This window comes from Diuraphis noxia, unplaced genomic scaffold, assembly GCF_037042655.1.
Source record: "Diuraphis noxia isolate RWA-SAM2 unplaced genomic scaffold, SU_Dnox_SAM2 contig0002, whole genome shotgun sequence".
Taxonomy (NCBI): Eukaryota; Metazoa; Arthropoda; class Insecta; order Hemiptera; family Aphididae; genus Diuraphis; species Diuraphis noxia.
In genome coordinates, this window is record NW_028301712.1 from 12,135,006 (window position 1) to 12,372,055 (window position 237,050).

Genomic DNA, 237,050 nt, shown 5'->3' on the forward strand with positions numbered 1-237,050 from the left:
GAAAAAAATTTTAAAGCATATGTTTCATTATTTATGCGTCACTTGTGTGAACCTGGTGCTGATAATTCTGAAAATTTTGCTGATGGCGTACCACGTGAAGGTCTAAGTCGACAACATGTACTCACAAGAATTGGTGTTATGTCACTAATTCGTAAAAAAGTAAGCAATTTATAGAGTGTATATTATTAAATATTATTTCAATTTCATTAATTTGTTTTTTTGAAAAAAAATTGAAGGTTCAAGAATTTGAAGAAATTAATGGTTTCTACAGTATGCCAGAGCTTATTCGTAAACCTATTCAAACTATCAAAGCAGCTGATGCATCTACTAGTTCAACACCTGTTCCACGTTCTGAAGCTTCAACACCTACAACTACTGTATCAGAAAAAGCTGAAGTTGAAACGGAAAATAAACCTAAAGTAAGTTAAATACTTCACTAATTAATATATACAGTGTGAAACATAAAGAAATAACAGAATTTAGTGTTTTTATATGTTTCATTTGTCATATCTTTCTGTTACACACTGTATATAATAATTAGTGAAGTATTTACACTACATACATATATTTTTATTGAGTTAAAACTTCAGCATATAAAGTCACTAGCCTGAAAGCTATTAGTTAATTTTTATTGTTGAGGGAGAGTACGATTGGTTTGAACACGAGTATATGAGGCAAGGATTTGTCATTGAATTTGAATCTGAGATCAAGTATCACCTGTCCAAAAGCTAGTAAGACCGGGTGATGCTTGATCTCAAATTAGTTAGCGCCTGCATTCAACTACTGTGCCACATCAGACCTTAATGTTTAATTTTTATCTAACTATTAAATTGTTAATTGTTATTTATTTATATTCTAAAGGATCCTGAGGAGAAACCAAAAGAAACACCAGCAACAACTGATGATAAGCCAATAGAAATTAAATCTGAAGAAAGTACTAACACAACTCCTGTTAAAATTGAAAATGAATTATCTGCTAAAACTGATAATCCAGAAGAAACATCTGTAAGTAAAAGTTTTTAACGATTAATACATTTTTGTTATGAAGATATGTTAATTTAAATAAGTTACAATAACATAGTCAGAAATGATGTAGAACTTTTATGCAATGAATTATTTTGATGATTTTGCTGTTAGATAGTATCTGATCTGATTATTATAATTAATATTGTTTTTAGTATTCTTATCTACCATAATATTTAACTCAAATGTGATGAAATCATTTTTAGCAATGAATTTCATTGATTTTTTGCTGCTAGATAGTATCTGATTTGATTATTATTGTTGTATGCACGATCAATCAATAATTGACCATTCAATGATGTTTAAAGTTGAGTAGTTTGTTTAGTAGATAATATAACTATTTTGTGCAACATTTTATCAAAAATTAATATATTTATTTAAAACAAGTTCCAAAATTATGTCCGAAGACATAACTTTTTTAAGTCTTCAATGATAATTAATAGACTGGTGTGAAACTGAAGACTAAGTGACAGAGATACATCATAAATAGGCCTTTTATATAGTATTCTCTTCCTGGACTAAGTATCTAGGTATTTTTTGGTTCACCAGACTAGTGCAAATGAGTCAGCAAATGGGGAACTAACCCCAATGATTCTTGTTTTTAAGATAATCTTTAAAGTTGATTCTTTGTCCTAATATTTTTTTCATAAAATAGATGTTAAGCATGTACATGTACCATGTGTGTTATTATATATGTCTAGTACTATTCTGCTTTAGAATATAGCCCTGTATTATATTGTGTACATCTTTTTTTCAGGTTGTTAAAGAAGAAAATGAAGGAGCAGTGAATCTTCAAAAAGAAAAACCAATTGAAGAAAAAATACCAGAAAAAGAAACCACTCAAGAAAATGACAATGAAGTTGTCAAGGTTGAACAGTCTGACACTTCATCAACAGAACAAAAAGAATGTAATTCTGTAGCAACATCTGAAATTGAAAAGAAAGAAGAAGAAGAAGAAAAAGAAAAGGAATCTGAACCTTCTATTGCTGATAAAAAAGAAGTATGTGCCAGTTTTTTGTTTATTTATTTTTTTATAATTTCATAATTTACAATTTTCAACTTTATAGGAAGAAATAAAAGCTGCTGAAGCCTCAGCAAAGGCACTGCAAGCAGATGATGAAACTAAGAAAAAATTATTAGAAGAAGCTGAAAGAGCTAAAGTGGCTGCTGGCATTGGCACTGAAAATGATAAAGAGGATAAAATTACTAGGAAGTTTATGTTTAACATTGCTGATGGTGGTTTTACTGAACTCCATACTTTGTGGGTAAACGAAGAAAAAGCAGCTGTTCCTGGACGAGAATATGAAATCTGGCACAGAAGGTATGAGCTTAGCCAAAGAATAATATTCATTTAAAATGTTTGTTAATATGTATACGTCATTTTATGTTTATTGTATTGTTTTATTTTTTTTAAGACATGATTATTGGTTATTGGCGGGTATTGTAACACATGGTTATGGGCGTTGGCAAGATATTCAAAATGATATCCGATTTGCTATCATCAATGAGCCTTTTAAAATGGATGTAGGTAAAGGGAACTTCTTGGAAATTAAAAACAAATTCTTGGCAAGAAGATTTAAATTATTGGAACAAGCGCTTGTTATTGAGGAACAACTAAGGCGAGCTGCCTATTTGAACCTTACACAAGATCCAAATCATCCAGCAATGTCATTGAATGCTCGGTTTGCTGAGGTTGAGTGTTTGGCTGAATCACATCAACACTTATCTAAAGAAAGTTTAGCTGGCAACAAACCGGCCAATGCTGTTCTTCACAAAGTATAGATAAAATGTTATAATTGTAGGTTCAAAACTAAAATGTTTGACATTGTTTTTTTAGGTATTAAATCAATTGGAAGAACTTTTATCAGATATGAAATCTGATGTAAGTAGATTACCTGCAACTCTGGCTCGTATACCACCTGTTGCCCAGCGACTTCAAATGTCTGAAAGATCTATATTATCTCGTTTAGCTGCTACCACATCTTCGGCTACATCTACTTCCCAACAACAATCTGGAGGTAAATAATATTTTTATATTTAAAGCTATTTTTTATTTTGCATCACAATAAATAAAAAAATTTTTTTTTAATTTAGTTGGGGCCATAAGCAATCAATACCCTAATGGTTTTCAAAATGGACAATTAAATGGTGCGTTCGGCAACACTAACTTCACCAATTTCAGACCCCAGTATTCAGTACCTGGGCAGCAAACATCTTCATCTAGCACTGCTTAAGTGCCATTTTGTATTTTATATTCATCAAAAACCTTTTTAATTCTTTATTTCTAGATCTCTATCTAAAACAGAAAACATTTTATTTTAATTCATTATTATACTTTATTTGAGTTATAATATTGAGTTGGTAACCGATTATTTTTCATTTTCTTATTTATTACACTACACAAAGGTTTGAGTTTCTATTGAATACCAATGTAAAAATTAATTCAAAATGTACTTTTTATCCTGAAAATTAGTGACCAATTATTTTTGCACTGCGCCTGCAGTGTCTTAAATGTCTCATAAACATTGTACATACATTTTATTATCAACAAAACGGAAAATTACATTAGCTTTAATGTATTTACTTAATAACTTTTTTATGATATTTATTTTATTATTATTATATTTTTTTTCTAAGGGTTTTAGATTGTAATATAAGGACATTTTTCATTACGTATTTGATGATAAGTAAAACAATAAAACAACTGATATGTCAGATGTATATTTATTTTATTATTTATTTTATTGAATAATTGAGAACTTTACTTGAAGGCAGTCATTTAATCAGAGCAAAATGGCAGAGATTTAATAACAAATAATTCTAGCATTTAAATTTCAAATGGGTAATTGTATAAAGTCCAACTTGACACCCATCACCCTCTTTATCATTAATGTACGTCAATTGGTTGTGATATACATAATATAATATGTTACATCATTTCATTGTGCATTTTATGATGATAATTTTATGTGGTTTACCCAATGTAACCTTCAGGAACTCAAATATTTTTTTCTTATAAGGGGATCATCATTGGCGGACAGTCAAAACATACTAATCATTTGTCCATCATAACGTTCAACCTTGTTATATGATAATACTTTTTAAAACTGATTTAAATTCTTTGTTATGTCCAATGTCTGAGTTTGAATATTTTAAAATTAGTAAATACTACTGTTGATTATTCAGGATTTGATTCAGAAGTACTTAAATGTGGACTGACCGATCTCAAGTAGACATAAAAAATTCAAATAAGTTTTCTGAAAAATCATTGCATTAACCTAACCTAACTATGTAGATTGATAGATACTAGGTAGTTAAAAGTAATAAATAACCTAGTATAAGTAGTAGTATACCTACTAACCTGGTTAAAAATAATTACTAACTTGCCCAGCTTTGGACTATTATCACGTGGGTTTGTATGTTGATAAAGAACGAAAAATAAAATGAATGAGGTGTAGGCATGCACAGACTTCTACAGTTTCTTTTGTTTTTTTCTTTTCTTCTATTGTTCTATGATAGTATAGAACAGTGGCGCCCAGACAGGTTAGCAAGGAATGCAACTGCATAATAATATGTTCTTGAGGGGGGTGGGTGTGTACTACTGCAGGTTTCACAGGGAAATTAAAACATTTATAACATAAACTATAGTCGATACTAATTGATTTCTTTGAATTACAGCGAATAATAAATGAAAATATTTGTTATAAATAAAACAAATGGGTGGGTGGCTAACTTTTAACTGTATGTGCTCTTAAAATATCTCTGTAGTCTGTACGCCACTGGTATAGAAATCTGCAGACATGTAGTGAGTAATGACCATGAACATAGAGCAGGGGTCGGGAACCTGCGGCTCCGGAGCCGCATGTGGCTCTTTAACTAGCAACCTGCGGCTCTTTGGATAATTATCAATATATCGATATCCGTAAAATATAAATTATATTATACTAAATAATATTATATTTGTATAAACAATAATAATAATAATATAGATATAAATAATGATGAATTAATGAAATAAAGTTTTCAATATTTTCTAAATTTAAGACGTATTATTATGTTTTTATTGCCTACTAAAAAAAGGTTGTTCAAACCTGCAGTGTGGCTCCTGGATATCATAGTTTTGTATTTTTTTGAAAAAATAGCTCTTTCCTACGAAAAGGTTCCCGACCCCTGACATAGAGTAAGAGTAATGATGATATGATAATGACTATGACGTTACAGTATGTCCAGCTCAAATACTCGATTTGAAAACTTGAGTTCTCCAATTTGCCACAGTCTATCCCCTACCGTAGAACTGGTAGAACGATGGTAATTATTTTGTGTTATAATAAATAGATATGTTGAGACTGCCACATTGGTCATATTTGCTTTTTCGAGAAATGGGATCTTATGTCAATTTTATTACTTGTCACTTAGCACAACATCTAAAAATTAATTATGGTTATCTACGACAGAAAACGAAAAGAAATATGTATTCTATTTTCAATTGTTGAAATATGTTACGAACATATTATTGTTAGATTTTACTTTATTTAATATACATAATGTACGTATACTTAAATATATATACATAAAGATTTATCTAGTTATTTTAAAATTTAAAGTATTGCAAATTACAATTTTTGTATTGGTAAAAAATGGAACAGATTACACGAGTAGAATATCCTTTTATCTAATTTTATATGGTACAATAAACTACATGAATCTTAAAAATCGGTGCAATAATGACCAACATTAATTTTTAAATATGATGCAAATTACATTTATAAATATATTTTGTTAGATTACTTTTATCGCAAATTACATACTCCTTTTTTTCGGACCAAAACTTAAATGACCGTTTTTTTTTTTTTTTAATTCAAAATTATCGTCGACGATAACCGTTTTCTGGAGTAAAACATAATTTTGATATTGTATTTAAACTACATATAATTCTCGTTAAAACGAGAATGTAAAATGTACAATATAGGTACGTTTTATTTTTGACCGACCCGGTCCAAAGCCAAGTACGACGATCCGACTACATCCATCCCGGAATATTCGTCTAATGTCTTATATGACCTGGCTTGATGGTCCAAGCCCGTGTAGATCTCCATAATAGATAAAGGTTGAAAAAAATTCATTCAATACCATTTAAATTTAAAGTTTAATATTATGGTAATGTGTGATATACTTTTCATATATGGATTACGGGATATAATCCCACAATTGTTTTTTTTTTTTTTTTTAATGTAAAAGCTAAATATTCTAGTGATTAAGGGCCAGTTGTACCGTCTACGGTTAAACTTCGATTACGCTTAATCAGCTGATAACAGATATTTAACCGTGCAAATTCGGCCGATTAAACTCCGGTTAACTTTAATCAGAGACGGTACAGAGCTGGCCCTAAAAATATAATAAACAATTTCCCTAAACTTTAAACGCGTAAAAACGTGTTATTTTAACCTTTGAACATTACAAAATTGCGATACCATATTATTATCATGATGATACTAAAATAGATCGCTGCAAGACAGTCGTCGTTTGCAATTGCGTATAATACAATATGGTTGTGAACCGCCTATGCCTAATAATGCACGTTATAATAGCCATCAAATTATTATTTACTCGTCCGCAAAAACCCGTCCAGATAAGAGCGACTAGTGAAGCCTTTATGGCTCTGCGATCACCAGATCGCCCGCGACCTGCAGTCAGTATACTCATTTGTAGTCACCAAGTTACTACTCGGTGCTCACGATAGTTATCGGACGACTGCTACCGCCGACTGCACGAATAATTGTGATGTCCCGATGAACGCATATATAGATACTATTAAATAACGGTAAGTATCAAATGAATTAAAAGATATTATACGTTTTTATTAGGTACATTTAATTCTACGTACGTTTATAAACGCCATCGTTATTAAGTACTTATAGGGCTCGGAACTTGATGCGCCTAACAGTGGCCCCGAATTCGAATTTTCTTATGTGAACCGAAATCATGCTCAATTATGTATAGAACATCTGATTTAACTTTGGTATCCCATCGACCGCTGGGTACTTCTTAAAACTCATCTACACCAACCCACCCATTTAAGAAATAAAACGCGTGAAACACGAATTCAGCGCCACTGGCGATTAAAAAAGTATAAATATTATGTACATACTTATATATATATATATATATATAGGGTTCGGGACTTATAGCACTTAAAAGCACTAAAATATGCACTTAAAAACCCTAAAATATGCACAAAAAATTAAAAAATATGCATTTAATATATTTATTATTTTATTAATACCTAATTATCGATTACAATTATTAGTATCACATAAAAAATTTAAAAAATCAACTGATAGTTTCTTGAATTTTATTCGTAAACTATATAATGATAGGAAAAATTAAAAATTAAATTCAATAAATAAATAATTTTATATTTATGCCTTACCTTCATTGTTACATTGAATAATTAAATGTTTCCGAATTTTGAATTGCGATACAAACAATACGGGCCATCATATTTTCTAATCACGAAAAAATTATAAAGAGTTGTATATAGTATATAAGTTCATAGATTGCATTACTATTTGTTTTTTTAGATCGATTGAAATTTTGGATAATTTTCCAAAACATGCAAAATAAGCACAATAACGTAAAAATAAGCACTTTCCTGCAAAATGTATGAAATATGCAAAAATATGCACATTCAAATTTTAGATTTGGTATCACGACATTGAGAAATGAATTTATTTCGTACTCTGCTACATTTTATAATAAATAAAAAAAGTATGCAAATGCTATAAGTCCCGAACCGAAATTTGTTTTACATACAATTTTTAAAAATACAAATATTTTTATAATTTTAACTTAATATTTATTTATAAAAACGAGAAATTGTATGTAAATTATTGATTTTAAAAACACGTTACATTAATACCAAGTAAAAACTCAATATAAATATAATATACACATTATAATGTATTTTTTTAATTAAATTTTCATTTTGTATTCTAAAATCTTATCATTAGTCATCAAGACGTATATTCTAAAAATTATAAAATAAACTTTTAAGAAATATATGCTTTCAAAACTACAAAATCATTAAAAGGACGCTACACCCTCGAGAGCGTAATTAAAGGGGGAATAAACCCCCAAAACTTTTATTTTACTGCTAACATTTTATATTTAGTGGGGTAGGTTACTGTGTGGGACTTACAGATTTTGCTAAAAACATACAATCCCCCCCCCAAACAAAATTCCTTTATTACGCCACTGTACACCCTACGGCCTACAACCTATTCCGAAATTCCGAATGTGTTATCTCCACCTAACAAAATATATACAACATACCAAAAAGTGTTTCGCGCGGGATAGAACCCCACTCACTACTTTGTATGTAGTATTGTAATTGTAGTGATATAGTTAGGATTCCAAATCAATATACAATAGGTATAGGTACTCAATATAGTTTAAAACATCATTTGTGAAATATCGTTTTTTTTTTTTTTTGATACCACTATTACACGAAAAAAGTTTTTATTGTTTCAAAATCAATCATTTTTGTGTTTTTCAAACTTGAATTATATTATATCATAATAATAATATTTCTATTATAATTTTTATTTTATTTTTTATTGATCTGAAACTCCTCCAGCTAAGGTAATTAGTTTTTTCCAAATTTTTATACTAAGTTCTAATTTGTATTTATGGTAGTGTACTATGGGCCGAAACATTTTTTTACAATGGTTAAAACTTAAAAGTAGTATCTTATACAAGCAAGCTGAGTAATTCTGAATATTAATTTATTTACGTGACAACATGAGAAAAATAATAACTCAGCGGTTACACTTGAACTTAATATTATAAATTATGATTATGGGCTGAATGCTCGATTACAATATTTGTTAAATGGGTTTTATTATTTTAATAAACTAAAAATATTATACCTGGCACCATTTATAAATAATATACACTGAATGTATGTAAGTTATGTTCCCGTGTTACACTATACCTATTACCTATTAGATAACTAATTATAAAACTAATATATCTTCAAATTTCAATAGGTAATTTTATTTGACTCATTTTATCCTATCCTATGCTGTTGGTTCGTTGAAGTATTCAAATAATAAAATTATAGGTGTGTGAAAGCTTACCTTTATATCGCATATAGTTAGCAGCTGTGATACACATGTATCACAATTGCGCAGGGTATTCCCAAGCACTCAAGCTTTAAATACTGTTAGGTACATTAATATTGGTACTTATTTAAGCCACACATAAAAATATTTTATGGCTTACTATTATTTGTTGAATATTTCGTACGATTATTTTATCATTTATCGTAAAGATTATAACTCGTATAAATATAATACTATATTAGCCTAACCTAAGATACACTATAGTTTATACTCTATACTATAAATACAAATTACGATAAACGAAAGATAATAAACCACAATAATACCTATTCATTTGATAATATTTATTATATATTATTCTAAAATCGTCATGCACAGCGCTTCACCTCAATATTTTACCTAACCTTGGTAAAATATTATTAGAGTGACGCGCTGTAGTAAACATGGGTATTATGTTACCGGAAAAGATGACATTTAGTCAGTGTTATCAATGACTAGTCAATATCGAAAATGCCTGTTTTAGTAAGGAATTAACGTCAATAACTAGTCATTGATGACAATTCCTAATAAAGGAAGGCATTGATGATAATATTAAAAATTAAGTTGAAAAAAAAATATATTATTAGCTATTTAGAATAAATCATAATCTTAATCTTTATAATAATACATAATTAATTAATCTTAATATTTATTCTTACATGGTAAACTGCTATGACACTTAGAATAACATAATCTAGTAGATGCACGACAAGCACATCTATATTGGTCTTACACTGTGTTTTACAGTGGAATCTCGTAAAACCTTGGGATCCAGAAATGCTGTTAAAGATAGCTGCTTCACAGATAGTAATTTCCCCTCCCTCTTTCGATTTACTTACAACCGTTTCAAGATCTAGAATTTGTATAAATTATCTTTCACATCAGTTATAACTACCGTGACCATAATTTTTTTCCTTCAAAGCGGGACACCTGTACATTTTAATAAGAAAACCATATAATTTTGAGTAAAATAACAATTTTTTTTATTGAATAAAAAACATTAATTGTTTATATGAAAAATGCGAATATTATATTAATCATAATAGTCTCCCAACAATTATGAATTTTAGTGTTTCACAGTTTATATAAAATATGTAGGTATACGTCATATACCGTTAACTGTATAGATACAGACTCAGGGGCGTCATTTGGGGGGTGGCAGGGTGTGCGATTGCACCCCTTACTTTTAAAATGTTACAATATTGGCCTGCGCCTTGCTGAAGACTAAAATAATGCACGAGGCACGAATGCACAATTATTTATATGATTAAAATCAAATTGTAATAACCGGTCTATAATGTATGGAAATAATTGAATGCAGGTTAATATACATATACTTATGTATATCTATTTTTATATGGCCTGGTGAAATTTCAAAATGGCCTGCTTGAAACATCGCACACCCGAAAAAAATCTGAAATGACGCCCCTAGATAAAGTATAAATGTATGATTGTGATATACTGATTTGTGATCAATAATGAATACCTACCACATGTCGACTTTTCTTAAAACGGGACATTTTTAGGTTCTTTGGGGACGGTGGGACACTTATCTCGAAAGCGGGACGTATGATCACGTTAGTTATAACCAGGGCTCGTAAGTTCATGCACTAAAAAATGCATAAATAAGCATGCATTCATGCCTTAAAAATTAGCAAAATATGCATTAAAATATGCACTAAAAAGTTTGAAAATATGCATTTATAAGCCCTAAAATTTTTAAATTATGCACTAAAAATATGCATTATGTAAAAAAACCATGGGCAAATTTTAAAATAATAAGAATATATCCATTAATTTAAAAGTGTTTTATTAATTTTAATTTTTATACATTTATTAACCAAAATTAGTAAAATAAAAAAAAAATGAATACTTGTGAAGTTCATAATATGGCTTTGTTATCTAATTTTTGAACACCATTATTCTGCACCTACAATGAAAATATTTGGAATTTAATATTAGGTATTTCATTTTGAGATATATTAGTATAATATTTACAAAAATTATACTTACTTAAGAAATTACACTGTATTATTAGCGTTTTTTTGATGTTTTCCAACTTAAAAGATCGGCGATTGTCTACCAATAAGTTTTTGAGCATAGAAAAAGATCTTTCTATGTCTGCTGAAGTAAGGGGTGCATATTTGAAGTACAATAAATCGTTTGCCGTCATATCATCAGGTAGATCTAAATTTGCAATATTGTCTTCTTCGCCACTCAAAACTTTGGAAATTTTACGAATTATGTTGTACCCGATATTTTTGTCCAAAACATATTTTAGTTTTTTTTTAATTTCAATTCTGTGATGTCCTAATTTTGTAAATGTGTCTTGGATTTCTTCGACTATTTTAAGTCCTTCACTTAATAGAATGCTTTGTTCTTGTAGACGCGTGATCGCTATTGGTAGGCAATCAAAGTTTGATTTGATATAAATCAAGTTAGCCTGTAGTTGTTGGAGTTTGAAAACATTTTTCGATTTTTTTATAGCCACAGCATCGCTTTCGTCAAATGATTCAAAAATACGTTTTATAGTTTCAAAATGTGTGCAGTAGTACGAAGCAGCAGTTAACCATGTACCCCAGCGAGTGATAACAGGTGATGGGGGTAATGGTAAGTCAGGTGCTTCATTTCTAAAGTATTGTATTCTATATGGACATTTTCGAAATACTTGCTTAACGTTGGCCACTAAATCGTCTACATTTCCAAACTGTGATTGAATTTCTTCGGCCACACGATGTAGACCATGTGCCATACAAGTGAGATGAATCATTTTCGTGTAAAAAGATTGTAAAGTACGAGCGGCCTTTGTCATATATGGTGCGGCGTCAGTCACAAATAACAGGACATTATCGTACTGTATTCCGTCGGGCCATAGTAACAACAGTGATTTATCTAATGCTTTACATATAGTACTATGATTTGCTTTTTCCAGTTGATCAATATTTAATAAAAATATTTCACCAGGAGAATCATGCAAGAGTGTTCCAATTATTGTGCTCACTATATACCTGCCCTCAACATCTGTGGTCTCATCCATCGATATCCATATTTTTTTACCGTTAACTTTTTCTTTAATTATTTAAGTTATAACTTATAACTGTCAATACATTTCGTGGAGAGCCACGAGCAGCTCGGTCAACATCAGGAATAGAGATACGCACCAATACTTCATACTTCAAGTTCCGGGTGTTTTGAATTAGATTTTATTACCATTTTTCTCGTTTGTTTCTCTAAACATTTAACAGATACCTAATGTTCGTTCGTGGTGAACTTTCTGCTGTCGATGATTAACTATAAAACTATTAATACTAAAATAAAATATACACTAGTAGACATTAACTTTATTGTTTCATACTAAGTTCTGAGTTATTGCCTGCAGTTACTGGTCAGTTTTCTTCAACTTGTGTAGTATGACATTTTTTCGGAACTGTATACATTTTAATCTTTTAATCCAGACGGCCAATCACTACTTTTGTTCTCGGCCATCCATGAGCCAACATATTCTCCACATCTCGATTGGCGCGTTCGACAGAGTCCTGGCTCTGACTATGTCGAGTTTTCCCATGAACAATTTTTGGTTTTTACATCACCCCACTAGCATGAAGTTCGTTTAAAGTATTATTGACAAACTATCTTCCATTGTCTGAGTGCAGCAGTATGGCTGGTGCTCCAAATGTTGTATAAATATCTAGTGAATTATGTGCAACTTCTTCCGAACGTTTTGTTTTCAATGATTTAAGTACAACGAACTTCTTCGTTAGGTGGTCTTGGTAATTCATTATTAATCGGAAATCATTTACGCTCTGTGCATATCTATTAAATCCAGCTATGCACGTGAGTTGTATGCCGAATGTAAAATCGGTTTTGATACAAGCCCTATTTTTGGATTTGAAGATTTTTATGGCAATAGCAATTAATAGCAATGTCAATTTTACATAGACGTAAATACACCATTATTGTTTCCTTTGTCACATTCGCGTATTTTAATCTAAGTTCAGCCATCATACGGTCTCGGCCTCCGTGACCGATTGCTGTATTATGTGTAGAATGAATGATATCAAACAACTCTTCATTTTTTACATAATAACGCACACCTTCTGTGTCACATTCGTCATAGTTTATTTAATAAGACGATCTTTACCTTCGATAACAAGAATATCGTACTTATGAACATTCCTATAATCTTTCGAACACTTTTTTACTCCAGCAGCTGTGGATAGCGTAATTTTAGATTATTGTACTTCTTCGATTCGTTTACAATATTCATCGTCATTTAAAACAAAATTGTTGTCGTTTCGTTTAGATTCAATTCAAAATATAATTACGTTGTCAAATTTTATGCGCATTTCATTTAAATCCATAACAGATTATTAAGCACACTATTATTACTCGTTGCTATTCACTATAATCACTATTTCAATGCACAAACAGTACTGTGCACTGCAGTCACTTGCGGGATGTGTTCATAACGATACCAGCTTATAGTACGATAGTTTTTCATTTTGTCAGTTTTATTATAACTTATAAGCAATAAAAAGTAAAAACGATAACATAAACCGGGTTTACCATAATATATACTTATAGTATGGATAGCTGTTCCATAATCAGATCGATCGCCGATAAAGCGGTCTTGATATTTGTTTCTATGCAGATTTATAACATTGCCTAATATAATACAGAAATGTTGATAAAACAGCGAAATATCCAACATTGCCTAAAATTTCCAGTCATTGTCAACAATGATTAGGATATACCGACAATTCCTGAATTGTCAGCTTTTCCGGTAACAATTTAATAAATTAAATTAATTATATAATATATAAATTAATTAAACAAATACCTAATTACTAATAATTATACTAAATTGATGTTGATTATACACATTGGAAAATAAATTAAGTTAATTCTAAATACCAATAGATAACTTTTCTTAGCTATCGTAGAATGGTGTATTGTGTCAAGACTCGGGGCCGAATTGGATAGTCTCGGCCCTTCGATAAATATTTTTCTGTTGGCCCGTATTTGCTATACCTAGCAGCCCATATTGGACAAATTTTAATGCTAATAAATAATAATGACCTTATCACATTTGTTGACTGTATACTATTATATAGCTGTCATTAAAATCTTAACGTGGCATGCGGCCAATTTTTCATACCAGTCCAATTGTTAGCGGCTCTTCGAGATTTTCTGTAGTGCTTGACTGGCTTTACTGGTCTTGTATTGTGTTATAAATTATAATAATACTGTTTGTCAATCTCTATTGACTCTATGGAGGAACATACATGAATGTGTATTCTAATAAAAATTATCTGGTGTTTTATTTCAAATATTGGTCTAAAATGTCCATAGATCTTAGATATGTACTTGTTGCTGTAATACGTATAAATATGTATAGGTATAGATGTATAGAATATTTTCTTAGTAAAAATGCCGATAATGGTCAAGTTTATAAAATGATCCTAAATATTTATTTAAAAAAAATTTAACTATTATTATAAGTAAACAATACAATTTTAATGACGATATATAGTTTGATCGAATTGAATAAATAAAAAATATTATTGCATATTTTTAAGTAATTTTGAGTGATTATTTTAAAGTATTCTCACAGTCTCACCAATACATATTTTGTTTAAATTATACTTTGAAATATTTTATATTTAATAAATCTAATAAAAGTGTTTGATTATAATGTATTTGATGTTAGTAGGAACTAAGAATACTATTCATAAATAATAATATGTTTTATGTAAAACACAAGTATGCAAGGATGTAGTTTTAATATAGGTGTAGACGTGTAGTTTACTTAAGAAAAATTCCCATACCTACGTCAAACTCTATGTGTTGAGGTATTGGACCAGTTACCAATGGTGTATAAACCTTTTATGAACTATATTCTTTCGTATTTAAAACGGAATACCTTATACCTACCTAATGAAGTAATATTATAGTAATATTTAGGGATATAATCTTGTCTATAATATATAATATTAAATATTAAACTTACAATATTTGTTTGTATTTGCTACTTCAATCAAATTAATATATATATATATGTTGATCTTTTATGTAAAATTGTTATAAATACAATCTTATAATATGAAAACAATAGTAACAAGTTGTACTCTTGCGTATGTAGGTATACATATTCAATTTGAGTATAATTTTAAAAAATATTATCTTTCTGAACCATTTCTTTCATATTTTAAAATATCTAATTATCATATACCTAGTAAATAAAAAAATAAAATCCCATACATATATAATAAAAAATGGCATCAGTTTTGTTTTGTTGAATTTTCTCGATACGATTTATATTTATTCGTGATTTTGTAAAAATTACAAACCTGATTATTTATTAGATATGTTTTGTGTGTCAAATGTATGAAATCATGAATTATTTATTGCACTTAAATTAATATTTATAATGCTTTATTATTTTTTTTATCAGTGATAATTACTTATTATACTTAACCACATGATTATAATATTAAATGTTTGACAAAGAATTTAAAAAATAAAATATCCATAATTATTCAGAGTACCTACCTAAATATTTATTTATTTGCTTTACAGATTATATCAATAAAGAGCACAGCACAGGCTGAACAAGTTTGTTCAGTGCACACAGCGTTTAGAAGCATACCTACCTGTTTGAATGGTGAACACCTGACAGTGTATAATATACGCGCGTATATAACATATTTTTTTTATACACCGGTCACACCCTCCCACTAATATATGATATACACACGTACACACGATATAATGTGATATATTCAAAACACAAATTTTGAGTTTTTACCCAAGATCGCAGGTATAGCTCTGTACCGCTATACTTGTCACTGCACAAAATACAATTGAATTGTTCATGATAAATTATGGTAGTAAGGCGTAGGTCCATGTTTTGGTATATCCATAAAATATGTTATATGTAAGTAGGTACATGGTACACAAAATAAAAGGTATCTCTTCACATTCTTTAAAATATTTTCTATAATATATATTATTATGAGCATTATAATATTAACTTTTCTACATACATGATGAAAATGTAAAATATATATTTTATTACGATACATTTTAATATAATATTATGCAAAGAACAAAAATACATTTATTAATGAGTGTTGATAAAAACGATCTCGGGAGTGTTGATTTTTAGTGTTACCTAAGTCTAGATCTATAAGTAATTCATTTTGAAGTTTAAACACACTTTTGATAGTTTTCTGTTCATTATCATTTGATAAAACGAATAAGTAGGAATAAGAAATTAACTTGTACCTATATTTTTTATATTTGGAATCTTACCCAAATCATTGCCAAGTACAAACAACCATTTAAACTTTAAAGTGCTTATGGTTTATGGAATACTATGAATTATGATTTACGCATCAATGAGCCGTAGGTGGTAAGGTGGAAAAAAAGCCAGAAATATAAACATAAATGTGAACACTTATATACCGTTTTACACTTTTACCATTTTATCCTTATAGTTTTTTAAGTTTTTACTTTTTTGAATGACAACATAGCTTAGAGTTTTAATTTCATTATGTGTATATTAATTAATATCATATTACACTATACCCAACAAAATATTTATACTATATAATATTATTGTTATATTTTTAGTCGACTGACCTGCTATTATTGACTATTATTATTATTATATTATGTATCTACTATTTTTGTATTTGAATATCCGTAATCCGTATATAAAATTTCCTATATTTGTTATACTTTTTTCCGTTGGCTTTTTTTCCTCGGTGTGTCTATTATTTTCCGTTAGGTTTTTTTCTGGACTTTTTTTCCTTGGGCTTTTTTTCCGCGATTCGACGTAGGTACAGTAGGTACAATAGGTATTAAGTAAACACTTAACGGTATAATTAAAATGTAAATAAATATTAAGTGATATTGTGCTTAAAATTCACAAAACAGAATTTTAAAGCGAGTATTATAAATGATACTCTTTCAACGACCGTTAGCTAAACTAGTTAACTACATATAGATTCTAAGTAAAATAATATGAAGGTCATGAGTTAAATGTACCTATATATTAACACTTATATCGCATGGTCACGCATGTCACTGAAACACCTAGGATCATTTTTTTATGGACCGCGGATAGCAATAAAATGGACAATTAATTATGAAAAAATGTATACAATTTTCTTTTAATGTCAGTGAGAGGTTACTTTTCTGTCTTATCTTCTGATAAATAGTAATTAAATAAGTATTGTATAGTATTGTTATTATAGGTAATGAATACAATTAAAAATGTGGATAAAATGTTTTTTTTTCGATAAATTTGTATATTATAATATAGTATAATATAGAATAATTTTGAGTTTGAGTTTGATATGATTAACTTACATAAAATGTACCTATAAATCTTCGACCTTCATACGATTACTATACTACTAGTACTACCTACCCTATGTAGTATGTTGTCAACAACATTAAATTAAAATTTTACCATGATAAACATTTAGATTTGTAATTATTTCTTAAAAAATTATATATTTCGATAAATTTTGAATTATTATACGATATCAAATTCCAATGAACTATTAAAAATATTAAACAAGCTAAATGTCAGAAAACTGATCTATAATGTTGTACAATTTTTTTAATTAGTATTTTTCATGATGTTAGTCCGGCGAAAATATGCTCGAAAACAATAGGCACTTGTTTTTAGATTGCCTACACATAAATAGCTTCAATGAGATATGAATAAGTTATAAATTAAAACATAATATTAAATAATATATTATATTAGTGTATTATACAGATGTGATGTGTATATTAGGTATAATATGGAATATAATACAAAATTATTAAGAAATAAGTATTGTATTGAACATGATGCTAGGTATTGAAAACACGTTATCGTGTTTGTAAAACCACATGATTTCGTTTTCGACATATTTCAGAGGAATTGAGTGAAATCGCCCTGTAAACGATCATTGGGCAAGCAGGTAGCTGGCGTAGCATCAACATCATCCCTTCTCGCTCGACTGACCTTCTACGCACAATACAAAGGCTAAAACTCGCGCGCCTACGCTCTTACTGCGTTTGGGGTCAGTATAAGATCGTGTTTTGAACCGTAGAAACCGATTAATGCAGACGTTGCGAGAGACGAGTTGTTGAATATTTTGAATTCGCCATCATGCAGGAAATCTTTGAGGTAATCTTAATAATTATTTATAATACTATACCGCGTTTTTAATTTGTCGTTGTATTAAAAAAACATTTGTACATCGTATTGTAAAAGTAACAAATAATATATATTACAGCTGAGGTGACCATCGACTGTTAGTATAACTCTTAGTAACAGTGTATTTTAAAATTGTGACTAGAGTTTATACTACCGATTGATGGTAACTGCATCATTCGCAACTGTTATATTATTTAATTGTACGTTTTAAAATACGATTTTATTCAGCAGCTAACCATAAGATTGTATTTTTTTTTTACATAACATGAATGCTATAATACATTATATGCTATTTAAATTATTATTATGTACCTACAATTTTTTATAATATACTAATGCACTATAATTAGTTATATAATATTATTATCTTGACAATTATGTTATACAATTAAAATACCTATAAATGCGTAGGTATACAATATGGATTATTTAATATTTAGTTTTGTATTTATTTTAATATTGTGTAATATAATATAGGAATGCATAGCTGCAATAATGAGCAATCATTCGGGTAGTATAAACATTTTTGGCTAGTAACTTACAAATCATATTCTGCTAAAGATGTTTACTACTCTATGATGCATCATATAAGCAACGGATTGGAAAACCTATTTTTATTTTTTTTAAATATGTATTGTATAATTCGAGGTAACGGAATGCAGGTTTTCTATGGGATTAATTATCATATATATTTAAATATTTCAAGATAATTTCTTATCCACTATCCGGTACCTTGGATATTTTGTGAAAACTTGACAACACGTACTTGGGCACATGGTTTAGTATTCTTTGGGATTTAATAGAGCCGGTTAAAATTGTTTGGTAAACCAGCTTTCTTAAATTTCAAAATACTAGACTTTGATAAATCTACAACCCTAGCAATCTTTATTGTTTGTGAAAGATTCCTATTGGTAACACATACGTCTTTAGCCTTTTTGTGGAAATCTAAAGATGTTATTGTTACCTACGGAATTTCATAAAAAAACGCCAATTTATTTCCTCTAACAGCATTATAATAATCATAATATAATTTTATCGTATGTATAATTTTATTTTTATTTATCAAAACACAACATTTGCATGTTTGTAAAATGTTATGACATAATATAGTGATTAATAATATTTATTGAATATTAATACTGTTTAATTTAACTATTTTTCTTTCATGTTAGATATCAAGTTTAATAATACAACTTAAATATTTTATAATCTTCGCAATGGTATTTTCTTAGGAATTCTCAAATTATTTTGTCATACATCAAGGTAACTTATTCACTGTGCGAGTATTGTGTTTGAAAATCCCACGGTTGAATTAGGTACCATAATGTATGATGAAAAAAAATCGTCGAACCAATAATAATCTATTATAAATTATAATTTATTATATAATAATTTATCTACTTCTTATGTACTAAGGTGTTATTTAGCATAACTGCTGTATACATAATATTACTTTGCCTTATAAAACGTATTATTGTATTGCAAATAATTCGAAACTAACCTTTTAGAAATTCTTTTTTGCTGATATTATTTGTGTAACGCGATGTTAAAAAAACATGTTTTTTTAGAATTCCAGATATACGAGAGTAGGTTGGTAAGCTCCTTAGAATTTTGTGTGTGCATACATTTATCTTGATATTGGTTTATAAGTACCTATTCATCACCCATTAAAACAATATACAATTTTTACAAATTTTTGTGTTTTATAGTTGTATAATACTGTAAATTGTAATATAAATAATGTTTAATTTTTGGGTAATTCATTATAGCCCATGGGTGGTCAAACAGTCGATCACGATGAGCCTATCAATTGTAAAAATGTTCAAAGTCGATTTCACATTGTTAAGATTTATACATTAAACATTTACCATTTAGTAACCCCCTAATAAATTCCAGTTACTGTTATCGATAGTAGTATGTATTTTTTTAATTTGATTTTTCCTTCAAAAAAACAATTAAACATTCTCGATGGATGTTTATCGAGAAAAGTTTGGCCACCCCTGAACTATACTATCTATATATAATCGTATATTATACGTGTATGGATATGGAACGCTGCAGTTTGGGCCCTGGCGAGTGGCGGATACAGCATAAAAACACATCCGGTATGTTTTCGGACGTATACACCATATTATATCGTATTATATTGTATGTATAATGTGGTAAAATATAATAAAACATCGTTTGATATACTCGCAGGCCGCTGCTCGCAAAAAATAATACGTTTCAAATTTTTCAATATGTACAATGAAAAGTGGATGTACGCCTGTACAGATGAAACTACCTGTATATTATTATTATTATTATTATTATTATTATACTGCAGTACACGGTCAGAATTCCAAGAACTGACCCACCGCTACGCCGCCGTTGTAATATACATTGAAAAGAAACCAACACAATAATACAATATACTACAGTATAAAATATGTATATAGACACACGTGTTGTTACTTGTTGCAGCCCTACATAAATAATAAAACCAAATAAACCAATAACATCGATGATCCACCGAAAAAAATATCAACTGAAATAGATGTTCATTGCACGTCTTACGGAAAAAGGTCTCCTATTTTTTTTTTTTACAAAACACCATTCTATTTTCCAGTTATAATTTATTTTATGTTGCATTGCTGCACAATAATAGTTGACCGTAACAATTTTTTTTAAACCATAAATTCCAGATTTATTTGAAATGTAGGGATTTTAAAACGTTAATAAAAACCCAACGTACGTATTGGTATCCGGACAATTTCCCCCCGACTGTTTTTGGCGTAGTAGGATATTTTCCCCCCAATATATTTTCGATGCGGACATTTCCCCCCCATTTTTTTTTAAGTTTATTATTGAATAATATAATATTATTTATTATTTAATAAGAAATTATTTTTTTTCATAAATATAATCAATTACACTATAATTACCTATTATAGTAGATCAGTAGATGTATATTTTTGATCAATTCAACTACTTGAAAAAAATAATAGTAATATTATATTTAAAAGATTTATAGTATAAATTTATTAAGTTAATTATAGTATAATTGATTATATTTATTAAAAAAATAATATTTTATTAAAAAAAAAATAATTTCTAATTAAATAATAAACTTAAAAAAAATTGCGGGGGAAATGTCCTACTACGCCAAAAAACAGTCGGGGGGAAATTGTCCGCCATTCGTATGTATTACACTTATAACGTATTTCGTATCGTTCGCATGGACGTATGGTAAACGGATGGTTGATCCCACTTGATCCCCGTCAAATATTAAGAGGATGTCGCATCCGCATGTGTTGTCTCTGTCTTACACACTTACCACAAGACAAATGTTCATTCACTAGTTTCATTATATAGTGCTGGTAATGGTAGTTTTGATATTAGAATGAATAAACTATTATCATCAAACTGTTATATATAAGAACATTATCTGTGTTCTCTAGTTAATTTATTACGACATTTAAATGTCTTAGTGAATTATGAGTATTTTCAAATATTAAAACTTAACATAATCATAACTCATCCCCTATAAATTAAAATACCAACGAAAAAGTACAAATAATGTTCTTACTTAAAAGTCAATTCATACTAATATCCAAATATCCATAGACCTGTAAAAGATAATCTTTTATAGGTCTATGCTAATATCAAAACTAACAGCACACAATTAAAACTGGTCACTGGTGAACGAAAATTTCCCATGTCGTTAATTTGTAACTTTGTAAGACAGACAACACATGTGGGTGTGGCGTCCGATGTAATATTTGGTCACCAGAAGTTAGCCTACGATAGAACGTTATATTTTAGTCTACGACCATGTTTTAAGATAAACTTATCTTAGATAATGTCCACGACGTATAATATTTATTATTTACTATAATAGAATTTGGTTCATATGTGGTATTTTAAATCGATACCTATACTAATCAATGGTAATCGGATAATCGGAATAAAAATCCCCCACTCTAGGAAAAAAATCCCCAGATTACATTATTACTCATAAACACATTAAAATGATTTATATAAATATTTTTTAAATGCTAATTAGTTTTAGTATCTATAGACTATAATAATCACATTTTAATATATAATTACAAATATGTATTATAATATAGTTATCATTCAAAAAATTAATATATTATAATTTTTAACAAATTCTGTAACGATACGTCAAATAATACAAATAGTAAAAAAAAATTGTCTGATAAAAATAGTAATCACAGTCAGTTATAAAAATTGTAAATTATTGTTGATGATAACTTTTTCAAAAATAATATATAAGTACAGTTAGTTACTAGATTGTTTTTTAATATTTTGGCTTATAAAATTAAAAAAAATTCGGAATATTTGTATTTCCGCTTACAAACTTTGCACAAAGTTCTTTCAATCTTTTATCCGTCGTCCGTATTTGTGCTTTTTTCCATTATATTTTGTAATTTTAAAGCACCGACAGCATTTTATTAGAATAATGCACCATGTTCATGATTAATACAAACAAATTTGGTTTTTTAAATATTTACACTCGTCTTAAGTACACTTGGAAATTTTAATGAGCTAAATTTAGAACATCACCAACGTATAAAATTGGAGCACTCTTTTTGAAAATGATAAATAAATGCGATGTGCGCAATTTTAAGTTTTCTACCATTAGTTTCAATAATTTTCATACCTAGCGTGTTTCACACTTGTGTGCTACTATCGTGTACTAAACGTATACTGAGAGTTGAGACCTATAAATTATAATATATATTGTAGTCGCCTACAAATTTTTGCTAATTTTCTTGTACAATACAAATTCTTATTTTAAGATAGCTAGTATCCAAATTATGTTCATGAGCCCATTAAGCATTTACAGATAAGATATAGGTATAGGTTGTCAAAGCTACACATCGACCCCCACAATTACATAACAATTATATCTATCTTATACATTATCGTCAAAATGATATTAAGTGTGTAAACGCTATAATTGAGATCACTCAATTTCTTTGCGAAATGCCTTGAAATTTGAATATTGTTTTTAAGTTGGTTGTTATGACATAAAAATACACATTTTTATGGACTTTGATTTTTTTTTTGCCTTAATTAGATATACGGATGCGCAGTACTTTTTTTTTCTTAAATGGCTACCAACTATTTTGACCACTTATTATTTTTGCCCAATTTTTACAGAATATTGTAGTTTAACCAGTTTTATAAGTCCAAATTTGACCAAAAAAAATTTGCAAAATGTGCGTAATTTTCAACTTTTTGATCATAACATTGAAAATAATTATTCTATGATTATTTTAGGCTTGATTTTTCCCCCCTTTTTATTAAGGTCATATTAGTATACATTATACACATCATTAGAATTTTATCTACTGTATTATTTTCATTTTAATCACTTTAATTTGTGGATAAATTATAACTTATTATAGCATCAGAAATACGTAAATAAGTACATTTGTTGTTTAATTCGTTACATGCAATGAATTTATTGGAATTTATAAATAATAAATAACAAATTTAATTCTCATTAAATTTTTCTACTTATAAGTTTATTTAAATATATAAATTTATCAAATTGTTGTCCAAACCAATTTCCTATACTATTTTAAATTGGAACAAAAATTTTAACTAATAGTTACCGTATTTTATCGGGCATTATGAAATTAAACATTAGGTATTTATATAAATAAATAAAAATTAATGTGATCTTTGAGTTTGAAAATTTTTGAATAGCATCAACAATTTTATTGATAGCAGGTTTTATTTACGATGTAGAAATTCTCAATACAGCGTTTAAGTGACCATCGGTTAATCGCGAAGCATATTTGCTTTTCCGATATTTCATTAGTGAAAAAGTTTGTTCACAAATATAAGTGCTCCCAAATATGGTCAACATTTTTTTATCAAAATATTTTATTTTGCTAAATTTTGTTTCACTGAGACTCGAATAAAACTGAATTAAGTTATGACAATCACAAAAAGCGGTTTTATCAGCAAAGATTACGTGTTGTATAATATTTTTAAACTAACTATAAATTATTATCGCGGGCCGCGGGTTGCCGACCCCTGATCTAAATACTAGTTAAGTGCATGGAAAAGATTAAATTTGGATTAAATAGTCATTTTTAAATGCGGATTTGACCGGGAAACAGTGTTTTTTTTTTATCTATTCCGACGATGCCAATCGATTCTCGATGAATTTTCCATAATAATCTATATTGATTTTTCAATTTTTGCAATAGTACGGTTTAGATTTCCACCCTCCAAATTTAGGTAAAAAAAATTAAAGTTCATTAAAATGTGTATTTTTGTGTCATAACAACCAACTTAAAAACAGAATTATTTGTTCTCAGTTGGCGTTTACACGCTGTATAAAACGTAATATTAAATTTCAGGGATTTAATTTGTACAGAATACTTGCATAAAGTGAGTATGCATAAGTATATTTTATATAATAGTATATATAATATCATAACATAAAATATTTTTGTTAATTTGCATATTAAGAAAATTAGTTAACACCGTGACTTGCCCGGAGAAAAAAATATATAATTATAATATATAGGTATACCTATTTGTAATTTGGGGGTTTTTATTCCGGGATTCCAAATCAATTCAATAATATAAGTAGTTCATTATTTCTACAATATCTTATTGTTTAATTTTTTTTAATTCTTTATTTTAATACAAAATATACAATCAAACTAATATAAATGATAAATAACTCACTTCTCTCTAACTTCAAAACCTAAATGATGTGATACTGCATTTAAAAAAAAATATTATTATTAATTATTAATATAAATTATATAATCTTATAGAATTTTTTTACTTCTAACCTTTTGAACTGTTCAATGTTATAATTATTAGAGTATCCAAATTATCAAGTTACTACACAGAAACTAGGTACCATTTAAATTTAAGATTGAACAATTTTTTCTGTTTCAGGTTACCAAAGGTAGGTAATAACAGGCACAAATTAAATATGTTATATGTACATTATTTTAAAATCAGTACCTAATTAAATTTCATTCTTAATCTAATTATTAAAGTACAAATATGACTCAGAATTGAAAACAAATGTTCTCTCTCGTGATATTACGCACATCTCACAATATTTATTTTTTTATGCATATTTATATAATATGCCAATACGCAATAAGGTGCAAACTTTCAAAGACACCATTAAGGTAAATTACGGTATATATGGTCAGAGACTCGGAGACTTGCACTTTACCTAGGCTGTACTTATAGTATTAGTACCTATATTACGAATCATTATCATAGGCGATCCTACGGGTGCAGCCTGTGCTGCACCTGACATTTCAACCGCCCTCCACGTTTGTTTTTTTTATCAGTTGAGATAATAATATTAATTATAATTATTCATAACTGTTTATAAAAATAAATAAGATTTAAAATTCCAAGTAGAAAAATGGAATAAAATGTTTATTTGTGTGTGTGTATTTATATGTGTGGTAATGATATTAGGAATTTAGTATATAAGTATTAAGTATAAGTATAATTTAATGTGCTGCACCTAATGTAAATTCCTGGGACCGCTTATGATCATTATTATGATATCATAAATTTTCAATGACATAAAATAAAATCACAACATCATTTTTCAAGTTTTTGTTTTGTCGTTTATGAGTAAAAAAAAATTTAATACTGTAAGGTTAATAAGTTATCATACCATTACCATACAGTTAAAAATAAATTCAAATATTTACGAAATTCATCAAAATCACGAGAAAACTTGCAAATAATTTTTTAGATAAATTTAATACCTAAGGTTAAAATATTGAATTTAATAGATTTCTCCTGCGTGTTATATCTTGAAATATGGCTATACATAGGTTGTGTGTTTAATATGAATGATAATAATTTATTTTAAAAGTAGGTATAACTTTTTACGGTACAAAGTATTATACACACATAAATTGTAAGTTGCATTGCAATTTTGCAAATCTTCAACATTTGTTCAAACATAATTAATAAAAAATAATTACATCAAATTTCTGTTTACAATTTATTTTTTGCATTTCTGAAATGAACAGCAATTAATAATATTTATGTATCGGTAAATATGTATAATAAAATAACCTATAACGTTGATGTGTTAAATAATTTTTTTGAAATAATTATTTAACATGTAAAAAACCATTAGAGAACTAATTAATTTTAATTTTGAAGTAAATATTTACTTGTTCTTACGTTTTAATAAATACTTTGTAATGTAAAACAATTCAAAATCACGCATCTGTTTATACAACAAATTGTATAATTTTATTTTTTAATTATCTCATACCATGAAATGCTCAAATCACACACTTTAGTCATTGGAACTTGGAGATTATGATTATATAGCATATTATGATATGAATACATTTTTGTTTTAAAATTCCCAAATTATCAAACGATTAAAAAAAAAAAAAAATTAAATACAATGAATACGTTTTTAGTGTTTTCGTCACTTATAGTTATCTTGGGAGGAGCATGTTTTCAGAGCATTAATGCAAATGGTCAGTTTTGTATTGAAACTAAAAATGTAATGTATCATTTCATTAATTTTATTAAGTTATTTTAAAGTGTAGGTATATTAAGTGCTATCAATTCTTCTAAAATAAAGTATGTAATTGCGATTATTCAAAAGATAACATCATATACGATACTTAAATTTATAAAAAAATAATTTAAAATAATTATCTTTCTGTTTTCAAAAATAACTAACAACTAAGCAAATAAATATAATTATTTTATTTTATTGACAGTTCAAATATTTTCTTAATGATTGCAACATAATTTTATCTCTAAATTATTTGTAAATTGTTATACAAATTAGATGTGTGCGCATAATAATTGAGTATTATTCATATTTTAAATTTCAATCAATAATTTAACTTATCTGGAGCTCTATTCTAAGTTATTTATCCAAGAATGATTTCTCAATCAATATTTATGAATTGTAAAAATAATTTATGTATTTTAAAATCTATTGATCTTAACATTTGTTACTATTGTTTTAGTTCACTGGCCAATGGTATGCAGTTATGGCAACTGGATGCTCAGATGGCAAAGACTGTAATATTTTCACATGTACGGTACCTATTTAAAATACTCGTATTGTACAAATGTTAATTTTATATTTTATACACATAATTTTAATACTTGACATCAGTATGATATGAAAATGTAATTTGTTTAATATGACAGCGGGAAACCCTGGGAGCATTCACTAAAATTCAACAGTTATTTTTTCAATAATACATTTATATCTTTGAATAACTGTTGTCTTATTTTCTTATAATGTAAAAATCAAAAAAGTAAAAAAAACCCAAAAATTTTTAAAGTAATAACGTTGGTCTTTTCTCTTATGATTTAAAAATCTATATCGTTGCTTAGACCACCGCTTAAATTTTCCCTGTGGTCGCTATGAATCAGGAACTATTTTTTAGGACTTAAAATCAAAATCAAAATTTTAGATTAATTTCAATTTTGCTTATTAATTTTTCTGATTTCAATTTAAAAATAATATATTGATTTTATTGTTGTGTGATTTTTTTATTGATTCAGAATATCGATTTAATTATATTATGATTTCGATTTTAAATGTAACTTTCTTTGTTTTCGATTTTAGTATTTAAATATCACATTCACACTATTAATATTTTGATATTATTAAACATTTTCAATTTATGAATTATAGTAAAACATTATTCTTTACTACTTTTACATTTCAATCAGCGTTAAATTTAGTTTAGATTTCAGATTTACTATTCGTCGTACATTTAAGTAACAAAGAATACAAAATATTTAAACATGGAATAAATCATGTTCAATAATTGAAAAATATTTGCAATAACTTGCAATAACAACGACAATCGCTCGTCGAACGCCAATTCCAAATTATCCTATAATAAGTGTACTAAGGCTTAATGATTCTATGCAAAGAAAACAAAATAATAGACATTGGTTATTAATTATTTGTAGGTACGTTTATAGGTACATACCATTATGCTTGATATTACCCAATGTATCAATTCTCGTAGTTATGAACAATATAAAATAAAATATAAATAGACCTGATGGGGCTATATGACTGCCTAGCTGTTTTAAAATTTAAAATAAAATTTTTTTTTAAATTTATTTAAAATCGATTAGATTATAAGTAATGATTTCGATTTTTATATAAATTATCGATTATAATTATAAAATACATTTTGAAAATCATTAACAATCATTCACGATTTCGATACTACTTTAGATTTGTTATAAGATTTTTAACAATTTTTTTCGATATTTAAAATCGATTTCAAGCCCTGCTATTTTTGTACGTAGGGTGGCAGATAAATATAGGACTAATTCTTCGCAATTATATCTTTTTAATGTTTATAATATAAAAATCATGTGTTGTTAAGCTGCGTCCACACCTGAGCACGCACAGACCGAGCATGTGTGATTAATCATGCAAATTTGTAAAACACACATCATGAGCACACATCATGCTCGGCCTGTGCGTATTCAGGTGTGGACGCGGCTTTAGGTATGATAAAAGTATAAAACTAAATATTACTTGTGTTTACTGTTTTTATATCATTTTTAACAGCGTTTAAATTTTTAAGCAAGTTATAAATTTTAAGTAAATTTAAAAACCCAATTAAAAATCAAAAGATCGTAACTATTAAATCTCAAGCGTAGGCAGATATTTTTCCTCTACATTTGACAACTGATAATAACATATTATTAAAGCTAACAACACAAAATAAATTCTGCATAACGCATATTTTCTATTTAACGTGGTGTAGAGATCAAAGAAAGAAAACAAGAAGGTGGTGAACTGAAACTCTCTTAACAAAATAAATAAAGTTATTAAGTATTTTATTTATTTACTTGGAATTTTACAATTCGACATAAATTATGACAACAAGGATATCACGCGTAGTCTAATAATAAAATAAGACATTTGCATTAGTAATATGTTATATTTTATAATATGACTATATTTATTGCTGTACTTTTGCCCATGTGGTATTGAAAACTATTAACTAAATAATCAATAGTGCTCAATGGTTAAGAGGAATTTATTTCTCAAAGATTCGAAAATAACTAAATAATAAATAATCATAATAACAATATGCAATAAATTCCTAAAATGGGCCCAAAATTCAAAAATATTTCCAAAAACCATCTGATTAAAAAAAGTCAACGTTTTAGTTTACTGAGAGATGGGTTAAGATTAAACTTTAGCAGTTTAGCACATTCAGGATTATTACTCCATTATCCGACATCATTTAATATCCCTATGCTTATATTTATCATATATAGCAGAAACTTTAACTGTATCAATTTTGTTTCATAAATAGATAACGAAGTCCCATGCAATTGTATATCAGCATACTTTAGTCCTCTTCTGAAGGACAGTAGCTGGTTAGTGTACATGAATGCGATCAACAACCAGTAAGTAGTTTTTCATGAGCTCAAAAGTTAAAATATGATCGATTAATTATTGGACTCATAAATTATGCCTAATTCATATAATTATAATGGAAACTATTTGTTCATGCCATTGTTTTATACTTTCCCTTACTATTTATGTCTTTAGATCTCTTACATTAACAGTAGATATGGGGGGTGCGTCGGTGACGGCAGACGATAAAACCATTCAAGGTTTTATTTTAAGTCGTAAGTAATAATCATATTTTATAATAATAATAATTATACATTGTGTGTATACGTTACATCTACGATGTGCTTGAATACCAGCCATTAAAAAGGGGAGGGAGGTTGAGGGAGGTACCTTTTTTGCGTATCCCATCTTATTTTTTATGTACACGGAAGTTGAGCAGTTAACATATACTAAAGTTTAGTAAATAAAACTTATAATCTTATATTATAGAAATTCAGTTAATTATAGTGGTCAATTGGTCAAATCTGCAAGTTGTCGACTCTTGTATTTCATTCCAAGACCCACTGCTAATCCAGCTACCTATATGGTTTATATACTCTAAAATATAAACTCTATTTACCGAGATAATCATGCCATGCCTTCGTCCATCATTTTCCCAATTTATTCGACTTTCAAGTTTCAAGCACAATGATTTAACAATACAACTTATAAAATCTAACTATCAAAATTCTGTTTTCATGTAAAAAGTACAACTAATAATAGGTAGATAATAACATTTTATTTTTTAGGAGCTACAATGCCATTGAGCGTAGTGTCAGCATCGGAATGCTCAATTACTAAAAAAGTTGTTGGACATAAATGTAAGTATATAAATGATGACCGCGATTAAATATATCATCAAACATACCTAACCATTGACAAAAATAATTAAACGATTGAGAACATCTGGCTAATTCCTTTTTTTTTATTTAGTTAATTTAAGGTTTAGAATGACCATTATCGGCTCTAATGTCGAGCACAGATATATGATCACCACAATGTCCGAAAGTAAGTATTTATATTTAAATTTTAAACAACAAAAATTATTTTAAGAGTCTATTATATTATAATACTCTAGTATTGGCTATAAGGGTATACACGGAGCATAATTCTAAGTTTTTTTAGTATTTTTCAAGTCTAACATATACATTTTTGTGATTCTATGTATTTTTTTTAATTCGATCACTGTAAAATATACATTTAAAATTTAAGACTTAGTATACCTACGTTATTATGATATTTAAATAATATATTATTTCGTTGTATAAGCCATAATAGGTTTATAGATCAGTGGTGTATAATATAAGAACTATTTTAAACATAGGTATAAGTGCCAATTTATACCACTAGTCAAGCTTAACTCGGCATATAGCATAAGTATAGTCTATAACTATACATTTTTTGTGGATTTTGATTTCTTGGGGTTATAATAAATTATGACATAAACAATACAAACAGAGATTCAAATGTAAAATTACATTTGATATATTTTTAAAATATTGACATTTCATACCTATTTAATGTTATATTACAATTAATTTTCAACAAAGCAAGTCTTAGGAATATAATATTTTCTTATACTTTCCTCAAAAACGTTTTTAATTAATCTACATTGTTGAAAACTCCATGTAAACAGTGTAAATGCCAATAACAGAAAATAGAACTTATTTCTAAAAAAAATAACGCACCATTGACATAACACCGCGGACATGCTCTAAAGTGATGATGGTTATCAGCAGGGCTATAGGATTTGTATGCAATAAAAAATTGTAAAATATTCATTTTATTTACCAAAATTCCTATGCAAAAATATGCATTTTAATTTCCATCTTAGATCTTATATTGACCGACATACTTTTATTAATTGTGTTTATCTTTCTCCGCCAAACTATTCAATCTTTAATCGCATACCTATAATTGTACCATATAGGATTGTATTTATAAAAATAAAATTTGTGTTTGACAAAAAAACCAAGTTTTATACTTTAATCAGCAGAGCTAGAATTAAATACGAAATATTAATATTAAATTATAAATATTAATTACGAAATATACTATAAAACATGCATTTTTCGTATTCTTATAATCGAAATATGCAATAATATTCATTTTATTCAATATATGCATTAACATGCATTTTATCCAAAATACGCAAAAACATGCAAAATAAAAACACCACCATTTATCTCATCATAAGGTGGACATTACTGACAAAATCAATAATCAGAAGTCGGAAAAAAAACATGTTGTTGCATACAAATCCTAGCCCTGGATATCAGTTTATCACTTATCAGAAAGTATTAAATTATAGGTTATTCATATTATAGACTATGAAAAAACAAAAATTCTAGGTTGTTAGGTATAACTTAAAATTACATACAAACCTTTCCCCTTTATATACTATATATTATATTAGCTCAGGGGTCGACAACCTGCGGCTCGTGAGTCACTTTCGATTTTAAGTTGCGGCTCTCCAGTTCTACATGCAAAAATTAATATTTTATATATAAAAACAATATTTCATAATATAAAAAAATGTATATTATTTTTTTTGCTTTTGAAAATATGGAATATAATACATAACAATAACTTGATAGTTAAAATATCAACTTATGAGTCAAATTTAACAAAACTTTCAAAAGTCATGCAAAGCCAATGCTCCCATTGATGTAACCCATTAATTAGTACGTAACTGTAAAATTGAATTGTTATGTCTATTAAAATTTAAAAATAAAATTATTTTTAAAAAATTATGAAAATTTTTAGTGGCTCTTTAAAATCAGAAAATGTTTGTATGTTGTAATTATTGGCTCTTCCGTCAAAAAAGGTTGTCGACCACTGTAACTAGCTGAACCCGTGCACTTTGTCCCCGTTAAAAATCCTAACTCTTATATGGCTCAAACTGTGGATTGGATTCCTTTCCTGTGATAAAATGAATAATATTATATGATGATAAACTAAATTGAATATCGTTGTTATATAATATAATAAAATAAAATATACTTAGTATATTTTGACCGTTATCTTTCTATGTTAATACAAATATATTGCTAGCATATAATCACAGGAAAATAATCTAACACACAGTTTGGAGGCATATAAAATGTAAGATTTTTAACGGACCACGAAGTGCATAGGTTCAGCTAGAACAATATTAATAATAATCGTTGTTTTATTTAATATTTAAAAATGTATACTAAATTTGAAACCAATAGCAATCTTACAATAATATTTAATATTTAGTATACTTTTTGGTGGAGATGTGGCAAAACTATTGCATTTTTTAGTACGACATCCTCTTACCCCCGCAACTTAATTGAAAAATTTATGCCATAAACCTGCTCCACAATGTACTCTTTCGTTTAAAAAATTCAAGAAGATCTGATAAGTAGTTCCATAGTAAGTTTACCCCGAACACAGATTTTGAATTCACATTTATATAATTAGAAGATAAGCCACTGTAAGGTCATTAATAATTACAATCGATATATTTATTGTAATATATAAGACAACTATATTATTTTTTAAATTCTAGTTGATAAAAACAATCAAGACAAGGGCAAACCGTTAACAGTTATTTGGTGTCGTGTAAGAACGCCTGGTAAAAATACTATCTGGCGCCAAATAGTATTGCACTTTAAAAATCTTGGATTAGATATCCACAAATTAAAGTTCATTAACCAGATAGGTTGTCGATATCCAACGCAAAAACAATACAACGAAATGTTTTTCTGCTAGTAATCAAAACTATTCGATATTGTAAATTTATTTAAAGTATAGTAAATCACAAAATATAATATATATGTATTATTGTACCTACTATCCAAATAAAATTATTATACATATTTAAATAGTTTTTATTTTTTAATTGTAAAAATATAACAATGTAATGTTTTTAAATACTTAAAATAATATTATAGATACATAATATACTTATATATCAGTGATGGATACGAGGGGGGCGATGGGGTGATCGCCCCCCCCCCCTTGGGCCGTATTTTTTACATTATTTTTATATTATAAAATTGGGGTGAAAACGGTATTTTTATTTTTTTGATACTATTTTAATAATTACTCATAAAGCATTAGTTATGATTATGGTGGGCCTCCGTAAAACTATTTCCCATTTTTTTTTCCTATTCTCCGTTATGATTCTTCATGTCCTGTTTAACGTTCATAATAATGTAGAAACGGCACTTCTCGAACGCGCGCTGCTGGTGTTGTCATAAACTTATCGCCATCGTCATCTTATCACAATTTGAAATGGGTTGTGCCGATTATACCTATAATAATATTTTATTTTTATTAGTTTTCTATGTGATTATGCTAAATACTTATTAATTTATCGACTAACGACAAATACCTACAACACATCATTACCGTTACTCGTTTCTTTTTAGTTTTAAGTTTATTTATACTTACAATTAAAATAAAACGTAAACAAAGGTCGGGTCCAATAGACACATTTATTCAAAAAAAGATAAACAGTGTTTCAAATGTTTCAAATACACCAAGTGAGTACAACAAATCTTAAAAAATATTTATTAACTATGTACCAAGCACTGCGATATAAAAACATATTATTTATTTCTTAGTTGTTCCTGTATGCGAAAATAATTCCATTGTTGACGACAATATTAATTGTTTTACACAAAGTACTAATGATACTTTAGGAAATATTGAAGAAGTTACTATTGAACCAAAAATAACTGGTGATATGCTTGGGTTAACTGTAATTAATATAATGTTTGAACTTGGATTAAATATTAATAATTGTAAAATAGGAATAGCTACTGATGGGTGTACATTTATGGTGTCAAGAACCAAAGGTGCAGTAAAAAAGTTCAAAAAACTGCAAAAAATGCACTGTACAGTCCATGCAATAACCATGCTTTAAACTTGTTATTGTCTAGGTGTTCAACAGCTCTAAGTGTTCGTAATAACTGTGTTGGAACAATGAAAGTAATAATTTCATTTTTTAATGTATCAGCAAAACGTCATTACATACTAAAAAATACACTTATTAAAGACCGCAATCATCTTATTAGTATTTGTGATACTCGTTGGGTTGGAAGACATGATACTATTTTATTATTTCAAAAATGTTTACCTTGTATAATAAAATCATTGACTAGTATTTCAGAATGGGAAGATATGATATCTTCTTAAAAAAGCTAATACATTTTTAAATACAATTAACCGTGAATTTATTATTTCTATTCATTCGTTGTCATCTATATTATCAGTCACATACCATGCAAGTAAAATTCTGCAATTCAGAGATCAAGATATTTCATCTGCTTTTGAAGTTGTGAAAGATATATCAGTTTTAAAAGAAAAACGTTCTAAAGCTACAGATGTCTTTAATAATATATTTATATATATATATATATAAAGATAGTGTATAATGTATAATGAAATTGAAATTAAAGTTCCTAGAATTTTTGGAAAACAAAAAAACCTAATCCAACTAAATTTAAGTACTTTGAAGACTATTACTATTTATATATGATATTAATCATATATTATACCATCAAGCGTCAGTTTGACGAAAAAAAATGGTGAAAGCTGCGCCTGAGCATCTGCGATATCAGTTAAAATCGTAGATTGATGAAGGTTACGAAAATTTACCTTGAATTTAAAAAATTTACCTTATTAATATCTTTAATCGGCACATGTAGGGAGTGCGGAAAATATGATATTCTGCACTAGTACTTTTAAGATATTTCATCAATAATGTTACGAAGGTTGAGTGACTGTTGGGGTGGATTATTAAAAAATGATGGCGTGGACTTGCACGAAAAGTTATTAATATCCGTGAGCTGTATTGATGTTTGGTAGGACTCTGAACAATTGCTGACGTTTATTTTATAAATCTCCGGTAGCTTGCAAATGGACTTTGATACACTTTTGGTTGGATGTATACCTTACTATAGTTGCTCAACTGTTTTGCTATTGGACGGAAATACGTCATATTCAGTCTCGCTATCTGTCGTTGATAAAACAGCGAAACGATTGGTTGAATTGAAAGTTTTTACCTTTTTTCCCCATGTTGAAGAGAACTGGAATGCTTTTCGGATTCATTTAAGGTAAGATCGTGGCAATGGCATAATAGCATTAGCAAGGCTGGGCATTAACGAGTTAAAAAGTTAAAGTTAAGTTACTTTTAACTAAGTTATTTAACGAGTTACTTTTATTTTCAAAAGTAACTTCCAGCTTAACGAGTTTCTTTTTTTTAAAACAACTTCTAACTTAACGAGTTAATTTATTAATTTGTCCTAATATAAATTTCATATATTTAAAATTATATTTTGATTTTTATAACTTATTGATATTATATATATAAAAATAATAATTGTGGGAATAACCAAATACTTTACGATATGAATGTGAGTGTTTTGCATTATTTCTATATTTGAAATTTCAATAGATATTAGAATAACGTGTATAAGTACAACTATCTACCTATATAAAATTTGGGAAACGATTTACGAGTAATAATAATAGTATTAGATAATAATATTTTATTTTATTCTGCTTATTCGCAGAAAATATGTATATATTATTATAAAACAAAAATGTTATAGGACCATAATATGGTAATCATTATTTTGAGAAAAGAAAAACATATTATTTAATTTCCTTGGATACAGAGATAATATACTCTTACTAATTTAATGTTAGATTTTATAATTGATGGAAGTATGTTAGTAGTACTTACTAAATACCTGCTGTTATTAATACAATTACATATGTTTATTGAAAATAGTTAGACTTCCATTATATTGTGTTATTTGTTAAGCTTTGATAAAAATGTATGATAATTTATTGTACATGAAAAAAGAAAATTAACTTATTTTTTACTAAATTAAGTTACTTTTTTTTCAAATTAACTTTTAACTTTTAACGAGTTAAATAAATAAGAAAACTAACTTTTAACTTTAAACTTAACTTACATTTTTCTGTATTAACTTAACTTAGCGAGTTAAAATAATTAGTTAACTTGCCCAGCCTTGAGCATTAGACGATATTCTCTTGAGCGAATGATCATCATCAAACACATATTATTACATATACATAAGAACGTATTACGTATAATTATGTAATATAGCATTATAATTTATAGCACTTAACATAATAGCTATAGGTAAATCAATACATCATTATGCATTTATATTATGATATTTAAATATATTAATCTGGAAACGGCATGATTTCAGTGGTAAGTATATAATATAATATACCTATGGCGTCTATTTAGCTGATTATAAAAGATAAAATAAATAAATACATTTACTTTATACAAGGACATCAAAAACTATAAAAAGCAAAATCTCTGCAATTTTATGTGGTATGATTTTATACTTAATCCTGCAAGACTCGCAGGATATCGCGATTACGATTATTCTAAACCACAGGTATATAAAATTGCAACAAAAAATATTTTATCTCTACCATTATAGATTCCGTGTATATAACGTAAATAATATTATAATATAATGAGTACCATTTAAAGTGGTGGCATGACCCCTGCAGGCGCGGCCTTGACAGATGACAGATATAATAGGTATCTGCATAGATAACCATGATTCTACTAATAATATATTTATTTAATATTTATACTTTTTATCCTTATTTTATATTACTAACATAATATGCAGTTATGCTTGACAAAACATTACCTACATGGTTTGACAATTAAATATTTAAATTGATACTCTACAGCGTATAGTGACGTATCTATATGTATTATATTATGTACATGGGCGATGGGCCGAGTTGCGGATAATTGACATAACACATAGAACTGATATAAAAATTATAGCTGAAAAAAAAATCAGTATAACTTTCGCATATTATAAATAATATGTTGTTTGTGAATTTACCACAATATTACTTAAGTAAATAACTATGCTGACAGCTCTGTGGCTCTTCGTTTATATATTATTATAATACATATTATGACATTATGCACCTATCTGTATTATGATCGGATAGTAAACCTAATGGCTTTACGATTGCACTATATCGTCTATATCGGGTATTTGGACCACGAGACATCCAGAGTCATGGAGCAACATATTATGAATCGCTTGTTTGCTAGTTTGCAAGACTTATACCCACTCGGACCTCCGGGACCTCGGTTTGCCCCTGAATAAAAGCAGCTTCATTTTTGTCAGACGCTAAGATCGAGTTGATGAAAAGTTGATGGAATTTGCAACGGACTTAAAATTTAATGCAACAATTAAGCCATCATTACTATTGTTACTATTATTATTGAAACATTGCATTCATTAGTAATGGCTCATGAGTCATGATTCAATATATATGGTTGAATACTTGTATCACATGTTATTTATTCAGTGATTATATTACACATGTTTTACACACTTCACACATAAATCAAACTACATGTACCTAATTGATAAAAAATAAATGTTTCATATATTATTGATATAATGTACGATATACCTATTGTACCTAGGTAATAAAGATGATAAATAATTGCAAGGTATAAAATTAATATCTAAAATCTATTATATCAAATTAAGTTTAATGAACCTATTCAAATGTCATCAACTATTAACATTATCAATAATATAACAGAAATAATTGTTTTTACCTACATAGAGGAAACCTGGGTAAGATGGTAGGTACACCTAACTCTTTAAATCATATATTTAACATTTACATGTTAATTTGCTATTATTTACTTTAATTGATCGAATATGGGTTTTGATATGATTCTAAAACGAGATATATCAATTAATTTTTCACAAATTTTTTTAATATTAACACTACTTCTATACTATATGCATCGTACAATTTTTAAAATATTTTGAATCATGTTGAATTATTTATACAGGCATATGAACTTTCGTTTATTTACATTTTTTTTTACCGTTTTAATTTATTAACGTTGAAACAAATTTATGCTCTGTCATAAAACTTGAAAATTTAATACAAGGGTCCCCACTTCCCCAGTAAGTTGTTATCAGTGGAAAAAATTTTAAATCCACAATATTTTTTTATGACCACCTGAATTTCGAATTATGGTAAAATATGTAAAAATCACGTTAATCTGAAAATTAATTTGAGTTAGAAATTCATGAAAAATTTTTCTTTTTAAATCTAAGATTTGAAAATTTAATTCAAGATTCCCCATAAGTTTGTCTATTGTGACATTATCTTACAACGTGTCCTATGTTCATATAAGTACCTGTATAACACCACTTTTTTTTTATTGATAAATTACTACCTTGGCCACATTATATATTTACATGAGATTAAAACTTATATCATTTTTTTTTTTTTAAGAAAAAATAAATATATATGTAATAAAAACTTAAATGATTTTGGAATAAGACATCGTTGAATACAATACAATTTTGGTGTGATAATAAATTGTCAAAAAAATTAACTAATTGATTTAAATTAACATTTTTATCATCACAATTATTCTAAAAACTATATTAAATGTATGAATTGATTAATTTCAATTTTTTTATAGCAATAGTTATTGCATTTGTCAGGTATTTCTACTACAGCCTGTATATATGAATTAGTTTTAATTGCTAATGTAAAGTTTTTTTTTTTATTATTATTAAAAGAAAAATATATACAATCTGTATTATACTATACAATAATTATATTGTAGTTAATAATTTACAAAACTGGACGGCTTGATGGAAGGGGCCAAGGGGGTGTTCAAACAACACTAGGTACTTCAATTCTAGACTTTTTTTTAAGCTTAATCTATAGTAAAAAATACAAAAATTAATTTTAATATTTTAGTCATATACATTCTAGATTTATGATAATTAATATATTTATAAAAATAAACATATTTTTTAATTTTATTACAGAGTTCTGTTTCCTTGAGGAATTTAAGCACTTGAGTAGTTCCGAAGGTTAGATGGTGAGTTAGACTGAATTTCTTATGTTGAGTTTAGCATAATTTTTATGTATTATAATATTTCTTGATTTTTTTGCATTATTTGTTACAATTCAAATCTCTGGTTTTTTTTTGTTTATTTATTTTTCTATTTATAAACCGTTTGGGATTAACAATATGATTACATTATTAAAATTTATTGAACAAACATGTTTATTAAAATTCAGAACCAAAGCTATATGGTAATATAACTACAATCCTTCTTGTATTATCCATCGTTAGAACAATGGTTAGAAGTTAGAACCCATTAGCCCCTTTTAAGAAATATATAAACAATTAACTAGTAGCATAATAATTATTGATCTATTCTAGACAGTAAAGTTGTAGCAATGCATTTACCAGCTTGGTGATCCGTGGTATGGTGGTCATTTACCAGTTACCACATTATCAGGAAGTTATCACTTGAAAAGTTGATAACTACTGATAAGTATCAAATTAACGGAGAACTGGATTACAGGAACCGCGGCAGTTATTTTATATTTCTGCTTAGGAACTATCTTCAATTCAATTTTCTTTCTTGATTCTTCACTATTCAGTATTCTGAACTTAACTTTTACAGCATGCAATGAGCATTGATTAACTATTACTAAGTTGTAAAAATGATGAAACACAAAGTAGACACGTATCTAGTATACATTTTAAACCTATTCAATTTAAAATTGGATTATTAACAAATTAATTTCAAGTACTCACATAATACAAAATTCTGTCAGGTGTGGTGAATTGTGAATCGTTCTATTTATAATTCCGTTGCCAGTATGGCGGTTTTTATTGTGTAAATAATTATGATAGTGTTATTTAACTTACACTCACTAAAATGTAAATACATTTTTTTTATCGAATTCATTTATCTAGAAAAGATAGTATTATGAAAATGTGGCATTTTGGTTTCTAATAAACTAAAATGAAGAAAAATTTCTTGAAAAGTAGCGTTGAAAACGCATCACTCAACATACTCTTACAAGTTAGTTAACATTCATGTTCATTAATTTATTACCTACAATATTCACTGTTATATTGGTTATTTTTAAATAATTTAGGTTGCATTTCGTTGCTTGACATTTGTTATAAATGCTTTCGTCTTGCGACACGTCTCTCAAAATGAATTAGGAGTTACAAATGTCCGCTTATTATTACTTGAGTCAACAATATTGTTTTTAAGCAGAGAAGCATTTCGTCGAGCTTGTTTAACGGATACATTGCATCACAATTGGCTCAAAGTCATTAATCTCATTTGGTTCTCGTATGGCGTTACTACCCGGCTTCCCTTAAAAATTTGAATAATATACATGATATATTGTATTCTTTTTAGTGTACCATTATGTGCCGCTATTTGTGGAATATGCGGTTATATTTGGCTTCAATTGTTAAGCCAACCTGATATTACTGTTACCACATATTATGAATTTGGCGTGTGGTCAATTCTTATAAGTTGTATTATTGAACTATGCTGCGAACAGTTATACATTGTAGCGCAAGCATTTTTATTTGTCAAGTTGCAGGTAATTAAAATAATGTTTTTTGTGTATATTATGTAGGTCTGTGTGTAAGTCTACATATTATACAGGATATAAGAAAGACCCCTTTGAGCTTTAATGCAAACAATGGGTTCTTTTCTTTTATTTGAAAATAAAACTGAACAGATTTTAGGTTGTATTAGAAATAATAAACATTGCTGTTCGCACTATTGTTTACACTACAATGATCTTGTATTGGAATGGTCAGAATGCTGTACTAGCATTTTCATATGCACAACTTGCATCGGTCATAGCATATACAATGTCATTTTATATATATTTTTGGTACTATACAAAAAAAAACAAAAAAGATTTTCCATTCAAAACCATGTGGGAATTTTTCCCAAATTTTACTGGAAAAGTAAGTCTGTATACAAATACTAAATGTCTAAATTAACATTTGATAGTAAATTAAAAATTGATTTTAGAATTTGTCTGAATGTGTGGATTTTTCTCTACTAATGTTGTTGTGGAGTTTTTTGAAACAAGGATTTATGAAACAGCTATTGACTGATGGTGAACGTTATGTGATGACATTTTTCAACACATTACAATTTGATCAACAAGGTGTTTACGATGTTGTCAACAATTTGGGATCATTAGCAGCTAGATTTTTATTCAAACCCGTAGAAACAGCGGCATACTTTTACTTTAGTCAACTTGTTCAAAGGGAAGTGCCAATCCAAATTCAAATTAAACAGGTACACAACATGATTAATGACTTTTAGTAGATATGTATATGTCATAAGTCATAACCACAATGTCTTAGGATTCTAATCGCATAAAAGAAGCATCTAGCGTTCTGGAATGTTTATTACGTGTCAATAGTTCTATTGGTTTAATTGCACTATCTTTTGGACAAGCATATGCTAAACTAGCATTATTTCTCTATGGAGGATCAACATTGACTAATGGAATTGGACCAGCATTGTTACAAATGCATTGTTTGGCCATTCTATTTTTAGCCGTTAATGGTATCACTGAATGTTATGCGGCAGCTACCATGAATGTTTCCGAATTAAACAAGTTTGTTTGCAATTTGTTTAATTAATCTTAAATATACATAATTTGTATTTTTGTTTTTAACTTTAGATACAATGTGGAAATGGTCATCTTATCTGTGATATTTCTATTTATTTCTCTGTTATTTTCTACACTTTTTGGCGGAATTGGTTTTATTTTCGCAAATTGTTGTAATTTCACTTTTAGAATCATTCAGTGGTAAAAACATATTTCATAGTTATACCGTGTTTACTATTTAGTATTAATCATTTATAAATTTTCCAGTGGTCGTTACATTTTAACTCAATATAAAGGTACAAATTATAATCCGCTTAATGGATTAAGGCCAAAAAAATCGTTCATATGTTGTTTAATATTGTCAACTGTTGTTACTATGTATTCTGAGGTAAGCATAAATTGAATATAAATTTTAATTTATCATATCAACAAGTATATATTTTTCTTATTTATAAAAGGAAAGAAATATTTTGATTATCTGAAGTAAAAACTGAAGATAGATTTATGAATATCTTTGTATACTTAAATAAATAATAACTAAATTAATTTTTCTATAATGTGAAAATATTTTTTTAATTGTATGAATTAATAAGATTACTTTTTGTTACTTTTTTCAGGTAAAATATTATGAAGAACACAAACTTACACATGTTATAATAGGAGGTGCGTTGTTTCTAATAACAACATTAGTTTGGTTGTATGAAGAAATGTCCACATTTAGATTTTTAACTAAAGTTTATGGCTCAAAGCACAATTAAACCACCTTTCAAAAAATTTTAGTCCAAATTATAATTTTCATTTTTTAATTGACTTTTAAACTAAAGGATAAATTAATATTAAAAAGTACTGTTGTATCTGTTTTAAATTTTGTATACATTTCTATTGCAATTTTTATAGTAAAGTAGAAGATACTTTCAAATTGTTTTTAATTACAATTTTAAAATTTATATTTATTTATATAAAAAATAAATTCAACTATATGATGTTTAATGTTCATATTTTAGATGTCAGTTACAGTTAGTTGAAAATCTATGTTTTTGAGTATATAAAGGACAATTTAGTTATATTTATTTACACGAGATTATTAAAAAGCATTTTATTTTGTTACCAATGACAACTCAATAGGTTTAGTCAAAACTAAATGTAGGTGAGCCAACCTATAGAAACAGACACGAGTTGATAAATAATAACTATGAACACTCATAATAGTCATAATCTTTGAGAATAATGTGCTGATCAATTCAGTAATTTCAAAGTCTAAAGCCCTATACAAATTTATATTAATTTTTATAATTTATATACACTCAGTTACTTCCTATAATCCTTGTAAATTCGTTAATTTTTTGTTGTTATAATAAATTATGAGTTATTTTCAGTCCAGTAAACTATATTTTTTGACAAATATTCTTAATCAGTTGAAGAAATAACTCCAAATTTATAAATGACTTGCTGGCTATACATATTGGATGGTTTCAGAATAATACTGTTAAAGTTTTTCTAGAACATTTCCAAATATTCAAATTATTATTTTTATGCATAAATTAACAATAATCAATAAAATTACATGTATAACAGCATCTGGAAATAGTTGTGGACGTATGCAAATTCCAGAATGTTTGTTATATATAGTATTCAATTTGCCTTTGATGGGCTTGATTTCATGGACATTGTTAACCTGTGTTGAGGACACTTTTATTTCATAATCTAAATTGTGTTCTTCTTCAATTAGTTCTGTGTCACTCAAAAATGTATATTCTTCAGAGATAAGACTCTGTTGTTCATTTTCATATGTATTAAATTTGGCTAGCGGTGTTTCTATATCAGTTACCTTCAGAACCTCTTCTTTGAATAATGATTTACCATAATTTGGAAAATCTTGAGCAGTATTTATATAGATACAAGGCATATCCGTGTAAATATCCAACATGCGACCACTTTGTTTATGCATTAAACTGAATAAAATAATGTTTAGCATTATAATCAAATATATATTGAGTGATACAATTGTATTTATGTTTACCTGGCTGCTAAATTAAATGCTTTGCGATCTTTTCCTTTGAACAATTTAAACGTATGATTGTATCCAAAACCAGGAACTAGAGGGAAAGCTTTTTTTAATAATCTTGGAACACGTAAGTCAAGACATGTGTGATGCACATTTTTAATCAAACCAACAGGTCTTCGCTCTGGTAATTTAATTGCTACATATTCTTCTGCGTTGACCATAATTGAATGATTCATAAGTTCAGACTCTCCAGTGTTCTATAACATGTTCCATATTATTATTTTAATAATATTAAACCACGAATAATGTTTAACTATTTATTGTTTTTACTTGTCCAGCTAAATTGAAGAACATATTTGAGGCTATATTTACTGGAGTTGATTTTGATGTCATACCAACATAGTTTACAACTAATTCATTTTTGCAAGTCAAACGAAATGTTGTCCGAACTTGAAATGTTCCTGGATAGCCTTGTTCACCATCTTTACTTGAATATGTTAATACCAGTTCACTATCTTTTACATAACCATCCCATATGACCTTATCAAATCCTTTTTCACCACCATTGAAGTGATGACCATCACGATTTTTAATAAGTTCATAAATTTCTCCTTTGTCGTCTTCGAGATGTCCGTTACTAATATAATCTGTAACTCTGCCTAATGTACCACCAATGGAGTGTGTATTCTGTAACCTATAATCTATTCAACACATTGACATAATGATGACTAAGTTTCATATGATACACTACTGACCTTCAATTGAGTCAAAGCCCAGTAAAACATCTTCTAGCTCACCCAATGAATTTGGTACCCAGCAGGAAATAACAGTAGCGCCATAATTAATGATTTCAATAGCAACTTTTTGTTCATTCATTAAAGTATATTTAGTCACTCTGACATTTTGTCCATTATCATCCTTCATAGAAAATAAAGTTTAATACTGAAATAGACATTTGAAATAAATGGTTACTTTAATGCATCCATAGTTGTCTACAATGATATGATTAGTATCATTCACTCTTTTTTGTCGTTCTTCTGTTTCATAAACTAAATCATTGAATTTATCAGCAATAATTGGATTTAACAACATAGTTTCAGAAGAAGGTTTTTTAGAACTATTCATTTTTAAACTAAAAATAATTTATTAAGTCTATTATGTGCATAACAACATGAAGCTTAAAAATAAATATTATTAATTATTAAGTTGCTTATCATTTTAATTTTTAAGGCCAATAAAAAAAAAAATTACACCACTAGAAACAACACTAACAACACAAGTTATTTACATTTTTGTAAAGAAAATCAAAAAAATTAAAATTTCATAATTAAACACAAATTTTAGTCGCTGTCACTCGAGTAGCTTAACTTTTGTACATCATCAGACAAACTATCATCTTCTGATTCATAGTTGTACTCTGTATCATCATCTAATTCTTTTTCGTGTTCTTTGACTGATTCTGTACTGACGTGGGCTGATGTTTCCATGAACTCGGCAAATCTAGAATATAGTTGAAAGTATTTTACTTTTATATCAATTGATTTACTGATTAATAATTACTTTTTAGGATTGTGTAATCTGCTCACAACTTTCCATGTATCGCAATTTGGACTATTACAGTATTTTCGAAGTTCTTCGAGTGCTTTAGGTGTTTCAATCAAAGCTTGTTGTATATACTCATCTTCAGATAATAACCGTGGTTTTGGTTTACTTTTAGGTAATAATCTACAAGATAAATGGTAAGTTATTCACAAACTTTTTAAATAAATAGCAAAAATATAGTCGACTCACCCAAAAGGCAGTGCAAACTTTGTGTAATAGAGTATAATACACAAAATATCCACTAAAACCATAGCTTCTAAATGAAAACTACATGATGTGACCAAAGCCAAGCCAATTAACTGAAATAAATAAAAATCATAATAATATATATAGATTTCAATCTGTATAAAATAGTTTAACAGGAAGTCAATGGTAAAAATTTTGGCTGTTAAACTAAAAAAAATAATTTAAAATATCTATAAATAACCTAGTGTAAATTAATATAAATATTTCTAAAATTGCATTATTTAGAATATGATAATTAATTAATAGTGGAGTAACATCACAACATTATTTGAATAATAATAAAATACTAAATACTCTGATAATAATTGTTATTAATATTTTTGATTTCCAATTATATTAAAAATTGATTTTCAGACACTCAAGATAATATCTGTCAAGTTATTATCATAATTTTTTTTTTAATTACTCCATAATAATAGAAATTGTTAATTCACATTAAACACAATTGAATGTAAATTGAAAATAAGGGTTATATGATATTATTAAAAAAGTACAAGAAATTTAAAAACAAATTTAATTTGCTACCAAAACCTACTTTTGAAAATTAAGATTGAAGCACTTTTTCTTCAAGCCTAAGAATAAAAAAATTAAAAAATAGACTACGGATAGGACACACTAGAATCACACACGGTTTCTTCAAGGCCAAAGAGGAACCCCCCATCTGCACAACCTACGGAACAAATCTCACTGTCAAGCACATCATATCGGACTGCATAAAGTATAATCAAGAAAGGATCAAACACGGGATATCACACAACCTCGATGCAGCCCTTGGAGCCAATCACCAACTCAACGCAGATTTAATTAACTTCTTCAAACAAACCAATATTTATAACCAAATCTAAACATGTATGCAAACGTAATGTAAAAAATAAAATAACTAATGGCCTTTGTTGCCAAAGTTGTAAACGATCAATAAAAAAAAAAAAATTAAAAGTCATTGCTATGTTCATAATATTAAATATGAATATTTTTACAGTTATATGAGTTGTTTAGTTAGTCAATCCAATAATTTATAATATTAAGGTACAATTAAAAATATATACAAGAATTACCTGCAATGTCCATCTTATGAGGTCGATGGACCTTGGATTTGTTACTGGCCCATATCTATAGCAAACCACAAAACTGGCTAACATAGAGAAAACAATATATCCCAATATATACTTATAATATAATATTAATATCATATTGAGATTCTCTACCAACATCTGAATAGCATAGAGACTTAACATACAACTTGCTCCTAAATATCCCACCAACAATCTTTTCTATAAAAAAATTAATAAAACTATATTATATGTATATTATAACACAGAAATTATAAAATATATACCTTAGGGATTAAACGACTGATGAGTAATATTATAACCACAAATGATGCAGTTACACCTACTGTAATTCCACATAAGTAGTAAAACAATGAATTATGGCTTAATCGAGCAGAATATCCAAATAGAAAAATACCAACTATAAACATTGCCAGTCTTTTAATATCTAATGCTGTAAAAATATAAAAGTATATCTATGATTAATATTTGCTAACATATTGTAACACTAATGTATAGCTAGTTAATATAATAATATATACAAATATAAGGCTTTTTACCAATAGAGTGAATTATTATTTTGAAATCTGCATTTGTTTTTATACTGAAACAAGATGGTTTAAATGGATCTAATTTAAAATACTTCCTTTTCCAAACATAGGATATTATTTTGTTCAAAGATAATATAGTCTCATCAGATAGCATTTGTTCTTCAACTAAATACTGATCTGCTGCTTGGTATACAATGAAGTCATCAGTTTTTTCAATTATTAAATCTACCTATATAATAAATTATATAATATTCATTCATACATTTTCAAAGAATAATTATATACATTGTACTTACTGTAATTGTTTGAAAAACATTAAGTAAACTTTTATCGTTTCCTGCATAGCAATATATTGGAGGTAATGAGTATTGTCTTTCCAGTAAAGAACAACAATTTTTTGTATCTTCTGCATTGATTGGATATACTATACCTGCAGAATTATTGTTTAAATTGAATCATAATATATCATAATTAGTATACTTATATTTAGTCTTTTATCATCATAATTCATAAGTAAAGTGTTAAATTTCTAAAAATGTCAATTTATTATTAGTTTATTTTTATTTAAATATAGTAAATTCAAGACCAATCACTAATTATAAGGCAAACGAGTTTCAATATAAACTTTTTTCAATCTTGTCAAGAGTTAATGACTTTTATTCAGTTATAGATTTAAAAATATTGTTTCTATTATGACTTTTTGAAATAAAAATATTATCATCATGGGCATAAAACGCATGTTACTCACATAATTTAACATATAAATATTTTGATAGATGTATACATATTCAGTCAAACACCTATGAATTAGTAGCATAAAGGGAGACTGGGGGCTTAATAGCCTCTCTAAATGATTTATCAAATGAAAACGGTATGTTTGCAATTTATGAAATTAATTTTAATTATTTTGTCATAACTCCAAAACTAATAATCTATAGATTTTTCTTTAAACACATTAAAAATACAAACATTGAAGCTGTATAAAAATGAATTGTTGTAATATTTATACATAACACTTTTAACATAGATAGAGACCTATAAAATGTTCAATTGAAATTTTGAAATTCTTGTAAGTACATGTACCTACAGTTCACAATTATAATTTGAACTACACCATGATTTAAAGTACCTAGATAGTAGCTTAAAAAATGTTCAGTTCTAGTTACATAAATATTTTATATAATATGTTGTTAAGTTAAGCTGTTCATGTTAACATAATGAAAATTTAAATAATATATGACAAGACAGATTAGGATGTAGATGTAAGGCCTCCCGAGATTTTTTTAACCAAATACTTAAGCCCTCCCCCCAAATATTTTACAAGATTTCTCGCTATAATTATCTAAGGACTTATTATTTTAATTGTTCAAATAGTTGGATTCAAGGTTTGGATAAAGACATAGTATATTTCCAGGAAATTAAAATCGGTAAATGTTAAAATAATACAAAATTGCTTGAAAAAATATAACAAAATCAAGAGAAGAACATATTATACATAATCTAAATAATGAAGATGATCCTTTTAAGGCATATTATTTTTAGTTCTGTTCATACATTGTTTATAAATGTTTTCTATTTCTAATATACTATGTTTTATTACATTTAATTAGAAATCAATATAATATTTAAAAATAAAGTTTTATTTCAAAAGTTAACCTTGGCTTTGGATATAAAATGTAGATAGCTACATTGTTTTAGCCGTTATCTAGTGATAGTAAAAAAATAGATAAAAAAATTAATAAATTTAAATAATTTGCAATGCAAAGTTATTGTATAATACATCGTTGAAATAATAGGTACCTAAAGTAAATTAATCTAATTATAAATAAATATACTTACTGTTCGATTGTGAGTGAATTAAAGATACGAATGTGAGAAATAAAAATCCAATTTTAAATATCGACATTTTAAAATGTGCAATAGTTACACACATTTTAGATACTAAAAAATTAACAATATTCTTGTCAATCGTCACTTGTCAGATAAAAAAGGAACGTAAGTTAAAAGTTGACAGTCGTCACAAAATATAAATAACCCAACGAAAAAAATAGTAACATGGTAATAATAATATTAGCCTACAATATTATCATGACAAAATGACAATATTAAATTGTTATGATTCTTATTTTTAAATTTGATTATTTTACTTATTACTCTTTTGTTGTTACGTCTTCATTACTTGTTCTTAAATAACGAACTTTAACATTTAAAACCATAACCTAGATTACAGTTTCATGGAATAAACTGTCTTATCAAGATTTGTATACTTGATAAATGATAGATGATTTATGATAGTTGATAAAAATTATTTCTGTGAAATTCAAAATTCAAATTTTAGTGTTCTAGTATTCTATTCTTTAAATGTTGTTATGTTAACTTTGTTAAAATGCCAGTGGATCTACATAGGCTCATCCAAGGATGGTTGGAATTAGAAAGCGATCCTGGTTTGTTTACTTTGCTTTTAGAAGACTTTGGCGTGAAAGGAGTTCAGTTAGAAGAAATTTATGACCTTCAAAAACCATTGGACAGTCCAGTTTATGGTTTTATTTTTTTGTTCCGATGGATTGAAGAGCGTCGTAGCCGCAGAAAAATTGTAGACCAAACAGACATATTTGTCAAAGATGATGATGCTATTAACAGCATATTTTTTGCGCAGCAAATGATACCTAATAGTTGTGCTACTCATGCACTGCTGTCTATTTTGCTAAATTGTTCAGATATACATCTAGGTGAGACATTGGGACATCTTAAGGAACACACTAAAGGTATGAATCCAGAAAATAAAGGATGGGCTATTGGAAACACTCCTGAATTAGCACGAGCACACAATTCGCATGCTATGCCAAAAAGTAGACCACGTATGGATAAAACACCAGGGTTAACAACTGGACGGTTTACCGGAGAGGCGTATCACTTTGTCAGTTATGTGCCCATAAATGGTCATTTATATGAATTGGACGGGCTGAAACCTTATCCAATGGACCATGGACCTTGGGCTGAAGATGAAGATTGGACTGAAAAGTTTAGAAGAGTGATAAGTGATCGACTTGGAGCAGCAGCTGAGTATAGTGATATACGGTTTAATCTGATGGCTGTTGTTCCGGACAAACGTTTAGCTATTACCCACAAATTAAATATGCTCAAAACAAATAGACAAATTGTATTAGAAGCTTTACAACAACTTGTATTAGTAGATGACTTTGAAAAAAAGAAAAAAAACAATGATAATGATAATGATCAATCGCCTAGTAAATGTGTAAAAAAAGACATTTCACCCATTCCTGGCACATCAAAAGACTATAATGAAGAAAAGGTGATATGATTTGTTTCAATCTTAAAAAAAAATTTAAACTTTTTTAGTATTTATTATTTAATTTAAATAGGTATACAGAATAATAATTTATTTGCTAAATTTGTGTCCATTTAATTTTTATACTATAATATAATATGATACATTGTAATTATTATTTTAATTTCAGACTTCAGGTTGACTTTTTTATATTCAAAAATCTAATAGCTATATTAAATCAAACTGAATAATTTATATTTTAAAGCCAGTACTACGTATTGTACATTTTTATAACAATATAATTTTCACATTCATATATTTGTATGATGGATCTATATAACAGAAGTAAAACAAAGTAACACAATACTTACCATATGATTATAAACATGAAAATTATTATGCGGCAAGTCAAAGCCCTCAAAAAAATTATAATTCAGTGTATCTCAATCAAATTTTACCTCAAATGCTGCATTTTCTAAAGATACATAATCTTACTGAAACATAAATTGCATTTAAAATTAATTTAATAAGTTGTCAAATCAGCTTCTATTCTTTATGCAAAATTTATAATAATGTTGAAATTATGTTTTAATGTTATAATTTATATAAATGCTTTTGTTTTTGAGCCTAACATTTGAGTTTAATAATTTTTCAGACGTGTCCAGAATCAGATAATATTGTAGTAATCCGTGTACAATCATCAAGTGGTGGAACAGAAGGGGATGGGAATCCAGAAGACATTAAAAGTGTATGTCTAGAAGCAGGAGCTTTGCCCAAAGGATGGGAAACGCCTTCTAGTCATTCTTCAGATAAAGAAGATAATAATGATCAAAAATTGGAAAATAATATAAAATCCAATCATACATTTTCTCCTAAAGACTTATTGGCTCTAGTAAAAAATTTAGAACTTGAAATAAACATGAGTGAAGGTAATCTAATTAAAAATATTAAAAAATTGACCAAGTTAAATATTTATTTAATATTTCAGGTATCTTACGAGAAGAAAATGAAAAACGAAATAAATATAAAATTGATGATTGTCGACGTACACATAATTATGATCAGTTTATATGTACGTTTTTAACTATGTTGGCTCAAAAAGGTATATTACCTGATTTAGTACAACAACATTTGGGTGCACAAAAGAAAAATACAAATGCACAGCTTTCACTTTCTGTACAATCTCAATCTACAAATCAAGCACAGGTGAAATCAAAATCCAATAAAACAAATTCAAAAAGTAATACAACGTCAACTACAACAAGGCTCAGGACAAAACGCAAGACAACTACTAAAAAACGACGTAAATCATGACAGGTCATTATTATTACTCGAGAATATTTCACTTGAGTGCTTCATGTATTGATGGTGGAAGTAAATCTTTATACCTATTGTAGGTCTTTCGCCATTTATAGTTGTTATAATACATCACTGCTATTAACATTGTTATCAATCTATGGTTTTTAAATATAATAAGCAATTTATAATGTTTAGTGGCTTTGTCATTAAACTAAAACTTACTAACTTATTTAACATTAGAGTTATAAATAATATATATTCAACTTGAAAAAAAGTTAAGATGAGTAGCTTACTTAATACTAATATTTGCTGATCCTTTTGCTTAATTTCTATGAGATTAGTGATGAAACTATGAATGAATTATCAGATTTAGTATAATTCAAACAGTTAGATAAAGATCTCAAAAAATCAAATAATTTAGATGTTTGGTTATTGTTGTTTTAAAATGTGATATTAAAATTCATTAAATACTTTTGGTATTTTAAATTCTTTCTTCCCACAATAACACAAAACACTAGGATTTTAGTTTTACTAATGAATAATCAAATGTTTCATTTCATCAGTATCCCAAATACTATTATGAATTGTTTAAAAGATTTTAATTTAAAAATTAAGTCTGTATCAATATAAAATTATTTTTATTCTCTTTATAATTTATAAATATTTCTTTGTATTTTAAATTCTGAGTGAGAATGAAGAAAATGCTTTTATTTTGGAAAACATTTCATAAAATAGGTTTATTAAAATCTTTATTTATTAAAAAATATTATGATAATTAATATCATTATAACATCAATTAAACTGATAGCATTTAAAATTATAAATAACTGATGGTTTTGGAGAAATTTAAAAAAAAATTTTCATTATTTATTTTCATTAAATTTGTTATGAAGTAATAAAAATAATTTTAAAATGTTATGAATGCTTCAAAATATTTATTTAAACTGTGAAGCATTTTTTATACAGTTAAAATAAACTTAGTTAACCTAAAATTGTCTACACTTTAAACTTTCTCCCAATCTCTGAAATTTCCTATCCTTAGATAACTCAAACTTTTTGTCTGGTCCCTTCAACTTCAAGGTAACCAAGTTAAGCTGTACATATCTCTTTTTACAATAAAAAAATCGTTAAATGTAAAATTACCAGTAGATTGCATACGTAATTTGGTTCATTTAAAAAATATAATTAATTATTTTCAATTCTAAGGAAGTATGAAATTTCAGTTTGATATAAATCTTTACCGAAATTATGTACTATAATTTTAAACAATACATAAATCTACTCTAGTTGTACAAAATCTAAAAGATCTCTTTTCAGAACTGTTTTATTAATGCAATAATAATTGCTTTCAGTGATAATTTATTACATTTGAATATTTAATGTAATGCCTTGCCTACCTTTATTACACAACTCTTCTAAAGTAGTGACCATCTAATCTAAAATGTACGCCAACTTTATTAAATTATAATTATTTATTGATTATTACCTTTTATTTTATTTTTTAATAGTCTTATAATATATACAGGTGTCCTTTGAGAATTTACCAATTCGATATCTCCTTAGATAATAATTATATAATAAACTGTTTTTTTTATTAGACTCACATAGACAAGGGCTTTTATTTTTAATTTAATTCAATTTTTTGATAAATTTTGACCTTTCAACATTTTATTTTCACAAATCTCATGATTTTTAATACATTTTTTAGTTAGTAGATAAAATGGCAAAAACTGGTTTTTATCCTGACGGCGAGTTCTCTTCTTTGGCTAATGGGTATATTCTGTATCCTGTATATATACCGGGTGATTATTTTATCATTGAACACTCATTATTTCAAAAATTATTTATGTTTTTGATAATATTATTTTACATAGTTTCAAGTTGTTAAAAAATCAACGTTTTTATTAAAAAATTATATATTTAAATATTTTTTATCCTTATCATTTTTTAAGTTTTTTACTTTTTTGAATGACAACATAGAGTTTTAATTTCATATTCCAAAGCAGAATAATTTTCTAAGTATTTTGATTCATAAAAATGGAATTTAGGACTAGTAGTTTATGAGTTATAAGTATTTAAAGTTTAGACAAGCGGAGTAGTGGACAAATATTATGCGGGGTAACACCATACCACTCCACTCTGCCAATCTAAACTTTAAATACTTATAAGTTATAACTGATAAACTACTCGTCCTAAATTTTATTTTTATTAATCAAAATACTTAGAAAAATATTCTGCTTTGGAATATGAAATTAAAACTATGTTGTCATTCAAAAAATTAAAAAACATAAAAAATGACAAGGATAAAATATTTAAAAATATAATTTTTTAATAAAAGCGTTGATTTTCAACAACTTGAAACTATGTAAAAAAATATTTTCTAAAACATTTATAATTTTTGAAATAATGAGTGTTCAATGATAAAAGAATCACCCGGTATATATAAATATTATAATTTTATAAAATGTATGTATTGTAATTAATTTTCTTGACAACAATGTAAACTTTTAATTTTATAGTGGTGGGACAAGGACTTGTAGGACTGTACAGTTACTTTATCTGTTTGGCTTTACACTATTCAGCTGCCCATCTTATAAAAGAACTTTAATAAATGCTTATTAATATAAATAGTTTTAGATCTAAAATAAAATAAATAATTATTTATAAATAAATAAAATTAATAAAAAAGCATAAACTAATAAGGCTAAAATATGCATTAATTGTTTTTATGTAGATTGGCAGAAATACAAAATTAAATATTAAAAAAAAAATAATTCAAGTTATTAAATTACAGTAAAATCTCATTAATCCAGACTATTTAATCCAGAAAGTCGTCCGTTTTATAATATTTATTATTAGTATTATCATAAAAATACTTCAAAATTAATTGCAGCAGACTAAAATAAACATTTGAACATCATCTTTTATATTTCTTCATAATTCTGCAATTTACAAACATTTGGTGGGTCTGCATGAAGTATTTATTAAATAAATTAATGTCAAATAAGTCAACAAAAGATTCAGAAGTTTTAAAAATATTTTTTCTTAATTCCATACAGGGCCGTATTTAGGAATTTGACACCAAGAGGCAACAAAAAAATACGCTTCATTAATCATTATACAAAATACAAATTTAAATTATAAAAAAATTAGCCCCCCTCTCCTACTCAGTCGCCCGGGGCAACAGTACCCTGTAGCTCCCCCCTAAATACGGCTCTGATTCCATATAATGCTAAGAAAACTTTTTATTTCATGTTAGTATGTTATCAATGTTTTTTATTCATTTACAAAAATATATGAACATTTAATTTGCATAGAAAATATCTTTACTTACCTTTATAAATATGTCTTGTTAATTTTTTAAAACATTTTAATTTCTTTAAGAAATATTTTATCAATTAATATCATGAGATTATGAGATCATGAAATTATACTCATGATTCATGAACATTGAACTTATAGTCTAATAAAATATTTTTTTTTAGGATACTTCACCTAAACTGTTCGCTTTATGTTTTTACAATTGAAATTATGAATAAAAGCAATATTTAAACTTTTTTAAAACCCAAGGTTCTATTTTTTTATATTCTATGTTCATTTATGTTCTATTATTTTCTGATTTAATGCAGTTAAAGCCTAAAAACTATGGAAATTCCAAACCTAAATAAATACATTTTCATATATTTTTCTTTGTAAAGATAGTTGTTTAAGTTGTAAATGGGATGTCCTTTTTAACGGATCACTTGTATATTATATATAGGGCACGGTTGCCGTTACATTTGCAACATTTCTTCTACTTACAAATTATAATTACTAAACAAGTGTTAAAAACGCGTTACTATATTTTGTTCAGTGAGGGAACGCTTCGACTTTGTGCATCCAACACGTCAACCCACTGTCGAAACTGGCTGAGTGTCGCGTGGGGATGCGTAGAAAAACCAACATTTAGTTGGCACACGGTGCGTCCTCTTGCTGGATAGAGTACCTATAGGTTAGTAGGAATTAAAATTTTAAGATATTAAATACAATTATTTGCAACTTTTTGGATTTTTTCAATTATACAGTAATTTTATTGAACTTAATCATTTGAAAAACAATTTAAATAATTTTTCAATTTTGTTCACGAAATTTTACTTTGGTTAGGTTAGGTTACTTTGGTACTATTTTACCCTAAATCGAAAAATCTTTGAATATGACCGTTTCAAACAAATATACGTTAAGTTCAGTTCAGTTATGATTTAGGATGGAGGTAGTTTAGATTGTTATAGCAACATTATTTTTTTTGTAGAATTTATAAATAATGTAAGAAAAATAAATGTGAAATAATGTTTCTCATAAATTAATAACAAAGAAATATAAATTACAAACATTTTTAACAAAATATTGTTATTATTGCTAAATATTGCAATTTGTAATATTTTAGTGCAATTTTCGGTGTTTTTTAGTGCAATGCTGCAATCAATTTTAATACTTTAACATCCGTGCCCTAATTATAAATATATAAAAGTGTAAATCTTCTCTTTTTGCTAACCTTTTTAATAGTCAACTAGGTAGGTATGATTATATTTCTTAACATTTTAGTAAAATAATTTACAATATTATACAAAAAAACTAAACAGAATTTAAACTTAAATTAGATACTGCTTTTTATTACATAATATCTCATTATTAATGACGTCAGGATTAATACGCGCAGAAAATTCTCAAGTTTCTCTTTAATTATTTTTCTTAACATTGGAAATATATAGCATAAAATAAAAGACAATAACACGGAAATAGCTGACGTGAGTAAAGAAAGCAGCCCTAGGAGGTATTGGAAAGGGAGGCTGACCCCATATGGTCATATAATTGAGAGTTAAGTTGAAGAAAAAGAACAACAATATTGGAGTATCTATGGAGCTTAGAAGTTTACATTTTTTTTCATGTGAATCAATATATCTCTGTAAATATTTGTAATTTTTGGTGTGTTATTTTCATGTTTTTTGATAATTTATTATACAGGTATAGACAGGGTTTGTTCCAGAAATACATTTTTAGTTTGTGAGTGGAAGTATATTGTATATGAGGACAATCATTCATAACTATCATTGTTAATACGTATCTAAAAATCTAAATATTTTAAGATTATTACAAACAAAAATATTTCTAGAAACATGAAAATCAATTACATTATTAAAAACTTTATATTTTCATTTTAGAATTATACAAATCGATGCTATTTTATGAATCAAGGGATTGAGAATAAAAATGTATTAATTATGTAAAAATAGTATAGAAAATATTCACATAAAAAAAATTACAAATATTTCGAGAGATATAGCTGATTCACTTTAAGTGTTTTATGTAAAATGTTGCAATTTAAAAGTATTCATAAACCGCTTAAATATTCAAATATCATATTCAGCCGATACTCGTAATTTGGGGTTCTTGAGGGTGTAGCCCCTATTGGGAATTGTAGTTCACCAGAAATTAAATATATCTAAAGCAGGCTCACATAAAATAGTATCCATGTTAGAGATGTTACGAATTGTTCGATTTTCGAACTGGAAATTCAAATAATCAAACTAGAGAAATAAATACTAAATATCAATACATTTTGAAGTAAAATAATATCTAACTATGACTTTTTTAATGTTCGGTTCGAGTTTGATAAAATATTTGAAGAGTTCGATTTGGGTTTGATTAAAAGTGTGTAGGTTCGGATCAATTTGAGTTCATTAATTTAAAGAAAAGTTCTGTTCTGGTTCGGTTTGACCTTAAGTATTGTGATTTGTAACATCTCTAATTTATGTATTTAAAAATAACTTAAATAGTTTCACCTGTGATGAAAAAGTTGAATTGTTTTTTATTTGCTTATTATGTGAGAATCTGACAAAAAATCAAAAAATCGTGGAGCTCCCCCGAAACCACATAAAATTTATGGTGAAGCTTCAGTTCCTCCTTTCCTCCTAACACATTTGATTACCTACTCTATCCTACTTCTATACAACATCCCCAGGATGAAATCCATCGATGAAATTAAAATGTGAAAAAGCAATTCCCACACAAAATTCGTTATCTAGAAATTATCAATAAATTAAAAATCTCTTTACTTAGTTGAAAAATTATATTTCTTTTTTAAATACTGTCTGCATGCCACTTCACGTCCAACATTTTGTATTGAACTGTACACAATCCAATTGCTTGTCTTAAATAAATAAGTAAACCGAATTTATATAATACATTTATTTATATCTGTATCATATTATATTTTATGTTTGAAAATCGCTTTATATATAATATTATACAATTATTCTACATTTATTATTTTAAGTAGTTATTAATCTAATTGCTTATTAGGTAGTAACTTACATCCCAAAATAAGATTGGTTTAGCCTTTAATACTAAGTTAATCGTTTTTGAATTATCATTTAAATTCAAGATTGGTCACAACAATTTTACTTTAAGCATTAATTTAATTTCGAAAAAGAACTAAACATATGTAACCTTGAAACTGTAGAAATTATAGTATTCTCATAGGGAATGGTAGGTGTTATATATTTAGTATACCTGATTTATATTAAAAACATTTTTTAAATATTATATTGTAGCTATATCATTATATTCCAGAAATGGTCATAATAAGTATTAAGTAGTATTATTGTATTTATTTATTTATTTTTTTATTTATTTATTTTTTTTTTGTGTAATTTAGTATTAATCATGTTAATCGTTAACATTTTTAAAGTTCCTTGATTGATCGTTGTCTTTAAATTTTACTTCGAAGCCCACATCACTGATGGTTACGTGTATTTTCTTTTTCTGGTTTCGGCAAGTTTTTATTTATACTTAATGAACCACGGATTCTTTTCTTTATCGTTACCTGTGATTTTATTTTATTTTGCATAAATCTTTATTAAATTTACACATACACTTTTTATATAAGGACGTATACACACAAACGCGGGCACACACATACTCTAACACACATACACATACTCTCTCTCTGTCACACACACACACACACACACACACACAAACACATACATTACCCCCAAATGAAATAATTTGGGCCGTTAAACAAAAGTAAGAAAAACTAGTCTATAAGAGAGTAATTTACCATCTAGTGTCAAGTCAGTTGTGCGTGTAACAAGATACCTGTTAGTCTGTATCCTTGTGGAAGGTCTTTCGAATACTTATCGTTAATTCTTTATTTCGTGAAAGAATAATTATTTTATTATTTATAGTTTGCAATTTAAGAAATAACGTTTATATTCAAAAGTAATAAGTATGTAATATATTTGTCATATTTATAGAATGCAATTTTAAATAGTATAAGTGTTAAATTGTTTTTTTTTCAATAAATTATTTTTAATAATAAACCAAAAAAATGTTTTTTTAATATGTTTGTTATCGTTATATTTTTAACATTGCTTTAATTAAATCTTGAATTCATCCTGAACGTTTGTGACTAAAATAAATATGAAAAATATTTACCTTATACCAATGAATCTACTAAATTATTTTTAATAGAAAAAAAAGTGTTAAGTTCCGAGGTGTTTGAAGAGATATGATTTTCAGAATTCTGGTTTATGCCTTGAAAAATTATTTTATTCTTAAAAAGACTGTGCTTGAAAAAAACTGAACTCGTAATGTGGAAACGGGTATTCATATTCATCGTGCTGCCAATGTTAATCATACAGACAAACAGTATTCAATGGCTGTAAGTACCAAGTGTCAATATAATTTTTTAAATCATTAACAATTTTTTTGTCTACTTATTTAAGTTATATTAAGTTAGAAATCATTTATATATTACTAACGAATTGCCTATGTTATAAAGTCTATAGCAGGAACCTTTTTTTGATATAGTGCCAAATTTTTGCAATAAAGGGTTTGATAATTTTTCACGTGCCTAAAGTTTGCAAACACTAAAAAAACATAATAAATAGACTATATAGTGATAATATAGTAATATAATCAATTTTATACGTAGGAATATTATAACTTTTAAAATACTTTTTTAATACTTTTATTTCTTTGATTTTTTACAAGCAAAATGTTAAGAATAGCATAATTTTTCTCAATTTTAATTTTTCGCGTGCCTTTGAAATTTGACAAACGTGCCACTTTTGGCTCGCGTACCGTGGGTTTGCCACCCCTAGTCTGTAGGTTATAAAATATATTACAATTTTACAAATTTGAATATAATTAAATACATATTTTTTGATAGTATGACTGTAGTAGGTACCGAACTTCTTAGAAATAGGTATTATTCTTATTAATTTTATGAAATCATTCATCCGAGGAACCTTTATTTACAAAACAAATTGTGAAGATGTAACAAAATCATTATTTTTATAACGTTAATTAGGAGGTACTTAGAAGATAATACATTCATCAATAAGAAAAATAAATTGAATTAAAAATATTTATAAACAATAGTCATACACATACACGTTTGACGTTTTAATAAAAAGCTTGACTATGCTTTTAAAAAAAACGTCTGTTTACAAATATATGATTTAATTATACATATACATATATATATATATATATATATGTATATAGGTTAAATATTACGTACAAAAATATGAAGGTACAAAGTGTCTTAGATAAATTTAAGTTTTAGTCAAGACTTGAATACTTGGTAGTTTTTAAGGACCCATATGATTTAAAATTTTAATAAAATTGTATATTCTACACACGTACGAGTATCTTATAATAAATTAAAAACCTTAATAATCCATAGGTATAAAGTATAAAATAAAAATAATAGAATTATGTTTGAATTTATTCGGCATTTTATATTGTTCATATAATACATATAATATTCAGCAATAGTTTATACCTATTGAAATCAATACATATTAAAATCAAGCTTTTCCATCATTTATCCCGTTCGTATTTTTTATTTTATTTTTTTTAATATTCCTATTAATGTCAATCTATCTCTACGATATGATCTTATTAACCATAAGCTGTACATATCATAAGCTGTTCAACAGCGTGACTACATTTTAAAACTACGCAGTTTACACCTGTCTCCTTTAAAAAAATAATTAATCATAAGTATTAAATGTGTATGATATATAGGTTATAGCTTAATCTGAACATCTGAAATACATCCTTAACCTCGCCAAATAAACAAACGTAATATTATAATGAAAGCCGGTTGCGATTGGATTGGCCTTATTGAATGGGCGTGAATAAATTACTTCATGTAGATATCAAATGTTCGTCAATGAAATAAAGTTAAATAAACAATTGTCTTGGAAAATAACTGATATTTTTTTCTAATTGTTTTTATTTTTTAAATATTCATGTGGTCTTGTTGATATTGTTTTAAATGTCCAAAGTCCAATATATGTATAGGTAAATTTTGTTAAAGGAACATTTAAATTTAAATATAATGTACAAAATTTTATTTAAAACGACGAAAGACTTATTAAGGAGGAGTAATAATGACACCAAAAGTAATAAACAACACCTATTGCATGTATATTAGAATATAATATAAACGGAACCATCGACCTACGTACATACTTTAAAAAAGAAAAAATATATTTTAGAATATTTTTCTTCAAAATCACATTTTTTCATGAATGAACTACGATTAGATTAATTTTCTGTTAACAGCCCATGCGTAGGTATTAATACTCTACTGCTATTAATATTTGTCATCATTAGAAGTTATATTTTTTTATAATATTATATTCACTTTCTGTTTCAATAGATAAAACGCAATGATATTATTATTAATTTAAATTTATTTACTTGTAAAATAATATTATATAGTACCTATACCTATACTATACATTTTTATTTTAAAAATTGATTTATCAGACTAGTGTGTATATTATAAATTTATAATGTAATAATTATATTTGCAGCCAGCAGAAGACGGTTGTACAATTTTTTAGTTCACCATCAACAAAACCTTAATGACCGGCTACTACTTACCTACTTATTATTCATTTTAGCGTGTATACGATGTGTAGGTATAATAATGATTGATTTGGGATGATGGTGACGATGAAAGTATTTTAATATCAATGAATTTACTTATAATTTAATAAGATATTTTTAATACCTACAGTAGTTACAAAAAAAATATTCGAGACAACTTCATCAATATCACCCATTAGTTTTCATTTATAAGTACGTGGGATAATCATTTTGATTTAATATGTTACGTATCCGTTAAAGTATATGAATTCATTATCTATCTATTTAAAAGAACGTCGAACCAGCATATTTATGTAATTATATCGTCTCCGTTTATTATAACTCATAATACTTTACGTCCAGTTCCAATCCAATTCTATTCTGTTATTTTTATATTAGAGTAAAATAATTAATCATCAAATTTGAAATATTAACATTAGCCAGATCTGCATGTAGGCATTTTGATTTTGGAGCTTTAAGTCATGAACGTTTTTAAATTGTACCTTTTGTATTGAAATAACAGAGTAAATGGATTTTTACAGGGGCGTGCTCAAGATTTTTTTTATTGGTGAATTTAATGTTGTAAAATATAGTACTTTTTTATATAGAAAACTATGAAAGTTAATTTGAAGGTGGTTTGAATCCCCTAAGCACGCCCTTGAATCATTATTTTGAATGAAAAAGTTCTTAATTTGCTTACTATGTTGACATGTTGTATAATATTATGAGCATTTGAAAGTACAGACACAATACGTATTCTTATGGTCGTATCCCATATAAACATATTTATCTAATTTATAAATATTTTTTTTTACGTTTTAAATCTGATTAGCTAATAAGTGTTTTTTATATCCCACTTTTTGTAATATTGAACTAATATATTTTTTATATTTTACCATAATTTTTTTCACTTAATTATTTATGTATACTTACTTATATTCATTCCAATAAGTCGACAACTGTTAGGTCCAATAAAAGAAATTATTAGAAAAAAATTAATACTTGTTGATGCGAATTCATAGGCGGAGCTACGGGTGTGTCAAGAATTCGTCTGGGCACACCCTAAATGCAAAAAAAAAACATAAATAAGACGCGTGCTCACACGTAAATTATAATATTTGTAATTATTAATTAGGAAAAATAGTATTATACACTACCAATAGCTGGCTATATAACTTTATTTGAGCGGGGGAGGAAATTAATGGTTTAGTCGAAGTTAAATTCTCCGACTGTGAATATTTATATACAGTTAAGTCATAATATTAAACATATATATATATATATATATATATATATATATATATATATATATATACGTATATATGCCTATATGGGCTCTAGAAAATTCAAATTGGTTGTTATTACAAAATTAGTTTATTTGTAGGTAATATTAAATTAATGTCAATAGTAAAATTATATGTAAATTTAATTATTATATGGATAAATGATAAATTTATATAAAACCACATAATAGATATTATTATTGCTTTCAATACGACGTAGAAGAACAAAATGTTAAGAGAATTTAAAGGACGTGAACGAATTTTCATATCCAAATAATCTATTTTTAGGTTCAAATGTTTGAAACAATAACTACCTACCTACCTAATCTATTATTTAAGAGATTTGAATTATTATTCTCCAAAACAGGATCGAAACACTTTCGATTTATGAAAAAAAAAAAATGAAAATGAAAAAGATGTATACCTAATGCTGATTCGATAATAACATCATGTTCGAATAAGTGAAATGAGAACAATGAAATAAATAATGATATATGTGATATACATAACGAATAGCGATACCATCATATCTTCCTGTCATCTCTAGTCAATTGTTCGGTTAAAAAAAGCCATAGATCATCATATGTGATACGTTGCCGAATACAATGAATACGAAATTCTTACTAATAAATCAAATACATATGCATATTTGAATCAGACATTTTTACAGGTGGGTGATTGGGGGTTCGTCCCTTCCACAAAAAAAAAAAAAAAAATATTTTCAAAAAAAACTTTTTACACAGTCATGGAAGATTAATTGTAACTATTTTTTAGTTGCACTCTTACTTATAATATAAATATCACATAGGTAACTATACCCATTCTCGGATCTTTATTCCACCAACAGAGTTAATTCATTTTAATGATGTCTTTTTTCAATAACAATTTTGAGTTAATTTTCATATTATTCATATAAGTTTCATAACTTAGTTTTATGTTCATAACCAAAACCAATATTACGCTAAATAAATATTCAATAAAATAATCATTGCGTATAGTTGATTTCATATTACTTAATATTTATTTACATTAGAATAACATATAGTATTACTTTATATGTTTAGAGTTGGTTTTATTTTATACATTTTAAGTCCGTGTTTAATGATTAATAAATAATGACGGAATGAGTATAAACATTATATGACTCAATGGCTATATAGTAGGTACGGAATACTATAAATTACTAAAATGCCACTTTATGGATTATAGATAATGTGTGTAATGACATGACGTATATATATGCCATACCTATTTACTATTATACCTTCTAACGCAATATTCGTTTATATGAAGCACTTTTTTCCTTGTTGTACATCAACTAAAATGAAAATTTAATCAAGGTGGAATAAACACTTAAAATATTAAATTCAGTTATAATCTCATAATTATTTTAGACAAAACAACCACGGTTTAAATAATAATATTTTTACTTTTTTTTTCATTCATTGTAGTTGGAATTTTTATAGTACCTATACGGCTATACCTCTATATTTATTATACAAATATAATTTTTATTATTTATATAATATAACATATTATTTAATACAAACACAATAACTATACAAATTGATTTGAGTTATACTTATAGTATTATATTACTTATATTACCTTATAGTTCATACATATAACTTTTCGAAATAACACTTTAAAACTAACAAAGTTATAACTTATAATAATATACACCTAAGCAGAATTATATGTATCTTTGTGGTTCTTCTTTTTTATGAGTTTAATGAATAGAATATTCTTCAAATATTAATAAATTCAGATAATAACATATTTTTAGAGAATTAATATTAATATCATAATTAATTAATAATTTAAAAATATTTCCATTTTATGTTTTTTAAATATTCATCTGATATTTTTAAATCTACTTAATAATAATTTTTAGGTTTGGTTTGATTTATACAAATATAATAATAATTAATACATTAATTGTTTTTTGTATTCAATTGACAAATCACTGCATTTTGCACATCCCAATCTATAAGTTAGATCAAGCATATTAGAAAGTCAGCTTGTTAACCTAATGTCTGCATTAATATAGTTATTTAATTTTGGAAAAGGCTTCGATGTAACGAGAAAATCATATTTTTTCAAGTATTGGAAAATAATATCGTTTTTGCTACAAGCGTAAACGTGAATGTAAATTACTGTACACCTGTAGCGTGCGTATCTAGACGATTAATCACGCACTGGAAATATAAGTGTTACTTTTTACATATATTTTCTTGAATAAATCGTTGGAATGTGTATACAATTCCAGTACTGTTAAATTTACATGTTTACTCTACAAAACTACTCGACAATGTGGTTTATAAGATTCTGTTGACTTGAGAGTCACTGCATGTTCAATTTTGTGTTTTTGGTATACATTTTAATAGTCCTTAAGCAAATATTTTCAATCAACTCACATGAATTCAAAACCAAATGTTGGCATTAAATCATGTCCATAGTTTTATCACGATTTTTTTACTATTAACCATTTCGCAGATATGAGAGTGGCTTAGAAGGGTAATGGATAAGTCCCCCAAATTTAATACTTATGAAGTAGGTACTTTATTTTTAATTTTTTGCATACAATTTAGAAAATAAAGTCGATAATACATTTTTAAAATATGAAAAACGTCTAAACAATTTTGTTTTTGTATTATTGTCTTATTGAAGAATTTCTAGTTGTATATACTATATAGAGTTATTTTTAGCAAGAAACATAGATATATATGATACCATTATACTCTAAGTCACGGACTCATAAATCATAATTGTGAATTGGACGAATTGGTTTGTAGTATTTTCCTTACAAAATTTAGTACTCATTGTATACAAATATAAATACTAAAATAAATTTATTTTTGTTTAGATTTCGAGTATGTTGTGGGATGTGTGGCATAAAAGGTATCATTGTGGATTTTTTTTTGTTGATATGTTATGGGACATTCAGTTTCTCCAAAAATGTATGTTATTTGCAGACCAGTAGGGATACTTATCATAATTATTCTTAAAGTATAGTTGAATTATAAATCTTTAGTATAAAAAACAGACAATTTCTATAAAGGCTTTTTTTATCATTAATTCATTAAGGCAGTAAACTAATCTATTTTAGTTTATAATGATAAAGAAATCATTTAAATTATATATACAATAAGGGTATCATAAATTCCAAAATTACTTTTTATTAGGTGACTCGTAACTATCTTAAGATTATCAATATAATAAATGATCTTCATGAATTTATTTATTTTTTTGTTAAATTCCCTTGCTTGTGCGTAAAAAGATGTGGATGTTTTATAAATAATTAGGAAAGAGGGTCATACAGGAAACTGACTATGAATTTCCTATTTAATTTTCGGAAGATCGTAAAAAGTTTGTTATGTACTTACGTATATAATATACAGGTCCTGTTTAAATTCTGATTTTAGTTTTACCCCAAGGTTTATTGACAATGACTCAATGTCCTTTCTCCTCATTTAAGGAGCTAGTACCTAGATTGTATAAATTTAAAGACAATTATTTAGATCGTTTTCAACCAATAATCAGTTTTTATGAACCGTTAGTATTTTTAAACCTTTATTGATTTTAGATCAGTAACATTTGTATGCATATGAGTGTAATTGACGTTTTTTATCGGATCGAAATATTTTGATGAATAAAATAAAATATAAAACAATATATAGCAATGTATCTTATTTTACCCTTTTATATTGCCATAGTCCTGACCGGTTTTTAAGTCCTTCATCGATAAATATATATATTAAAATATAAAATTGAATATATTATAATTTATAACACTTAATTCGATAGTTTTTAGTATTTTCCTTGTCAATAAAAAATAAAAATTTTATTTAAAAAAAAAAAAAAATTACGAAATATTTTGCTCACACTTAGGTAAAATAAAATATGCCTACATTATCTAACAATAGCAATATTCGTTATATCAATATGCCGTTTTAAATATAATAATATGTACAGCTCAGTGAAAATTTTAAAGTGTACCTAGTACTTAACTATAACTTTATATATTGAATACTTGCAAGTAATTATTTAAACCGTATCAATGTTTATTTGTGCATAAACATAGCACATGTTTGAATTAGAAACACAAAACAATGTGATTTACTAATACACTACAATATTCAGGATAATTCACCAAGCACAAATACTCCCATTTTATCTTTAGATAAGATATTGATTTTTGAAATTTTTGATTCATTTTTATGAATAAAAAACATTTTTTTCTTTGAATTTTAGCACTAGCTACTGAGGATATTATTCTGAATAAGATAAAAATAAATTAAGTATTTAAAATTATACACAAAACAAAGATGACGGCATGCAATATATTGCAAAATGCCAACAAGCAATAAATTTAATATACAAATCGTTAAGAATTACTATACCAACGTCTCAGCCAAAAATTTTATTTTTTTTATCGTCACACTATTATAATAATATATGTATTAAGTGTAACTCGCTCGAGATCTTTTTCTTAGGCACTGTTTAATACGCAGTATTGACTGTCGAGTTTTCCGATAACTCGACTAGTTAACTAAATTATACAATTTTTTATAATGCATGGGGTTGTATAGGTACTTACTTAATACTTTATGTATGTATCATATTACTATATAATTATCAGGTATATATCATTATTCATTATGTAGTCCACGTCCCGTCCGAATCAATTTAGTTAATACTTGTTACTTAATACATTACTGTACTGACTGCTGTATGTGTGATGTGTCTTTTTCACACATAATAATATAAAGATAGGTAGGTGCGTTCACGGTTCACGCGCACTCAGCTGATTCGAAATGTTATGCTGTTTTTTTCTTTCGATATATAACTGAAAACTTTATTTTTTAATCGCGCACTCAGATCAAATATATTTTTAAGTAATATAGTTTATAAATTGAAATTATTTCCAAATATTAATAAATAACACTTATAACAGCATATTATATTACATGCTACTACAAAACCTAACCCAATAAGATCGTATATCATAAATAGGTGCATAACACATGTAAATTATACTGGCATCTAATAAGTATAAGAATTAGTATTTAGTAATGTTTATTAGTTTATTATTTTATATTAATTATCAGTAGATGAACATTAGATTTACAATGTATTAAGCTAGTTCTTAGTTCTTAACCTGTATAGTATATAATATGTGCTTGCATGGCTACATAATAATATTACTCGAACACGACATAGTTAGTATAATAAATTCATACTAAATAGGTACTATAATGCACCTATCATACCTGTATATTATATATTATATAATAGGTATACAGGTATATAAAGTGTTACTTTTAACTTTAAATACACAATAAGTATTAACTTTTTGAAAATACATTTTTACATAATTTTAATAGTTATAACAAAACATCATTCTTGGAAAAAAGTTTATAATTTTTATAATTTGTTGAAGGTTTCTATTTTATAACTTCTTACATTTAATGTTTGGATGAGTGGAGTTAAATAACATATAGGGTGGGTACCCCAAAAAATGTTTTTCCATTACTCTGTGACATTATTCATAGTACCTATCTAAACTTAAAAAATCATAAAAAGTAAAATTTTAAGATAATTTCGTAATAAGAAATACTAAAAATTAATAACTATACCTACATATATGTATTTTTTGTCAAGACTTCAAATAATGTGAAACAAATATTTTCTAAAACATATTAATACTTTCCGAAAAGACGAGTGTTTATACTTTATACTGTAAAAATAATCATTTTGTGCTGATACGTATTTATTTGCCGGGAGACATTATATATTTGTTGGTACCTATACCTAGATTATCAGTAATCTGCAATAGCATAACTTAAATATATATCTATAATATTATATATTTTTTTAAACACCGCGGTAGGTAAAATGTAGATGTTATGATCGTTTTTTTTTTCCTGTCTTATGACTGAATTAACGTAGTAGGTATAATATAATGTATATAATAATATATAGAATACATATTAAGTCAAGTGTTCTCACATAGAGATAATTGTCCACAGAAAATCGTTCGGAGAGATCAATGACAAAAAATATAAGATAAGCATTATAATAAGATGGCTAATAAGATACCTATGTATAATATACCTATTACATATAAGTACATATTATATATATTGCAACCGAACGGCTGTGGTGGTCGTACAAAATACCTAACAAATACAATTTAATTGGAGATGTAATTAGAAAAAAAAAAGGTTTTTTTTAGCATCGTAGAGTTTAGGTACCCCATACAATAATGTGTATAATATATGGTATACCGCCTTAACATAAATTACCTAATTGGACACGCGGGGTGAAAATACACGTTGATGGCTAATAAATATGCGTATGCCGGTTTTCGGGGTTTTTATGTTGTGCATGCGATGGTATAGGTCCTCTCGTTCACGTACAAAAATATATATAGATATCGGTTATTACACATACGTCTTAATATAGGTAGTATATATTATTCAATCGTCTTGCGGACTTGGACCGGTTAGACGGTCGTTAAGTAGATCTCGAGTAGCTCATATTTTATACATAATATGTAGGTTTTTCAGACTACAGTATTTAGTTGTTTAGACCAGCGGTTCTTAAGCTGTAGTCTGCGGCCCCCTGGGGGTCCGTGACTTTCATATTGGCAGTCCGCGACGGCTCTATCTAAAAATAAAATATTAAATTTTTATGAAAAATTACATGTAACAAAAATAATTATATGTCCGTATGTTTTTATGCGCCCTGATTTTTAATATAAAATATTTAACTATGATGACAACATGAGAAAATTGGTAGAGGGACGGGAGAACTAAAAGTTTTCCATCAGGAGTTCGTGTTCACCAGCAGAAGTTTAATGATTACTGATGTAGACATGTGTATTACGAATCTAACACATACATTGATACGTATGACGAGATGATATAAACTGTATAGAAAGCATGTCAAACACGAAGTCTGTGATTTTGTATGACCCGCGAATAACAATATCGACGGACAAATATTAATTGCAAAAAAAAAATTATATAATTTTCCTTTCGTGGCACAACTATGGTAATGTGACTATAAGAGATATAAATATTATATTACTTTTCTGTCTTATATCCTCTAATGAACCGTAATTGAATAAGTATTATAGTATAGTTATGTATTCTAGTGTAAGTATAATGGATAAAATTAAATATTTGTATAAAATGGTTTTATTTCGATGAATTTTGTTTACGGCTTGCATATAATAGTAAACTATATTCAACACATTTTTATTCCCGTTCAAAATTCTAATCATTTATGATTATAGCGCCGATAAATACCTACAGCAGCTACTTCTTGAGTGACGTCACTCTCGGGAGAAGTCAATATATAGGTATGAAATGTGACTTGAACACCGCGAGGTGTCTTACTTTATACAATTACTATTCAAAATCATTTAGTCTTGCTTTATAATATAATATTTCGTTTCCATCTTAGAATAACACGCGTTTATTATATAGTAGGTACCTACTACGTGAAATTCAGATCAATGATATTTTACACGCATAATACTAATAGCATACATGTAATATTTAGTTAAAGGCCGATTAAATGAAAAATAAATCTGTCTAGTACATTATATTATACACGAGTATAAATAAGGTACAAGATCGTATTGGTCTCGTAGGTACTCTATGTAATGTAATGTATAGATACTGAAACTAATGTAGTGATGTGTGCCTATACTTAACTACCAATGCCTACATATTATGAATAATGATTACGAAAGTGCATAATGTATATATAACGGGGACGATATAATATAGGTATACCATGCAAGTTCAGCTGTTACCGTTGGCACAATACACGATAATTCAATAAAACTATTACAATTTTCGAAATTGTTTTTAAACAAATTGTAATACATTTGATCATACATATTATATTATTATAATTTATATTTAGTATACATATTTAAAATCGATCAGCATACGCGGCTTATGTATTGGAAGTTGGTATTATAGTTGGTACATACCTACGTTTTTTTACGTGCTGCAAGATAATCATCAAAACACGCGAACGAAATGTTAATATTTAACAATAAAATAAATATACATATTAGTATATTGCATATTATAAAATAAACACGTGTATAGTTTAAAACATTTAACTCTTCTAAATCGTATAAACCGAACGAGAAAATAAGACGATAAACTAATTTAAATTGTGAAATTGTATTTTTATTTTAAACGCCATACGGCTTTTAAATTTAAATTTTAATGATTTGACAGATTTTGTTCATAATTTTTATTAATTTCTATATAATATTATAATTTGTTCGCAGGTGTCCCAAACATTTCCTTAATATATATAGGAACTTATATAATGTACATAATATTATAGTAGTTGCGTATCCAAGGGGTAATCTAAGGGTCTTTAGTCTCTCCCCCTCCCTAATCATTAACCATGGAAAAATATAAAATTGTGCTATAATAATATATTCAGCATTGGAAACTTGAAACATAAAAACATAATATGATACAATAATATTGAGCATATACGATATACCTAAGTCTTAACCTATTTCAGTCATTGGTTTTAAATAATAAACATCATTTATTACCTAATATCATTATCATATTATTAATGAATATATATAGTAATATAGTTTATCGTTAATCGAAATTTCATTATTATAGATGACATAAACCCCGCAAGATGTGTGTCCATTACTCTACTCAGTTATAAACTTAAAATACTTGCAAATTATTATACCTAATTAACTACTTACTATTTCACATTTCGATTTTTATGTATCAAAAAACTCTGAAAAATATTTAACTTCAAAATATATAATGTATTATATTCCTATAATAAATAAATGAATAATAATGATAAAATATAATATAAACTATAATTTTTTTGAAAAAAGTTTGATTTGTTAAAGACACTTCTCAAGCAATGAACCTCTTTCACCGGTGTCACCACCCTATCCCAATGATGTACCTCCTTGCATATGGTTTGTAGATGTGAGACTATGAAAGAATCGATCAACATAAAATTCATTATTTTGAATTAAAATAGGATATAGGTAGGTATTTATATATTGTAAATACAAATTATAAATTGGCATTATGAGTTATTTTGTGTGTTATAGACGTTATAGTTATAAATGTTATAATAGTTTACTATATTTTCAATAGGTCCCAATATTTGTTCAGGTTTTGTAGTGCAAGTTTCACAAAGATTTCTATACAAACTAGTTAAGTTACCCCGGGCATTAGTTAAAGCCGGGTTCCGCCATCTTCTTGGTTGGCAAGTAGTACTTATGGTATATCATATTTGTATATATATTATGGTAAATATTAAGAGGACGCCACAACCGCATGTGTTATCTCCGTTGTACAAATAATGCGTAGCATGGCAAATTTTACGCTCAGCAGATCACGTTTATCTCCGATAGTTTGAAATTTATAGTGAATTGGTCTATTATAAAAATTAAAGGCAACATTATTATCTAGGGCATCCCATTGGCTTTTTATTATATTTTATTTTTAAAGTGAGTGATGAGTATTTATAGATATACAAACAATTTACAATTTTAAAATATCCATAACTCTCTTTAAAATTAAAATATAGTAAAAAGCCCATGAGATGCCCTAGATAATAATCTTGTCTTTAATTTTTATAATAATCACTCTAAATTTTAAACAAATGGAGAGAGACATAATCTGCTGAGCGTAAAACTTGCTACGCTACGCACTTGCGTACAATTACATAAAATCCACTTTTTTTGGAGACAACACTTGCTGGTGTGGCGTCCTCTTCATTGATGTTGTATTGTATTTTATTATTTCTATAGACTTGCTGTTTGTAACAAAAAAAAATAAAATATTTTATATCGATCACCCAAAACCACCCAACTTTGGGAGGCTATATCTTGTAAACGAATTGACGAAAAATGAAAATTTAAACGTGAAAATTCATTGAAAAAATAGCCTTTTTAGTTTATCAAATTTTAAGTACAGGTTGTCATTTGAAAATCAAAAGTTGATAATGGTTAACCTGATAAATATAAGGGTGAAAATATTTAAAAAATATATAGTTCTAGAACAAGATGGTTCCAAAATTTTGAAAAAAAAAAATTCAATAGTTTTTGAAATAATGAGTGTTGTTTGATAAAAGAATCACCCTGTATATTGTGTTCGGTTATTTCCAGGATAATAGGTATTCATTTTATTCAATAGTAAACAATATTTTTATTGGAATATTATGAATATGAACATTAATAATACATAATATGTAATCTAATATATACAAATAAAAAAAAAATCACTATTATAATAACAACATTTTATATTATAACAGTATATTTTTACTGTATAATTAAAAATTATTAAAAATAAATATAAATAAATATATTTTCAGATTTAATAAAAACGATTTATTCGTCAATGTTTTCAGTTTTGAACGTCAATATTAGTTAGTACGCTTTTATATATTAATTAATGGCTAATATGCATAACCATATCTAAAGTATACCTATTATTATTACTATACATTAATATTTCAAAAAAAAAAAGAAAACTGGTCCTCACTGAGTGTGCAGGAGGCCCATGAAAAATATGCAAAGCAATTGGTAAACTGACCTTAAATACAAATTTTGTTTTATGCGTAACTTCAGGTTCATTCTGTACATTCTGTATGCATAAATATATATCATAAATGCATAATGTTAAAATGTATTAACACATATATATATACCATATAAATATACGTATATACTATGAGTATACAAATAAACATATTATTACGTATAATGTATTACTGTATTAGGTACTATGCAGGATACTACGTACATAGTATATATTTGAAAATTTCCGATAAGTGCCTTAGCTTCCTTAAGTAGTTACGTATTAGCTATAAGTAATTCTCGTGTGGCATGTGACACGGAATTAACTCGTTTTAAACTCGGTAGCGCAACAAATCTAATGAAATGAGCTAAATTGGTGGAAAATGATTATAAAATACTTATATTACCATTTAGTTTCAATCATCTCGTCTCAAGTTAGTTTTGTATGTTGTGATATTATCATATTAATTTTGAAAGCAATAATATTTAATAGAAATTTAAAAAAAAAATTTTACGCTCGTTTACAGAAAATCTGCTTAGCCAATAAAAAAACTATCTCTCTTCTTAAAAACATAGAAACCTTTTAGATGAAATGATTGAAATATTTTTGATTACTTTGCCGCGTGGTGGTAAACTATCCCGTGTCCAGACTTGGTAAAATATTTTTAAAATGTATTTTATAGCCAAGTCTGGCTACCTATCTATTAGTTATTAAATATATTCATATTCAGTGGTTCTTTTGTGTGTGGAGAGTTGTACATTATATATATTTTTATATATAATAGGCATACGGGTGTAATTATTTCAGTTTATTACTTATTATGAGTAAATCCTGAAGTCATAATAATATCTTATTATCATCAATAGCTCGTTGTTACCAAATTAGAAAATAACATTACTGTCCCATCACTAAAAATAGTAGAATACTATAATAATCAAAATGATAAAATATTTTATATAGAAATATACATATTATATACAAGTACATTTAGCAATTTTTATGATCGAAAAATAATGAGAATATTTTTAAAACAATTGGAAATCAAAAAAAATACCCCGAATACTGCATTCAGAATACTCGTAAAAAGTATTCAAAATACCATATTGAATACTTAAAAACAAAGTATTTAAAAAATACTAGGAATACTTAAAAAGTATACTTTGAAATTTGAATACTGTATTCGGAATACTATCCAAGTCTGCCCGTGTCAATATTATGTTTACCTGAAGAATATGACGTGTAAAAACTCTTCTGAATTGTTTTAAATTTTATTTTCATTTCAATTCATATTTCTCTATTACTAATTCATTTGTATTTATATTTGTTAATGTCCTAACAGATTTTGAAGTGTACGTAAAAATTCAAAATTACATTAAACAAAATAAAACAAGTAAAAACTTGCATCCACCCCAAAAATAAAGAAAAGATCATATCACAAAAAATAATAGACTATAAAATGCAACAAATAGATACCTTCAGTTTTTTGAAATCTTAGTATTCGTAATATCATAAAAATTTAGTTAATATTAATTTTTATATAATTAGTATTTTGTAAATGTATATTGGATTTTTTTTTTTATTTGTATTTTACCTATAATTGTAGTCCTCTGCAGTTTAAGGTAAAAGTTTTTTAATTTTTATTATTATATAATTATCTAAATGTAATTAGATACTGGTACTGAATTAAACTTGGGAAAGTTTACGTGATCCCATGAGGTGGTTGGTATTGCGAAGTAGACAAGGGAGATTTTACCATCGGAAGACTTAACAAGTCATCAAAATCGAGAGTTAACAATCACCCACTTTGCCTATTACATCACTAAATTCCTAATGAAAAAAAGCCAATGACACAAAATATACACTGCTGAAAAATTCTTACAACCGACTTCTCTAGTCTATTATGTTCGTTTGATTTTTAGGAGTCCTAAAATAATTTTTTCAAAAAATCACAAACATTTCAGACCAAGAAAATTAGTCTAGAGTCTAAACTATATTGCGGAACTGAAGGCACGCTCAGACCTCATGAATTGTTGGGGTCTTATACGTTTACCTACACTTCCACTTTATTTTATACAATTATTAGAACGAAAATAAGAAATGAAAATACTAAATATTTTAAATTTTCAGCAATGGATGCACTCATTTTCTAATGATAATTTATTATATTGTGTGTTTTTTTTTATGTGTATATGTGTGTGTACTGTTTACACGATTAATTATAATATCTAATTTCTATAGTTTCTATAATTATTATTATATTATATAGAAGAAAAATATTTTGATTTTCAGCTTCAATATCTTTTCTGGTAGAAAAATGAATATAGTTGGTACTTTTGGGAGATCAAAATCAAAATTCCCAAGACAACTCTCGATAATTAGATAAACTAAAAAAATTGGAAAACCTAGAAAAAACTGGAATTTGTACAAATTATTTATGTGTACAAAATGTATTTTCTCATTTCGTTATGATTTAAAAAAAACAATCATAGGCACTTTAAAGTTTAAATTTCCATCGAATATTTAAATAAGCATTTTCTAATTTTCTATACATGGTGTAACTTTTAAAATATTTTTTTAATAAAAATCGATAGAAAAAATTGCTTGATCGAAAAATTTGAAAATGTAATAAGAAGTTTATTACAAGTTTTTATTAAATGCATTTAAAAATATTGAAGATACATAGGCACAACTTTTTTTTTTATGAGCATTTGAAGCTAAAATGTTGACAAAAATCTTCAAAATCACGAACATATTTTGTAGCTACAACTTAAAAAAAATTATAGCTAATAGGCCTGGCAATTTTTTTCTCAAAAGCATTTAATGCCGGAACAGAAAATCTTTTTAAATGTGTTAGTAAATTTCTTTTATTTATAGACATATTTTTAAGTTCAAATTATAGATATATTTAAGCGATGAATAACAATAATTATTTGAATAAGATATTTTTTTGTAAACTGTTCGTGAGTGCTTTTTACTGTTTTTACTTATATTTTATAATATAATATTATATATACACAATATTTTCAAGACATCTAGATTAATTTTAAATTATACAGTCCGCTATATACTCATAGATCAAATGCCTGTATATTTACATGGTTCTGTGGTAGTATTTGGTACTGCACTGGTGTGGATGACTATAGCTATAATGATATCGTGTAAATATAATTATTATTGTGTTTTGTGTGATTATTTTATTATAACGTTTGCGTTCGGTGCAGGGGCATGCAGAAAGCGGCCGGCAAAGTGGACTGGAACGACGTGGGCGTCTGCCGGACGTTGCGTAAAACCTACGGACTGGACTCGCGTCAAGCGCGCATTTGCAAGTCTTGGCGTCCAGTCATGCAGCACGTTTCCCGGGCCGCCGCGTTGGCCGTAGTCGCCTGTCAGTCGGTCTTGCAAAACAGACGGTGGAACTGTTCGTCGGTGCGGTCCGCGCCGGGACTCACGCCGGAGCTGGTCAAAGGTTGAAAAACTAGTTTATTTGTTATTTTTTTTTCGACGGTTTTTTTTCTGTTTTTTTTTTTTTTTTTTTTTTGTAAGCGCTCCCGACGTATTCCCCGAGACACATTATCATAATAGCTTGAAAAACACCGTACAATACGTCTACAGGGTGTAACAGAAATCTGAAACAACTTGCAAATGTATAATTAACTATAACCATATGTACCTACCTGCCTATTAACTTTCGTTCGAATCATTATTAATTAGTCCCAATAGTTATTACGGTTGTTATCTATACAGTATACATACATTGTATAGGTATTCATTATATTTGTTAATTTTTACATCCTGTATGTGTAGGCATTCGCTCCGTGTCCGAATATAATATATAATATTATTATGTATATAAATATTTTAATTATATGCGTAAGACATATTATAGTATAGGCGCGTTCGAACATCACATTTTATTTCTGATTCAAACGCATACATCTTTTTCACGGACAACCATGACAAGTTGTATACAAGTCGACGACAGTTGTCATATCCTATGGGTGCATTCCGCTGCAGGATTAATGGGTTATTTATTATTATATATATATACTCGTTTGAATTGTATGAACTCTTTCTCTTTCTCTCTCTCTCTCTCTAATATATATATAATATATATTATACAACATACATATTATAATACTAATATAGATATTATCTGCAGTGTATTTATTACAAACGGCACACTGCAGGCGGAGGCGTAATTATGGGGGACTTTTTATTAGGACGTTTATTAAGGGGACTCGTTTTAACCCCCTCCCTTATTTAAAACCTCCCCACTAGACTATCAAGACCTTGTGCGTGTTATGCACATAAAATTATACAATCATTATATAATACAACAACAGATGACTCGCAGTACAGGGTATGTTGTAGACTAACTCGGCTTTGCAATATTGGAATATTAATAATATTACCCATCAATCAACACTCTACCACCTCAATTAAATATTCTTAAATACTAAAATACACCTCTGAAGTGACCGGCCCCTTTGACTACATGCCTGCTGCAGTCGTCACATGCGAATGGCTACTATAGTCATACACCTCTTAGAAAAACAATATTATACATTCATAATACATATTAACATTCATAATATTAAGATCGTAATTAAATGATTCTTATATAAAATTGTTTAGTACATATTCTAAAGTATTTTTGAAAATAATTTAATATTTAGGTATATGGACGTATGGTAATCGGAAAAAAATCCCCAAAGCAACTATTTAGTATTTAAATTATAACTATAAAAATAATATTATTATATAGGTATCCCAAAGTTACATGAACACAAAATCGGTTATTCTGACATTTAGACAAACAATGTTCAATAAATATATGTTCAATACCGGATAAAAATTATTTCAGTAAACCCTTTCTACAACGGACCCTCTATATCAAACGAAATTTACCTTAAAACGGAAAATGTCAATAGTCCAGGTGAAAACAGTATATGCAATTTCTACCTCTCTATGACGGAAAACTCTTTATAACGGAAATATGTTTGGTCCCAACTTCCAAGCGAATCCGTTACAGAGAGGTTTTACTGCAGTACCTATATCGATAAGACGGATTATAGAGTATATAGACGATTAACCTCAAAACTTTTTGACAGTTGTGTTTAACAATATAAGAAAAGTAACCGACTGAACCTAATCTGACAATAATATTATACTAAAATTAAATATATATTTTTATTATAAATTAACAAACTCTTATTATATAATGTTTTTATTAGTTTATTTGGGGATTTTTTTCTTGGAGATTTTCTTTTCGTGGATTTTTATCCCGGGATTCATATAGGTATATATCGTACATATACCTAACTATAATGGATACATATTATAGTGTTACAAAATGAGCCATTAACATAAATTATTATAATATAACACAACATATATTAAAGCGTCGAAATCGTATGATTTATTACTTAATGAGTTATACCTTATACGTATATTATTTGACTCCTTATCGTAAAGAATCAGTGACCGATCGCTGTGGGTCGGCTGAAAGGGTGCTGGTCCTGTAGATTCTAATTGAGGAAACAATTAATCCCCCATATAATGTCGGTGTTATCTATTTCAGCGCCTAAATAAATAGGTTAGGTGATGCCGTTGCACTTGGAAAAGTTACACCCTGCACGGCTGCACCCTAACATAATAATATACTTGTAATACACCAGTTTAAAGCAAACGTCTCATATTATCGTATTAATAGTTTATAATACCACTGCTGCAGGCACGAAAGAACAGTCGTTCGCGTACGCGCTCAGCTCGGCCGCGCTGACATACACAATGACCAGGGACTGCGCGTCCGGAATGTTGCCGAGCTGCGGGTGCGGCACTCATCCGGAAGACACGGACGGCACGTTCAAGTGGAGCGGGTGCGACGACAATGTCCGGTGGGGCGCCAAGTTCGCCAGACAGTTCGTGAAGAACGTAAACCCTTTGGCGGCGGTGGCGTCGGGCGAACACAATAGCGACGAGGATGTCGACGACGACCTGTCGGCCAACGCCAATGAAGATGCGGTACGGCGCGAACAGAGAGCCATGTCTATTGTCGACGAACACAATTACAAAATAGGCCGAAAAGTAAGACAGCACTTAATACTTTGTAGTTTGTGTACGCGTACGTTGTACACGAAACCGCATAGGTATATGGTATTGTTGTATAGGTACCTACCTATACCTATATACCTAGTAATATAAACTAAAGTAACTAAAGGATATATACCTTAGTAGTGGCGCCAGGCGTCGCCAGAAAATGTTAACAGCAGGGGATGTTCAAGAAGGTTAGATCCATTTCAAATTACGTAAATTATTCCATCTGTGATTTAGGTGACAAAAGAGGTGCCGCAATACCATACCAATAACCCTATCCACCCTGAATTCACGCCTAGGTATAGGTGACATTTGTTTGTAAACCATCATAAAAAAAAAATTCTGATCTCACCAAACTCACCTCAAAATAAGTATGTCGCCATTTATTTATACCATAATAATACGACGTACATTATTTGTGTGTAAATTATACATAATACATGCGCAATATTTTTGGGTAGATATTATACATAGAAAACATTTTTTTTTTTCTACTGATATTATGGAAAATTCAAATCCCAATGTGACAACTAGGTACATGGCTCCACGGAAGTACAGGACACCCACTCAATAAAAATACTCAGGATCATTTATCACACTTGGTAGTCAATATCGGCACGACTGGACCAATGACCAATGTATTTAACCACACTTCATATATTCCATAATCCATAAATATAATATGTTGGGCGAACACCGTCTAATGTTGCCACTCTCATCACTAGACAGTGGATAGTACCTATAGCTATATTATATATATATATAATTCTTTAGTACGTCTTTAGATACTTAAACTCTTCCTGGAGCAAGTTTAATGAATATTTTTGTGTGTGTTTGAGTGATTCGATACCGGGATTGTTTAAATTCACAAAACTGTACCAGACAGGTTAAACCAGAAAGGGGCTTAAACGGGGATTTTGAAATCTAAGATGGACATTTTTGTTTTGAGTGGTTGCTATTATTACAAGAGAAATAATTTGTGAAAGTTTAAATTTTTTTGCATGTATAAATGATTGCTGTTGATTACTCGGACAAGTGTGCTAAGAGCACGCATCAAATCCTTACCTATAACTTATATATGTTTATGGTTTCGAATACAGAAATTAAATACCTATCTAGAACAAATATTATATAAACTTGACCGATTTTGTGAAAGTTTCAAATTATCAAGTAATTGTAAAGAGTAGTTTTAACCACTACACGTTCGATGGATATACCAAGACAAGTGCTATAAATCCACCAAAAGTGAATTGTCCATCTTGATCGTATCAGTCCACGAAGCATTGTACACAGTACATACACCGATACAAATTTGCCTGTGAAGTGAAGTACACTACTGCAACCAAGATACACTTAGGGACTATAATATCTATATTTTGTATTTTTCACGGGTGAAGTTGGCGAAGGTTATATCAACAATTAAAATTGGATATTTGTTCGTCTTAAGTCAATAGTATTAAAAACAACTGAACCTTTTTCATTGAAAACTTTTCAATAACAGTTACATCAATAGATTATTTAAAACTTAGAGGGTGTTTCTAGCTTTTTTTTTCAACTCCTATATATCTAGCTAAAGGGTAGCTCGCAGTGCTCACACATGATTTTTTTCCAGCCTACAAAAAAAAAAAATGTTTGTTTATCTAAATGGTTGTAATTGGTTACATTATATAATATTGCTATTATAATAAATTATAAGAAATATGGTATATACGTTTCAAAAAAAAAATCTATTAAAATTACAAATCTGTGGCCCACACGACGTCTAGGCAGTATTACCTATATATATATATATATAATATATATATGTATATGTTAATCATGATCAAGTTCAGTTCACTTCTCTGCTCAAATAAAACCTTGAAAAGTCTGTTTCAAGTGACTGAGTACATATATATATTTCATTTTCAACCATCGCTATCATTTATAGTAGGAATGCATCCATAGGGCCCAACTCTCCGCGTTTTGGATTGACAAGAGATCTACCTCAGCAGATATACAGATCGAATAGTTATCCCATACGGCCGTATGCCTATATAGTACGTTGGGCAAATGTATATTAGACGAGTATGGGTATGTAGGCACTTGAAAATCGTTGAATCTAAATAGTATATACCAATAATAGTATCTTAGCACCTGTTTTTATCAATCGATATCTCAATTCTAAAATACATAATTAACATTTAAGATTTTAACCTTTATCATTCTATAGCAGAAGTATTTAAACTGTGCGTCGCGGCTCCCATTAGGGGCGTCGCGTGAGTTGTCGAAGGGAAACGCATCAGAACACCGCCGAGACTAAAATGTATGTAGGTTCATAACTCATATAATATATAATTAATATGAAAGCGATTGTGATGGCAATTATATCAAAACACATAACGAAACTGTTTTAAGTTTATTTCTTGTTCCAGTCATTATTTTATAACACTTTATGTCAGTCATAACTCATAGGTATTGTAGGTACGTATACCCGTGTGATTAAATTTTTCCATAATAATTTGACAGCCATAAAAATGTTGCGAACACACTAAGGAGCCACGGAATGAAAGAATTTGAACACCTCTGATAGTCCGCCTAGTCTGTGCAGTTTATTCGTTTCATTGTACCTATACATATTATGTATTGTTTTGTGTTGAACGAAAATCGACTCCAAAAATAAAATTTTAAACCAAGTACCTACCTAGTTACCTACACTAGTTATAGCAATATTGAATACTAATAAAGTTTAATGAAACCAACAATGTATCTGGCCTCTGGAACGCTTGCATATGTAACAGGTGTAGGTACCTAAGTCTGTTTTATTGGACGTCGATATCGTTGATACACTGACGAGAGCAGAAATAATGGCTTAGAACTTTTACTTATGTCCACGGACCAACCGCAAAAAAAACTACTGTAACTATATCGTACCCCATAGAATATAGATAAATGTTAATCGTGCACAATGGACCGTGCGTGTAGGCCTCGCGACGGACGAGAACCTGCGGAAGAATGCAGGCGCGGCGGCGGCGCGTTTCGCAAGGGGATCGTGTTGCAGCAACTTCTGTTATTTAATTTTTTTTTTTTCAGGTGGTCATGTCAAGTGTGAAAACCCATTGCAAATGTCACGGCATGTCGGGATCGTGTAACTTGAAAACGTGTTGGAGAGGTTTGCCGAACAAATTTATTGGGGTAGGCATTAAGCTGTTGAAACTGTACAATAAAACACCGTTGAAAGTGGAAATGGTTCAAGTCATTCGTTTCGGACTTCCAAAACACTCGGACAGTTCATTAGTTTATATGACCGAATCTTCAGATTATTGTAATTATGACCAGAGATTAGGCAGTTCAGGAACAGTTGGCAGGTGTGAAATGCAAAAGATTTGTAAACATTTATTTATACTTTGAATTGTATTAATATATTTTTTTGTCCACCTTAGGAAGTGTAATTCCACAACAATTGGTACAGAAAATTGTCTTTCCATGTGCTGCGGCCGAGGCTACACTACGCAAATTATTGAACAGACTGAACGCTGTCAATGCAAATACCATTGGTGCTGTTATGTGAATTGTCAAAACTGTACTAGCCTAGTAAAGAGGCAAATATGTAATTAATTGTAATGATTCATATATATATATATATATATATATATATATTTGAAATTTTATATTGTGAAAGAACGTTTTTAGTTATTTTTAAAATCATGTGGTAATTAATAAACAAAATAAATACAAATAGAAAAAGTTTTACACAATTAAAATAAATGTAATATCTTTTTTTTAAATGCATCATTCCTAAACAAATTATATAATCAAAAATGTAATTAACAAATATTGTTAAAATTATTGGACAATAAATTGATGGCTTCAATAGATACAAAATAAATAGACATATTATCATAATAAAACTGGAGATCATTTGATTTGTATGCAACAGTTTTCAAATATAAATCCATTATAATTCTGTGTGTGATTCTGGTCCTGAAACAAGAAAAAAATATGTTTTAAAAACTATTGAATATAATATGCAATCAAAAAAATTTTTTTTTAGAATCATCTTATTGCATAGTTGGCCACCAGCCCAAAAATGCGGCTGGGGTCCCTTCATTTTTTCCAGAATAAAATAATTTTTTTTATTTATTTGTCGTGTCTGGTCTATCTAGGTAAATCTATTCCTGTAAAGTATTTATGAAAATATTAAACCGTGCGTAATTTTTATGCCATTTTTTTCTTTACAGGGTATAGGTCTGTTCTCAGAATTGTTGGGCATTTGTATTGCATTATGGTACCCCTTAAAGAAACTGATCAACGGGCTTTAGATGTGCAGTGGGGCAAATAGGAAAAATGTTTAGGGGGGCTCAAGCCCCAACACATTTTTTTTAAATTATAATTTATAAGTACATACTTTTAAAAATGGTATCTGTATTTATTCAATTCTAAAAGTAGTTTAGTATCATACATAGTAGGTACATTAATATATATATTATATAACATGAAATATTTATTCAAATGAATAGATATATTTAATGTAATTGTATACACCTCTCGGTTTTTTCAAAAATATTTAATATGTTTTCATTATTGATAGGAATGTCTTTTTCTATATTCATAATACTTAAATTGCTGAACCTATCTTGATTCATACAAGTACGCAACCATGTTTTTATACGTCGCATTTGAAAATGTTTTTGGTTTTCCCAATTATTAGCGATGGCCTACGTGACTTATCAGACGTCACCGTCACTATGGTTGTACCGTTCATATTTTTTTTAATAATAACTATATAATATTATTTAGAAATTATTATACAATAGGTACATTAATACTACAGTAGTCTGTAGTACTGACAGTACTGTCTAATAGTAATATTGTTTATACTTTATTGTAATATACTAATATTATTTTATTTTATAAAAGCAATTGTCTTAAAAAATAACTTATTAAGAATAACATACATATATTATACTATTATTTTTTGAGGGGGCTTTGAGTTATTTATTTATTTTATTTTATTTTTGGGGAGGGGGCTTAGCCCCCCCCCCCCTATTTGCGCCCCTGTTGATGTGCCAAGCCAACACTGTCATATTGTCATCCCTGTCCCATGTAAATCTTTTAGTGGAAAATCTTAGCACCATGACCATAAGCATAACTTGGAAGGAGCGAATAGGGGAAACCTTTGACCAAAAATGTGTGAGACATGTATATTCATACCTATTAATATGTTCATTTGCTACACATATACAGCTAAATATAATAGTACATTAATATGGTGAAATTCGCAAAAATTATTCCCCCCCCCCCTCATGGCCAATGACCATGACTATAGCTACTAGACGACTTTATTATTACAAAAGCTGCCTAGTTAACATTTTGATAAGATTGAGAGAATGTCATACCCAAATGTGTTGCATTTGTCCTACCAATGAATAATATACGAGAATAGCGTCCTCATAATATAGTAAAGAAACATTTCAGCCGCAACCAATAGTCAGAAATAAAAGCTGATAATGAAAACTGATTTATTAAGGAAAGCGGTTTGACCAAACAAAATAATATCACATGAGATTACTCTTAGTAGTAAGCATTTTTGTTTATCTTCATACAATTACAAAAGTAAGTTACCTTTTGATTGAGTTTCAATATTGAAAACTTTATCTTCGTGTTCACTTTGCTTAATTTGTAATCTTTTAATTTCATTATCATAATCCTTCCATTCACTAACAATTCTCATTGCTGCTGTCAACTTAGCTTCTTTAGTTAATGGATTATTACACTAACATTTTAATAAAAACCAATGTATTAAAAATAATTTTTACATTTATAAAAGAAAGATTTGCAAAAATATTAATACTTACAAGATCAATAGTTTTGGCTGATTTTTTAGATGCATCATCACACCAGGTTTCACACCAAAGCCATTCTTGTGGCAAACTCTTAATAGAAACTTGGTGAATCATGTTATTAGGCAAATCCTTTGAAAATATAACAATTAAGGTTCCATACTTTATTTTATTATTATTTTTTATCTTACCTGATCTAAATTCGATAAACTGTTTGGATCTTGACTAAGAGCTTGGTATTGACCCCTTAATCTATCACCAGCTGCTACTTTTCTAAAGCGTTTCAAATCTACTACATACAATGCACTGATATGATAACGACGACCTTGTAGATGAGTTTTCCAGTAGCCTTGTTTCCAAAATCTTTAGACAAAAATGCAGTTTTAAATGAAATTTAATATTTTTTTTAGACAAAACTAACCTGAAGCCATCCATTTCCTTACGACTTTCACAAAATGGAGTATATGCATATGGTGCACCACCTAAATCTAAGTCAACTAATTCCTTCATATCAGCTCGGACTACTTGATCAGCATCAACAAATATAATTTTTTTAACATCCAATGGAAAAAGGACATCCAAAAACAATATTTTATAACCCCATATAGTCCTCTGTTTCTCTGTTTGTTGATGGAGCCAACGAGGCCATTTATACTCAACCAGTTCATATTGAAATTTGTATTCTTGAGCCATAATAGGAAGAAAGTTCTAAAATAAAAAAAGAATACATCAATAATAATCATTAATTAAAATAATTATAAATTCACAAAATAAAATAATATACCTTAAAAGTTGGGGAAAGATAATTTTTAAGAAACCAGAATTTTACTGGAGATTTAGTATTTTTTAACACACTCAACATCATTATTCTTAAAAATCGTTCATATAAATGGCCTGAAGCGACAGAAAATATGTTGATAGTTTCATCAGTTGATTTATCAGGTGAACCTGAGCTGAAAGAACTGTGAAATAATGAATAATAGGTAATGTAATAACTAATAATATAACATAATATTTAAAAACATATAATATATTAGGACAAATAGAAATCTAAGGTACCCAACAGTAAATTTAGCTAAAAAAATTAGCATTTTATGAAAAGTATATTTTTGGTTTGTAAATGATTTAGTTTTATATTCGATCATAGTGCAAACTGCATTGCAAACATATTTTTACCAAATTGGTTATTTTTAATAAAATAATTTTGAATCTTCCATAGACTATGTTAAAGTTTCTTAAAAGACTTGGTTTATGCTCAAGTCCGACAGCCCTCTTTATAATATTATAATATAAGATCTAAGACTAAATTAATCTCATAAAACATAATAATACATTCAAATTGTATGAGTTCATTGCATTTGCAACAAGCAAATGAGTAAATTGACACAGTCTTAAAAGAGAAGTTTTGAGAAAGATATTGAGACTTAAATGAAAAACCGTTCGAGATTTGAACCCACGACTCACGCGTCGGACTGGCGGCTGTGTAATGAGCCACTGTGATCTTATCATTTTAACTTAGGTAGCAGTGTGTTCGGTTGAGTGTAGACGAGTTATTGCTATCGTGCTTGTACTTAAGTACTTACTTGATGCATACCGTGTCATACTCTCACCCCAAATCAAACATGCGGGCACCACCGGTTTGATAAGTACTCATTAGAAGATTATTCTAAACTATAAATACCAGCATGAGAATATGATGAGTGTTGACTGTATACAAATCATAATCTACATTCACTCATCACCATGTGTAAAAAAATTTAATGTTCAATTTTATTCACCTGGTAATTGAATTCCAAAGACCTTTGTTTTCAGCATCATCATCACCCAAGACATTTAAATTCTGTTTGCCAGGTTTTTTGGCAACTTTGACTTTTATTATGTGAGAACGAAAAGAACTGATTAGTACTTTGATATCCATACTATTAGGAGAACGGTCGGATCCTTCATGAGAAATAATATCATAAATATCAGCTGAAGGGCCTTGACGAAGTCTTAACATCCAAGCCCCTGGGTTAGCTTTCATTTGGAAATAACCCAAGTTAGCCATAACTATTGTATCTACCACTACTGGATTTGACTTTGTTCCTAATGTCATTTGAAGACCACGAGGTGGATTCATGTTGACTGAATCATAACAATGACCCTCGAGCAGCAAATACTCTAATTCATACCGACTAAATAAATAAAATAATGAAAACATTGAAATAATAGTTTATCATTAAGTGGTTATGATTAGTTTTACATACCTATAAACACCCATTTCAACATCTTCAAGTCGAATGTTATCAAGATCATATGGAGATTCAATAGATTCAACTAACCAATTATCAGGTACATGAAGTATTTGTGTTAATAATGGACTAGTAGGCATATTAGAAAACTTTGCTATTGGATCAGGGGATAAATGACCAGATTTATCAAAAATGACTTCAGGCTCAAGCACAAAACGATAAAAACTGAAATATTATAAAATGCATCAAAACAAGTGCATTAAAGACTATATTATATTTCTTACCTTTTAACAGGCATATCACTGTTTTTATCAACACAATTCAAATACACATTTATATTAGCATTGAGTACTGTTGATAATACAGAAATAATAGATCCAACCTTTTGAGCACCTCTAGACACAGGGTCAACAATAACATTGATTTCGAAAACTGGTTCATCTTCATTGTTGGCACTTAATTTAATAACACTTCATAAAAAAAAAGTATTAAACAAATTGTCATTTTTTATAAATACTTAGTATGGATTTCAGTGTTATACTGTATTACAATAAGCTATAAGATGCTACAAATATTATAATATTTTACCTGTGTTTAGTAGAAACGTCAGGAATAGAATGTCGATTTTTAGTTTGAGAGCGGCTATTGATTAAGGCACTTGCTTTCATTATCATATCACTTGTAATATTTGTTAGATCTATAAATAATATAACCTAGTTAAATTAAATTTAAAAGAAACATTTAATGTGGTAAGTCAAATATCAAGTTTTAATTCAAAAAATAACTTTATTATTTTTAAGCTTATTAATGGCAAGAACAACTAGAAAGTTTATATTTCAAGTAGATGATTCATAAGTTCTTAAGTTTTAACATACCTGAGTCTTCAAGTATATTAAGAATTTTGTTTACACTGCCTTTTAGCGTATGTTGTTCTAATAAAGCAAAATCATCAGTTAAAAAATCTTCATCTTCATCAAATGGACCCAAAATACGTCCATTAGTGATTACACCACATTGTCCACTTTCAAAATTCAAAGCTTCAAAAGCAAAGTTTCTATATAATTGTATATCTATTTTTGACACATCAAAATGTATCTCTTCCTATCAAAAATTAATTTAATATTAATATTTTAGATTACTATCATAAAATGTTTTGTATCTTACTGGTAGTGAATTTATGACTTCAATATGATTTTTATTAACATTAATTGCTTGTGATAAATGCTTAACTAATATATTTAATTTATCTTCCTGTTTAAAAGCTTCAAAAACTATTTTATTTATTTTGATTATATGTTCATCGTTACTTAATGGATTGGGAATCACACCAATACGTGATTCAGAATCAGATTTCTGTAAAATATAATAATAATAATAATAATAAAAGTTTATTTCAACAGCATAAAAAACATGGTTAGATAGACAATATTATAACAAAAGTTGCCACTTATCCTATAAGCAAATAAGCTTGAAAGCGGATGAGTCGAGTTCTATTTAGGTACAACAAAAAGTGCAGTTAATAAGTTACAAATTAATTATTTCAATTAAACTAAGAGAAAAAAAAAATATATACATATATATAATAATAATGAAAATATTAATTCTATGAAAGAACACTAATAACATGAAATTTATATTGATTAAAATTAATAAAAGAAAAAATATTTATATTATATTACTCGTAATAATAAAACACCTTTAATAATAGTGCTTTGATTACCAAAATTAATAAAATTAATAAAATGGCAAACAACTGGTTTTTATCTGGGCAGTGGGTCCTCCTCTACGACTAATGAGTATATTTCAAGGTATACCCTGTATATTATAGGGTAAAATATGAGAAACAGACAATATAGAAAAAAAATTTTAACATTTAATATAATATAACTTACAATTGTTATTGCTATTGTAGAATAATAATGAATAATGGAATAACCTTCATAATTGGCCATACTATAAACTTTTAAAACTATATCATTATACAATAAAACTAAAAATATTTTTAAGATAAAAATTATTAAAAAATATATTGATATTATTCTTTTCTATTTACATAATAATACAGTTTCCTTTCTTTATTTTTGATTATTGAAGTATAAAACATACAATGCTTATATAGTTTAAATTAGGTTTTAAATAAATAATAATAAATAGGAATTGATAGAATGTTATCTTTGTAATTGGGCTTTACAATAGTCTGACATATCCAGTTTTCTAGTTTAGGAAGCTTAAAATGCGTGATTGTTAGAGTATTAATTTGAATTTTTGCACTGAATACAGGAATTTTATTATCTAGGATATTAAATAAACAAGCTAATATCATTCTCAATAATAAAAATATGTCAAATGATTTGTAGTGTTTTTAGATTATTAAGATGTCAGGAATAAAATAGATATACAACATTCACTTTACAAACTGAACACAAAATTATAAAAAAAAAATGACAATAGCGAACAATTAGAAAACCATGCTACATTTTATCGTATGTTTTGCAGTTGGACCCCCATATTGTGAAATACAAGCAAATTGGGATAAAGTTTAAGAAAGAACTTATAAAAACTCACGGCAATATACTACCTAATACGTTCATTATGTAAATTGTAGAACATAATGTTACCTAACCTAACCAAAATTGCCCAAGTTCCACTACAGAGATAACACAACACTATATTAAAAATATTGATAGAAAAATAGATATCATATTAAGATGATTGTTTTTTTCTTACTATTAGTTTCAAAGGTCATTATTATAAGTAGAATATTATGTTTAAATATTATAAGTTATGCTATACATAATCCACATTACTTATTACTTAAGTAATATTATATAAGTTATTAAATACTATTTTTTGATTTGAAGATTAAATATTGTGAATTATTTGCTTACCAAGTGTTCAAATGTGTTTTTGATCAATTTAAAAGTAGACAGTTTAGAAAAATCTCCCACAATCCAGTGTGTAATTGAATTAATACTAGATTTCTTAGCAAAAGTAATATAATTCATTGACTTCAAAACAAATTCATGTTTATCAGATAATTGCAAATTTTTACTTGAATCTGTATTGAGTACACGTGAATTCAGTCTATAACAGTTAACAATTATTTTATAGATAAATATATATAATTTCATAAAATGTATTGTTAATAATAATAATTTTTTAGTTAATAACCTTGGCATTACATTTGGTTGTGTCATCAACCAATCTACAACATTGTCTGTATCAGTCAATTCTCTTTTGTACACAGCTTTTTGTAAAGTCTGCGTTTGAGTTACTAATTCTACTAAAACAGCTTCTTCAAAGTCTTCTTCTACCAGAGATTTTTCTTGTAATGGAACCCCATTAAGTAATACTTGAGGTAATTTTCTAAACCCAGTCTTAGCGACATACTCTTTTGCTAATACTCGGGCAGTATCATAATCACTGTCTTCTCCAAATATTTCATCAATAATTGCTTTGGGATACTGCTTCTTAAATTTATTTAAGACATCATCAACAATAATATCTCTGTCTTCACTAATAGAGGTATAAATATTTATTATGAAATTAAATGCAGATAATGGTTTAGATGTTTGTTCAACAATATAATTGTAAGCATTTAATATGGCTACACTAGCATCGTTCAGTCCTATAGCTGGCTTTGGCGAGACATTAAATACAATCCCAACTCGTAAAGGACTTTGATGGTTTAAAAATGAATCAGTTAGTTTTAATAAAGGCCAAGAACTTTTAGAAGCTGGATCACAAACAATTACTAGATTATACAGGTTACGGCGAATACTTCGTAACATGCCAGGAAATGTTGGTCGAAGCAAATCATCAACTGATGAAGGCCACCTCTTATATATTGCATCAGTCTCTAAGTCATTTATCCATTGAATGGCAGAATCCCTAATATCTACAGCATATGACTTTCCCTTAACATTTCCAAAATCCAATGCCAACATGGAAGAAACAGCTTTTTTATCTGTAATGCCTAAAAAAAAAATGTCAATATTTTTTCTTTAATACTAAAAATATCAATTACCTATAGAATATAATCCTTCCATTATACTCAATTCTTGAGTAACTGAATCTAATATAGTTGACATATCTGTGATATCTATATCAAAATACATTCCATTTAATAATAAGACTGTATCAGTAGGTTGTAAATTCAGTCCCATTGAAAAACTATCTTGGTTTTTTGATACTTCATCTCTTAGTTCTTTGCTAACTTTAACATTAGCCAATGATCTAGCCTAAAATAAATTAACATGAAAATTATACTTTAAACAATAGAATACATTTTAGTTAAACATTACTTGAGTTGGGAAATTCTGAGCAATGTGAATAAAAGTCTGAATAGCATCTTGTGGTGGGCCACTCATAATTCTCTGTGCTGCTTGTAGGCTCAATTCTTGAAATTGCCAAGCCTTAAGAGGAGCTAGTTCACCACTAACCTCGGATAAATGAGTTCTGAATTTTAATAAATCTTGTTTTTTATCAGGATATAACTCACTAAATTAAATTAAAAGTTTATCAGTATGAATAGTAAATACTAATCAAGTAAATAACATTTACACAAGACGTTTAAAATCAAATCCTTCAATTTCTGAAATATCTTCTTCATCTTCATTTCTATTGATATCATTTTTATCTTTAACTACACTATCGTCTTCTGCTTTATATTCAGTTGATTTCATATGAAGTTCAACACCATAACCAGATAGGCGGACCTTCTGTTCACTCTTTTCCTATACAGAAATTATTAGTAATATAAATTACAATCTAGCATGTTATTGTAATTAGAGCAGAACTTCAATTATTCGGATTAATTAATGTGGTGGTTCAGATAAACAAATTCCAGATGATTGGTATATGTCACATCAAAAGTTATATAATTGTATGAATATATTGCATGTATTTATTAGTTATATGAATGTAATATAATTTTAAATTTGATACAATAAACATATACCGTATTATTCCAACACCATACTTTACGGCCAATGCTCAACCTGTTTCACTTTTTTTCAATTGCGCAATGATATCTTCTTTTCCTTTCATGGTAAGCACTACATGTTTTCTATTAGATGAACATTGTAACACAAAAATTCAAAAGTAAAAAGAATTGACTAACTAAACGGTACAACGATTAGATAACAACTGACTGACTAAAAATAGTATATACATATTCTTTATTTAATCTAAAGAATATTATGAGAAATAACAAAATTATGATTTACAATTACAATTTACGAATCATTAAAAAATCAAATTTTTTTCATCTGGTTAATTGGAATTCGGATAATTGGAGTTTTACTGTACAACATATATTACACAAATTACTTTTACAAAATGACGTAAAACATAGTCTATAGTGCCTTCTTGAGCATATTGTTTTAAAACTGTATGATAAGATGCAAATTCTGCTGTTCCTAATTCACCATACAATATCGCTATATTACTTCTGTTTTTAGAAGATGGATGGTGATGGTCTATGTGATATGTTTCACACAAATGTTTTGAACCTTCAGCCTATAAAAAATATTGTGTTCAAGTATTTAGAATGAATAATTTTACATAAAACTTTAAATAAAATCTAACATTTATTCGTTGTAAGACTTTTTTTAACCCTTCAATTGAACACACAAGTTCACCATCAATTTCTACAGAAGTGGAACATTGCACTCCTCTATCAGCTGCCATTTGAGCATACATTTCAATACGTGGTGAATATGTATGCATTGACAACGAAAATTTTAACAATCTCAACTTAGAATTGGATAATAATAATCCAGCCTTTGATAATGCAGTTTGGTATTTGATTTGATCATTATCTATAAAATAATTATTAGAGATTTAATAAAAAATACAAATTAAATTAATAATATATGTGCTTTTCCTATACCAAGTTCACTTAGGGCTGGATTTAGCTGTGATATACTATCCACAAATGACCATAAAGAATATGGATTTTCTTCAGCCATATATTCTGCCATTTCTAAAACAAGTGGTACCATACTCCATTTTGTATCAATCATAGTCGTAACATACTTTCCCTTTTTAGAATTTTTATTTACTGATTGATTAGTGAATATAAAAAAAACGAAAAACAAACAAACTATAAAAAATAAGTTTGATGGATCTGAAACATAACATTAATTCAAAGTAAAAATAATAAATGTAATAATTTAGTAAAATAAATTATTAATATTTAATTTAAAACTTACACTATTTCAAATTACTATAAAGAGGTAGGTATATTAATAAATGATATCAGAAATAAATTTTTTTTAAAGAGTAGAATAAAGCATATTGTTAAGGTATAACTCTAAAACAAATTACTGTAAACGCATGACATTTTCACTGAATGTATATATTAGCATTTCCTATACATGAAAAAAATTTCAATATATTTTAATCTTTTTAAGTTATTTAACCACATTTGAAATTTGGAATTTTTTTTGGTTCACAGAATAAATGCGTTCCCACACACTTATACCACACGTACCATGAATTATTCTAATAGGTTTATGCACTTACAGGAAAAAACAGATGTGTGTATACGCGGCATACGCCCTACTACACCAAGGATTAAAACTAGCTCTATGGTAATTTTCTGAAAAAAGTTGAGAATTTTTTTTTTAACTTTGTGAATACAAATTAGTTTCAACAATTGTTTAATAAAATATTAGAAGTTACTTATGAGAAAAAAAAATAGTAACAATATACCTACAATTAAATTAAAAAAACCTGTAAGGTTGAGGTTATTTAATTTTTTTGCCTTTTTTCACAGGAGTTTATCCATAAAGTTAACAGAGCAATTATTCTTGATAGGAATTTTATTTGTTCATAATTTTGCTGAGATAAATTTTTAAAAAACGTAGGTATTTACCATTTTTTGTATAAATCCGTTTTTTTTTTCGGTTCTGTTTTTTCGGTTGATACTGTCTTCCTATAAAAACAAATAATATAATTAGATAATACAATATTTGTTTAGATTCCGTATATTTGCGTTTATAAGTTATAACAAAAATGTTTAGTTGTACAGCAAAATAAAAATAAATCTTACCATAATCATATTCCGATGAAGTATATCTACTATAATGATTAATTTTTCCCATTTTAAGTTATAAGCTTTTTACGTAAAATACGAGAACTCCAAATAAAATGAGCTTAATGAAAATAATAATTCATGACGCTTTAACATTTAATGCATGAGAAAAGGTAATAAACATTTAAACATTAAACAAAAATTACATTTATATTATCTATTGTACACATATCACATTACACATTTACAATAACAATTTTGAAAATATTATAAAGTACCTATTAAAAAACCCAATACGTAGGTACTTGACTGTTAACAATAAATGTTACTGAATGCCTGAATCGGCTGAATCTAATATTTACTGTTTAATTCCCAACATAAATATGTAAACATTAAATAAAAGATAACAATAACATTCTACATAGTACTTACAATGTACGTGATGCATCCTAACCTCAACGTGCTTACATGTATTCGAATTTGGTTGGTTGGTGATAAGGCTAACACAATGCCGGATGACATAAGTGATGACACAATGATTGATAAATGACGGTTATTCAAAACAAGTAATAACATGGCTAAATAACTAGGTATGATCACATAATTACCAAATTTGGTTCAATGAGCGCATTCATGGAAGAAACAGCTAATTTATCATTCTTTACATTGAATTATGACGTCAACCGGCAGTAAACTTTTAGGGCACAGCCAGCCGTTTTGGCGGGTTTAAGAACTCCTTCCGGCTGACGTTATCGACATGCGTATCACGGAACTAAGATCATACCTAGTTATTTAGCCATGAGTAATAACATATTATCACAGATTGAGATTATATAAAATAAAATTAAAATAAAATAATAAATTTAAAAAAATAAATTTAAATATTAAATATTATTTACTAAAATAATAAATTAAATTATATAATTTTGTATGTTTTATATAATCTGAGCTAACACTCGTATTTATATTTTATAACCAACGGTACAGATAATAGCTAGGACTCCGTAAGTACTAAGTTCATGCCCTGCCTAAATAAGCATGCATTTATGCACTCAAAATTGGCAAAATATGCATTGAAATAAGCCTAAAAAAATTAAAAAATATGCATTTATATGCACTAACCATTTAAAATTATGCACTTAAAAAATGCTTAATTAAAAAAAATCGTAAACAATTTTTAAATAACATGAATTATCCATTCATTTATTTTAATTATATTTTTTTTTCATGTTGCAATAAAAATACAAAATAAACGATCGAATTTTGATTTTTTCGTAGTATTTCCACAAAAAAGATGTATGGTGAAGGTGATATAGGTACTGATATAATAACATAAATAGGAATATCAAAACCATGTACCTATAAAATATACCCTATAAAATAGAAATATGCATAAATAAGCAAAAAACCTCTAAATATGCTAAATAAGACTTCACATATTTAACCTTGAAATGGATTTCTATGCCATCTAGCATTAAATACAACTTAGTAAAATTGATAGGTATACAAATGCATCATGCATGAACTTACGAGCCTTGGTAATAACCAATTTTAGGTTTACACATAAATTAAGATATCTAAATTCGTGGGTATACCACTAAGTATTAATAATTAAAATACAAATTTACAGTATTACAATAGGAGTATAGGATCATAAACAGTGCCGACGCCCGACAGTAGAGTCATTGGCGCCCTGGGCGAGTATAAACAAATATGCGCCCCTCCCCATATAAATAGTAGTAGTTTTATTTTAAATTAAAAATTCAAGTGCCATGATTTTATGGTTTCTTTACTTACGTCAACAAATCATATTTAAAAAACATCACTTATGCTTATTGTACTGCTAATAAATAAACATATATTGTATTGTTTCATATAAAAAATCAAAAAAAACAATCAAAAAAAATTCATATCATATTACGATTAACATTTATTTATATTAATTTTAATAAAAAAAAGAAGATTCTAAACCTTGATTGTATTAAGTTTTAACATTATATCATTGAGGTGCCCCCCTTTCAACAAGCGCCTTGGGCGTAGGCCCCTGATCATAAATCATAAGTCATAATAATATTGTAAATTATAATATACCTATGTCTTATTATTATATGAATTGTTTTGGCATTAAATTTGTTTTAAATGCTCTATTTCTCTTACAAAGGTTGGAGCAGAAAATTTTATTTTATTTTTTATATTGAAGATGAAGTGTTTAATTTCTAAATAGGTGTAACAATTATTATTACCTATTATATATTTGTTTTAATCAATTTTGTAGAATGCCGGAAAGGTATATACAATTTAATTATTAAGTACGGCCTAAGGCTGAAGACGTACTAGTTTATACCACCTGTTATGTATTATAAATATAAATAATAACATAAACGTATTATATAGACATTTAATGTTAACAGTATAAATCGTAATGACGTACAATATATTTCTACTCGCTAATAACCGATGGACAGTCCCCACCGATCGTAATATGATACTTATGATTATTGTTAGTATAAACAGTATAGGTGTAATACTGTAATATCATGTAATATAAATGCTGAATATGCAACACCACCTAAATTCAAAGATATTTCAAATAATTGTTGGTATATCTACCCAGATAATTTTTAAATTCATTCCCTGAATTCGTAAACGCCATCTTTGGCTATTGAGCCAAAAATAAGTTTTAGGAGGTCGTGTTCACACAACTCCCGTACTCTGCACGATCGTTTGCAGACAAATTGTAAACAATTGTAAATTAATGGTAAATAATTTTAAATTCAATCTTTAAGTTTGTAATTTATTTAAAAATTTAGGAATAATAGAAACAAAACCTGAGGTGACCCCTATCCATTAATTCAGGTAATATCCCAATAGGCAACGATTTAGGCCAATCAATTCTGGACAAATTTTAAATTAATTGTGTTTAAGTATATCATAAGAAATAAAATTTAGGAAATTGTAAATCAATAAAAAAAATTTGAAATCATGTTAACAAACCGGGTGGGCGCAAATTCACGTACCCACTATCAACATTAACCGATCGATTCCGGATAAATGTTAAACAATAACAATTGTAAATTTATTTTAACAAATTAGGTATATTCATAATATATATTAAATTTTTATTGAATGTTTTAGGCTGTATTATTTAAAAAAATATAGTTGAAACTTGAAACTATTTATTCAATAATCAAATTAGATAGATACTTCTTAAATTATCTATTGGATTATTTCTACGTTGTATACGATGTATATACGGTATACCTGTAAATAATAGTAAATTCCAATAATTGAAGTTAAAAGTGTGGGGAAGATTATATATACCATTTCGTTTTTTGTCCACCAAAATTAATTTTTACACTTGTTATACTTATTTTTATATTTTGGCGCAAATTACATACGTACATAATTGTACCTATTGGCTGTTGATGCAAGTATCTATTATACAATTGGCGCAAAATCGTGTACCCTAAAAATGCCATTTCTACACAATGTCTATCTCAATAAATTACCAACATTTTTTTTTATATATATAAGTATAGGTACGTAACTTCACGTTCAATAGGAAAACAATAAAATTATAGTTTACATTTTGGCATATTTAACAAGCCCATATCGCTCGCTTCCTCTGGTCAAAATCTTTCTCAGCCTTCTTCAAGGATCGAAACTTTATTAACCTCATTTATCTCCGAATTATCGAATATCATAAAACTCCTCCTTTTCCTTCTCGCTTCACTATTAAGTAAGTCACAATTATAAGCAATTTCAAATATATCTATTCGCGTAATCACGCTATACCACATTGACATTGTTAACCATCTTTTCTTTATCTGTATATTAATTATTTCTTACATTTTGTACGTCCATATCTATATTATATATGGACTTATCGTAATCGAATGTTCAAATTAAATTTTAAATTTTTTTTTAAAATACTACTTATATTAATATTAATAATCTTTTGTGCTGTATAATACATAATATGTATCCCCAATATTGTAATAATTGTTTAGCCATAATAACCTATGACTATAATGGCTAAAAAAAAAAAAATTAAAAAAAAATTAATTATAACTTGATTAAAAATAGTTCAAAAACTAAGTTACTAAACTTAGGCATACATAATAAAATATAAATAGATACAGGCAGCAGAATCAGAAACACAGTAAATATTAAAAATAAATGCAATCGCAGTGAATTTGTGATGTATACCTACCTATTTATGTCTTATGACCGGGCTGCATATAAGCATTCCATATATGAGCTCGGCACCTGTATTAAAATCATCCTCTACGATTGGTTGATTTGAAAATGCCGCGAAATATTTTTTGTTATCACTAATCAGTATTATTATTATTGAAATTATTAATTATTATTATTTATTTAAATTATTATTATTCATAATACACAATAATACAATAATACATAATATTATGGCTGGGATTTCAGTACCTCAATAGAGAAGTTACCTACTAGTTTCATATAATATATAGGTACCTAATAATCTTGATCTAAGAGCTAAGATAGTATTAGATCATTATACGATAGGTAGTAGGTACCTATGGTTAAAACTAAATAAATATAATACCAAAACCTTCAAAGTTTGGTTTCTAAAATATTAAGTTCAATATTACAATAAGTACCTATTTATTCTGTTTACCTATATTCACTAATCAGTAAAAATAGAATATAACATCCATCACCTTATAATGACTTATCTAATTATTGGTTTAATGGTCTGTACGTAGCTAACTTAAAAACTTTAAAATGTTCCAAGTTAATGAAGTTGAGCCTAATGTGTTTCGAGCTAATTTGCATAATGAGAATGATATTAATTCATATATACAATTGCACAGTATCGAAACAAAAACTAGTTGGTGCATTTTTAGTTCAAAACAGTCTACTAGATATGTTTGTCGGTTGGTAACAAATTTAATTTTATATTCATAAAAAATGTTATGTATTTATTTAATATTTGATATTAAGATATAATAATTCTAAAGCTATTTTACTGGATAATATAATTATTACGTATTTATTTCTATGTAGAAAAGTATTTGTATGTCATCATAGTGCATTCCAAAAAAAAAATATTAAAGAAAATGTAAAAGGAAAGTCAAAAAATACTAATTGTCTGGCAAAAATTGATATCACAATTAAACTCACAACTAAAGATACTTGTAAAAAAGATTCATATGTAAAGGTATCTATTTTATAAGTTATTTAATAACAAATTTATATTAAAAGTTGTATTTATTGATTGAGGATTATAATATAGATAAATTATATTATAAGTGTAGATGTATATTATGTTATAATTTTCATCTACTAATTATTTTTAAGGATGGTTTACCAGCAATAATAACATTTACTATATAATTATTTTTTTTAACCAAATATAACATAACATATCAAAACATATCAAACAAAATGAAATTAACTATGGTAACACATCATATTGTTATAGTTTGTAAGGTGATTTTGAGTTCACAAGAAATATAAATTTAATAAATAATACATTTAGAATATTATATTAGTAGGTAATTAATTAATATAGTAGGTACCTAGCTATGCAATAAAATAAAAATAACAGTTTCATGTATAATAATATAATATTTAGAATGAAATATAATATTTATATACAGGATGATTCACCAAGCATATTTTATCTTAAATGTTTTATTGTTACTTTTTTCCAGTATAGCATTTAAACTTAACGCTCATGACTCATCGTCAAATCTAATTCTCTGTTATACAAATTGGTTTTGAATCCTGATATAATATATTTTATATGTTTTGTATTTTATACAAATTACAATATCAACAGTGGTTTTGTAGTTTTGTGTTTGTCAAAGTAAATGTAAATTTTTTTAAATATAATATATAACACCGACATTGGTATATAATATTTTTTATGGTACTTTTTATGAACTTAAAAAAATTAAAACTCAATATAGGAACCCATTTTTATTTAGAAATATAAATACAATTGTTAATGTAATGAAATATGAAATGCCTACATTGTCATAATATAAAATATATTAAAATACATTTCCAAATCATCTAAAATACTTATTTGTAATTGTTTAGGCTAAAAATGTAATTAAGTAGTACCTACTATCCTAAAATAAAATTGTATGGTATGTTATTTTAACAAATAAGTTAATTTGAATTTAAAGTAAAAGATTTTTCAAAAAATATATAAATATAAGATATTAATATGATATAAAATACCTCCTAAAAACACATTTTACTAATTAAGTACCCATGTAAGTATAAATATTTGATGTAGAATAATGTAAAAATATGTGCACTTAATTATGCTACACAAATTAGATTGCATGCCTACTAATAAATTATTGTGCTTAACCATTAACAGCTTATTTGTAGTATTAATTTGAAGCTTACAAACCAATTGAATACTAATATTAATTACCAATAGACAAATATTCTTAATTTTCAGAAATTGGAAGAAAAAATATTGAAGTAATGAATACTTATGTTATTAAATATATGCCCATGCAATGCCTATACTTATAATATAACAAATTATTTGCAGGTATAACCACAGTAAAGTTATTGTGGTTGTCAATTAAAACTTGAATTTGATTCACCCGACAACCAAGGATACAAAAAATAAAAAGATTTGTTTATCAGAGTACTGAGTAGGTATTCATTAATCATTTTAACTAATCAATAATAAATCATTAGATAGGTACCTACCATTGTATCAAACATTAAAATTAATCACAATAAACATCTAAATAATATTATATTTGAAGTTAAAATATTTTTAATTTAAAAAGCAAGTTACATTTAAAAGTATTTTAGTAAATAAAAATAAAAGTTTTTTTACAGTAAATACCTAAATGTTGTTCAATAAATAATTTATTTTGAAAAATATCATATTAAATTAATTGTTGAATGAATTGAATGTACCTATTTTTAATCATCTAGGTACCTACACTATATACAATTTAAATTAATGTATAGGTATATTATATGAAACTAGTAGGTAACTTCTCTATTGAGGTACTGAAATCCCAGCCATAATATTATGTATTATTATTATCATTAACTTTAATAAAACTGATTAGTGAATATAGGTAAACAGAATAAATAGGTACTTATTGTAATATTGAACTTAATATTTTAGAAACCAAACTTTGAAGGTTTTGGTATTATATTTATTTAGTTTTAACCATAGGTACCTACTACCTATCGTATAATGATCTAATACTATCTTAGCTCTTAGATCAAGATTATTAGGTACCTATATATTATATGAAACTAGTAGGTAACTTCTCTATTGAGGTACTGAAATCCCAGCCATAATATTATGTATTATTGTATTATTGTGTATTATGAATAATAATAATTTAAATAAATAATAATAATTAATAATTTCAATAATAATAATACTGATTAGTGATAACAAAAAATATTTCGCGGCATTTTCAAATCAACCAATCGTAGAGGATGATTTTAATACAGGTGCCGAGCTCATATATGGAATGCTTATATGCGACCGGGCTATGGGCTATAGGATCTATATAGATATAGTCAACTGACCAATTACTTATTATTTTGTTAAGTACCTATTTTTTTTATTTTTTTATTTTATCGTCTATATACTGCAGAAACTGGTTGTGCATTACGTCGACAGCAATGCCATCGTTAATTTTGCTAAGTGCTGAAAGACACCACAATACCACATCCGATATTCCGATAATCACCTGGGAATCAAAGAAGTTAGTCTTTTATTTATGCGTAAGACGCATAATAGTTAGAGTACGTCGTCCGGTCTATCACAGAACAATATAGAAGCGACAAGTTGCTCATTGTAGTATATAGAATGTAGAATATCTGAAACCACTTCTATCTACGTCCTTATAGTGCATTAGGTATATAGGTTAATAAGGTTCTAAAACTTTTCTAGGCCATGGACCCCTTTGAAGTATAAAATCCTCATTTTCACGTACACTGTCTTTAATGTCCAATTGATTTGTTTTTAACAGTGACCATTGTCCGTTGTAGATAATCCACTCACAGAGGTGTGTAATAGTGAATCGAATCAAAAATGTAATTTCCCTGGATAGGTACAGATCGCGGACAAGCCTTCATCAACGAACACCAAAATTCGATTCAATTTTTTGTTTGAAAATCGTGTCTCGTACTTCGTGCCATTTCTTTTGATCTCAAATCAATTAAACATCATCTTTAACGAGGTTTGAATCATTAATCAGTGGCGTGTTTTTTAGGGGGGGAGGTGTCTTCCATGTCTGGACACCTCCCAGCTTAAAAAAGGTCTAAATATTGGTGGTATAATTTATACTATTTTTATTTTAGTATATTATATTTATTAAATGTAGGACCTAACGTTTTGATTAATTAAAATAAAACTCACAACCCCCGCCCCCTCGTGGAACCCATGAATAACCATCTATGGACTTTCAATTAAAACATATGTTATAGTATAAAAATGTTGTCACCGCTGGGTAGATTCTTTTTATTGGTCATTAAGCCATTTAAATATGTAATTCATGCCATATCACTCAATGCTCATACGCTGATTCTAATTACAATATTTACGTAATAGGGCTTAAATTAAAATAGCATATGATCTTAGATATTTTTGCCTTGCAAAGGAAAATTGAGGAATCATAGACATATTTTTGGGTATGACGTGCAATATGAAAAATATGTATAGTACCTAACATGAATTCACTTATTTCATATTTGTTAAAAATGTTTGCATTTCTAAGGCAATAAACAGAGTTAGAAAAATTGATTGAAAAAAAGAGTTGTACCCAGCACAAAAACATATCAATTTAAAAAATAATTACAGATAGATATTGTGTACTTCAAATAAGCATTTAAAAAAAGTCATAGAAATTAATAAAATAAGAAGATGGTTATACTGAATTCTGAAAGTATTGATTTAAAAATATATAGTTTCTGTATTATGTTACATGATTGGTTTTTATTTGATGTACTAACAATTATTATTGATAAACACCAACACTGTATATTGGTATAGTAAAATGAATTAATTTGGGTAAACATTTGAACACATTGAACCAAAATCTTAAATTCAATCTTAAGTTCAAATAACTATAAAATAGATACAAAAATATACGTTTGAGAGCACACACAGCACTTGACAAACCAGAATAACATTCCTGATATTACTCCTAAGCCAAGTATGCGTTTTATTCAAGGATCAAAATTCCGAAAGGTTATAAATTGCCTTAGCTTATTTAATATACTATGCAGTACATAATATTAATCAATATTATACTTTTTATCAATAATTTTTAGAATGATATAACAAAAAATATAATATTAAGACATGAAATATTTCTTAAAATGTTACCTTATTAAATATTATTAGTATTGTAAAAATTCAAAGGAAATGTTTATAACACAATAATTATCAGTTTGTTTTAGAGCTATATATTCAATTATCATTTTAAATTAGTTTTACAGTAATATTAAAAAATAAAACACATGTGGAATCAATACAAGTAGTTTAAAATGTGCTTAAATTATACAATGACATTCCATATACTTAGTTCAATAAGGTGAAAATTTATCACTTTTATCTCTTTTCTTATTTATTTGTTTTTTATTATTAATACTGCCTAACAGTTCTTTGAGTCCAGTTAATGCTCCTAAAGCTCCTAAACCATTTGGATTTGACAATAATGTTGCCAAAGTTTCAGTTGTTGTTTTTGCATCTGCTGTAAAATTAGATGAAAATTCTTCATCATAATCTACTGATTCTCCAGATGATTTATTATACTGATCAACACTGTCAAAAAAACAATAAATACATTATTGAATCTTATTAAATAATAAATTATAACCAACCTTAAGTTAATCAATGTTTTAGCCACATTAACAGCATCAGCTTGTCCACTTATTGTTATAGCTCTTTCCATTTTACCAGAAGCTTCATGCTCTTCAGTATTTGAAATTCTTATCATGGCTCCACTTATTCGTCTGTACATATATATTATATAATAATAATAATTATAATAACCATAATATTAATTTAATTTTTAATTTTGATTGAGCATAATATTATTGTGAATTTTGTATTTATAAACAAAAAACTTGGTCCGGAAGTATATAATAATAAGATGTATGCTTGGTCACCAAAAACTTTTACTTTACTTTAAAATTTAGTACTATGTATTGTGGTATAAGCACGCCGGTTATTAGATGACAGGATATTATACTGTTAAAAATGTATGAGATATAAGATGAATTATATGTATATATACAATGTGTGCAAGCACGCCAGTAGGATAAAATTCCAATTCCAATAAAATAAAAATTACTTATAATCTAATATTATTTATGGTGAAATTTACATTTAAGTATATGCATTTAATATTGATCAGGGGAAGGCAAAGGCCCCTTTCCCTCTTTGGGCGTCCTGGTATGTAGGTATATTCTCAGACAAAAAAAATATGGTAACAACTAACAAGATATAATTTGGTCATAAGTTGCTGTGTAATATTATAACATATTATTATAATATATATCTATACTTAAAAAAATTACCTAATTTCAGCGATTTTTGTTCCTCCTTTACCTATAATACATCCAATTATGTCATTAGGAATAGCCATCTCATGTGTAATATGTTGTTGTGAAGTTTTAGAACTGACACCACCACCACGTAACTGACTACCCGCTAATGCAGCAAGCACTAAAACAATAATTAATTTAAACATTATATAATAAAATTATTATCCGGATTGGAAAATAAAAACAATTTAAACTACCTGATGGATCTAATCCAGAACCTGCAATTAAATTTGGAGCGATACTTGCAATTGTATTTAATGCTGCATTCGAAGCTGTTTGCTGTAAAATATTAAATTCATTTTTTTATTTACAACATATTCTTTTAAAACTACTCTTATTTAAATTTATAATTTAAATTAGGATATATTATATTGTGAGACTAACTATTAGAGTATTATAAAATAATAACATTGATAAGATTCTAAATATTACATGTTTAGTTATAAATTTCTTTTAAGTCTGAATTAAATTCATGTGTATTAATTTTTAATTGCTAAATTTATATTCTTAGTTAAAAAAACTAAAAGGTTGTCAAAATATAGAAAAAAACCTATCAAACAAACTCATGTAGTATCACAAAGCAGTGGCTTGCATTGTGTTAGATAAATAACTCAAATAATCAAAATTATCCAGTTGTTGATTTATATTAATTTTGTAATTCTTAAATAGGCTTTAGTACATTTGTAGGAGTGGTGTGTTTTAAGAATACCAGGAGTGACTGCTCCTGACTCAAAAATGGGTAGGTATGATTTACTAGCAGGGTTGTATGCTAAATCAATATATAACTCAATTTAAATCTTATAACTATTCAGCACGTAAATATCAATATGCTGTGACAGCAAAACAAACTACTATGTAATACCTAAACATCAGTGGCGTCATTTCAGGTTTTTTTTTTCGGGTGTGCAAAGTTTCAAGCAGGCCATTTTGAAATATCACCAGGCCATATAAAAATAGATATACATACGTATATGTATATTATACTGCATTCAATATTTCCATACATTATAGACCGGTTATTACTATTTGATTTTAATCATATAAATAATTGTGCATTTGTGGCTCGTGCATTATTTTAGGCTTCAGCAAGGCGCAGGCCAATTGTAACATTCTAAAAGTAAGGGGTGCAACCGCACACCCTGCCACCCCCCAAATGACGCCCCTGCTAAACATAGCAATATAACAAACAACTAACTAGTAGGGATACAGCTGTGTAAGTAAGATAATAAAAGTTACTTTTTAATTTGTAATTGTTTAATAAATAGAAGTAATTGTATTGGTAGAAATTAGTATAACTTGGAGTAAATTTGTTTTATTTGGGGTGGGGAGGGGGGTGGTAATACGTGGTAAACAAAGTATAATAATTGTATTATATTCTAAGTAAAATATGGGTCGGAGTTTAGCGCATGAAATTAGCTCTTGGAGTTTTGCAGACTTAAGCTGCCTCTGTAACATTTGTATTTCTATAATTCTGCCTAGTTAAAATTACAGATAGTTATTATGTGATTTACATAAGTTTTTTCACAAAAAAAATTATAAAAATTAAAATACAGCTATTAATAGGCTTGTGAAAATAAATGAGTGATGAATAATGATTAACCATATTAATATACTAATATAATATAATATATTCTTTGTTTTTAAAAATTAAAATTACTCTAACTATGTATTTACATCACCAACTGCTGGAATTGCTAATGATCCTTGAAGAGTATAGGCTTGACCTCCACAAAGTACTACAGGCCCTGGTTGTGACACAAATGGTCTGTAAGCAACTGTAGGCCCTCTTCCTGGTGTCTTACGTAATAACAGATATTTAGATTATCAATTGGTATGAAAACATTAAAACTGATCATTACTTTTATACATACCTCTAACATTACAATACATATTTGATGAATTGCTTCGGTGATGGCTTCTGCAGTACCACTAATACTTACCGTTCTTTCTGTAGAATTTTGTAATAGGTCTGAAGCTACATTTACCATAGCTCCACTAGCTTCTCGTATTTCTCTAATTTTTACACCTCCTTTTCCAATTAATGATCCACATTGAGAAGCAGGTACAATAAGTTTTATCGTCGTAGAATTATTACTCGATGGTTTTCGACTATTTTGGAGGTGTGTAGGGGAATTCTGTGAATATTGTAAAAAAGAAAATCACTTTATTAAAAAAGTTTTAAATTTTTAGTACCTAATGACACTGGCTATAATTTCAATATCAATTATAATCATAAATATTTAATATACATTATACATGTTACTATGTAAATATGAAAGTAACACAGAACTAATATGATGTTATTTCAACACATCAAACAAATAATTCTAAAAACTACTTTTGAATTGACTTGCAGATTGCAGACTTAGAGTAACATGTAGTAAATTAATTTCTATTAGATTGCTTAAAGTCAAAATACAATGATTAAAATGGACGAAAAAAATAGATTCATAGAAACTAGAACTACAATACTTCCAAGATTTTCTGTATATTCAAAACTTCCAGATATTGAAAACTTTTCAAAAGATATAACCAGGCTCGGGACTTATAGCACTTAAAATCATTAAAATAAATGCTTAAAAAAGCTCTTAAAAACATCATTATAAGCATTCAAATAACCATTTAAAAAACTTAAATTTTTGCAAAAATATTTATCAAAAAACAAAAAAATTCTAACTAAAAAATCAAACAAAATAAAAATAAATCTTTATCTTTATATTACAAAATAAATTAAACTTCACATTTGAGATTTTAAGGACTTTATGGATTTTCTGAAAAATGAAATGTAAGCGATATTTATAATAGTTGAAAACATTATAAAAACGTAGAAATACTGGACAAATAAGCAAAAATAATCAGAAAAACTGGAAATAAGTATATTTTTGAAAAACCACTGAAACAAGCGAAAAAATCACTTTCAAACTTCATGATTAAACATATTATAACATGACATACACTTCCATAGCACTATGTTAGATTTTAAGTCAATCCATAAAAAAAGCAAATGTTTTAAGACTTAAGTACCGAGCCCTGGATATAAGTAAACTAAATTATGAACATTGTATTCATTCACTTGAACATTACAAAAATATGAAAACTGTACTAGAGCATATAAATGAATACAAAAAGAAAAGTTATTTATAATGTTGTATACAATTAAAAGTTTCCATACAATGAATAAATAATAACAGTAATGCTACAACTGTTAAATTTATTAAGTGTGTTAAAGTTAAAATTAAAAATGTATACAATAAAACTTATATGAATAATTGGAAGGGTTGTTCTCTTTGTATATACTATGGGTAAACTCAACACCTAATATGGTAGAAGTCAACCTTTAAGTTAATTTTTATGTTTACGAGTAAAATGGATTTTATCTATTACCTAATAAATTTAATGAATTGGTTTACCTGCTCTAAAATTTTTGTAATTAAAGCAAATGCCTTTTGTATTACATTTATGTTGCCGGTGACAGTCACTATGCGCTCTGGAGTGGAACTATCAGTGATAGTAATTGTAGCTTCAGACTATTAATGAAACAAAATAAATAAATTACATAATTCATTATCTGGATATATTTTAAACATATATTAATAAGTAATAAGTAGATGATATTAGTTAACATACAATATATTATTAAATATTAATGAATATTTTAAAAGGTGTAATCAGATTGGTGCAAATAGGGAGGTTTAGGACCCCCACACCAAGTTGGTATCTTTTTTCACTCATACTACTTATATTACTAATTTTTTGACAATCCATTCAGAATTATATTTATATTTGCGGTCCAAAATTGGGTCACGACCCTATGTTTGAGAACCGCTGATGTAGGTCTTCCAGTTTCAAGCTGTTCTACTTATAGTTCAAATCAACAAGATTGATTTAGGTTGTGTGAGAGAGGTGAATCACACAGTTCAGAAATATCAACTAGCAGTAATTTTAATTAAATATAATTTACTGGACAGAAAAATCATGTTAAAATATAGTACAAAAAACATAAATTGATATTTGAAACTATATTTAAAACACAGATTGTAGTGTGCTAAGGGCCTGGTCCTGGGTTCTGAGAATTTTTCACAATTTATCATAGGCGCAACTAGAGGCCAAAAACTGGGGGTGCTAAAATTATGTAGAGGAAACTTAAATGCATTATAAAAACATAAGCACACTAATATTTACCTCATAAATACATTAGGTATATTACCTATATTATTATTTAGGTGATTCAAATAATGACCTAGTATAAACAAATAAATAATATTTATTTTTTTAATAACTGATGTCAAAATAATTATACAATTTACATTTTTAGCAGTCACTTACATGAGGCACAATCATCTCAAAGGTTAGGTAATAATACTATGTTTACATAATATACAATATTATACATAATATATAATATACTATTTTACACTAATACTATTTTTCTTTTATTAGTGGAATTGGAATATATTTTCAATATTTCTGAAGAAGTAATTTTATTAACAACATCTCTTTCAATATTTAAACAACCTTACATAAAACAAAAAAAACTTTTTCATATAATTTTTCCATTTTTGATGTTTTTGATCTGGGGGTGCTTCAACACCCCCCTAGTTGCGCCTATGCAATTTATGCACTCCTAAAAATATTTGTCTAGTACCATCAGAAACCATAGTATTTTACTATAAATACTTGTTTTTTAGCTTTATAGTTTGTTCAATATAGTATAGATAATAGATATTGAATGTAAATTATGTAAGTAATAATTTGTATGAGCATGTTAATAACTATGGTTGAAAGGGGAAGGGAAATAATGGGCTAACCTCCATATTTTTTAAATCAATATTATAGAGGATTTGAGTCCTTCCAAAAATTTGGCCTATTTGCACCTATGTGTGTACTATATGGTGTACTGCATACAATTATGTATAATTACTTGGTTTCTAAGATCTCTAACAACTTCTCCATATTCCCCAATAAGTGGAAGGATTTCCTAAAACAATTGATATAAATACAATTAATGAATCAAAGATGTTACATGTTACTTTAAAAATTAAGATGATCATCAATAATGAATCAATATTGAGCAAATGGCAAATTAAAAATTATTAGTAAACCATTCAATTATTTTTTTTTTCAGAATAAGACATTACTAATGTCTAATATTATAAAAAATTGTTTAATTTAATAATTTACTAAAAATTAATGAACCAATCATGCTATTAAACCATGTTTAACCATTAGCTCGCTATTGATTTATTTAATGTTTAGTGGTTGTTGAGGCAACCTGACATCAAGTAGTTTATGGAAATATTCCATAAAAATGTAAAACTAAGAAGCTAAAATTAATGATAGTATTCAAATATTTGTACCTTTCCCATAAGTATTCTAATGGTTAACACAACATCAGAATAATGTCCATCAGCAGGGTCATAATCTAGCCCTTCATGTGCAGCCATTCTTAATAAAATATAAATGGAATAACTATATATAAATAATAATTTGGAAAACAAAAAAGTTCCTTTTTAGAAAAGGTTATAAAGGGTTGATTTAAATTAATTTCAATCCCACATTTTTAAAATTATTTTGTTTTAATGTTAAATAATAAATATTTAAATAATTAATTTCAATAATTTCTAAAAATTGAAATGATTAAACGTTATCACTTATCAGTTAATATTTCTTATCTTTGAACATTCTGTGACCATACTGGTATATGGTATTAATGCAGCACGATTGTAGAATTTTGTTCGTGGTTGTAGATAACAGATAGATAATAATATTTAATGCAACTTGCATTAAATATTATTATATTATTATAATTTACCAAGGACCGAGATTAGTAGGATATACATAATGGGGCACTAAAAAACCGTTGTAAAACTTTTAATCTACGTCAAGTTACAATATAACTTATAATAACCTAACTAATTAATTATGAGTACTTATTGTTAGATCTTGTACACTTGTACTGCTGTACGATAAATAAATTATTTACATTTTGTCATATTAAATTTAATATTAAATATAATAATAAAAATAAATAATTTTTTATTCTTAAAAAGTTATGTAGTTAAATAAAATAGTTTCCCACTTTTCAATATGTAGACCGTGTGGCCTAATGGATAAGGCGTCGGACTTCGGATCCGAAGATTGCAGGTTCGAGTCCTGTCACGGTCGAGTACATTTTTGCAATTTTTTTTCACCATTTCAATTAATTTCCAGAATAATATTATTTATAATAATACCGTTTTTGTAAAATAAATTATATATACAGTTTTAATTAACATAGATTTTCCAATTCATAAACATTGAAAATTATGAAATTTAATCAAAATAAGTCAAAAAATCTATAATATTGTTAAATTAGAAAGATATAGGCCTATATTATCTGATAAAGTAGGAAACTTTTTTTCAAATAGTAAAACGTATAACATTAATCATTATGATATCATTCATCATTATTATTAGAGATTATAAAAAAGGTTTTATATAATCTGTGATATTACTATGATGGTGTAAATGTGTAATCTATAGTTGCACTTAATTAAAAATAAATAAATTCTAAAGTGTATACCTTATATTCAATCATTGTTATTAAATGGAATTTTGATAGGTAGGTACCTAACTGAATTAATTAATTATCGATCTTAAAAACTTGCCCTGTCATATGCAATATTTAATAATAAATAATATTTTATAATTGTCTTGCATCAATACTGGCAAAATATGGATTGGGTGCCGCTTTATGCTTCCATATCATGGTACTTTACTAGAATCTAGGCTCTATAATAACCGCTACTGTTCGATAATATTATTATTAACAAGAAGTAGGGACCTATATTATGTTGATTTTTATTAATTTTCCATCAATAACAAAACTACAGCTCTGTTGTCTTACAATATGTATGTATGGTTTAAGTCAGTAGCGTATATAGAAATAATTTTTGGGGTGGGCTATAATATATATAGCGACTAACAATAATTATCTAGCACCTAGAGACTACAATATAGTTAACAGTTAAGACTGTAATTTCGGGAGGGGCTGCAGCCCACTAGGCCCCCCCCTTATATACGCCACTGGTTTAAGTACATTTAAAAGGGAATTGCGAAGAATTAATTGGATATTGGCAAAATAATTTAGGCACCTTCTGTAAAATATTATTTGTATTGATTGTGTAAAATATTTAGGTACATATGCCACATGCCTAACTTATAATATCATCAATTTTATTTAAATACCTAACATAAATAAGCGTCTTGCGAGGAGAGTGAATTTAAAATGTTCAAATTATAGCTGAATTCAGATGTTAGACGATACCCATCAATCCCTTACTATTTTCAAACATTGCGATAAATTTAAAAAATAAAATCGTCACGTATTTGTATAATTAGGTACGCACTATTTACTAGGTATTTATTTCCAATACCATAATGAACTGATGTGTATTTCATTTTTTTATTTGAACATTTAGTTTAGGTTTAGGCACAATAAATAATAATATGACGTGTTTTTTAATAGTCAGTATGCGAGAGTACGCATGATGATTGGCTAATCGCCAATGATTCACCAATGATAATGGAAAGTTTTCTTATATAAAAAGTTAAACTATAGGCTGGCTACCAAAATACATATTTTTAACAACGGTTGCCAATAAAATACGTTATTTTTATTAGTAGATAATTATATTAATTGTTACAGAGTACGGTCGTACGGACACGGATCAATGTATTCAAAAGTAAATAATAGAATACAAAAATATAAATGATTACAATCAATGTAATATTATATCAATATTAAAATAATTCATTTTCAAAACACCCTTGTGTTAAATATACCAGTTTCCACAAGTTCTCCCATAGACCGTGTGGCCTAATGGATAAGGCGTCGGACTTCGAATCCGAAGATTGCAGGTTCGAGTCCTGTCACGGTCGAAAAAAATTTCTTATTGTTATTCGCTTTATTTATTCATATTTGCAATACTCAGGGGGTGTCCAATGGAAATCTATCAAATGAAACAACTTTTGTCCTAATCAATATCTTTAAAAAAATTTTATAAAATAAAATTCACTATAGGTAAATGTGAATTTTTTTAATATTTAAAGTCAAACACTTAAAAAATGTCCCAAACATTCAATATATCTAGCCAATTTTCGAATCTTATTTTGAGCAAAATGTATGTGGTAAAAATATGGATTTAAGTCAAATGGCTGATTTTTTCCAATTCTTTTAAATATCAATATTCTCGATAGGTAAATTACTATCTAAATTATGTTAGAAACATTATAATTTCAAAAAATATAAATATACTATAACCTAACCTAACCTATAGGTGAATAAAGTATAAAAAAATGTTCATATAAAATATTTAAAAAAATTAATATTTTTTGAAATTACAATGTTTTTAACATAAACGAACGAATGAATGTATATGGATGTTTAAAATTTTAAAACAATTGGAAAAAATCAGCCATTTGACTTAAATACATATTTTTACCACATTAATTTTGCTCAAATTAAGATTCAAAAATTGGCTAGATATATGAATGTTTCGGACAATTTTTAAATAATTTTTTAAGTTTTTATTTTTAGTTTTAAAAATAAAAAATAAAAAATATAAGTATACCAAAAATGTTGCGCAAGTGTCAATAAATTATATTAATAACTCATTGTTTTTTAAATATTGATTAAAGCAAAAGTTATTTCATTTGTCAGAATGTTAGATTTCTATGGGATACTTTTTATTTTATATTAAAACATTTTCCACAGTATACAAAATACGAATCTACATTGCTTATAATTTATTTTAAATTTTAAGCCATGTGCCCATGTCACTATCGGGATGGTATCTAAAAAAATGATTTTTATTAAACTTATTAAATAGTATTTTTAGATTTTGAACAAAGTAATGAATGTATCGATTTTACAATGATGTGTTTATCTAAAAATTTTCCAACAGTTTTCAAAAAAATCGAGAAAAATAAAAAAAAAATGACAGAAAAACGGGAATTTTTACGCAAAACCAGTTTTCGACCAAATCGATTTTTTTATATGGTTGTAATTCAAAAACTAATCACTGTAAATATTCGAAATTTTCACCAAATGTTTGAAAAATTTTCGACTTTTTTTGAGTATTTTATAGACCACTGAAATTTTCGATTTTTTTGATAATTTTTTTTTTGAAGTGTCGGTAAAAAAATGTTGGATAACCAAAAAAATTTGAAAATTTGATACAAGGTTTCTGATAAGTTGTTCTTATTGTAGCTAAAAAAATTTAAAATCGTTAATCACAATTTTTTTTATAAGCGTTTATAGTTCAAATTTTTACGAAATCTGTCGAAAAGGCGAAAATTTGCAAGTAATTTTGAAGTTGAAAAATCATAAAATTGTTTGTGTTAATAACTAAGGATTAAAAATACAACACTAAGTTTTCTATTAGTTTTCCTTAAAGTAGCTATAGGTAAAACTCGAAACATCATTATAGAAAAAATTTTAAGTGCGTTTGAATTTTAAATTTTTACGAAATAGCGTAACGATAACGATTTATCCTCAAACGATTTTAAATATTTGTAATTATTCAAAAAGTATAAGTCGTAGATACTTGAAAATTTCACAAGTTATTTAGATTGACATTTTCTTTATATCATTTAATTTTCAAAATATTTTGACTTTTTTGAGATATTTATAGACAATTGAAATTTTTCTGAATATTTTCTTTTGAAGTGTCGATAAAATATTTTTGGCCATATCAAAATATTTGAAAATTTAAAACAAAATTCCTCATAAGTTATTCTTATAGTGATTAAATAATTATAAAAATACATAGTTGCAAATTTTTTTTATAAGCATTTAAAATTCAAATTTTGACTAAATACGTAAAAATTACGGCAATGTTCAAATTATTTTAGATAGAAATTCATAAAAGTTTTTCTTTTTAATTCTAAGATTTGAGAATTTTTAATAATCTATTATTTATTCTAGACAGATAAACCGTCTCCGTTTAGAATCGTTTTTCGTATACAAAATACAATGATACCTATCATTGCATTCAAATTTAATCTACCCTAGTCAGAGGTCTGGGGGTGGGGTCCCCAATGTACAGCAGAGCGATACCCACTTGCCCGCTTTTTTTTTTAGAATAATACTGTAAAAGTTCTATTACATGACATCAGACATATTATTATATCTTACCTCTTACCTGCTGTTGGCAGTTATCAAGTAATATAAACTTATCCACCAGATTGGATATTTAACCAAGTAATTGATTTTAACAAAATACTATATGAATGTGAAGCACAAATAATGATAATATCTAGCGAAAATATTCGTAAAAGTGAAAAATGGGTTTCCACGGGAAAATTGTGAAATGTTGACTTTGGTGACAGTCTTGCAAATGACGAGCTAATGTTAGGTAATAAAAAAACTTAAAATACGTGATTTATGCACTGGGGGGGGGGGGTACAAGTGGAACGTTACGCCAGCCCACACATGTTTTTTTTATAAATAATTCGTAAAAAGAGTCGTAAGAATGTATGCTAATTAGTTAAAAAAAATATATATATATTCAATGAAGGGACCAGCATAATTTACGTAGTATTAAAGTAAATAATCTTGACGAATATCTCAATTTGCAGTATACCTAACCTAACCTAACCTACACTGAGGTCGAGATAAGGTTACCACCCGCTAACTTGATGAATGTAGCAGCATGCACTTCTCTCATCGAAAGTAAAAGTCTGTTTTTGTAGATTTATTATTACCCTATACTGTGGTATAGTACCCTAACCTAACTATTATTCACTATACTGCCAGGAATATTCGATATTTATAACCCACCCCCCCCCCCCTCAAATTAAATCCAATACAATGCGATTTTTCAAGCATGCACACATTGCACAACCACCATTTTTCTTTTAATTGTATATTATTGTTGTACACTTGTACTGACTCAGTGCAAGACTATATATTGACGTAGTGTACCCAGTACAATACATAGAACATAATATTATGTTCTATGAATAAAAATAAAATATCTTTTATTTAGTTTCATGGGTTCAGTATTATACGAGTACCTACTAGGCACCCGATATTAATTATTATATTGACTATTGGAAATTGAATATTAACAGCATTTTGATATCATTCGTGATTCGAGAATGCGTTTCATTGTAAATTTAATACAAACATAATATAAATTGCACAATTAAAATAACTTCGCAAACGACGAACAATAAGATACTTAACCACCTAAGTATAATATAGTATATGAGATATTAGTAAAATCACTATTATCTTATTACAATAGGTTGGTTATATCATATTACCTTTAATAATACGTTTATTGATTACAACTTGCCTATATAACACAGTTACACACTTTAAATATTATCCGTCGACGAAATCACTACCTACATAATAATTGATAGATAGTCATGATTATAATATTATATAGAATTAATAATGGTATAGATATACCATAAGGCATACACTGATATACTACCTTTTCTTATAGTTTGTTATAATTATATGATTGTTAATTTTAACAATATAAAATGTAAATGAAGAGGTTACGATAAAAAAAAATATATAATATAATATATATTTATAATAATAAATAATATAAATAATAAGGTATATAACACCTACTATTAATATTCGAATTTAGATGTTAATAATGTAATTAAATACAGAATAATTAGTGAGTATAATAATATAAATATTTATGAATGATTATAATTAATGTTTATTCAACTATCTTTCACCATATTTCTAATTGTAATTCTTTTTTCGGCGATTGTTCTAGGTTCAAGCCTTATTTTTTTTCTTTTATTAAAATAATTGGGATGTGAGGCTGTACTTTTAGTTTTAAATCATACATCTTTGACTTATCTACTAATTTTTGTAGAAGAAGCTTTGGAAAAAGTTGATTTTATGACAAAACTAAAATACCTATATAGAAAGTTGTTGTTTAAATTTATTCCAGAACTGTATAATACATATTTTTATAACACCTCCATAATATGATTCCTATATACTCCAGCGCACGAGAGATCAGAACTGTTTTTTCGATCAAAATTCATCTGAATTCGCACATTCCGCCATCCACCAATTATCGACCCACCGTACAGGCAACAGCTGTTTTCAGTGACGGTCGGTATAGCGCTTAACGACACTGTAACGTCACATAGAAAGGGAAATGGGGTTCTGACCGGTCGTCAATCATCATCTGTCTCGGACTGGAGATGCGTAAATATTTACGATCACGATGAGTTAAAAATATGCGAACAGTAAGTTATATCTGTTTCAATGAGTTGACTAATAACTAATAAGTAGCTGGTTATTACATAATATTATGCAATTAATTATTATTATGTTGAGCAGAATATCACTTTATCAGTGTTCAAAAATATGTCGGAATAAAAATTAAATTAAGATTAAAAATGATTAAAACAATTAAGCTAAAACAGTATTTGTTTAGCATAAATAAATTATATTTTTCGGCGATAACAACACAATAAATATATATCGACCGTGACAGGACTCGAACCTGCAATCTTCGGATCCGAAGTCCGACGCCTTATCCATTAGGCCACACGGTCTATATGCGAGTGCGTTCAACCCTATTGGTTTTTAGGGTGTATTCAATTCTGTGTGAAAAAATAAATGTATTTGTTTTACAAACATACAATTTCGTATTTTTTTAGATTCTGACGATTCTGTACGGGACTTGTGTGTACTTGTTTAATGGTTTTACAATAATGTGTACTTTTTTGTGTCTGAAGCCACTAAAAATGTTCGATCTAAAACTTTGAGAGTTGGTAGAATCTCTGGTAAGAAACCTAATCTAAATGGTACTTTGGAAGTTAAAAGATCAAAAAATCGCAACTCCTACTTTTGGTTTTGTTTTTTTTTTATAAATTAATGTATTTACAATCTGTAATATAAACAATAAGTAAATTTGAGATTTCTTTTACAAGGTTTGGAGGCTTGAGTGAAGTGTGCGTCCATTGACAGTTGACACTACTTCAAACTGATTTTTTTTTTTTAGTGAAGTAAATTACGAGGCCAATTTCGTTTTAATCGTCGGGGAGGGTTATCTGGGAGAGTCTTAGAGTAGAGGTTGCAATTCCTACTTACAAAAATAATCTAGAAAAACAAAAAATTTATTGAGGAACTTAGAATTTTTAATCAAAACTGCATTTCGATAAAATTTATTACTATGATTTTATTTATTTTTTTTGATATACAAAAATGAATATTTATAGAAATTTGAATTTTTTTTTACAGTTTTTAGTGGAAGTTTTATAATATTCATATACATATGAAAATTCTTTTTTACTTGAGAAAAACATCTTAAAATGTAACTTGAGTCTCGCATAAGTACAGTTTTCATACCGAAATAAATTTAATGAAATTACACAATTACTTTTTTTTATAAACGTTATAGAAGTTAAAATTTTGACCAAATTCGACCAAATCATGAAATTGTGTAATTATTTTTTTAAATTTAAGGTTATTACAATTTTAAATTTTATGCCTCCCTTTAGTTTGAAAATGAAGTACAAAAGATTCGTCATACCTAAATTTTCTTTTAGTTATAAACATTTCATCATGTTCTTAAGTTCTTTAGTCATTTTAGTGTAATTCAAAAAGCTTGATTTAAAAAAAATTGAAAGTTTCGCCACTAAGTAATAAATATTCAATTAATTGGTTATTACTAAAAACGAGTACAATGAAATGTTCAAACTCATTTTAAGTTGTTTATACTACAAATCTATTAGTTAAAATTAGTTATATTATAGCCCTATCACCATAGGTAATAGAAAAATAAATTACAAATAGAAATATAATAAATAATAATTTTACCTACTATAAAATATCCTTAGAATTCGAATTAATCTGAGGACTGAGATTTGTTTTACGGATATATATATAATATGTATAATTATAAATTATAGGTACAAAAAAAGAGGAAAATGATTTATCATAAAATTCAAATTGAAGACATTCATTATTCAGATACTCAATGATTTAATACTTACTATATAGCAGAAGTAATTATTCGTTTTTTTTTTTAAATTTGTAATCATATTTATATATTATATCAGAAAAAATGTTATCAACAGACAACAAATACATTTTTTTTATCATGATTTATGACTTGTGAACTTCGTTTGGTAACAAACTGTTTGAGCGGTAAATCCTGAAAACAGGTCGCAGAAGGTTTGCATGAATGGTTGACGTACGACAGGGAACAAAGAATGTTGTAAAATGCAACTGATAATGACGTAATAATTGTCATTAATTATAAACACCTGCAGTACGCACTAGTATTTACAACTTAAATTTTTGGTCTTAAATTAAACATGTTCACGAAACTACTAGATATATTATATATGTATAGCTGATATGTAAAAATGTCACCCAAGGCATCAAATGCCAATATTAATACCTATAATTATATTTATTTAGGTACTATTTGTATACATATTATAATCTAATGAAGTTGCTGCAGTAAATTGATTTGTGTTCTATCAGAATGTAGAGTGATACCAGAGTCTGAAAGTTCTACATCTGAAATTATAAATTAATAATTATGGTTTTAAAAATAACAGATTATACTATCACATTTTACTAAGCAATATAAATAATATTCATTTACTGTTATTAAAATGAAGAAATCTTTGTTCTGAAGATGTATTTTGTTCAATCAATTCAGTTGACTCCAATTTCTTATATTTTGGTCGTCTTATAGGATCTTTTTTTTTTAAATTTTGCTGAAAAATTATTTGTCGGTATTTTATGTAAAAATAAATATTAAGGACTTCATGTTTAAACATATTAATATTTTATGTTCATACGAGACTATTTTGTTATTTAATAATTTACTACTAAAACTAATAATTGTAATCCTTTTAATATTTATGTGTATATACTTAATTTCACCCACTATATATTATGTATTTTTAATTTTTTTTTTTGAGAGATTCTATACTTTTTTATTGTCTCTTATTTAGGTATTTAGGTGAATTTGAATATTTTTTATAAATACTTATTTAATATAATAAATGTAAATAGACAAATAGTTGAACTCAAACAAAAATATAATTGGTATATCTCATAAATTATAAATTTAATTACTATTAGGTATAGGTAGATAAATTAGTTAAATAGTTGAACTCAAACAAAAATATAATTGGTATATCTCATAAATTATAAATTTAATTACTATTAGGTATAGGTAGATAAAATAAAAATTTTAATGCATTTCTTTTTACTTTACTTGAACATCTGAAGTGTCTGCAAGAAGTTGATGCCGTTTGAATAATATTGAACCAAATACAAAACAGGCGAGAAAAGAGACAAATATGGCGAAGAACAAGGCAATATTTTTCCCCGTTTCATTGATTTCTAAAAAAAAAAAAAAATATTTTGTTAAATTTAAATAAATTGAGTAATTTTTGATGAATAAGTTTTGTTTATAATTTTATAATATAGGTTATAAAAAAGTAATTTTATTAATTTTTACCTAAATTACGAGGCTGGATAATTCTTAATGGTTGTTCTGGCACATATAACCTAAATCTATGCAAGTCGTATATAATCAAAGATCCATCAGCTAGTTTTTTAACAAGGTCTTGAATGGATTCATCTGTAGTAATATTTACATTTTGCATTAAATGTAAAGTTATATAGATCGGTTCACCTACAATAATAATGAAAAATATGTTGAATCCTTTTTTTTTTTTTTTCAAGAAATATACAATCTATACAATTAAGCACAATAAGTAAATGTGAGATTGGGGTGACAAAATATTATGGGGTTCCATGAATAAGAAGCCAGCACCCATCAGTAGTACTTAGCTTGTTTATTATGATGTGATTCTTACAACTTATTAGGATTAAGTTAGATGATTCCTACACCATTTCCTTTTCAGCCTGCGATGGGGATTTCCAGGAAGTGATGGGATTTGTAAGCCTTTTATTAGAGGATTTTCTAATTTATTATAAAACCGTTTATAGAAAATAGCAGCTTTTCTTCTACTGTTTTTATACCTATGGGTCTTTGTGGATGGTGTTAAATCCTACATTATTTTTAAAAATAAACATTTTTTAAATTTCTCTTTTCATTGATCTTAAGCGCCGGCAAATATGACTATTAGCATTTTTGTAGGGAGGTTAGGGTTGGTTGAGGAACATGTGTATGTGCGCTGAGAATTCGTTACTAAAAATCTGAGTGGTCACCTACCCGGCCATCCGGAAATTATAGTGACGGTGGCCGACGCTTGACCTCAGAACACGTAAGTGTATTAGACCAACCATCGAGCCACACCCGGTCCCAAAATAAACGTTATATACGTAATATGGTACATACATAATCAGGTATATACTTCTACATTGTGATTGTCAAGCACTAAAATTAGAGGTGAAATTTGAATTGTTTTCATAAGGAAGCAAAAATATAAGCAGACAAATTTTTTTATTATATTAACATTTAAATATACATTCATAATGATATTTGGGTTCCTCAGTTCCTCTATATAATTAGAGTCTATACCCTATAAGATTTATCTTGTTATTTGATTTATGTTGTATTTTGGGTTACCAGAAATATGGTCTATCCAGTTATAATGCATTATAAGTAATTAATTTCTTGAATAATTATATTTAAATGATGTGAATAATACATTATTGGATTATTTTCAAATATTAAAATAACTTACTCATAATCAATTTCAGTTCTTTCAAAACTGAAGAAAGTGATACAATTTTTTCCATTAATTGTCGACTTAAAGAATTTTCTAAATCCCTTATGTTCTGATCATGTAAATCAGCAGGATCCCCATTTATTCTGTTGACGTGAGTACAAATAATAAGTTACTTTTTATTGTTGAATGTATTTGATACAAATTCTAATTGCTTAATTGAAAACTTAAGACACGAATACCTACTTAATCGATCGTTAGATATAAAAATAATAAAAAATAATAATAATTTACTTAACTAGCACATTCTACTTTTATAGATACAGTATTCTATACAGTTTACCAGAATTTTTATATATATATTTTTTTCATGACAAAACAATCTTATATTATAAAATACCATTATGCAAGAACACGTGATTAACAAATATTATTTAAGATCATATTTTAATATTTACAATTTTGGAAGTATTAAAAACTATTATGGGTAGTATTTTTTAAATATAATATTTCTTACTTGAAAGCCACACATATATCAGAAAGAGATCTTTGAGAAACCGATGAGTTATTGAACATTTTGTTCTTATTTGTATTATTATAAACAACTGTATTATGTGTTGAATCCGATACAGAATTATCGAATAAAACATTTGTAACGTCAGTAGAAAATATCCTGTAAAAATGTGATGTGTAATAAACGTCTTATCCTAATATTAGTCGTATTCTTTGGTTTATTAATCATAGTTTAACTTACCCGTAATATTTGAATGCTGGACATTCACACGTAGCAAAATGATTTAATGATTTTGTGATAACACCAAGAAACTTACATCCTTCATTAGTCCAACCTAATATACCATTCCAATATCTACACTAAAAATTAACAGTATTGATTTAAGTAATTAGTTAGGTAATTAATTAAGTTTTTTTTAAATTATCGTTTAATACTTCTAGTTGGGTATCAGCTGTCGATTGTAAAGGAATTTCAATAACATTTAATATATTCGATGGATTTAGTACTACACTTTCATAGTTAGATTTTCTATTATTCATCTTCATAATATGAAATCCATATAATCCACTATGCCTGAATAAAATACATAAGAAACTTTCAAATAATATTATTATGAAAACACTCAACTGTTAAAATTCGTTTGATCTCTATAAATATAACTAGGTACGGTACATCTTGTTGTGAATATAATATGAATTGTATAGTTTGATAAGGGAAATTTAAATTTCTATTATCAGGCTCAGAATACTTGGGATTACTCATCAATCAATACCTCGCAGTCTAATATCCAATAACTACATCTGTAGGGTAAAATAGAATATAGATATACACTTACATATCGACATTAGAGTCAAACATGTTTTAGTGGCTACGATAACGATGAGGAGCGAGAAGCCAATATTTCTGACATCCTATTACAATTCACAACCCCTTGTCCAATATAAGAATAAGACTAAATCATAATTCTATCACTATTCTTCATAGCAATATCGAACCTATACTCTTAATTAAATTTAAATTAAATTAAATTTTAAATAATATCGTGATTGTGTTTGTAATTTAAAAGCTAACGGCTAGAATCGCCAAAAATAACCCAAATAAAAAGTATAAATAATTCAAGAAATAAATCAATGCTATGAGCGATGATTCATCTATGATCTATGATGATGTAGTAAATAGTTATAAATATAATAATGTAGATTTTTACTAACTATTTTTACCTTTTGAGAAATTGACCTTTATTACCATACACTTGGGTGAAAAAATCGTCATAGAAATGAAAACCCATAAAACATAATGGAAACTCAGTTCTATGAGATGAAAAAAGGTTTTTATTGATCATAACCTGTATTTAAAAAAAAATGTATTCTTTAATTATGAATACATTATTACAGCACAGAGGCATAGCCAGAGTGAGGACTGAAGGGGTTGCAGTCTCCCTTCGAAATAACGAGAAAATTTAAAAATTATTTTAATGGTCTATGAAAGTCAATAAAAAGTAAAAATTTTAAAATGTATTGTTTAAATGGAAGAAACTAGGTAAACCAACGCTGTTTAAAAATTGATCAGCCCCCTCCCTTTCTAGCCAGAAAAGTCCTGACTATGCCACTGTTACAGCAATAAATATTTAGAAAATGCTGAAATGAAGCATTACTACGTAGTATGTACAAAATTAACATATTATATATTTATATTAAGCTACATAATATAGATTTTATTCTTAATATACAAAGACATCAAACACACAGACATATATAGTACTATGCATGTTTACAATTGTTTGCATGTAGAACGTTTTAATCAATTATTAAATTTAATGTAAATTGTTTTTGATTATTAGTTTTTAAATCAATAGAGAGGTATATTTAAAATTATCTATCATGATATGTTCATAGCAAAATACACCGAAAGCACATAACAAAATAGGAAATATTTACATTTAATCTATACTACCGAAAAAATCAGTGTTAAAACTGTTGAACATATTTTAACAATTAGAGCTGAAGTTTAAACGTAGTACGTATATTTAATTTTTTTCTAAAGATAGAGGTGTTCGTAGTGGGTCAAATTTGTTTCTCAAGTCTTATTGATTTTTGGATTTTAAAGTTATTTTTTATGATTTTCTTGTAAACACAAATAAACCAAATCAATCATCAACATGGACAACACAATTAAAATAATACATGTCTATGCACAATACTACAATGCATTTTAAAAGTGTTGGATGTCTAATATTTTTTTCATAATAGGTACTATATAGTTTTTACATTTTTAGTACATTCTATAAAATTGTATTATTTTCAAATTTTGAATTTGTTGTAACTGCATTAATGCAGTTTTTATAGAGAAAATAATTTTTAAGCTTATCAAATTTCCAGCTTCAAAAATAATTATTTTCTAACTGGTGTAAAATATTTTACATGAATGCACATTTTGCTTAAATTCTAAGGGTGTTAAATAAAACAGTAAAATAATGACGTAAATAAAAACAATTATACTTTAGATCTTTGCTTGATGCATTTTTTGTGGAAATCCGAATTACAGGTAGGTATCTCCATATATGGTTCTATCGAACTGACACTTTTTACTTGTCCTACGCTAAAACTTCCAACTAATGATCCTATTTGATGAATTTAAAATATTTAAAATTTTAATAACATGGGTATTCTTAGGCACATTTATTTTTCCATTAACATACCCACATATATTTCTTGTTCTTCATTCAATGTCAAACAAACATGTTTAGCGTAATTTTCAACACTTTCAAGCAATTTTTTCTTTTCATTTAAACCATCAGGTCCATCTTCCTTGTTTAAAATAACAATTTCTGAGACTTGTAAAAATGATTTAATCTAAAAATTGACACAATATAATACAGAATTTAGTTTTGTATCATAGAATTTAGTTAATTTATTTTAATTTTCTGCTATACATATAAATAAATATACCACTTCAGTGTTTATCTTTGTTTGCGAGTAAATATTATGCATATTAGAATTTACATTTTTTAAGATGAATCTCATGTTGTTTACGGCATTTGACGTTAGTGCATCATCGTAGGCTGTGAAAATATATCAATACATTTCTATATAAACTCTCTATTAGTTTAATTATAACCAAATTGTTGTACCTATTAATCTTGCGTATATCCGATCTCGTAATAATACTAACGATTGTGAAACATGTATATTATTAAACTTTGGAAGTACAAAAAAAGTACGAGAAATTGAATCCAAAAGCGCCAGACCAAATGGAATGTATTCTATTCCGTAGGATACGCTATATAATTTTATAATAATAATAATTAATAATATTAAAGTTTTCAATAAATTAAACAATTAATCTATATAAAAAAATAAAAAATAAAAACAATGGTATACCTTTCTACAATGTCGTTGTTAATATGTGTTGAAATAAAGTTAAATAGTTCATTTGAAGTTTTTTCATAGACTTCAGTTTTGAAAGTTTTTATTGTTGTCATGTAAGTGAATAAATATGCTTCCGATTCAGTTAACATTTGTTTTTTTAACATACGGCTGTATTTTTGTATAAAGAATCTACAAACAAATATTCAAATATTTTTTTTTTTTTTTTTTTTTGTAAAATAGTTTATTTAAATGAATATTTACAATCTGTAATAGAGTGCACAATGAGTACAGAAATTAAAAACTATAAATTATTATTCAGTTTCAGTAAATATAGTCTAATATATTCAAATATTAAGAATTTAATATTTAAGAATATAAATATATTCTTCAAATCAAAAGCAATTCGTTTTTTTTTAAATACATACGAGTAACAATAATACATTTTATAATCTATATATTTTGTATTTGTTGTAAAAGAAATAACAATATAGACATACAAACGAGCAGGCACGTACACGGGGGGTGTAACCAGCTAAAGAAAAATTAAAATGTAATACTAACAAATTAAAATAATTAATATAATATAGAGATTAATTGTAAACATATTCGTAACATAGTGGCTAAAAATTTACGAATGTTAGATTTTTTTCATATTGAAGTTTTTTTTGTTCTATCAATGTTAATATAATAATATTTAAAACACGTATTTTAGTTAATTTTCTTAGAAAAATCGTATGTTTATTAAAAACAATTCTATTTATCAATAGCTGATTTTCAAAAATACACCCCAAAACTTTTTCTGCGTACGTCACTGCAATCGTGCTATAGAATGCTGAAAGGAGCATCCTTCTGCATAATACTACAGCCTACACGAATCCAGGGTTTGATTAAACAGAATAACTTGTACAGAATATTATATAAATATAAAAATAATATAATCTTACGTTATTTCTTCATCTGAAATCTGTGTTGGATGATGGACAGATATTTCTGGACCTTCAATCGTACTACAACTTTCGTAAACATTGCATACTTTTAAAATAGTTTTAATCTTTGATATTGTATCCAAACTGACTATATTAATAAATAAAATTCATATTATCTAACTTGCAAGCGTTACAAAACACACACATATGTTATCTGCTTACAACCCTGCAGTGGCGTATTTACAATTTCCTTCGGGGCGTCAAGTTGTCAAGGGAACATTGTTCTCTCTTATTTTTTATCTTATACTTAACTTAGTATGAGATTTACTAATATGGCTCAAGATTTTACTTAACACAGGACGTTGGTTTGTAATTTGTATATTTTATTTACAGATAGAGACTAGAGTTTATTGTTTACTGAACAACGACTGGAGCTTAGAACATGTTTCATATAAGAAAAAAAAGTATTATTTAATTTAAATTATAATGTATTTTCGAGTATTATAGGTATTAAAATTTAAAATTATACGGATTTTTAACTGCTCTTCGCTATGCTCAGCAGAATCTGTAAAACTCAGAGGGTGATTAGTGGTATATCACCAGCGTACAGGAATACCTTACCCATCGTAAATACGTCACTATTTACCATCTATAGTCTGCACATAAAATAATTTTACGAACTTGAAGGGAGAACTGTTTCTGTTTGTAACCTGAAAGTTGATGTGTAAAAATATATTGGAACGGTTGAAAATGTTGGTAGATAAAATCCAAAACTATATCGGATTGGGTGACTAGATTTTCTATCATATGCCGAATCGGTGTAAAATTTAAACTTAGTTAAAATACCAATTCCTCCTTTTGGTGTTACCTAATAATTAATAATACGAATTTATGTAGGTCATAACTTTACTTAATATGTAATATAATAACTAATATCTAATTAAATATTACAACTACAATTATAGAGCTAATCAAAACACATACTTCTAATTTGAATGTTCGTGGTGGAGCAACTATTGAAACTGGTACAACCCCAAACATTGAATGTTTCAAAGAAGCACAATGGACATTAAGTTTCAGTAAGAAATTTGTATTTTGGTTAATTTTGTTTGGCAATGTTATCGCAATGCGAATATCACGCGAAAATGTTTCATTTCGACCTGGCATAAATTCTCTAATGACTTTAATTTTTCCACCCTATATATTATGTAATTTACGCTCAAATTATTAATTATGAATTGTTAATCGATTGATAAAATATAATTAGTGTATATTAAATAAAATATTATGTGCAATAAATTATTTAACACCAATTGCAGTTTACCTATATAAAATAAAAATTAAAACTGTATTTTGTTGTCATAGATTTAGTATTTACCAAATGTTTTGACGTTAAATAGCTGTATCCAGAATCTGACGACGTGGTCCAAGTAGTTAAACAACTGGTAGTCAAAAAAGAGACAGTGGCGGCTATCATGATACTACTTCCGGGGATTGTAGGTATACTTGGGTTGAAATTTCCATCTGGCCAATAAAACATTATATGTGGACCAGATTCAAATGAAACCACAACAACGGATACAGCTGAGTCAATCGGAACGCCGTCTAATGATATTTGAACCACAAAGTAATACCTAAATGAAAACTGTATGTATTACGAACGAAAAAAGACAAAATTTAAAAGTAAAATTATCAGGTTTACTTAATGATAATATTACCTATAGGTTTGTTATTTTATGAAATAATATAAAGGTCCACACACACAGCGGCAGTAGCGACAAAATGAAGCCGCACACAATTTGCCACTATTTCCGTGGCACCACCAAGGTAATAGAATTTTACAGATACTACCGAAACGATGTGTGCTTTTAAATTAAGTGAATTTTTTAAGGTTACGTGTTGTAGATTTAATAAAAGATTTTGAAAAAAAAATATTTATAACGAACAATTTAAGTATTTTATATGTAATTAAATAATTCTAATGGGAGTATAATTGGATGCTAAGTATTGCTTGTATACTTATGTTTTCCTAAAGTATAACATATTTACATATTATGCTATTATAAATTAAACTATTGCACTTTGAACTCTGTTGTGAATTAATTATTATTCTAATCTTTAGCTAGTATCATTTATTTTATAATATTTTATTATACATATTATATTATAAAATCAATGCTAGTATCTTTTATAATTAAAATATGAGACCAGTATTCCTCAAACCTATTAGAGTCCAGTAGTACACTATAAGCCTATGGGTAGTTGAATATTTCTCCAAAAATGAAAAAGCTTAGGTTTCATTTTTTTTCACACTTAATAATATTTGTTAAGTATTACGCATATTTTTCTCATTGTTTTAAATTTAAATAAAACATAACTTCTAAAACGTCAGAATCTTTATGTTATTCATATAAATATAAAAAAAAGTAAATTTATATAAATAAATAAATCTATAAAAGCTTGAAACCAATAATTTGAATTTTAAAATATTTAATTTATTTTCCTAACCTTCCTGGCTCCAATGTTAATTCACGGATTATTAATTCTGACGATGTTGATGATGACTTTTCATCCATAGCTTCTTTTAACGAAGGATAATTTCCAACAATTAAACAATCATCACCACTAGTTGTTTTGCAAAGCCATTTATACTATAACAAACAAATACTGTAGTAATACAATCCATTACATTAACATACACATTGTACACATAGATGTGAATAAACGTATAAAAGTTATATAATGAAAAAAACAAAGGAAAAATGAAGTATATTAATTTTATATATGAATGTCTTTGTAGAAGATTTAATTAAAAATAACAGTTTTTATATACTTGTATATTTTTCATCGTGACATAATTTTGATGTTTAGTCCTTAAGTGAATGGATCGACCAAACCCAATCACAATCTGCTGTGGCACAATAATTGTTTTCGCGTCAAATGGTTCAACTCCAAATTGGATTTCATCCTATACCATTAATTATGTAAATATTTATATTTTAAAAGTAGTAACATATTGTGTTTTATAATTATTTATAAAATGTAAGTATGTACCTATTTGTTTTAAAATTAATAAAAATGAAAGGTGATTTAACTGTTTAAAAAAATTAATACAACATTTAATTTAATTGAAGATAACAGGTATATATATAGTGAGTTAATAAATTATAATTATACCTAAAGAGAAAAAACAACTTTTATTTAGAAAAATACAAAGTAGACTACCTGTCTAGCAGGTGGCCTATAGTGACACATTATATCTAAAATATATCGGTTATCAGACATTCTGTTTTAGTTATAACATGTATGGAAATTGTAGGTAGTTAAGTGAACAAATATTATACATTTAAATTTAGTAGTGCTTAAAGAACGATATTTAAAAGGAGTTTCAAATACACAAAGTTGATTGTTAATCGATTTTCATAACTAAAATTTTTCTGGCATTTGGTTAAACATTCAAAATGTTATGGACGAATGCACGATGCACTCGTGGTGGAAATAGTACCTACCTATGCGAATTCCGGGTATTTTTAATCTGAGTTTATCTCCACTCAACAAATCGTTGATTCCGTTCGTAGAGTTTGCCTTAAGTACAAAAAACTACGCATGTGTCAAAAACAATAATTTATTGCTCAATATAGACAATATTGTTATCGAGTGATAATTAAGCTATAATAGTACGCACTATATGCAAATGACGACCGAGCGACCCATATATAACATAACTTTATATAAATAATCTAATTTACTAATTAAAATGTAATTTAATTTGTATAATATCTACAATATGAATGACATATTTGATTTGTAGTAAAATATGATTAAGAACAATTACAAGGGATTGGGTATTTTTTTTAAGGGGGAACAAGAGGCCCGTGCCCACCCCTCATTACCATAATTACAATTTTTTTATTACTGAGAGTAGTAGTATGTTTTTTTCCATTCCCCCTAGATGAATACAATACAATGTTTCATTCGGGTTAGATGGTTACATATTTCGATAGTTCACATTAATAGTAAAGTAATAATAAAAATGTCACTATATTGTGTCACATATTTATTATAATATGAAGTGTTGGTTTGAACGAAGTATTCAATTTTTCATTACAGACATATTGGAGTAGGCATATTAATATAGAGAAACATCGCAGTTATACATTTAAATCACATTGAAGCTGGACTACATTTTAGAAGAAAATATAAAAGAAAAATGTCTAAGTTATATTCTGAGACTCTGTTGCTATAAATAGTCTCCTCTTCATGTGTTCAAGCCATTGTGCTTCATCTTCTGTCATTTACACAAGTTATTGTTTATTTATTTAGATATAATAACAGATTATAATATACATTATGTATTATAAAAAAAAATATGCTTGGGGTAGGACTAAAGAATTATGTGTAGACTGTAAGTTCAGGTATAGTTGTAAATATACGAAAAATTAAATATGTGTACTTGTATTATTTATGATGGTATAAATTTACCTTCGCCATGGCTGTAGTTTTTTTTTCCACAAAAAGGATATCGTTATGTAACTCACAACCAATTGTATAGTTGTTGCCTCGAGTTAGCTCTTTTGTATCTAATATCAATACTGGACCGTTCACTCCAATGATATTGTATTTACTGTTTTCGGTTATAAAATACCAGCTATACTACAAACGGAGATATATTTCATAACTAAAATGTATGAGTAACAAACATTTTAAGAAATTAGTATTTATTTAAAAAGACACGTGTTGGTAAACAAATAATTTAGATGTACCTAGGTATATTATGTTATAGTCTTTTGTTTGGCAAATATAACTGGACAAAGTTTAACGTCTGAATACAAATGCACATTTTTTAAACCCAGTGAATACATATGTTAAGTTATATATGTGTTTATTGCACGCTATGCCATATTTTGATATTCGCTACGAAATGATAACTTTATATGTTGTTATTTATATTATATGGACGTGGTTTAACTAATATAAGCGACTTCTGTCAAAATTGAATACAAACTGATAAAATTTGGTTACCCATTTGAGCAAATAAATTTAATAGCTCAGTTAAAAGATAAAATAGCCATATGAAAATTCGAAACAATAATAATTTATAAGGAATCAGATATCATTTACGTGCCGTACAACGAAAATAATAACATTTACTTTATTATGATCAGTTCGTATATAAGTCACATTTTTACAATAAATAATACAAGGAATTTGGTATATAATACCTATGCTGTCTTCAGAAAAAACATTTTTATAACAGAAGGTTATTTATGAAAAAAATCACGATCACAACACATGTTAGGTACCTAATGCAGAAAAAATTTAGATAACTAGACCACTTGTAAAATTATAGTACAAAATAATTATAATTTTAATCGAAATGTCCAAAATTAATTCGATAAATATGATTATGAGTCAATAATATATTACTAAGGATTTAATTAAAAAATATTGATTGTAGAGATCTTAAACAATGAAATTTAATCTATTTATCAACATTATAGGTACTTATTTTTCTAAACCTACAAAAGAAATGTTCAAAAATGTAAACTTAATTTAATAGTTATGTGTTATGCTATTATAATATTATACCATGATAATCATATGATATGATATTATATCATATTATGTATTTTACGGTATGGTATCGACTTGTAAGTTATAACTTATGATTTTTAAATCTAAGATTTACGGCAAACATTGGGTCAACCATCAACCTATTGAATTAAAAACAAATTCTATACTCATAAAGTCATAAGATTAATATAATACAACGTAAATTATTCTTATAATTAAATACTGACCCATCCATCTCCTTCTCTAAGATTCATTTATAATAATTTTTTATTAAATTCAAATTTAACAAATTTAACAAATCTAATATTATATGTGCTCAAACTTATACTCATTGATCATTGTAAATACAATCAAAATCAATTAAATAACAGAACCGAGTTCCCCGTTTTCTTTTTGTATTTTAAATATTTAAATATATATTATAATGCTAATATTGAATAAGACATTTTTAAACACATTTTACTTGTAAATTATTATAATCATCCTCGATTGGCTCTCCACAAATTGGATATAACACTGTTTCAAACATAGCTTCAGATCCGATTGCAATGATTGGACGTGCCATTATTTGCAATTTTGGTTTCGATTTAATGCCATGGGTTTCGATTAATTTGAATTTGAATTGACTTCTCAAGCCTGATTGGTTCAAAATATTTGTTCCCGACAATTCTAAAGTATATTCTACGTACGGTAACATCTGCCAAAAAGTAATTGCGATTAATTAAATACCATCCAATGATATTCGATAGGTACATCAATAAATATATATTCATGTAGGTTTTTATAAAAATTACCAAAGCACTGTTTAAACAAATGCTGTTTGTGAAGTTTTGTTGATTTATCAATATCACAAGACCTCTGACACTATTCCTCACTAAAGATGACCGTTGTGAAGACTCGTCTATTGACATGTGTGCAGAGTTAAATTGGTCATTAAAACTTAATATTGGACTAAACCTGAGCATAGGTGAACCAGACGTAGAGACACTTATGACTTGAGAACCAATACAATCATATACAGGTTGGTCCGTAGATTGTGTTCCAAGGATGACGCCATCGTCAACATTACAGAATTGTCGAGGTCCATTCAACCAATATACAGGCAGTGTAACCTATAACATGTTTTCACTCGATTATTATTACTTTAATTTGTAATCACTATGACTATTATGTTTATCTGTCTGTGTTTTGTTTAAATAATAATTTCGAGTCTATAGATTAGTGTGAATGATGACAACAGTATTTATTCGAATAAAATAATTAATAATTATATTATACATTTATATATTTCTGTAATTCTGTATCCTATAGCGCCGGGCTAACTTTTATTAGCACCTCTATCAAACACACATATTTAAAAATTTGCCACCCTAGGACACTTGCCTATTTGCAACCTCCCCTACTCTTGGCACTGCTCTGTCTGTATATCAGGCTGCAGAATGCAGATAATAAATAAGATTAATGGAAGTCCGTGATGTATCGAAAGTTCTCTAAGTAGTCCGTAGTGTCAAAAATATTAAGAACCACTGTGTTAAATAAACAATTTTGTTTTGAGTATAAGAAAATTAATCACCTCAGAAGGAATTATTGGTACAATTATGTCAATATTTAACATAGCTGAACTCAAATTAGGCCACGACCGAAAACTCCTTATGTTATTGCTTGAAGCAAATTGAATATGAAGTTTGTTTTCTTTAATAGTTTTCACATTTCCTAGGAGTACCGTTAAATGATCTGAAGAAAACCAGCAAACAGCGTCTATACAAATTAAAATAATATTATTTAACATCTGAAAACGTCCAGTTGTCATAAATCATAAATGTTCATATTATTATACCATGACCAATTTGATTTAATGTGATTGGCGTGAATATGGCATCACACACATCTGGTCCCTCTATATTTTGATCAAATTGAAACCAAATAGTTCTCAAATCTTTAGTAAATCCAGATTTCATCACTTTTGGACGATCGGCCTGAACCGTCACTACTTTGAAATTGTTCGAACTATAGAATAATATATATTAAAGATCACATATAAATATGTTGTCGATATAGGTAAGTAGTATAAACGTATAATGTAATTGTATTATTCAATATCTATATAGGTATTTTTCATGTATTCTATAAAACCTTAGATAAAAAATCGCCGCATGTGCACACCGTAGGTACAGTGACTATTATAATAAAAAATATATGTTTTAATAAATTATTCTAAAATTAATTTTATAAATATATTTTTATCATACTTTAACATTGCATCAATTGCGCCTGTTGAGTATACTACTGTTATTTGGTATTCAGCAGCTCTATTAAGTTTATATTCAGGGCATGTAATCCATGTAGATAGTTTATTTCCATTGATCGAGTTTGTTGGTAAAATGATATAATCTTCTCCATCAGTTAAATGACATAATAAAGGAACAGGCTCACTCAAGTTAAATATTTCCAATTTAAACTTAAAATGTAATTTGTACACAAAAAAAAATATTAATTATTATAATTATATTTATGATATTATAGTGCAATACTGCAATATTGCTATAGTTGGGGACTGACCGGGACAATATTTCGGGCCAAAAAATTGGTTTTTTTTATTGTCAGTCAGGCCATGAACATGAAAATCAGTCCAGGCCACCGGGTATAAACTGCTGTCATCCCGCCGGACATGTCTACCCCTGGCTATAGTGACACCAGTGGCGTGCGCAGGAATTTGGTATGGGGGAGGATGTCATAAATAAAAATGTATTATGTTTATGTTGATGAACTAGAGATCCAAAATCCACTCGTATTAGAAGACTAAAAAAAAGCCCATGGCGGGGATATATCCCCCATCATCCCCCCCTGCGCACGCCACTGAGTGACACTACGTCATAGTACGGAAGTGTCGTAAGTACCTAACCTAGCTACAGTCCAGTCGACTCTCGATGATTCGAAGTTGACGGTACTGTTCAAAAACTTCGAATTACCGATAATTCTAATTGTTAGTTTGAGTTGTTCAAAATAGAGAGAGCAAAAAAAATTCTAATTACTGAGGGTTAAGAAAAAATTTTTTTTTTAGTTTTGTATATAATTTTAATTATTTTAGCAAATCAGGTGGTACATATTAAATTTATATATTGTTTTTAAATTGTAAATTAAATTATATATCTAATAATTATACTATGTAAATTAAATTATTATAATAAAAAATTATTAGAAGAAGAAGAACTCTATAATGGTTTTCTGTTTTATCAAATTTAGTTTCATTTTTTCATTTCAATTTTTTAATTTGGTGGATATACTTCGAATTACTGATCGTTGAATGGATACTTCGAATTGTCACGTAATAGTGTCCAGTTTTCAAAATTTTAATTTTGAATTACCGAGTGTACTTAAATGTCATTATTGATATTCATATATATAAAGACATTCTTTATTCTAATTACCGAGTGATTTTCAAGGGACCGAGCATTTACTTTGAATTACCAAAGAGTGAATTATCGAGAGTCAACTGTATAAAAGTTTACATGAAAGACTGAATGAGCATTGAATATATACTTACTGAAACACTTTCTCCTAGTTTTATTGTATTTGGTTCAACGTTTCCGATTATCAAATGTAGACTGTTAACAAGTAAAAAGTTACCATAAAAGTTCAAAAATGAACCGAATTTTGAACATTGTATCTTAAAAGCACCTAATGCTGTTGGTATTTCAAATCGTGCTAATATCGTAAACGTGTCACTTAGATTTATATCAGTTTTCTATAATAACAGAAAGAATGATACATTTTTAACATATCAAATATAAAAATTAAATTTTAAAGTAAATTACAAAAATACAAAGTTTTTGAAACTTCAATACCATGTTATGTGTATATAATATATATATAAATATGTTCATTTAGTTTTGTTAATTAACAGATGACAGTACATTTTTTTAGTTATTACTATTAATTTTTGACATTCATCAGATTTTCGCTTAATAATATTCTTCATTAGGTTCATTGGAATTTATACAGGACTCGTATTATTTTCGTGTAACTACAGTACGCCATATCTGTACGATATGCAAACATCCGATTGGAATTTAAAAAATGTGTATGCTTAAATAATTTTTATATTTTCCATAAATTGTGAATTATTTATAACTCTGCCCCTCTACTATAACTAATTGCTTACAAGCTTGAGAAATATTCAGAAAAATTGTACGATACGAGTTTTGTTTTAAAATAGGTGCCCAAATTTTTTGATCGTATATGACTAAAATAATATAAAAGATTTATTTATTTGTATTTTTCGTATAATTCTATAAAATAAATTGTATTACCATAATAATTTGAGAATCCAAATCCATTACATTGCATGTAATTGATTTTATCGTGTCCACTGTAGATGCCAATCCCTTTATAGAAATTACTGCATCAGTCTTATTTTGTACGTCATAGATGAATGGTGATATATATATTTCATCAATGGGTGTTATTGGTTTGACTATATTTAAATATTATAGCATAAATTATTGTAAATATAAAATTTTAATTGGTAATGATTTTGTTTAGAGTAGGAAAAACAATTTTTAAACATTATAATAAATTAAAATTTTAACTAATCGTTTAAACTATCCACTTTTGTTCTTCATTTATTTGATAAACTTACCAAATACTAATGCAAAAATAGCAAAAACTAACGATGTATGAAGAGACATTTTTTTTTAGACACCATTCGTTTGTGCTAATCCAAACGATCATTTTGTACTATCAGGCAGGACGCAGGAGCAACGTACTTTAACCTACCTGTTATGATTTTTTAAGCTATATATTTAGCCGTAGTTGTCATGGAAATAAAAATAACAATAAACATTAAAATCAATTTGATGAAAAATACAAATTGTGTATTGTATTCTGTTCATTGTAATATTTTAATATCAAACATATATTCATACATAATATTGTATCAACATAACATTTCCGTATACTATTTTATAATGTTTTTGATGTAATGATATAAATTATTGATATTTTCGTAAACCTTCAAATGTATTTAGGTATATTTTACTTTTTATGATACATCTACTTCACTAATTTTATTTTATTAAAACATTTACTAAATTTAAATTAAACAATACAATTTTAGGAACTGGTAATTTATAACTTACAAGTTATTATTGTAAACATCTTTTTAATGAAGTTAGCATATTCTATATAAATAAGCTTCATTTTGTAATTTTGTATAAGTGGTTGAGAATAAAGTAAAATAATTATTATAACATGAGACATGACCAACAATAATACAATTGATATGTATAATCTAATTTAAGAATCTATTGTATAACTATATTTTATTATATATTATACTAAATAGGTACTTAATTTTGTTGCAAGCTAATAACCTTAGCAATTGAAGCTGTACCATGAATAATAATAATAAAAAAAAAAACTATTAATAATTATTTAGTTATTTAATGTTAGTATGATTTATGTAATATCAATAAATTTTTATTTTAAACGACATAATATTGTTAATAATTTTTAACTATAATAGGTATCATAAATACAACAAAACAAATCAATCGCAATATTTATTTTAAATTCCTTTGTAATCAAAGATGAAATAGTGTTAAAATTAAAATAAACTATAGTAACCTTGAAATTTTATATAGTATTGAGTTTATTCTATTTTGGTTAAGTTTAAAATTGTGGTTTTTTATAAATTTGTAAAACGTAATTATTTTTTAAAACTTTTATATTCATCAACTTATATAGTTTTGTGATGTACCTATTAAAGTTTTACTTTTTCAATCATATTTCATTTATACATTGTATTTAATCCATTATCCTACTATAGGTATATTAATATATTATTATATTACTTATATTATGTTATTAGCAAATAATATAATGGTATAATAATATATTATTATTTTTAATTTATGTAAACTATAGGTAGGTACTTATCGGTGTGCGTGCAAATGAATACGGTTCCTTTAATCACCCATTGACGAACCAAATATAATTTGTTATACAAACACACAGTAGATTCATGAATCTTAATATTCATAAGTAATCATATCATTATTTTTTATCTACGTCGACGACCTACGGGTAATAGGTACAAGTACCTACCATCTATATATTGCTCGTTTGTTTAGGTCGTTTAGGACTTCAATGAAACAACGTTTTTGACTCGTAAAATTGAATTGAGAAATAACCAATAAAAAATAATAAATAAATAATGTTAATATGATAAGAATAGCGTTACTCAAATTACTGACATGTTTCTTTTAGACATTTACACTAGTAAGTTTATTTGAGAGATCGTATATTAAGATATTAATTTTGCCGCGTTATTTTTATTCATCATAATATATATAGCTGTTTTGTACATACATTTTTAGTTGTTATTAATGTTGATTGGTATACTGAAGTATAAGTATAACTAAGTGAGTAAAAACTTACAAATTTATAGATTCATCATTAATAATTCCAACTTCCGTGGTTGGTTACACAGCCATTCCGATTTCGTTTTGACAGAGTGTATATTGTATCATTTTTACCTATTTAGTATATACATTATACATATTATACAACTAACGGTATTAAAAACAGAATTATTTATATACAATATACATGTGTTATTAATGTAATTTATTTACTTCAAAATGTAATTGACATTGAAAACGTAGCTGGCACCTATTCAGAAAAACAGTTATCGCTTAAAAAATTTGAATAATCGTGAGTGCGTGTAACGACGTGTCTTTGTCTTAAGGTTATTAGTTAATATATAGGTATAATTTTGACGTATAATATTTTATACGTTCGGTCAATACCCCCCAAAAAATATATTATTAGCAACACATCATATACCTACTTATTTATTATAATATATATATATATATATATATATATATATATATATATATATATATATATATATATATATGGCATAGACTATAGACAGTATAGTTAAGGTACCCATATAAAGTTATCGCACATAATCACGCTTTTTGTATAATTTGAACATATAGAAATCAACTCTATTATTATAAGAACATAATATCTCATTATTGAGATCTATTTGCTTTTGTTTTGATTTCAAGACAGTCACGTGACACGACACTATGCCACTAAGGGGAACAAACCCTTTTCACCTTTTACATTTTCTGCTCCTGTTATTCATCAGTCTACGTCCGACTGATATAGGATAAAAGATAAAAGTATAAAACTATAATAGCCGAAAGCCCCCCCCCCCCCCCTATTAGCTACAGTGAATATACCTATTACCTAATAGCTATAACCTATGTATAATTGGTTCATATATGTAAAATTAGGACATTGGGTATGGGTTAGGTAAATAGTTTTAGTATTTTTAAGGCGTGAACTATAGTATTGAACCTACCTTTAAATATTTTATACCTATATATACCACGGTATATATCCGTATAAATCAAGAATATTGTATAGGTGATTGCAAATTATAGAATAATAATAGGCAGATAAACGAACCATCACGAACATCTATTTGTAAAAAATAATATGTATATATAATATGTTCATATATTATATATTATATGTATACAATCGTACAATCTATAGCGCAATTATTTCAACTACATACGATTAACCACCGTTGTCGGTTTTATTGTGCATATTACATGCATTCACACATAAGGTCAAACTCATGATGAACAATAAACTTGCAGTAACGTCGAGGGCTATAATATTAAATTTCTATACAAAAAAAGCCACTCCTGGTGTGTATAATATCTACGTATGTAGGTACCTATTAGCGAAACAACGTCATCGACGTATGTAATCATAAATTCTTTGGTCATTGACTGATATGCGCGCAAAACTTGTGTGATGTGCAATTTTATCGTAAAGATATACGTCGCAGTTGTACCTAAATATATTTATTTTATTTAGTTATTTTATTAAAATATAATCTCAAATATACAGAACGATCAAACAAAAATGAAATAGTTAACATTAAATTTAGGTATATACTATACAAACACAATTTTATACGTAGGTTCAAATAGGTACTAATTCAAATAATTTTTATAAAACCACAACTCTTAGTTTTCACTACATTTTTTTTTTATAAAGACGAAAATTTCCATTGCGGATTTATCATCTATTTGTTGCAATTTAAGACTTATTTTGACATGATGCATTAATACATTATTGCAAAAACATAAATAATAATTTGCACATTGGGTATCGTGTTAAAGCAATTGTGAAACAAAAATCGAACATTCCAGTGTTTAAAAGTCGTCAGTTAACATATATATGTATTTTTTTATGTGGAATTTACAATTTTTAATTAATTATATACAATGAGTAACGGCGATGATGGTACATAAACATGTGCATAGCATAAAATAAGACAGTAGAAGTCGAGAAACACATGATGAAGGAAGTCATTCAGCGATGGAATCCTCAGACTGAATGCAACTGACATTAAGCGTTTATACACTGCAGTCTATATATTGAAAACAAGAACTCGCCAATAACTTTGCTGTATTGATATCGTGATCAATATAAATATAATTTAATATTAATATTATTGCGTAAGGATTACGATATGGGTAAGCAAGCCAAGCCTCCACATTATATTTTTGGCCCTGTTACAGAACTGAATCCGAGCCCAAACATTTTCCTAATATATATTGAAGTAATTATTTGCATGAACAGAGGGCCTCTCGAAAATCCGGGTCTCAGTACCATGTGCTCTTCTGACCTCCCCTCCGCTTGTGTGACTCTGTGGGTAAGCACCGATACGACTTTGTAATATAATATTATTGGTGATATATCTTTACACTTTTATTGATAAGAAACAACAATTTTAATGTATATTTAAAAAATAAATTTTAAAATTATTCGCAGTTATTATTACTTATTATACAATATACATTATGTGTATATATATATGTATAATACATATGTCGTATGTTACATGATGATTCACGATGACCTGTACCTATTACTTAACAATCGAACGATTTGATTAAATCAAATTGAAATTTTTTTACCAAATCCATCGCAACTGAATAAAACATCGTCGGAGACGCTACACGAGCATCACGCTCTGGCGAATAGGTATAAATAAACTACACTCCAATACTGATCTTTCTCAACACATCAAAAGTGAGACTATGGACTATATTTTTAGAAATTTGACTCTTTCATTACTTGAAGACTACCAGGATTACACCAAGTTTTACACCGACGGATCCAAAACTGAAGCAGGGGTAGGGGTATCAGTATACTTCAACAATACATCAAAAATGATCAAATTTCCCGATTTCTGCTCAATCTACACAGCAGAAGCATATGCGATCTATCACGCACTTGAAATACAATTCAACAACTCAAAATAGATAAAGTGCTCATATTAAGCAACTCTCTTAGTGCTATAAACAGCATCCGCAACATAAACCAACCCGATACCATATCCAGAATGATTCAAAATCAAAACTCTCTTCTAAATCACAACAATCAAAACGTCACACTGCTATGGATTCCTAGCCATACCGGAATCCCTGGAAACGAAACAGCAGAAACCCTCGCTAAAAGAGCTATAACATCCCCTGAAGCCTCTTTAGTGCAAGTTTGTTCTCTGGGACTTCTGGGAGATATCAGGAGAGTAATCATTGGAACAGTGGCAACACCACTGGACATCATCACACACAAAATCAAGAGAAATCAAACCCTCTATCAACCCTTGGCCCACATTCACTACCAAGAGACGTCATGAAGTCATAATTAACAGACTCAGAATCGGCCATACGTGGCTTACGCACAGTTTTCTTATGAGATACGAAGATCCCGTCCAATGTTTAACCTGTGGTGAAGCTATAACCATTAAACTCGTCCTTCTACACTTCCGCAATTTTGCTGATTACCAGAACCTCCTTAAACATTCCAGAACACCTTTATGAAGCACTTGGATCAGATTATGAAAATTCTAACAATATTTTAACCTTTCTAAAAATAACCAAACTGTATAACTTTATATAATTTTATTTTTTTTCTTTGATCTTTTTTCCTTTTCTACAATCCACATATCAAAAATAATTATATTGTAATATTGTAAAATGTACTGTAAGTTGTACCTTAATGTAGAAGTAATATTTAAATAACCTTAGTTGTTGAGGCTTTAAAGTAATAAAAAAAAAAAAAAAAAAAAAAGTAGGTATCACGCGCGCTTTATATATATACATACCTACATAATATGATGGTAATATTAAAATTTAAAATAATATAACATATGCGATATAGGCATGTTATAATAGGTAGCCAGGAACGGTATCGGAGGTGATCGGTTTATCTTCCGAGTTCCGATACAGTAATAAATTATTGTATATACCTATACGCAAGCCACGGCGGCGGTGTGTAGGTAAAACGCGCGCGCTATAATAACTACGTTGAATTATTTTGATTGTTTAACGAATACACCTCATCCGGCGAGATAAGCCGCCGAACGGTGTGACTCAAGACTTTCCGACGCGCACTCACACGATATTTACAACAAAAATAATGATAAATTCCCGTCGGCCGTCTGCGCCTGTACTAAAAGCATTATATCTCATTCAGTTTTTGCTCCACCACAGCGTGCACGCGATTATCATTATTATTATTATTATTATTATTGTTGTTATTATGCGGAATACAATATTATTTTACAATACGCAAGTGATGTGTGGCGGAGCGCAGTGCGCGTGGTGTGTACGTGCTGCATACGGAGTGGCCGCTTATTAGTGCCAAACGTTCGCGCGCTCCCCGCCTGGCGGTCCCGCAATCGCCAGGTACCTACCTACTACGCACGATACGTAGTCGTTTTCGTTGCATATCATATACACGAACTGCCGCAGCGGCTGACCAGACGACGCGATGGACGGCGCCGTCAACACTGCCACTGCGGGCTGCTGAACGCGGCAATACCGGAAGACGGCACCGACGGACCGCCGACCGCATCGTTAAACAGCAGCAGCAGCTATAACGTCAACCGGCGCGTCCGCACTTCACGGATCCGACGACCGGCGATGGACGCGTTGGCCGTCGCGGCAGTGCTGCTGCTTGCGCTGAGGACGGCCGTCCGTGTGGACGCGGCCGCCAACGTGGACATCGGTCGCGGTGTGGACGTGCTCCAGCGGTTCGGCATCATCGGCGACGTGCTGTACGGCGACGTGTCCAACACCAAGGAGACGGTCACGCACGACATTATCGACGGCGCCGAACGTTTCACGTGAGTGTGCTCAACAATTATTGTACTAAGCCTTTTACGCCATTATACTCGGCTCATGGCATGACTTACACGTCATATTTGTATAGACACGAAAAGCGAGACCGATCGAAAGTCGTTCAAGAGTTGAATCATTTTGTTTTTATTTAATTCAATGTTGGGCTGTAGACAGTGGCAAGAGAAAAATCTTTGGATAACTGCGTACTATTGAACTTGGCCAAGATATATTCATATAAAATTAACTTAAAATCATCATGCTGATTAAATGTTTTTTTTTTAATAGCTCATTAAGTCAATAAGAAAAGTAAGTAGTAAGTACGCAATATGTTGATGCTGTAATGACGTGATGTGTATGTTAATTTTTATGGAATAATAAAAATATCATGTACTATTTAGCATTTAGGTACTTCAAAATTTTAATATTTTATTATAGTTTTAGTTGGATTTCAAAGAATAACTCGTCCAGTTCGTCAACCCGCAACCGTTACGATTTAAAAATAAATCCGATTTGAATAATAGTTTACAGAACACTTAATATGTCAAACCGTAAAAGTTGCCGAATGTCATGATAAACTGGCCGAGTTATCATTTTAATGCCATTTTTTAAAATAGAATATAAAACGTAGATAAATCTAACAAGACATTTTTTCCATGCATACAAATCATGTCCAACGTGACTATTAGTAATCTATTAGTATATTGCTATAACATAGTCAAAAATGTCAGCCAAAAAAATAGTTGTTGTTTTATAAATAAATATTTTAGTTTGAGTTCAGTTGAACCCTAACATAATGAAAACTAACAACTAACACATCTTATTGAACGACTACTGGATAAGACTTACATTCGTATGGATATTTGTGTTTACTATGTTAGGTTAGGTTTAATCTATAATATGAGTACTATACATAATTTTTTGTCTATATACTGTACCTTACAAGTTACAATACATTATACGTTAATTAAAAAGACTGGGCCGGTGTACAAATATACACACGCACACACCTTTTCGATGATAATCACGCTATCGCTATACAACGATTTAGTACAAATCGTATAATTTATTGATTATTAATTGTCTGTAGAATAATAATTTATTGTTAAAATAAACTCTAAACGTAAATATACCAAAGTGAAACGAGGTAAAATTAACATTAGGAATCGTGCATACGCGCATTTACGGCACCGTATGATGGAAAAAATACTCACATGATTGAAAAAATAAAATAAAATTAGAATTTAGGATTCTAAATTATGATTACCTGCGTTGAACTAAAATTATTGGATTGTTTAAGCGTTTGTCCGTTTTAAACTTTCTTCTGTTTATTACCATTGATTGTAGATTGCACTATCTATAGTGTCCACAATTAATGATAGCCGATAGGTACCTATAACTATTATTAGTACGATCAAAATAACAAAATATGTTTTAAAATAATTGTTAAGTAATTATAGTACCTAATATATTATTAAAATAAACTAAACCAAAATATTATGATGGTTAAAAAGTTAAAACTAATGCAAATAAAACATTATAATAGGGAAATTGCTAGGTAACAATATACTTATTAATTATTATATAAATGGTACCGATGAAACTAAAACTGATTATTTTGAAAAGAAATTTAAAATATCAAATTCAGTACATACATTTAAAATATATGCATGTATTTTAAACCTACTAATGATTAAAACTAATGTACAAGTACTATACTAAAAAAATAGTACTAGAGTCGTATATACTAGTATTATAATAATTATATTACATATTTTAAAGTTTGTCGTTTGGTAGGTAAGTATACATAATATATTGCAAATTTTTCGGAAAATTAAAGAATATACATAAATACATTTTACCTCGATTTAAGTTAATAGTTTTAAACATAGTACTTTGCAAGTATACAAGTATTTTTAAAAATTACTCTAAATATAATAAGGATTAACTATCATAATTTAGGGGTAAGATTTGAAAGCATTTATAAATATATATCTATTTATATATACATATATGTTATATGTAAACATTTATATTGGCTATTTTGCAATAAAAATGACAAATTAAAAGAAAAAAAAACGAGTTAGTGAATGTCGATCTACTGTACAATAGGTTACAAGTGGGTTACTGTAATGCTGTAATGGATGGTATTAAATTTGAAATCAATGATAAAATATCATTGTATACAAAAAACGATTCTGAGTGAAGACGGTTTGTTAATCTGGGATATGATATACAATATTAATTATATTGTTATTATTTGGGAAAAAAATGTAGGTAGATACCTATGCGATAAATTCCAAATTAATCAAATCAGATTCATTATGTACCAGACCCCCTCAATCATTCATAGAATATATATATATATATGTATATAATTGATGATTAAGTAAGTATTAATATAGGTCATTAACAACAATATTAGTACATAAAGTATACTCTAGAAATTTAAGTACTCACAAATAATATTTTTAAATTACAACAATATAACTAAAACTGTTATTATTGATTATTTAGTATGTAATTTCATCTAATTTGAACTCAAATAACTATAAAAGAAACTGTGTTTGGATTGTTTTTACATTTTTTTGTAGCACTATAATTAAAAACAGTAGCAAAATTAACCTACGCGGAACCTTGTTTTAAATTTTCTATCCTTAGCTATAAAAGTTAAACGTTTTATAAGTTTTCAATAACCAAAGAATTTGTGAATTTTATATTTGTCATAATTTGAACTTTATTTGGTTTTAATAAAACCCTGCCTATGTATTTTTAATATTTTCCAACTGCTATTATATATCAAATTATGGGGAACCTGTATTACCTATATGTATTACATTTTCTTGTTTTTTTACCCAATGAGTAAAATTTTATTGACATTTATAAAATAAAAAAATAAAAAACGGAAAATTTTAAATGTCTAAAAATAACTTTAAAATTGTTGTAATATTTTGAACATTTTATGAAGCATAAAATTGATAAAAAGACATATGGAGTACATTTCAAGTTTTTGCAGCAATTCATTTTTGAAAAACGACAAAATAAGAATATCGGTACAACAAAAATTGAGTGAATATCTAATGTTGTAATTATTCAAATGCTCATAAAAATTTAATTTAAATTTCCAGTAGACCTTTTTTATTTGATAAAAATAGACAAACTCGTGAAAAATCTTGTATTGAATTTTCAAATCTTATATTTAAAAGATCAATTTTTATGAATTTTTAACTCTTACCTAATAAATTGCAAATTTTCGTGATTTTTACGACGTATTGTATCAAAATTTGAACTTTCAATGCTTATTAAAAAAAATGGTGACTATGTTTTTTTAGTATTTTTTAACTACTATTGTGACAATATATAAGGAACCTTGTATTAAATTTTGAAACTTTTTTACTCAACGATTAAAATTTTATTATCATTTATAAAAAAAAAAAACTAGGAAGATTGAAAATTTCAAATGTTTATAAGCAACTTAAAAAGATTTGAAATATTTTTAAAATGCTATCAAGTACTAAAATTATAATTATAAACATACATTAAAAATTTCATGTGTTTACGGTAATTTTTTTTTCGAATTACACCATCATTTTGCGGAAAAATTCCCGTTTTTACTTAATTTATTTTTTATTTTCCTGTTGCTTGAAAAAATTACTGGGAATTTCAGAATAACATTGGACTTCCCCAATGCACCGACTAGATTCACTTTCCATCCGGAAAAGCTATTGAAATTTAAAATCGAAGCTCTATTTTTACAACTTATCGTGTGGCACAGCCACACACATACAAAATACACATAATTGTAAAATCAATACATTCATAGCTCCGCTCAGAATCTAAAATTATAAAATAAGTATCAATTCGATTGTCTACAAAAATGTTAAAAAAATATATGATGTAATTTTTTGATATTATATGTATGTCATGAAAATTTAAAATTAAAATAATTCTACTAAAACCTTGCTACCAAGTCATTATATAAATATATCGCAGACAATTAATGTGGTTAACCAACCGCAATAAATATTACCCTAGTAAGAATTGATGTATTATATGCTAACATTTAAATATTATAAAAACATTAAATCTTCATTTCATTTGTTGCCGAATATTTGTTTTATGTCATTCTTCCAACTATTTATTCGACATTTAAAAAATTATATAATGATAGACATTAATTGTATTTATATTTTGTTATAAGCCTGTATAAATTAAATTTACTCATTTGAAGCATAGTATATTATATAGTATAAATGACCTTAATGTGCTCATCGGATAATTATGACCACTTGTATCTATTATCAGTATTTGCAGTTATGACCTTATGTGTAGTAAAAATAGCATATACTATAGGGTTCGATAAATTTATCAATAGGCCCATAACTATATTAGGTATCATCTATGAACTGAATATCTATAAATATTAAAATTAAACGCAATATTTTGAAACAATACGTTTTTACTGTCTACTGATTTTATTCATAAATATACCGTGTGGATTTATCATTTAGGAGTCGTGTACGAGTATTTTGGCCATTTCAGTGATATTAATGAAAATTTTTCGATCATATTGCATGTAGTATATAATTAATATAGGCAGATAACTATTTTATAAATTTTATATATATATATATATATATATATATAATATATGAGTACAAATCATAATAATATGGCATATTATATTGTTCTGTAGATTGTATAATATATGATCATTATCATGATTAAGGGTAAAAATGAATTGATATTTATATGAATATATTTATCTATAATGTTGGAACTACAATACTACTTCTAGTTGATATAAACTACAGGTATATATTATGTCATAAACTTTTAATTTATAATACTGTGATATAGGTTAGTGTTGAAGCAAAATTATAAGTTTAAATATGAGCAGGACTTTTGTTGCACATTGTCAATAAAAATCACGAGACCGGTAAATTAAATATTCCAGTGTAAAAATACAGACAATTATTATTGTACTAGAAATATTAATCGCTATTTCACAGAATAGATGAAATTTCATCTATTCTGTGATTTAATATAGTAGTAGGCACATAACTCTCGGTGTATGAGAAATAATTAAATTTGTGTTTATTTGTTGGAGTATAAGTGATGCAGCCCATCCCAAGTACATTACACTAGGTGTAGCGGCCGTTAAACTTTAAACAAACTCTTCCTATATAAAAGTCTCAAATAAACAGCTATACCACGTAGGTATCTATATAATATAAATTAGTGGATATGAATCCCAGACAGATACTATTCCTATGCAATTTATAAATATGACTTCAGAATTTCTGACTTGTATATAACTGTGAAACTGCAATAGTTGTACTTATACCATCATCATTGCATCTCAGGCCAACCATAAAAGGCTGTACCTATTATTCTATATCGATTATCAGTTATTATAACACACATATATATATATAAAACATGTTGAATGAATTGACCGTGGCACACCTTATAGAACGGATACGCTACTCGTAAATTATAATGATATGCAGTGTAATACCGTTACGGGTCAATATTTTTCACAGTGCGCCACAGATAAGTTTTGATAATTTTTCCTGTTAATACGAAAATGTATAGTTATATTGTACATGTTATTATATATATTTTATATACCATACCTGATATCTACGGATTTTCTCTGTATATTTTGATATTTATTGATACCATTTACAATGGATACGTTAAATACATATTGTTTTAAAGAGAATTTATACATATTATTAATTATAACATGATTATAAGCATTCCGCTCAAATCGTTAGGTACATGTGGTCCGCCGGCTGTGGTTTGAATTTCGAAGACCTCTGGACTGGACTATTTTGTTGAATAACCATTTACACAAAGCCAGCGATAAGAATTAGAAATGTATTTTTTTTTTTTTCATAGAAATATCAATTTTATGGCTAGGTATAAGTATAATATTGGTTTAGTCTATTTGGTTTAATATCTTACATTTTGTATACGGAATCTAAAAAACGAAAATTACGTACCCAAAAGTTAAACCTACAGTATTGTCGTTATAGGCGCAATTTGGTTCAATTTGTTGGGGGAAGGGGTAAAGCCCTGCTGACTATTCATACATCGAAAAATATCCACGGATACTAATGTTAAACCACGATTATTATTAGTATCTTAAAATTTAACACAAAAAGTTTTAATGGTATTTATAAGTATAAAAGTATATATTATATCTAATAATAATTGAGGGGGGGGGGGGCTAAGTCCCCATGTGATTTGCACCTATGATTGTTGTCATTATATAAAAAATACATTCATACCTATCAGAAAATGAAGTTATTATTATTATCGTAATTACAATTTTGCAGAGGTTCCGTTAAAAAATATTTTAGAGGCTCTTATCCGTATACATTATAGGAACAAATAAAAAGTCAGTTTTTATGTTATCTATCTGGATAACTGGACCGTTCATTCTTGAAAAGTTAATATCTAAATAATATGCATGGTGTATATACGTATAGACGATGTGATGTACAAAAAAATCTATTTCTGTATGAATATAAATCATCAAAATTACAAATTACAAATAATAACATAATAATATATTTGTGCTTAACCAACAATATTGTCTTCACTAAGACCAGTAGTAAGACCTAAAAATTCCTTTACCTTTAATCTGAAATTATTACTTTAATACTATATTATTACTATATTTACTTTAAATTCCAATTATTTCATACTAACTTGAACTCTTACAGTAACCTATTAATCAAGTAACAATAATCTCCACCTCTCTATGTATGTAGAAGACTCAAAAGATAAAGGCCTAGAACCTACTCAAATAAAAAAATACACTATGTTACCTAAAATGAACTCGATTTGGAGGCACTGCTGAATGTTTGCTCATTAATGATAATCTCCTGTCAAGTAATCATTATTAATTATCAAATTTACTTATTAAATTAATTCTATTCTATTGATTGTAAATACTTTTAATAAAAAAAAATAAAAAAAATAAAAGTTAATGATATATGAATAAGCATTTACTCCTGATTCCTGAACTATGAACTATGTAAATACAAGCATGATGTGCACATTATATAAATAAATATTATATGATTATGAATCATAAATTACCTATATGATTACATAAATTGAAATATTTATAAATAACTGGAAGATCAATACACTTCTTTTGTAGTATTGCGCGTATTTGCCATTATTTAGTAATGATCTATATTAACTTCTACATATAGGTATTATTCTTTTTATTTAATAGATGTGTTTGTATTAATAAGTATAAATAATTTTTTTTTCAGTGAAGTTTTAAATGTATCAAAAAACCATACAAATTTACTCAACATCACATTTTGTCCCGATTTGGACTGCCTATTTGACGTATATTTTGATGGATTTCAAGTTGATCTATCCGATAAGCCATGGAAACTGTTGACAACGAGTAGATCACGGCATTTGGTATCCGAACGTTTTGGTGTACCTGATATAGCAATGGGATTCGGACAAAAATTCGTTATTGTGTCCTATAGACGACCGGTGAAACGTATTAAAACATTTGACAACTTTACACAAGTGGCAGAATTAAAATCAACAATTTCTGAAAAATTCAAATGCATGTCCATTGGTATAGAATCCATGGTAACGGATTTTATTACAGAGCATGGATCACATTATATCGATGAATACACATTAGGAGATACTGTCTTCCAGGTATGGATTAACACTTAACCATATCTTGAATAATTTAAATTAAACAGTAAAACAGTAAGTGCCTTAAGAGGACGTGATACCCGCATGTGTTGTCTCTGTCTTACAAGTGCATTATTTAGTAAATTTTACGTTCAGAAGACACGTGTAGCTCCGTTTGCTTAAAAATTAGAGTGAATTGACCTCTTATAAAATTTAAAGGTATGATTGTTATCTAGTCAACCTCATATGTTTATTAATATATTTAAATTTTAAAGGAAGTTATGAGTATTTTAAGATGCACAAAAAATTCACAATTTTAAAATACTCATAACTCGCTTTAAATTTGATATAAAATAAAAAGCATATGAGGTTGTTTAGATAATAATCTTACCTTTAAATTTTATAAGAGGTCAGTTCACTCTAATTTTTAAGTTAAATACAAAGGGAAGTTGTAAACGCATTATAAAACAGAAAAATTATTAAATCAATTTTTAATTGAAAATGTAATACAATAATATATTGTCGAGTGATGTATATTGTTCAACGAGTGTGTTTAAATTTCAGAGCTGCAATCTGCAATGATAAAATTATAACTTTATGATAAATTATGCTGCAATTTATAATTGATCAGTGAGCACTGAGCAGATATAGTTTATAAATTTTGCCTGGGGTATCCCTGTACCATTCCACTCCGCTCATGTAAACTTTAAATTCTTATAACTCATTAGCTACTCATCTAAAATACTATTGTATGAATCGAAGTACTCCACAACACAGCTTGTCTTGGAATAAGGAATTAAAAATACATCATGTTGTGAATAAAGAAAAAAATAAAAAATACATTTTACCAATAAAAAATAGTAAAACGAATACTTTTTTAGAAAAATTTTGTTTTTAACGACTTAAAATTCTCTAACGTAAAAAAAACTCGTAATAAATAGTGTCTCACATAAGGCAGATCACTCGGTATTATAGTATAATGATGATCGATAATCACATGACCGTACGGTCTTGTCTGTTCCGTGTACAGGTGTTGGTGTATCTTCCGGTGTTCTACAACAAATTTTACAAGTGCGTGCTGAACAACTGTTCAGAATCGGATACGGAGTTGTTGCTGTCGCCACAGTATACCGAATACCAGGGACAGGTGATGAGCGTCGGGTCTAACGCGGTAGAGAAATGGGTGGACACCAACCTGCAGGTCGAGTCCAAGCTGGGCCACACGTATATCAGCTTGTACGCGCTCAAGAACCGACCGGAACTGTGCAACGAGATCGTCGCGCTCATGGACGAGCAATCGGTGGTCGGGCTGCACCTCAAGGTCGTGTCCACGTTCCTCACCGAGCCAGTCAAGCGGAAGTGGTTCACCGAGGTGTTGGACAACCACGTAAAACTACGCGAAGTCAACCTCTGAAATGAGGAATACTCCATTATTTCTATATATAATAATTCATAATATTATGGATTAAATCCACCGATCGTTAAAAAATAACATAAGAAAATCGATGGTGTAAATTGTGTGTACCCTAATATGACTGTAGCACATCGATGTTCTGCGGGAGATCGCAATGCCAACGAATGGAAAAAAGAACGTCCAACCTATATTTATTATTTTCGAGCATATTATAATAATATTGTATATATATTTACATTGTTCAGTGTTTACTTAAAAATAATACTAAGTTATTTGAATTGAAAAAAATTCAAAATAATATTATATTTTGTGTAAAATAATTGTTATTAGGTACTTACTATTTAATTGTTGTATGATACTCGAAAATCGTAATATAAGCTTGTATAATGTATAGTACCTACTCCTTATAATACTTAAACATAATATAAAAATAAATACTATTATTTATTAAATATAATATTGTAAAATACTATTACTATAAGTATTACCTATTTGATGTGTACATGCAGGTTATGTTTATTTTCATTAGTTACATGTTACATACTTACATGGAATAACGATCAACATCCAGCGCTCAACTCGGGGGTCGCAGGGGGACAGAGTACTCCAACTAATTTTTCAGAAATTTTAGCGTGCCACTACGTTTATTTTTTTAAGGGGAACGCACGGCCGCACGGGACGCTGCATCATTCTTCATTTTTAACAAAATGCACGTGGTAATATCATAATTTTTCTTACCATGAATTTAATAATAATAATTATTAAATTAATTGTCTTTAATCACGTTTCATAACCTAGTATAATATAATATATAATCAGTTACCACTTTTATAATAATTCACTAATATTTGGTATCAATATTAATAAAGATTGTTATTTTTTTGAGAATGAAGAGCGATGGGGACGCTCTTTTTTTTTAAAGTTAACAGAGTCCCTCTACTTTAATTTTGCCAAGTCGAGCACTGTGTTGTGTAACAATATTATGTTGTGCAATTTGTTATTATTAGTAATTACTGATTATATGTACTGTAGTCAATTCCCTAGTCCTTAAACGGTATAAATATACATGTCATATGATATAACGTAATATGATAAGATGATATGATGCATGAAAATAAAAATAAGCATTTTAAAATTTGTTTCCATGTTCTTATTATACGTTTATGTAACTGATTTTTTTAAGCATGCTCGTCTTATATTTATGCTTAAATTATGCAAATATTCAAATCCTGATTTTTGGAATTTTTAAATACACTTGGAGGCCACATTTTTAGATTTTTTTTACACTAAAGTATGATATCTTCCAGTATAATACAAAATTCTATTGTGCAAACAGTGGCGAAACGACCGTGGTCTTTGAGAAGCGATTGCTTCTCGATTTTTTTTAGGTTTAGAGGTAAATGTTTATTAAAAAAAAATATTTTAAATATATAAGAGGTACCTATAGCCCGTAAGTCGGTGGGTGGGTGTGTAAATTGTAAGTACTAAGTTTGCTTATGTGTTATTTTAGGTTCGTTTCGCCACTATGTGCAAACAGAACTTCACCTTTTTACAGAAACCAAATGTATAATAATTAAAAAATGGCGCGTTTTGTTTTCAAATTTCCCAGTACTTAACACTGCAATGTTAGGATGGTATCACTGATCAACTGCAATCTTTGATAAGATTCGAGTGATAAACTAAAGCTTAACCAACCATGATACACATGACTACATGAGTAACCACCCACCACCGGTCGACCAATACAGTATTATACATTTTATTTTAATACCTCGTTGTGATCTTGCGAGCGATATTTGTAAAGAACCGAATTATTGAATTTTTTATATTTTATATAAACCATAATCGCCGTCATTCCGGCATAGTGTATTCGTTATATAACATTAATATTATTCTATAGATCACCAAAATGGTAAGTAACAATTTTTGTTTGTTTGGTATGTTACTATGTTCACTTAACCTACTAAAACCAAATTGATTTATGTAGGCGTTTTGTTAAAAGTACATACCTAGTAATATTATTTGGTCATTTTCTTCCAACTTAGGTTTCTTTAAATCCAGTACGTATATTGAAAAATCAAGCCGAAGAAGACAAAGGTGAAAATGCTCGCTTGTCTAGTTTCATTGGAGCCATTGCTATTGGTGATTTGGTCAAAAGCACATTGGGACCAAAAGGAATGGACAAGATACTTATATCGCCCGGCCGTGGAGGAATGGATGCTAAAGTTGAAGTCACCAATGATGGCGCAACAATTTTGAAAAATATTGGAGTTGATAATCCAGCTGCCAAAATATTGGTTGATATGTCTAAAGTTCAAGACGGTGAAGTTGGAGATGGTACCACATCTGTTACTGTTCTAGGTAATATGACAAATTGTTTACAGTTATAGCGTAATTCATAAATGTGTCATGTGTGTATAAATGATAAATTAATGAATGTTCTAGCTTAAAAGTCTTATTTATTATTAGGTATAAAGGTTAGGCTATAAAGGTATATAAGCTATAAAGGCTATAAAGGTATTATTAGGTATAAAGGTACTTTCCTGAATGTCCTATGTTGTTTCAACTCAAGTTTTATAATATTTAAAGTCTTACTCTTTTGTCAAAACAATTAATTTTATATCACAAGTGCTGAAATAAATTATATACTTAATTATTTTAATAGGTACTTATTGTATTTTAAAAGGTAATATTGATAAATATCTAGTCTTCAAATCATGAATAAAATTGTTCTCAATAATAAATATTCTTGTTCTCTTATTTTATAACAATATTTTATTCAAAGTACCTTTTTATGTTCAGGTATAATGATAGTCATCAATTATTTTGGATATCTATATTAATTATGTTTAAAATGAATTATGACAAATACATAAATAACATTACAATAAATATGTTAGTTTAATAATTAAAACTCTATAAAATTGAAATAAAACTTAAAAACATTACCTTCTGTTGTTTGTTAAAAGATTAAGAATGTTTTTATTATTTTTTTAGCCGCTGAATTGTTACGTGAAGCAGAAAAACTTGTTGATCAAAAAATTCACCCTCAAGTTATTATATCTGGATGGAGAAAAGCAACAGCCATTGCACATGATGCTTTACAGGCTTCTACAATGGATAACAGTAAAAACGAAGCTAAATTTCGAGAAGATTTATTGAACATTGCTCGTACAACTTTAAGCTCTAAAATTTTGTCTCAGCACAAAGAACATTTCGCTAAACTGTCCGTTGATGCAATTTTGCGTCTGAAAGGTTCTGGCAATTTATCAGCTATACAAATTATTAAATTGAAAGGTGGATGTTTAGAAGATTCATTTTTAGATGAAGGTAAGTTCACTTAACACATGCCATTATATAAACTTTAATTATCAATTAACTTAAATTTTAATAGGTTTTCTTCTCGACAAAAAACCTGGTCAACATCAGCCAAAACGTATTGAAAATGCTCGTATACTTATTGCCAATACTCCTATGGATACAGATAAAATTAAAGTATTTGGATCTCGCATTAAAGTTGATTCTATGGCTAAAGTAGCTGAACTTGAATTGGCAGAAAAAGAAAAAATGAAAGACAAAATAGGAAAAATACTTTCTCATGAATGCAATGTTTTCATTAACAGGTAATAGAAAATTGTTTTCTTATAACTAAAATAATATTTATTTCTTACATTAAATTAGCTGTGAAAATAATTATTTAATTTTCTATCTCCTAAACCAGCGGTTCCCAAACTGCGCCCTGGTGTGCCGTAGTGTCTTTACAGGGGCGCCACGCTGCCGTAAAATTTTTTATGTTCATTCATCCCATTAATTTAATATATACAAATAAATATATATACCTAAATCTTAATATAACTGATGTCTTATAAGTTATAACTCAATAACTACTTGTCCTAAATTCGATTTTAATGAATCAAAATACTTAGAAAAATATTCTGCTTTGGAATATGAAATTGAAACTATATTGTCATTCAAAAAAGTAAAAAACTTAAAAAATTAGAAGGATAAAAAATGTAATTTTTGAATAAAAACTTTGGTTTTTTAATAAGAACTTTGATTTTTTAACAACTTGAAACTTTGTAAAAAAATATTTTGAAAAAAAGTTAATACTTTTTTAAATAATGAGTGTTTTTTGATAAAAGAATCATCCTGTATATTACAAATTGTTCTGGTTTTTTATGAGGGGCACCATGTAAACCTCTTATTTCAAAAAAGGGCTTCGTGAGACAAAGAAGTTTGGGAACCTCTGTCCTAAACTGTTTATTATTGGTGTTACTATTATTACTTTTACTTTTATAATTAATCTTAAATTATATTGATTGAAATTAAAAATATAACACCTACCTTTGTTGCAATTTTTCAAATATTAGTTAATTCCTTGTTCTCTAAATAAAACTAATGTACAATTTTACTGTATGAATAATCAAATTCCGACTTATATGTTTTAAGTTAGATAATTTGTTGATATGTTGTTTTAGACAATTGATCTACAATTACCCTGAACAGCTTTTTGCTGATGCTGGTATTATGGCTATTGAACATGCCGATTTTGATGGAATTGAACGATTAGCCCTTGTGACTGGTGGCGAGATTCTATCAACATTCGATTCTCCTGCTATAGCCAAGTTGGGTACATGTAAACTTATCGAAGAAACAATGATTGGGGAAAGCACGTTGTTACGTTTCTCTGGTGTAGCTCTTGGTGAAGCCTGTACCATCGTCATCCGTGGTGCGACTGAACAAATTATTGATGAGGCTGACCGTTCCTTACATGATGCTTTATGTGTTTTATCATCGACTGTCAGAGAACCAACCATTGTGTATGGTGGTGGTTGCAGTGAAATGCTTATGGCAAATGCAGTAAGTGCTGTAGCTGCTAAAACACCAGGAAAAGAAGCAGTAGCCATGGAGGCATTTTCACGGGCTTTACAGTCTCTCCCCACCACTATTGCAGATAATGCTGGTTTAGATTCTGCACAGCTTGTCAATGAACTGAGAGCCAATCATGCTCTTGGTAAGAGTTCTATGGGTCTTGGTAAGTTTATAATATTTTAATATTTGATTTTCTAGTTTAAATTATACTCTATTCAAAATTTTATTTTAGATATGGAAAAAGGCACATTAGGATGTATGCGAGAGATTGGAATTACTGAGTCTTTTGTTGTCAAAAGACAAGTATTAGTGTCTGCGGCTGAGGCTGCTGAAATGATTTTGCGTGTCGATTGTATTATCAAAGCTGCACCAAGACAACGAGTTGAAGACCGTGGTCACTGTTAATTTCTAACTATCTTAAATTAATTTAATAATATTCATAACAAACTAACTCTAAACACACCAGGTTGTTTTAATTCACATGTTTTTTATATACATTTTTTTTTTTATAATATATAAAAATATGAAATACTATTCACGAGATATTATTTTAAACATCTTAATATCTACATATAAAAAAAAAAAATGCTTTTCAATAATTATAATATTTAAATCTATTCAATAATAAGTGTATTTTGCAAATAAAATAGTAGGCAAAAATTATTTTAAATAATAAATAATTGACTAGATTCAGGATGATAAAAAATTTTACACAATGGTAACATAAAAAAGCTTCAAACATAAACGCAAACTGAACAAATATGAGTGTTGAGGTTGATGTAACTTATCAATCATGTAGTAAAATTAATTTTATAAAAAGGTCACCTGTTGGTCAGTCTTAAATATATGTGTAAAAAAGAATTGGAATTTTGGAAACCAAAGTATTTTGAGCCGGAAGATTTATAAATTGTAATATTGAAAGTCAATGGACTCCTCCAACAGGTTTTCACTGTATGAATGAAAATCATTATTTGATAAACTGATTTGTTCGTTTACATACTTTGACGGACTGGAAATCAAAAACGAATTGGTATATATTTCTGAAACAAAAACAAAAATGTATAAAATTGACTTTTATTCTTTACTACAACATAGTAAAATAAAATAAAATTGTAATGAAATAACAAGTACATTATGAAAACAATAACATAGTTATTTTTACTTTGGTGTCAACATAATTTTTAAAGTTATAACCACAAATTATATATTATTGAAAGTTCAAACATTTGAGATCTTATGATATTTTTATAATATTCTTAGAAGTAGTACTATAGTATAAACACTATACCTAATCAACGTGTTTTACAACTAAAACATTATTTTATCAGAAAGAAAAAAATATATTGCTAAGTTAATAAACTCCTCTGGTTATAATTTTAAATATTAATAATTAGTTGTAGTTGAATGAACTTATTAAAATTAATTGGATAATATTAGTAATTAATGACAACATACACTATGATATATTTATCAATTCATTGAAAAGTATTTTGAGTTTTAATAGCCGCTATACAATTTTAGTATAGTAGAGCTGTTATAAAATAAAGTATTTTACTGTACAATGTGGTACTTAAACAAATTTTGATTTTTACTTAATCTAATGTTAAGACAAAATATGCATGTAAATAAGAATCAGTTACACAATTTTTTTGTTGTCTTAGACACCAAAAAACATACCATTTTCTAATTCTGTGTTGATACTCTGAATCATTTTTACATCTTCCAAACTATCTTCTCGATGTAACTCGCCTTCTAAATACTTGCAAGCTTGTTCTAATTCAGATGACTCTTGTGGGGAAGATGTGTCGTCTTCTGTGGTCATGGAATACTCTCGTTGCCCTAGACTCTCTTCGGTATTGCACAGCCGCCAATAATGACCAGCACCTTGGGATTTTCTACCTTTTCGGAAATTAGGGTTAATGGATAAATTGTGACGTACAGAATTCTTCCAACGTTCATCGTCTTCGCGGAAATAAGGAAAATGACTTCTGTAAAAAAAATATATTTTAAAGTGTCAACAATAATATTTTTAAATAAGTATAATTATTATCCACATATAATTAGGATTAAAGTTCCTTTCTATTATTTTTTTAATTTATATTTTCAACAGTGTTTTTCTAAAAAAATATTTCTCAAAACAAAGTCATTAAAAAGAATGGTAGTTCTCGCCTTTTATTTCCATGAAATTATTAATTTAAAAAAATTAATACAAGTAATAATTCCCATAATAACCGATCGGTTGTTTAATTTATCATTGATTATTAGTACGGTGAACTATTCTCTGTATTATGCTGAATTTAGTAGGTGTATAAGCATTTAATTTTTCAGCGTGTTTCCACAAATACCTTTTTTCTCTTAAATTAATTTAAACCTATGTACGGCTAACAATGGAAAATGAATAACATTATTTACTGGCCATTGTCATGTAAAGTGATATATCGGGTAAAATTGATGTATATGATGCAGTTGATATTATAGAGTGTAACAAAAAGAGCTGACCAAAAAAAAAAAATAAAATTCTAATATTATATAAGTAAATAATTTAAGAAATACACTCATGTCAGCAAATTCTCAAAAATCATATTTTTATAAAAGTCATTATGTTCTAAATGAATTTAACCAAAACCATATTGAATTCTAAAAATAAACTACTTGACTTAGATAAATCGTTTTACCATCAAAATTGTTCTGATAATCAGATTCACAAATAGGCTATTTTGAATTAATCCAAAACATTTTTTACTATATTAAATTTTTTTTTTCAGTACTAAAAATAAACACCTTGAGTATTTGAAAACGAAAAAAACATGTCTTCTAATAAATGAATATAATTTAAATTAATTGTTTTCATAAAATATCTGCTGGTACCTTATATTTACAAATTATGTTGCTATCAATGTTATCTAGTTACAAAGAAGGTTGTAACGATAAGAGTAAAAATAGAATTGCCAGCAATTTTTATTGTTGCCCATTTGGGCTGCCTATCTATCCTATCTCCCCTCTCATCAATATAAGTGATGAATAATAGGAAAAAATAAACAATTTCTAAAACCAATACCAATATCCCTCATCCAGAATATAAAATACAAACTAATAATTACCTATTATATCATATATGTGGTTAAGTCAGGGCCGTATTTAAGGGGAGCTACAGGGTACTGTTGCCCCGGGCGGCTAATTTTTTTATAATTTAAATTTGTATTTTGTATAATGATTAATGAGGCATATTTTTTTTTTGTCTCTTGGTAAATTCCTAAATACGGCCCTGGGTTAAGTACCTACCTAATGGTAAATTATAATTTGGTCGAATAATCAGAATTTTAATTAATTTTTTTTTTTACGAAAATATGATCTAATTCTAATATATTAATATTATTATAGGCACTTATCTACTATGCCCAGTGTCGTTAAAAAATTTTTTATTTAGAAATCCGTTAAACTCCAAGGTTCCTCTAGTATTAATATAGGAATTTGTTCAATTCCTTGTTAGTTTAATATTAAAAGGAAATCGTTTAATTCTTCATTTCTATAAAGAGGAACTAATTGTTTTCCTAATTTCTCTAAAAAAAACTTTTTCCTAGTTATCTTAGTTTACATTAATACTTTATAAAATTATTTTATTATTCTAAATATTTTAATTTTAAGCACAAGTGTCAATTAAAGTATACAAAGTATTATTTCAAATAGTACCTACATATTACATTATAGGTACTATATAAAAGAATTATAATATTTACGTTCATATTCCTTTATAAAATAATGGAATTAATTCATTCATTCGTTCCTCTAAAAAAGAAATTAATTCCAAGAATCGTTCCTTAACAACGCTGACTAAATCTTTCTGTCTAATTTAGTGATCTGTATTTGAATTCATATAATTCAACTAACGATAACATTTTTAACCTGATAAATCGTACAATCTACGTCGAATTGTCGACATTATTTTTGAGTCACTAATATTATTGGTATGGTTTACTGGTTTCTATTGTTGTAGGATAATATCAAACTACAAGTTGAAAAGGGGGACCGTGACTTCGGTAAAGTTAACCTTATTTCTTTAATTTCTATAAGAATCACAAATGGGTGCCTGGCACCAAGGTGGTACGAACACAATAAACGTGTGTAGTAGGGGTGAGTTATTTTCACTTATAGGTAACATACACACGCTATACTCATAAACAAAATCGTTTTTTTTTTTTTTTTTTTGAAAGCTGGTCGTGGTGAGGTATGAAAAATCTACATTTGTGGTCAGATATCGTCAATATTTATACGGTTATTCGATATGACGTACCTATATTCAATTATATTCATGCAGATATTATGCTTAGTATATTGTATATGATTGTACGAGACACGACTTATAATTTATGAACTATAAAACTAGGGCCTGGAACTTTAAAACCTAAAAATGATTTTATAGAATTCATGAAAAAATCTATATAATGAAAAAAGTCTAAAATTAGACAATATGTAGCCAGTAATGTAGGTACCTACTACAAAATACATTGAAATAAAATAAATAAAACAAGAAAACTATTTGAAAATTTAAGATTTTAAAAGGTGCTGTTTACAAATTACTCGGTGCTCAAATTATACATTCGTAAATAACTATTATATATGAATGGCGACTGGCAGTAATATGATTGATTTTCTTACAATAAATACAATTTACCTAACAACATTTTCTTTTGGCATAGAACTATGAAAGTATAAAATAGGTAGGTATAATAATATTAAATAGGACACGCAAATGTGTATATATTCATTACTGTGAGTTAATCTCATATTATTGTCAATAATATACGGAAAAAATTAATAGGTTTATCTGATTTAAGGCCATTAAGTCCCCCTTAGTAAGCCCTCCTACACCTATGCGTAAATAAGTACTTATGTGTTTAGGACTAAAACGTTTTACCTCTATCATATAACTATCTATAATAATAGTTAATACGACGTGTATTTTATTTTATTTTAAAATCAACCCAATCCCCACATGCATTGTGTATTATTTTCTAAACGTTCATAAAAAATGTTTAAATAATATGAGGTGTTAAATAAATTCTGATCGGGTTGGTATAATTTAGAACGCGATAAGATTTACATAAAATGAATATCAATTTTTATTTTTTTATTTTAAAAGTAATATATAAAAATATATCATATTACATTTATTTATTTTATATATTTTTCTTGAATTTTTTTCATAATCCTAAAAAAAAATACGAAGTTGTCAAGACTATAATAATATAATAACTTTAATCTTATCCAACATTAAAAACAACATTTTTCTTTTAAATTTTAAGATGCGACAGAAGTGAAGCCTTGGGTCTTTGCGCAGCAACAAGGGAGATTGACGAACAGTTGATATATTTTTCTAATCAGTGACAGCATGGGAACAGATCACTTGGTCGGCTAGTCGGCTAAATAAAAAAAGGCCCCTCTATGGCTCTATATTTAGGTAGTATTAGGAAGACGTGGAGTCAAACATATTTTTCCAATACATTTGAAGGGAGTCCAGTTGGTGATTAGAGATTACCGTCTCGCCGACCTGGTCAGGCTGCCACTGTCACCAGTAGGTAGGTATATTATAAATGATAATATATTTATATTTGAATATAATATTCTATATGGAAACTACGTGTATTACGTTTAAAAACTTTAAAGCCAAATATTTTTTGATTATAATAATTATAATGATAACTAGATATGCTTTCAATTAGTAATTGTATCCTAAATATAGTCATTATATATTCATACAATTATATAAAAATATAATAGGCATTTCTGGTCCAAATTCAGATACATCTTGAAACTGAATTACTGTATAGTAATACAATAATACTTTATTTAATTCTACAATATATACGAGTAGCACTTTCCCAAAACTAAACAATAATAATGTGTAGGAGAAGCCTTCCACTGACTAAACTGTTTGGACACTCTTTGCCCCTAGGAATTTAAATAAAATGGAATACATGGAAACAGTAAGTAATATAAGTACAATATAAGTAACCTACTGGTCACGATTCAAGTTTTTTCAAAAATATTAGAAGTGGGGGGGGGGTGGAGGTAGGAATTGGTCAAGATGAATATTTTATGAGAGTGAATAATGTCATTATAACTGTATTTATAATTTTTTCATTTGTAAGTCTATGTGAAAGATAAATAAGGTTTGATTTGCGATATAAAATGGTTTATGTACCTACCTATTTGTGATCAGACGGAAAATTATGGTCATCTATCACGGAAAAAAAACTTGGTTGTATACAACAAAACAGTTTTGTAAATTGTTTTATGGTTGTTACAGCCAAAATAAACTTATCACAACTATAAATATTATTATTTAAAAAAAAATCGTACTGGAGTTTTCACAGTAATAATTTTGTTAACAACTGTTTTGTAAATTTTTCATGATTCATATTTATAATAGCAAATTTACTTATAAGGTTATTTTTATATTTTGTTTAAGTTTGAGTCCCAAATTTGTATGCAGTAAGTCGAGATAAGTTTAAGAACAATTGTGTAAATATTTTATTTTGTAAGGAAGGAGTGTTAGTTTAGTTGTTTAGTAGAGAAATTGTCTAGATACCAATTTAAACGCAAGCGATAATAATTTATAATTTAATTGTTATACAGTTTATTTTTTGTGTCGTATTAGTTGGTTTTGTCAAAGTTTACTTTAAGATATTTTGCTGTAACTTTTAATATGTAAATTTAACAATAAATGCATTTAAATCGAAGTTGTATGGAAATATATTTTTAAAAATACACACAACCAAACCCTGGCTGCAGTATAATTTCACCGAGTATAAACATAAAATAATGGTCGTTTTTACACAATAAAATATGGGTACCTACCTACAACCTACCTAATTGTACGTATTAGGCTTATAAGCTTTAAACGATATAATTTAAATACAATTATAATCGACATTATATAGTTTATAATATCATCCATGTACACCAGGGTGGGAATAGGTAAAAAGTTTCACGGCCGGTTGATTACGGAAACAAATAGACAGAAACCATTATTAACCCTTATAACCCCCTTTCCAAAACAGTTTTACACAGGAAACACTAACACGTGGCAAGGGAAATTTATAGACAGGTGAAGTAAAACTTATAGAGAAGTATTTTTTGCTAATATTAACTTGAGGGTGTGGGTCATGGGAAATTATAATTTATAAACTATAATAATTTATTTAAATATGCATAGACATTGTAAAATACTCGAATTTTATTCAGATCATCGTATTAAACTATAATATAATATGCTTAATATATAATATTATTATGATGATACCTAATAAGTAAAAAGTATCTTATTATACTCGTACATTGGCTAGCTATAGTTGATTGAACAAGATTATATAAGAAGCTAAATTGTATTCTACATTTTATTCTTCGTGTTAAATTCAATCAGACACAAAATAATATTAGTATCATCTATTTTATTTACCACCCAGCCACTAAATTAACACTTAACAGTTTGAATTTGAATTTTAATAAATGTATACAAATTTTAACTATTTAATTTATAAGACATTAAGTTTGCATAAAAAAAAATGTGTTTATCAATGATTTAATATATATTCATCAAAATTTACAAAATTTATAAAAATATACTGTAATTATTTTTTATCAAGACCCATTGCAAATACCACCTAGATTATTTGTTATTTGATAAATGACAATGTATATTCTCATGATCTCGGGTGCTGTATTTTGTAGTTTTTACCTCATTTTCATTTTAAGTATTATAACTTTACAGGCATACAGCCCTAAATGCACTTGTCTAGGGTATAATAACGTACGTCGTACGTATACCTATATTTGTTCTCATAATGTCACGCGATACATAAACAGCGATTCCTCCGCCACTGAACCGTGAAATTGGTGTTAGCACGCTCGAGGGACGTTATTGTGAATATACTACGGGTGTGGGAGTTTTAGCTGTTGTGGTTGTCAATTGATGACTATACGCAGTGTAAGTTAAATATTTACATAGCAAACACACGGGACAATATTAAACATAAATATTGTGGTGAAGACATGTTATAACATAAATGAAAAGGGTTTAACTTTTAATCACTGCAGAAATTGTGTGCAGATCACTACACAATGATTTAATAATATTCCTAGGTAATGAATACATTAATTACATTGTATTATATTATTATTATTACATCGGATATCATACGACCGGATTAGTGAATTCATTAGGTACCTATTACCATATGTAAAGCGCAAGCAGTTCCGGCAGCGTCGTCGATAACAAGAAAAAAAGAGAAAAAGGTACCTACCTATTAGTTATTACATAAACTGAAATTATGTTAATACAATTTAAAAATACATTTGTTTTATTGTTTGACGATCATTTTTCTAGTAAAAAATTATTTAAAAATAAAATGAGAGATGAAATTAAGGAATGGTTAGATATTAGTCGTATATGGTATGGAATAATCAAACTGCTGTCTCTAAAAATAATAATAATAAAGCAATTTATAATTATAATTATTAAATTGAAAATTAATACTGAACGAAGTTTGTTAATGAAAACATGTAGGCTTTGTCAATTATCTTTGCTGTTCTAATGCTATTCTAAACTAAATATTAAATTACAATTTATATAACATGACTCCTTCTTGAAAACTATGTATTGAAAAGAAACAGAAATAAAAATACTTGATTGACTTAAAATCTATATTCTATTTCCAATTGTATGTAAGTTATTTATTCCTGTTCTGTTTTAAGTAAAACCTCAGAAAAACTCTCATAATTTATAATCGTAAAATAATGTATTGCTCACTCAGCGATTAAAATTTGTAAAAACAATAAAGATTTTAAATAATTCATTAGAAAAAAATATTGTTTATGCTGCAATAATCTGGTACCTACCTAAGTTATTAAGTAGGTACATAAGTTTACACAACAGTCACAACATATATGTAATACCTATGTATATTTTTTATATTGATTTATTGTATGTAACATCCACTCATTGGGCTATTTAAATTTGGTTATCATGGACCATGGTACATAATTAACTCCACATTATTAGCAGCTTATAAAATATTAATGTGCTTATGTGATGCGCAACTCTGCATATACGCATATTATCCAAAAATATTATGAGGGCTTAACTAACTACTTAAGCACTCAATAAATTTTAGAAGAACTAAAGCCATGGTGAGCCTTACCTTTCAGTGGGGACTTCTCATATATTGATAATCCTCCTTATACCTAACTGTTACATATTTTGATATCTTTATTAATACAATTAAATAAAGTTTTATGATCATATTCATTATTTTTAGCTTATTGTAAGACACAACTTTTTTAACACAGAGTTTGAGTTACGTACAAAAAAACTCAATTTTGAATCATTAAGAATTTTTAACTTTAAGTATTTTTTCGTATTTATTGGTCAGTCAATATTTCATTCATTATTACCTAACCTAACCTATACGTTTTTATATTTCGAATTCATTTTTCAGGATATACATATACATTATACGTCATCTATTTGATTTGTATAAACTATTATAACTATGGCTGTGATGAGTTTAATGCAATGAAAAACCTCGGAAGATTTAATAAAATCTCAATAAATTGAGGTTAATAATAGTTTATACAAATCAAATTATGATTTTTAAAGTTATGTAACATGTACGGTGAAACTTTCATATTACGGAGTCTCATATTATGGTCTCACGGACAAACATTTTTTATAGAATTTCGTAAAACAAAACAAAATAAATTTGGTTTTCAAAAATATTTAGATTAACATTTAGTTGATTGAAAGTTCATCGTATGGAAGTCTCACTGTCATTATACTGGAAATATGTAATTACAGTGGACATTTATTAAGGACTATCATACATTTTTTGGTTAACGGTCACTTTGTACGGTCTATTGTTTAACCTGCATAACGCGGACACTTTGTATGGTCGGGTAAAAAGGCACATTGCAGAAGGCGGACACTTATTGTACAGTCAGGTAAACTTTAGATAGCAGAACGCGGGACAGTTTGTGCGCCAACACACAACAAAAACGGTTTTATTTATGGTCTTCAAATAAAAGGATATTTTATATCTTAGTAGAATAAAAAAAGTTAATTAGTAATGAATAAATTATCATTAAAGTAGATAGGATGTTTTAATAATTAATTTAGAATTTATCTTATTGATAGTATAGAAAAAAGTTATGCAATCATTTATACTTACGATATCCATTGATAAATTTCTGCTACTGGTAATTCTTTTTTTTCTATCAAGGCTTGATGAATCATTTCTGTATAGGTATATCCAGGTTTATTAGCTTTATCTAACCTTGAAGGTGGCATTCTATATGGTTTTCGATTGGTTTTGGATGAAGCTAAAACAGTATGATTAATTAATATGGGCTTTATACCTATTTTTCAAATACCTAATATTATTGTAATGAACTACTTAGATTTTTTTTGGGGGGAGGAGGTATATTAAGTTTTTCAAAAATAAGATCCATTTCATGTTATTTGGTTGACAGCCTGATCTATAAACCTGCATCCCATTATTTTGTTCATAACTGCTCAACTAAATAACATTTATTTGAAAAGATATTGGTTGTATAATAGAGTGTATTATATATTTCTAGTATTTTCTATACATTAAACAATAATACCATCAACATTATTGTTAGTAATTTAAATCAGGGCTTAAATAAAAATAATAATAATACCGTTTACCGTTATATGAATATTAAACGTTATGATCGAATGACTATTTAACGTTTTAAAACATTTTAACGTTGCGAAAAGTTTAGCTTTATAAAAATTTAGTGTCTTACGTTTAGACGTTATTTAGAGTAAGTATATAAGTAAGTATAAGTACTGACCTAAAGTATTTTTTGTTTGAAATATTTGTTGCTATTTTAAACTTCCTTTTACATTTATTTTGTTTTGATTAGGTCGGTTTTAAGCCCTGATTTAAATTTAAACTATGAATAAATCTTACTCGCCAAAATACCCATTTATAGTAAAATTATTAATTATCTTATTGAAAACTCCATCACACAAAATAGTATTATTAGTTTAACAAAAGTATTAGATACAATATTCTTTTGTATTATATTGACAACAATACAAAAGTTATTTATTGTTATCTATAAATGTGTTAATGTGTAAAACGTATTAGAAATGTTTTATGTTAATTTAAAACTCAGGAGTTTAATATAAATTTGTAATTTAAGATATGTTTACTTATCATAGGTATTTACTGTTTATTTATCGAAATAATTTTGGAGGTGTAAATACTATAATGCCTCCAACTTACAATTAATACCAAAAGTCATATAGTTATGAAATATATTATAATAGGCATATTTTTTATTTTAATAATCTAAATAATATCTAATAGGTATCAACGATTAACAACATTTTATGGTAATATTTAAACTTTTATTTGAAAATTTGATCTCACCAAGCTAGAAAGTTTCCACACTGGCGGGCCTCTATCCTCATGTCATTTCATGTTTAGTATATTACTATATTCTATCTTGGCTATCAAATTATTACAGATTGTGAATATACTTTTGTTTAGTAAAAAAAAAAGATTAATAATTGGTCGTTCTTTTTTAAAAATTTGGCACTACCGAGTTATAATATTATATATAATGATATTTAACATACAACTATTAATGCGACGTGGAATGTGCATTGTGCATATTATTATACAGGGTGATTCTTTTAAGTGGGTACACTAATTATCTCGAAAAGTATTTAATTTTTTCAAAATATTTTTTACATGGTTTCAAGTTGTTAAAAAACCAACGTATTTATTAAAAAATTATTTTTTTAAAATATTTTTTATCCTTATCATTTTTTAAGTTTTTACTTTTTTGAATGACAACATAGAGTTTTAATTTCATATTCAAAGTAGAATATTTTGTATTAAGTATTTTGATAGGTACATAGAAATCGAATTTGGGGCTAGTAGTTAATGAGTTATAACTGTTATAACTTATAAGTATTTAAAGTTTAGACAAGCGGAGTAGTGCAAAATATTTGTCCATGGACAAATATTTTGCGGGGTAACCCCGTACCACTCCACTCTGCCAATCTAAACTTTAAATACCTATAACTCATAAACTACTAGCCCCAAATTCGATTTCTATGTATCAAAATACTTAAAAAAATATTCTGCTTTGAATATGAAATTAAAACTCTATGTTGTCATTCAAAAAAGTAAAAAACTTAAAAAATGACAAGGATAAAAAATATTTAAAAATATTATTTTTTAATAAAAACGTTGGTTTTTTAACAACTTGAAACCATGTAAAAAAATATTTTGAAAAAAGTAAATACTTTTCGAGATAAATAGTGTACCCACTTAAAAGAATCACTCTGTATATCATGATTTAGAATTCATGTAACACGAAGATAATATTAAACAGACTGGAGCGCAACAATAATGGTAGTGCGGTTTTATGACACCTATATATATAGATACTATAAATTATCATCTCCAACGACTTAATCTATAACTTTACTTCGATTTCTTTTTAAAAATTAATTTTGTTTGGTATTTTCAATCAAACGTTTTATAAGTATATTACTCACGTTTTTGATCTAATTTTGTGGCTTTCTTTTTCTGTTTCAGCTTTTCTGGCTCCAGCCATTCGTTGCCCAAGACACTAATTCCTGCACCAGCACCACTGCCACTCGTAGTGGTACTACCGTTGCAGGTTGGCTCGAATATGGACGCCACCTGAAAGTTGACCAGCCAACTCAAGTCACCGGGCTTGTTGCCGTTCTGGTGTTGTGGTTCGGCGACCGGCGTGGTCTTGGCAAGCGGCTGCAACGATGATTGTGCTGGCGGTGGCAGGTGCTGTAACGGACGCCTTTGCTGCACATTACCCGCGCCGGACGTCGCTTGCACGTGGTGATGGAGCGGTGGCGGCTGCTGCTGCTGATTGTGTCGTTCAACCGGCCGTAACCACATGGACATCTGCGGATGAGCCTGTGGCGATGGCGGTTGCATCTCTTCGAACACCAGCGGCGTGAACACGTCCGAGGGCTCGTAGCGGGCGTGCACCGCGGCGGCCGGCGGTGGCACCCAGGCGGTCGATTGCCAACTACTGCAGTCGGCGGCGACAGAGTCTTCGCAGATTCCTCCGCCTCCGCCGCCGCCGCCGCCGCCGTCCAGCAGATTGTTCTCGCGATCCAGCTTGTACACGTGCAGCGGTCTGGAGCGCGTCAGGTACCTCTTTGACAACACCAACGAAGACAGTCCGTCCGACAGCAGGTTGTGCTGAGTGACCGCGGTCGACGAAAACGACGACGACGACATTGGTCGATCGGTGCGTGATGTAACGCTAGGCGGCGGTAGGTGCGGAAATAGTGCAGTGCGCACCGGTAACTTCGCGCATAATAGACAAGTTTAGTATAATAGATTGTATTCCGCGGCTAACGATGATGATGATAATAATAATAAAACAATGAACCGTATAATTTGTTTATGTGAAATTTTTGTGTACGACCCTTTTGGAGGGAGGGGCGCCCATCGGTGGACGGCCGCAGGGAGCATGTATAGTTCTTCGCGCCGGCCAACCGACGAGTCCGTGGCGCCGGGGCGGAGCTTGCATATACGCATAAAGCTACGCAGACGTGTTGTAGTTGCAGTCGCGCGCAGTGTGTACTCCATGCTTTATGTACTCCTATTATGTATTAAATATTAAAATATTAAAATGCGTACTTATTTTATCACGATTCACGACTGTTCAAAGCATAGACCTAATAGTGTTTATGTTTTTAGGTTTATGGTTTACAAAGACGCCGACGGGCAGTACTTATATTTTATATTTTAAACACTCATAAAATGCAATAATACATGGATTGATCTATATAGGAATGACAAGGGGTTGATGCTTTAAACAAAAAATATACACTCACCTGATGAATTTAAGAGCGTCGATATAGGTATTTGCAAGTCGAAATTTAAAAAAGTGAAGAACCTCTTATAACTTTTATGTAGCTGGTACCCATCATAATAGGCGTGCTAGACCTTTGACGCAGATAGTGGACGCAACCTGGTGCGTACCCTGCAAGGGGCTAATGGGCCCTAGCCCCCTTTTTTGAATAATTTTCTTAATAATTCATTGTGCCTCTTGAAATTGCAGAGGGTGCAGGTGCATACCCTGCACCGCCCGTGGACACGCGTATGGCTGGTACTTTTATCATGAAAATCAGCGCAGTTAGGGTAGATGGTGATTTCTGCTTACCAAGGTATTTAACACAGTTTAAAATCATCTCAACTTCATCAAAAATTAGAAAAAAAAACTTTAATTTGAAAAATACAACTATTCCTTGATGTAATGACAACAATTATTAAACTATGCTGCAGCTTTTATTTTTTCAGCTTATGCAATCTAAACAATTTATTGGAAAATCGTTGATTTTAAAAAAGATTTGTATTGCCTCAAGAATCAATAAAGATACTCGTTCAATAATGCTACACAAAAATTCTTATAAAAATTAGGTACCTGCTTTAAATCTGGAGAATTTTAATAAATTTATTAATTAAGGGAAAATTCGGAAGTGATCATGCTTGGAAGCTTGGATATATACACTATAGGTAATCCATGTAAGTTCTACATTCATAATACAATTATACAAATATATACCTACCTATCGCAATAAATTTTAACTTTTTTATTTTATATTTTTTTTTATTAATAGGTATTAACTATTAAGGGTTTTTTACTTAATTGAACAACTCAATATCAATATAAATAGGTAAGGCACTTAATTAAAATGTCCAAAGAAAAATAGTTTTTAGAATTTTTAGGAACATAATAATCGAATTTTCAACTAATAAATAATTACTTTTAATATATAGTTATAACTTATAACTATATAAGAAAATAGGTACCTGGTAGGGATACCTTTTAGTTTAGATAAGCAAAATAGTGGACCGATATTTATAATTTTTCTGGACACCATTGTGCCAATTTGTACTGTTATGTATAGGTAGGTACTCGCATTACTCTACGCATTAGCATTTAGTTTTTATGTACCTACCTATCAAAAAGTTATAATAGATGATCTTTTTTATTAGTATTTAAATTTAAATTTTGACAAAATTCGCAAAGTATTTTTCAATTAGAAATTCATAAAAGTTTTGATTTTCATTACTAACATTAGAAATTTAATGGATGATTTCTCGTAATAGTTTTTCTACTATAATAATTATTTTTAATAATTTTATTCTACTTTAAAAAAAAAAAAAATGACGGTAACGTTATTTATTGTGAATTTAAAATATTCAACAAATATTCATAGTAACATTTTCCATATAATATATTGTAAAATTTTCTGTTTTAATTTTTTTTCTAGCTATTTAAAGCCATGAGAAATGTTTCTTTTTTTAAAAATTATTTTCAGTTAGAAGTTCATAAAGTTTTCCTTTTTATAACTAACATTAAAATTTTAAACAGAAGATTTTCAACTTTTCTACCACCTCTATGTAAAAAAGTTCACCAGAAAAATATGCTTTTCTTTTTTATTATTTTTTTTTTAATCATTAAATTTGATTATTTATACAAGTATTCTAGGAATGCTAGGATAACACAAATAGTCTCTTCTCGATTCGTTTTTCGTATGCAATAATTTATCATTGAATTCAAATAATATAATACATATTAGGTATTTAATATTTTACAATATGACATAAACCTACTCGAAAATACTATACAACAGAGCCGCAGTATATTACCCATATGTTGACCTTTTTTTGTTTTCCTTAAACTTTCGATAACTACTGGGAAATTTCAATTTCATCCTCACAAACGCACCAATTAGATTTACTTTCCTGTCAGAAAAGATGCTGAAATGGTCAATCGAAGCATATTCAACCCAAAAGTTGATGACAGACGAAAAAACATTGTAAAAACGATACCTAGATACCTAGGTACATCGCTACGTTCAGAATGAGTTATTTTACATAGGTATATTTTAATTGTTACAAGAATAACTTATGAGGAACCTTGTATTCCATTAAGAGGACGTTAAATCCAAATGTATTGTCTCTGTCTTACAAATTTTAAACTACATATTAACATAAACTAATGAGTATTACGAGAATGAACTAAGAACTAAGAAGGCGTTACAGTTATCATAACTAAGAAACGAAATTTTCACACATGCACTATAAAGAAAAAAACATTTATACTGTGCAACGTTGTTTTTTATTTTTTCGATATCACAATAACAAAAATCCATTTTTTTTGAATTTTTCAAACTTGAATAACTTTTTTCGTTTCTTAGTTATGATTGTAGTTTTCTCGTCGTTCGGTTCTTTACCAAGCAAAATATTTTTTGATATATTTAACACATTTAAGATTGAGACAATAATATATGAGACATTTAGCACCCTTTTAATAAGCTACTTTACGCACAAAAATGATGAAATATTCGTTAATTTATATCATTAACATATTTCTTATGTTCAAAGAAATATATTTTCAAAATCAAAAAACTACCTTTCTTTCAACTCTCTTGATTTTCTATCTATATAACCTGTAGGCTATTATAAAAATGTATCAAAACTCAAAAATATAACTAATGAGATTATATCATTATTATGCTATGTTCAGTATGATCTAACTGATCTAAGCATTGCTAATGAGTATTATAGCTTTCACATATTAGGTAAGGTTCCACACAAAAACGACAGCACACTTTGCTGTTGTTGTTCTTAACTATTATTTGAGAAATACGAAGACAAAGTGTGTGAAATTGCAACTTTGTAAGTTCTCCTTTTTCTATTGCGATAAATTATTACTCAATCATTTCTTATTTAATACGGATTATTTTTATATTGCAGTAATAATTTAGGGTATGTAGGTAATTCGAAAATATTTTGTAATTGGGCAACTTAAAGTTGAGGCTGATTGATGCCCCTGCCACCTAATCTATTGGAAAACGTTAATTTCTTTTAATCTGAAACTCAAATGTTGAAATGAGTACTAGATCCAAGTCTACGAGAACAAAAAATTTACTTAAACTGTAAATAGTGTAAATACATAAATTACTGATTAGACATACGTATTACAACAACAGGGAAGTTTTGCAAGGATTTAAAAAATGAAATCAATATTTTGGTTTTCAATAATATATTTCGGCTTTTTAAAAAATGTTTCTGTTTTACTTTTAAAAGAATATACACACAGATGAATTTCTTATTTAGTTGTGTACATAAAATAAATGTTAAAGGCATTGCTTAGTATAAACATCAAATAAAACTTTTATAATTGTTCTGGAAACAATATATTAGGTTATAATAATGTAATACACTAATACATAATATATGTATATATTATATAGTAATATGATATAGGAAATAGAATGACATTATTAAAACTTAAATTTTTATCTAAAAACTAAAGGTTCATCATTGGTAGGTATATTCATAATATATCACTTTTTAATTGTATAGGTTTGATCCAAATTAAAAAAATTAAAAGGCACTTTATCTATTATATGTAACATACTCAATAGTGTATGTAAAATTTTAATTATTTCAGTATTTATTATTTCTACATTATTCATGGTTAATATAAATGTAAACAAATTTAATTAAAATGATCTACTATTCAATTGTACCAGGTATAAACAACTACATTTTAAAATAAATTAGTCATTTTAATTTTAATCTAACATGTAGCTTAAAAATGTTTTGTTAATTTTAAATTTTAAATTATAATGTGTAATTACACAGAACTGATTTATTCAAATTTTAAATCGATATAGTTTTATGTTCTTATTTTATGAAATATCATAAACTGAAATTAGGTATAAAACTCAATTAAAATATTATTCTTCAGTAATTCAGTATTGTTTTATATTTATGTATGAATGGTAGTAAATATAAATATATTTAATGTTTATTTTTTAAATTAGAATATTGTTGATCTTGCATAATATAAATGTAATTTAAATACAAAATAAAAATTATTTTAAGTTTGTTAAATAGTATGATTAAAACAAAATAACTTTTAATTTATAATATAAACTATTACTCAATTTGTGCCAATATTTTTCTCAATTTGCTTAGAATATAATTAAAGCTAACATACCATTTATTTAAATAATATATATTATTTGGTGTGATATATTCAGTATTGCGCGATCGATTTTATTTTTTATAAAAAAGAAAAATTAGGTACAATTAAAAATTTTGAGACTTATAAGATAATTTAGGCTATGTTCGTAACATAAACAATTTATAACTGGAATAGGTACTTATATTTACAGATTTAAGTATACATTTTGTAACTGGTCTAAATGTCAGTAAAATTAAATAATAATTAGTTTAATAATAACAGAACGAACTTAAGAAGATTCTGTTGATGACCTTGAAACAATTTTACGACATCCATGACATACAGGCACAGGGTCTTGACTAAGGTGTCCAGGTAATGAAACATTCATATCTATACAACGAGTACAAAACACATTTCCACATTTCCAACAATGATACTAAAAATAAAATTTAAATATAAATATTAAAATACTGTAATTTATATTAAAATGTAATTAAAAAGTGTATAATTTGTGCTGTGAAATTATTAGAAAAATAAATTTCCAGAGAAAAAAAAAAGCCTATCATTGTAACATAAACAAGTTGAATAACATTGGGCCCGTTGCATACTTATAACTTAATTTTTAGATGAATTCAATTGGTTAGGTATCTTATAAGAAAGTGTCTTTTCTTAAAGTGTGACATTTTTAGGTTCTTTGGGGATATCAGGACACTTAGCTCGAAAGTGGGACGTATGGTCACGTCAGTTATACTCCTACCACTAGTATGCTTATGTGTAGGGAGCCATTATGTAATAAATAAATAAAATTATTATGTTTTCAAATATTAATCTAGCAGGAACACTACAACACATAAGACAGTCTTATCTTAGAACCTGTTTCCTAATTGTGTATTGAGTTCTAAAAGCTAGGTGTTTTAAATGTTAATAACAAACCTATAAATAGTGTATCAATATTATCATTATGTTGATTAATTTGTGATCATAATTTTGACACGCTATTTATGTGCTAATGATAATATCCACATTGTTATTTTTTGTTAACTAATAATATACATTTAAAAGTAGTTAAATCAATTAAATTACAACAATAATGTATTACTTTTTTTGTAGAAGAATCAGTAGAACATTCACAAGAAACGGCTTCTCGTAAACTCTTCCATTCAATAGCCACCTTATGGGCTTCATCCAGTTTTGGCTCCATAACAGTCAAATCATCAAACGCATCATTCATAGATTGTATAATATTGTCTTCTCTATTGTAGCTCATGGGCTCTATACATATTTCTTTAGAGAACAGACTGTTTCTGACCATGTCTGCACCATCAGTTATTTTACGTTTAAAATATGATAATCTTTTTTGTAGGAATTTTACGTGATCATCAATAGATTTTGTTTGTTCACTAGTCGCAAGTAAAATATCATATACATGCTCACGTGGATGGACTCCATTTTCAAAACGGCAATACATTCCTCGCCAAAATCTTATATTTTGAGGTGATAAATCAGGGATCATGGTTTCTGTTTGAGCACTATAAAGAGGATTTAAAAATTCTTTTTTATGTTCTTCAACATAACCCCAAAAAGAAAATGTACGATCCTTGAGTCTAAATAATTATTTTAAAAATAAATATTAGAATTTAAATTATTAAACTAATTTTATCAAATAAGAGTAATATAATTACTTGAGATCAACACGTTCTTTTTCACAATTTCCAATAAAAGTCCCATACTGACAGGATGTTACATGGTCATGTAAAATTAATAAAAATCGTTCGTTGAATTCAAATGAAGTAGGTTGAATCATTGTGAGTTGCCATGTTGCTTCAATAAATTGTGTAAATACTGGGGATATTTCTTTAGAGTCACCAGCTATATGGCCACACCGATCACTAAATTTGTGACCAAACGCTAACCAATCTTTTTCAATAAGCGCCTAGTATTTAATAAAATTAAAAATCAGAATATAATTTCATCTTTTCAGTAAAATATTTAATTATACCTGGAATCCTTGAAGTGTGCGATAATATGGGTCTAACATTAGAGAAGCCAATGAACATACTTGAGCTGTTCGATCCCATCCATCTGAACAATGGACAACAACAGACTTTCCACTATTAACTGCTTGGCATATAAAAGCTGATGTATCAAGAATAGTTTTTATATGTCGTAACCAACCACTACTGTCTAATCCTCCGATAAATTGTGACATAGATAGATTTCGTTGTTCACATACTAGTAAGAAATATTAATATTTGAATCAAACCAAAAAGATAAGTAAGTATTATTTATAACTTATAATTTGTATAACAATATTACTCACAATCTACAACTTTAGACAAGCTATTTCTCATTACATGAATATTTTCTATACCTAAGAAATTAAATTTTATGCTATCATAAAAGTTTTCATTTTCATAACCTTTCCCCGTTGCTCGATTTGCCATGGCATTTATCTAAAAATATACACATAATAATATTGAATAATAAGTCTTGTTTATTATTTTGAGAAGAAAATTACCTTTGGTCTGGTATCAACAACATGCATATATTCGCTACCTGGATTTGTGTATAGTATACATGTGAGAAGTTGCTCATCTTCCATACATCTGGCATTAAATCCAGATAATGGTTGAGCACAACGGCAAATAGATGCCTAAAATTGAAAAATGTATACTTCAAGAACCAAACAATATTTATAATAATACCTTGTTTCTGTGTAAGTATGTAAGTACTGGTAACCGTTCCTTGCTACGAAATTTAGAACTGCCCACTAAAATGGATGTACTCACAGACGATGGAACAAAAAGGAACTTTGGGTAAGTATCACACAACTGCAATAATGTATTAATTAATAGATTAATAATTAATTGTATGGATTTATATTCATGTCATATTATACATATTATGATTATAAAAATATAACCAATTAAAAATATCAACCTGATAGTCTTGATTTAATGTAGTAAGACTCCAAGATTCATTTGGTACATTCATTCTTTGGTATTCTTTTTCTAGATTAAAACTATCCCAACCAGCACTTTTTGATATCTTATCAGAATTTGACTTATATAAAAAACAGTAAACATCTTCGATTTTTGCTGAAAATTTACATTAACATTGTATTATCTTTAGATAAATGTATATTTACAAATTAAATAACAAACTAATACAAACCAGGTTGGCAGAGAACAAGCAGTGACGTGAATATATTGTGAGAATCTCTTTCTTTTGGTATGACAAATGTGACTGATAGGAATGTTTTGCATCTTATTAGAATTGGACAACCAGTAGTTGTAATAGGCAATTTTTCGACATTGCCTATATGCATTAATAGCACCCAAGATTCTTTATTATTTTCAGTATCAAAAAATATTAAATGAGTAGCTGTTAAATATAATGTACCAGAAGACGTTTTTTTGGAATTATATCGGTCCAACATTCGTACATTTTCAATCTGAAATTAAGATAAGTATACATTTTAAAATATAATTAACTTTATGTAACTTAAATAAAATCACAAATAAATTGCATTTTAAATTGTGAGCTACTTAGGCTTTTTTTATGAAGAGTAGCTATGGCCTATGTATAACATCAATTTAAGTTAATTTGAATTTATACATTTAGTCAGAGCCGTGTCATTAAAATTGGCGCCCAAGAAAAAATTAAAAATATTCGCCCTCCTATTTTATTTATGACTATGCATTTTATACTTATTTAATTGAAATTTTTTTTTGTACAACAAATTTTTTGACAAAAAACTAAAGCTAATTACAATAGTATTTATTAAATAAAATAATTAAAAAATTAATACAAATCACAAATTTATCATACTATGTAATATAATTTTTATATAACATATAACATATTTTTTATGATAGTCAACAAATTATATAAATATTATATTATATTTTCAAATCATTATATAGTTACTTAGTTAAAACTTAATTTTCCTGGACTGTTTTGAAGTAAAGTCTTCAATGACGTCTTCAAAATCATTGTTTTTTTTTTTTATTTCATTCTCAATTGACAACATTGCTGCTGAATTGGTTAATTATTACACGGTTGATCGTAAATATGTCTTAGTTAATTTCAATTTATTAAAAGAGCGTTCCATGGAAGTGACAGTAACAGGCATGGTAAGAAACAATCTGCATACAATCATTAAGTATGGACAAGTTGAATCAAGTTCATATTTTTTTATTGCATTTAAAATATTTAAAGCAGTTCCGTTTTGTAACTCTAGTAGAATTTATTTTACTTGATACCAAAAAATTCTATTTCGTTAAATATTTCTGGGCCAATATCTTCGATCTTCAATGAATGACCAACAAGGAATTAAAAATCATCAGCAATATTTGAAAATTTTTCAAACCTCCATTTCATTTGAGTCATCATTTTATCACAAACTTTCTAGTATTCCAATGTTAAAAGTTGATCTGCAGAAATATCTTCACCCGATTGCCAATGGGCAATAATTTGTTTATGGTTTCTTTATACTATTGCTTATGGCACACCTCATGCTCGATGAACAGTAGATTTGAGGTGAAGAATACGATAGTTTATTGTAAAACCAAATAATACTAAATACAAGAAGAGAATTCTAATGTCGTGGTTGACTCGTTGACTAATATTGTTATTACTTGACCATAGTCGGAAATTTGTTCAGAAGAAATATGTGATAGTTCAAAATAATTGTAAAACAATAATTTTTCTCATATATTTTAAAAAATGTCAATACGTAAGCTAAAAATGATTATGTTATTAGTCACAAAGCAAAATATCATCTTGAATATTTCAAAGTAAACCACATTAGATCTTTATAAATACCTACACAAAGTTATTGTAAACACATGATTTTTTCTAATTTCAAATTTTACATCATGCATTTTATATTTTTAAAAAGCATATTATGTTTTATCTTAAAAATTAAAATGATGACTACTATTAACTATATTTTTTAGTTAGTATGCAATATTTTTTATAGCATCATAATGATAATTGAGAACAATTTTATTTAGAATAGCTAAATTATTTATTAGTGTGTGAAATCCTAATATTACAAACATAGGTAATTTAATAACATTTCTAGCAAACTACAAAACAATCCTAATGTGTATTAAGCTTAAAATATAATATGATATAATAGCGAACTAGCCTTTAGTGAACAGAGGAGCTCCTTCTCTCATTGATAAAACAATTAATGGTTAATTTTTAAGAACTAATCAATAAGTAGGTTGTAACTACATTTTTACTCTCGATATTTTGAATTGAATGAATCAAGTTAAATTTTTTCTGAGGATGTTGGAATAATTGAAGACATTTTTGGTAATGTTTACAATATGAATTTTGTTATTTTTTTATTGTTATGAAATTAGAAAGTAAGGTTTGTTTTTAACAATTTAAAATATTTCTTTCAATAGAGTAAGTATACTTAAATATGTTGATAAAGTTTTCAAATATATCATTTTCTTATACCTAAACAATTTTCAAATTTATGTATAACAAATTAATTTTTAGTTAAGAAATCACATATATAATAGTTTCTTAAGTTTTAACAATTTATTAAACCAGGAATAATTAATCACATGGTCTCATTAAATTTAAATAAGCTGTTAAATATATACATTTTTTTTTCATAACTCAACTTATGTTAATGTGAATAGATTGTTTAATAATATAAATTGTTATGATATTGATTATGTTTTGTACTTTATAGCATATATATATTTACATTATATAGGTGGTTTTAGTGCTTAATAAATGTCATTGGTGTTAATAAATACATTCTGTTTATTCTAATATATATTAAGTAAGTATTACTTAAAAAAATAAGCACAACAAAAATCAGGGACCAAGTGTAGGACATCCGATTCACTTTTCCTCATCTCAGAGTAAAATAATAATTGTTATTTTATCTTAAGTATCATCTCAACTCATATTTTGGTCTAAAATTGTTGTTTTGGATCACTCATACTATCGTAATCAACAAATTGTTCAAAATTCTTAATAAGTTCTCCATCTTACTTAATATTGAAATTATGATCAATCATTTAAGTCATTATAGAATTCTATCTAGTAAGTATGTATTAGATATTTAGATAATAGTTTATGTAAAACTTTTGCTTTAGTTAGGTTATAGGTAGGTATATAATTATTCTGATAATTGTATTCATTAGAAATTAGTCAAATTAATATTCTAAACTACAAGAGAATTAGGCCCAACAAAATAAATAATTAAAACAGCACCTAAATGTAATATTGCTGAAAATAAAACTAATGACAAATTGTTTTTAAAATATATATGTGAATACACAATAAGTGGATAAGGGATTATTATTTCATGCATATATGACATATGCAAGTCATGCAAATTTTAAGGTAAACTTTTGCAATAATGGGTTTTAAAAATTATTTATTTATATTCTGTTGTTAACAATTTAAAAACTAATCTAATGAATGTTTTGTTTAAAAAAATAATGGTCTTAAAGTCATCATAATGTATATGAAATACAGTAGAATTTTTTAAAAATTATTATAGTAACTTTAATTATTAATCGGCATTCTTTTTTAAATGAATAACACGTTGTACCTTTTTAATGACCGAACCGTCCTGTTGCTGTTGCCTGGCCACTTTGGCCATGGCAGCTTCACGCTGTAGCCACGACCTCAAGCGGCAGAACAGAGAGTACGATCCGGGAGCCGATGACAAACGATATAGACGGAAGCCAGCCGGTGACACGAACCTGTCTTTTTCGGCCATACAACTGCATGTGTTACAGATTTATACACACAACTCACTGCGTGTCCTACAAAAGCATGCACAACAACCTGGGTTAGATCTACTATAGTAACTACAGAATACAAACCACTTGCCATAACCTCTCCAGGTAGAATAATTAAACACTACAGGTGGGTAGGTTAGGGATTGTGTAGATTAGGATAATTTAAGAAGGATTCTAGGTATCCAGCACACATGCATAATGTGTTAACCTCAGCCACAAGCACCCAACAAAATACCCAACTCTTATTTATTAAATATATTTTCAATATTTATATTTTATAATTAAAAGGACGTGACTAGGAATTATATAAATTACTTTTGGAGTTTTTATGTGTTCCATCTTGATAAATTAAGGCACATAAATAAAATGTAGTGACTAGAGATTTAAAAATAGATTATAATAAATATAAATAAATAACTGATTAATGATAAATAAAGAATTTAAGAACATAAAATTTTTAGATAAAAAATTGACTAGGCATTCGGCCCATAATGAATTTTTAAACTAATAACTATAAACTAAATAACTATTTAGTACTTAACCACGGATAATCAAAGCAAAAACATGTACATAGTACATAACACCGAGACCGAGTAGCTGGTATTAACTAGAGGTGATAGCACCATTGATTATAGGCCATAGCATTAGTTTTTGTAGTAGTACGATTAAATACGCTATCTATAACAAGCAGCTGTGGCCCTGTGGTGTGGCCGTGTGGGTAGCAACTATAGCAGCAGTCAGCTGCAGCTGCTGGCTGTAGCATTGATTATGGATATCATGGCTTTAGATAATACTATCTTTAGTTGTGTCTTGTGCACCTGTCCTGTCCTAAATACGTCCTGATGGGTAAATGGTATCACCAAGTCCTAATTAGACAATCTTGACCTGGGTCAAAGAGAAATAATATTATAATGTCCATTATGGCATTATCATAGGCGTAAATTTGGCTTGCTAGAAGGGGGGGGGGGGCTAACGCTAAGATTATAATTTATAATTTATAACATTAGAAATTTATAACAAGGCTATATTTTTTAAAGGGGGCTAAGCTCCCCAAAGCCCCCCCCCCCAATTTACGCATATGGGCATTATCTAAATATTCTAAATATTATAGAAAATCTGCTACCCAGTAACTGCTAAGCTCCTATTATTAATAGTTGTGAACCCATGGCCATGCCCCCCCCTTAATCACGGGCTTGTGTATTATACAGAAATATAAAAAAAGTATTTTGTAAGAAGTATCATTCATTTTTATGACAAACTTTACACTAAAAGTGATTACCCTACTTCATAAAAATATTTAGTCGAGTATCTGGATATCTGGAATATTACCTATCGAAAAATTGAGTAAAATGGTTCTACTCTTGGATACTAGGTATTTCGTTTATCCTGTGATCTATCTGTGGTTACCTCCATCTCTATATGAGGCATTTTGAATAATCTTAAATTCAAGTACAACAAAATACCCAATGTTGATATATTATGTGAGTACAATTTTTACGTACATAAGTTAATTTTTGTAAAAATAACGATTCAGTCGATCCACATCCATTAATATACCTAGATAGAGTCATAGAATATAAAATAGCGAAGAGAACGATGACGTGTAGTGCATTATTTAAGAAAAAAAAATATTATTTGTTCAATGTTTTGTTATATTTAATACAAGATTTCACAATAATTGTATTTGAATTTGCAAAATAAATAACAATTGTGTGATACTAAATAAGCAGTAAGAAAGAAGACTTGTAGCTCTAAATATGCAGGCACTTATGCACTTAAATTTTTTTTAGTGAATTTATTTAAAATTGTTAATAAAATAAACAGCATGTAAAACAGTCTAAACAATACAATCACATAATTCAAATATTTTTTGCACCATAGCCAAATAAACAAAATATATTTTACTTAATTTTATATTTTTTCTTCTGGCACACACAAAAAAAAAAAAATAATAATAGTTTAGTTTAAATAATTTTCCTCTGTAGATGCTTTTAGAAAAAGCGAGTGCTGGCAAACAAAAGTTAAAAATAAATAATTTTTTTAAAAACAAGACTGTATTTGTTGAAATAAAACTGTCAGTATGGAAAAATCTAAAAATTAAATTAAGTTAAATATGTCCTAAAAAAATGACCCAAAATATGCATTTAAATGCAAAATGAAATTTCAAAACTAACTGTGTAGTGTGTACTAACATATTTTGTTTCGTACACTGCTATTTTTGTTACTGTGCAAAACAAATATGCAAAAGCTACTATTTTTTTTTTTATAGTCCTATGCCTTATAACAAGCAGTATTGTTGATAACTTGTATTTAAATTTACCGCGCTTTCCTTGACAATATATTTTAACTCCATCTGAAAAAAAATCACCAGATGCGTTTGCGTCGAGTGTCACATTTGGTGAAATTGAATGTAAACGGCGAAACGGCCGTATAGTTTATCCGATTCTGGTGACTTGTGGCCTTGAATGCAGATGCCAGAGGGGCGTGGCATACGTTATCATTTAAATAAGCCATATTATCAATATTACTTGTACAATAATTATACTACAATAGTACAATCATTCTGGCACCAAACTACCAAAGACAAAGCCATGATTTCAGATAATATAATAACTGTATACAGATGGGACAACCAGTTTTAGAATTTAGCTAGTAGGTTTCACTTATTCTATGAGAGTAGAAGCTTACACATATTGACGATATTCTGAGTCCCATGATACACACCACACATGCACAATAGCGACATATCCAAAAATCCATTTATAGAATACAATATACAATAAAACTACCTTAACGGACGAAATTTAAGCAACTGAGTGTCCATTATATGTTAAGTATAATCTTAATAATAAGTATATGTTAAGATTGTTGTTATCATTACTTCTATTAACACTGATTCTGCCCTAAATTCATTCAAAAGTACCATTCTACCCCAATATTCAGGATGTTCCAATCATACACCATCACACTACAGGTTGTAAAAAAAGTGAATCGATGGTTACTCAATGTCATATAGGAATTGAGTTTTTAGAAAAAAAATTGTTAATTTTAATATAAATATGTATGATTTAATATTTTAATCTTAATAGGTTCAACAAACATTTACATTTCACATCCAGTAAACAATTATAATGTAAATATGTTTATAACACAATGTTTACAATTAAAAAAATAAAGTTGTTTTATACATAACTATTAATTAAATTTTAAAATATTTTCATTTAACAATTTTTCTAAAAGGAAAAAAATATAATAAAATTATTGGTTTTATAAAATGTACAATTAATCAATAGCATAACTAATGAGTTGAATAAATAATTACAAAATGTAATTAGTTAAAAAGCTTTAAATTAGTTGAAAAAAAAAAAACATAAAAGATTATATCCGTTCGAATTTGAAAAAAATTAAAATATTTCTGTTAGGTAAAACAAATAAGAAAAGGGAAAACACAATAATTATTTCTGTGTTATAAGCAAAAATATGACAAACATACAATAAAAACAATACTAAAAAATTTAAACATAAAATGGTATTTGTAGTTGAAAAAAATGTGGTAAAGTTAACATAGGGAAAAAATAAATAATTAATACTTAACACTTCTCCTATGACTACGAGTTACCATGCCTGCTGACCAAGATGATCTAGATGCAACTTTTTTGAATCTTCTACTATCTTTTTTTTTGTGTGACCTTAATATTCTAGTCATTGGTTCTGTCAAAGGTGTCTTAATTTTTGATATTGTTGTAATCTTAGTTGGAGTGGAATCTTCTTTGGAGTCATTACATTTCCATACCTTCTGGATTTTTCCAGAACTTCTTAATACTACACCCACTTTAGTTTCTTCAGGTTTAATTGATTTAGTTGGAGACAATAGCCAAGGTTCACGTGGCATTTGCTCATTTTCAGAATCGCTATTTCCAAATTTTGAAGCCTCATCATTAATTGTAGACTTTTCGTTTAATTTTTGTTTTTTGACAATTCTTCCACTACTTGTCCGAGTACACCTCTTTTCTGCTGGTTGACTATCTTTTTTACTAGCACTATTGTTGTTATTATTATGATTATTATTAATTTTTGCAGATGTTCTGAGTATTTTATTTGTTTTTAAAGGTGCTGATTCTATAGGATTATTAGGATATCTATACAAAAATAAAAAATAAAAACATTAAACATGAAAAAGTATTAAAGTAACACCAAGTCACTTACGGATTTGAAGTGCTGGCAAGAGCACTAGATGCTCTTAGATGATGATCTGTAGGATATCTAGTAAATATGGCATATCCGCCACTTGAACCTCTACCAAATCTTTGAACTTGTGGATCTCCATCAACACATTTGCAGCTATTTTTATCTTCACATTTCATATTACCAGTCTGCATTTTATGCTTTAACAGTACTTGTGGAGCAGGTGGACCAGGTGGATCTAACATTAATGTAATAACTGTGGTATTATCAGCCCTCAATCTCACCTTATTCCATTGTAATATTGCTTTGTCGACAAGATTTTTTGACGGATTTAACCAATCTTGTTTCTGAAAAAAAAAAATGTTATAAAAGAAATTAAATCTGTTAATAATATGTTTATCTTACTTCTAAAGATTTCATTTCAATATTATGTTTTTCTGTTCCATACACATTTGAAATTGCTACATCTGCTGAAAGAACGTTCCATAAGCCATCAGTACCAAATATCAAACAACGATGTTTAGAAGGATCAACATCAAAAACATCAACATCTGGTTCAGGAGATACAACAAATTTATTATGCTCAGAATTGAAGCTCCAAAAATCGCCAAGCGCACGAGCTACAGCTAGGAACGGTATTTCATCAATTGTAGTTGATCGGCGTACAGGACCTTTATGACCAATGCGAGGCCTATTCCATACTACTCGAGGAACACCAGATTTATTAATAACTTTTCCTCCACACTCTTCTATTCTTATTTTTTCTTCAAATGATTCTGGTTTATGGTCTCGTGTTAACGGTTTAGCTTTCCACTCTCCGTTTTCTAAAATAGGAAAAGTTATGTGTGAATAATTTTGAAAAACTATTGTAAAAAAAATTAATTAAAATTATTACCTTCGTCTTGATAACCAAGTACTATACAACTATCACCAACGTGACCAGTATAAATTTTTCCTCTCATTATGAATGCTATGCTTGCTGTGGTACCCGATGTATTAGGTAAACCTGATGGAGTTCTCGGCCAATTTTCTAAACAATTAAATACATTATTCATCTGTTACTTTATAAGTAAATGCATGCAAATGTATGTACCTAAGTTTTTCCACATTTCAATATGAGTATTTATGTAACCATTACGGATAGCTCTTAATACGTCATCATCGTTTTTTGACCAGAATGCATCATCTTTGATGATGGTGTCAAGCAAATGGTCTTTGGCATATGCAGCTGCTTCCGAACCACCGTGTCCATCAAATATGCCAAAAAAGGCGTACTCCAGGTCTTTCATGTCGGGTGTCTGCTGGTACGCAACCGAAAACATATCTTCCATGTACTTCCTACCGCCCTGGTTACAATAACCGGTCACACGAAGATTGACTCCGATGCTTGGCATTGCAACGGTTAATGTAGGCTAACAGTACTGAACTGAAGAAAAGTCTGTGTACAAACAGTCTACGTCGACATCGCGAGTCACGACGTATCTACGGTAAAGCCAATCCGGATCAATTAATCTGACGCCAGGAAACACACATTAAATACAATTTTTTGACGAGATCTCACCTGTACAAGACAAATATCACAGGGTTTAGAATGCAACGATTTTCTACGTCGTCAACACACAACGCGAGACTAATGGCGCGCAGCAAGTCCAAATGACAACGACGGATCGGGCGGTACGGACCGGACGTTCACTTCGGTACAATGGACGTATTCGCGTGCAACACAATGGCGACGGGAAAGACAAAAAAAAAAAATGTAATATCTATTATTATTTAACGTAAAATACGGACGAAGGAATAAAACGAATTCTCGACGGCCGTAACACTTTAACATTTAACTGCGTTTACAAGTGTTGGACTGTTGGAGCGCTAGAATCTAGATCGCGTTTAATAACGAATTTGTGTTTTTAAAGTGCACTACCATTCGTCCATACGTCTAGCAAACGGCGTGACCGCGAATGTCCCGGCGCCCAGCAGGTTGGCGGCACCGGTTCCCCAAGGCGCGCGAACGAGTGGTGGTGCGGGAGAATGGATTTTCGTTGTCGTCCGCGGGTGCCGAGTACCCCCGCCGGGTGGTAGCCTCCTTCCAGGGCGGGCGGCAAGTCGAGTGTCGACCCGCGTACGTACGTGTGCAATCGCGCGCGTACGGCACACTCGCTACACAGAACACACACACTACCGTCCGCTGCAATCACGGCACGTAATTTATTCGTAACCATATAATATTACAAATACGTGATAACGCTTCACGGTCCGGGGCGGTCGGACTGTTTTGTTTTTGTTTTCGTCTTAGTGCAATTTTCGTTTATTTTGTTATATATATATTTTTTTTTTAATTTAATTTTTGTCTGTTTACATTACGCTAATTAGTTTAAATATTTATATCCATTTGTTTTGTTTATATAAATGTATTATACACACACTATATTATTTATGTCATAATAATGTTTATGAGGACCTGTTCAGTTTATGGTCCCCGAAAGGATTTGATTACACCGCCTGCAGTAATGTTCGAGTGAGTAATATCCAACTAGACGTTATTCGTTGATATAATTTTGTCTCACACGAATGCTTTAATCCATATAATCGAGTACATTCGTCGATAATGTATGTGTACATAAAAAATATGTACTCATATAGCATATAAATGTATTATATTATGCGATCTCGTCTTTTTTCTAAGAAATACCTATTACGTATTTACTTACAACTAGTACTCGACAATTTTTTTTGCGTCGTTTGACACTTATATTACGATTAATGACTCAAGAAAATTTTTATTTTTTATCTATGACATAGCATAAATTTTTGTTAAACATGAATTAGAGTTTGTTTACACACCTATTAAAATGTACTGGGTGTCATTTGCTATTAGTATTTTCATACATTTTGATTATTATAAAACTAAAAGCATGTTAACATTAATAACCCTTTATTGTTTTAAGTGTTTAATTTTCTGTGATTTATAATATCATTATTCATTTACATTTGTTCAGGATTAATTCAACATTTTTAATTCAAATAATTTAAAATCGTCCTAGCTACAGATTGAGAACATTTAAATACCTAATCATTATACTTAGTAGTAACTATAATAAATTTATTTAAAATTAATAATATAATGAGGTAGGTAGGTAATTGTTTATTTCTGAATTCATTTATAGTTTTATTAAACTAAGTAGTGAACATCTAGGTAATGGTAATCAATTAGTTTAATTTAGTGAATGTGAATAGATCTTATCAATATGACAATATCCATACAATTAATTATAATATATAATTATTTTGTGTGATTTATTAAACAAAAATTACTGTTTACTACCTTATAGGTATGTTTAACATATTGTCTAAATATTTACCTATTAAATGCATACTGCTACTATTACTTACATTTACATTTATTAAATGATTCAAAGATAATATTGTATTTAGTAAATACATTCTAATTAGTATTGTGACATTTTTAAATGAGTTTCTAAAAATAGTATGTAATTAAAGTATCTATTTGACAAAAACTTAAGAGTATTTGTTTATTAAAATTGAAAATTTAGAGTTTAAAATGATTGATACATTATTATTACACTGTGAATTATTTACTTAAAAAAAAAAAAATGTAATCAATAATGTATTGATTTACAAAAACCAGAAGCTAATAAAGTACCTGTTAATTTATTAACATACTGAAGCTATATAAATGAGAAACGTATTGTGCATGTTTAAGTATATTATAAAAATAATATATCTAACTGGTCATGATATATAACATCTGTTTTTTTTTTTCAGAACAAAAATCATGGTTACTAAGCCTAGTTGCATGTAAAATACATTTCTGATCTTGTTAGAATGTTGGTTTAATGCCTTTTTAGAATAACAGAGTAGCTACAGGTAAGAACTGCTGTTTGAAGAAAATAATAATATGCATGTATTTTTTTTTTATTGAACTTAAAAAAGTCAACAATTAAGGTTATTAGGTTTTTGTTTAATACATAATGATTGATTTCTACTAACATTAATATTATGGTTATCAATTTATCATTAGCAGAAGGTTTAAATGTTATTGTATAGGACGTGTTTTCTTAGGAAAGCTAACATATTTGCGAATTTTTCAATGCTTGGTCCTAATGCTTCATTGATGTTGGTTGGAATGTTCAATTTTCTGAGTTTGCCGGAATATTGGTAGCACCCATATGCATGCATTATATCTTATAAAACCTTTATTTGTTGTTTCAAAAACATTTTTAAAATGTTGTTTTTCAAAAGTTTTAACTATTATTTAATATATAATTGTTTTTGATGTGAATATATGACTTTTCATGATAGTGTTATAAATTAACTTAGTGTTTTATTGCATATTTACAGTTCATTATTACTTAAAAAGCCAAATGTCCGAAATAATTCTTAAATAATTTATTTTTGATCAAAAGATATTAATTTAAGTTTTAAAACAGTTTTAGGATCATAATTTACCATTATCAATCGTGATGTTCAATTTTATGAAGAAAAGTTCTGGTTCCCACAATGTGGTGAATAATGGAAGTAGTTCTGGATATGGGTCACAGGGTTCTGCCAATAATCAAACTGAAGAAAAAGAGCAAAGAAAAAAAATGAAAAAAATGCGCAAAGAAAAAGAAAAAAAAGAAAAAGGCAGTTTCAGCATGTCTTCTGATGATTTGTTAAGATTGGATGAAGTAAGAAAACAATTTAAATATTGTTTCAAAATAAATTTATATATTATTTTGTTTAATTTTTTCAGGTGAGGAAATCATTAAAACTACGTACAAGGCGTAAAGAAAAACAAAAGTTGCCTAGTGGAATAACTGCAGATTACAGTGCCAACTTTTTTGCTCCATTAAATCGTGACGAGACTGATGCATCTGTTCAAACCCCTCCTCTTCCACCTCGAAGAGGTATTCTTAAACCTCCACCAATTTTAGAACATGGACCATTACAGGATCTTGATTCAGATTTTCTTTTACAAACCAATACATTAAAAAATGAATTAATTGTGTATGAAAATGTTCCAAGAGTATCAAGTATTGACAGCCTTACAGATTCAACAACAAATAGCAGTTTTGCTACACCATTTAACCTTAGTCCTTCTGGCAATGATTATTTAACTGATGAGTTTGATGAAAATTTAAAACTCCCATATGTTCCCATTGTGAAGATAGAGCCTCGAATATTAACTATTAATAGAAGAGCAGGTCCTGGTAGTGATTTTGGATTCTCATTAAGACGTGGGCTTGTGTCAGAAAACGCAGCCAAAAGTTTAAAACCAGTGATTTTTGCTGAACCAGGACAAGATAAAACCCATTACACTGGACTTCTTCCTGGAGATAAATTACTAGAAGTAAATGGTAGTCCTGTTTCTGATAAAAATAGAGATGAAATTATTGATATGATAAAATCATCAGAAACAAGTGTAACTGTTAAGGTAAATAAATGGGAATTATAATTTGGTATTGTTATTATCAACAATATATATTAATTGTAGGTAGAGCCTGCTTTGGAGCTTTATGAACTGAGTCAAAAATATTTAAGCAGCCAAAATGGAAATAATTTAGTAAGTGAACAATTATTTTATAATAATAAAATCATTATAATCGATATTAAATAGTCGTTTTTAATGAACGATTTATATATCATTAGTAGAAAAAGTAATCTATAATTTTAGTTCAAATTCTATATTATAGAGATTGAATTTAAGATAATTTAAACAATAACAATTACAACTGTGTTTTACACATAATGTTTTTGTGCCATGTAGGTAAACATTTTATGTGCGCGTATAAGAAAAATTAAGTAAAAGTGGATCAAACTTAAAATTAAAGTTTAAAAAATTTAATCAAATTTTTGTTGTTCTGTTTGTTTTTGGAAGTCTAGTTTAATTTAAAAAAGACACTTAGTAAATTTTTATTCACCAGTTTCAACAATGTGCTTCTAGTTTTAATTTTAGAGTGAATTACATTGTTAAACAATGTACCTATTATCTATTGGCAGGGGTGGCAAACCTTTTTTAAGTTTATTGTCAAATTTTTGCAATCAAAGATTTGACAATTTTTTACGTATTCAAAGATTGTAAACACTAAATAGAACATAATAAATATAGTAACATAATCAATTTTACATAATATATAATTTTAAATGTATAATTTATTTATTTGAATTTTTTACTAGCAATATTTGATAAATATCATAATTTTTCGCGTGCCATGGAATCACCACCACTTACCTATACAGTAGTACATCATGATCATACTATTTTATAGTATGAATACCAGTTAAATTAGATGCCTATATCAAACCCCTTAAAAACCGAGTATAATTTAATATAATTATATATATATATAATTTAAATTTAGTTGACTTCTAATAACAAAAACTTTATTTACAAATAATTTGTTTGTTTGTTGTATTAAATGCTCCATTTAATTCTTATAAAAATAATGCATTGTAATATTTATAATATACACAATATAAACTATAAATATAATATTATAATAATATGTATCGACACAAAGGAAAAATATTTAACAATGTTGTTAGTTTTGGTGGAAACGTGATAGAATTATAGTAGTTATTGAAAAATATTTGAAGGTCATAAAATTTGCTTGCATACTTTCATTGTATATTTGTATAGATTTTAGTTTTCTATTGATTATTATATACTAAGACTAACAATATCCATGATGTATTGAGATGAACAATGTAGATTATTAACGGTTAGTAAAATATAAATGTAAATAATTTTTATCAAATTAAGATTGAAAATGTAAATGTAATACATATAGGTATAAGGTATGTGTTATTTATTCAAGTTAATAACTTATCGTATAATAACTTTTGACCAAACGTTTTGATATTATGCTTTGGACTCTGAACTGGATTTAAAGAGTTTTTATCTGATGTTAAGACGTAAAAAATTCACCCCATATTTTAGATAATAGCTTAAACAAAGATACCTTTTGAAAATTTCTTCTTTCAATGTATCAATTTCATGGGCGATTTAGGCACGAACTTAAATATTTTAAGTAATAATTGTCGTCCCCTTCCCTCTGATCAGAAGATTAAAAGTAAAAATATCCCGTTTATTTTTTACGGAAAAAAAATACGTTAAGCTAGTTTTTTATAAAATTTATTTTTTTATTTTGTTATTTGTACCTCGAAAATGAAGAATTTTAACTTAAATGTTCTCCAAATATTTATATCAATATTTTTAAACATTTGATATGATTATAGTTCTTTTTGTGATATTCATAGACTGCGATTTTTGAATTTTCTCGGTTTGTCATTCAAAAGGAAATTTTTGATACTTCGTAACTATTTACTAAAACAATAGAGTTTCGACATTAATTTTAATTATAGACTCTGAGCGAAGCGATGAATGTATTGATTTTACAATGATGTATGTTTTTATTCTTATTATTCTTATTTTTATTTATTTTTCGCCCCTTTTGTACACGATAAGTTGTCGATAATGCTTTGATTTTCAACTTCAGTATCTTTTCTGGTAATAATGTGAAACTTGTTGGCGCATTCAAGAGCCCAAAATCAAAAATAATGAAGGTAAACTCCCAGAAGTTTTCAAAAGCGCCAGGAGAATTAAAAAAATAAGCAGGGAAAGTGGATATCGCTCTGCTCTACAGTAGGTTACAAGTGGTTTACTGTAATGGATGGAATTAAATTTGAATGCAATGATATTATTATATCATTGTATATATGAATAACGATTCTAAGCGGAGACGGTTTATCTGTCTAGTATATATTATAGATTATTATTACTTATTATTAATACTTATTAAAATATTTGACTTTAGATTTAAAAAGAAAAATTCTTAGGAATTTTTATCAAAGATAATTTGAACATTGCCCCAATTTTCACGTATTTAGTCAAAATTTGAATTTTAAATGCTTATAAAATAAAATCGTGCCTATATGTATTTTAAATATTTTTCAACTGCTATTGAAACAATATGTTGGAAGCTTTATATTAAATTTTGAAGCTTTTTGACTCAGCCAATAAAATTTTATTGATATTAATAGAAAATAAGGCGGGTAAGTGAAATTTCCCGTTTTTCCCTTAATATTTAGTTTGTTTATCCCGATTATTTAGAAAAATATTGAGAATTTTTTACCTTTGACCCCCCCCCCCCCCACCTAAAAAAAAAGTACCAACTAGATTCACTTTCTGATCGAACGAGGTACTGCAGTCAAAAATCGAAGCACTTTTATTGCCCCAAAACGTGATGACAGACATAAAAAAAAAAAAAAATAATAAAAACACACATCATGGTAAAATCAATACATTCATCGCTCCACTCAGCATCTAAAATCTATTAAATAGTATAATTTAATATCCGGCATCGTATGCAATAAATAAGCACATTTATGGTAATCATAGAAAACTTTGATGTTTTAAATCAAAATTCAAACTTCCGACGCTCATAAAAAATAACTATAGATTTACGTTCAATTATTTTTTTAATTTCCACTAACAATAACTTAAGAAGAACATTGAATTATAATTTCAAGTTTTTAAACAATCAAAAAAATTTTATCGACATTAATTTAAAAAAAAATGATAATAATCAAAAATTTTATATGGCTAAAAATAACTCAATACGGGACAGTCTTTGAAAATTGTATGGTGATTAGAAAATGTAAATATAAACATTCAGTAGAAATGTCATCAATCTTCTGAGTTACACCAAAAACTTAATTTTAGATTCTGAGCGGAGCGAGGAATGTACCTAATGATTTTCCAATGATGTGTTTTTTCTTTTTGTGTCTGTCATCACGTTTTGGGGCAGTAAAAGTGCTTCGATTTTCGACTTCAGTACTTCGTGATCGATTAGAAAGTGAATCTAGTTGGTACTTTGGGGGTCAAAAATAAAAAATTCCCAATATTTTTCTTAATAATTTGGATAAACAAACTAAAAATTAAGGAAAAACGTGAATTTATACGCACAATCAGTTTTCGACAAAATCGATTTTGATTTTTGGTGTAACTTTAAAACAAATAACCATAGATACATGAAATTTTCACCTAATGTTTATATAAGTATATTCTATCCACCAAGCATTTTTCAAAATTTTTCGACTTAAGTTGAACTATTCATAGGCATTTGCAATTTTCGATCATTATTAGTTTTTTTTTAAATTAATTTCGATAAAAATTTATTTGTTTGGCAGAAAAGGTTGAAAATTGAATACAAGGCTTCTTCTAACACATTGTAACAATAACATTTAAAAAATATTAAAAATACATAAGCACGATTTTTTTTAGAAGCATTTAAAGTTCAAATTTTGACTAAATACGTAAAAATTACGGCAATGTTCAAATTATTTTACGCTAGAAATTCATAAAAAATTTTCCTTTTATATCCAATAGATTTGAAAATTAAATACAAGGCTCCTAACATATTTTTACAATTGCAGGTGAAAAATAAAAGATATATATAGGCACAATTTTTTTTTACAAGCGTTCAAATTTTGAATTTTGACAACATACGAAAAAATTACGAAAATTTGCAAATTATTTTGAGCTAGAAATTCATAAAAAAAAATTATTTTAAATCTAAGATTTGAAAATTTTTAATGATCTATAATATATCCTAGACAGATAAACCGTCTTCGCTCAGAATCGTTTAATTATACAATGATATTATAACATCATTGGATTAAAATTTAATTCCATCCATTACAGTAACCCACTTGTAACCTACTGTACAGCATAGTGACATCCACTTTCCCGTTTTTTTTTAAATAGATAATATTTATTCAAAAATAAATGTGATTTAGTTTGACTGATTGTTTTTTTGAAACAGAATAAAATTGGAATTTAATTTAGAGATGTTACGAACCATAATATTTAAGGTCGAACCGAACCCGAACGGAACTTTTCTTTAAATTAACGAACTCGAACAGATCCGAACCTTTTTTTTTTTTTTTTCTGTTTTAACCGACGACGCCGCGGGATCTGCTTTCGCATTGCTTCCGCGGCGCCGCCATAAGTTATTGACATTATCAAGACGAACTCGAACAGATCCGAACCTACACACTTTTAATCGAACCCGAACCGAACCGAACTCTTCAAATATTTTATCGAACTCAAACTGAACATTAAACGTTAAATTGGATATTATTTTATTTAATATTTATTTATTTATTTATTTATCATTTAACCACCATACCTCAGAATTATTGAATAAAGATTTTACTACTATTTACTTAAATACTTTAAATACTTTAAATACTTTAATACCTAGTTAATAATTACTATGCATGAGATTTATAATGTTTAATTATTAATATGATGATAACTGATAAGTAAAAGCGAAAAACATCAATATTTAAAACAAGCAAACATTAAACAACTAATATACATTAATCTATTAATTATTAATTATTTAATAATAATTTATAATTTTAGCCGTTACTCCATCGACTTTTATTTTTATTTCTCTGGTTCGATTATCGAACGGAACTATTAGATATTTGGTTCGGTTCGATTATTTGGAATTTCCAGTTCGGTTCGTTTCGGTTCGAAAATCGAACAGTTCGTAACATTTCTAGAATTTAACTAAAATGTATGAGTTTTAACTTTAAATGTATTTAATATTATTTTATCATGCAATACTCGTATATAATTTCGAAATTTTAAAGTACACATATACCTACTACTGAAAAATGTTAGTTTTTTCTAATTATAATGTTTTGTTTGAATATTTATTAGCGATTTTGTATTTTTTTTAGTTTATTAGTAATTATCTAATTGATAGTTGTACTAAAATTGTTTTTCTTATAACACATGTTTTTCCATGTACCTAAACAAAACATTTTTCAATATACGGTTTATGTAAAAATATATTCAACTGCGTATTGTATATATTTTTACGCTACACACCTAATACTGTAAATTATAAAATATGTTTCCAATGATCAGAGAACGAATGTTATTATACACTAAATACAGTATATTTACATGTTTATCAAAATCTTTGTTACAAAAATAAATAGAGGGATAAATCGTATATTATACAAATAAATAAATATTAAATTATGTTCTTATATTTAAAATTTGGATTGTTTTGTATATAGTAAAACCTTATCTACTTAAACTCTAAGGAAATACCATTTGAACGACTCATAATTTACACTGTTAACAATTATTTATGATGTATTATCTTCAACGTGTTTGTTGCATATTTTACTATTCAAAATATAATTATTTATTATTCATAGAATTCCATTATATAAATGTAAAAATATAATAATATGTGTAAAACTAAAATATTCAGAATATATATGTTTATGTATTTTTTTTATCCATCTGAAAAATAAACCTAAAATTATTGGTTTCACATTTTAATTTAAGTTACAAAACAAACTTCGTATAGATATTACAATTTTATATATTCGCATGGATTAAACAAAACTGAAAACATTTATGTACATTTATTGAAATAAAAAAATAACTTAAAAAATATTATACATAATATTCTATACCGCCTAAAGAGGCATTTTATTTATTGTTAGATACTGAATTTTGGGCATAGAAGCAAAAGAATTATTTTTTGAATGAAAAATTCTGGATAATAATAATAATTAATAAAAATATAAATAAGGGATGAAAATTTATAGACTTATAGTATATGTAATGTAAAAATTCAAGTATGTTATCTATAAGTTATAATATGCTATTTCTTATATTTACACTATTCTGGATAATCAGTTTAACATACCAATTGCGCATATTTTATCTTTCTATGTATATTATGTATATAGTGATACATTATAACGATTACAATAATATGTAATCTACATTATTAATATATCTTCAAATTATTATTTACGGGATTGCGTTAGTCATTACTCATTAATCATTATAATAAATTATATACGTAGTATTGGTGTAACAATTTTTTGACTGCTAACTGCGAAGTGAATCATGACCTGGTATCGTGGTGAGAATATATAGGTTCAACATATTGATATTGAAATCTTATGGTTCCCAGATGTTTTATTCAAAAAATTACATTCATTATAATATCAGACTATGAAAGCTTATAATTTTACTTCCCCCTTTTTTATCATAAAAAATTTTTTTATAATATAAATATTTCAAAATAAAAATGTTATATAATTAATTTAGAAAAATAAATTTAACAAGCAACATGACCTTAGTCCTCATTAGAACAATTATTATCACTACGTATGTGTTCACTGTTTGGTTTAAAATAATGAGATTAATTTAAAAAAAAAGTTTTCCAACAAGATAACAATATTTGTTTTAAACTTATATAGGTACAAACCATTTTCAGAATTCGCACAATTATTATTGTATACTTTATAAAGGTTTTTTTTTAATCTAAAAAAACCTATAAATGCATTATGACATTAGATGGCGTCCTTTATTAGTACCTATATGGAATCTACGATTAATTTAGCCAATGTATTTGACTTATTTATAACTAATATAACTTCGAGAAGCCGGCACGCCGTCCTCGTCTCGTATGATTTTTGGAAAATAGGCGACAATTTTTATCGAACTGCGTGTAACAAAGTTCGCAAATAATCATTATATGTCGTTACGCTGTAATTTTTCATCCCAGCTAGTGTTCAAAACTATGAACTTGCGTAAACAATTAGATCGAAATCCTATAAAACCTTTTAGAACAATTTGGGTGATAGACTATTGGTAGTTTCCTTTAAAACTGACCTGAAGTTTTGGATACGTTTCAGGACATGAACATTATAATAGAAAATGCAGTTTTGTAAGGTTAACTAAATATATCAAAAATTACAATTTGTGACATTCATTCATTATTTTAATTAATTTTGATTGCTCTAATCTCTATATAGGTTCTTCTAGTCTTTGACTTTTACAGCTATTCCAATAATAATTGGAAAATCTTGGTATGCATTAATTAGTATAAAGTATTGCGTGCAATTATTATTAATATAGTTGCCAGTTTATAACATAATCGACGATAATACCGAGTATACAGATCGGTATAAATGTTTTAGTGCCCGGCTATGTATTAAAAGTTATTGAGTGCGCATAAAATTTTATTTTATGTCATGATGCCTGAATCTAAATCGAAAACAAAGACAGTAATAATCATTGGTGTGTCTGAGGTGAAATCACACGCAACGTAACGTAGAAAACGTGTTGACGGTCGTCGGACAGAATGAATAACGATTTGGTCAGTGCGTATAATAATATGCTGTGCATATATGAGTGCAGCAATATTATGGACGACGACGACGACGAATGTGAAATACGTTTAGAGACCGCGATGGTGGTCGGCGTCTGGCGATGCGCTTTCGGATGGGGTTCTTACTTCTTTACAGAGCCGGGTGCAGTTAATATTTATCAATTAGGCTGCCGTTTATCGTTTCATTAGGATTCTAGTGTTGTCGCCGTCGTCGTCACCGGGAGTGGAATATCACGCCCTCCCCCCAACCGTTCCACTGCTAGCGTGAGTCGTTTCATTGACTGCGGCAGCCGTGTATACACATCGTTGAGCGGCGCACACGGCCGACTGCGCTAATCTAAAAAATCAGACGGAACACAGCAGTGTAAACACAACACCTATATAATATACGGCAACGACGGCAGCGGGCCGCCAGTACGTACTCGCGGCGTGCCGTCGTCGTTTCGTCCGCGTGCCAGTCGCTCTGGTCACCGTTGTCGAGTCGGCAGCGTGCGCGTGTCGTGATCGTCGTGTGCACCGGTCGTCTCGCTAATAAAAGCGCGCATAGTGCGTCTTGCTATTGATATTATAGTGATATTATTATAATACGCGTCTATTGACCTGAGAAATAACCGAGCGTTAAAAAAAAGTTATTAAATTATGTGTACATACCTGCACGGTCGATTGATTTAAATTAATATATTTTATTATACGCATTATAATACACGTCAAATCGCGTTTTTGCGCATCTTGTCGTGGATGGTCCACCTGTGTTTCTGTCATTTTTCCGCGACCGTCCATAAAACATGTTAACCTTGCCACCGGGCACACTGCAAGGTCAGCGGTCAGCCGGCCCGCCCAAAGTGGTCGGCGAGATATTAAAACGCGGTGCCGGTTCGGCGCCGGCTGTCGTCGAAGGGACCTCGGCGGGCCCCGGTCGAAAGCGCCAACAGCCACCCGGGGCGCCGTTGGCCGCGGCCATGGTGTTGGCCAAAGACATGGCCACCGGCCGTGGCAAGGGGTCCGGTGCCGCCGCCGGTTCGCATAGCCCCAGAGCCGCCCGGACGTCGGCGGCTATTTCGATCCGACCGAAACCGGTCCCGCCCTCATTGTCCAGAAAAACGGTGGCAACTGTCGTCGGCAGCTCCAGCAGGAAACCGCAACCGACCAACAAGTGTCGTCGGCCCACGTCCGCCGAACGTGTCAAGGTATATACATCATTGTAAACACTTGCATATATGGTATATACAGGGTAACATAGATATTATCTAATATGATGTGAACCTTCTCTTATATACATTTATCTAAACTTAATGAGAACATCACGCATTTGCGTGTGTTATGTGTTATCTCCGTCTTATGTTCTAAGTAGGCAAATTTGTGTTCAGCGGTTCTATAGTTAAGTGTAGTAAGTTTTAATAATAGTATGAATTTTCATGAAATCAAAGTTTAATGCTAGACTGTATAGGAATATTATCTGTGTTTTTCGTGGATTTTTGTGATGTTTTGTTATAGTTGTGAGTTATGCAAGTTATGAGTATGTAAAATACTACAATTTAATAAAATCCCGTCTAAGCTATAGTTGGAATTTTTGGTATTATTGTTCATTATTCGGTACAAATACGTCGATGTTTTTGAATAAGTTATCTGGTTCCGGCTGCGCTATGATTTATTTTTATAAGTAATGGTAGTGTTAAATGTTCTTTGAACTTGATCGAAACACATTTCATGAGGCATGCTATGAAAATTGTTCCCTAGTGATTGAGAAAAATGTTATAAAAAGTCACCCTATATATTATAATAATAATATATACTTTATAAAGTCTGCATCGTTGTCGTGGGTGACATACAGAGTGTTATTATAATTATTGTATGAAATGTAGATATAGGTGTGTGTGTGTGTGACTGGTTTTCGAAAACTACAAATCGTATTCGACATGTATCCGCTGCAGCGACTGGCATTTATTTATCATATTATAATATGTTACTATAAAATTCGTAATATATTATGCCTACATGTGGTTGGGCGTTATTGCGATCCGTTTCTGTCGTATCCGTAATAATTGCAATCGTAGGTATATTATAATATATTGTATTAGTACGCAAGTTCTCTGGTTCTGGACCGTTTTCCGGTCGTTCCTGGAATAAATAAATACGGCTCTTTAAGATCATGACAAATACACGTTTTCAGACTTTTGACCATCGCACGTATCATAAATGCACAACAATAGAATATGTTTATTTCTTACAAATACATTTATATTATAATACAATTTTATTATTTATTATGATATAAAATTATACTCGCACGTTTTGTTTTTTCTTTATGTGCGTTTAACGATTTACATTTCGAAAACGGATTTCCGGAAGTTATCGCTTCATTAGGTAGGTTATATATTATGCAGTTTTTTTTTAAAATTTTGTTCGCACAAATCGCGGTGACTTTTATAAACTGTACACCTACTTACATTCATACAGTCTTACGATTTAATATATAACGGGATTCTTAGATGTTAATGAAAAGCCGCATGCATTGTTTCGGACTGGACTCCATTATTATTATATTGCTGTCATAAGAATTTATTGACCTCATTGACCTTTTGGCAAGAATATGTTATATAATATAATATGTAATATATTCCCGTTTTTTTACACTTGTCAGAATATATATAAATTTAATATTTATATCTGTCCGTGTGTACACGTATGTATATTATTGTATATCATTTTGTAATATACGGGCATTTACCAGTTTATTTCTTTTGGTCATATACTTTATTATATTATAATTTATAATGTAAGGTTTTTGGTTTTATCGCGGTAAAAGAATCAAACTAAACTCATTTAAATACCTTATCAATAATATATTATACTTGTTTAGAATCTAAAAATTATACCCACATGCGACTGCATGGACTGCATAATCTAATTTTATTTTATTTAATCACGGCTCTGCAATTAATAGTTGTCATCTGTACTCCACAGTGACTGGCCTTCGGACATGACATGTGGTATTATGTTCGTCAACTCAACTCTATGTTATGTATAAACTGATGTTATTCTTAAATTATCTTAAATATTATTTTTAATACATGCAACATTATAGATATCCTATAATTTTGTAATATTAAAAATGTGGTGGGCGTATTGAAATTTATTTTTAAGAATCTCTTTTAGATAGTGTGATTACCTTACCTAACCTTAACTTTTTTTTTGTACGATTCAGTAAAAATGATTATTTTCTTCAATTTTTATTTTTATGTGCAAGTGTTCTTCATTTGTTCTCAAATTATATGTTTAATCGTATTATTTTTCGTTGCAATAATTTTACGTTAAATTCTAAGTCGTACTCAATATAATATTGTATTTGGGTTCTGTGTGAAAAATATTACAATTCATGGCAATAACGTTTATGTTTTAGCTATAAAAAAAGTTATGGATTTGAATATTTTGTTTATTTATGAAACCTGTAAGATATTGGATACGGTTCAATTGAATCGTTAAAAAAACCAAACTATACATGTCTTCACGTCAACGCACTTATTGAATGCGCTCGTTGACCGTTGTATTATTATACTTTTAAAATTGATTATTTTATAATAAAGTGTAATAACTATAATAAGTAATAAACTAATAACCAATAACTTAGTAAATTCATTTTTAATTAATATGTAAGTTTTGGTTTGTTGTGATTGAAATAGCGTTAATTATCCTTTTAGTTTTTTTGGTTGCCTTCATCAGAATAAAGTCATATGTGTCGGGTTGTCAGTTTTTAACTTGTTGAACATTATATATTGTAATTATTCAAATAATCAAGCAATAACAAGTTTTTAATTTTGTATGTATTTTTTTTTTTTTTTAATTTATCACAATTACTGGCTGATTATATACTCTAGTATATTGTCTTTTTAACGAATTATTTGTTTAGTGAATGCTTCATTGATTTCAATTTATACTTTTTGGAAGATATATCTATTTATTGGAATAAAATATAAAATCACCGAACCGATTAAAGAATAACAAGACAAATAACGTATAATGACGTTTAAACGTTACATTGTTTCCATACTAACACTGTAAATGAATTAAATCTTGGGCGTTTTTTCATCTACAGCCATATTATGTTTATATGCGTATTATTACCTACATAATAAAGATTTACTGTAGCTCAAATCTCAAAGGATATATAAATAAATCCATCTTGAAAATGTTTCGATTTATACACCTCAAATAGAAATTATAAATGTTTTAGGGTACAAGAAAAACATTTAAATTATAAGCAGTTTTGAGTTTAATTTTTTAAATAAAGTAGGAAACTCCATAAGAAAGTCCTCGTACAAATTGTATGAGTAATATAGGTATAGGCAGGCACTCCACTTTATATATTAAGCCCTAGTACAGAACTAAACCCGGCCCCCGAACATTTTTATATTACCTAAATACTGAAGTAATTTTGAAGTAATTATTTACATAAACGCCAAGCCTCTCATCAAAAGTCCGGACCCCAGAGTCATGATGGGTCCTTCTGACCCCCCTCCCTCGTGGTAGCCCAGGATCTAGGTACTTACAAAATTTTTGTTTTTATTAACCTAACAATGGTAAATGGTATTGCAGTTTGTAATATAAAATGTTTTAATTTTTTTACAGTAAGAATTAAAAAAAAAACTATTAAATCAATCACTGTTCTTAATGATTTCGAGTCATGTAACTTATTATAGTCGACTGTATATTATATAAGAATTAAGGATAAATTTAATGAAGATTTTCTGATGGAAGGTTATTTTTCACAAATCAAATTAATAATAATAATTTTCTTTGTGATACCGTATAGTTGTATAGATAATGATTAATATACTGTATAACAACTTATTTAAAAATATTATATAGTTTATTAAATTTTTTGATATTAGATGCTTCTAATCTAATAATTTATGTATCTATTATGAATAAATTTTTTCAACTACAATCGAGTCTCGGTAACTTGAATCTCTTATTCGAGTTTATTTAAGTTTCCAAGATTCGAGGTTCATCCCGAAACGATTGTATAATAACTAGTCATGATTTTATTATTTTTATTTATTATTCTTTTGGTGGTACCTATTCTAATATAATATACTATAGATACTTTATATAATTTATTAGTTTATTGTTTACGTCTTATTCTCGTAATAAAGTATTACGGATAACATTATTGTTTCACGGTTATAATAAAATATATATAAAAAAATGATTTACATTTAAATCTCAAAAAAATGTTATATACTTATTTTATAAATGATAATAATAATTTAATAAATTTATTTTTCTGCTTAATTTTTGTTTATACTGTTGCATATTTTAGTGTTGTGTAAGATGTTTTGTTCGTTTGTTAGCTTAAATGTTAACGTAAACAAGGATCGTAAATACATCTAACATGGTAATCTAATCTGTAGTTTTTGTTTATTCATAATTGTATCATATAGTAATATTTAATTCACCCAGGGTCAAACATTTATGTATGTACAGTTGCATCTGCATAAACACGCAAGTATGCAACTGCTAAAAAATAAAACATTGTAAATACATTTTTTTCTTTTGAGCTGTAATAGTTAAACTGAAAGCTTATTACAAAAAAAAATATTAATTTTTTTCTTTGCCTTTTGTTGGATAGGCTGTATTGCTTATAAATGATATAGTTTCTTCACTTTTGGGTATACCTAGATTTATATTTATTATTAATATATATCGATGAAAAATATATCAGATCAATGAAATGTGGATTTAATTAATCACAATTTTCAATTTTTCTTTAGAAGTATTTTAAGGCAATTATCTCTAATTAAAAAAAAGTGTTTACGTTAGCATGTCTAACATTTTCCATTGTCTTAAACGCCTATAACAATAGTAAAAACTTCTCTATAGTTTACTAAGTGTGATAAGATCGTTGGAATTATTATTCACCGATTTTAATAAATATGATAATATCTGTTCTTGTCAGAAACTTTACTTTTCATTTTTCTAGTGTTAACTTGTAAATTATTTTTACATGTACTAATAACTTTCTTAAAATTAAAAATATAAGACAAAGCTTCCGACCAAACCACATAATAGATGATATGTTATTCTCTTCTTTTGTAATTTAATGAACGGTTATTATATCTTAATTTCAACTATGTAACTGCAATGTGTGAAATTCGGTGAGAGATTTTAATTATAATATATTCATATTATACGCGAGTAAGAAAAAAATTGAACCAGTGTACCTTCTTAACAATATTACCTTTTCGAGAACATTTTCATTCACACTGTTATTTTAGTGTTAAAAAATTTTGCAGGAAAAATATTTCTCTTATCTCTCAAACAGATGCAGTTGCGGTCATTGACCATTAAGGCCAGACATACTGACACTGTTTTTTATTCATTATTTTCCGTATTTCTTTCATAATTAAAGTAATATGTTTTTTGTTCATTAATAATTCTATGAATCAAATCACAACTTTTATTATTCTGATATTTTTTGTTGTCTACATTTTGGTTTTAATACATTTTGTGTAATAAATTGTATAATAAATCGTATAATATTTGTATATAATTTATTTCTAATTAAATAATAGCATCACTTGTCTTAAATAATCAAAGTCCATTGACCATTTATAATAACAATTTAATTGTATTTTAATGTATACGCAACTTTTGGACATATGTGAAATGTGCTTGGTTAATTATTAATCGCAAATATAGTTACCCTATAATCCTAAATGGCTCAAAATACTTTCAATACTTTCTTTCACTTTCTCTTAATTATTGGAGAATGTTACCACCCGAAGAGGTTATTTACGTTTTATTTTACTCCAAATATTCTATTATAATTCATCAATATAATTAGCATACATTTGCATAATATAGTAATAAGTAATAACGCGAATTTTTAAATATATTTTTATTTTAGGTTTCAAAGTCGGAACCGGAATTAAACGATTCGCCAACCGAATTGAATTCACCCGATGCCGATGCTTATTGGTTAGTCCACAATGAAGGATTTTCGCCTGTACAATACACAAGGAAAAAAAGTTCTGACGGTTCATCAAAAGTATTGGTTAAAGTGTTTGGTGGTAAAGAATATAATGTGGATGAAGAAAGCCTAGAAAAAGTAAGTTGAAAGTATTATGTTGGGTTAGTGTTTTACTATACTCAGATAGGAGTGGATATTGAAAGTCTTGAAAAAATTCAGTGAAAAGCTCAAACTTAAAAAAACTAATAAACATTTTATTTCTCGGAAAAGTTTCATTGTTTTGATATCAACACATTTTCATAACAACTTTTATCTTACTGAAATTAATAATATACAATATTTAAAAAAAAAATTAGTATAATGAAAATATGGTTAATGATTATTTTAAAATAATTGACTTTATTATTTTTGTAAACTAAAGATACCTATAGGAATATATTTTAATACAATTATATTGTGCATTGGGTACCTATAAAATTTACATATGTGCTCATATTTCATAAAGGGTTCCATATGACTTAGGTCATCATGGTTAATCTGGAATAAGTTTATCAAAGCTTTCAAAAGTTATTAAAAATAATAAAAAGTATATACCTATAGTTAGTAGAAATAAAAATAAAATTTTGTTTATTAATAATATTGTATGTATCTTTTATGACTTGATTAAAAAAAAAAAAGTTATGTAAACAAATGCTTCCATCTTTATTGCTTTACTTATTATTACCTTAGTCTGTTCATTTTGTGTATTTTACCATGTTTATGTTGTCAATCACTTTAATTAGAATCTAAAGTTTTTAATAAAGAGTGTCAGTAGTCACCTTTTCATTTGTTAAATTTTTGCTGATTTGTTCTTTAAATCTGAGATCACCCAAATTAAGGCTAAATTTAATACAATTTGAACAGTTAAATGTTTAGTTTTTATTAAGCATTAAAATAGTTATGTAAACTTTAAAATGTAAAAAAAAAGCAGATCCTATATAACATTAAATATTTTATAGTACCTAAGTAGGTAATAATAATCTGTATAAAATATAAAATATTTAACCTAACTAGGAATAGTTTTTTTTCTTAAAGATAATTTTGAACTCACAAAGTTATTTTATTGTACTTATTATATATATTTTTTTAATTTTAGATGAATCCAGTAAAAATGCAGTTAACTGAAGATTTATCACAGTTAAATTATTTAAATGAGTCTAGTATTTTAAATGTAATACGCAGTAGATATACATCAAATCTTATTCACTCATATGCTGGACCCACAATGTTAGTTGTTAATCCCGGATCTCCATTAAATTTATATACTGATAAGGTAAACACATTAACTTTAAATAAAATGTAATTATCTTTTATAATTTAAATATTGTTTGTAATGGTTAAGGTTATGCATATGGTTAAAAATCTTCATAAGATCAATAAACAACCACCACCTCATGTTTATTCTATGGCACAGTCTGTATACATGGCAGCTGTAACTACACGCCGCGATCAGTCTTTAATTCCTATTGGATGCCAAGCAAGTGGAAAATCAACTTCTTGTAAACACTTATTACAATACCTTGTACAAACAGCAGTATCTTCTAATAAGGTAAATGAAGATAATTTGTATATTTTAAAAATATCTTAAGTTATTTGATTTTATATGATTCATTTCTAAATATACTTTTAGGTTGTTACTCTTGAAAAAATTGAAGCCATGTGGACGGTTTTAGAAGCTTTTGGAAATGCGGCGACTGCAAATAATCCAAATTCTACTAGATCTGTACATTTATATAGCATTGACTTAGATCAAGGGGGACAAATTGCATCAATGTCCATTCAAATGCATTTTTATGACAAATGGAGGCTCATTAATCATCCTCCAAATGAATTCTCTTTTCATGTATTTTATTACTTACTTGCTGGTATAGAAAATATTCCTGCACTACGTAAGGAATTATACTTAGATCAAATCAGTGATGATTTAAAGGTGTGTTATAAATTATAATTAATAGCCAATAAAGTAATAAATAATAAAAAAAACCTTTTCAACATGAGTATATAAATTACTGTAAAATCAAAATGTTTGTCCAGGGAGTTGATAAAAGTCAAGCAGCTGTGGAGTTCACTAATCTTCAGTCAGCTATGATGACTCTCGGATTTTCAAACACTGAACTCAAAGCAATTTATGCTGTATTAGCTGCAATTATACATCTTAGTCACACAAAAATAGTTAAAAAAGGTGAGAAATTTAGTAAATCTAAAATTAATAATTTATACTTATTACATTGCATTTTATGTTTTTATCTAGATAGTATTTTTAAAGATAAAGTACAATGGACTTGGAGCAATTCTGATGCAGCAAAACGAGCTGCAAAATGTCTTGGTGCAGGAAATGCTGATGATTTGTTTAGCTTAGTATTTCCAGACGTTGAGATGTTTATTGAATGTGATATTGGTGATCAACTAAATGCTTTGATTGTTGGATTGTATACAGAGACATTCAATCTTGTAGCATCAATTATTAATCGGTAAAATTATTTTATAATTTTGTTTATATATATATATAATATTTATGTGTATAATTTATTATATTTAAATTTGTATGAAGATATTTTTTGCTTATTATATCTGCTGAATCTTAATGATTATTATATTTTTTTTTTTCAGTAAACTAGCTCCATCCATCCATTCTCTTTGTTCTATTATAATTCCAGATTACCCAGGATATATTGTTAATTCAAAGTCAGCATTAACCATGTTTGATTTTTGGATAAATTATCTTCATGAGCGACTGTTATCAAGTTATCATAATTATGCTGTAGTTGCTCCTTTAGAAAAGTATAAGATAGAAAAGATAGAAACAGCTGCTAGTTATGAAGCTGAGTTTTGTGCAGAAGACCACATGTTAAAATTATTTATTGGAGCTAAAGCAGCTGTTGGTTTTGGTCGCAGTCCATCAATGGTAGATTTAAAGCCTGAATCATGTCCTGGTTTGTTAAGAATTCTTGATGATACAGCTGGTGATACTAATTCAAATGATAAAGATCTTATTGAAAAAATTCAAGACTTATCTAAAGATAAATGTTAGTTATTATTTGTAATACATTACTCTTAATGTTTTTTCCAAACATTTATTAATTTCTATCTTTTTTTTTTAAATTTTAGCATTTGCAAACATCTTAAAGCGTGGTAACACACCAAAAGAATTCACTCTGGTTCATTTTCGTGAAACCATTCCAATTACATATAATATAAATGGATGGATAAATATGTGTCGTGATGGTATGGGAAAGACAGCAATAGCACTACTGCATGATTCATCCAAGTTCGTAAAATAATGTCAGTTCATAATAGATTTTATATAGATTTAAATTTACTTTTATTTTTACAGTATTGATATTTCAACTGTATTCTCCAAAAATCGAGGTGCTGGTCTTACAAGTTCACTAGCCATTGTAGACGGAACCCAATCATTGAGAAGAATGTCTAGTATTCGACGGGCTACATTTGGTAGTCTCAGTACAGCTGCAACATTGAAAAGAAAATTAACGTGTGTTCAAATAAGATTTGCTGTGGTTAGTTCAATAATTAATTAATTGAATGAGCTATATATTATTCTTTGAATCATATGTTGTATTTTAATTTGCTAGGATGGTCTTGTTGAAACCTTGCGAAGAACTGGACAGCACTTTATTCATTGTTTTATTGCACAACATGAAGCAGGTTTTACTAACCGCACTGATGTTGCAGCTACTAGAGTTTTTAATTCCACATATAAACTGCAATCAATCACGTTGAGTCCTAATTCCAACAAGACAAATCCAGAACCTGTTGATATACCACTTTTAAGACAACAAGTATATTTTCTTATTTAGTTTTGAAAATTTTTTGAATTATATAAATATAACAATATTGTTTTTTTTAGATGCGCGGCGCTGATATTTTACCAACTATTCGGTTTTATAAACAAGGATTTCCAATTTCTATGTTTATTGCTGAGTTTATTCGCAAATTTGCTGTATTTTTACCTACCAATTTAAAAACTGTTGATTCAAATAACACAATTAAAGATCACCGACAATGTGTTACTGAAATTATGAGCAAAGCTGATTTAGATGAATCTTTGTACAAAATTGGAATTAGTCAAGTAAGTAAAATACTAATTATTAATATTGAATACATCAAATATTTTTAATAATAGATTAAGTTTTAGACATTTTTGTGGAATTTTGAGTTCTAATAGACTAATATAAAATATCTATATAGGATTAATCCAAGTTGTATTTGTGTTTGCATGTTTCTATACAAATTTAAAATTTATATTTTTACATTTTTGATGATGACACATTTATGTCACAAATATTTATAATTACAATTAGCCAATCAGGTAATTAAAAAATAATTAATACTAATATAAGCATGTGGCTACAGTGTTATACAAGTCCACAGCCCAGCATAGCTGCTGTGACTCTTTCTGTTTTGCAGTGATATTGGTGGTTGATGCTTAGCATGCCAACCTGATCGTCTGCAGTTAAAAGTATATTGTTTTGTTTTTATATTGCATCTAACAACATAATCAGTAATTTATACCATACTTTTTTTTTTCTATCGTGGTATCGAGGACCGGAGCGGGAACTGCTTTTCACGTTACTTCCATTCCGGCCCCAATTTATACCATACTAAAGTTATTAGTTATTACTTTTTTTTTTAGTTTATCCTTGACTCCCTTGTATATAGCTTTTTCTACCACACATCACTGACTGCACCAGTGCATATTTTTATGTTCCATTGGCAAGATTAATCTGCACTGAGTGAACTTCTATATGTTTCACCTCAATGAATTACACCAGTTTTTTGCACCCAGTGCAATGATAAGTATCACAATAGTCAAAGCCCATTAAATATTTTATTATCTTTATATATCAGTGATAAGTATAGATTTTATGTTTCATCTATACACTTGTAAGTGTACCACCAGCTTACACTAGGACAATTATCAGTGAACTGTACCAGTGCCATCTTGTTGCAATAGTGCGGTATGGTGGAAAACGCTTACAAAATTTAATAAGTATGAATTATTATCGTATAAACACTAAGTAATATGAAAAATTAGCCAAATTCCAAGTTCAAACAATTTAATTTATATTATTTGTTTTTATGTTAATTCTGTTTTTTTAGTTATATCTAAAATAATATGAGTATTTTCACTATTCTTACTAAACTGTATGCATATTACATATTATGCAATGTATATTTTTACTAATTATTATCTATACATAATTAATGTATTTAAAAAATGTTAGTAAAAGCATGAAACTTAAATTAATATATTGATGTGTAGGTAATATTTTGTTTTAAAGGAAATTTGTACACCATAAATAAAAAAAAAAAAATAATAATTACTTGACAAGTGTAGAATATTAATAGGGTCTAGCCCTATTGTCATTTACCAGCATACAATGCTTTCATACTTAAGGCTGATTTTTAGGAGTAAATTATACAATATTTTTAAAATAATATTAAAGATAATAGATAAAATATATACTGTACATGATGTTTAACTTTATTTCCACAAATAAGGGGTATATTAATATTTTATTATTAACAAAAAATAATAAAACTATGGATAGGCTTTCTTAATACACGAATCCTAATTCATGTTTTTTTCCAAAAAAAATAACAATGTATAATGTATTTATTTTTAAATAATTAACTTTTTTGACAAATATTGACCCAATAGTATAATATAATATTCACAAGTATATGATATGTTTTTTGAAACATTCAGTTATGCGATGAGTAGCTCACTTTTTATCGCCTCACTCAAAAAACATCCTTGAATTATAGCAATAAGAACTGCTTCGTTTTAAACATTCAAACCGGAATTTTAAATAGTTAACTATTCATACATTGGAAATATTATTATTTTACTGCATTAAAAGTAGCCTTATATGACATTTTATGTTTTTATTGGGATAAAAAAAACTTGAGTACTGTTACTTATTGACCAGATTTTTATGCAATTGTGACAAAAATAGGTACTGAAATTTTCAAAAATGTGCAAACTTAATTTTTGATGTATTAGGAATTAAGTTGATTTCTGTGAAATTGTGTCTGTCACTGGCGTCACTTAATATGTGTTGTAAAAACACCCGTTAAACTTGAAACTTGTTATTGAATATTGTAGCAGCCTATTAAAGTAGAATGATATTTTTAAATTTATGTAATTTAAATTTAATGAAGCATAGTATTGTTATTGTATCCCATCAAACACTGATTTAAATTTTTCATTGAGTATTAATTTTCTCTTTTCATTTATAATTTGCTCAAAATGCCCTAGTCAATTTTCTATTTTTTTGACTATGTCTATTTGAGTTAAATTTACCTACTAGTCATATACACCGGGTGTCCTATATCATAGTATTTATAATAGTACTATTTTTATTATTATTATTTATTTATTATAGTATTTATATTGGTCAAATATTATAGCGTTTTATCTTAATTACATCCACCGTATTATTAAAGTCCAATGAGAACAATAAAGTAACACAAATTATAAATAATATAAATAATTTCCTGTAATAATAAATTATGCAGCAAGAACATGAATTCGTGCATTTTAAATGAAAAACAATTTTAATATGCATTTTAACGTGAATTCCGAAACATGCAATTTTTTGTAATAATATATAAGTACATCAACATCGGTTAAATTAATCTACTTGATTCCTTTTTTATAGGTAACTAGTTTTTATAATATAGTTTTTGGAACACCCAATAAAAAGTCGTGATTGCAGGAGAATCTGATCTTTAATTATTACTTATTTTCAGGGCTTAAAACCGGTAACCGGTTTGTAACGAAAACCGGTAAAAAACCGTATATTTGAGAACCGAAAACCGGTAATCGCTTTTAGTTTTGGAATCCTGGAAGCGGTTATTGTTAATCGGTTATCAAGGTAAATATCTAAATATTAACATCAAAGCAGTTACCTCGTATTTTCAATTATAACAATAAAATTTTTTTTTTAATTTATTAAGATCGCCATTATTTCGATCATATGCTTTAAAGTTTAAAGTTTAAACAGTTTAAACTTCAAAGTAGTTTGAAAAAATAAATATTTAAATTATTGAAGGAAATCCGAACAAATTAAAGCATATTAAGTTTTTGATTTTGTATTAAATAATAATACTTTTGTTATCAACCCACGAATGCCCTAAATAAACTGTTTTAAAAATATGATAAAAAACTGAAAAAAATGATTTTTTTAAAACCGGTTTTAACCGGTAACTGATTACCAAAAAATCTTATCAACGGTTTTTAAACGATTAACGGTTATTATAGTGTTTGAAATATCTTTATGGAAACGGTTACCGGTTACCAAAATATCACAATTAAACGATAACCGGTTACCGGTTTTCAAAAATTTTCGGCTCCTAACGGAGCCGATTACCGACTTTATTGATAACGGTTTTAAGCCCTGCAGTTATTTTCATTAAAAAATCCAGCGATGCTTGACGATTAATGATTTTACTTGGTCACCAAGTCTTGGTGTATTATTAGTCTCTTAAGTTTGTGCTAATAAGTATGCCAAAATAAATTATGATAAAATGGGTGTATTCATTATTTGTATACAAATATAAATATAATTTAATATATTAACCTGCTTAGGAAAATGTGCACGTCTTTGTATTTGGCACTTAATTATTGATAACACAGTTTGCTAACTGTTAAACGTTTATGGAAAATATTTTGGAATATATTTACAAGTACAGTTATAATAACAGTATGTTTATACTGTTTATAAAATGCATGTATAATAATAATACAAATAATGCGTATATACGGGTAGTTAAATTAAACATTTTATTACAAATAATGATTTTAGTATGTTGCATTATGTGATTTATTTTATCGTGTTTATCAAACATACGTTGTATTTCTAATACTTCTAAGTCCTAAAATTCTTTAAATCTTAATTGAGTGTATAGTTGCATGCGTATTTATAATTTATATTGTAGGTTTTTCATACGCACTAACAACAATTTAATAAATTATTAGAATTATATTTTTGAGTTTCAACAAAAAATGTTTTGGTAACAGTATATATAATATTACATTCGATTATTAATTAAATCAAATTTTAGATAAAGCAGTTAAATTTTCAAATATTTTACTTTGTAGAAAGTTACAATACCTGTAGCCTGATGATGGTTTCATTGTACGCCAGTGAACGGAAAGCGTCCGGGACCCCTGCCCCTTAATTTAGAAAAGAATATGAAGTCGAATCGAACTCCAATTTTAAATAACAACTAAAACTAATACTTTACGTCTTTACTCAGAATTCAGAAATGTATGTAATTCATACTATGTTAGGTGTAAACTGTATTATAAGTTATAACCCGAAATGTATTATCGGTCTGGACTTGCCATAGTATTGAAAAATTATTTGTTTAGTTTAGTCAAATAAATCATTAATTATTATTATGCGCACCGAATATTGACAATGGCATATGCACTTATTTATATTTACAAAATGAAATAGGCACAGCGCTTACTGTTGCGAACTCAGTACATACTGCATCATATACATAGGTATGAGTATATGTATATGTATATGAATATTTGTATACAATATTTATTTCTACAATTTTACTAAAGTGAAATACCTATACTCTATTACTCTAAATTCTAATGTGTATTATATTATGTTTTATATTCTGTATAGTTACATAATATAATATGATAAAAACAATTTCCGATTATTCTCAACACTGGGTCCTATATAGATGTCTCATGTAACATACACAACTACACAAGTCAGATAATAGGCCCATGCAACGTTATAAAACATTTCATTTAAAAAAATTCTCTCATCTAAGAAGTATGAGAAAATATCATTTGAATGCAATCTAACCTGCTGAACTTTAGATTTTGGAATACTGCAGGCACTGTGGTAAGTTAGAGTTAGACGTCATCATTGACTAGTACAGTTTATTTGAGGCATAAAAACTTGGGCACATGTCTAATTTTATACTATGCGTATGCATTGTATTCTTCTATTTTACTAATACTATAAAAATTTCATAAATTCCGTAATACCCATCAGTGCCGCCTCGCAGATCTATTTTATGTTATAATGTTCCATTTCTTTTCTTACTCTAGTACATTACCCGACAACCGTTTTAAATGTCCAATATAAATTGATATAACCATTACATGCCGCGATGATTCTGCTAGAGAATGATGTACTATTAACACATAATAATTTGTATGCATTGTTAGATGCACAATAATGGTATTAGCGTTCCCACGTTTTATTACGTGTGAGACTATGTTAAAATATAATAAAAGAAGATAGAGAACATTACGCTTTTAAATTTAATATGAATACATGTGTTTTTACTAGCATAGATTAGTGTTTATAGAACACCTAAATTAATTTTTCTTAGTACCTTTACATTTATTTAAATACACCGTGAGATATTGTCTTTGAAAATTAAACATAAATATTATACCATATATAGACACTATATTCGAGCTTAGATACAAATTATTAAGTACTACAAATTAGACAAATTAGCTTACTTCTATGAATTGAGAATTAAATATGATAGATGAATTAGATGAGTTTAGGTATGACTGTATGAGTGTAATAAAATTAAAAAAAGTATGTATAGAGTTTGTAATCGTAAAAAGCAATCGAAATACTTTGAGAGAAAATTGATAACTTTGTATGTATCTAAAAAAGAAGAAGAGACGATGACCTTGTCTCTATTATGTGAATATATGACATAACCACAGAGTCATGCACGTCTGAGCAATGAGATGAAAAAAGTAAAAATAATTGTATAGACAGAGACACCAAAGAATTGTATATAAAACATTCTTATTTTTCTTTTAAAATTGAGTGTTACATAATATATATTACTTTAGTAGCTAAGTGTCTAATTTATATTTATTTTTTTATTGATCAAAGTACATCGACAACTAGGCCATTAGTAAAATAATTTTTTTTTTTGTTACATTTTTAGTATTTTAAGTATGAATTTTCTACATTAAATTAAATTGTACAATTCTGTTTTTTTTTTTAAGAATAAAATTAAGTTTCTTACATCCTGTGGGTTTGGTCTAAGTGCTTGACAGATTTGTTCGGATATGTGAAATTGATTTCGATACTGGTTGTATTTTTGACATTCAGTGATGATGTGGTTGACGGTTAGAAGTACGCTGCATGACTCACATAGTGGAGGATCGTCTTTACTCATCAAGTTTATTTTATTTTATCGTATCAAAATATCATTAACTAACTTATATTACAGACGTTTATATGTAAATATTATATAATTATTAATTACCTATGTAAATAAAACGGTTTATAGAATATTCAATATTTTATTTACATATAGGTACCTACTAAGTATTAACTTTGTGAATATATTTTGATGATGATAAATATTAATAATGTTTTTTAACTCTTAACTCAATTTAAACATTTTCTAACAATCAACTCATAATAAATTTTAGTTTATTTAAGACGTACTAATTGTGTTGCAAAAAATATTTTGAAAAGCTAATAATATGAAACAATTGTCGTTTGGCTATACTGATTTCATTATTAATTAGTAATACATGGCCTTTAGAAAATTGTATGTATTTGCAACTTCACTTAATTAGCTTCACTGTAGTAGCAATTTGTTATCATATTGTTCTATATCCGTCCTAAAAACATTACTATTTGCTATGCTACACGCTTATTTTTTTAAGTTGATATAAAAGGTAATAAAATCCAAACAATCGGCAGCATGCATATAGCTATAAATAGTTATTATATATTATAGTTTTGATTTCTATGTAGATTTAAGCACCGATGATTTTATCATTCATGGTTAAACTTTGTTAGTAAACAAGACGTATGATTTATAAAAAAAATTCGATGAAAATTACATTTTATCGTATACACTATACACTAAGTATCTCATATTACCTACTAAATGAGTTGACTTTTTTCTTTGAATTTCTTTGGTGTATTCTTCCATTAATTTATAAATACCTATATTGTAGAAAAGTAGATTAATACGTGTTAAAAATAAAATGTATGAATCCACTCTAACTATCCATATTTGTAAATTTTCGAGATAATAAGATGACATTAGACATAATGTACTTTATTTGTACGGTTTGACATTTTTAAATATTTATTGTGCGAACCATAATTATTTAAATTTATTCTAAAATGGCTACAACTTGTTTGCACACAATTGCCTTTTTTACAACTCATTTGCGCAAAAAACATAACTCGATTGCGCATGATCATTTTGGCTATACCTGTGACGAAAATCCCTAGTATAATAACTTGTTTGCGCACTAATTTTCCTTCTCACTTTAAGGGTCGGTAGGGTCTGGCCACACATAGCGGTTGAGCCACAGCGGTTGGACCGTAACAGGCTTAGGATATAATGGTGATGTTTTTTTTCTGGATTCATACATTAATCTTCGTAGCAATTTTACATCATTATGTTCTAAGTTTGTTGTAAAATTCTCTGATATTTCTCTTCATAATTATGAGTGTCAGTTACTTTAATAATTTTTTTTTAATTTATTAACAATAACACTAGCAGGACATTTTTTATTAGTACATCTAAAATTTGAATATCTACTCAATTAAACACGATATCTACCTAAATTTATAATTACTGATATTGTTTCGTACTCAGTGTAGTTAGGTACGAAAAATCTAAAATGATATAATCTACACTATCGGTTATAAAACAATATTTCTATCAAATATTGGATAGTTTGGAGTCTGTAGCAATGATACACCCATACATGTGAATGTGTAGTTGTGCGTAAACGAGTGATTCGTTTTCAGGTAAACAACAGATTTCATTGTGTGCAAGCGAGTTGTCGATCTTAGGTAAAAAATTTTGAATGTGTGCTAACGAGTTGCAGCGTTCTAAAATTGCTTGGTAGCCAACCAACCAGTAGGATTTTTTTCTCTTCCCAGATAGGTAGACATTATCATCAAAAAAATGTTATATTACTACCTACAGAAATTAATTATATGTATAACATATATTTTTACTAATGTAGAATAAATTAATGATGAGAGTGATTTATTTATACAATATACTAGGTGATTCATTAAGAATGCTTAGCCCTTTTTCTTCTTCAGTAATAAAGGTAATAAATCAAAATCTGATTTTTGAAATTTCTAAAAATAGATAATTTAAGACCATATTTAAAAAAAAAAACACACACATCATGGTAAAATCAATACATTCATCGCTCCGCTCAGAATCTAAAATTATTTGGATTTTCTTTACTACGAGTACATTTACGCACAACAGAAATTTGTATCACCACAATCGCTCCTTACGTAGTACATCACTAATATTTAAAAATTACTAAAATCTTTTGAACAAATTTAAGGGAAAATGGGAATTGATGGGACATATATTATAATACGATTCTATCTATGTTCTATGTACCTATATACAATATACATCTAGTCTTTTGTGAACATAATAAGGAGTGCCTAATGCTGCTGTGGTTCAAAATAAATAAATATTAGTAACAACGATGCTTCAGTTAAACGTTAAACGTCGCCGTAAGCTCTGCCAGTATTGGGTCAGAGCGAAATCGTGTACGATCGTGGGGCGTCGATTTCTACTACAAAGAACTTTAATGATGTTCCTCCAGCAGTTGTTTTTTATGTTAAGTACAGCCCAATATGACGCACAACACTATAATAATGGCTATATATATATATATATATATATATATATATATATATATACATATATACTGCCGGCTTACCTACACTCGTGTCGCGTACTAGATTTACGAAAAACAAAACGCGCATTCCTCGGCAATTTCGACTTTCCAACTGTATTTACACACACCTCTACTTGTATAATATGTGTGCGTGCACGACGTGTATGACTTTAGGTCGAGCGTCAAAATAACTCGTTTCGCCACTCAAGGCGTGTATATCTCTCCCCCCCCCCCCCCGTAAGTCAATTCGCGTAAGCTTATAACATATCGGGGGGATGTTCCGCGGACAAATCGACGTGTAATAGCGTCTTTTAGTACAGAACATAAATATGTTTGCTGCAGGAATGTCACGATTTTTTTTGACGCATTATTATTACTATTTGGCACGACGATTGTTGAGTATTATATACGATCGTCGCGGTACCAATTATTCTATGTACATATGTATGTATATATATATGTGAATAGTTATCTATTATTATTATACTCACTCGTTGGTCATTATCTCGCACGACGCGTATGAAGGTCGTCGTTCGGGCGCGAAACCAGTTTTCGTCGTGTGTACGACGCGCGCTCGTGAATGGACCGAAACGGCGCATCGGACGTCCAGCGAGAGACATTGGCCGCCGGACACACGGACAGTTACGTCGATTGGTGCGGACGCACCGGATGTGTGGTTGTCGATGATGCTCGTGCCGAATTCGCGCAATATATCACGTATGTGACACTATATACTGCAGTGTCGCTGCTTTTGTTGTTGTTGTTGTTGTTGTTGTTGTTGTTGTTGTTGTATGATGTGTCGCCGTCGTCGGCTAGTGTTCATCTTATGCCGGTAGTGTCGCCTCGACGTCAGTTGCAGTGGTGGTGGTGGTGCTGTTTGTCGCTATTCGTGGTGCCGGTACTGTTGACGCAGTGGCCGTCGTCACTGGATCGCGTCGTCCCGTTGTTGCTTGCATACGCACTCATGCCGCCCGATCGTGTGGCCGCCGTCGGTGGCCGAAGCGGTTCCCGCGTGCGTGAGACGAAAAAAGCGTTGCTCGGCCGGTCGCGGTTTACGTCCACGCAATCGCGTTCGCCATTCGCCGCCTCCAACGCCGGTTCTTCTGCTAGCACCGTCGCCCCAATCGTGGTCAAAGGGACGGTGTCCAAGATCACCGAAAAGTTTCAGTCGCAACCGCCGCCGGCGCCACCACCACGCACCCTAACACGTATACCCAAACCTCTGCGCACTTCCGATCGCGAGGTGGTGATCAAGCTGCAACCGCCGCCATTGCCTCCGATGCCGCCACCTGTCGTCAAGTACGAGATCAAGAGGCGACAAGAGAAATTGTTAAGTGAACTGCACCGCCGCCGCGGTCTCCCGCTCGATCGGTCGACCGCCGCATCATCGTTTTCCGGCCGACTTCCGGTCTCCGGCGGCGGCGGGGACAGCTCAGTGTCTTCCGATTGCGGGAGCAGTTCCGATTCGGAGAAATCGGTTTGTTCCGGCGGACAGTCGACCGACAAACCAGACGACAAGCCCGGCTCGCCGCACAGTTCGGGGTACGAGTCGGTCGAGGAGACGATGACGATATCCGCTTCTGCGGTACCCTACTCGTGGGTGTTCGGTGCCCCTGAACCTCTCGACGGTTTCGACGGACCGTCACAGCTGTCGTCAGTCACAGCTCCAATGGCACCGCCACCATTGTCCACGTCGTCGTCGTCGGACGGCTGTTGTGAAGGTGACGATGATTACGACGATGAAGACGAAGACGACGTCCCAATAACGGCACCGGAAGACCGACTCGAACGGTTGGTGACGTTCGCTTCGTCGAAGTCTTGTCCCGCTTTGACTAGCGCAAAGCCGGACAAAGACGACGACGGAGACGTGCCCGTGGCGGTCGTTCGCCGTCATTTCGGAGGAGGAAATGACGGATCGAAGCCGGTCGCTGCCACGGCTGGATACCTGTCACCGATACCAGAGTGTTCGTCCACTGAACCGAACAGCGTGGAAACTGTCGAGGACTGTTACGACGACGATAAGGTTGGGACTCTGTTCGATGGCGCTATTTGAAACTTATTTTTACGGGTTATTCCTACGTGACCGGTGACATGAACGCGGAATGAAAATACCACGTATCATATAATATGTGCTTAAGAGGACGCTACTAAATAAATTATTTGTGAAAACCGTGTTTCGTCTGAAAAAGAGAACCACCAGTCGATGGATTTAAGTCACAGTTGAGAAACTAAATTTATGTAAATGACACAAAAGACAATATCTTCTTTTTTAAAAACATAATAAATTAACGATTATAAAAACAAAATTTTTTGAGACAACATAGCGTCGGTATATTGCACCGGTATTGTCTTCATTAATCCGCGTATGGATTAAGTTTCTCAAAATTGTAACTGTAGCTTAATAATGGTTCATTTTCCGGAGAAACGGTTTTTGTATACAATCTTATTATTAGCAATTAGCCCTAATAATGTTATTCACGTGAAATAGCTGTTAAAATACTTCGAATCAGTATTAAAACAATAAAATAGTTTCTTATTCTATTGAACTCAATTAAAATCCCCTAAAAATAATTACTATTATAATGAAAACTCAATATCTCGAACTTTTTTCTGCCCCTCCCCCTTGCATTTTGACAAAGTAGTTCACTGTAGCACCTAATTAATTATCGTTTTTTCAAAGTACATTTTTACTAGTGTTTATTAAAAAATATATTTTCTATAAAACACAGATATAGATATATAAAGAAACGAACAAATTCTAAAATAAAAATAGAATTTCCGGAAGCATATATTTTTTCTTTCACTACCTAATTGGTTAGGTCTAAAAGAACGAAAAAGACCTTTTTTCTTTAAAATTGCCTATATCTAACCCCCTTAAATGTGGTTGCAAGACTAATAATTTTTTTATTTATTTATTTAAGCCTCAACAACTAAGGTTATTGGCTAGGACTAATAATTGTCTACTCTATTCGCACGTGTACGGTATAAAAAATGTTTACAAAAAAAGATTTCGTTAGTTGGCATGTTGCCTACCTACAATCATTACATGATACGGCAATTTTTTTTTCTTACACTCTATCTGTCTAAATTCGGTAAACGTTCGCTTTCTGCTAATAATAATATATATAATAGTAGGTACACATTAAATACTGTAACTTTTAAAAAGTAAGTTTCTGTGTGACGCGTATTGTAGACTTGTCTTGTATACATTTTTTGAATATTATATTGTGCTTTTCGTCAAGAATACTGGAACATAATTTTAAATTTTATACCACAGCTTTTCAACGTGAACTCGTATTCGAAAACTAGTTTCAAATGTTGTAGTCTTGGCATTTTTGAAGCACACGTTTACAAATTATAACCCTGTTCGTGTGTTTAAAATACATTACTAAATTACATTACTGCGTGTATAGCAATGTAACTACAAAAAAAAAAAACTACTATATTGCTAAATACTGGATAACAAGAGATGCACCATGCACATCATAACTGCAATATTAGCAGCACTCTGCAGGTGCACTACCCCCGCGTCAAACCTCTAATGTACTTTATTTTTCCGCGAGCGATATTCGCTTCATCTAAACGACGCTTTATTTTCGGGGTCATTGAAATGTTAATATCTTTACTCTCCTTATACGATGTGATGTTACAATAAAATACGCACAAAATGTTGACGGAAAAGCAAATATATAATATACATTATTCTATACGCGTGCAAATTGATATTGGTGTCCGTTGTTTTTTTTTTTTTTTATCGATTCGCGTGCCAGAACAAATATGCAATTTCCCGTTATGCCGCATCGGCTGGATTAATCTGGACAAAATACAAATACAAACTGGTTTGCTGGTCTGGTTAAAATACGTGCACTATAATACAGAAGAGGCAGCCATCGTTTATAATTTATTCACAGCTCGTACCGTGAAAACACATATCTTACAATATATAGGATAAAATGCAATAATCGAATAACGTATGTGCAGTGTACATATTATTATAACGGGGCTCGAGTGTGTGTTGTAAGACGGAATGGAAATAATTGTGCTAGACGGTTGTCCGACTGCAACGCCAATTTCGTGTCTGAACGTTTAGGTCGAGAGTATTCGGTAATGCGGGAAAAGGCATCGTTAAAAAATAAAAACTCTCACGGTCGATCGATTGGTTATTGGATAAGTTTACGTATATCTTTCATAACGATTCGAATAGTAAACCGCCGATATAATATTACATAATTTACTAATATACTATCGACGAAGAAACGTTCGTAGATATACATTAAAATTTTAAAACTAATAGCGATTTTCAACGATCTCTCGCAGAAATAAATAATAACATTTTTTTTTCTCTCTTAAAGATTCTTGCGTATATACGTACTTCCTCCCATTATATTAACTTTTATTCATTTATTTATTTATTAGATAAAAATTGAATTTTTTGCGAAAATAAATGTGTAGTATAGGTACATAGCACATTAATTACGCACGATAAATACAAACATAAAATAATACTTGCTTGTGAGTGTTTTGTTTTTAACAGCAATGACTCTTTTGAGAGGTATTTATATACATTAAAAAAATAAGATTAAAAAGTGAAGTCAAGTGTAGGTACATGTTATACTATTACCATTTATCGCTTATTCTGTTATCCGTGTTCGTATCATTTTTTATTACTGCATTGAATAATTATGTTTTATTATAAATATGATTGAAACACTATTGTTAAAATATTCAACAAATAGTCCTTTATGACAGACTAAATCATTTCATTAATGTAGGTTGTACCGTCACCCGTCGCATATGTATTGCATCGATTACCTCTCGAGCAAACAATTTTATAATGGTCGATGGTCAATATAAATAAATTGGTGTTTTACAGTTATCGTTATTGAAGTATATCAAAATTTAAAATATGTATATTAATCAATTCTTAGCTACGTGAATGTACTATAGTACATCACAGCTGATCACCACATTAAACAGCATTTTAAATTAAGTCTTTAGAAATATTTAGTAGGAAATCTGGAAATATTATAGATGCATTATTATACATCTAATAACTATTTTCTATTACATTAATCAATTTGTAAATATTATATTATGGAGTAAGCATGCAATTACGTATGTTGTGTTTACTAGTTGTTTGGTATGCGTAGCAATACAAATACAACATATACATATAGGTAGACTATTACTATACAGTTAACATATAGTGCAGTGAATATGTGATTGCCAACTAGGTATAGCTTCAAACATTTTAGTAACGAATAATACAATTTATGATACAATTTAAAGATGGACATATTTTTTTTACATGTCATATGTCTTTCTGACGATAATATATTTTATATAATTTTATACCGTTTATTAAACGATATTTGAACCGTATAAATGAAACATCTAATGTTTTGTAACAGTAAATTATATAGTAGAAATGGAGGTTAAAAAAATAATAAACACTAAAATGTTAATTAGAGTTAAATGATATAATTTATTTATAATTTATTTTTTTATAAGGCTTTCCAAATACTTCGAATTTATTAATTACACGTCATAATATCTATTTAAATTTAAATTTAAAACTAATGTATAAATTGTATTCATTTAATGATGGTAATGACGTTAAAAATTGAATTGCCGTTTTAAAAGATTATTGGCAGAATATTTCTTGTATATCATTATTTAAATAAATATATATATTTTTATACTTATACAAGTATGTTAAGTATTAAGAGGACGTTATACCCGCATATATTCTCTCAGTCTTACAAGTGCGTTACATACTAAATGTATGCTCTGCAGATCACGTTTAGCCCCATTAATTTAAAAGTTAGAGTGAATTGACCTCTTATACAATTTAAATGCATGAACATTATTTATATTCGTATGTTAGTTTTTTTTTATAGCTCAATTTTTTTAGCAAGTTTTGTGTAGGTATATAATAAAGTGCAAATTAAAAATCTGCATAACTCACTTAAAAGTTGAACTATTGTAAAATACAAATATATATAATGTTTTTATCTTCAAGTTTCATGATAGGTCAATTCACTCTAATTTTTAAACTAACGGAGCTAAACGAGATCTGCTGAGCTTAAATTTGCTGTTATACGCACTTGTGAGACGGAGACAATAAATGCGGGCGTGGCGTCCTTTTAATACAATATTATTATTTATTAAAATTTGGCTTTGTACCTAATGATATATCTACCTATTAAAAAAGTCGAACAGGATATGTAGAGACCTGATTTTGACCACTCGTCCCACTTTGTAATGTATTATTAATTATATTCTGTTTGAATGAAACGATAAAAAGTAGTCGTAGTAAAAAAAAACAGAGCTCATTTTATTATTGAATTTAGAGCTAATCATAACAAGTACATATAATAACTATAAAAAAGTTTAAATAATTAGCCCGAAAGATAAAACTTGTTTCATCAAACAAAAATAAATTATATTTGTAAAATATTCTATTCTAGTGTTATAAATAAAAAAAACTATTTAATATAAATTATATTTCTTCGAAATACAGTTATATTTAAAAGTATTATTTTAATTGGTTGGTGTAGTAAAATAAAATTGAAAGAAATCATAGAATGTCTATAAGACATTGCGCGCGACATTAATAAAAATGGCATTGGACAAATAAATTATCGAAATTGATCATGCCAAAACCGTTTTTATTCCTTTTTTTAATTAGTATATATTTTTTCCTTATAATACGAGAGCCTTAACTTATCAAAAAATAATTAAAAACCAATATTTGTCATACTTCCATTCGCAAAAACGTTAAGTAGGTATATATATATTTGACTTGCTTCATGCCCAGATAAGACTATATACAATATGTTAAACATAATTTTATTTACTTAAACTTTAAAAATTTTATAACTATAAATTATAAAAAAATAAATAAATCGTTATTATGTGTATATCTTTATTGACTGTTAGACAGTGTATGCCTATTATTTTTATTACTTCTATTACAGACTACAGTACGATGTTATCAAAATAATCATGTGTACTTTAATTATTTATTTTAAATTTGTATTTTATACCTACAAATACATGCTGGTTAAATATCAAAACTCAATTGAAAATCTTATCTCGAATCACATTATACAATATGTGAAACACACTTGGAATTGTATAGTCTTAATGTCTAAAAATATTTAGTCACACGAATATAATTTTTTTATCTAATACTAGTATAATGTATATTATATACATATAAACTTATATACATTTTTCAGTGAACAAATTATAATTTGTTAACCATATTAATGATTTTTTTTCGGTTCTAATGTATTTAATGGTTTACATTATACAACGTAAAACATTGTACAGTTACCTATTCGTTCATATAAATGTGCTGAATGTACGATGTGTCATTGTTGTCGAATATTACATACATAACGTTGATTGTTTAAAAGATTAAAAAAAATTTGTTTTGCAAAAATATCACGAATACTTCTTGATACAGGTTTAAAATAGTAAATGCAAACGAATTATCAATTAGTATACTACAAAATAACTAATATTTCTTTGTACACATGCTCGCAGATACAATATGTGTGTTTGAAACAATATGTGCAATAATTGTTTAACTCTTATTTATTTATTTTTATCAGATATTTTTCCGTGCCAATGTCTTACAAACGCTCGAATCACTGCGAGACGAAAAGTTATCGGGCATCTTTACTCAGTTACAAGCTCGTTGTCGTGGATATATTGCTCGAAAAGATTATGCTAAACGAAAAGTTAACGATATCGCTATACGGTGCATACAGCGGAATGTTAAAAAATTCATGGTCGTAAGAGACTGGCCATGGTGGCGGCTGTTGGTCAGAATCACACCTTTGCTCAACGTCCACCGAACCGAATATGAGCTGAAACAAAAATCCGTGAGTGCCTACTGTTCGCTGAAAAGTAGATTTTTCGCCTGTGAATTATTATATTATTCGTGATCAACGTCATGTTCTAGGACGAACTAGAGCAACTGAGAAATAAAGTGGACAAGTTGGAGCAGGAACGGTCGCAGTTGAAAATGGATAACGACAGACTCGAACAGAGAGTAAGTAGTGAATTCTTCAAACTTTTCGATCATGTATTTTTTACATTAAAGTATTTGCCGTTTGGTAATTGGTCTCTGGCCAAACGCATTTAATTTCCTCTCCCGGGGCCGGTCTATTTTTATGCGACCGATATTTTAAGACGAGACCGAGTATAACAACAATAGACGAAATCTTGTTTCATTCAACTGACCGACACTTCCCCAAACATTGCTCATATAACGTTCTCATACATTCCCGTACAACAATGTTCACACCGGCTTTAATGAGAAGACGATACGGCGTAACACCTTCGCGATCGGTTTCGCGTTCTTTATCACCGTTATCATACCGGTCTTGTCACTCCACCACAGAACATAGGTCTGAATTTAACACTAAACTTCTCGAACTTCTTCAAGAGAATAAGGTCTACGACTACCACTTCAGTTTTCAGTAAGTTAATTGCATTTAAAACGTGTCCTTACGTTTGTGTTTTTAGTTGGCGGAAACAACTGGTGACTTAGCCGAAGAGCATTCCACAGTAACTATGGTGTCTGAGCGGTTACAGTTTGAATCGGCCGAAAGACAACGCCTAGAAAAAGAGTTATTAGAGACACAGACCGTTAAGACCCGATTGGCTGAGACTAATGAACAACTGGAAATGCAGCTGCTGTGTATGAGGTCTACTGATCCTTCATTGATGTCATCATCGTCCTCCGTAGCCGGAACAATGAGTGATGATGATAGTGCTGTAGTGAATAGCGATAAGGGTGACCAGTATTATAGACGACGATATGAACGCGTTTGTCGTGAATTAGAGTACGCTAAAAAGCGATTACAACAACAGCATAATGACGACATGGAGCAATTGTTGGCCATGAAAAAACAGCTTGAAAAAAAAGTGAGTACTAATATTTGATTTATTTTTTCATAAAAATTGATTATAACAGAACATAATGATAATAATAATTTATATGCATACTAGTATATTATATTGTACATAGTACACAGCACATTAATAATAACAATGCTAATTTTTAAGTTGGCCGGTGTTTACGAAGATGTAGAAGAACAACGACAAATAGTTGCTCAATGGAAACGAAAAGTCAATAAGCTAAATTCTGAATCAAACGACCTCAAACTTATGTTGGAAGAAAGCAACTCAAGAAATAATTTACTCGAAAAGAAACAAAAGAAGTAAGTACAAAAATATTTTCTTATCAATAAATATTTAAAGAAATAAAATTGGCCATTGCGTGTTATTCGTAGTACCTATGTATTAAAATGTAATTCTTCATATTGTAATTACAATGTATATTTATGGTTATAATCTGTATGTAACACAAAATGATTTGTTCATAAAAAAATAGCGCATAGATTAATATGAATTAATTTAATTTATCTGATAACGATACAAGCAATTTCGCGTGATTCAATTTAGTTATATGACATTTACTGTGTAATATTGCACAAATAATTTGAATAACTATTTTAGGTTCGATACAGAGTTGCATTCATTACAAGAGGAATTAAAAAAAGAGAAGGCTCAGAGGGAAAAAATTACCAGAGAAAAAGACATGGCTATGTCGGATAAATTTTCAATGGAGCAAACTTTAAGTGTAAGTTTTGTGAAAATACATTTAAAAAAATCAATTAAAAATTTTTTCCCTCTATTTCAGAGTGTCAAGTTGGAGTTGGAGCTTAAGGAACAGAAAGTCGTTGGTTTGAATCGTGAGCTACAGGAGTTGACGTTTAGCGGCAACACGGAAGAAGAAGTCGCAGCACTCAAACGATCCAAACACCAGCTAGAGAGTAAACTGAAAGACCAAGAAGAAGAACTGGATGACCTTGCCGGCCAAGTGCAGTTACTGGAGCAGGTAAAAACTCGCCTGGAAATGGGACTCGAACAGGAACGAAAAGAACATCGACGAGAGTTGGCTCAACGTGAACAAGAAAACGAGGAGACTCGGTGTTCAGCGGCAAAGAAGATCAAAGCGCTAGAATGCGAGATCGAAAACGAACACGAAGAGAGGACAGCGCTGATCCGGGAGCGTCATGACCTAGAGAGGCGGCTAGTCGACTCCGAGGACAGGGAACGATGTCGAAGCATGAACGACCAGGAAACGATTGCCCGGCTCCGACGGGATATGAAGAAGCTCAAGGCGTTGCTCAGGGACGCACAGACGGTACAAGAACAACGGAGCGACAGCCAGGCGAATCGCATAGCTATGCGGCAGTTGAGGAATCAGCTGGAGGACGCGGAGAGCGCCAGGGACTCAGCGCTCAAGGCCCGGACCATGGCCGAAACTGATCTAGCGGAGGTGACTGCTTCGTTGGACGAAGCGCAGGCGGCCAAACGTACGGCCGAGGAGCGCGCTGCTGGCCTGGCTCGAGACAAGAACCACCTGCAGAGCCAGCTGGACGAGAACGAAGAGGAGCTGGCCGAAGTACTGAAGAAGTACCGTAACACGGTGCAACAGTTGAGCGCCGAACAGACCGTGCAACAGGAGCAGGCAAGCCGCATCGCCGAGCTGGACACGGATCGAGCCAACTTGCAGGAGCGGCTGGCTGAGCTGACGTTCCGGTTGGACAATATGGAGACGCACGGCGATCCGGCCGGATCGCTGAACCTGAAACGGCTACAGCTCCGGGTCACCGAGCTCGAGTCCAAGCTGCAGCTGGAGCTGACCACCAGGACCCGGCTGGAGGTGCAGATAGCCCGGCTGAAAGAGACCGTGGACCGGTTGGAGTCCGAACGAGAGACTGCTCAGTGCAAGGAGAACGCCGCACAGGAGGCGGTACGCAAAATGCAGCGGTCGCTGAGGGAGGCCCGGGAGTCGATGGCCGAGAGGGAGTCCCGAGAGTCAGCTGACCTGAACCGCAAACGGGCGCTGGAAAAGCGAGCCGAACAAGCAGAGTCGGAAGTGAGCACCGTCAAGTCCGATCTGGCGCTGGCGCTGCAGCGCATCGACGACCTACAGGCCGCCATGACTGGAGATCTGGACGACGATGACGACGACGAGTTCCGGTCGAGCAGCGATGACGACGACGACGACGACGGTGGGGACGGCGACAGCGATGATTCGGTAACCACATTCTTGGCCAACCAGGGCGCTAGGAACACCACGATCCTTCAGCAACAAAAAGTGAGTTTTTATTTTGAATGTACATTTTGGGGCCCTAGCACTTGGAATGTACTCATCTAAACGTTAGGTACCGTGTTATAAACATACGTATACCATATAAAGTTAAGCATAATTGCAGATTTTTGATAATAATACGTTAAAACTGTCAACTTATTCCCTAGCGACTTTAAATAATTGTCACGTTGTAGATTTTTAAATATAACGACTTTTCAATAATTATCGTCGTTGAAAAAAGTCATGTGCTGCACAATGTCAAATGTCAAATAAAACGAAAGTCAAAACATGTGTGTTTATTTTATGTATGTTATTTTGTTTGTTACAGAACGTGGATTCGAATAATTGATGACTAGTAAATTTCCTGAAGATTTTGCACCAAAGTATTATTTAAATACAATTTTATTATAAACCATGTATGTAAAACAGTTACTTAATAGTTAATTGTGAGTTATATTATTATTATTATTATTATTATTAGTAGGTAATAATTTATTTATATTTAAGCGCCCTATACATAAATACGATTGAATTTCACTCATTTTTCCTACCCTCTGTAGCTCTCTAATTACTTAATTATTCCCTTTCCCAGAGTCTTCCATCAATCGTAATGGGTGAATGCACTCGTGGCAAAAATCTTATTCGTTATAACCGTCCATTGACGCAATAAAAGATTTTTTATGTTCACTGACTTATTTTTAATCTTTTGTACTGATTTAAAAAAAAATTGTGTTGTATTATGTAATAAAATGTTATCATTTTTTTTTTCTTATTGCCGTGTGTAGTACTGCGTTTACTTGACTTGCCCTAATCATTCACTATAGTGGTTACAATTTTCCCAAACTGCATCATGTGCGTGCCTGCTCAAAGAAAAACATAGATAAACGTAGAGCATTTATGATTTGATAATGGTTTAGTGCTGATGAAAAATCGATTTGTGTATCTCGAGCCAAATACAAATCACAGACCTATATATTCACAGACAATTGCCAATTCCGATTGACTTTGGTGTACTATTATACCGTTTTTTTTCGATGTAGGGTACCGGGCATCAGCATCAACCAGGTAACCAAGTATATGAAAAATACACGAGTTTTGAAGTATTAAAAAAACGAAGAATCTGGAAAAGTTGCAAGCCATCAAAATGTTACAATGATTTATTACCTACCGAATATTTACAATATTAAATAGACAATTGTGTAAATATTCAAAATATATGTAATATTTTTGTTAAATGGTATATATTCACGTGTTATTCTTACGATTGTGTTTGTGGTTTTAGATTCTAAACGAAGTGATGAATGTATTGATTTTACAATGATGTGTGTTTTTTTTTTGTGTCTGTGTACAGCATAACTAGTCGAAATTAATGCTTCGATTTCAAACTTTGGGGGTGGTTTCCGATGTAAAATTGAAGATCCTTGGTGCATTATAGAGGTCAAAAATAAACATTTTCCAACAGTTTTCAAAAAAGTAGAGCAAAACAAAAAAAAAAAAATGACAGAAAAACGGGAATTTTTACGCAAAATCAGTTTTCGACCAAATCGATTTTTTTATATGGATGTAATTCAAAAACTAATCACTGTAAATACTTGAAATTTTCACAAAATGATAAAGTTAGTGTTATCTATATACAGTTTAATTTTCAAAAATGTTTGACTTTTTTTGAGTTATTTATAGACCACTGAAATTTTCAATTTTTTTTTGAAGTGTCGGTAAACAATGTTGGACGACCAAAAAAACTTGAAAATTTAATACACGGTTCCTTATGAGTTGTTCTTATTGTAGCTAAAAAAAATTAAAAATCTTAAGTCACAATTTTTTTTAATAAGCGTTTACAGTTCAAAATTTTACGAAATCTGTCGAAAACGCGAAAATGTGCAAGTAATTTTGAAGTTGAAAAATCATAAAAATTTTTGCGTTTATAACTAAGGATTAAAAATACAACACTAAGTTTTCCATAAGTTTTCCTTCAAGTAGGTATAGAGAAAACTCGAATCATCATTATAGGAAAAATTTTAAGTGCGTTTGAATTTTAAATTTTTACGAAATAGCGTAACGATAACGATTTATCCTGAAACGATTTTAAATATTTGTTATTATTCAAAAAGTATAAATCGTTTTTCGTATACAATGATACCTATCATTGCATTCAAATTTAATCCCATCCATTACAGTAACCTACTGTACAGCAGAGCGACATCCACGACTTACCCGCTTTTTTCAATTAGATAAGAAAATATAAATCATGTTAAAATGTATAAGAATTTTAGTATTTACTATTATAATAAATAATAATCTTGTTGCCATGGTAAAAATGAGTGTTGATATAAATACATTCATATTTTTTGCCATTCATAATATTCTAGTTGAAACAGTCATATATTATATATTATTGTGTTAATTTCTAATTAAAAGTTTTTTAGTATATTCGTATTTTTGTGCCTGTACAATTATCGTATTACATTAAGTGTTTATTTAATTTAATTAATCACAAATAAACGTAATATTTAACGAACCCGTCTAACTGCGAATTGAAGATGTCGGGAGGCGATTATAATGAAAACGCATCGTCCAAAAATGATCAGATGCATGAAGTTTCCAACGATCTCCAAGGAAAACAACAGAACACTTTGGAAAGTTCAGATGATTTGCAGACGCCCGAAAGACTTAGCTCAGTGTCAGAGACGGAGAGGTCTTCAGCCATCGATCCGCTAGTGCTATCCACGACCGATCTTATGTTGCAGATTTTCTATAATATCCGTACAAATCAGCTAAATGAACTTGAAAGTCATGGGCCCGCAGATTTATGTAATTCAATTCCAAATATGCCAGTGATTCATACATCTTCTGTCACCGAGGACTGCCCCGAAGATGTCGAGATGAATACACTGTCTAGTGACTCGTATACGGCGCTGAAGGATTCAGTCTCAACTGCAGACGAACCGCCAGCAGAACTAATTCCGATATTCGATGAAAGTATGGCATTTTGTTACTATAATTTATTGTCGGATACGGAAAAAATAACACCTACCATTTCAGAAAATTGCGAGATGGAACTTGTCCCGTCCAAGCCGTTACTCGAGGATTCGATCCCTTGCAGTCGAGCAGTATCGATGTCCAATATTTCTATAAAGTGTAGTATGGTCGAGACTGTAGGCGGCTTGTTAAAACCGTCTGAATCGGTGAGTTCCTTGGAACTGATAACGGATGTCGGTTGTATTGATGGTGCTGCAAAGGAGCCGACGACAACCCCGGTTATTGCAAGACCACGGAAATCATTGTGGAGTAGAACAAAGAAGTTCTTCCTGCTTATGATTTGTTGTGGCTCTAGTAAATGTTAATTATTTTACAACATAATATATGATTCAATGTATGTTTTAATAATTTTATCTATTTAATCGTTTTGTAAAGCCCACTATATTATGTTAAACATTTTTTTAAAATTATTATCATAGATTTCTTTCGTTTATATTACTATATTAACGTAATAATCTATTTTACATTTAAATCCGAGCCCTTCTAGTAATTTAACTTCTCAAATTATGGGTGTGAAAAATTGTAGCATTTATTCAAAATATATTCATATGGACAAGTTAGATTTTTAAAAAATCACCATATTATTCACAACAATTTTCATATTAATTTGAGTTGAAAATAAAATATTTCTTTTTGCTTCTAAAATTTTAATATTTAATATTAGATACCTTAAAACCTCATACATATATATTTTCTACATTAAACCAAACAATTCAAATATTTTGACAGTTGACGTGTCATAAAATATATATTTTCGAAAATTCTATCTGAGTTTTAAATCATTATATTTATTTTACATTATCTATACATACGACTATTATCAAAGAATTTATATTATGGTACTTAAAAATAAAATTTGTTTTTATAAGAACTTCACTTGAAAAAGTTTTGTATCTGTGTATATTTGTCTAGATGGTGGCATATTCTTCATCGATTTATTTTCACTATTATCTTAGTAGCAAAATTGTTTAATAAGTCAAATCATCAATTTCTAAATTTACTCAGAAACAATGTTTTTAAAAACTAATTGTCATACAAATGATTCTCACTATACTCGATTATGCATAGTTTTTAGTTAATATTTCTTTTGTTGTAGTTTATACGAAAACCGTGACTTTCACAAACCTTCTACCATCATACGTTTTAGTTATAAACATTCATAAGTACGAATTATTGGATAAAGTTATAATTTAACCATACACTTTTAAAGTGTTCATATACAATAGATGTTACGAAACAGTAATTAGAAAAAAAAATAAAATTCTTTATCAGAATTTCATATCAAAATTTTCCAATTTTTGTATACGAAGTACATTATATTACTGTAAACAAAACCTGTATAATAAAGACAATATTTTCACAAATCTCATACATATATTCCAGTTTGACGCGTTTATTTACAATACATAAAAATAATTAGTTATTCGTATAAATGTGTATAGAATTTCTATAATTAATGCAGTACCTATAGCCATTTTATTATTAACAGATGATATTTTTGTGGACGAGTCTTAGTAAAACAAATATATCTCTAAATATTAAAATTTCTATACCACATTACTTGTAGGAGTTCAATGTACGTTTACACGAATAAACGATTTGTCGTGTTATTTAATTGGTATTTTTTTATGATATTACCTATGTATTATTTATAAACGAGTCAAACTATTTGAGAATTAATGTATGTGTTTTTTGAAAATTTTGTCTTTATTATACAGGTTTTGTTTACAGTAATATAGTGTACTTCGTATACAAAAATTGGAAAATTCTGATATGAAATTCTAATAAAGAATTTTATTTTATTTTTCTAATTACTGTTTTGTAACATCTATTGTATATGAACACTTTAAAGGTTTATGGTTAAATTATAACTTTATCCAATCATTCGTACTTATGAAATGTTTATAACTAAAACGTATGATGGTAGAAGGTTTGTGAAAGTCACGGTTTTCGTATAAACTACAACAAAAGAAATATTAACTAAAAACTATGCATAATTATTGAGTATAGTGAGAATCATTTGTATGACAATTAGTTTTTAAAAATATTGTTTCTGAGTAAATTTAGAAATTGATGATCTTGACTTGTTCAAAAATTTGACCTCTAAGTTAACATTAGAAATAAAATAACGAAGAATATGCCACCGAAATCCTAGACTTAGACAACTATACACTGATAACCCTTTTCAAGTGAAGTTCTTAAAAAAACAAATATTATTAAGTACCATTATATAGATATACTTTGAAAATAATCGTATGTTTAAATAATGCAAACTAAATTTAATGCTTTAAGAATCATATAGAATTTTCGAAAATTTATTTTTTATGAATGTCGACTGTCAAAAAATGTATATTAATGTTGACAATAGTTATAAATATGAGCTTTTAAGATATCTAATATTTGATATTACGTTTTAAATATAAAGATAAATATTATATTTTCAACTCAAATTAATTTGAAAATTTTCGTGATGATGTCGTTTTTTTCAATATTCTAAGTTTCTTATAAAAATGTATTTTGAATGTACGCTATTTTCAGCAACTGACTTATGAGACTTTTACTGAAAAATCACCTATTTATGAAAAAA

At 28.2% G+C, this 237,050-nt stretch overlaps 17 protein-coding genes, 1 long non-coding RNA gene and 3 other non-coding genes across 36 annotated transcripts in view; 10 read left to right on the forward strand and 11 right to left on the reverse strand.

Moving 5' to 3' along the window:
• Positions 1–3,744, forward strand: part of Mi-2 (chromodomain-helicase-DNA-binding protein Mi-2 homolog) — a 12,671-nt gene extending 8,927 nt beyond the window's left edge. For all 4 annotated transcript variants that reach the window (XM_015518454.2, XM_015518471.2, XM_015518479.2 and 1 more), the window contains exons 25-32: positions 1–159; positions 237–419; positions 862–1,005; positions 1,781–2,023; positions 2,091–2,344; positions 2,439–2,799; positions 2,861–3,041; positions 3,118–3,744. The exon at positions 1–159 is cut by the window's left edge and continues 28 nt beyond it. In XM_015518454.2, the coding sequence (XP_015373940.2) occupies positions 1–159; positions 237–419; positions 862–1,005; positions 1,781–2,023; positions 2,091–2,344; positions 2,439–2,799; positions 2,861–3,041; positions 3,118–3,257 (1,665 nt within the window). In that variant the 3' untranslated portion in view covers positions 3,258–3,744. The remainder of the gene's footprint in view (positions 160–236; positions 420–861; positions 1,006–1,780; positions 2,024–2,090; positions 2,345–2,438; positions 2,800–2,860; positions 3,042–3,117) is intronic.
• A 7,360-nt stretch (positions 3,745–11,104) lies between these two features.
• LOC149058106 (uncharacterized) lies at positions 11,105–11,997 on the reverse strand. Its single transcript, XM_089220523.1, has 2 exons — positions 11,199–11,997; positions 11,105–11,115 (listed from the first exon to the last, which is right to left on the reverse strand). Exons 1-2 carry the CDS (start codon positions 11,995–11,997, stop codon positions 11,105–11,107), a joined length of 810 nt encoding a protein of 269 aa, XP_089076649.1.
• A 14,722-nt stretch (positions 11,998–26,719) lies between these two features.
• LOC107168866 (uncharacterized) lies at positions 26,720–33,693 on the forward strand. Its single transcript, XM_015518409.2, has 7 exons — positions 26,720–26,944; positions 27,423–27,492; positions 29,760–29,853; positions 29,999–30,078; positions 30,592–30,663; positions 30,776–30,850; positions 33,378–33,693. The coding sequence occupies exons 1-7, from the start codon at positions 26,843–26,845 to the stop codon at positions 33,578–33,580; spliced, it is 696 nt and encodes a 231-aa protein (XP_015373895.1). The 5' UTR covers positions 26,720–26,842; the 3' UTR covers positions 33,581–33,693.
• Positions 33,694–38,473: 4,780 nt separating this feature from the next.
• LOC107168818 (man(5)GlcNAc(2)-PP-dolichol translocation protein RFT1) lies at positions 38,474–43,324 on the forward strand. Of its 2 annotated transcripts, none has more exons than XM_089219843.1 (10): positions 38,474–38,492; positions 40,653–40,761; positions 40,838–41,040; positions 41,110–41,299; positions 41,448–41,675; positions 41,743–42,015; positions 42,084–42,340; positions 42,407–42,535; positions 42,602–42,722; positions 42,952–43,324. In XM_089219843.1, exons 2-10 carry the CDS (start codon positions 40,702–40,704, stop codon positions 43,090–43,092), a joined length of 1,602 nt encoding a protein of 533 aa, XP_089075969.1. In that variant the 5' UTR covers positions 38,474–38,492; positions 40,653–40,701; the 3' UTR covers positions 43,093–43,324. The 2 variants fall into 2 exon arrangements, with proteins under 2 accessions (XP_089075969.1, XP_089075968.1); XM_089219842.1 differs by lacking the exon at positions 38,474–38,492 and adding an exon at positions 39,710–39,761.
• Positions 43,325–43,415: 91 nt separating this feature from the next.
• LOC107168807 (galactose mutarotase-like) lies at positions 43,416–45,464 on the reverse strand. The gene is made up of 6 exons (XM_089219844.1): positions 45,312–45,464; positions 45,095–45,257; positions 44,670–45,040; positions 44,355–44,596; positions 43,899–44,286; positions 43,416–43,831 (listed from the first exon to the last, which is right to left on the reverse strand). Exons 1-6 carry the CDS (start codon positions 45,462–45,464, stop codon positions 43,742–43,744), a joined length of 1,407 nt encoding a protein of 468 aa, XP_089075970.1. The 3' UTR covers positions 43,416–43,741.
• LOC107168748 (Nuclear envelope integral membrane protein) lies at positions 45,464–49,942 on the reverse strand. The gene is made up of 8 exons (XM_089219846.1): positions 49,627–49,942; positions 48,084–48,217; positions 47,797–48,016; positions 47,524–47,690; positions 47,243–47,458; positions 46,131–46,240; positions 45,900–46,064; positions 45,464–45,839 (listed from the first exon to the last, which is right to left on the reverse strand). The coding sequence occupies exons 1-8, from the start codon at positions 49,718–49,720 to the stop codon at positions 45,680–45,682; spliced, it is 1,266 nt and encodes a 421-aa protein (XP_089075972.1). The 5' UTR covers positions 49,721–49,942; the 3' UTR covers positions 45,464–45,679.
• Positions 49,943–50,080: 138 nt separating this feature from the next.
• On the forward strand, positions 50,081–52,563 carry LOC107168742 (ubiquitin carboxyl-terminal hydrolase calypso). The gene is made up of 3 exons (XM_089221656.1): positions 50,081–51,100; positions 51,732–52,005; positions 52,065–52,563. Exons 1-3 carry the CDS (start codon positions 50,174–50,176, stop codon positions 52,388–52,390), a joined length of 1,527 nt encoding a protein of 508 aa, XP_089077782.1. The 5' UTR covers positions 50,081–50,173; the 3' UTR covers positions 52,391–52,563.
• Positions 52,564–59,539: 6,976 nt separating this feature from the next.
• On the forward strand, positions 59,540–84,178 carry LOC107168857 (protein Wnt-11b-like). Its single transcript, XM_089221657.1, has 5 exons — positions 59,540–60,077; positions 77,417–77,661; positions 79,930–80,282; positions 83,361–83,635; positions 83,711–84,178. Exons 1-5 carry the CDS (start codon positions 60,007–60,009, stop codon positions 83,883–83,885), a joined length of 1,119 nt encoding a protein of 372 aa, XP_089077783.1. The 5' UTR covers positions 59,540–60,006; the 3' UTR covers positions 83,886–84,178.
• On the reverse strand, positions 84,016–95,763 carry Uggt (UDP-glucose-glycoprotein glucosyltransferase). The gene is made up of 22 exons (XM_089221655.1): positions 95,399–95,763; positions 95,222–95,281; positions 94,235–94,471; positions 93,931–94,163; positions 93,673–93,861; positions 92,905–93,077; positions 92,646–92,841; positions 92,369–92,582; positions 91,513–92,317; positions 91,230–91,425; positions 89,506–89,694; positions 89,217–89,442; positions 88,930–89,038; positions 88,626–88,811; positions 88,357–88,566; positions 87,889–88,284; positions 86,895–87,072; positions 86,532–86,818; positions 86,302–86,473; positions 86,126–86,242; positions 85,893–86,043; positions 84,016–84,251 (listed from the first exon to the last, which is right to left on the reverse strand). Exons 1-22 carry the CDS (start codon positions 95,448–95,450, stop codon positions 84,226–84,228), a joined length of 4,602 nt encoding a protein of 1,533 aa, XP_089077781.1. The 5' UTR covers positions 95,451–95,763; the 3' UTR covers positions 84,016–84,225.
• Positions 95,764–104,810: 9,047 nt separating this feature from the next.
• LOC107168724 (poly(rC)-binding protein 3-like) lies at positions 104,811–111,591 on the reverse strand. The gene is made up of 9 exons (XM_089220806.1): positions 111,334–111,591; positions 110,898–110,954; positions 109,387–109,503; positions 107,848–108,111; positions 107,651–107,773; positions 106,174–106,255; positions 105,950–106,097; positions 105,251–105,382; positions 104,811–105,191 (listed from the first exon to the last, which is right to left on the reverse strand). The coding sequence occupies exons 1-9, from the start codon at positions 111,418–111,420 to the stop codon at positions 104,954–104,956; spliced, it is 1,248 nt and encodes a 415-aa protein (XP_089076932.1). The 5' UTR covers positions 111,421–111,591; the 3' UTR covers positions 104,811–104,953.
• Positions 111,592–112,068: 477 nt separating this feature from the next.
• TRNAR-UCG (transfer RNA arginine (anticodon UCG)) lies at positions 112,069–112,141 on the forward strand. Its single transcript has one exon. It is a non-coding gene; the product is annotated as a tRNA-Arg (tRNA).
• Positions 112,142–113,823: 1,682 nt separating this feature from the next.
• On the forward strand, positions 113,824–113,896 carry TRNAR-UCG (transfer RNA arginine (anticodon UCG)). The gene has a single exon. It is a non-coding gene; the product is annotated as a tRNA-Arg (tRNA).
• Positions 113,897–118,488: 4,592 nt separating this feature from the next.
• TRNAR-UCG (transfer RNA arginine (anticodon UCG)) lies at positions 118,489–118,561 on the reverse strand. Its single transcript has one exon. It is a non-coding gene; the product is annotated as a tRNA-Arg (tRNA).
• A 1,846-nt stretch (positions 118,562–120,407) lies between these two features.
• Positions 120,408–137,804, reverse strand: LOC107168716 (uncharacterized). Of its 2 annotated transcripts, none has more exons than XR_016190466.1 (29): positions 137,690–137,804; positions 137,361–137,524; positions 136,595–136,795; positions 135,300–135,508; positions 134,888–135,057; positions 134,624–134,808; positions 133,845–134,162; positions 133,514–133,747; positions 131,959–132,129; positions 130,310–130,444; positions 129,985–130,127; positions 128,855–129,110; positions 128,461–128,673; positions 128,158–128,344; positions 127,495–127,624; positions 126,563–126,739; positions 126,313–126,461; positions 126,131–126,243; positions 125,881–126,034; positions 125,681–125,802; positions 124,403–124,527; positions 123,617–123,755; positions 123,423–123,541; positions 123,186–123,341; positions 122,687–122,814; positions 121,492–121,668; positions 121,241–121,373; positions 120,625–120,739; positions 120,408–120,536 (listed from the first exon to the last, which is right to left on the reverse strand). XR_016190466.1 is itself a non-coding variant. In XM_089220717.1 (29 exons), exons 1-29 carry the CDS (start codon positions 137,736–137,738, stop codon positions 120,460–120,462), a joined length of 4,644 nt encoding a protein of 1,547 aa, XP_089076843.1. In that variant the 5' UTR covers positions 137,739–137,803; the 3' UTR covers positions 120,408–120,459. The 2 variants fall into 2 exon arrangements, 1 of the variants encoding a protein (XP_089076843.1); XM_089220717.1 differs by having other exon boundaries at positions 121,246–121,373; positions 137,690–137,803.
• A 5,831-nt stretch (positions 137,805–143,635) lies between these two features.
• Positions 143,636–154,509, forward strand: LOC107168788 (torso-like protein). The gene is made up of 3 exons (XM_015518316.2): positions 143,636–144,280; positions 151,571–151,979; positions 152,989–154,509. The coding sequence occupies exons 1-3, from the start codon at positions 144,078–144,080 to the stop codon at positions 153,370–153,372; spliced, it is 996 nt and encodes a 331-aa protein (XP_015373802.2). The 5' UTR covers positions 143,636–144,077; the 3' UTR covers positions 153,373–154,509.
• A 602-nt stretch (positions 154,510–155,111) lies between these two features.
• On the forward strand, positions 155,112–158,778 carry LOC107168764 (chaperonin containing TCP1 subunit 2). Its single transcript, XM_015518288.2, has 6 exons — positions 155,112–155,284; positions 155,418–155,733; positions 156,370–156,702; positions 156,767–156,995; positions 157,851–158,407; positions 158,477–158,778. Exons 1-6 carry the CDS (start codon positions 155,282–155,284, stop codon positions 158,647–158,649), a joined length of 1,611 nt encoding a protein of 536 aa, XP_015373774.2. The 5' UTR covers positions 155,112–155,281; the 3' UTR covers positions 158,650–158,778.
• An 88-nt stretch (positions 158,779–158,866) lies between these two features.
• On the reverse strand, positions 158,867–171,572 carry LOC107168846 (uncharacterized). The gene is made up of 4 exons (XM_015518390.2): positions 170,843–171,572; positions 168,471–168,621; positions 159,922–160,232; positions 158,867–159,284 (listed from the first exon to the last, which is right to left on the reverse strand). The coding sequence occupies exons 1-4, from the start codon at positions 171,570–171,572 to the stop codon at positions 159,145–159,147; spliced, it is 1,332 nt and encodes a 443-aa protein (XP_015373876.2). The 3' UTR covers positions 158,867–159,144.
• Positions 171,573–175,378: 3,806 nt separating this feature from the next.
• Positions 175,379–183,704, reverse strand: Mtmr6 (Myotubularin related protein 6). 8 transcript variants are annotated; one of them, XM_015518638.2, is made up of 12 exons: positions 183,423–183,704; positions 182,915–183,131; positions 179,728–179,779; positions 179,500–179,643; positions 179,266–179,423; positions 179,031–179,156; positions 178,844–178,978; positions 178,646–178,778; positions 178,325–178,557; positions 178,008–178,258; positions 177,425–177,929; positions 175,379–176,761 (listed from the first exon to the last, which is right to left on the reverse strand). In XM_015518638.2, exons 2-12 carry the CDS (start codon positions 183,083–183,085, stop codon positions 176,615–176,617), a joined length of 2,055 nt encoding a protein of 684 aa, XP_015374124.1. In that variant the 5' UTR covers positions 183,086–183,131; positions 183,423–183,704; the 3' UTR covers positions 175,379–176,614. The 8 variants fall into 8 exon arrangements, with proteins under 8 accessions (XP_015374124.1, XP_015374103.1, XP_015374156.1 ...); XM_015518617.2 differs by having other exon boundaries at positions 179,500–179,779; XM_015518670.2 differs by lacking the exon at positions 182,915–183,131 and having other exon boundaries at positions 183,423–183,702.
• A 2,504-nt stretch (positions 183,705–186,208) lies between these two features.
• On the reverse strand, positions 186,209–189,172 carry Pp2C1 (protein phosphatase 2C). Its single transcript, XM_015518298.2, has 6 exons — positions 188,854–189,172; positions 188,386–188,774; positions 188,188–188,322; positions 187,698–188,116; positions 187,314–187,639; positions 186,209–187,246 (listed from the first exon to the last, which is right to left on the reverse strand). Exons 2-6 carry the CDS (start codon positions 188,684–188,686, stop codon positions 186,691–186,693), a joined length of 1,737 nt encoding a protein of 578 aa, XP_015373784.2. The 5' UTR covers positions 188,687–188,774; positions 188,854–189,172; the 3' UTR covers positions 186,209–186,690.
• A 297-nt stretch (positions 189,173–189,469) lies between these two features.
• On the forward strand, positions 189,470–232,664 carry Mhcl (Myosin heavy chain-like). Of its 4 annotated transcripts, XR_001506230.2 has the most exons (24): positions 189,470–189,807; positions 191,076–191,177; positions 191,741–191,980; positions 192,046–192,726; positions 192,787–192,855; positions 207,420–207,620; positions 208,618–208,794; positions 208,864–209,070; positions 209,152–209,451; positions 209,556–209,703; positions 209,773–209,992; positions 210,132–210,547; positions 210,630–210,789; positions 210,856–211,039; positions 211,115–211,321; positions 211,390–211,611; positions 227,865–228,137; positions 228,218–228,307; positions 228,784–229,185; positions 229,327–229,481; positions 229,780–229,903; positions 229,964–231,430; positions 231,753–231,840; positions 232,465–232,664. XR_001506230.2 is itself a non-coding variant. In XM_015518421.2 (23 exons), exons 3-23 carry the CDS (start codon positions 191,774–191,776, stop codon positions 231,771–231,773), a joined length of 5,931 nt encoding a protein of 1,976 aa, XP_015373907.2. In that variant the 5' UTR covers positions 189,470–189,807; positions 191,076–191,177; positions 191,741–191,773; the 3' UTR covers positions 231,774–232,196. The 4 variants fall into 4 exon arrangements, 3 of the variants coding, with proteins under 3 accessions (XP_015373907.2, XP_089076153.1, XP_015373918.2); XM_015518421.2 differs by lacking the exon at positions 232,465–232,664 and having other exon boundaries at positions 231,753–232,196; XM_089220027.1 differs by lacking the exons at positions 191,076–191,177; positions 232,465–232,664 and having other exon boundaries at positions 231,753–232,196.
• LOC149058110 (uncharacterized) lies at positions 209,445–215,854 on the reverse strand. The gene is made up of 2 exons (XR_016190360.1): positions 215,663–215,854; positions 209,445–210,989 (listed from the first exon to the last, which is right to left on the reverse strand). It is a non-coding gene; the product is annotated as an uncharacterized LOC149058110 (long non-coding RNA).
• Positions 232,665–237,050: the final 4,386 nt, after the last annotated feature.

Coding starts and splice junctions, on each gene's coding strand:
- Pp2C1 (XM_015518298.2), bottom strand. CDS start 188,686: ATGCCAAGCATCGGAGTCAATCTTCGTGTGACCGGTTATTGTAACCAG. Junction 188,323..188,385: donor TGAAATGTGGAAAAACTTAG/GTACATACATTT, acceptor TTAATTGTTTAG/AAAATTGGCCGAGAACTCCA. Junction 188,117..188,187: donor ACTTGGTTATCAAGACGAAG/GTAATAATTTTA, acceptor TTCCTATTTTAG/AAAACGGAGAGTGGAAAGCT.
- LOC107168866 (XM_015518409.2), top strand. CDS start 26,843: ATGAATACGTTTTTAGTGTTTTCGTCACTTATAGTTATCTTGGGAGGA. Junction 26,945..27,422: donor TTTGTATTGAAACTAAAAAT/GTAATGTATCAT, acceptor CTATTGTTTTAG/TTCACTGGCCAATGGTATGC. Junction 30,851..33,377: donor GATCACCACAATGTCCGAAA/GTAAGTATTTAT, acceptor TTTAAATTCTAG/TTGATAAAAACAATCAAGAC.
- LOC107168857 (XM_089221657.1), top strand. CDS start 60,007: ATGTGGAAACGGGTATTCATATTCATCGTGCTGCCAATGTTAATCATA. Junction 77,662..79,929: donor CACGCCGGAGCTGGTCAAAG/GTTGAAAAACTA, acceptor CCACTGCTGCAG/GCACGAAAGAACAGTCGTTC. Junction 80,283..83,360: donor ATTACAAAATAGGCCGAAAA/GTAAGACAGCAC, acceptor TTTTTTTTTCAG/GTGGTCATGTCAAGTGTGAA.
- LOC107168716 (XM_089220717.1), bottom strand. CDS start 137,738: ATGTCTCTTCATACATCGTTAGTTTTTGCTATTTTTGCATTAGTATTT. Junction 128,345..128,460: donor CACGAACATTCAAATTAGAA/GTATGTGTTTTG, acceptor ATTAATTATTAG/GTAACACCAAAAGGAGGAAT. Junction 126,244..126,312: donor GATATACGCAAGATTAATAG/GTACAACAATTT, acceptor ATATTTTCACAG/CCTACGATGATGCACTAACG.
- Mtmr6 (XM_015518617.2), bottom strand. CDS start 183,085: ATGGCCGAAAAAGACAGGTTCGTGTCACCGGCTGGCTTCCGTCTATAT. Junction 179,424..179,499: donor GCTTGTTCTCTGCCAACCTG/GTTTGTATTAGT, acceptor GTAAATTTTCAG/CAAAAATCGAAGATGTTTAC. Junction 177,930..178,007: donor AAAGAACGTGTTGATCTCAA/GTAATTATATTA, acceptor ATAATTATTTAG/ACTCAAGGATCGTACATTTT.
- Uggt (XM_089221655.1), bottom strand. CDS start 95,450: ATGGGAAAAATTAATCATTATAGTAGATATACTTCATCGGAATATGAT. Junction 95,282..95,398: donor TTCATCGGAATATGATTATG/GTAAGATTTATT, acceptor TTGTTTTTATAG/GAAGACAGTATCAACCGAAA. Junction 89,695..91,229: donor AAAACACATTTGAACACTTG/GTAAGCAAATAA, acceptor TATATTTTACAG/AAATCTGATTCTGAATCACG.
- LOC107168807 (XM_089219844.1), bottom strand. CDS start 45,464: ATGAATAGTTCTAAAAAACCTTCTTCTGAAACTATGTTGTTAAATCCA. Junction 44,597..44,669: donor TCTTCAATTTAGCTGGACAA/GTAAAAACAATA, acceptor AACATGTTATAG/AACACTGGAGAGTCTGAACT. Junction 44,287..44,354: donor GCATTTAATTTAGCAGCCAG/GTAAACATAAAT, acceptor TATTTTATTCAG/TTTAATGCATAAACAAAGTG.
- LOC107168818 (XM_089219843.1), top strand. CDS start 40,702: ATGAAGAAAAATTTCTTGAAAAGTAGCGTTGAAAACGCATCACTCAAC. Junction 42,341..42,406: donor AATGTTTCCGAATTAAACAA/GTTTGTTTGCAA, acceptor TTTTAACTTTAG/ATACAATGTGGAAATGGTCA. Junction 42,536..42,601: donor ACTTTTAGAATCATTCAGTG/GTAAAAACATAT, acceptor TAAATTTTCCAG/TGGTCGTTACATTTTAACTC.
- LOC107168788 (XM_015518316.2), top strand. CDS start 144,078: ATGGACGCGTTGGCCGTCGCGGCAGTGCTGCTGCTTGCGCTGAGGACG. Junction 144,281..151,570: donor GACGGCGCCGAACGTTTCAC/GTGAGTGTGCTC, acceptor TTTTTTTTTCAG/TGAAGTTTTAAATGTATCAA. Junction 151,980..152,988: donor TAGGAGATACTGTCTTCCAG/GTATGGATTAAC, acceptor TTCCGTGTACAG/GTGTTGGTGTATCTTCCGGT.
- LOC107168724 (XM_089220806.1), bottom strand. CDS start 111,420: ATGGCTGCACATGAAGGGCTAGATTATGACCCTGCTGATGGACATTAT. Junction 108,112..109,386: donor TTACAAAAATTTTAGAGCAG/GTAAACCAATTC, acceptor CAATATTCACAG/AATTCCCCTACACACCTCCA. Junction 106,256..107,650: donor CAATTCCAGCAGTTGGTGAT/GTAAATACATAG, acceptor AATATTTTACAG/CAAACAGCTTCGAATGCAGC.
- LOC107168748 (XM_089219846.1), bottom strand. CDS start 49,720: ATGTGTGTAACTATTGCACATTTTAAAATGTCGATATTTAAAATTGGA. Junction 46,065..46,130: donor AAGTTTGCACTGCCTTTTGG/GTGAGTCGACTA, acceptor TTTATCTTGTAG/ATTATTACCTAAAAGTAAAC. Junction 45,840..45,899: donor AGATTACACAATCCTAAAAA/GTAATTATTAAT, acceptor ACTATATTCTAG/ATTTGCCGAGTTCATGGAAA.
- LOC107168742 (XM_089221656.1), top strand. CDS start 50,174: ATGCCAGTGGATCTACATAGGCTCATCCAAGGATGGTTGGAATTAGAA. Junction 51,101..51,731: donor AAGACTATAATGAAGAAAAG/GTGATATGATTT, acceptor ATAATTTTTCAG/ACGTGTCCAGAATCAGATAA. Junction 52,006..52,064: donor TGAAATAAACATGAGTGAAG/GTAATCTAATTA, acceptor TTAATATTTCAG/GTATCTTACGAGAAGAAAAT.
- Mhcl (XM_015518421.2), top strand. CDS start 191,774: ATGTTCAATTTTATGAAGAAAAGTTCTGGTTCCCACAATGTGGTGAAT. Junction 208,795..208,863: donor TAAATTTATATACTGATAAG/GTAAACACATTA, acceptor GTAATGGTTAAG/GTTATGCATATGGTTAAAAA. Junction 229,904..229,963: donor CAATGGAGCAAACTTTAAGT/GTAAGTTTTGTG, acceptor CCTCTATTTCAG/AGTGTCAAGTTGGAGTTGGA.
- LOC107168764 (XM_015518288.2), top strand. Junction 156,703..156,766: donor AGATTCATTTTTAGATGAAG/GTAAGTTCACTT, acceptor AAATTTTAATAG/GTTTTCTTCTCGACAAAAAA. Junction 156,996..157,850: donor TGCAATGTTTTCATTAACAG/GTAATAGAAAAT, acceptor ATGTTGTTTTAG/ACAATTGATCTACAATTACC.
- LOC107168846 (XM_015518390.2), bottom strand. CDS start 171,572: ATGTCGTCGTCGTCGTTTTCGTCGACCGCGGTCACTCAGCACAACCTG. Junction 168,622..170,842: donor CACAAAATTAGATCAAAAAC/GTGAGTAATATA, acceptor ATACTGTTTTAG/CTTCATCCAAAACCAATCGA. Junction 160,233..168,470: donor GAAATTTATCAATGGATATC/GTAAGTATAAAT, acceptor TTTTTTTTACAG/AAGTCATTTTCCTTATTTCC.
- LOC149058106 (XM_089220523.1), bottom strand. CDS start 11,997: ATGACAAAGGCCGCTCGTACTTTACAATCTTTTTACACGAAAATGATT.